Genomic DNA, 262,463 nt, shown 5'->3' on the forward strand with positions numbered 1-262,463 from the left:
TGAATCCCCAGAGATTGGATGAGTATTCAACTTCAATGCATTACAGCTCGAGAATTCAATTGTTATCCAAACCAGTTGATATCAATTTAATTCCTAAGAGTTATGTACTTCTTTTGAGTATCTAATGTAGAAGTTGTAACCAAGTTCACTTTACGAAACGGTCTTAATGAATGATATACTGAACGTATGTCCTCTTGATATATGTAACTCTTTGTAACTGAATGAATATATATCTTTTGTATTCTGATAACCCTCTCGATAAGATCTGTTAGGTTTACATGCATATTCTATGTATTAATAAATGTATCCTCGTGTATTAGTACCTGTGTGTGTGCGTTGTTTGAGTTATGTCGCGTGGTTGGATTCTAAAGCCATCAAAAGAATCAACTTTGTGATTTACTGCTACAATTAATAATTGTCTCAGTAAATGCCCAAACCCTACAGAACTGGTGCCTTCAGAGAGCCACTATGATTACATATTTGGCGTCCCTGAACCGGTTTTCCTACATATTTGGCGTCCCTGAACGGCTATGAATCACTACAGTAGGATGGATGGCTCCGTGTGAGAGGCTTTCGGTGTGTGGTAAATTTGAACTCCAAGTTACTAGGACTAAAAGACTTTATTTTTCCTGGAATCAATTTTTTTCCCATTGAAAAGAATTTCCATTGCCATCGGAGTTGGGCTGCGTACTGCATAGCGCTGTGACCTGTTTTGTGCTGTTACTTCTTGTTGTGAGTTGTGAGAAAATCCTATTGTTCTCAGCGTACTGTACTTTGCCTCTGAGCTGTTCACCCTGCACCATCTCAGTCATATAGTATTAATTTTAAAACATACTGCTGCTCAGGAATCCAACCAGAAAAGAACAGCTACTTTCTGGGACTTGATGAAATGCCCTACACTGACTCGTCTTTTGGTCTTTTAGTCTTGAACAGAGAAGGCATACCAAAGGTTTGTGTGAGCACTGATCAAGCCATCCTGCCATATTATAAAAGACAACACTGTTCCAAATCTTAAGAATCCATGTGTCCAAGTGTCCTCGGGTTCGAGGTTCATGTTGTTTAATCAAGAAACAGCTGATGAGATCCTCAAATCAATTACCTACTTACGAAACTGGCTCGAGGGGCCAAATGACCTCCTCTGTTATGTTCATATGCTCCAGGTTAAGTTCTGATGTTTTGAGTGTATCCTCTAATAATTGTTTTTCCCCAACCCTGGTTTCACTTTCGCGCCGTGTGACACATCCTCTTGAACCTGCCTCGGTGGCCTGCCTTCACAGAGTGGGCGAGTGTTCGGGGAGCTCACTAAAAAACAGGAATTTCAGGTATGACTTAAACAGAGGAAGTGTTAAATGGTTGCATGGAGTGATTTGGAATAGAGATACATTGTGTATGAGTATCCGTTTGTGCGTTGCTGAGTATCCCGCTGGGTCGGTCTTCTAATAGAATCATTTTGTGACTTACTGCTACAATTAATAATTGTCCCAGTAAATGCACAAACCCTTACATTTATTGGTGCCTCGTAAGAAGATGCCTACATAAGGCACGATAAAACCGACCGTTAAAAGTATCAGTCGTATGCTCACTAATACAAATGTATTGACTGAAAAGTGCAAAAATTATTGTTTTATTGCCGTCCAAAGGCTTTGGGGGGCTTCTGTATGTTTTCAAATCTTGTTCCATGGGTCTTTTGAGAAATTATATAGCATAATCTTCAGATCGACTAGCTAGCTGGTCATTTGCAAACATTTTCATATTTGTATTTAGGGTTCCAAATCTCAGTATTATGATGTTATTTCACAGTGACATGGTCCAGATGTTCAGAATCATCAATGAAATACCTAGAAAGTAATTCAGAAAGACACATTTTTGATTCTGGCTTAAACATTCAGTGCTTTGAATCTTCACACAATCTCACATCCTTCTAGCCTTTGTGCTGGTCAGTTTTCATTTAGTTTTACTTGCATTACCACAGCATATGTTTGTAATTTGGGCACACAAGAATACATCATCTCCCAGAGATTCAGGTGGGTAGCTGCGTCAGCATGCGTAGGCTGCAAAGGAACAAGTAATAGGTTTATTCCATGCTGAAAAAAAGAAGAAAGAGAACACAACGTTTCGGCCGTGGAGCCTTCTTCAGGTGTCAGGTGTCAGGACACCTGAAGAAGGCTCCACGGCCGAAACGTTGTGTTCTCTTTCTTCTTTTTTTCAGCATGGAATAAACCTATTACTTGTTCCTTATCTCCCAGAGATGGCTTTCATAATCAAATACAGAATATACCACCCATTTAGCATTTCCTGATTTCCTGTTATTGCTTGTATAGGATTTCTTATGAAATCTTTGTTGTTTACAAATGTCTAGCTTGCTAAAACCAGCTGCACTCTACAGTTGTTTTTTTCTAGGTGAAAAGTACTGCAGTGAGGTTTCTGGTTTTTCAATGTACTGCAGGTCCAAAGCTTTATTTTGTATAAGCTGTCTTTAAACACATCCAGTAGGTTGCATAGACACAACCTCTATTTGTATAAAGCTGTGCTTTCTCCGACAATGGTCTTAGATGTCTGATAATCTTTTACGACTTCTGCTTGCAATTTGTTTTTAAAAATGAAAGTTTATTTTGCAGGATCATGGCTCCTTTACTTAACACTTTACCTTCTGTTATCTTCTTTAGTTGCCCAGAGGTCTGTCTCTGCCTCTTGTTCTTTTTACTTCAGTTTCCCGTCAGTGCTCGAAGGCTGTCTCATCCCACTTGGACTTCCTAAAGTGAGAAACTGTTTTAAAGAGATGTGAGCTTTTTTCGCGTCCAAAAAAATGAGCTTTTGTTCCTATCAAAAGTTTGTTTCTCCTGGTTTTGCCAATCTAAATCTGTCTTTGTTGTTTAAACATGACCTGTTCTGTCTTGGTAGGATGGAAGGCTCCGTGTGAGGGGCTTTCGGTGTGTGGTAAATTTGAAGTTACTAGGACTAAAAGACTTTATTTTTCCTGGAATCAATTTTTTTCCCATTGAAAAGAATTTCCATTGCCATCGGAGTTGGGCTGCGTACTGCATAGCGCTGTGACCTGTTTTGTGCTGTTACTTCTTGTTGTGAGTTGTGAGAAAATCCTATTGTTCTCAGCGTACTGTACTTTGCCTCTGAGCTGTTCACCCTGCACCATCTCAGTCATATAGTATTAATTTTAAAACATACTGCTGCTCAGGAATCCAACCAGAAAAGAACAGCTACTTTCTGGGACTTGACGAAATGCCCTACACTGACTCGTCTTTTGGTCTTTTAGTCTTGAACAGAGAAGGCATACCGAAGGTTTGTGTGAGCACTGATCAAGCCATCCTGCCATATTATAAAAGACAACACTGTTTCAAATCTTAAGAATGTTCCCCATGTGTCCAAGTGTCCTCGGGTTCGAGGTTCATGTTGTTTAATCAAGAAACAGCTGATGAGATCCTCAAATCAATTACCTACTTACGAAACTGGCTCGAGGGGCCAAATGACCTCCTCTGTTATGTTCATATGCTCCAAGTTAAGTTCTGATGTTTTGAGTGTATCCTCTAATAATTGTTTTTCCCCAACCCTGGTTTCACTTTCGCGCCGTGTGACACATCCTCTTGAACCTGCCTCGGTGGCGTGCCTTCACAGAGTGGGTGAGTGTTCGGGGAGCTCACTAAAAAACAGGAATTTCCAGTATGACTTAAACAGAGGAAGTGTTAAATGGTTGGATGGAGTTATTTGGAATAGAGATGTAAAATCTAGTGCATGACCTGAGCTGGAGATTATGCGGATGACAGTGTCTGTTATTCTAATGTAAGGGATGTGTTTATAAACAAGCTCTATATTCTTAAAGAGGTCATGGCACCTCTGTTCTCTAATGGAACTGGAACAGAGTTCTGTAAGTGTCAAGTGTCGCCTCAGCCTAGTTCACAGACATATCGACGCATGATTAAAGAAGACTGCGGGATCCTGGCTGTACTTTGGGATCTTGAAAAGTGGAGCTACATGTATGCTGTTAACCTATATGTAAACTTGCACCTCTAATAAGTTTTTATACATGACAGAAAACAAAGTGAATGAAAGACAGAATACTGGAGAAACCTCATTTGGTCAGTTTGTGTTTACTATTGTGAAATCTTCAGTATCAGACAAGCCATTAATCATTATCTATCCATCATTCTTAAACCACTTCATATTGTATTCCACCCATTTTATATATATTTACTGTATAGAAAATATAAGTATAATATCTAATTATTATTATTCTAAATAATAATAATATTTTACACCTTAGTCTTTTAAAATAATACAACTAGCTAGTTTGATAACAAAACAAATGTCTCTAACACTCATTTTTACAAATTTAAAAAATCGACACTTTGACGAAATTCAGCAGGACCATTCTCTTATTGGCTCTGCTTGATCAGGAGGAGGTTTAGCGGCAGGAAATTAATAATCATCAATTCCTGCCACCGATAATGGTGACAACCCAAAGCCCTTTATGGACGATTCCAGGAAACTCCAGTTTCCTCCCACAGTCCAAGCACAGACAGCTGGGGTACGTTGAGGTAACTTGGCGACTCTGACCTGTCCTCCGGCTACTGCGGTGTGTGTGCCCTGCGTGGACTGGCACCCCCCCAGGAAATCCCCTGCCCACCGTCTGCCAGGCTGGGCTCTGGCTCACCGCTGGCCTGAGGGCTAACTGCAAACGGATGCATATGCACGATCTCTAAATAACTTCATTAAAACGTCAAAGCTTAATAATGAAAAGATCGCTCCAGGAAATCGACACCGGTCCTTTCAAAGGCGGCCCACTTATCCTGTCGGATTGAGCCCAGGGTCCCCGAGTCCTTACAGGACACCAGTCCTGGACACTCTGGGGCAGAGAGGAGGGCCGCCTGCTGCTCCATCAGAAGACGTGTAAACAATTTAGGACCCCTTCAGGAATATATACTGTACACAAGAACAGTGCATCACTATAACATCATAGAGCAGTGAGCCATGAAGTAAAGAAGTTAAAAATGGTCTCCCATCCTGCCTCCTGCCGTCTCTTTTCCAGTGTGGGAATGGTAGCTGCGACCTGCTTTCCGGAGTCCCGCTCCCCCCCCCCACGCCAGCGGGTCTAGCTCTGTCCACCCTCCGTGTCCCTCAGATCCCAGCTGTCCTCATTTCCAGTGGACGGTCAGCTCGCAGCGCCTTCTGCTGGCCAGCCGCTGTAAGTGCTTGAAGTCCGCGCAGCTGATCCCCCAGCAGCCGCTGAGGTCCAGCACACGCAACAGCGGCGCCTCCGAGACCAGGCGCCGCGCGGTTTCCACGGAGACGTGACAGTGGGCGAGGCTCAGCTCGCGGAGGTGGGGCAGCGGGGCCGAGCCGGCGGCGCCCGGGCGCTGAGCCAGGACTTTCCGGAAGGCCCCGTCCACGCAGCACGGGAGGCCGATCAGGAGGGCCTTCTCCAGGAGCGGGGAGCCACACAGCAAGCCCTCCAGCGCCCCCCGCAGGAGCCCGGGCGCCAGCGCAGGCCGTCTCTGGGGCTGGTCTGGGAGGAAGCTGGAGCGAAAAAAAGAGCAGACGTCAGGGCAACCTTCACGGCCGCAGAGGCTCAACAGCTTACAAGTACCGAAGAAAGCCTTCGGCACCAGTGCCCTCCATATCCGCGGTCGGCGAGAAGATCTTACTAAGCAATCCTCCGCGTTTCATATTAATAGTAAAGAGGAGAATGAACTCTGGGCTGGGCTACACTCGGTGAAAGAGAAGACACAGGGCAGTCTGGGCCTTCAGGGATGTTAAGTGTAGAGGAAGGTGAAAACGGATGTCTTACTTGAGAGTGAGTGAGCGCAGATGAGGGAAATGGGGCATATTCTGGGGCAGTGGTGAAGGAGGCTGCTCTTCGTCTTCGTCCTCCTGTTCCTCCTCCTCCTCCTCCTCCTCGCCCAGCTGCTCGGGGCTGGGGGGCTGGGGGTGCAGCTGGAGTGCCCTCAGCGAGGGGCAGCAGTGCAGGAGCCGGGTGAGAGAGGTGGCACTGTCCAGCCAGAGCCCGCTGAGGGACAGCGAGACCAGGCGGGGCCCGGCCGCGCCCAGGGCAGGCAGCAGCTCCGCCAGCGAGCCGGGGAACTGCACGCTGAGCTCGGCCAGCCTGTCCCACAGGCCTAGCCTCCTGTCCAGCCAGGCTGCGTCCTCGCAGCTCAGGGACAGAGCCCGGATCTCCGGGCACAGGCGGCCCAGGGACCCCAGATCCCTGCACGTCACCCCGTGAACCTCCTTCAGCCTCAGGGTTATGCACCGGCCGCCCTCTTCTGTGCCCCCAGACCCCTGGCCTCCACCTCTCACCTCTCCCCCTCGCTCCATCAGACTAGAGCCACATCCCTCCCCCTGTCCATCTTCCACACCTTCCGTCTCTCGGCTGAGACACTCCTCCTCTTTGCCGTCAGCCACTTCCTCTTCATTTGCCCCTGAAGAACTCCCTCCTCCTCCTCCGTCTCTCCTCCCTGCCCCCTCCGCGCCCAGCCTCATGCCCAGCGCCCCCTGCAGGGTGGGGAACCCGTGCGGGACGGCGAAGGCGTCGTGCCCCTCGAAGCCCCCCCGCTCCAGGAGGGCGCAGGCCTCGGCCGCCCCCTCGTGGCCGAGCCGCTCCAGCCGGGGCAGGCCCAGCAGGAGGAAGGCCGCACTGCCCACGCTCTCCCTCTCGCCCGCCCCCAGCCCGATGTCCGTGGCTAGGAGGCTGCGCAGCGGATGGTCTGTGCAGCGCCTCCTGCTGGGCAGGTAGGCCAGGTGCAGCAGGGCCCAGGGGGGCAGACCGCTGCAGCAGGACACGTCCAGGTGCTGCAACACCGGGCAGCCCTCCGCCACGGCCGCCACGACGTCCCCGTCGCACTGGCCCCCCGACAGGACCAGGCTGCGCAGGCGGCGGAGACTGGCGGCCAGCTGCGCCAGCACGGCGGGCGGCACGCGCTGGCAGCCGGACAGGTCCAGGGCCAGCAGCTCCTGGGGCAGGAGAGCAAAGAGCCTAAACAAGAGCCAAACCCAATTTCTAAGATAAGACAAGATACGATCACTTGATTGATACAGCTTCTCACATTAGGAATTTGTCTTTTCGCAGACCCCAGCCTGCTCTCCGTGAGACGCACAGACAGGGAGAGAAGCTGGGGGTCAGAGCGTAGGGTCAGCCGTTTATACAGCGCCCCTGGGGCAGCTGGGGTGAAGGGCCTTGCTCGGGGGCCCAACGGAGTAGGATTCCTCTGCCAGCCGCGGGATTTGAACCGGCAACCTTCCAAGCCACAGTGCCACCACTCTGCCCCTAAAAGCTTACAGCACCTGGTATTCCCAGGCGGTCTCCCATCCAAGTACTGACCAGGCCCGACCCTGCTTAGCTTCTGAGATCAGACGAGACGAGACGTGTGGCCGTAAGCGACCACCTTATATCCTGTTTTGTTTTTCCTACCACCACAATCTTGGGCTAAACACACTGTTGCGGCAGGTACAGAGAGATGTCAGTCCCCAGCTGTGGACAAAATCTCAGTTTCATTCCTCATCCAGCAGCAGACGCTCCCACAGTGAAAAGCACCTGAACTCCGCTGGGAACTCAGCTTGGGAATTTCTGCACAGGAAGGGAAAAAGTACCTCCTGCTGGTTCACTAACGTCTGCCAGCAGAATCTTTCCGCCCGGATCACCGAGCCTCTGGTATCGCAGTGCGTGGGGGGTGAGACTGACCTGGCAGCGCAGTGCAATGAGCTGGCACAAGGGGGCAGTCACCAGGCCGCTGCAGGGCCGCAGGCAGAGCCGCCGCAGCTGCGGCACCAGGAGGAGGTGGAGCGCGGCTCGGGACGCTCGGCGAGAGGCGCACACCACCGCCAGGAGCTCCTCCACCAGCTCCCCCGCTGAAAACACACAGGTCGGGAGTGAGAGAGGGGTGTCAATGCGTCACGCATGCGCGAATGAGGCAGCGAGACGTCGCGGGAGAGGGAGGGGGAGTTCGGCGAGACATTACGGGAACACAAGTTTGCAACGAGAGAGACCGAGCCGAGCAGCAGGACGCAGGGAGAGTGAGGAAGAGGGCAGAGAGAAGCAGGAGAGGACAGGAACGCTGCCGCGCAGTCAGACCGCGTGAGAGAAACAGGGCCAGAGGTGGACAGGCAGAGACCCAGAGCCGGACAGTCACCCCCTCCCACAATGCCAGATACAGAGCCGACAGCGTGATCGGGGAAAGACAGGGCAGGCAGGAGAAGCTGGCCGCAGGCTGTCGGACAGGCAGGGGGCGCTCACGCAGCAGGCTGAAGGGGCCCATGACGTAGCGGAAGCTGTAGCTGTCCATGTAGTTCTCGGCGTAGTCCCGGGCCCACAGCTCCCTCATGTTGTCCGCCAGGCTGACGAGGCACAGCCTGACCAGGGTGCGCACCTGCCCTCTGCTCCGGCCTTTCTCGGCCTTCTCCCTCTGCCACTGAGGCCCACGGAACAGTGGCATCTCCGGCCAGCAGGCGGCGCTGTGTCACACAGACTGACTGTCAATTACCGGGAGCAGACCCCCCTCGCCCCCTTAACACTCGCGGTCCGGGGTTCGTCTGTCTCACCTCTATGATGGAGGGGCGTGTGGGGCCACTCTAAATACTAGATGAAGGCTTCCTTGGCATGAGTTAATTGACAGCTCTTTGATTTAGAAAACACCTTCCTCTCTCCATCAGCTGTTGAAGCGCTCTGTACCGTGCTTCAGTCAAACTGAACCCTGGACTACCCACGCCTACGTGTCTGAGGGGCATCTCCAGTTGTACGCTTTGAACTTCGTTGAACTGTACGCTTTGCCACCCCCTGTCCTGCCATTTATGTCGCTGCTGACTGCGTTTAAAAATAAAGATTTGTTTCGTGTTCACGGAGGAGAGATTTCTGCGGTTTCTTACCACACCCCACGTACAGTAAGCCCAGGAAAAGCACACATGAGCCTGGTAACTAGTCCGTATCCAGGTAGGAGGTATAGGTGGTCCCTAATGTTCCTCAAACCAGTTATTACATCTGATATAATGTCGCAGAGTGTCGAGGGAAGCAGTCTAAATCTCTAACCCAGCAATACATGTTAACCCCTGTATTAATTAGGAATTCAACAGAACGCCTCCTGTAATAAAACTTACATTTGTATCGCGTCTGATTTATTTTGTTTCACGTCACAGGTCCGTTTTAAAACACAGAGAACATGAGGGGCGAGACAAGACCTTGATTACACACCTTTACAGGGGGATCTTGTCTCTGGAGAGTCTCCAAACGTAAGTGATCGCGTCTCACCTCCTCGCCGACCCAACCGGTGAACACAAAGCTCTTCCGGGCACGCCTTCTTAAACCTGTATAAGCTGTCCAGGTTTATGACATTTTAACCGTGCCGCTATATGCTGACGGGAGCTCCGGAAGAGGGGTTTGAGAAAACACGGGCGATGACAGCGATGGCGAAACTATGTAAAAAGTCACGTCCCGTAGAGAAGTCAGTCCGCGCTCCTCCTCTGATCCAGCAAGACTGTTCCGCATCCCACATATCCTCCAGGAAAAGATGCACACTAAACGGGAGAAAAGCGAGAAAGCAACCGCACCTTTTTGATCTGAACTCATTGCAGTACCGCCGCGTCGTTTTTTTTTTGTGTGTTTGTTCTGTGTATTTATTTCAATACCCCCTGCTTGCTACACGTTGAAATTCAAACTCGATGATTTGCCAGTGGTGACCACAATGCAGTTTCCAGGAGCGTGGAACGGCATTTTCTGTTCTTTTCCAGCTTTCTTGCGCGTTTTCCCCCAAACTGAACATTAATTTATTTGACTTTGGAACAGCGCAAACAGCAGACCATATAAATACCCGTGTGTGTCTGACTGGTAACTTGCTCTCTGCTCTATCGCAGCTGTAAGGATTCATTTTGTAGTGACCACTCTAATAAGCTTTTATTGATCCACATGAAATCAGAGGGGAACTCTGGGGGCTGACGAGCTGGCCAATGTTTAACACCGAAGGCAAAAGAGAGAAGAAAAGTCGCAACAACAGTGAGAAGTGTAGGAGTCGAGCAGGACGGATTTAATCACACAACCGGAAACACCCTCCGTTACCAAGGGGATAGTTTCTGTTCGCTCTGTACACATTATTCCAGGGACTGGCTGCTGTTGTTTGAAGTGTCTTGGGTCAAAGTGCTTTTCGATTACAGATCTCAAAGCGGGGTCTTCTGCAGGGTTAGGGTGAGGTATGGTTCCATTATGAGCAGTCAAATGAGAGTAAACTCATTCTTTTCTGAATGACATATACTGGACAATGGTTTTTCTGAACGTCATTCACAAAACTTTCCACTTCGTTCAAATGGCAGTCGCCTGAAATTCACCCCAGCCTCGTCAGAATTCTTAGCAATTATCCGGCTAATTAGGTATTTAGACCAGCTTCGTAACTGAGACCGTGAGGGGAACAAAATCCGGAAGACACTACATTCATCAGGAACTGAGTCTGAGGCCCCTGGGTTAGAGGGCAGTAATGCTTGTTGGACTGTTGACTATAGTTCCAAAAAACTGAATATATTTGTTCTTTGAGCAAAGTATAATGCACTTTTAAGACAAGAAGGTAGAGTGATGTTACCAGATAGGGGACAGGATGGAATGTTTTAAACTTACACCGAAAGATATGAGTTCATGAATCAGTGCTTACAGCCCTGTGCGAGTAAACATGTAGTGCTGTAATACTGCAGCTGTTCACTGGTGCTCCTAACAGACAGACACTGTAAACAGCTGAGCTGCTGCTGCTCTGTGCACAGGTGTCTTTCCTGTTGTGATATAAATTCTCTAACTGGGACAGTTTTATACATTTGCTCTCAAATCTTGAAAGAGATTAATGGTATTACACCTAGCATCAATTTAAAGTTTATTTTCATTCTGCTCATACACAGGTGTATGGTATAACGAAATGCTATTTAGCTAGCTCAGTCAGCAGGGGATTGTGGGAGTGTGGACCAAGCTACCCAGCCATGTGGTTGAAGCGGACGCCTTGCTTCTTTCTGGAAACAACTGACTGAGACCCTTGGGTCAATTACCTACCACCAAGTGAATGGTGAACAGCTCCTCTCATTTGTAATCTGTTTTATGTCCCAATGTTCTTAACCCTGTGCACAATTTTACTCCCATTCAAATACCCGGTATCAACCTGTGCAAATTTCACAACTTCCCTGATTCACGTCTGCCGCCTGAAAAGTAACCGAGTGGACCTCCCCAGAAGAGAAATGACCGCCCGTGTCTGTTCATGCTTAAATCTATCACCTGGTGGGAGCTGTTCAGAGCAGACTCTTAATGAACGAGTAAACGTTTTTTCCCTGCCGAACAGAGAAGAAAGAAAACACAACGTTTCGGCCGTGGAGCCTTCTTCGGGTGTGAGCAAGCTGGTTTAGTAAGAGAGGGCCCAGGGCCAGGCCCAGGGAGGAAGAGAAGGAATGACGAAGAGATCTAGAAAAAGATTTGGAGGAGGGCATAGTGGGTCGCAGCAGGTTTAGGTTGAAGTAGTTCAGGTGGCTCCCTGCGTCAGCGGGTATAGGCTGCAAAGGAACAAGTAAAGGTTTATTCCCCGCTGAAAAGAAAAGAAAGAAAAGCCCAACGTTTCAGCCGTGGAGCCTTCTTCAGGTGTAGGCAGGGCTGCATAGCTGCAGTACTTCAGGGCCGGAAGAGTTCTTGTTTTCCTGCCCCTTGACATCTTAAGAGACAGATAAGACTTTATTGATCCCGAAGGGAAATTGATGTGTTACAGCAGCCCAAAACAAGCAAAACGAACAGACATCAGGATAGACAAAAAATTAGAATACGTACAGTAATAAAAAATAAATATAAAATAAAATAAATAAATAAAAATGACCAAATTGAACTCATTAATTGCTTAATTAGAGGTGCTGGAGCCTCTCTTTGTCCTTAAGAAGTTGGGTTTGAGGGTCTCTCTAACCTGCGGGACAGTGGCCTGTGAGGACAGGGGTGGGTGCCCCCAGCCAGCGGGCCAGGTGTTTACCCAATGAAACAGAACATGCAGTGATTGCATTCGTCTAGAAAGCCGTGGGATTGCGAGGAACAATCAAGCCACACAGAGGCTCATCAGATCAGATCTTATCCTGTTTCCCAGGCGTGAAGTGATCAGACAGCACACGGCTCGCCCTCCCCTGGATAAACGCCAGTGCGTCACAGCTCCTGCTCCCAGGCAGGGGGTAATGGGGGCAGAGTTTGTCACGCGAGGGGTGACAGCTGTGTCTGCAGCGGGGACTCACTCCCGCACGCCGTCAGCCACGAGTCCAGGCTCACGCCCACACACACCGCGGACAAGTGTCCTGGACGTCCAGTCACCTGCCAGCATGGCTTTGGACAGTGGAAGGAAACCAGAGCACCTGGAGGAAGCCCCACATGAACACGAGGAGAACATATGAACCCCAGACAGACAGCACCCCAGGGTGGGCATTGAGCCCCTGTGCTGAGAGCTAGCAATTACTTTATTTATTATTATTATTATTATTATTATTATTATTATTATTATTATAGGCAGTAGGCAGTCTACAAACACACCAATCAACACACGAATTGGAGCTGCAGGGAAATACGTTTTGTGCATCTGTATGCTTTGCTGTGTGTGTGACTTTCAGTTGTCTTTCAGAATTAAGACTGCAGAAAGAGACCGGCGTCCTGGTGGAATTTCAACCAGGTGCGTGGTTTTTTTTTAGTGTTGCATATATTCAATTTTTTAGCATAGGATCTGTCCAAAATCTCGCTCTTCAGTCAGGGCGAAAGGATGTGACGGTAAACGTACAGCAGATGGCGCCATGGAAACCCATCTCTCCACCCTCCCCTCCCCCAGCTCTTGTTCTCGCGATACTTCGAAGAGCCAGGGGGCGGGCTCGGGCACGAAAGCGAGGTGGGGCGGCGCGCAGAGCACCTTGGGAAGGAGAACAGGCAGCACGAGAGGACGGAGCTGCGCCGAGGGAACAGCAATGGTAAGACTGCACGTGTGGGGAAGAAAATAACTTCACTGCGCAGACCGAGTCAGCAGGTGCTTTTCAGTGAGGCAATACAGTGGAGGTATTGCTTGTGCGAAGGAACTGACGGAAAATACGTTTTCTGGCTCTTTAGACGTAGCCGGCGGAGATGCGGGTCACACGCAGTCTGGAACAGTGGCCCCAGTCAGGGTGTTGCTGTTGCAAAGCAGTACTCGGTAGCGGTGTAATAAGTAGTATGAAATAGCTGTATCTGTGGGAAGTTACATATGGATGAAAAAATCAATATTTTTTATCAGATTTCTGCAGATCTTCGGTTAGTTGCATGCTAGCTCACAGCTGCTCGGGGCTGCAGCTAGGCCCCAGGAACAGAAAACGATATCTGACGCGGGGCACGGGCCGGGGAAGTCACAGTGCTGGGAAAGAGCCGCAGTTAAAACCCCTGCACCGCGCGCGCTCTGGAGCCCGGCTCGTGCTCGGAGCTGGCGCCGGCCCACGTGTTGCCCTCTCGCTCGGGAGCGGCGGTGGCGGGGCTGCTGCTGCACCATCCTGGGCCCGTCAGGGCTGGAGAAGGACCTGGGGTACGCAACACGAGGCGCTTGTTGCGGGGGGGTTCTGGCGCGGGCCTCCGTCCCGTCGCCACGTGGTGGGGGGGAGCGGGGCGCGCACGTGGCGACGCGGACCCGAGCGGTTTCCTCTGAAGCGCCTCCAGGGGCGAGTTTCTGGTACAATTCCTCTCTTCCCCCCCCCAAAAAAAACCGAATGAACCGAGGAGTGTTTTCATGGCGTCTCTCGGCGGTGTACGATCCTGACAGGCAGAATTCAAGCCTCTTTCCCGGGGTCTGAGTGCGGGGGTTGAGCACGCCGTGATGCCGGACCCACGTGGTTCCGGCGCGGTGCGGCCATGAGAGAGAGGCCTTACAGAATGAAATAGTTCGCGCTTTTCTTTTTTACACGGGAAAAACCTCGCTGTCGTTGGACTAAAAGCGCAGTGCCCTCTGGCGACCGCGGTGCTACTGGGAAATGACAAAATGGGAACAAGTAAAGGGTTATTTGCTGCTGAAAAGAGAAGTTACGTTTCGGCTGTGGAGCCTTCTTTGGTGGCTCCGCGGTGAATCGATCTTCTCTTTTCAGAAGGGAACAACCTTTGCCTTGTTCTTCTGCAGCCTGCGCATGCTGACACGGCTGCCTACTTGAATGACAAAATAGTCTTCCTTTCTGCAGTACCTCTGATATCACGAGGAAGGGGATGAGTCCCGTTAACACGCAGCATGAACACGCATTTGTAGTTTTTTGTTCTTATGTTAATCAGTAGTTCTTCCGCTTTCTGTCCCGGTCTCTTTTGATGTGGATCGTGTCTTGACTCTGTAGTACACCAAGGTGTCGGTTAATACCGACAGTTTGTGTTGGAGGACTCCCCCTGAGATCTGTCACCATGAATTACAGCTCAATCCTGCGGCTTGTCTAGGCCTCTGCGCGCCCTCCTGTACAGATAGGCAGCGGCTGTCGCTGCCCTTACAGTGCTTTTCATCTCCAAGCTCTTCACCGGGGAAGTAAAGCAGAGACGGGGGTTTTAAAGGCACGCTGCTGCGTGGTGTAATGTGGAGCAGGCTGGTCTTGCACTTCGTTATTTCCAGGGTGCGTCTGAATATAGAGGGGAGGTGATTCACACTGAGGTTCGCAGCCCAGCTGGGAGATGCGCTGGCGGGTCAGAAGGGGGCGCCAGACCTGCTTGTTCCAGCGAGTGTAGGGAGATGTCAGGAGCTCGGACGGAGCCGGGACACCGGTGCTGCTGCTGCTGCCTGCTGGCCCGTGGCGTGTGGCCTCACCCCCGGCCCTCTCTCCGCAGGTGCTGCTACACGTGCTGTTCGAACATGCGGCGGGGTACGCGCTGTTCGCCGTCAAGGAGGTGGAGGAGATCGGCATGCTGCTGCCCCAGGTGAGGCCCTGCCCTTTGACCCCGCCCCAATCATAATGACACTCGGGTGAGGGTGTTTGTCCTCCACATGTAGCCTGAGACTGTCATTATCCATGGGCTAGAGACCACTGCAGTGCAGCTCTGCCCTGTGGTCGGACACATACCCTTGTTCTGTGCAGAAAATGTTGCTTGTGGTTTTTACCATAACTGCTTACTGCATGACTCATGGGTGTGAGGGGCAGAGGTGTTGGGTAGGATTTCAGATTTATAAAGCACTTAAAGTAGAAGGTTAATGTTTGCGGTCAATTTTAGCATCCCTGGTGTTCTAAAGTATTCGGCGTCAGGCTTTTAATGTTCACAATTAAGGATCCAGCAGCTGAGAGCCCCCTGTACAGCGTGCTGAGTTCCCAGGGCTTGTGTGACTTGCGATTTTAAATTCCGAGATGTTTGCACGTGTGTTTTCTGTCACCAGGTGGAGGAGAGTGTGCTGAATCTGGGGAAGTTCAGCACTGTGGTGAAGCTGGCGGCTTTCTCTCCTTTCAAGTCGGCCCAGGCGGCACTGGAGAACATCAACGCCATCTCTGAGGGTGAGGCGGGGAGTGCCGTGTGAGAGTGATCAGGGAGACTTGAAGGCGGCGAGGGGCGGGGAGAGTCCGTGCCCAGATGTGGTGATGTTTCTGTAATCTGTCAATCCCCTGATGACCACGTGATGTCAAAACTACAAAGCTGAACATATGGGCTGTTTTTTTTTTTAATGTGGGACCCCCGTTTCCTCACTGTGCCTCCTCTGTGTGTGTGTGCGTGCCTGCCTGGTCTATCCAGAAGCGAGTTTCCTCACTGTGCCCCCATGTTCCTGTGCAGGCGTGGTGCACGCTGACCTGAAGCTGCTGCTGGAGACCAGCCTACCGGCTGCTGGCAAGAAGAAGAAGGTTGTCCTGGGGGTGGCGGATGCCAAGATTGGGGCAGCGCTGCAGGAGGAGCTGGGGCTGTCCTGCCAGGCCGGGGGGGTTGTGGCCGAGATCCTCAGAGGTGAGATTTCCTGGACAGTCTTATCTTCGTACAGCCTCACAGGAGCAGACGCAGCATTTAAAAGCTTGGTGCTTGGTCTCTAGTGCTCCAGTACAGCGTAGCCTGTGCTGTAGAACGTAGACTGCCTGATTTGTGGTGATGTTCCAATCATACTGATCCCACTGATGCCTTCATACTGAAAAACTGAACATTCGGGCTGGGCTGTGCTGTGCTGTGTCAGCGGTGCTGGATAAGACCCCTTTCCTCCTGTGCACATCAGCCCTTCTCCTTGCTGCTCTCTCTCCCTTGCTCATGGCCCCACGGCCGCCGTTTCTGGCTCTTGTGCCTCCAGGGGTCCGGCTGCACTTCCACGCCCTGGTCAAGGGTCTGACCGCCCAGTCCGCCTCCAAGGCCCAGCTGGGCCTGGGCCACAGCTACTCGCGGGCCAAGGTCAAGTTCAACGTCAACAAGGCCGACAACATGATCATCCAGTCCATCGCCCTGCTGGACCAGCTGGACAAGGACATCAACACCTTCGCCATGCGCGTCAGGTCGGTGTCCGCCTCCCTGGGCAGAGGAGCCAGTGAGACTAGGAAGGGGTTGTTTCTGATTTTCCCAGAGGCCTTACCCTGTTTGGGGGAAATGTTGAAATATGTTAGGCTGTAACTGGGCCACGGGCTCCGATTTCTTTCTAGCTTCTCGGGTTGACGCCATTTGTCCAGGTTTAAATCGTTGAGATGTCCGATTCGTGCAGATGCAGGGGGAGGCGGGGTTGGAATGGCCGGGCGTGTGCTCGTGTGCTGGTCTCAGCTCTGCCCCCCCGATGCCCTCCCAGTGCTTACCACAGCCAGCGTCCCTCCAGCGCTGTCTGTATAGGAAGAGGAGGAAAAGCGAGACTCCCGCGCCCCCCCCCACACGGAGCAGGACTCTTCCTGGCCTCTCCTGGGGGGGGAGGGGTACACCTCCTTCCTGAGGAGGCCTGGCCTCCGCGCTCCAGGCCTGCAGGGCTTGTTTCACACGGGTGGGTGGGGGCGTGCTCCTTTCCGGGATCAGCTGCGTTTGTCAGTCTCGGATTGTTGCGGGAGCCCGTTGCAGGCTCTCGCGTGAGTAGTATTTTTTTTTGCTTTGTTCGGCGTTGCTATGCTAAGTGTACCAATACATTTTTGAAGCAGCTGAGAGACCTGTGAAGGAGATTAATTGGTAATGACTTTAATATTGTGGACCACATGATGTAGAGAAACGCATGCCCCCCCCCCTTTGCACCTTGAGGACAGGAGATTACTGCGCTAGTTTTTGTACCCGAAAATGTTTATTTTTGTTGTCCTGACTCCCCTTTGAACCGTGCAGGGAGTGGTACGGGTATCACTTTCCAGAGCTGATCAAGATCGTGACCGACAACTCCACGTACTGCCGCCTGGCCCGGCTCATCGGCAACAGGAAGGAGCTGAGCGAGGAGAGCCTGGAGGCGCTGGAGGAGGTGGTGATGGACAGCGCCAAGGCCCAGGCTATCCTGGAGGCCTCGCGGAGTTCCATGGGTCAGTACCCAGAGTACCTCGGGGCAGCGCTGAACACGCTTCGTGCGGCCCGTGTACATGCTGCTCTTGCAGGAGGAGGACATAAGGGATGTTATTCCTGAAATCTGTCAATCCACTGATTTTCTCCGTGACTGACAGACATGATTCTGATGTGTCCTTAGTCTTGCCGCATACCTTTTTGATTCTCGGTGAGGAAACTCTGTGAGCTTTTCTTGCAGGGTTGGTGGACCCGCTTTCAGGTTCAGTAATGATCATCTCCCCTGAAATATTTCCTGGAGGCTTGTTTTGTGGTTTAATCCTTTCTGTAATTCGCATAGATTACCAGGCCTGCTGTGTTCTGTCCTGCTGATGGGTGCTGAGCTCTCGTTTCGCTTCTCTCAGGGATGGACATTTCCCCCATCGACCTCATCAACATCGAGAGCTTCTCCAATCGGGTCATCTCGCTGGCCGAGTACAGGAAGGGGCTGCAGGAGTACCTTCGCTCCAAGATGAGCCAGGTTGCCCCTAACCTGGCGGCGCTCATCGGCGATGTGGTGCGTCACTCTTCCCGGGCGACTCTCCCGATACTGTCCTCTCTGGTGCTCCAGCTGTGGTTGCATACCGGTACTATACTACCTGTGCCGTTACACGTGAACTAACGGCACATGGTTTACTAATACTTACCTCGCATGAGGATGGGTTTTCCCTTTCAATGCCCTGGATTGATCACTGCTTTGTGTACTGCTGTATGGCCCAGTAGTTGCACTTTCTCTGCATTCCAGAAGTCGGTTTGAATCCTGGCTTGCGAGTCCCTTGTTCTGAGCTTCGGCAGTGGGAACTGCTGGAGCACCATTCCTCACAGGTCAGGCCCCATGCGGGTGTTGGCTTTTCTTCTAGTACAAGCCCTTTCCCGCATGTTATTCTCAAGGCATGGGCCTCTCTCTTGGATTAATAGCATTTTGTCACGGGTTGTTTCCATGGCCAGGCTGACACAGGTGTCGCAGACCTGTTTTAGCTGTTATACATTCCCCTGTCTGAGGGCACACGTGATGTGATACTTGAAATCTGTCAATCCACTGACTCAACTGTGATGACGGACCAAGGATGCTGATGTACCCTTCTCACAGAGCGCTAGTCCTTGTTCTTTAACCCAGTCTGCTTGCCCACTTCAGCTCTCTCATTGGAGGTTGAAGGTCTTTTTGCTAATTGGAGTTGAGTTGTGATTCAGGAGGAAACCAGTATCTCTCATTGATCTGCCATGTTTTAGGGAAGAGTTTGTTGTAGAACAAAATTTGCGATGCAGGGCACAGCACTTAAATTGTATTTGTGATGGAAGCCCCAGAAATCGCAGGAAGCATGCAAAGCTCTAAATGAAAGCTTTAAAACACTTGATCGCCCTGCAGCTCACAACTGGCAGCCCACTGAAGCTCAGCAGTGAGAGCCTGGTCAGTACCTGCTGGGGGAAAACTAAGGTTGCTGCTGGAAGAGGCATTAGTGGGGCCAGCAGGGGGCGCTCACCCTGCGGTCTGCGGGGGGTCCTAATGCCCCAGTAGAGTGACAGGGATAGAGTACTGTTAAAAGACGCTGTCCTTCGGATAAGACATAAAACTGAGGTCCTGACTGTGGTCATTAAAAATCCCAGGGTGTTTCTCAAAAAGAATAGGGGTGTAACCCCGGCATCCTGGCCAAGTTTCCCATTGGCCCTTACCAATCATGGCCTCCTAATAATCCCCATTTCTGAACTGGCCTCATCACTGTTCTCCTCCATACCGATAGCTGGTGTGTGGTGAGCATTCTGGCGCACTATGGCTGCTGTTGCATCACCCAGGTGGGGCTGCACACTGGTGGTGGTGGTTGGGATCCCCATTACCTGTAAAGCGCTTTGAGTGGAGTGTCCAGAAAAGCGCTATATAAGTGTGATGAATTATTCTTATTATTGTCCTTCTGCATTTCTCAGTCCTCTCCACTGTCCTTTCCTCTGGCAGGTGGGCGCTCGTCTGATATCGCACGCGGGCAGCTTGACCAACCTGGCGAAGTACCCGGCCTCCACGGTGCAGATCCTGGGCGCGGAGAAGGCCCTGTTCAGGTACTGCCAGGGCGTGGCTGTGGTGATGGCAGGCCTCTGGGGCCGTGTGGAGTGACGGGTTGCCAGCGAGTCTGGCGCCCGCGTGATCGTCCCACGCCCCCGCCTACTGAGCAGCCACCAGGCGCTGTGTGAGAGAGGAGCATGATGGGTACGGAGAGTGAGACAGGCCAGGCTGGGGTGCCACGGACGAGTGGGGCTGAAGGCTAATCTGAAAGAGTGCTGTTACTGCAGGCTGGAGAGTGAGACAGTAATGCACACGCACCTGGGGGAGAGTGAGACACTTAACACACGCACCTGGGGGAGAGTGAGACACTTAACACACACGCGCACACATGAGGGAGAGAAGGCAGTGCACACACTAAGAAAGTGAAATGCGCACACCTAAGGGAGAGAAGGCAGTGCACGCACTGGGAGAGTGAGACACTAACACGCGTACACCTGAGGGAGAGAAGGCAGCGCACACACTGGGAAAGCAGGAAGTTAAACTATAATAAGGCAGCCCTGATGAACACGTTGCACTGTGATGCTTGAGTCCCTGTGAAAAGGAGTGTTATGTGGGCTCCTGAGTAAGCTGCCTTTCCGGCGCTCCTCCGTGAGAGTGTAAAGGTGATGCCCAGGGGCAGGTGTGCTCAGAGGGCCCTGTGCTCTTTTGCCTCCAGAGCCCTGAAGACTCGGGGAAACACGCCGAAGTACGGCCTCATATTCCACTCCACGTTCATCGGCCGCGCTGCAGCCAAGAACAAGGGGCGCATCTCCCGCTACCTGGCCAACAAGTGCACCATCGCCTCCCGCATCGACTGCTTCTCCGGTGAGTGGGGGGTGTGTGTGGGCGGAGCGCACCGACGCGGCTTGGTCTAATTGCATTTCAAAATTGAAATGGAAAGGCATTTTCTCGTGACGGCCATTTAAAATAAAGGTTCGGGTTAATTGGACGGACTTGCCGGTGCAGGTGTATTGAGAATAAGTGGAGGCAGCATGTCCAGTGTTTCCTTGTATTCAAGGAGCAGTGTTTAATTGTAGTCACAGCTTCTCCCCCAGATCTCCATACTGCAAGCTCTAGGCTTATTCCTGCGGTAGAACCGAACCATATCTAGTGTCTTAAAAGGTTGGTTTGCTTCACTAGAACGTGCAAGTATCACCCAAGTCAAGAAGCAGCTCCCGTTTGTGTACTAGTTGAGCACCTTGTGGTTCCCTCTTCCATTCAAGCCTGTTTTGTGCTGCAGGCAGGCATGTCATTAAAGACAATAGGGCTCTGCAGACTTTAGCAATGATGCTCAATTTTTCGTCAGCAGTATCCCACCTCTGGTGGATGTTGATAATCTTTACACTGAGCAAAGTCTGTGCACGGATGGGCCCGCCCTCGCCAGGAGGCTGGTGTCCATCCCAGCTGCTGCGTGTGGCTTTCTGTCCGCTGCTGCGCTGTTGCGTTCTGGGATCGTTACCGACCTCGTTTGTGTGTGCCTGCCAGAGGTTCCCACCAGCGTGTTCGGGGACAAGCTGCGTGACCAGGTGGAGGAGCGGCTGTCGTTCTACGAGACTGGAGACGCCCCACGCAAGAACCTGGATGTCATGAAGGAGGCCGTGAAGGAGGTACGGGGGAGCTGGAGTCCCTTTTAAATCGCTTGCACCCCAGAAACGTCTAAACCAGGAACTGCGCACGCTTGGCGATCACACTGGGGCAAAGTTCTGACTGAGATCGGTATATCGGCTCAGAGCTCAAAGTGGCGCCTTGGGCTCGCGCGCCCAGGGAGGGGAGCCTGCAGTGCTGTGGGTGATGACTCGCTTACCCCGACAAACACATGGGGGTACAAACTGATTTAATGAGCCTGACACAGCAGGGCTTCCCCTGGGCTGAGCTGCATGTGAGGCACAGGCGTGAGGAGGAGCAGCGGGCGAGGGAAGGTCAGCTGTGCTCTTCACAGAGTGACGAAGACGCTGCAAGATCCTCCAGTTGTACCATTTCCTGACCTTGGCAGGTCTTCAAGATGGTTGTGCATGTTCAGCAGCTGGGGAAATGACATTGCTCTGGCACTTGTCTCTTAGCCAGGTGCTCCAGACATCAAGTTGGCAGGAATAAAGGGGGGTGCGGGAGTCCCTTTTGTGGAAGGCCAGGAGTTGAAAAGTAGGAGTGTTGATCGTGGTGGGCAGACAGAATCAAGGCTATGGAGACTGTAACTGGTCTGAATTGCCCTGCCTTAGTCTCGCTACACATGCTTTTCGTCCCCATTTGATTTTCCCATCCCTGATGTCCCTGACCCTCTCCTCCCCGTTCGTTGCAGGCGACGGAGGTGGCTGCCGAGATCAAGCGAAAGCTGGAGAAGAAGGAGAGGAAGCGCAAGAAGAGGGAGAAGAGGAAGCTGGAGGCTCTGGCTGCTGCAGTAGATGAGGAAGTTGAGGAGGAAACGAAGGCGAAGAAGGCCAAGACTAATGGAGAGGTGAGAGCCCTGGTGGTACTGCTGTGTTTTCTGCAGAGGTCAAGTGCTCCTGGATGCTTTGACGTCCTGAAACCTCTTGTTCCCTGAAGTGTTGTCAACTAGGACGTGTCTGGGTTAGTGATAAAACTCTAAATTAAAGCACCATTGCTTCGTTACAGAACTAAAGAACACGAAGCTCTGACCTTTCATTGCGGACTCTTTAAATTTAGGCCGCAGTGGGCCTCTCTGATCACCTGCTGGCGGTTTTAAAGACTTCCTGACTCCACACTCCCACCTTGCTGTACAGCTCTGGTTTGCAACATTAGGTGTAGATCTGCATGGGATGTGTAACCAGCTGATTTGCACTATGGAATGAGTAGCTCATTACACACTAGGGTGTTGGCTTTCAGGATTCTGCAGTGGGACAGGTAAGGGATGTTTGGTATTAAGATCTTAACTGGGGCCGGGTTACTTGAACCACAGTGTCCCCTACAGTGACCTCACTGTGGGGATAAAAGCAGGCAATGCAATGAGTCTGATCCAGCAGGAGCCCAGGGTCCTTTCACTGAAGTCAGGTGCTGTGAAGGGTTTAGCCCTTTGTGCGTTGGCTCGCTGGGTTTGTCTCTACACAGTGTCTGGAGATGAATTTTCTGGGAAGTTGTAAAGCCCAGCTAATGCTTCACTTCATTGTGTTCCTGGGCTTGGGGCTCGGTATGACATGCACAGCTTGAGGCTTGTGTAGGTTTCAGTGTAATGACACTGCCCTCCTCTCCCCAGGAGAACGGGGAGCCCGAGACGGTGGTGAAGAAGAAGCAGAAGCAGCTGGTGGAAGAGGAGCCATCGGAGAATGGGGCAGAGGAGGACGTGGCTCCTGCCAAGAAGAAAAAGAAGAAGAGGAAGAGTGAGGCTCTGGAGGAGGAAGAGGAGGGGCAGGAGGTGGTTGAGCCCGAGACTCCACAGACAGACAAGAAGAAGAAGAAAAAGAAAAAGAGCAAAGCCGAGGAGGATGAATGATACCTACCATGTGCCGTCCTCGGAGACTTGACATTTCTTGGCTCGTAGTACTGTACAGTATTTTTTATATTCATTCTCTAGGTCTCGCTTGCTTCTAAGATCCTTTGTTTTGAGTCGGGGCAGGAAAGACCCGGCAAGTCTGAAGCAGTCCTCATCCACATGCCTTAAGAAGCTGTTTTTAAGTTTGTTCCGGGGAGAAGTGGCTGGATTCCCAGGCTTTTCTTCAGAAGCGTTCCTGGGAAGCGACTCCTGTTTTAAACGGAGGAGCTGGGTAAAGTTGCTGAATTACAAACTTACTTCAAAATGTTGATCTTGGAATATGAACCTGTTTGTGTCGGTCAGTTATTATATTTCTGTCAGCTGGACCTTTTGTTACTGTAAGAAGGAAAAAAAAATTTCAAACCCATCTGCTGGCTGTTGGCTTGGTGACACTGCCTGAAAGTGTTGTCCCTCCTTCAGCTCTAAAGCGGCCCATCCCTCCTCAGGTCTTGACTGACTGAAGTGAATGAGGTCTGAGGTTTCCGCTGTTGGTCGCTGGGTCTGAAGGAGGCGCCAGCGGTCCTGCAGCTGTGAGTCGGACCGTCCTGGACTCGTGGGCAGTGTGCAGGGAAGTCACCTGCTCCGGGGCCTGGGATGTGTGGAGTTATCCGGGATTAAATGTTTTTTTGTTTTGCCTCCAGCCTGTGGGCCTGGTATGAGCAGCCAGTGCCTTGATCAGATCTTTGCCTTGGAGCAGTGGTCTCGAACAGTGGGACTGTGGAGATCCTCGTCCCTCGGGTCTCCGCGGTCCCGCATCAGCACAGAGCTCCGCTGCTCGGATCATGCAAAGGTGGTTAAACTTGTGGAGTTGATTGAGCTTCGATTAATTATTAACAAATACTTTTCAATTAATCGTTTGACAGCTAGCAAAAGACAGTAGACTGAGCAGTTCTGTAGGCCGCCGAGTTGCAGGTATGATGGCTTCTGAAGAATTGTTACCGGAGTAAAGCAGTGTGTGTAATGGACATGACAAGGAGTGGCAGCGGTAATTTGAAGTACCTAAAACGCATTGGGGCGATTTGGGTTTTTGAGGGCACCATGGCTCACTCTCCTCCTGTGTGTGGGGTGGCCATACGAGCCAACTGCCCCCCCGTCCCCTGAGACCCCCGGATGTTCCATCTGGGTCCAGCCCGTCCCGCACCTTCTTCAGGCAGCTCCCAGAGCTCTACTGGTTCTGGTTCAGAAGTCTTTTTAACGGAAGGCTTTGCTGGTAAAGGTCTGTATTAAACGGAATACGAACAGTTAATTTTCCTGCCATTACATAATGATGGGTGTTTTTTTTTTCCTGCAGCAGCAGGTTTAAAGGTGTTCGCAGTTGGTAATGTTATGAAGATTAATTGCCACCATGAATTGTAGAAAATTGCCTAATGGAGTACCGTTAATAATCGTTCTTCACAAAGTGTTGGAAGTGTCTTTTGTGAATGAATTGAATTTTGTGCTTTTTAGCGTTTTAGATCTCCCTCATACTCTTCGTGCGATTGGCCTAACAACAAAAATTGAAAATACTTGTTTTTCATGTACTGCATGCACATGTTAAAATTCTGGCTCGGACTTGCTTAGGTTTGTCAGCAAAGAGATCACATGTTGTATGAACAGCTGAGGCAGGTGCCCAGCTGCCAGGAGTGTCTGACATTAACAGGCGCAGGTGAGCTCAGCTCATCTCATCTCTTCCAGCAGCAGGAGATTGCAGGCTGCTGGTTTCTTCTGTATTTGGAAGTAGGACATGTGCTAAAGTGGTACAGACAAGGGAAGAAATGTCCACTGCCACATGGTGTACGGTTTTTCATAATAAACTTTTACCACACAAATCCTGTGTCATCTGTCCATTGAAGCTAGGCTGCAGGATTGGAGCTGATGCACTGCTAACTACAAATGGAAGTACCTTCATAGACTGTGGAGATGCTTCAATTTCACAATTCATATTTCGTGCCCATGTACAGGTGCCTTGTTTTAACTGCAGTTAAGTTTGAGGCTGGTCTGTGGCTCTTGTAACTAATGGCTTGCGTCTTGTTAAGTCAAACAGGTTACTGTCATTCTTTTAAAGAGCTGCCTTTTATGGTTTCCCATTTTGGTTAATATTATTTAGTACCTTGAGGCATGCAATAATCTGGTTCCAGTACCATGAAGACTGATGCACAAACATGGTATTCTGTGTTCCAGGACTTAAAGCTGGTTCTACGGTTCAGTCATATTTTAGCAGAGAGTGGGGGTTAGGTAGTTGGTCATCTTAGAAATGATTTGCACAAACCTTGTACTTCCCAATGATAACTACAGTGAACATATGTGCTACAGTTTCAAGGTGCTATTTTAGCCAGAACTAGTGTATTAGTAATGGCATACTGATCTGTACACTAAACTAGTAACATCTTCAGATTCTGGATTAGAGGTGGTGGGTCTTAATTCTTGCCCTCAAGGATCCCCTTCTTCATTCCAGCCAAGGTTGAGGTCAGTTTTCAGGATGTCTTTTCTCCTTAAATCTATTTTGGCTCTTAAAGGGATCGCAATGTCATTTTTATATTTTGGGGTTAGAATTGGCATTGATGAGTGCATTTCAAACCACAATGAAGGTAAAATGCACAATAATTTGTTAAACCCACAATTTGCATCACAGATTAAATTTCCAGGTACTGTATGTGCAGTGCCATCTTCTGCAATTCAGATTTGAGGCAACAAAATGTCTAGTGACCTGAATGAACTTTTGATCCAATAGAAATATCACTCACAATTTTGAGCCTGTTTTGGGAGATTAATACTAATACCTTAAGTCTGCAATGCAGATCCTGGAACACTTCTGCAGTGAAATGTCTACTGCACAACCTGTACTTATTCACTTGCACATCACATTGTTCATCACAGTGACGAGCAGGAAGGGCTGTATCATGTAATTTGTGGGAACTTTCCCTCTCACCCATAGGGAGAGCAGGGGAGTGCAACATTATGGTGACTTGCAGTGCTTTGAAAAAATATTTCAATTGTGGCATGAATTTAGGTAGGGAGATTTAATAACCATTCTGAGAAACCTGGACTGCGGTTTCTCTTTAAGCTTTGTGTGGTACCAAGCCTGTATCACTGGGTTTCAGAGCTCCCTTCATGCAGATGTTATCCGAGTTGGATTGGGAACTCTGCAGAAAGGAAAACATTCATCTTGGGAGAGTCCAATAAGCTCATTCTTAACTCCATCTGTGGTCCAAAGAATGGTCCTTTGGACCATTCGGGACAAGAATGGGCCGAGTCAGGTTGTTAAGGGACAACAGTAACTCTTTAGGATCAGGGTTCAGTACGAATCGAAATGGGAGTTTTCTGAAGCTCTTGGACATGGTATTATGGTATTGTGTAGTGGCAGCCAGTGTTTGGAGGACAACCCAGCACCATGCTATAGTCCAACACTGCATTTCCAGGCAAGAAACAGACATTTACATCAACTAGGAAAAAAAATGGTCTCCATGCTGATCACTCACTCATTTTAGCACTCTTAATTTTGTTCAAAATTTTATTTCAACAGCTAAGAGTAATATGGTTCTTATCTTTTCTTTTTTTAAAACCAATTTGGAAAGTCGGAATTTTCCCACCTATTCTTTAGTTCTCGGCGTGGAGCAGCACACCCAATTTCTACCGAACTGTGGAGGTCAATAAAAAGGGTGATTGCTAAATGAACCACATTCCCTATCACACAGGTGCTCTAGCTCTGTAACAGAGATCATGACTACTGCAATTGAGTTCATAAATAGGTCACTTCATGTAATTAAGCCCTCAGCTGGGGAAGATTCCAAACACTTCGCTTCTTAACCCAGTTTGTAAAGGCACCTGCTAGCTGCTTACAGACCCACCAAAACAGTGTTCCTAATACGCTCACTTTGATGTATACTTTTAATCTCATATAAAGAGGGTTTATAATTTCCATGAAGCAGATGAATGGAATAAGGCAATACTTGCAAGCAGTGAGCTCTCAACACGTGGATTGAGCCAAAAGTTATACTTTAAAAACAAGTCAATCCCTCCAAAACAAGTCTGAAAATGGTTAAATGGAACGATTAAGAAAAAAAATAAAAATGGAGGGCTTTAGGGACTAGTGTCCAAGACTCAAAAGTAATATTCTGAGCGACAGGTGAATCTGGAAAAAAGACACGAGAATTTTGCAAATGAGCAAAAAAAAATAATGAAAAGTGTTACAAGACACTTGAAGCACAACAGTAAAAACTGTAATCCTGGGAGTAATGACTTGATAAAATAAAAGGATTAATAATACAAACTGCCAAAGAAAAACAATCAATATATCAAGCCTTTTACAATAGATATTAGTCTCAGGTTCTAAGAAACTGGAAAAGTATTGGGTGAATATGTATGATACTGAGATCTACAGGGGTTAAATCAGCTTAAAACTACATTGTCGGGGCCATACATAAGGAAAAATTATTTAGCCCCCTCTAACGAGAATTTCAGCTATCTAGGAACAGTATCCAAATATTGGGGAATTGCAAATGGAATATCGATTAATAAGGCATGAATGATGAGAGCTAGAACTAACCAGATGAATGCTTAAACAAAGGCATTCTAAGAACCAGTGAACAAAGATATAGAAAGGTAAGAGAATTCATCTCTAAGCCTATATGGGATGTTAATAGATTCCACATACACATTCTGAACTGCTCAGAACTTTATTTGATGGGTGACAGGTTTAAAATAAAACATATGTTTTGGGTCATGGAGGAGGAAGGCAACAAAATCAGGGTTTTCCGTTGAAAAATATTCAAGAAGAGTCTGAAAGGCCAGGAGACAAGGAGGCAGGTACAGGACATACTCCTCAATACTAAGTAAACAAGACTCAGCCGATCTGAGGAGCGGACACTCAAAAACAATAATAGGGACACCATTTGAAAATGACAGAACGGAAAAAAACACACGGGCATCTCTCAAATTACAAGAAAAATCAATTCACCTTCAAGGCCTTAAAATCCATAAGAACCTCAAGAGCAGAAAAAATACCGCAGGCAGAAGAGTCTCGTGCCAGTAACTCTCTCGGTCTGTCAGAGGATCTGTCAGGTGCAGGAACTGGGGAAACTGCAAACTGATAAACCAGAAAGAAGTTCCACATCTACCCCAAGAAGAAAACTGTACTTTTACAAGCTGCAAACTGGGCAAAACAAACCCAAGTTACAAAAAAGGGGGCTTGCATTTTGAATAACACCATGAATTCTTCAGTTCAAAGAGTTTCAGGTATGGGATACTTACGTAAAAAAACATTTCAGGTATGCCTTGTGGTATTTCTGTTTTTATTTTGCTCCTTCCCCCCCATTTAATATATAAGTTAGGTCCATTATTTTTTTCCTTATGTATTTTTATATTCCCTACAATTTGCAAAAAAAGACAAAAAAACATCCTTCAAAAATGAAGAGACCACATTTCAGGTTCTACCATTACATATATATATAAATACATACATAAATATTTTACATACAATGACAGCAAAAGAAAAAGTGAAGGAGAGCCACGATGGTGTTGGCATTTCACATCTAAACTCTGTCTTCATCTCCCACTGACGAGAGTGTGGTGATGACGTCTCTGACCAGTCATAGTTTTATGGGGCTGGAGGGGGGGGGGAGGGGGTACAGAAGGATGACCCCAGCCTCAGTTGCCCCAGTAAGTGGAGCTGCCGTAGCTGGATTTGTTGGTTTGGCTCTTCTGCTGCAAGCTGTTGGACTGGCTGCGCTGGGTGGTCCCGGCCTGCAGGGGGCGATAGGCGCGTGAGAGAAGGCACGGGCGACGAGCGGCTGCCGATACTGCCCCCAACTCCACCCCATCCCCACACCCCCACCCAGACCTACCACTGCAAGAAACTCGTCAGAAACTGCTGCACCTCGTGAGATGATCGCCATTTCAAACAAAACAAAACAAGCGCTAGTCTCCACAACCACCATCAACCTAATTCCTGTACCCTCGCTCTGACCTGGTCCGGTCACTATAATGCCACCTCTATGTATTCTATCAGCTCTTCTGTGCCCATCCCTACACTGCAATCCCTCACTCCTCCTTGGCGTTACCTGCAGACCCCCGATCCCCACACAGCCGGCCGGGGGAGCTGCGGAGAGCTTACCTGGCTGTCCTGCTGCAGGTGGTGGTGCAGCAGCTGGGAGTGAGGCTGCTGGTGGGCGGGCAGGATGTGAAGGAAAGGCGCCGGAGCATACCCCGGGGTCGCCCCGGGGTTCAGGGGGCCCGCGCCGCCCAGCGCGGAGGGCAGGCTGAAGGGGGGAGGGGTGCCTGCATGGAAACCCTGCTTATCGAAGGACTGGAGGGGGAGAGACGAGACAAACGGGAGGCTCAGCACCCCAAAGCCAGACCCGGGGTCACAGGATCACAGGGGGCTGTGGGGAAAAGCTCACGACAGGAGAGCTGGAATATGCCAACACTTTAAAAAGAGAGGGAGGAGCACCTTGGCTTCGTCTCGCCGCACAGGGCCTATAACAAAGTCGGACTTTTAGTTTTTTGTGGCACCTGTTGCTTTGGACCACGAACATCAAGAATTTGGTTTTCACAGATCGTCGAGCTGCCATCTTGAAGCCAAAATAAAAACGTACAACTGTGAATTCCAATCCTGTCTGCAAAGCTATCTGTGTTACACCGCAGTTCGGGCCGAGGACTAACTTCACGCGCGACTCGGTTTCACGCCCAATATAAAACTGGAGAGCTGTGTAACGGATGATCACATCTGTTGACTGTCCTGACCGTTTTCCTCAGTGAGGCACGTTCTAGATGTTTAACTGGAGAGAGCTCAGATCAGGAACAGGGAAAGTGTGTGTGCAGCAGGAGTGATGATGTGCTCAAAGAATGCAAATTCGAGCTACATAAAGAGAGCAGGGCTGGTCAGCAAATGACTCCTGGCAAATAACTGAAGACATTATCTAACTTTTGTCTACACCAGCATGCACATTTTATTCTTAAGCACTTTACAGCCCCCTACTACTGCATTCTCCCATTATTCAGCTAACTACAGAGTAACCGCAATCTAAACCATTTCAGAAATGTTCGATGCAGCTCCTTGGACACTTGAGGGGTCAGATGTGTGCCCAGGGCACAGCCACACTCACCTGCGTCTTGTTGTAAACAGAGCCGCTGATGTCTGGCACTCCAGCGTTATTGGATGCCACTGAGACACCTGAAAACAAACCGGTAATCCGACAATCAGAACTGCTCATACAAATCATTACATTTGACTGACAAGCACCTCTTTTTAAATACACTTTAACTGCAAACCCATTTCGGTAGGTTCAAAACTAAATGTTCTACAAGGAGTTTGAGACAATTGTGGACATCTTGACGTGAGGGCTAAGGAACTTTATATTCTTTAATGTCATGAAATCATGATAAAAAATGTACCTGAATACAAATACAGTAGCATGGTGATTGAAAAGATTAAAAACATAAAAAACTTTCTGCACATCCAAATCACCACATGGCTGTAAAGTGTTGAAAAGAATATAAACCAGATTAACTTCACTTTAACCACAAATCTCATTACTGGCAAACACGGACAACGTGGGTTATTAGTTCAGCCTCTCTACACATCTCAACAATCTACTGTCAAGAGGCAAGGAGAGAGAGTGATGAAGCTCCACCTAAGGGCTCTGTACTTCATTGCAGCAGACACGGGCTAAGACTGAGAACTCATCAAGGTCTAATGCCTCAGATTCAACTTCAAAAACCTCTTAACATCTGCTGGTGGGTTGAAATCTGGAAAAGCAGCCCTGACAGATGTTCACTTTCAATTGAGGCTGGCTGGCTGGCAGTGCACTGAGGAGAGAATAAGACCTTTCAGGGTGTGGAAGAAAAGGAAACCGCGAGCTAAGTGAAGCAGGTCTCAGAGGATGTGTGCGTTGCACTCCTCTCCCCCCAGGCCACTGCAAGAGGCGGCAGGCAGTAGCAAACCTGGCTGCATGACACACAAGTAATAGTCCTCGCCTGCACTGATCTAGAACTTCTTATCCCCAAGGATCCCACTGCACTTTACACATAGGATCGAACCCACGTCTTCCACCACTGCATCCAAGTGAAGCCCTGCAGCCATTACTGGCCAGCGGCTCCACTGCCACAGCAGATCAGGTGGACAATTTTACCACCTGAATGAAGGAGGATCGTTAGGAAAGCTAGATTGTGCAAACCCAGAGTGGTGTTCAAACAGGACACCAGGGTCAACTTCCTTACTCTTCCAAAAGATGCAGAGGGATTTTGGAATGACCAAGTAGGCAGGACCTTGGTTTAACATCTCCAAAAGGCAGTGGGGCAGCACCTCCATAACTGCTCAAGCTAAGGGACGGTGCATCAATACCCAAACCCAACACTGGAGAACACTGGGCCTGGGAAATTCTGGTCTAGGGAAGAGTGCCACCTCTCGGTCCAACAGCACTACTCGCGGTAGAAGCAGTACCCGGGTTTTGCCTGGAGGTTTCCAATCCCAGAACTGACCAGGCCCAGCCCTGCTCCGCATGTACGACCTGACAAGATCAGGCTACAAGCTGGAACTGCTGCAGTTCTCCAAACCACAGGTGGGGAGAGCATGAGAAACGGAGTCCCGTTTAAGTGTAGGGAAAAAAAAAAACAGATTTTAAATTTAAGACGTCTGGAGGACGTGACTGGCATGGCAGCCCCAGTGCTGTGGCAGCAGCAGGGCAGGGTGGCCGCTGGCCCTCACCTTTGCCCGGCCCAGTGGCGGCAGATTTGGCTTGTGCTTGTGATGAGCCACTGTAGCCACCTTTACTGTACTCCCCTCCTGCCGTCCCCTGTGTCAGATCATCGTAACCTGAGAGGGAGAGCGTGAGGGTGGGGAAGAGTGAGAGACAGGAGAGCACGTGAGACCGGGAAAGGGAAAGGGTGAGTGCCAAAAAAAAAAAGAAAAACAGCAACCGTGCAAAAGAGAGAAATCCATAACTGACAGCCCGTTTCCCCATTCAGTTTAGAGGCGGATCAGCTCGATTGCCGTCTGTGACGGGTCTTTCCTGACCGTTTCCTGAAGAACCTGAACTCGGTGACTATGACTCTGGCCAGCCTATGAGCCATATGGCATCTGCGTTAAGAGATCGGCCCAAATGATTTCTTACAGCGTTCAATCAACGCTGACTCTTTGGGGTCCTAAAAAAGGTGATCTGCACAGGAGCTCAATCGCCGAGCTGCTGAGAAACCGCCAGCGCCGCCCGAGACGAGGCAGGCTTCGCTAAGGAAAAATTGCTTCTGGTTCAATTGGGGTTGCTGGCCATGAGGCTCGGAGGGATCTCCAAGCCCAGATACCATTTTAGACAGCACTGGAGACCAGTATGCGCGGGCGTTACCTGAGCCGTAGCCGTGCTGACTGTAGGCGCTGGGCTGCTGGAAGGGGGTGGAGGGGGTGCTCAGCCCCACGCCGTGCTGCTTGGCAGAGGCAGGGGGCACGAACATGGTGGGGCCGTACTGGAAGGCGCCGGGCACGCCGGGCACCCCCGGGTAGTACGGCAGGCCGGTGTAGCTGTACCCGGGGGGCAGCGCGGGGTTGAGGAAGGCCTGCTGCCCGCTGTGGTGCGTCTGCTGGGCCTGGCTCTGGGGCTGCGGAGGCTGTGCGGCCAGGCTGGTGGCCGGCGCTGGGGAGGTCGAGTCCCCCCTGCCGAACTTCGTCACTTCACCTGCGGAGAGACGGGGACGGAGCTGCAGTCTGAGGCCTCGGGTGACATCCTCTCACGGGAAGAAGAGACACAGGTAACACCCCGATCTGAGCAGCACGATGAGGGGGAAGTCAAGAGACTTCAGTAAAACCTCTATTGCTCGGGACACATTTTAAAGGGTCTGGATTCTGTTGCCAGTCTCCCCTTTTCTCTCTGTGGCCACCACCAGTCTTTTTACAAGGCCTGGGAGAGGAGGAAGGAGAGGAAGCTGGAGAAAATAACGGCTGAGATGAGGGTGAGGGCAGAATGTAGTGAACAGGAGCCAGGAAGACAAGGGCAGAGCAAGAGGGCGAGAGCGAGAGGGAGGGAAAGCTGGAGCAAGTGCTTGAGGTGAAGAAGGTAAGAGGCTCAACGGGACAACACGTAACGAATGAGGAAAGTGGGAGAAGGGAAGTGTGGAGATAAGGAAGGGGAACGTGTGTTAACATGGAAAGAGCACGTGAGAACAGGAAAGCACTCAGGAGAGGAAGAGATGGAGAATAGGACCAGTAGAGTGGAGTGACCTAGGTGGGAAAAGCTTGAGAATGTCAAAGAGTGAGAGGTAAGGAAATGGCCACCAAGATCGGATAATGCAGGAACTGTACACACAAGATTATCCGCCAGTCTGTATGTTTCTTAAGCATCTCTACGCCCAGCAGCTGCATAAGGCCCTGCAGAAATGTAAGTGCTGTGGTGCTGTCAGCTCTCTGTCTCGTGCTCGGTGCTGTCAGCCACAGAGCGCCGCTGTCGATGCTGCGCGTGGGAGGCTCTGTGAAGCCAGCTCAGCGCAGAGTACCTGAGTAAGGGTTATTGGCTAGGCTCCCATCTCTCCCTGCTAGTGTTGGTGTGGGGCCTGGGAATGTGATTCCGTAGTAATCCTGCAGGGAAGACGGACAAAGAGAGACTGAAGGAGGTGGGCTAGGGAAATACGCAAAATCAATACAGCAAAACAACTTATTTTAGGCTAACCTTAAAACCATCTAACATCTCCTATGCAAGATATTAACGAACCTCGTTAGTGAGTATCAATCAAGCACAGTGCATTCTTTGAAGGCACTGAAAACTCAATGTCTGTGCATGCCTGTCTTTCAGCACAGAATGTGTATGGAACAGAGATGGTACACGACAGCGGAGAGGTTTCAAACAGTAAAGGCGCAGGCTGAGCTGTGACAAGATTTCCTAATCAGTGGTGCACAGCTGACCGCAGCCACAGGGCCCACACCCACGAGCTGAGCTGTGTGAAAAACACAACTGGAGATTCCAAACCAGGCAGGTGCAAAAATAACTGGAGATTCAAAACATTTCCAGGTACGTGCCAGTGCATTCAGTTGGGCAATTGAATTTGGAAAACAATGTGCAACTACTATTTCTCTTGGAGGTACATCAGTCTGTTGAGGCAAAAAAAATATAAGCTGCTAGAGTTTTCCCCAACACGGCCCATTCCAGTGCCCCCCATTGCTGAACTTGCACAGAAACAAGTCTAGATTATGAGGATAAAAAGAATAGTCTTACCATGGGCAGCCTGGACTGCAGCATCTGTAAGTCCTCATACCCATAGATCTGCTTTAAGACACAACACACAAGCACAGCCATTGGTCACACCTGGCCAGCACCACCACTCCACATCCACATCGTGTTCCACTGGGGGCGTGCTGTGCTCCTGCCCACAGGCTGGGCCTGGGACACTTTCCGACACTGTGCGCTTCGGGACTGGAGGCTCCTGGGAGTCAGTCCTGCTATAACGCCATAGTTGCGTTCCTTAAGTTATGTGAATCCTGCATTATGGGAACTCTGCATCCCAAGCATTTTAAGATGCTTTGGGGTGAACTACTGTATAAATGAAATTAATGATTTTGTTCTAAAGGGAAGAATCTGCAATATATTTGCTACTAATGACAGCAATAAAATTACATTAAAATTAATGACATTTAAGGTGAGAGCAATGAGAAATCTATTTTGCAACGAAAACTGAAACATCTTTTTAACTGTAATGATGCACAGCCACTTCATATTAAAATGAACAGACTACCACAGACTAGCATCCACTTCCACTGCGGAGCTCCATTTCGCCACCGTAACGGTGAACGGACGAGCGTCTGCATCAGGCCATGCAAGGCAAAACTAACTCAGTACTATGGCTAGAGACATCACAGGAGTGTGTTCATTTTAAGAAGGCGGGACTCTGCAGAGTTACTTCACTGTACAGCTGAGCAGTGAAAGAGGAGATGTTCGACTGTAATACAGGAGAGTACCCTTACCGGGTAGGCAGGCAGAAGACCCCCGGGACCCACAATGTACTGGTTGGGCAGCAACGGAGGGACCCCCTGAGGCAGATTTGGGGGAGCCTTCCCTGCAGGAGAGGATGCAGTCTTTAACACTACACATCAATCACAATGCTCCTCGTATGAGAACCCCCCACTGCACTCCACAAACTAACAGAGCACAATCCTTGCGTCGCGATTCATCAACACAGTTTTCTGTGAGCATGTTATAGAAAACATATCCCTGTTCTGGAAGCAATCCAGAGAAGAGCAAGTGGATGCGTTCCTGGGCTTAAGAGAATGTTTTCCACCGACAGGAGAAAAAAGCGGAACATTTTTGGTTTTGGTCAGAGAAGATTATTAGGGGACCTGATCCAAGTATCCCAAGCTTTGAAAGGCAAGAGTCAGTTGTAAATGAAAAGTGAAACATGAACCACAGGAGACAAGCGAAAACGAAATGGAAATAAATTTAAAACTGAGAACAGAAGGGAATTCTTCACCCAAATGGTTTCTGAAGTATGGGACAAGCTACCCAGACTTGTACTCTGGATTCTTTCAAGAAACAGCTGGAGGAGAATCTTGGATCAGTAAGCAACCAGCTTCTAAATGGGCCAGATTTGTCAATAATCTCCTCTCGTCTGTAACTATTCTTATGTTATCTGAAAATACACCTGGTTTTCCTCATAGGTGTCACGCAACACGAGAGAAAAATAACAATGAGCTAGGCAAGAAACTGAGTAAAACAATCAGTGCTCTTTGTGGCAGAGGGCTACTGTACCTATAGAAGAAATTCTAAGAAATACAAACACTCATCTACCATCAATCATGATACTGTAACAATTGCTTTAATGCAATAAACAAAATCAAAGAATCTACTGCTGGTTCAAATATTTAACACCACTGTGTGCATGTTTTACACCTAGAATGAGAAACACACAATATTCACAGGGCCCTCCACTGGTATTCATAAACCTGATCAAAAAGGAACAAAAACATTGGATAACACAACAAGTTACAGACTGAATAATGCAACTCGCTCAAAACGCAGCTATGAATGTTAAACTGCAACTGCAATTCAAAGCCCACTTCCATTCAAACTTTGGAGTATTCCTATAAATAAAAACAATAATCCCCAATAACGTTCTGTCGTCTGAGAGGGCAGTGGGGGCCTCCAGGACGAGAGAGAGGCCTGTTCCCCTGGGAGAGAGCAGAAGGCGTTCAACAGCAGTACAGCACACTATCACCCTGAACACGGGAGCCTCTGCTCGCGAGTGCCTCAGCCTGCCCATGCAGTCCACAGGACTCCCCGCTCGGTCTGGCCACTCTTTCAGAGCGCGCGGCCGGGGAGAGGCTGGGGGGGTGCGGCGTGGCGCGAGGGAGGCTGCGGGCCTGGGGTCCTACCGGAGGAGGAGGAGAGAAGAGGAGCGGTGCGGGAGACGGAGGGGACGGACACCCCGTTGCCGGCCAGCCCCAGGGCCCCCGGGGCGTGGAGGCTGCTGGACACGCTGGCTGCCCCGCTGCTGGGGGGGGCGGCGGGGGCCACGGGCGCGGAGAAGGCAGAGGCGGAGGCCGGAGGCAGGGAGCCCATGCTGTCGCCGCCGGTGTACTGGCAAACACAGCGACACACAGGAGGTCAGAGCAGAATTCCCAGCGGCGAGTAAACCATGCACAACAACAAACCGCGGGAAAGCATTCCCGCACGGGTGCAAAACCTCAAAACTACAGGTGCGGAGGACAAGTTAAATCTGTAGGAATTACACTTCCTCAGCAGAAACGGCAACTATGTGGGACGCGGAAATCCCCAGCAGAACGGCGGCGTGAAAAGGAGGATGAGAACGCGTCCGGTTGGCAGAGCAGGGCAGCGTGGACAGAGGCGCGCCGGTCCCGGCAGGGCAGACACTCACCGTGAGAGACGAGCTGGACGGCAGCCCCGAGGCCGAGGAGTGGCTGCCGCTCGGATGGCTGCTGGGCAGGGAGCTGAGGGGCGGAGAGAGAGAGAGAGGAGAGGCGTGAGGAGGGAAAGGGAGTGAATTGGGGGTCGAAACAGGGGTGGGAAGTGACACAATGGTCGTAAGAACAAGGAGAGGGCGGGAACAGGGAAAACGAGGAAGTAAGGTGGGACAGAGAAAAGAGAAAAACTGAGACAATGTCCTTAGGACTCTGACAGGGACTCACCACAAATCACTCCCCCATATCCGATTTTCCCAGAACGTGAGGAAACCTTTATTGCTACGTGACTGTTTCAGCTTTATACACTGTGACCTTAGGAAGAGTCTGCCGGACTGAAACAACACACTGCCTGGTTTGTGACCTGCGTGTCTGTTATTTGTGGACGTGTTTTCTTTTTGAGGATGATGTCATAAATGTCATATTTTTGTCATTTGGTATTTTAAAACTTTAAGCCAGGAGAGAATTAAACAATCTGGACCAGAACAGTCTTGTGCCTTTTGGACTGGGACATCTTTTGTACTGAATCGGAAAACCACCTAGGAAGGGACTTGGAACTGTCTACCCCAGGAATCACAATTTAAAAAAACATCTTAACCACCGTGTGGGTGTCCCACTTGCTCTCATCTGTGTGGAGTCGCCCACACCCACCAATGCCACCTCCTCTTTCAGCTCGAGAGCTCAACATCAAGAATCAGGAGTGCCTTCCTATGCAGAGGCTACAATGACCATGAGACATGTTCAGTTATTAAAGCCCAAGCATCTTTGAGTTCATGCATGTTTTAAAAGGACAGACACGAGTGTGATAGAATATTCTGTGCTAAGTAAACAAGATGATGTAACCCCTCACATGGATAGGAGATGTCGTTCCTTCCACTTATCTGACCTCCAGATTGCCTACTCTACCAGATAATGTAATTAATTTGGCTCATTTAAAAAAATGATGCACTCAACCAAAAATTATGGTAGAAATTTCCATTTCACTCTATGTTAAGGTTGCTCATTATGCCAAAAACAGCAACACAAACCCACACAGAATAGGATACGTAATTGCTAAGAGAAAACAGTGAGCTGAAGATGGGCAGCACTCCTAAGGGACAGTGGCTGTGCCGCCCTGTGCTCAATGCGTTCTGGTATGTGCTTGTGGGCATCGCCCTCTGTCCCAGGACCACCAGACCAGAGAGTGAAGGTCGGTGTTAGTTTTTCTGTGGGGTGGAAGAAAATCTCAAGTGTTGAAGGTGTGTGGTGGCAGAGTGCTGTGGTGGGAGAGAGAACAGAATAAAGGGGGTGCGGCCCTGCTGAGCTGTGCAACAACAGTGCTGTTACTACAAAGATGGCAGGGGCAGGCATGCCAGCTAAACCTTGGCAGCATCACAGCATTCCGTGTAGTGAGAGACAGAGCGCCAGACAAGTCAGGTTGAGGAAAACCTGTGCCAGTCTGTGCTGCAAGGAACTGTGCAGACAGACAGAGGGGGCGTACTTGCTAAGCTGGGGTAACGAGGCGGATGGCAGCTCAGGTGCCAGGCTGGGGAGTGCGGAGCTGTGCTGGGGGGCAGAGGGGGGCAGTAGAGATGACGCGGGGGAGGCGACGCTGCTGGGCAGAGAGCCCACGCTGGGCAGGGACGGCGACTCTGGCTTGGGGGTGGAGGAGGCAGATGTAGCTGGAAAAGAAGGAACAAAGGAGAACAGTGCCAAACAGTGTCAGACAGAAACGCATCCAGTGGCTAGGCTGGACCCATAAAACACAGAGATAATCCTGCACTTGATCTGGTAAAAAAAAAAAATCAAGTCGTTTTCTCAGGGAGCACGTCGCATACCCCTCAGGTTTACCCAAAAGCTTATACACCTGTTGCCTTGTTGAAATGCTTTTGCACCAGTTGGTATTGGCGCCAGCCGCAGGTAAAGCTACAGCGATGGACACGCACGGATAAAACTGGAGAGGTTTAATGTCACTTACTCTCTAGCCCCGTCGGCGTTCGCACTCCGTTGAAGCCGTTCTGCAATTACAGCACAACACTCATCAGTTATCGGCCAGACAGTCAACAGTGCAACGTCCTGTAGTACAAATTCACCCCCTCCGGTCAGAAAGCAACTGCTGGAAATCATGGTCTTGCATATCTCTTCGGGGTTCTTATAGCTGTGGGTAAAAAGCCAGTAAGAAAAGTGGCTTCTCCTGGACTTACCAACAAAGAGCCGTTGGACTGAGGTACTAACTGAAATGTGTATTATTTTCCAAAATGACATCTTCACTTGAATTAAAGATGAACAGACTTGTAAAATATTGGTGTAGATGGGTCAAGTACATTAAGTACTTGGAGCAGTGGCTCTGTGGCTCAGGATCTGCGCCTGTGACTGGAAGGTTGCCGGTTCAAATCCCGCGGCCAGCAGAGGAATCCTACTCCCTTGGGCCCCTGACCAAGGCCCTTCACCCCAACTGCTCCAGGGGCGCCGTACAATGGCAGACCCTGCGCTCTGACCCCAAGCTTTCTCCCTGTCTGTGTGTCTGTGTCTCCATGGAGAAAAGCTGGAGTATGCGAAAAGACGAATTCCTAATGCAAGAAATTGTATAGGGGTAATAAAGAAACATTATCATTATTAAAGACTGAATAGGCTGAGAAACAGAATAACCTCTCTCCCTCTTCTTAATCATAAAAACCTATGCATCTTCCTTATTTTGAAGGTATACAGTTTGGTTAGAAGTGAGTCAAATACTTGTAAAATATTGTAAAAGGGAACAGATAAGAACAGACTAAATTCTAAGGTAGGATGCATATTTGAAAATGTGCACTGTAAAAGGACAGCTGTGAGAAGTCACTTGCACTTCACTTAGTTTTATCTGTTCTTGCAAACAAGAAATGAAGACGCCGGAGAGGAGAAAACCCAGGGTACTCAAGGCCTCGCACCGCACAAGGAGGCAGCGGCTCCAGGCCACACGACGGGCCGCGCTCCGAGGCCGGACGGCCGGCGCTGATCCGGGACTCACCGTCACTGGGGCTGGCACCGGCTCCTTTCCTGGGGAGGGGGCCAGCGGGCTGGGGAAGGCGATGCGGCTGTGCTGGGGTGCGCTCTGCTCGAAGGAGCCCCCCCCCGAGGTGGCAGGCGGGGGAGCAGGGCTTTGGGGGGGCAGCGAAGACAGACCCGAGGAGGCGACGGTGGGGGCGGCGTACGTGGAGTCGGCGGTGGCCAGGGACATTGACAGGGAGCCGCTCAGAGGCTCGCTGCAACAGCAAACACACACACGACGCCCTGACGTTAGCGCCTCTCCGTCACTGCTGACCGAACCACCACAACCTGGGAACGATCACTCTGCCCCCGGAATTATCAGCAAGCAACTCTGCACGCCACTACCGTTCCACAACCATATCCCAGAAGCCCCAGGAGAAACGAACTGTATTCTCAGAAACAGCACTGAAGAGCGCACAAAGGCTTGATCACAAAACGGGCTGGGCCTGCTGGCATCGCAGATCTTAAGATGAGTTTCAAAATGCACTGGGGGTCATCGCTGCCCACATCTTCTCCACGTTGTCTGAAAACCAATCATTCTCCACGGTTATGTCTTCCATTTTCCAAAGCACTGAAGGCATTAAAAAGGGTTCAAGCCCCCTGAACCTTCTTGAAACATTTAACTATTTTTACTTTCTGGGGAAAGGGCCTGAAGGCTGGGTCGGCGTGCACCGGCAGCACAGGAACAAGTAAAGGTTAATTCCACTCCGAGAAACAGGAAGAACCAACATAACGTTTTGGTGGCTGAGACCTGAAGAAGGCTCAACAGCCAAACCACTGTTTTTCTTCATTCTGATTTTCACGGTGGTATTAACCTTTACTTGTTCCTATTTAGGTTACTGAAAAGATCCCAAGTGCCCCTTATCTAGGGCAAAAGCACAGAGCAGGCAGTCTATGCGATGCTTCCTTAAGGAATTCTATTAAAAATACATTTTTCATCAGCCCTCAACACACAGCTTTGTGAACTGCTAGCACAGTTAAGGTTAGTGGCACCATCAGACTGTGAAAATTGAAGCAGTCTCACCACCCTCAGGACTAATGCACATACAATTGGTTGAAGTGGATGCCAGGCATGGCACAGCCCAGTCCTGCAAAGTATGAGCCTACTGATAATGAAACATGCATTTTACGCCACAAGAAAGCAGGACTTTTTATTAATTGGGATAACGAAATTTTGGAAAACAGCTGACTTTTCCCAGTGTCCCAGGGAATAAGGACACAGTGAGGACACTGATCATGTGAGAGCAAGCACGAGTCCGAGAGGCCTCACCTCATGGTCTTGGAGTACAGACTGTTCTGTGGTTGTGTTGCCAGCTCGCTGTTGGTGCTCTCCGTCGACCCGAACTCCTGCAGAGTGGGTTCTGACCCAAACTCCAGCGCTCCAAACTGCACATTTAGCCCTGTCATGTCTGTAGATCCTGGCATCTCCACAGCAGAAGAGGGAATCTAACAGTGAAGGGTGAAACAAGAAAAATACACCCATGTCATTTCTACCTGTTTTAAAGTACACCATAATAGATTATTTAACCACAATACAGAGACTTCCTGTATTAAAATGTTCCACAGTGTTTCAGCATCTTTAGTGCAAATACAAATATATTAGTGTCCGATATATACATTAGTGACTTTGTTCTTGACAGATTTTCACAGCTGGACAGTTCCGAGTTCCGAGAACAGGCAGCTCATTTTATCACAGCTGTAAGGAAGCTTTCCTAAATGTTTAAGAGAAACATATGCGACTCTTTCATGTCTGTCAAAACTGCTTGTGCTTCTCCGGCGAAGCTGAACTGGGCACACAGTCTCCTGCGAGCTCAGCAAGATAAAATAAACTACCGGAAACTGTACTTTTTCACACCACTTCAGTGAAGCCAGTCTCACATTCATGTAACACATTCACATTCATTTTCCAAGCTGCATCTAATAATTTAGGTTAAGATTTGGCTTTAAACAAATCTTGTCACGTATAATCTCAGATTTTGAATCGCTAATTTTATTCCTAAGAGTGTATTCAGAGAGTGATTGTCAAGCTTGTCAAAACAATACACCCTGCTGCTCCAGGACTGATCACTAGGTTCGCATTTCAAAACCAGGACAACATTTTACTTTTGTTTCCAGTTTGCACCACAATAAGACAAATAATACTGGGACAATACTGTAACTGGTAACATCTTTTAACTCAAATACATCAACAAAACACTTAAACTCAAAATTCATGTCACTGAGTTCTGAGACAGCCTTGTGCACCTTTTCAGGCTCTACTTTGAAACGATAAAATTGCAGCTCTTAGAGGCAGCACCATCTCCAACAGCATGTGTGCTATTTTAGCAGACTACGGTACAATCGCTGTCACAAACCACATCAACAGGACAAGTGGCCTTACAGAGGTAAGTGGAGCCCTTAGAAATGCTTGTGAACGCCACATGAAGTGGTCAGCGGACTGACAGACTGCGAGGAATACAGACTCTCACTGTATATTCCATACCTTGGAAGTAGGAGGTATCCTGCGTTTCTGTGGTTTGATCTGTTTGTGCTGAGTGGCGCAGCTCTGCGAGTCTGTGGAACCCAGTGGGAGGGGCAGCAGTTTGGCAGCAGAGTCGGGGGGCGACGGGTCACGCGGTTTGGGGTGAGAGGGGGCTAAGGAGTCCAGGCCGGGGGGGGGCGGGGGCAGCACGGGGGGGCTGGGCTGGCGGGCGAGGGGCAGGGCTGGCTGGGCCTGCTGACGCTGGCTCAGCTGGCTCAGCACCAGGGAGGGCTCCGGCTGCGTCTTGAAGTCTGCTGGAGGAGATCAAACACGAGAGCTCTGCTGCATTAAAAATGACTGGCTTTCTGATGAGAGAACTGTGACACTGCAGGAGGAAAAACGTGCAAGTCAGCAACAGGTAAGCAGACACGAAAAAGGCCGATATGTAAACTAGACAAAATCACTGCTTTTGGGCAAGTCTTCTGCATCCAGTACATGAACGAGGGCTTCACACAGAACAAAAAAAAAAGCACAGGATAAAACAGGGAAGTGGAAAACCCGTGTAAATTCTGAACTTTGCAGGCATGAACAACAGGTGTGTGCCAGTGCCCCTGAAATCACTGCGAGTTTGTTACAGCATCGTGGTAAGCTGCTGCAGATTTCAAGGTGTCTGTGAAGCTAGTGGGCCTGACAATGAGGTATTGTGATTGTGTGGGCTGTGTGCCCGAGGAAGACACACTGGTTTCAGCTATGTGCTTGCAGGCACTATCATTGGGCTCCAGGGCCTGCGGGCTGAGAGCTGAGCGTCACAGGCTACTGGGCTGTGTGGAGAGACAGCTCCGCCCTGCACTGTCAGAAGTGATCCTGCCATACTCACCGAACTGCGAGAGAGCTGTAGTGTTCTGTGACCCCAGGGGCTTGATGTCCCAGGACGAGGTGGAGACACTGGGGCCTCCGGGAGCCCCAGCGATGCCCCCCATGCCACTGCTGCCCCCTCCTCCAGCCTGCTGGGGGGGGAGCTGCCCCCGGCTGGGGGCCTTCAGCTGCTCCAGGATCTGTGCTCCTGCCGGGGAGGCCAGCTTGGAGCCTCCCAGCTCCCCAAACCCTGAGCCCAGGACTGAAGACTGACGGCGGGAGGAGGGAGGAGGTGAAGAAGACGAAGACATTGGGAAGAGCGCAAAAGGGAAAAGGAGACAAAGAGGAAAAACAGACAAAATTGGAAAATGTTAGAGGAACCGCAGACTTCAACTGAAACACACTGTAGTGCCCCAGTGCCTTTTAGTGCCTTTCTCACTGAACACAACAGGAGAGGTTTTTTTTTTTATAACAGGACAGATATTACCCCTCACCCCCCCCTTTCTAAAATGAGAACAGATCACCTTAGAAAAATGCATAAATTACTATAATACAGTAAACCGTAGGAAAAAGAGGAAATAGAAGGGCTAGGAAAAAATGAGACCACAGATTGAGACGTAAACAACTATAAACGACAGCCGCACAGCTTGCCAACAGGAAGATGGCCAAGTGGGGGAACTACAGGTCTCGCGGTGAACTGGTATTTCCCAGTAACGCGCAGCAGAAGGCCACTCAAGAGCTGGGCCCTGCAGCTCCCCCGTCAGCCTGCGTCTGTCCCGACGGGGAGCTTCTCTCACCAGGCTGTGCTGAGGGTAGCTGCTGGCCATGGCGGAGTTGCTGGTGCTGGCGGGCAGCGGGGCGGAGTGGTGAGAGTTGGTGAACACCAGGCTCTGCCCTAGGTTCTGCGGGGATGAGGGCTCCAAGCAGTTCAACTCTGCCGTCCCAGACACCGGCTTCTGAAGCAATGCCGCCAGATCGATGCTGGAAGACAAAACGCAGGTCAGGATAATGCCTGTATACCTTAAAAACAATCAGAGGCTGTCCATAACACATGACACATCTGCTGTCACCAAACAAGGCCACGTGACTCAGGAAATGATTCCAATACAAGACTAGCTAAGTTATTTAAGATTAGCATGCCCAACAGGTATGGTTTAACAGGGTCTGAATCATGCTTTAGATATCCTTTATAATCACCCTAATACTAACAGAACACTGAGATCAAGAGGAGATGGCACTCTCCTTGTTTCTCTGCTAGAGTGCCGGTGACTAACTCTGACCCTGGACAGAGCCCCTGTGTTACGGGGGGCTTCGGGTTCTACAGGTCTTAAATAAACAGCTGGGCGGCGGATGTGCAAATTGGGAACTTTGTCCAATTAGATGAGCAGGAGACCTGAATGTCTCAGTGGTTTTGATTGTCTTCCGGGCACGTTACGATAGAGGAGTGTCTCCTGGCGTGGGGAGCACAGGACAGGAGAGGCTCTCACAGGGCAGTAATTGTAAATGAGCCGAATCACTAAGCGAATTACAGATTCGGCTAAGGTGGCTTTAAAACCACAGTCCGCAGGGGTTGGATTCAGAACTCCTGAGCCATGAAACAGTGACACAATAGTGAGAGGGGAAAAAATCTTCTAGCCTTAAAAAAGCAGCACATCCTTTTTTACAGTTTAATGACAATAACTTTAATGAGTTTAAAGTGCAACTATACCGTCAGGATTACATCAATCTTGAGGGGACAAATATGACAAACTGAAGTGCTTGGAAATAAAATACATTAATCAGAAAACAGACTTCTGTCACCGCCGTGTGATATATTTATACCAAAAAACACACATGCTGAGAGGCAGAGGCTTATAGTCCATCCTTCAGGACAGACTACAGGCTTGAAAGCTCTCAATTCATCACAAGGACAGCAATTGGTAGTTCGTAGTTGTGGCTCAATCCAAAGCACTGGAGCATCTGCAGTCTTCCTGCCTTCATTTAATTTAAAACCCTTTCCCATTTTCCCACACCTGCTCTTCAGGGTACAAATGAGAGTCCCTGATAGTCGGAGCTCTGTTGTGAAGCCCTCGTGGCAATTAAGCCAGCAACAAAAAGAAATGTAACAGTTTTTAACTTGTTGTACACTTCCATAGTTGGCCAGAAGAGCGTTTGGCTGGACCAGGGGCTGCAGTCAGGGTGACTGCCGAGGGCTGCTGAGCGGAGGCCTTACCTCTGTCCAGGCGCGACGTGGTTCTCCGAGGCGGGGGCAGAGGAGGAGGCGGTGAAGACTTTGGTCTCGGACAGCTGCAGCATGAAACAACACGACATCATCACAACACCCTCTCCCGCAGCCAGCAGTTCAGCACACCGAAGAAGAAATGCCCCAAGGAAAACGCTCCATTCAGGAACATGGGCAGCAACAACAAGAAATCCTAGGTAATCCTAGGTTATAATTATTTGGCTTATGCTTTTATTTAAAGTGACTAACGTGCCTGTTACACGCCTTTGAAACCAAGAGCTTCTTCTGCAGCACAAGACCCTATCCCATACGGCGGAGTTTGTCACTGGTATGATGTGGGCTTTGAGCCCGCAGGTGACCGTGACCGAATCCCAGTTTGTGTTAACAGTTAAGTGCCACGGAGCCCTGTTACATGTTTATACTGTAGGGTAGTTAACTAGAGGGCTAAGAAGGCAACTCCTTGACCGAGGGTGTGACAGTGGTGCCGCAACTAAGATGTGCGCCTACCACCTCCCTGTTAGAGGCCCAGAGCCAAACCCTGTGTGGCACACCCCTGTCCTTAATGATCTGTACAGATTTCTCCAGGTATTCCAGGTAGGCTTCCTCACTCCTACATGCTACTTTAAAGTGTCCCGTTCTCTGGGTGCCATCCAGGCCAAGAGCAGTCACGTGCTCTCGGTCCTGTCTTGTATAATATGCTTGAACTGGCTCTAGACTAATATAATCAAGGGAACAGCAGACACAAAAAGGACTTCCCAGCAGAAGTATGCACAGGCAATGCAAGACCTGGTGTTATACCAAGCCAGTCATTTCCATTGAGGTTCTGCAGATACTTACAGGCTGCTGTACAACAGGGCTCTGGGACACAGAGAGGAACTCAAGAGAGCTCAGATTAAGATTAAGATTTTAAAAAATTATATTTGGCCTGAAGCTTGTCTAAGAAAACGCAAAATATTGGTCAAGTTTAAAAGTGTGCAATTGCTACGCCTGCTGTGATGCTTCCCTCAACTCAATGCACCTTTTTCATAGAAGTTTCCAACCTGTCTATAACCAACAAACCCTCCCACGCAGAGCAGCCAATACGAACAGAAATGATTGATCAAAGAGCACAAAGACAATGCACCGCTTATATGCATCCCCTGCAAATATAATACAAGGCACCTGTTCAAAGCCTATTATTTGCAATTAGTTCACTGGCATAAAAACAATATGCATTAGCAACACAAACGAAAACAAGTGAATGTCTATCAACTAATGCAAGTGACAGGAAAATCCAAACAAAGTTCTCCAGCTTCACTCATTGAGCTATGCTACCGTAAACTAGAAATATAGAGAGGAATAGAGGAATAGGGTCTAATTTTTTTTTTCAGTACTGAATTTTGGCTTTTTCCCTGTCTCAGTGACTCACATCTTCATTCCAGTCATCTGCAGCCCAGTCCTCCATGGAGTTTCTCCAGGCTCCTGGGGGAAGACGGAGAGAGACAGAAGCTGAAACGGGAGAGAGGAGACACAGAATGACCACAATCAAGAGAAGAAGTACTGATGAACAGAAGAGAAAAATAAGTATCAAGTACTGTCACTCTCACAAAATACATGCTTATTTTAAAACCTATAATGCTAGTAGTATACTAACTCTATGTTCACATTAAATCTTTCGTAAAGACTGTATAAACCATGAGTCATTTTTTTAATAAAAAGTTCATCTTCTTTTCTACAGCAACAAGCACCATTCACTGGTAATGAGCCACAGACGTGACACCAGGTGTGCAGGCAGGTGCATCACGGCCTCCGTTCCCCCTCGCTGGATTTTCTAAGCACTTTCATCTCTTGCTTCAGCTGAAATAAAATGCTTCTGTAAAGACGCCCAGCCACAGTGCAGGCTGAGTCCTATGGCCCAGTTGTCACTGGCTTGACCTTGGTTATTTTGATCATATGGCATAGTGACGCAGGGTGCACATTATGTTGGCCTAGGTACACCTTTTCTGTCACAACAGTATTTCCTGTGACTTTCCAGGGACAACAGGAAAACGCACTTCCAGCCAGAGCCAAATCTCCCATCAGGAGCTGTGGAGCTCAGCACCATTACAAAACATGAACGGCCACCTCTGCAGACGCTCTTTTACCCTGGGCAGTACAGGGGTCATTCCCAGGAAGTCGAGTCGTCTCTGCCAAGTGGGGCAGAAACATAAAAACGAGCAATTCCATTTTCATCTTTCACTAGCATCTTTGCTCTGCGATGTGTGCCTCCAGTATCCCCTGGGGGCTGAGGATGTCTATGTGAAATAAAGGAAATGGCTTCCCTCTATTCTTTCCTATTCCAGACTGCCACTGCTTGGAATAGGGACTTGAACATTAAAGATCAAGAAATTTCTTCTAAAAGTTATAATCACAAAAAAATCCCATTAAATCTGACCCCTTGCAAACGATTCCCTATAAAGCTAGTGTCTGCCTAGTTATTTTTATGCTCTGTACAAAGGGGCATAATATGCATCTTTAAGGTGTTGGGAGTGTCCAGGGGAAACTTATTGATTTTTCCACTATGCAAAATAAGGTATTCCCTGCTCTCAGCTTGTACTCTTGCTACATGGTGATTGCAGGCTTGCTCTCTAGATAAGGCTGGTGGGTCTGAATGCCGCTAGTACAGTCTGGAAGCCTCCACATATCCTGGCTTAACAGGATCCTGGCCCGTCTTGGGATCCCAGATTGCAAGCTGGTGACGGATGGATGGGATCCGAGGTGCCAGGATGGGCGACAGGGGAGGCTTGGAAAGCAGTCATCACCTTGTCGGACAGCGCATTTATCACAACTGCCCGATTCTTCTTCAGGGGTCCTTTGTTTGGCAGGATGCTTTGCTGCGTTCAGTCTTTGAAGGTTTAAAGTTAATAATACAAGGGTTCACAAAAATAGCAGATCCGGGTTTTTTTAATGAAAGAAAACATCCATATTGCTTGAGCACAGGCCTCACCTGTACCGTCATCAGCATCGTTGCCGCCAGACTCCCAGCCCTCCGTCTTCGATCCCCCTGACCCGGTGCCCGAGGACTCCGAATAGTCTGCAGGGTTAAAGGTCCTACCGAAGGGAAGGCAGAGTGAAACAGAGAAAATGGAAAAGGCGGAGAAATAGGGCCAGAAGAAGGCACAAAGAAGCACACTGAGAGAGCGGCACGGACACAGGAAAGCACAATAGTCCAACACAGAAAGTAATGTGCTGACAGCAGAGAGGATAAATATCGCACCAAAAAGAAACTGACCAGGAAGAACTGTCTTTGCATGAGCAGAAATAAAAAAAGGTTTCTGAACTGGCATGTCTGCATCACTTCTATCCCCAGTTCATTGTTTGATAAGGTTTTCACACAGCGCAGTGGATACACAACACCACACAAGCAGGAAAAATAAGAGCAAAAAAGAAGAGGCAGACAAGCTCACACCACTGTACTCACCCCATGCCCTGCGCAGAAAACCTGCTGCCCCCCGCAGCTCTACCCCGTCCTCGGCCCCCAGTCCCTGATGGCAAAAAACACCAACAGCAGGTCAACACCTCATCGCCCTGGGTTTCCAGAGGGGTCCCACAGCCCAGGGTCCAGGCTCCCCAAAGTGCAAGTGGTCTTCTGGATGCTTGATGGTCTGCATTTCCATATGTCAGTGCCAACGTACACCCACACCTAATGTATTTGTGGACTGCTCGAATTTAAACAGGAATCCGCTTGCAGTTTAAGTGGCTGTGGAGGCTCTCAAACATCAAATGTACTTTTTTCACACTTCTGTGTGTCCAAGGCAATGCCAGGTGTGTCCAGGAGAGGGAGCAGAGCACAAGTCTAAAGTGAAACTCCCATCTTTCTTTGCCACCGTTCATCTTGATAAACGTAAGAACAGAGACAAAGGACAAAGGAGAGGAGGCCATTCACCACATCTGATCTGTTTCACAGGTAGTAGCTCATTGATCCAAGCATCTCATCCAGCTGTTTCTTGAAGGAAGCCAGGTTACCGGCTTCAGAAACGTGATGCCAACTGTAACTCCCTGAGATTTCATTTCTAGACAAGAGCAGCGCGTGCTGCTCCACTCTGCGTGCGCGCCAAGGGCAGCTTCAGTGGTCACAATGTCCCCCAGAGCCCACCCTCGAGGCTGTCTGGGTAGATGTTGGCTGCAAACAGGTGTGTTGACACAGCGGGGTGACCTACACAGACAGGTGGCACTGCTTCTGCCTGCAGTCCCTTACCTAGGAGAGTCCCTTGCACCTCTCCAGAAGGACAGACACCACAACGAAAAACAAACAGGCCTGTCCATGGCCCACACTGCACATTGCCAAAGCCCAAGATCAAGTCAGAGTGCAGGACATTCTACACATAAATCACATTACAGAGCTATAGACGATAAACCATCAGGGGCCAAACGAATGGCAAATCCATGAGCACAGCAGCTGTGCGCAGTGTGCATTTTTCCGTGCCATCAACTGGGAAAAGTTGCTTAAATACAGCCTCAGCATCATTAAGTTGCATTCCATGAAAAGTCTCTTCTCTAACCTCATGTTTAAGATTTTTTTGTATTTTGAACATCACAGTATGTGTTTTTTTTAAACTGCTTTAGCGGCCCTACAACTGCCCTACCTTACCACATGCGCACACAAGCCACAAACATTTTAGTGTACAATTCTCATGGTTATAGAACTATAAATACGGCAATTTGAACATTTTTGTAGCTCAAATTATCTGAAGCAAATGCGACACACAGATGTAGACTGGTTTGTTAATTTCCCTTCCTGGGCAAAGGAGAGGAGGATTCGGAAAAAACCTGGGCTCATTCAATGCTTCCCATCCATGCAGTTTAACATGAGGAAAACAGGGGTGATTATATCCAGGTGAAAACAGTCTAAGCTCGTACTCTGCTACTTGAGACTGGCAAATAATGGGCAATAGGCAATTCCCTTCCCTAAAGCTCAAAAAATGTCTTGACATCAAAACATCCCTCACTCCATTTTTACAGGTAGGTTTCTAGCGCAGCTCCGGGGACTGAAGTGAGTCACATGCTATTGGTCAAACCGAGAAAAATTCACGTTGGAACCAAAAACCTTCACGTATCTGCCTGGTCACACACACTTCAGACAGAGGCAGCCTCCGCTGCAAAGCGCCGATCCGACCCCGCCCACACTCCCGCACTCTCGCCAGCGGATCGAGGGAGACCCGGCCCGCTGGCCCCGTGCCCAAGCAGCCCGGGAGCAGCTGCCTGACATGCAGCATTCCACGGATTCTAAGAGGGTTCCCGGTAATTGGTGCTGGCCAGAAATAGAACATTCCCCAGCACCCCTGCCCCAGCCCCCCGCCCCCAACTGCTGTGGCCCCCGCGAGCGAGCGCCCAGCTCGGGGCAGGGGGAGCAGGCGGAGACAGCTGTGAGCGTCCCAGGGAGACAGAAGGGGGGGGAGGGGGGGGGACCCCAGTCGCTGGGCCGAGCCGCCCGACACCAGGCTGGCCAACAGCCCTTACATAGAGTAACAAACCCTTCTCCACCCCTGGTCTTTCTGCTGCCACTTCTGCCAGAAGGTTAGTCCTTCCCGGTGGTAGCTGCCATACCGATCGATTGCCATTGCTCCGAAACGTCTGATATGCTCATCTCAAACTGCGGGCGTCATGAAAGAGACAGACCGGCAGTGCTGCTCTCCAGGTCTCTAAAGCCGGGAAGACATGATTGAGGACATCATCACACCCCTCTAGCCACTTGACAAGTCGCCTGAGACTGAGCCACTGTAGATTTGAAGCTTGCACTTGTTTTCAGAAATTTTACTTTGTTTTCTGTAAAGCAAACAAACGTCTTCGTATGAAAAGCAATAAACCGATTAGTGCATATATACTGTGCACAGAGTGAACTGGAGCCACTGTATATGCACACCTGATAATCTGACCCTTATTAAATTCACTGTTTAATATCAGACAGACTGCTGGACAATACAGTTACGAAGGAAACCTCTCTCTCAAACCCTTAACTGCTGTCATTCATCAACATCTTTATCCACAACTTTTGAGGCACAAGGCACAGAAAAGCCAAGTTAACTGTCAAGTAGGTTTCAATTCATGCACCACTTTATGCCACTAACATTTCAAACTCTAAGTCACATTCGATACCAGATATGAGGATATGATTTTACCTCGGTCTCAAACATGCATTGCCATTCTGATGGCTCATTCTGAGAAAGCCAATATAGAAACCACAGGGATAGATTCAGCCGTTGCTAATGAAACACTGGGCGTTGTTTGTCCTCCAATGGCTCTCAGTCTGTGGTTTCTGCTCCGTTTTCAGAAAGCTAGAGAGTAACCTTACGTGCATTTGTGCTATACATATCTGTATGTCCATAAGTGCATGCCTGTATAATGGCTACTGTATTTATACATCTGTTGGTCTATGTTAACCTTCAACAAATTGACCCGTTTATCAATTACCACATCCTTTCTCTGCAATCGACAACTGCGTGTTAGCTACCTCACCTGCATACATGCCAGGGCCACAAACGTGATACCCAGTAGTTCTTCACTTCCCGTTCTGAAGTCAGTTTTAATAACTTCCAAGAGCCTTTTTCACCCGCCACTGTCCTTTCAAGTTCCTCCCAAAGCGTTTCAATCTGTTTTGGTTCAAAAAGCACTGTGTACACTGCATGTGCGTTTTAAAGCCTGTTCCTTTTTCTGATTAAGGTCATTTCGGAGTACTCTGACTTTCAGACTAAGGGCCTATGTCATTGTGCAGGCTGCCTTCCTGAATTCACTAGCTAGTTCTGAAGAACGGAAAGAAGGCTGGGCTCCTAAAAACGACACTGCTGTTTCTACCACCTGGACCTTGTCTGGTAAAATGTTCAACGGGCTTGAATAAAGATACTGGTTTCGCCCGTCCCTTGACCTTACCTCCTCTGAAATGAAACAGGACAAGTCTGACAGGAGACGTACATCCACAGTACGAACAGTACAGAAGAACACAAGCAAGGTTGCGAGAAGAGGCCGCCCATCCCATCGAGCCTGCAGGTACAGTAACTGACCCCCTGGATTTCAGCCTGGCCTACTCTTCAAAAATGCCTGGATATCAGCTTCAGCAACATGGCTGGGCAGCTGCCTACAATCGTTTGCAGTTTTAAGCCCGGCAGATGGCTTTCGCTTGTGTACTCTGGTGCCTTCCTCCATTCATTCTGAAGATATCCACTGGGCTGACTTTCTCAGTGCCTTTTGAGCATTGTACATTCTTGAATCAGTTCTTATGGTCTGCTTCTTTCAATACTGAAAAGGTTCAATTCTTTCACCCTGCAACTCTGGTGGCTCGCTTTGGGAATTATTCCAGAGGAGCAGCATCACTTTTTGTAACATGGTGAACAAGATCTCACTATGTGCATTGTACGATCTAAACAACTTTTAAATGCTACAGTTTTAACTATTTATTCTACCCTCTGCATTTTTATTACTTCCCTGCACTGTCTAGATCTACATGATGCATGAACATGAACACCTAAGACTGTCCTTTTTTTAAGTAACTTCTTCAAGCAGAAACCTTCACTGACTAGCAGCCTCCCGGAGTACACAAAGTGGTGCTCGGACGGTGCTCTTACAAGCGAACTGTGGAAAGGCCATCGAAGAGAGTGCTTACCCCTGCCTCTGCCCCTCCGGCCTCGGTCCGAGCTTCGTTCCCCGGGAATCAGATCCACTCCGTTCTCCTCTGTTCGAACTGCAGCAAGCACACAGGGTACTGTCAGAATTGTGCACCGAGACAACAATAACGCAGCAACAGACACTACCGCTGCTTTCTTGATGTAACGGCAGAACCCCACACACATCCAACTGACACCATACCATGCTCCTCCTCCGCAGACAATAACATACCATGCAATTATATACTGACAATCATGTATCTGCTGCACACAGGGTCCTGTCAGAATTGTGCACCGAGACAGACGGGTACACTATATCATTGCAATAGCACAGCAACAGACACCACAGCCCTTCTTTCTTAATTAAGGAGCAGAACCCCACACACATTCAATTACACCACACTCTATGAATAGGCAAAAACCACAGGCACTCCTTTTCCCCACTTTATACCGACCACTTGCTCTCGGCACAGACATGCACACACGCCGTCTCTCTGGACACACCCTTACAGCACACGCAGGCTCGTCACTCTCCTCTCGACAGCGGCCACTCACACTGACCCCCCCACTCCGAGCCCCGCGGGACACCCACGCTCTCGGCTGCGGCTGACCCCGCGGCCCCTCCGGCTGGCGGCCCCGCGGCCCCGGCTGGGCTCCCGCTCCCCGCGCTTCTCCCGGTTCTCCTTGTTCTCCAGCGCCTCCTTCCCCAGGCTGCGCTTCTTCCCCACCGTCTCCCAGGACGTCTGGCGGCCGGAGGCAGAAGAGAGGGCCGTTAGGAGCGCGGGCACACCTGCACCCCAGCGGTGCCTCGGTGAGACTCCAGAACACCCCCCAGAAAAGGGGGGGGAACATTCCCTCCCGCAGGAGCTAAAACGCCGTCATTGTAACATCTTCTCTGTGCCATTTTGCTATGATTCATCCTCTCTTTCGAATCTACACAAGCAAAATGAATATTAAAGGGGTAAAGTATACAAAATCGAATGAAGTGTATTTTCTCCAAAGTTTCTCTAACAGTTACAAATTGCATGGGAAGAGTGGCTGCATTTTCTGCTCCACGTCCACACTCATCGCCCCGTCTAGTGTAAAGATCACGAGAAGGACTCGTGGAAGAGAAAGGAGCACAATGAAACCACCCAGTGTGTTGCACCGCCCCAAGCCAAGTGGGAAGGAAACCGCTCCGCGGTGAAGCGCCTGACTGGAGTCGTACACCCGGAGTCCTCGTACAGAGAGAAGCTTCACCCTACGGTCAAGACACGGCCAGTCTAAACCAGAACGAAGCCTGCAGGTGCCATACGACTCGAACCCATTTCTGCAGCAGGGCCCCTCAGTGCAGTGGGCCGACAGCAGCGGCTTGTGCCCTGATGACAGCCCAGCCCTTCTCTCCCTGACCCGACCCCGGCCACTGCACGACGCTGGGATCGGAGCGAGGAAGAGAAGCTCAAGCAATCATTTATCATTCAAACAGGTTGCTGTTGGCCACCTGACGAGAGATTTTACATCTTCTAACAATCTCGGCAACAGAGTGCATTGTGCACATTCCTCAATTCCTCTCCACGCAGGTACAAGAGCCACCGGCACTTCCAAAAACCTGTCAGTAATGTCTGCAGCATTCAATTCGCACATTTGTTTCAGTTTCTGCACAACACTGAAATCCTGTTCTCACTGGGGATTACAGGGCCATAGCTGCTTTTCATTATATTTATGTTATCTGACTTTTCACACGTCTGTCACCAGGTCCCAGCAAGTCAAATACATAAAAACGTAAATCATGTGCTGTGTATTTAAAAGCAGAAACACCTATCTACACACTCATGCTGTATAGACAGTTGTAAGAAGGCAGAAAAGGAGTTATGCTGCTCAATGCAGAGATGAAAGAGAAATGACAGACGCTCTCTGGGACACTGGGAATGTTTCTCCTGCTGCTCATACACACACAGCTCAGCCCCAGGTGACACTGACATACAGGCAGGAAAGACTGGCCTTTGTCCTGCTTTATTACAGACCAGCTGCTTCATGAAAACATGAAGCTACCTCTGGAAAACAGTACTCCCCTCTGAAATCATAACAGTAACAGGGGAAAAAAAAATCAAGCTCAGCTGTTACTAGGATAGCTAGCTGTAAAATATGTGGTTTATGAAATTCACAGACTCTGCTTTGGCCCAGCTGGGGAGTGAAAACAGCAAGGGTGTCTATGACTGGGCAACTGTCCAGGCCTCCAGGTGTAATGTGAGGCTGTTCAGAGTGACTGTACAGCTCGCACTCTCAGGGGCTTTGGTCAGTCAATGCATTTAACTTCTATAGCTTCTTTCTTGTTATATGAACTCATTTTATATAATTGTTTTTTTTATGTGCTCTTTCTTTCTGCTTGACTGTTTTGTTCACGGTTCATATCTTTATTTTAAACCAACTGCAATGGCACCTCTCTACTCTGGAGACCTATCAGAAACCAGGCCATGGCTTCTGAAGGCCTCACCTGGGATTCTCCATACAGAGCACGGACAGCTAATCAAATCCATCGATCACACTGTTCTATCCAGACTGCCGTTCAGGATGAGCTCCATCTGAAATCCCAGCAGCGCAGTAACAAAAGGGCTGTTAATGAAAATAATGCTGGAAAGTAAACACTTACAAAACTTATAGTAACTAATAAATCATGGATATGTGACTGAATTTGATGCACTGAATTCAAGTGATATTTACTAAGAAAATTAAATTGCTTATTTCTTATTGAGTATTTTGCCAGCAGTACAGTACTGGAACTGTCCATATATTTCACTGGTTTCCTGTCCAAATCCAAGGTGAACTACAGAGCTGTTCTCATTTGCCATTGGTGCCACCAGCATTGATTATACACTGCAGGTCCTATCAAAATGACAGGCTACGGTGCTTAAAGTAAAAGACAAAACCTAAATGAGCACCTGAAGTGCTACATTTCAGCTCATTCTAAAACGCATTAAAACTATTACTATTAATTACTATTCCTGCTATATTCTATATGTTCGTAATGACTGATAGGTGACAAGAAACATGGAAGACAACTGTGAATCAGAAATCAATAGCCTCCTGTCTTTCAGAAATCACAAACCCGATTAGACGTAGCAGAGGTAAAGATGTACCATCAAAGGTCAAGATATAGGCAGCATACTGTATACCAACAGGTGTATTTTCTCCCAAAATGGCCTCACTCACACTGCTTACGAAACATAAGCTGTAAAAATATTGCAATAAGCAGCAGAGACTCATTGCAAGTGACATTAAAAGTCCCCTCATCTAGGGAACACAATTAAATGAAGGGACCCTTTTAACTTCCCCACGTCAATCTGTCTTCCTACCGAGGGAAATTATTTTATTGATCAGCGACAAACAGAAATGGAATTAACTTTCGAGCATACAGATGTAGCGCAGCGAGGCCGTACTCCGAGAACAAAACCATATGTTGATTTCTTTATAAGAACTACTTGTAATAACACTGTAAAGACAGGCAGGGGGGAAACTTGGCGTTTGAGGTGCCTAGTAAACACCAGGAACCTCAGTCATCTAAAAGACAGGGGGTAGGAATCCAAATAGCGAGAAACTAAAGCGAGTTCCTGGAGAACTGGAGAACTTTCAGCCCTGAAAGATGTAGTAGTGCTACTTCACTGGCACCGATACTAATCTGTCCCTGTTGAAAACCAGCTTGCTTCTGTGAGTGTTGCTGGTAGACCATTCAGTGGCACCTGTTCTTGTGGTCCATAATATCCAAGCCGGTGCTCCAGTATGGAGACCGGAAACACTGTGCTTTTCAGTCAGAGACAGGTCCTTAAAGAGACTCGGGCATTCATAAAACTAATTTGCTGCATCGCTTGCGGAGAGCGCACTAGTGTTTACATTGGCGAAACGCAGATGGGTGAGCGACAAGGCAGATCGTTTTTTGGGAACATGTCAAATAACAACCAGAGAGCTCTCTAAGCTCTTCATTTCACCTCCCCCAGCCATGATTACACTGACCCCTGTCTGCAATCTTTCTCAGGGATAAGAAGAATCAAATACCAGAAAGTTAGCAAAATCATCCCATGGATCACACCTCCCCCCTGCTCTCAGTGGTCAAATTCTTATTATATCTCTAGATGACATGTGTCTTTCATGTTTCTCCAGAAACACATCTTATAGATTTCCATCTTCTCTGCCCCCTTTTCATCTCCCATACCCATCCTTACATTTTCTTTGTCCTTCCTACCTCACAGCCTTAAATACATGCTCTTTCCTTCACTCCAGCATACACCTCAAGTCAAATCCAGCCAGAATGGTTCATGCCGAGTTTCCAGCGTGGAAGTATATTAACATGTCTTTATCCAAAAGAACAGCTTATGAGGAATCCAGTTATCGCTCGTTAAGAGATTTCTTATGAATCCTTCACACTGAATGGTGAAGCCCGTGGAACAGCTCCGGTTTCAGTATGTGGAGCATGCAGAGCCACAGGAACCAGCTGCTACACCTCTTGAGGGGCAGCCGCTTGCAGGGGGTGTGTGAGAGGGGATACGACTGCTGTCACTTAACAACAGCTGCGGGAATCTTCATTAACATCCGACCACACCCTCCCAGGGACAAAGTCGCGGGGGTGGGGGGGGTTTGGGGGAGAGATCTACAAATGGTGGCTGGAGAGGCTGTTCCACCTTTTTTTTTACCATCTTTTCATTACATTACCCTTTGCAGAAACCATGAGGATAATTAAAAGTGGGTGCTGTTCCCATGCGTGTCGGAGAAAGGCCCCAAGCTCTCATGCGTCCCCGCGGTCTCGAGTACCGTGTCCGAGCTGCCCTCCAGCAGGATGTTGATGGCTCTGTTGACATCCTCGTTGCAGTCGTGGAGAGCCACGATGCACTCGTCCTGGTTCTTCCCGGTGACCTCCATCAGCTGCAGAGACGCAAACAAAACCCCGTCATCACATCACCTCTCAGACAGACTACCTCCGGTAAAGGTTTCCTTTACTTATTTCTATTTTTTTTTTTTTTTTTTTACAATCGCTGGTTTTTCCTCAACAGCCAGATCAGAACGGACCATTCTTGGTTGAATTTGCCTACAGGAATTATTAGAGGATCCTAAAGAGCTCATCCATTCTGCGCCTGACAAGGACACTGACCAAGAGTCTAGCTGAGAAGCTTCAGATTAGTCTTCCTCATCTCACCAAAGGAAAGCCTGCTGCTTCTGAGCCCACTGATGTTTTCCATAAAGAATAATCCCTTTACAGAATACAAACCACAATACAATTTGCATGGCATCAGTAAAGAATAAACCAAGAAAGGTGTTAAAATGTTTTCGAACCTATGCTGTGAAGTGTCAGAGTAGGTTTTGAGCAAATCACCTGTTTCACTTTGTCCTCAAAGTCTGCGTCGTTCTTGTCGTAGATCATCTGAGCAAGTCGGATCTGTTCAGCTGTGGCCTGGAGAGGAGAGAGCAGAGCTTGTTCATTTCGCAAACTGCACTGCATTCCTGCGTTAACCTAACAACAACGGTGTCCAAAAAACACTTCTCACGTATCATGTCTATCTTAACACCTGTGTGTCTGTTTGGTTGCAGGACTCACCTGTAACTGTTTCTGGGGCTGTGTGTGTCTGTGTGACTCCAAGACTCGCCTGTACCTGTTTCTGGGGCTGTGTGTGTCTATGTGACTCCAGGACTCACCTGTACCTGTTTCTGGGGCTGTGTGTGTCTGTGTGACTCCAGGACTCGCCTGTACCTGTTTCTGGGGCTGTGTGTGTCTGTGTGACTCCAGGACTCGCCTGTACCTGTTTCTGGGGCTGTGTGTGTCTGTGTGACTCCAGGACTCGCCTGTACCTGTTTCTGGGGCTGTGTGTGTCTGTGTGACTCCAGGACTCGCCTGTACCTGTTTCTGGGGCTGTGTGTGTCTGTGTGACTCCAGGACTCGCCTGTACCTGTTTCTGGGGCTGTGTGTGTCTGTGTGACTCCAGGACTCGCCTGTACCTGTTTCTGGGGCTGTGTGTGTCTGTGTGGCTGCAGGACTCACCTGTACCTGTTTCTGGGGCTGTGTGTGTCTGTGTGACTCCAGGACTCGCCTGTACCTGTTTCTGGGGCTGTGTGTGTCTGTGTGGCTGCAGGACTCACCTGTACCTGTTTCTGGGGCTGTGTGTGTCTGTGTGGCTGCAGGACTCGCCTGTACCTGTTTCTGGGGCTGTGTGTGTCTGTGTGACTCCAGGACTCGCCTGTACCTGTTTCTGGGGCTGTGTGTGTCTGTGTGACTCCAGGACTCACCTGTACCTGTTTCTGGGGCTGTGTGTGTCTGTGTGACTCCAGGACTCGCCTGTACCTGTTTCTGGGGCTGTGTGTGTCTGTGTGACTCCAGGACTCACCTGTACCTGTTTCTGGGGCTGTGTGTGTCTGTGTGACTCCAGGACTCGCCTGTACCTGTTTCTGGGGCTGTGTGTGTCTGTGTGACTCCAGGACTCACCTGTACCTGTTTCTGGGGCTGTGTCTGTGTGGCTGCAGGCAGCACCTTGTCCCGAGTGCCCCGGGCCCGCTCGCTGCCTAGCGAAGTCATCATATACAGTATATACAAAACAATGTACAAAATAGAAAATCTGGAAAACAGAGAAAGAAAGAGATGGGGGAGAAACGGTCAATAAATGACGAGCACATAACCAAACGAGCATTTTTTCCTGCTGTGTAACAGGACGCGAGTCATTTTGTCACACACGCCAAGTTGCATCAGTATGACAGACACAATGAACGTTTATAAAAGCAGCAATTTAGAAAGTACCCTTCCTAAGAACAGCCGACTTATAGGAAAGAAAAGGGAGAATTTTACAAAGACTCCATAGCAAATACATTCTGTACAAGAAAGCCTGTGGTGACAGCGACGACTGTTACATATAGTGACTGCACTAAAAGATTTTAAGAGCCACTGCAGCAACATTGGTGGCAGTATCTGGTAATGTTTGTGTATGAAAAGCCTTGAGATCCAGGCCAGGGCTGCCTCAACTTAGTAGTATGGCTCGGTTGTTAGACTTGTTTTGAATGTGTGTTTCACAGTGATCATGCAGACTGTACTGAGAAATAAATAGAAGAACTTGTTTTGAGTACAGGTGGTTAAAACGTCTTCCCTCCGTTAAGTTGCATGATTAAAATCTTATCCTCGCACTATGAAACCTCTTTTTGGTCGTACACTGGGAGACTCAGTCACTATTTAACAAACATATTAAATACTCTCCTGACAGTATGAAGGACTTAGAAGTGAACAGACTAACTTCATGATAAAAAGTCGTGAAGCCGTGTTTAAAAATGTCATCGTAAGCATGGGCGCTGTGTACTGTATAACCACAGGCTCTGGTAACACCTGCCTCCTTCCTCCAATCATCTTAAGTAAACAGCTCTGACAGTCCTTCTCGATAACAAGCAGCCCGCTGTCCAGAGACATGCTTTCGCAAGAGCCTCACTGTGCTAAAAAAACTAGAATAATATTACACATTTTCCAAGTTGTTTTTGTTGGCACGCTCACATTGCGACTCGGGCGCGAGGATTAAACCGAGCTCACGTCCCATGACGAACGGGTCTGTCAGACCTACACCAACTTGTAGCCTGCGACAGCTGAAACTTTCAAGGAGGGGCCCATCAGCTGTCTGGCCCTACCAGGACTGTTACTGACCAGCCCCAGGGTCACCACGTGAAAAACGTGCCACGATGAGCACGACGTTCACAACCACACACTGGCTAGCTGCGTGCAATCACTGACCATGCGGCTGCTTCACGAAGCAGGTCTAACCAATTCAGGATCAGGATCCGATAACTGAAATTCAGGATTACTCCTCTGGACTAAAGCAAACTCTGGTGTAAATTTTCCAGCTAGGGCGATTCAGATTTAAACAATCTCACTGTGCACTCATGCTCCACTTCAGTTGGAGCTGCGGGTCAACAAAACCACAGTGAAAGAACGTGCATGTTCATCAAGTGACCATGAATTACGGCTCTTTAGGGAAAACCGTGAGGATGAAATCTGTTATAATAGTGTAGCCGTCACAAAAGCCAGAAACGTTGTCTGAAAGAATCGAAAGAATTGAAGATCAATTGAATATCCAAGTTAATTATGAAATCCAATAAAATATCTCAAGACAAAATGATAAAAATTGCACAAGCACGGGCATTATTGAATTTACATTGTTATGGCACTGAAGTGGAGCTCTCCTTCAAGCTATTGCATAGTTGTACAATATGGCTTTGCAGCAGGAATCTAAGCATTTACAGTAGTACTGTCCAATGCAGCGTAGTGCAATCCTCGGAATGAAACATTTCCTAATTTTAGCCAACAAGACTGCAAGAGGAGGAATCATCATCATCACCTCAATAAAGAATGTATTGCTCTAGTGTACCGCGCAAACCCTGCGACAGTGATGTCATATGCCCTGTCTGGGCAGTCATGTACGCGTTGCTGACGTGACACCATACGCCACAGATCATTTGATAACACAGGAAACAATGTGATGATGATAGCTGTACATTATACACTCCTAAGTCTTCATAACCCCTATTGCAGACTCACACATAAAGACTTCTTTTGATGGAAATGACTGATAGTTTTTGCCAACCCCATTTCCCCTCTTCGCTTGACTTACTGTTCAAGCCGCCAACACAGTAAGAAACTGCACCAGTCACTAGCACTAGGAAACCCTATGAACAGAGTTTCGGTTTCTTTTAATGTTGAGCTATGATGAGCAGTATTAACGTACCGGCTTGAGAGATCCTGAATGTAAAGTATACCCTGTCTGCTGAAATTGCATCTTTCAAATAAAAATCGTCTGTGAACTGTAAAGGATTTTGGCGATCCCTAAACTTCCAATCTCTTCACGAAGCTTTAATGTCAACTGGATTGCTAAAGAAAAGTGAAGAGTTTTTGCAGAGACTGACTGTTCTGGGAACTGAGCTCTTAACCACAAAGTCAGGCTAAGTTTGTCTTATCCTGCCTCGGAGCAGGTGAAGAACAGAGAACATGTTGCTGTAGTTACTAAACTAAAGACAAAATTCAATCTTGCTTTGTGAAACAGAAAATCCAGGCTTTTGTCAGCATGTTTACTAAAAGTTATCTGATTAAATGAGTAATCTCGCTTTGTGAAACAGCCCTAATGTCACAGCTATTTTTCACCTCTGTAAATCACCCACACATTAGGAAAGACCTAAACAAGTAAGAGCTAAAAAAACAAATCACAGATAAAAGGTTACTGACAGTAACAGAACTATGTACAAGCCACCAGAACACTCTCCAGATAACTCAACTGGAGGTTGCTTTCATAGAATAAAGCTCGTTTTAGGTCATCTTCACTGTATTCTCTATATGGATGCACTGGTACGTCAGCAGTAACAGTCATAAAAGTTTCCCCTAGTAGAAGAATACGTGCCCCTTGCCACAGAACATTACAAAATCACCTGGCAGCAGCGCAAGCAAAGTCTGGTGTCAAAACGCAACTTCTGCAGTGGCTCCGCTGTATAGTGCCCTACAGTCTAGTCCAGCACAGCAATCACACCACCGCAGGCTGGGACTGAGACCCCAGTCATCTTAAGGCACTTTCACAGAAGTCTCACACTGCCTATGCTGTGCAACAGTTTGGGTCTACTCCACTCCCTGCTCAACCCCACAGCACGCTGATCTTGACAGCGCTCCATTGACCAGCAGACCCCTGCTCTACCACAGGGCTACACTGTGCCATCAGGTTTCCTCATCTGTCCTTAAAATCTGCTATATTTCAATCACCAACCCCCCACCATTCCCCTCTTCCTCTCTGCAATATTTACAGCAGGATGTCCTCATCTGTTTTTAATGACCCACTTCCCCCCGATATGTTTTTCCAATTGCACACGAAGGACCATCGAGATCGTATTATCCTGACTGGGATCCCTCTCAATGTTTTCGAACGGATACTACTCTGCTCCCGGGAGCTCAGAGCCTGTGGTCTGCTGTGCAGGGTGTACGCAGGGGGGGTGGGGGAGGTCACCAAGAAGAGCACCCTTCACCCTCACAGGAGGCAGGAGGGAAATTTATAGCTCTCAGCACACAAGGAACACTGTGAGTGCAGCAAACTCCCCCCTCCCCTCACAGCCCCACTACAAGACTGCCCTCGCACAGAGCCAAGAGGAAAGCAGAGCAGGTGTAATCCACAGAACTACTGGGCCCCACCAACCGAGCGCTGGGGTTCGGCATCTCACAGGAAGACTGAAAAAACAGCACACACTTCCATCAAGGTACAATCTAAAAATGGCTAACGTCAATACAGTTTCGGACAGATGGAAAGAAAGTTGGCCTGTTTTTTTTTTCTCCAGAAGATGTTTTACAATGAATGTGCATTTTAGCCGGGAACACAGAAGAAATTAAATGGGGACAGTGGCAGGACTGTAGCAACAGTGCGTGCCTGCAGAACCAGTGCACAAATGATGAAGCCTACGCCAACTCATCAAAACCTCAAAGAGCGATATCTAACAGTTTCATTTCATTACTTGACTTACAAAGCATTCATCTGCTTTCTATGAAGCAGCGGAGCAGGCTCGCAGGCCTGGAAGCAAAACACCGGTTTTAAAAATTAAAACTGACCAGCTTGACAGCTTGAGACTTCCTCAGCTCTTGACTTCTGCGATAAGGGATCCAAGCACCTGCAATGACAGGTTAGTCGCTTTTGACCCAAGAATTTCATCTGGGCTCTACATTTCTTGAACGTAGCCAGGGTATGGGCTTCAACAACACAGCTGGGTAGCTTGTTCCACACTCCCACAACACCTTCTATCTTATTCTAGGAATATGACATTTCCTAGGTTTCCGCCTAGGAAATGTAATATTGACAAGACAAGTGGACATGTTATCACCGTGTTTGGGATTTCCACTGCGAGTGTCACTGGTGTGTAACTTGATCTTCTTCGTACTATTTACCTCATGACAACAGAAGCAAACTGGAGCCCACAGACAAACACTTTTTGTAACATCCAGGTATTATCCCACCACAGCCCCTCTTGTGAAGCTGCTGGTTCCCTCTCTGCCTTAAATCTTATAAGTCGTGACAATGCCCTCAGCCATCACCACGAAGCCCACTAGGCAGGAAGCCTAGTGCAGATCTTCAAACCCTCCAAAGGAACAGAGAAGTTATCCCCCCATTAAGGTCTGGCAGCACGTTACCGAGTGGTGATCAGACTGTTGCCTGCTGCAGACACAAGTCTCAGACTGCAACCTCTGGAGGTCACGGAAATATCCTTGGGGTTGATCTCTTATTAATTTGGAACCTGGGAGTGCTGTCCCATTGTGCCCAAGCGTATATGCACATGGACACGTAAAACAGCTATAAATGCTAAGAGAGTGACAAGTCCATTTCCACTCCCACAGTGTTCCGCCTCCTAGCCTACTCTGGGAAACTCAGGACTTACAAGACAGGTGATCACCGTGTTGAACATCTCCATTATATCTTTCTAAAGCACCGGAGATCCGTTGGGTTTCGAAGCTCACTGTGTTTTCCAAGTGCCACTGTGTTGTAAGCGCCCTGTTTCATGTGAACCTGGACAGTGGAAGCAGACAGGAGACTGGCGACTTTTGCTGAGCCTAGGTTATCTCCCCACACCCCCTCCCCCTCCTACGGAGATCTGAGACAGCTTCACACGGAGGACTTCAACGAGGCGCTTGGACAGGCAAACAGCCTTCTGAAGCGGAGACTCCAGACGCGAACCCTAGAGCACAATGCGAGGAAAAGGAACCAGCGCTTTAACCTCTCACGCTGCCACACTCTGCTTCCTTTCTCCCCACTCGCTCCGGGCTGCGGAACGCGGCAGCGATTATTCTGGGCTGCACCCTATCTGCACCAGATACCCGCCCCCCGGACTCAACACATTGCGCAACACGGGCTCACACAGCAGGCACGCCGCACACGCACAGAGCCCGTCAGCGTAAGTCTATAACCCCACTATCTGCTGTCTTAATATAGGTCGCCGATGAGAACTCCAATGTATCCCCTTACACTGCACTACGCCCCCCACGTGTCAGAGACCCGCTCCTGCTCCTATAGATGTATACACCTGTCATTTCCATCCATTTCCGCTGCTCCGCTGGGGGCGCGCGCTGTGAGATCAATGAGATCGAGAGGGACGCGGTGGCGGGACAGCAGCCTGCCTGGGCTGCTGGCGGCTGCACAGAGGCAAAGGCCGATAACGAGAGTCAAGCCAAGAGGAGGCACAGTGCCCCACTATAAAGGACGTACGGGCAGGCCACGCCACACGAATCGGTGACACATCCCATAACAGAGGCATGCGTCGAGTGTGGCTGTGAAGCTTCGGGCGCTGGTGGCGCCACACCTGTTCTTCACGAGCGGGCCCTACAGTCACCGCCCCTCCCCTGTGAGGGCAGGGAGGGGGTCTGCTGGCAGCCACATCGAACACGTCTCGGTTCAAGACACCGCTCCTGTGTCCCTAGGCTTACTTCAGACAGCAGAGCCCGTCGGATTTATCCTTCCTTCGGGTTACTGCAGCTACGATGAAAAGACCGCTTCCAGTCCTGAGGCCCATCCACAACCCAGAGACGGAAATCAACCGATCTCCATCTCTGGGCCGTTAGCAAAAGGACTGATAACACATGACAGCCAAGACGAAACTAAAAATGAAAAGCAAGCCTCAAGAGATGAAAATGAGGAAATCTCCAGCTGAACCAAGTACTTTTGAAAAGTAAAAGCGGACCCCTGTGGTCACGATGAGGATTAAATCTATATCCAGTGACCACAACCTCTCTTCAGTAACTCTGTCTTGCAAAGTGATTAACTTTAGAAACAGCACCAAGTTTTGCTTTAGGCCAGACTGGCTGAACACTTCCCTGCCCCCCCTTGACTTTAGTTTCTGAATTTTTCACAGCTTATGCATGCTTTATGGGGCTCAAATAAAATATTTTTTAAAGAATTAAAAAAAAATGTATCAAGTCCCTTCAAAATCTTCTGTTCCGTCCCCATGTGGTGTATGATGTTGACTACAACCACATACTCCTACTCCACCTTGTTAAACTAGCCCAGCAAGTACGTGACAGTCCTCCCTATGCTGCTATCAGTGGAGTCAACAGAGAACACTCACCACAGCCACTCTGCCCAGCCAGCAGGGGGAGCCAGAGGGTCCTCCTGCCCCAGGGGAGTGCGGAACAACATTCGCAACCAGCACACTGTCCACTCACATTCACAATTACACCAGCATGGACATGATTTACAACTGCTCCAATTCCAACTGGGGACGGGGATATCTTAAACTTTTAATGCCACCGAAGATTTCTAAAATTACATATGATGACAGTTTTTCAACTGATGAGCTTTTGAAATTCATTCCTTTCAAAGTAACTTAATTCAACTGTTAAAAATAACGCCGAATGTAGCACCCCACTCTGTACACATGTAGACCACTACAGTGCATGTTATCCAATAAAACTAGTGTTTAGAGACATCCACATCAGTTTAGCAGATTGCATGGTTAATAATACTCCCCTTCAATCACAAACATTTAGAAGCCACATGGGAAGTAAAAAGCTCTTTCTTCTTCCGTCTAAAGGAACTGTCCTGTCTAGGAATCTCCCCTGGACATACTCCGCAACATGAAGATGACTATGAAAAACACAGATCAGAAGGACTGCTTGAACACCGGCAGTAACACACATGGTGCTGTGAACTGCCTGAATTTCTTCAGGGAAAAAAAAACACTGTTAGAAGATCCTGCCCCTGCCATCTGCACCGATATGAAAACACACTATGGCAGAAGAAAACAAAATCACACTGGTTTTCAAATTAAACACAATATTGACTCAGCAGTGCTCATTATAGGAGGCTTAAACACACATTAGGATTAATATTCCAAATCCCTTGTCAAAGCAGAGCTTATCTATGCCAGCCCCCTATAATTCGTACAAGAGTAACCCCCCAGCGGTGTACGGATCTGGTGCAGGCCAGAGCAGAAGAGAAGAGCTGTCAGCACCGGTCACGTCACCTTGCCACTGCTTGAGATCACCGCTCAAGGGACCCACGTTTAAAGAGCCACTGTCAGCTGCACTCCAGAACTACACATTTAACCTCACGCACAACACGAATAGAAAAAAACAGACACCAAGATACAGGCCCTAATATTACATTGCTTATTCGGCAGGGGATAGAGAGGAGGTAGATTTATGACTGACCGAAACTATGAAACACTTTGCCCACCCACCTTCAATGTTTTGGAGTATTGCACCATTACATTCAAGATGCTATGATTTTCCCTCTCAAAAGTGTATGTAGAGTCTTTCACAGTGCCCAGGTAAGCTAAAGCCTCTTGGAGATGGATGCTTTCTTCAGAACCTGGTTCTTCACTAGGATGGCCAACCGAGGTCCTCGTCAGCACCCATCCAACAGTTCTTATATGACACTCTTGCTTGTTTTAATCGGAAATATTACTGGAAACTTGGAACGCGTCTGCCAATCACTGTGGCAACATAACCGATTCAATTAATCACTGGAATGGCCATCAGTGTCCTTAAGAGCTACAGGGTGTCGGTTTTCATTTCAAATGGTTGATAAGCTACTTACCTGAACAACACACCAACCCTGGCAAACACTAAAAGAAACCTGTCAAGTGAGGATTTAAGCGTCACCCATAAAACCCGGTGGACTGGGTGGGCCCCCACTGGTCCACGTTTGAACCAGCATGCAAGTCCTTTTTCCATTAGCCTGTATTGTGGACTCCTGCAAGCACAACACATACCAGCCCTGACGCCCACAGGGAGCAGAATGAACAGGAACAGGCAAACCGGAGGACATGAGTGGACACTACAAGGAAGTGCATTTAAAACTCCAAACAGGAAGGATTGTGGGAGTGTGGAACAAGCTACCCTGCCATGAGTTTGAACCCCGAGCCCCGTCTTCTTTCAAGACACAGCTGGTTGTGATCCTTGGATTAATTAACTACCATCTGCCAGAGCACAGGAGACAGATGTGCCGGATGGCCTTCTCGCATTTGTAACTACTATCATGATCCTCCCAGCACAGGGCAATTTATGAAACTCCAACACCAGGACACAGAGCAGCCTAACCAGTTTCTTGTCTGCCTTTAGGCTAACTCCCCCTCTCACTTTCACTAGCTCGAAAGAACTGTACGAGCCAGAAAGAGACAGAGAGAACGAGATAAATACCGTTCAAGGGCACACTGAGAGCAGTGGAAGCAAAGGATGTAAGGGATGGGGAGAAGAGAGATGGACGACAGCTCCACCCCATGCTTACTGCCATTTTCTTGAAAGACCGTGATCACAGACAGCCCAGACACACCTCCCCAAGATCACTGGCACTTCAGGCATGGCAGCGGCCAGGGAGGGCGAAGGCGAGACAAAAGACAAGAAACAGGAGAAATGAAAAACAAGCAGAGAGCCAGAGAGAGCCTTCAGGCTGTGTGCTCCTCTCACCACTTTCCCCGGACTGAAGGCCACAAGAAGTGAGGAACCCAAGCTCTTTCGAGAAAACGCGTGCTGGTTTTTTTACTCTCTCAAGGCTGTCACTGTGCAAACACCCTTGGCACCCCCTTCAAGGCAGAGTTAAACAAAGCGGAGACGAGCGCAGATCCAGGCAGGCAGAGGGAGGACAAGAGAAAATGACAAAGCGTCATGTAAAGAAGCAGAGAGGGAAACATACACAGCAGGCATCTCAGGGAGGGGTGGTGAAGGGCTGGAAAAGACGACCACCCACAGAATAGCAGCCTTTGAACTGCAAAAAGTCAAAAGTAGGAACATACACGCTGCACGCCAGCAGGTCTAACAGCAGCAGACTGCTGATCTTAATTGGCGTGACCTCTGGGGTCTGCACAATGTATGTGCCCTACCTACTGCTCAGGTGGCTTCTCTACTCATTGCCCCCGAGAGAACCCGAGCGTGGCACAGTGCCAGTCACATGTTCTGTCACTCTTCTGACGCACCACTCGCTCGCCTGCATGACACAGTGTAGCTCAGTGGCTCCCAACCCTGGTCCTGGAGGAACACTGGTTTACATTCCAGGTGAGCTCCAAATCTCCCGTGCCAACTGAGGATTAAACTGTACCGCTTGCTTGTTTAGACTTTAATTACACGTACTTTCTTCAGTCAGTCCTGAGTGTAAAAAAAAACCCTACATCAAGGGTATCACTTCCTACAAAAAGGAACTGGTCCAGTTGGTCACTTTTTCAGATTACACACCTGAATGAGGGCACTTCTGGAACTTAGAGACTGGTACAGGACTAATACTTATTACAAATCCCATTCAACCTTACAAAATGTTTTAAAAGTACAACTATTCCCTAAATAGAAAACTGAGATCAATTAGTCTGCGATTCAGAACCGAGCTGGAATTAAACCCAGAAGAGACAGTGTTCCACCAGGACCAGGGCTGGGAACCTGCAGTCGAGCGTAGTTCTTCACGCTGGCTTTGGAGCGCAGTCATCTTCATAACCTGCCCAAGAAAGACCTGGAAACCATCGTCATCCTAAAAGCTGAGCCACTTCATAGTCAGCTCTGCACTCCCCAATGGGAAAGCCTGAGTGATACATGTACAGCTCTGCTTTCAATGTTATTATATGCTTTGGAAGTGGGCTTTAGCCATACTGCAGGCTGAGCTCTTGAAATTCCAGTTTTAACGCGGGACCTCTCTCGACAGCCGCTCAGAGGCTAGTGGCCAAGCCGGCGCCCCACCCTCGCCCCGTGCCCACGGTCCGGGAAAACCCCCTCGCCATTACCATCCGCGGGAAGATATAGGAGAGGGCGCCCAACGCCATGAAAACAATGGCCTTCCCGGAGCTCTGTGTGAATAGAGCCAGCTTCCGGCTTCAGAAAGTACACCAACTATTGAGTCTCCTGCCAAAGTAACATTAACCTTTCGGAAGAGCTTTATCCCGATGATCTCCATCCCTGTGCTCCCCTAATAGTCAGGCAAGCACATTCCCCTGTTTCCTTAACTTGGTAAAGCATAATACACAACAACAGGTAAACTGCTCCCTACCTGACAATCATCTAATAATAATAACAATTGCTTACACTTATATAGCGCTTTTCTGGACACTCCACTCAAAGCGCTTTTACAGGTAATGTACCATCACCACCAGTGTGCAGCCCCACCTGCATGATACGACGGCAGCCATAGTGCGCCAGAACGCTCCCCACACAGCAGCTCTCAGTGGGGAGGAGAGCAGAGAGTAATGAAGCCAATTCATAGATGGGGATTATTATAAGCAGGCCATGATTGGTAAGGGCCAATGGGAAATTTGGCCAGGACACTGGGGTTACACCCCTACTCTTTTCGAGAAACGCCCTGGGATCTGTAATAACCACAGAAAGTCAGGACCTCGGTTTTACGTCTCATCCGAAGGACGGCGCCTGTTTACAGTATAGTGTCCCCGTCACTATACTGGGGCATTAGGACCCACATGGACCACAGGGTGAGCACCCCCCGCTGGCCCCTCTAACACCTCTTCCAGCAGCAACCTTAGTCTTTCCCAGGAGGTCTCACATCCAGGTACTGACCAGGCTCACACCTGCTGAGCTTCAGTGGGTTCCCATTCGTGAGTTGCCGGGTGATATGCTGCTGGCATCATGCTACATATCGGTTGGTTTATATTTTCTTTAATTTACATGTCCGTGTTTACAAAATTACAAAAGCATTGGCTCCATTTTGAAGAAACTTCAGTCCTGCTTCAATATTATAACATGCACCAAGCACACAAACGCCCTGCAGCCTCAGAGGTTTCTGTAATTCACCACGTTACTGGGGGTTTAATCCGTCCTTAAGGTCACCGACTCAGACTGCACATAGACACGAGCTTGTTCCTACAAGAATCTTTCCATTCCCTCAGCCTACACCTGAGGTCTCAATTAAAAAAAAAAAAACAGATGGCTTGAATATAAACAGAATCCCTCATCAATCTTCTTCCTTGCAGAATTTACTGTCATTTTCTGGTTCCTTGTAAAGACAATAAATCCAGCCATCAAAACAGCGGCACTGTTAGGAGTTCAAAACGTTTTTTGTTTTCTTTTACACCTTCCATTTCTTAAAAAAAAACAAAGCCACGTCTCTCCCGCCCCATCCCCCAAAAGTCTTTTCAAACCAGATGCCTGGGACACCCCATTTATGTGTCCAGTTCTGGGTGACACGCAAAGCTTTAATTAAGAACACGTGCAGGGGCCTGAGCAGGCACATAGCAGGTCCAGCAGCGTGGAGCAGATGCAGGCAGGACAGTTCTCTCTAGGCACGTGAAGACAGCAGGCACCATCAACAACTTCTATGAGTAAAACTGCGACTTTCCATCTTCACTACACCGCCCATAACTTCCCTGCCTTCTGCCTGCCACCCTCTCGTCTCGGGGTTCTGCCTTCGTGTTGCTTTCTGATACTTCCATCATGTTATTACCTGCAGGTGATATGGATATACTGTAGATTATATTGACCACAGCATCCTCAAGAAGGCACGAGAGCTGCTTAAAAGGGATCAACGCGTCGCCATCTGCGATCCACGAGCCCCCTCCACCCACACCTGTACTGATGATTTACCACCTGACCTCGCAAGGCAGAAGCAGAGGTTTTAGATCCTCCTTCTAATAACGCCCCCCGCTCACAACTGTCCAACTATTAACATCACGGGAGGAGAACTGAAACCGAGATCACGGTGCTCTGCTTGGGCTCTGGTCAGGAGCCCGCGTTAAAGACCAGAAAATAAAATCCGTGGCAGCGGGAATGATCATGCACTGCATATTCAGTTTCAGGCTGCTGATGCTGATTCACCAGCACTGGCTTGGCACCTGGATCTTCAATCAATATCAGCAATCAAAACTAACTAGAATAACCCTTCAGGAAAAACACATAGCTCTGCATGGAGTGTTCACACCATCCTCTCTGCACAAACAATAATACCGGCAAAACGGTATTAGACTCACACATATAAACAGAGCCTTGGCTTCTTCAGCTACACAAACAATTTTGCTTTGTGATCCAGCGGTGCAGGTTTAAAGCTGCTTGCTTTCACCAGAAAAAATGAAATCTGCTTTTCCTTACAGTTCTTTGCCAAGTTAATGACATTCATGTAGCTAACACAGACCAAAGACACGCACAGCTTACAGTCTCAAGGCTGTAGCCAGGGAGCAAACTATAAGATGTAGAGTCCCACAAGCAATTACTCCTTAATGAATCTGATCAATGTAGCAGTTCACACTGATGTTGTTGCCTCCCTGTGCCACTTACAGTAAATTCACCCACTCTGCCACCTCCTATGGTGGGGTCTCTCTAATCGTGCTCTCCTCCCTGCCCAAGGGAACTGGGTTCAAATGCACCCACAAACACTCCTAATCCAACATGCTTTAAGACTGGATTCCTCCCAGTTCATTCTCCCAGTCACAGTCTCACCAGCTACCAGTCATTCAACTCAAACTCACTTTGAGTCACTTAAAACACTGGCACAAGTTTTGAGAGGATCACAAACAGGTGTGTTAGACCAGGCTGAGTGGCTGTTAACTGATAGAGGTGTGATCGGCAGACTCATCTTGATGAGCAGGGATGAATGCAACATCACAACTGCATTTGAACACAGTTCTGCTGTCCGACAGCACAGCCTGGACCCTCCAACAGGCAGCACTGTATACAGCAGTAATGCCACCTACACCACCCACCAGGAAGCTGGATATCTCACAGGATCTTCATGCAATGTCATGCCTTAACTGTTACACTCCTGTACAACATCCTTCATGGCAGTTTCTGGTTCCCTGTTTGCAACCATTGACCTACTATCCTGGAAAAAAGCAGCATGTTCAATGGTGTGAGAAACACCGAGGGGGGCAGCGCTGTTCCAGATCTGTTTTACATCATCGTGCTGTCCAGGATTGCCTCCCAGGCTTTTTGCACGGTCCTATGCGGATTTTCCCGGCATTCCCCCTGAAAGGGAATGAGCTGTTCCAGACCAACGCAGCCAGAGCCCTTGCCCAGCAACACAGCAAAAATCCAGTGGTGGGTTTTCAGGCCCTTTTTAAAGCTGCTTTTTAAAAAACAAATAAATAAAAGACTTCCCCAGGGGTGACGTTTTCAAAGGAAATCTGAGAAAACTGGGCAGCGGCATGTTGCCAGGCTCCACTTTCCCACTTGAGCTCGTGGGGGACGAGCCATCAGCACTCCGAAACCTCAAGGTGCAAAGGAGACACCCTGAGCAGCCACGACAGGAGACTCGACAGAGGGCCACGTTTACAGGACGGACAGGACCATATTAAACAGCCCAGACGACAGGAAACTGAATTACACAACGAGGTGCGATCACCTCCATCAAACCACATTTCTCAGAGCAGGAGGCACTTTACCCAAAGGGCGGTGGGAGTGTGGAACAAGCTACTCAGCCACGCTGCTGAACTCGAGAGCCAGGCTCGTTTCAAGAAACAGAGGGGTGAGATTCATCTAGCCATTGCCAACTACCGAACCGACTTGATGGGCCCACGCTTTGTAATCTCCCCGATGTATAAAAAAAACAAAGTTTCCTCGCCTCCCCGTGTCGAAGCCCTGGTTTGGTTTTGGTTGGGTTAGTTCTGAGGTTTTCTCGCCTTCACTTCGTTATTCATCATTACCTTTTCCGCCGAATACTTCCACGTTCAGGACACTCGTTCGCCTCTCAGCGCACAGCAAAAACGGCCTCGGACCCCCGGCAGCCGGTATATAGCCCGGGAGCCGAGAACCCGTCGCGTCAAAAGTTACAAGTGAACCGCTAAACGGAATCGGAAACAAAACTTGCTGCAGCGCTCAGCCCCCACTTGGCCCCCGAGAAGTTGCCTCCCCTCTGCCCCGTCCCTAGCATGAGCGCAACTCGCCAGCACCGCGGCCACGGACTGGACTGCAACGACCGCCGAGGCCAGATGAACCGAACCGAACCGGGGCACCGAACCGGCTCCGAGGAGCAAGAAAACGAGACCTCAAAGACACCTGGAAGCGATCACGTTTAAAACACACGAGAAGAAACAACGACACCGGCGGAGAAGGACCCCAGCAGGCACCCGGAACCCCGAACACCCCCCTCCCCGAGTCCAGATCTCTGACCCCCCCACTGTCGGAAGGGGGGTGTTTACATGTCCAGCGCGCCCACGCTTCGCTCTCGCAGCGGCTATCGATCGGGACAAACCGGTCTCACGGCTCCGGCCGCGGGTCCGGCGGCGGGGCAGCACGACGAGCGCCTTTGTTTTGCTGCCGGTGTCGCCTCGCTGGCCCGGCGCTCGGATCCGGCGTCCCTCTCACACCCGCAATTATACATGCCCGCATTTCAAATACTGAGGGCTACGCAGGGGGAGGGGGGCACCGTATGGTATCACGATATTTTTTTTTAAAGAAAATGGCCCCCCACACACACACATATATATAGATACTCCAACCCCGACACCGCCACAAGCAAGCCCGCAGCAAAATTACAAAGGAAGAAGCCGCAGCACCTTACTACCCGGTGCGATATCCTGTGTATTTCAGTCAATTCTACACCATTAAATAAAGATTGTCGCCTGGAAGTGAGATTTCAGCCGAGTTTTTGTGCGGCTCCCGGAGGGCTGGTTACCTGCTAACGTGCTTCGCTCGGCCAGCAGACACCGTCACGTGACCCCCGCACTGCCGCCGACTCCGAGGCGCTCTCTCGCGCCCGCGTGCGCGCCCCCGAGAGGTGGGGAGGGGGCAGTCGGCGGGAGCGCGCAAGGTGGCTGTCGTGCGCGTTGCCTCGCTCGTAAAGTCTTACAAGGGCTAAAACACGACTGTACGCCTTTGTGAGCAGTATCATGTGAGACATATCTGGGGTTAACGTGTTCAGTGTCCTGTGTGCGGTAATTTGTTGGGTGTGAGTGAAGTTTTATTTGATCTCCGACCCAGGGGAAAGTGTGAGGAGAGAATGCAGACTCGCACTGTGTCTTCTTGCTTAGTCTGCTAGTTTTTTTTTTAATCAATAAAGTTTGATAATCGGCCCGTGAAAGCTCTTTTTTTCCTCCAGGTGAATGCCTAAAGCCCTAAACCGAACCCAGGATTTTACAATACTGGGATCTTTTTCTCGCGTACTGCAAAAGGCGGCCACCCGACCGCATGACTTTACAATGCTTCAGAGGTTTCTTTCTGATACAGCGCCCTAACAACAGTCTCGGCAAAAAAAACAACAACACCCGAATAGTCCCCTAAATACTGCATTACGAATTATTTTTTTCGTCGTCACATTTTTAGTAGTAGACCATTCTCTGTTTCTGCGTGTCTTACACCAAAGGTGAAGACCTTTGTACAGGCTCCCCAAAGCCCTAGAGCACGAAACGAGACAGGCGTGGAAACAGCGGGCCTGTCGTTGGCGGGCGAGTCGGGAGACAGCTGCTCCTTCGACCTGGTTCACTCCCTTTAACACCCCCACAGACGAGAAAAATATTTAACACAGATGGAAAAATGGGTGCATTTGATAAAATGGAGTGTTTGTCAATGGGTTTGTTCAAGTTCAAGTTTATTTGTTCTATCAGCCGTATACTTTGAGCCGTGAGTGCTCGGATACTGTGAGGAGAAACAGACGGCAGCCTTGTAGATAAGAGGAATTATGTGCAGGTCCACTGGTCATCTGGGCTTGTCACCTGCCTTCTCCTTTCTAGATTATTCTACCAATCACGAGTGAACAATAAAGGAGACGAGGGGGTTGTGGGTTTCGCATAACTCCAAAATCCTGGGCAGAAACCAGCCACGCAGTCCAGCAAAAATAAGGGGCGGTTTGGAAACGAAATGAGACCGGACAAACAATAACCCAAAAAGAGTTCTTGAGAAAGCCATCGTGTTGGCTTTGGTGCCCGTCGTGGGGCATACAAAACAAAAACACTCACACTCAAAGCACCACTAATCTTATCCTAAGTCACGAAACTTTCTCTTTGTAGGAAAAAATTAACTGACCGCTGACGACACTGCGCGCTCACGCTCGGCTGTATGTGGACGCGCACGGCACGGCTCGTCAATGAGCTCGTGCGTGTCCGTTGACAGCCAAAAAACAGATGCGAAATCTTAATAAATCAAAGCATGATTTAAAAAATCACACCGCAGTGTTTACTTCAGCGATCAATCAACATAAAAAAACAGTTAAACAAAATAATTGTAAAAAAAACCTCTTCCCGAAAAATAAAGAGGCTAGAGGTAAGTCGGTCCCAGCAGCCCGAGGGGGTGACGTCATGAATGTGCGTCGGCTTTGTTTGTGTTGAGAGCTGCTTGAGGCGCGGGGCACGTGGGAGCCCTGGTATTGCTGCTGCATCTGGTAGTGATTAGGCGTTGCAGTCTGTACTTAGTACTCAAGCCCTTCAGAAAAACGGTCTCCGCTGTCACTAAGGAGGGAAAGGGAGAGAAAAGTAATATAACACTCCCTAAACAAATAAACGAGCAGAAATGATTATTAGTTTTCGAAAAGTGTATCCTATCTGCGGAATTTAAGTGCTGGTTTCCAGAAATAAAAATTTACGAATTTTGATATGGTTGAGAAACATACATTTGGATGATAGAAAAGTTATGTTAAATGTTAATTTGGAGGTTGGTGGTTTTAATACCCATACATTATGAGCTGCCTTGTATGGCAGTGAATTAAGATCAGAATTAACCTATGAATGGAACAGGTAAATGCTGAAAGGAAAAGAAGAGACAAAAGTTTGGTGGTGTAGCCATTTCAGAAGGCCTTCTCGAACGTATCCTATGAATGCTTTGTGGTCATTTACTGTACTGTTGACAGAGAATTAAAGAATTCCAGATCCCACAAACGACTGGGATCACATCCCAGCAGGGCACGTTCACACTTGTTACCTTTGCACCCCAACTGCCTGGTTAAATACTTAATTGAATGCATTATTTTCCTAATTGGTCAAAATGACTTTCTGCATTGGCATACCACCGATGACTTTGAAGATAAGATCACTTTATTAGCCATGTACAATGTCTTGTATCAGGAATTTGTCTTTTCACATACCCCAGCTTGCTCGAGCGAGAGAATCTTGGGGTCAGAGCACAGGGTCAGCCATTTATACAGAGCCTTTGGAGCAGTTGGGGTTAAGGGCCTTGCACAGGGGCCCAATAGCCGTGGGATTTGAACCAGCAACCTTCCAACCTTCCTGCTACAGGCACAGATCCTTAGCCACAGAGCCCCCAGACGACTCCAACTACATATGTTTGTATACAACCCCTAGCAAGCAGAGTAATTTGACTTGACTCATCCAAAATTAGAAAACAGGTATTGGCAACATCAAGATAATCACGTTTACCTCAACTACCTGATGATTCTCTTGCCCCACTGCTGATTCCATCCAAACCCTCCTCTGGGTACAGACCATGACTGATAAATAATGCAGATACGATGTCTAGTTAGATTGCAGAAGACCGGTTACAGACTGGAGGCTGCCTTTCGGTTCATCTGGCTCAGAAGGAAGCCAGACAACATGGCTGTGCTTGCGTGTTCCACACTCCCACAACTCTTTGGGGAAAGACGTGTCAGCTTTATTGGATGGGTGGAGTCCACTTGGTAGCTGGAGGGGGCTTTGTGTCTTTGGCTATGTTTTAGGAAATGAATAGGGGTTGACTGTTATTTTCCACGTGAAGCTCTCAATGATAACTGTTATTTATGAAGAACAGACCAGGGAGCTGCCTCAGCATATGTCTCAGCTACAAAGGAACAAGGACAAGTTGACCCCACGATGGAAGGTCAAAAGCAAAGAGACAGAAGGATGCTGGGCTGTGAAGCCCATGGTGAGGAGAGGGCAAGCAGGACTTCCAGGGAAATGAACGTGTAGAGAGCTGGGGGAAGGTGAGAAACGGGGCCCACAGAGGTGGAACCTGGGAGACAAGGTCCAGCAGGAGCGTGGAAGAAAGAAATCTGGGAATGAACAGAGAGATTTACAAAGAGCCGCTGAGAGCTGGGTGAAGGTGTGAGCCTCATGAAAAGATCATTCTTTATTCATTATTTATTGAACTCTATTGCACTTCCTGACCACAGCGTGCAGGTAGTCAGATCTGAATCTTTGACAGAGCTGAAAGCCCTGCAGGTCAGAGACTGGTATTAGAGATCTAGCGCTGGTCATCACTGGAGGAGACGAGATCGCATCGCTCTGCCACTGCGCAGCTCTTCTCCCGTCCTTGGGGAGTCTGCTGGTTTTCATTTCATTTCTGTCTTTTTAATGCCAAGCTGTCGCTCCTGGAACATTCAATTAGCCAGGGAAAGCGCAGCACCAGGAGGAACCAGAGCCAAGAATCCCACAGAGCAGACGGAACGGAGGTACACGTGAGAGACATGACAGCAAGGGCATGGAGAGACAAGCAGCTTCTCCCTGAAGAGATGCAGTGTGTTTCTGTACACAGAGGGGTCTTGACATTCACTGGGAATCAGTGCAGAGCACCTTTGCGAAAAGCCAAAATTGCATGTAACCACGTTTACCCCTGTTCTGTGCATAACGTACTACAGTGTATAGTATGTATGGTTAAAAGGCGTACATATCCCTGCCTTATATGGATATTAAAGTAGTAATGCATTGGCTTTCAGTTAATGAGAATGACATAGATTTGTTGGAAATAACAACACACAATAATTGGTATCATTGGCAACTGCGATCCTAGTCTTGTCTGTCTCCCGGAGCTCATCAAACCCATGTAGGGCTTCAAGCAAGATATCAGCACAGTATTGCGCCAGGATTTCATTTTTTTCCTGCACTTGCCCCGTCGCCACTTAGATTTATAATTTATAAAACCCACATAAGCCTCTCTCACAGCATTGCTATACTTTCCTTTTAACATGTGCTAATAATCTGACTCACTCTATGTGCTACATCGGCTTCCCGATCACCTTTCCTTTTATAGTACGCAGCTTTCGGTGATTCTGGTTTGTATATCTGAGCTTTTACAACTATTCCTGCAAGTTATCAATACTCTTGTCTAGTTGTGCCTTTCCTTCTCCAACTCCCTTTTCTGCTGTTCATTTAAAATCACAGCCTGCTCGCATTCCACAGCCCTCTGTTGAGCGTCTCAGTTTTTCCATCTCTGCGCCTAAGCCCTTTGTTCACATCCTTAACACTTTCATTTCCTCACTTTTCATTTGCCTTACGTACAATTTTGAGAGATGGAGTATCTGCTTCAGCCTTGTAAAGCTTAAGTCCTCTCTTTCTTCCTTGTCTAACCCAGCTCTTTCATCTTCTAGTTTCCTGCATTCTTCCACTACCCTGTGTACGTTTTTAAACTGTTCTCCTCATTCACCGACCGCCTCATCAGTGCCCTTCGCATCACCGAATTCGCTTTTTCCTGATCTCCTGCCACAAGCAGAGCTGGTGCTCGCTGTCTCCTGTGGATCCTCTGAAGCTGAAAGCTCACTGCTCTCCTTTTTCACTTGGGGCAGAGAAAATATCCAGCGGTCAAAATCTTCCCCTCTCCATCCATCCCCCATTCCTCGCAAAACAGTGTGTTTACCGCTCATGCTCGGTACAATCCAGAAGCAAGACCCTGTTGAGAGAGGGGGGCTGGGTAGCAGGTATGGGATGCGTCTCGCCATCCTAGTCTGTTGTGCCACTGATTGGAAAGTTGCGCTTAACAACCTCCGGCTCGGTTTCACCCCACTCTCATCTTCTTCCATCCAAGATCCCTTCGGCCAGCCCGAATCGAGAAGAAGGGGACTGGCAAATGTTAGAACGACAGATGTGGGAGACCCCACCGTACAGTAACGCCCACTGGCTCAAGCTCCAGGTGCTGTTCTGGAGGCGTTTAAAGACTTCACCGAAAATAAAAATCCCGAAGTTCAGGAGATCGTTCCAAGGAGCAAGCAGCAGTTCTGGAGGATTGTGGAGAGTCTACACCGACCCTCCGAAATTGAAGTCAGAAGGTTGGAACGCCGTAGGGAGCAACGCTAAAAGAAGGGGTGTCGTGTCACTTGCAGGACTTTGGAGAGAAGACTGCTGTCCGAGGGCGGGAGATCCTGACTGCACACTGAGAGCTGCGATGGAGGGAGAGAGAGGAAGGCTCAGGGCAAATAGGAACGGCTCAGTCTTGATGACAGCACCTGTAAAAGCCCCGATGCTCACACCTGGAAACGTTACCCACTCACATGGTTTAGAGAATCTGGGCGGCATGGTGACTCGGTTGTTAACAGCACTGGGTTCCTGGGTCACACACCGGATCTGGGGTGCTATCAGTTTGTACTGTATGTTCTCCCACTTTCGCATGGGGTTCCTCTCACTGTCCAAAGACACACTGGCAGGTTAATTGGATTCTGTGTGACTGGCGTCCCATCCAGGATGTACCCTTCCTTGGTCCCGTTTCTTGCTGGGATAGGCTCCTGCTCCCCCACAACTCTGTATTGGATAAAGAGGTTAGAAAACAGGTGGACGGATGTGAGTGGTCTCCGTGCGCCTGGGTGAGAATGGTACAGGAAGGACTGTGTGTCATCTACGGTACTGGACACAGTAGATTGTCAACTGGCTCAGAATGAACTGGCCTCTTCGAGAAATGACAAGCTTCTCAATCCAGTTCAAAACAATAACAAAATGACAATGAAGTATTATGTTTTTGCTAAAATAAAGTTGTGGAAGTACTAATGCTGTTCCTAAAAACAAAACTGAATTTTTCCTACGTTCACAGTTTTTGTACACTTGCTTTTCTGTCACACGCTGTTAGAACTATTTTATAACCCGATTTACATAGACGCTTTAGTCAGCCAGGTATTTAGCCAGTGATACACAGCACCCATGATCTCTCGCAGAATTGTTAAAAAGCAGGACCTTCAGAATGTACTGTCCGCAGAACACAAAAACTGGAGGGAAATACTGCAAAACACCTCGTGCGATCTTAAATGTCTTTACGCCTTCATGTCTCGACTCCTTCCTGCCTGAAGATGAAGGCTGGCCCACTCGTGTGCACGACCCCAAGCCTGGACCTCCAGGTTGCAGAGCTGCTGGGGCTTCAGGAGCAGCTGAGCCCTGAGACAAGTCCCGCCCTACCCTCAGCCTAGTTCAGCTAGCTGTACGCCACCGGCAGCCAGAGACAGGGCCCAGGCATGAAGATCTGCTGTGTTCTCTAGATGAGCTGGACAAAAGCCTGGCTATGGTACTAAAGAGGCAAAGCTGGTAGAGAACACAACAGTGACACATGCTGGCTGAACTGGGCTGAGGGTAGGGCGGGATTTGTCTCGGGGCTCTTTTGGCTCACAGGAAGACAGCACCCCTTGTGGTACTCTGAGTGCTTGCAGGCAGGTGGCACCAGCAGGGAGGGACGCGTCTTTCCTCCAATCAGCGCCAAATAGGGTTGCATTGCCTCGGACTGTTAAAAGATGATTGGCTCGAAGGTGGGCGGGTCAGGTGAGTCTCCCTATACTTCCTCAATCTCTCATGTGCAGTCAGGAGGCCTGTAGCCATGAGCAGAGGTGTGAAAAACAGCCAGTGGGCAACCAGGCCTTTTTTTAATAAATAAACCAGAACATGGTAGATGTACTTAGCTCTGTGCTTCGCACACACCCTAACTCCAAGCTCACAATCATGTGAAAGCATTTCTGATCGGGGACCTCTAATTCAGTTCTCTGACAGCCACAGTGGTTGGTTTTTCAGATAACCGTTCGCATTATTCAGTTAACTTTTCTACCCGGTCTACAAAGTGAATATCGTACAGAACTGTGATTCTGCATTAAGTACATTAACTAGAACAAAGAGTTAAAAAGTTAAGCATGTTGCAACATAGCAACAATTTTCTGTTAGGGAGTACTCAAGCCTGCAGTTGCCACCCCCTGCTTTAGACTCACTGTGGTATAAAGCAGCTCCTTTGGAGGCTGGAGCAGAAACAAAACCACACTATAGGCCTGGCCCGTACTTTCACCTGCTTGTGCAATAAATGAAACAGTTGAAACACACTGCCCTTGTCCAGACTGAAACCCAACAGTGCAGAGGAGGTCATGATTCGGTAATGATCCATTACTTAACACTGCTTAAAAACATTGCGGGACCCAGCAAGGAAACGATCACAGCCAGGGCACTCTCCCAGGAAATCTCATGTTTTCTTCAGTGATGGGTGGACAGCAGGGACAGTACCTCTGGACCGGCAGACTCGGGTAACCACTCCTGTCTACACGTTTTCTGCACATGGAGGAGTACTGGAGGAGTACGGGGTGCCAGGTCCTGTGTTTACAGTCAGATCCGTGTCTGCATTCTCAGATGCCTGTTTAAGGAAGGCGCTGGACTCGAGCCAGAGTGCGTCTTTCCTCCTCTCCTCAGTGACCTTCAGGGACAAGACATCAAGACAGAGTGTGTCCAGCTTGGGGACCTGAGGGCTTCATCTCTCCTCTTCACCTCCTCGGACTGTGATCTCCGACGAGCAGCTCACAGGTGTGATGCGGTCAGCACCTCCAAATCTGAAGTCACAGACCTCCGGAGAGAGGGCCGAGGGGATCGTAGGACTGACCAGCAGGTTGGTGCCGAGGCTGCCGTACCGATCTGCGACGGGGAAGGGAGAGCCGAGTGTGGAATCCCCCAGGAGGAGCTGGGGACCGTCGCCGGAGGAAGGGAAGTCTGGTCTGGCCTGCTCAGCCTGTAACTACCCCGACCCTCAGCAGGAGTAAGCGGTCCGAAAACGACATGGGATGAGATCAATCCAATTGAACAGACAGTATTAATTGTATCTGAACAAGTATGGGTCTATTCCACGCTGAAAAGAAAAGAGGCACAGCAATTCGGCTGTGGAGCCTTCTTCAGGAGTGTGATCTGGCTCCACAGCTGAAACGACACTTCCTTTCAGCATGGAATAATCCTTTACTTGTGCCTTTGCAGCCTATACCTGCTGACGCAGCTCCCTACTTCCCTGTATCTGGTGCCATCAGATTTTTTGCATTTGACATTTGCTCCCACTGATTTTTCCAAGTAAAATCAAATCCACTTGAAAATTCAAAAGGCCGGCTCTATATGTCTCGGTACTTCAGTCTCACTGGGCACCAACTCAACTCACTTTTAAAACTACAGTTTATTTTCAAAACGACATTCCGTTCTTTGGAGTTTCAGGTCTCCAAAACTCAATTTCCAAGCTGTGGGGAGCTGCAGGGGTGTCTGAGGAGGCTATGCAGTCACTAGTGTTGGGAATGCTGTGGTGTTTAAGTGGACATACAGAGCAGTACAGTCGCATCGCTGCAGCTAACCAGATGCACCTTTGAGATAAACACTGGTAGTTAACCTTTCTAAAAAGGACAAGGATAAGAAACAGAAAAGAATCAGCCAATAGTATCTGTAGGAAAAAAATACATCAATAGACTTTTATTTGATTTTTTATAATTTTTTTGGTTAGTTTTTGTTTGATGTTGTACAATATTTTCAGACTCGTAATTTGTAAAAACATTCATGAAGTGTATATAAAAGAGGGCACCACTAGAAACAGACAAGTTAGTTTGAATTCTCATATATAAGTATATATATAAGAAATAAAAAAGTGATGGTTATGCGTTAGATGGATGGTCGTAATTTTCATTTTTCTTTTTGTACTGTACAGACACACTTAGTACCATGAAACACAACGACGGCCCACAGTGGTCTTTCACAGAAAGACCAAGAGGAGGCAAAGCAATAAATTAAGTCCTGCCTCTGGCTGCTGGCGAGGAGGGCGAGACCACTCGACTAATAAACACTCCGAAAGAACCGACACAAGCACACCAAGGTGACGATGGAGAGAAAGGGGAGGCTACAGGAAAACACACAGCAAGTGGGTGACCAAGTCCGGAAGATAAAATATCTTGTAAAACAAAAAAAACAAAAATCAGCAAAGAGAAAATAAAATGTTAAAAATCCTCCAGGTTTGTTTTTTTCTTTCGGTGGGACAAAGCTGGAGTTGGTTAGTGTTTCTGGCTGTTCTTCCTGCTCCAGACTGGAGGGGCATGCCCTCCTCACCCCTCAGCTCTGCTACACTCTGTCCCTGCCCACCGCCCGCCTTCCTGGAGGAGGGGTGAACACCACAACACCACCCCCAAAAAAAAACAAAACAGAGGAACCAAGCTTTCCAGCCGATACCAAAGCCAACCAAACCCTCATCGTTCATCCAGTGCGCCATCAGCTCCTTCATCTCTTCTGTTCCGTCTCTTCCCTCCGCACTGGAGGACAGCAAGACTCTCCCTGCCGTTCACACAGGTGTTCGAGCTCCGGCCCAGCGATTCAGACCAAGCGCTGCAGAGCGTTTTCTATGCTGGTGTGCTGCTTGGAGGAAATCAGGTCCAAGAGGAAGTGTCTCTGCGCCCGATGGCTACGTCTCTTAATTCCACACGGTGTCAATCCACTGGCTGACAGAATGACCATAGGAAAAACGCCAACAAAAAACACAGCTCACCCGGCTGCTTCCCGAAGAACTGAAAGTCAACTCAAATCAAAAAAGGGGGGCAGGAGGAAAGGGGGCGCCTGCTCGTGGCCGGGCGCTAGCTCCACAGTCCCGCGTAGTTCCCGTGCAGCCCCGAGCACAGCGGCCCGCCCGCGACGAAGAGCTTGGTGCCCGAGGTGTCGTAGCAGTGGGTGTACACCGCGTTGGGGAAGGAGCTGATCTCCGCGAAGTAGCTTCTCCAGGTCTCGTCGTAGTTCTGCGGGACAGAGAGGAGAGCAGTGAAACGGCTGTAAAGCAGGGAGACTGGCACGGACACAGGAAGCTCACAGAAATAAAAGGGCAGGCTCTGGAATGGAAAGAGAAAAAAAAAAATCACTCCCCTGGATGATGAAGCTGAAAAATACGCTCCGGGTCCAGGAGGAAAAACGAAAGAAACAAATATGTGAAAAATCTCTAGAAAAAGACGTGGCAAGCCTCAGGAGAGACAACTATGGAGGAGGCGAGCAGACCTTCCCGACACGAGCTCTCAGGGCGCTGGACAGGGAGGCTCTGGAGCTGCAGCAGGCTTCGAGCAGAGCGACGGAGACAGGGGGAGTCGGGCACTCACCAGCCAGCCCTTGCCAGTCGAGAGCTTGAGAATGCCGTCTCCGGGCCGCCCCTTGTAGCCACAGCTCGGGCCCGAGGGGTCTTCAAGAAAGCGCTGGGCACGGATGTCGTAGAAGAGCAGCGAGCCCTGGCCGGTGCCCACTGTGATGATGTGCTCGTAGAAGCTGACCGAGCGGATCCCTAAAACGGAGACAGCCTCAGTCAAGACACCCCTGAAGTCTGGCACCCAGGGACCCCAGTCCAGCAGGGCTCAGAGATCCGCGGTCAGAGGGAAATCAGTCCAACAAAGCAAAATGATCAGCAACACTCAGTCACTAAATGATGCCTGCAGTAATGACACTCCTATATAAGCCTTAGGGATTCAGGCTGCCCACTCCTCCTACATCATTAGACAGAGTTCTTTACACTGAATTATTCTGTTCCATCAATGTTATCAATGCAGGAGCTCTAAATCATCTGTAGCAGTCCCCGAGTGACCCCATGCGTCTGTTTCAGGTGAACTGAACTGAAGGCCAGGGAGCTCAAGGAAATTAAAAAGCACTTTTGACTTCCAGGATGGGGCAGATAGCGTCGAATCCACAAGTCTTCTATGGTTTTGGCAATAAGAAGGTCACGTTCAGGGATGAGGCAAGCTGCCTCTGGGGTTGGGGACAGGGGTAACGGCAGGGAAGCGTGGCCGAGGGCGTGTGCACTCACCACTGCCCCTCTCCCGAGAGCTCACTGACTTGACGTTGTTGGGGGGCTGGCGGGGGTCCAGGAAGGAGACGTGGGCCTGGGAGCCAACCGCATAGACTGACCACTCCTGACCGTAGGCCAGACACACATTCTCCTTGCAGTGAGGAAGCTTGGTGGACAGGAGCTGACTCGGAGAGAGGCAGGGAAAGGAAAGAGAGGTATTCACTAAAAACAACCTTTGACATATGGTAGAAACAGATCGCAAGATTAAAAAATAATCCTTGCAAGAGCTGCATCTCAAATTTTAGAATAAGATTTTATTGAGACAAACAATTCAGGAAAGTAAATTCTCATCTGATTAAACTGTGACGATAAGATCACTTTATTGGCCATATACAATTTCTTGCATTAGGAATTAAGTCTTTTTCGCAGATCCCAGCTTGCTCTCCATGAGACACAGACAGGGAGAGAAGATTGGGGTCAGAGCGCAGGGTCAGCCATTGTACAGCACCCCTAAGGCAGCTGGGGTTAAGGGCCTTGCTCAGGGGCCCAACGGAGTAGGATTCCTCTGCTGGCCGCGGGATTTGAACCGACAGATCCTTAGCCCCAGTGCCACCTCTCCGCAACCCTGGAAGAGTTACCGTTCTTATTTTTTCCCCATTACAAAAAGTAACCTGCTACTGAGACACCAGTTCGGAAAAGGTCTGATGTGAATCGTGCAGAGGGATTCACATAGAAAACCAGGTGCCAGTTCTCCAGGTTAAGCCCACCATTGGGTTAGGGTTAGGGTTAGAGTTCGACCCAGACCAACTGCTCAACTGCATGCTTCCATCTGAGCCAGCTGTGTGGGGCACCAGCTTAATCAGGTGCTCTACAAGCACGCAGAGACCCTTCCAGGTCAGGAAAGATTCCTGCGCTCTGAAGAGAAAAGACAGAAACCGCACGGCACTCACCTTGCACAGATTGTGCTCTGCCTTCCACAGGTGGAAATAGCCATCAAGAGACACAGCTCCCAGCTCCTGAGAGAAAGAGAGACAGCTCCCCAGTCAGAGAGACAGATATCACGTTCTCTAGGCCTGCTTTCACTGTCACACACAAGCAGGCATCCAGCTGCCTTACCACAACCTCATAGCAACCGTAGCAAGGTCACTCATGCGGGGCATAAGCATGCAAAGAAAAACGACCGAAAGGCAGTCTATTGTTTTCTCAAAACATTTATGTGCAGTTTGCTTCCAGGCTAAATATGACTCCAGCGAGTCGACCAGAAACTTGTCTTATCAAACGAGCTGCTGAGCGAAGGCCGTCTCGGCTGACCTTGCTGCCGTTGTTGAAGGCCAGTGCGCGCACTTTGCAGTTGTAGGGGTTGGTGTACTCTTTGGGGATGTCCTTGAGGGCGCTGTGCGTGATGTGGGAGTAGGTGGGGACCCCAGCCTCATCCCGCTGCCGCGCGGCTTGGCTCAGCACCTCCTCCGACACCTCCCACAGTCCCATGGAGCCGTCCCGGGACCCTGCGAGAGCCACGACACACATGGGACGCTGAGCCGAGAGAAGGGGGACACGAGCAGCAGGCTGTGCTAACCGGGGCAGGGGGTACAGGGATACCGAGGCAGGCCGCGGATGAGAAAAGGCCCATGTTGCTCACTCGACTGCTGGACATCTGCTATACATGCCACTGATTTTATAACCCCAGTGAAACAGGCGGAGCCCGGTCTGCTCACCCGACACAGCCATGCTGTCACTAATCCAGGCAATGGAGAATATCCAGTCCTTATGGCCGTCCTGAAACACAGGGAAAGAGACCAGCATGAATAAGCCCCACTGCTGAGGTCCAGCCCACCAGCCCCTTCCCTTGCGCCGGTCTTCAGCGCCTAAATGATCAGCCTGACTGCAGCAGTTAAAACTCATGCACGCGTATAACAGGGTTTTTACACAGCGAACGCGGAGCGTGTGCAATGGCAACCGACGCACACTCCTTTCTGCGTATCGCACACAGGGCAAGACTTGGCAACCAAGACAGCCAAGAGGCTTCTGCACGCTGCAGGACTAGAAGGACCCGCGAGCCCCCCGAGCAGACTTACGTCTCCCACACAGACGGGGTCGAGGGTGGGCAGGCGGTAGACGGCCAGGCTGTTGGGGTTGTCCCCCCCAGTGGCCAGCAGGGTGCCCGAGGGGTTGAGCTCGATGGCGTGGATCCCGCAGCCCTGCTGGTCCAAGAGGGCGCAGCCCGGCTCCCGGTCCTTCAGCATGGGGATCCGCGTGATCTGGCCGGTCAGCACGTCCACCACGAACAGCTGGGGCGCAGGGAGAGGGGGCGCACGGTCAGCGCACGGGGATCGGTGGGTGGGCGGGCGATTGGGCGGGCGGGGGGGGGGGGGCTTACCGTATTGCACTTGGTCCCGCACACCACCTGCCTGTGGTTGAGCCACTGCGAGGCGAACACCTTGTTGAGCGTGCCCAGGGCGAACTCCCGCTCGCGCAGGATGCCGGGCAGGCGCTGGGCCGCGTAGCCTCGCATGCTCTGCTGCAGGCGCCGCTCGTGCTGCTGCTGCTGGCGGAACTCCCGGCCGCGCAGGACGCACACCACGGAGCGCCGCGCCGCGGCCAGCCGCTGCCTCTTGCACACCTCGGGGGCCCAGCCCAGCTGGCGGGGGGGGAGGGAGGGAAAGGGACAGGGTTACTGCCACCGCCGCGAAACCAGGGGAGCCCACAGGCGGGCGTTCGTTCGACGGTTTGACTTCGGCACACCGGGCGCTGGCAGGGACCATCCGCGCCCCTCTCGCCGAGACTCGCCGGGGGAGAACGAGCCCTGTTCCAGCCCCGAGAGCGACACACACAGCGGCCCTCTCTGAACACCGCGCCCCCAGGCCAGATGCCCCCACTACGGGCTGCTCTGGGCGATTTAGTGTCGCTGCAGGGTCAGGGTCCAGCCAGCAGGGGGCAGCACTCACACAGCGCCGCGCCGAGCAGGCAGCTATGGAACAGCCCCGAGGAAAGAACACGCCGAGTTCATGCAGCCACGGGAAGGACAACGCAGCACGCGATTCCAGCAGACCGCGTGCAGGTTCAGCTCTGGAAGGCACCTGTACACTGCGTCAGACTCACAAGCACAAGCAAGGGAATAAATCAAGGAACTGCCATATCACCCTGCAACTCACAGCAGCTCAGTGTGAGCCTGGTCAGTACCTGGAGGGGAGATCTCCTGGGAAAAACTGAGGTTGCTGCTGGAAGAGGTCTTAGTAGGGCCAGCAGGGGGCGCTCACCCTGCAATCTGTGTGGGTCCTAATGCCCTAGTATAGTGATGAGGACACAATAATGTAAAAAGGTGCCGTCCTTCGGATGGGATATAAAACCAAGGTCCTGACTCTCTGTGGTCATTAAAAATCCCTAGTAGGTGCCCTGGCCAAATTTCCCATTGATTTGCCCTTACCAATCTTGGCCTCCTAATAATCCCCATCTATGAATTGGCTTCATTACTCTGCTCTCCTCCCCACCGATATCTGATGTGTGGTGAGCGTTCTGGCGCACTATAGCTGCCATCGCATCATCCAGGTGGGGCTGCACATTGGTGGTGGTGGAGGGGAGTCCCCATAACCTGTAAAGTGCTTTAGGTGGAGTGTCCAGAAAAGCACTATATAAGTGTAAGTAATTATTATTAGGATACTCAAGACACAGGCAAAAGGGAAAAAGGTTATTCAAGTGCTTTCACAAGCTGAACTCTCCATCAAGAGAGGAAAGGAGATAAAAGCTAATGGAAAGTGTTTTCCCAACTGAGTTGCACTTTTTGACACCAGTGAAGTCTACAAAAGCCTATGAAGAAGCAGGATTCACACAAGGCCTCCCGAGTGACTGCTCTAGAAGTCTGAACTACTATGCATTAGGACAGAACGGCTCAGGGTGGGTCAGTCCTGCCCAGCTGACCGCGCAAGCGAGTCCCTGGTGACACGTCAGAGTGCGAAGAAGAAAACATTTAAGACTCTCGATGGGGTGGGGTTACTCATTTAAGTTCTCATTCCACATGGCTGTGCAATTCTGCTATTTGTATTACTGGGTGTCCAACCTACTAACGATTTCAAAAAGTCCTTTATATAGCCAACAACGCACAAAATCATCATTGCAACATCAACACACAAGCAGCAAACGGCAAACTGGGGTCGTTAGGTGAAGCTGCGATTAACTCGCAAACGAATCCTTCCTCGTTTGTAGGCACTCTCCCTCATGGCACTTTTGTCCCTGTGACATTTTATTCACATGTTCAGCCACGGCAAGCCACACGCAGAATGAAAACATTACGGCGGTAATCTGACCGACTAGCGTGACTTGCGCTGGAAAAGGCTAATTAACTCCACACTGGAGATTCACACAGCGAACCACAGTTCGACTTCATGGCCGAGGTGCCCAGGTGTCAACTCCCCAGTCAGAAATCCAGCGCACAATGGAGCCACACAATCGTGACAGGCTCTGGGAAGGAGTCCAGCCGGGCCAGGACACTGGACTGGGCACGAGTGAAGCTTCGATATTGCTTCGGAAAACTGGTGCGAGCCGGCGTCTGTCAAAGACGTAAGACTGAATCGGATGTTTAAGTCGCATGGTTTAAAGAAACAATTTTCTTCAGAACGCTCTGGCGTATAAACCTGGACATAGCACTCCTTGTCTCACAATGCATATAGAATACAATCAACATGGCCTTGCCTCGCATTTCACCTTTTCTATTCATGACTGATTTAAAACAACAGACTTGTCATTGTTACTATATGCTTCTACGGCCGCCGATGTCTATACAGACGTGTGCATATAAATGCACTTAGTGATTTAAGAATGTAGGAGCGGTGAGAAACGAGAGGAGGGCATTGGGCCTCCTAGTGCCCTAGTGCTTGAGGCCCTTGGTATGAATGGATCTGAGGATTTCATCGGCTTCCATGACACAGCTGGACAGCTTGTTCTGGCTCCTACATCCCTCTGGGTCAAGACGCCCCTCCTGCTCTTGGATTTAAAAGCACTTCCACGTAGCTTCCTGGTGTCCCATGGATCATGGTTCACCTGTAAATCCGGCCACTGTGGTTTTAACTCCGGTGGGAACGCTCTCTAGCCAGGGCTCCCAGAACCCACACAACTGCACTCCGTTCAATAACAGGGCTGACCTGAGCACTGCTTTCAACTTCTAAATACCCAGGCAGCTGCCTTTTAACTGTTGCATTTAATAAGTACAGTAAGAGCTTCCAACACCCGAGCAGAAAAAAAATTGCAAAGGCTCCATCGAGAAACTTGTCAGTTCCAACAAGGATCCAAATATGTAAAAGTTCAGCTGGAACAAAATTTCAGGTGCTGGACTCCCAGAGTAATGGTTCTCTGTCCTTGATTGTTAAGCATTGTATAAGATACCTTTAACTGGGGGAATAAGTATAGATGGATATTTTAATGAATATAACATTGGTAGCTAAGTTTGAACTAATCTTTAAGGTGAAGCTGAACACCTGGAAACACACCAGCCTCCCCAGTGGTGCTCTAGAGGAAAGCAGGGTGGTGCTGTCTGTTGGTGGGCCAATAGGGGGCACACTTCCCACAAAGTCCAACGCAGGGATGCCATCCTTCAGATGTGATAAACGGAACACCTGATCGCTAAAATCTCAGTGGTTAAAAAGCGCAGCGACCCTGGTACTGCGCTCTCTACGAAGGAACTCGTCTCCCAGCCTGGCTTCACCGAGGCAGACAGAGCAGGCCGCCTCTTCCTGTAAAGCACCCAGGGATCGTCTGGGGTTAACAGTGCAATGAGAACTACTCATCAGATGTTCAAACTGTGAACATCTGAAGGTTTCACCTAGTGTATCTTCATTCTGATGTGCAACAATGTTTTTAGCTTTTACCAACAGCCAGCGGACCCACACCATACAACGTAGTTTTATTTCCCTACTGGTGTTCTATTTCTTCCTGAGATTAGACCGACGAACACAGGACACTGCTGCCTGGGAAAAGATTCCTTCCATGTGCCATGGGCTTGCGTCAGGTAACGCAGGTAGGGCTGCGTTCACTAACTGGGCTTTCAGTATTAAAAGGGTGGCATTATGGAGGTGTTTAGGAACACGCAGCATGCAGTGATCTAAAAAACAATTTCGGGCTGCTGTTTTGGCTTCAGGTGACCTTTTTCTGTTTGAGGCTGTAAATCCACAGTCCCCCGTCTCAGGTCATCACACACAAGCGAGAGCAAAAGCCTCAAGTACTTTCCCCAAGAGCAAACAGAAAAAAATAAACGAGCATCCCCACTACCCCGTCCCTCCGTACTACACCTTTTGCTTCCTGGGCGCTGCTGCAAAGTTACTTCATCGTGGAAAAAAACAGAACTGGGGAGGTGAGGGGGCGGGGAAGATATTCACACCTCACCTGGTGCCAGGACAGCCCTTCGGCCCTGGTGCCAGCGCGGAGGTCCGGTCCGGCCCGCATGACGTCACCCAGACACAAACCACTCGCTGCCCGGCGGGCGCCACGGCCGGCCGGACCTCGCACCCCCTTCTTCTCTCTGACAACCCCCCGGCCCCCCCCAGACACACACAAATAAGGGGTGGGAAAAACCATAATCCGGACGAGGATTCAAACTTTCCCCGCCGTGAATCCCACGTCCACATCCCGTCGGTGGGAAGAGGCGAGAGGAGCGCCAAGGCTTCACGACAACAGCACGGATACAACGGGGAACAGCGGTCTCCAGCCGGGGTCCTACCAGCCCCCTTCACCCCGTCGAAAACACCCCCCCCCAAAAAAAATGTCAGCTGCGGATCCGAGCTGGCGGTAGGCCCCGAGCGCAGCCCGGCCTGTCCCCCGCGGTGTCAGTTGCTAAGCGATCGCACCGGAGGTTTTTATTCAAACACGCACTCCCGTTTCGCCTCGGAAAACCCGAAATCTCCTCGCCAAACGGCGAAGTCAACCCCCCCCCGCCACCACCACACACAAACAAACACAAACAGACAACACACGTTTCACTCCCCTCCAGCCAGCCGGGCAACGGTCACAAACCCATCCAGCTGCCTGCGAGAGCGGTCGGCCTCAGCCGATACCCGGGGGTCAGCACTGCCGCCCGGTCAGTAAGTCAAGGCCCCCCGATTGCGCAGTTTCCCCCCCCAGGAGGGATCATCTCCCCGTCCCGCCACACCGAGAGAGAGCCGGCCGGCCCCACCGCCCTGTTGCACCCGGGCTGTAAGAGCGGCACCGCCGGCGCCCCTCTCCGGATCACGGGGGGGGGCCGACAAAACAAAACAGTGCCCACCGTCCCGTCACACATCGGACAACCTCGCCGTCGGGCTGACGGAGGGTTTTTTTTTTAAAAAACAAAAACACATCGTAACGCATTCCCCCGCCCACCTCCCCCCGCGACCTGCCGGAGCCCGGCCGGAGCGCAAAGTCGAGCCCGGGGGAGGTCGGGCTGCGGCGCCGGCTCGCCTCCTCGCCCCTGACCCGCTGGCGGCCGCGTCCTGCCCGGGAACACCCCGGGCAGCGCCGCTCCCTCTCGTGTGCGTTGTGTTTCTGAGAAAAAGAGACACACAACAAACCAAGGGCCGCGCTTACCTGTTGTTCCCTGAGCTCGCCTGCCTTCCTTTTCCTGCTAACTGTTTTTCTCGCCATAGTCGGACACACACAGGTCCCTCACCCACATGGAGGGCAGCGGAGACGCGGGATACTGGATCATATAATGGCGATTTGCTTGTTTTGGTTTTTTGAAGAAAAAAAGAAGAAGAAGGGGGGAGCCCGGTTTTAATTAATTAACTGCTTGAAGCCGCGTCCCGGGGCCCTGAGCGCCGTGCCTGAAAAGGAAAATGAGGGACAAACGCAGCCGCCCGAGCCGTCGCCTCGGTCATATCGCCCCCCACCAGCCAGCGTGTGGAGAGTCCACGGGCCGTGCTCGCCTGGGAAGCGCGTTCATGAGGCTCCCCCCCCCCACCACTCCTGCTCCTGCCTCGCGCGCCGCGCGCCGGCGTCACCAACGGCGACAGCAGCGGGCCGCGCGCGCGCGCTCCCCACTCGAACATCAACAACCAGGCGTGTGCGCGGCTGTGCGTGTGCGTGTGCGTGCGCGTACCCCCCCCCCACCACACACACACCGCCTCCATGACCTCACACTCCCGGCACCCATCCGGTGGGGTCGCGATTCTGACGTCCCCTCCAGCTATGGGAGGGTGACGAACCTTCCGTCCGTTGTTTGCTTCAACAACCGACTGTTTAAACGTGAAAACCTCTCTCTAGGTACTGGGGAATGACTCGACAGCAGTAAGACGGTTCTGTAAGAGCATTAAAATGACACTTTAAAATCGGTTAAGAGCCCCCCCATTTACAAAAAACAAATATTGCATTAAAGAGAAACGCGGCTCTCTCAAATGTCTATCTCGTATTTTATCCTACTCTTAACATAGCCCACTCTCCTGCTCGAAGTTCCCAATTTTTTAGGCGATAATACTGTCTAAACGCTGGTGCAGAATTTGTATTCGTTACTGCAGAAAAAGTAATTTAAGAAAGGTACATTTTAGGATTAAAGGAAACCGTTAAAAGGTTTCCCGTCGAGATCCGTCCCTTTTCTCACACTTATATAGCGCTTTTCTGGACACTCCACACAAAGCTCTTTACAGGTAATGGGGATCCCCTCCACCACCAGCAATGTGCAGCCCCACCTGGATGATACGGTCACTTTAAAGACCAATCAAATATCCCGTTTTTTTTCTATAGGAAAGAGGTAGTTCTTTCAAATATCTCCCACGCAGATAAGATAAATTGACTGAATTTCTTGATTTTTAGGCTTTTGATATGTTAGAACATACTTTTATTTTTAAATGTTTAGAATTTTATGGTTTTTGTCACTATTTTCAAAATGTTATTAAAACTATAATGGTTGTAATAGGTCAGTTAAGTCACATAATGGGACGTCTCCCAGATTTGATAGTGGTACAGGTATTAGACAAGGACGCCCTCTTCGTCCTTTGTTGTTTTTATTAGTAACCCATACTTTAGCTCTTTATATTAATATTTTTTGAAAGGTATTAATATCTCAGAGAAATTAAAAATTGTCAACTTGCAGATGATACTACTATATTTCTTTAAGATGGCTAAGGCAATATAAGACACAGGTACATTTTGTTTAGTGTCAGGATTATATTTAAACTAATTAAAAATGGAAGATTCCTATCGCTCCCCATGAATATGCTATAGCACCAGTCTTTGGTGCTGTTCCTGAGAAAGTGGGGAGGCTGTTTAGAGTCTCGACCTTACTAACAGAGCTTCTCTCGATTTCTCTGATCATTTATTTTTGCATGGAGTAGATATAAAAGATAAAAAATGCAATAATAATTATATTAGGAAGTTGTGCAATTTATATGTTGTACCTTCTTGTGTCTCTCTTTGGAATACTACATTGAGGAATATAAATGGGAAATTAGTTTGGACAATTGCTGATACCTTCCTGCAAATAAAGAAATTTAATTTAAGATCGTTCAAACACATCGGGAAGAAAACAGGGAATGCTGACAATTTTAAAAATCAAAAGACAAGACATACAATGGAAATATGTCAAAAGCATAATTTTCAGCTTTTATAATTGTAAATTCCTCTGGCTGTGAAGTGTGTCAATATGTTTTTGTATTTTTTTTTGTATTAAGAAATCTCGCACGCACGAAAAAGGCGGTTCTGTGTAACTAACCTTCCTAACGTGGTCTTTAAGACGACTCCTGCTGTAGTGGTGTTGCCTGTTTCTAAATGGATTTGAGAAAATGCTTCAGGCCAAGTAAAATCAGCTGATTTTAGCCGATCCAGTCCGACAGATTTCACAGCTTCAAAGAGTAACTTGTAACTTGATTAAGAAACAAAGCTTCACGATTTTCCTAACGTTATCAAAAACATCCTTTACGTTTGGCGCAGGTGCGTAAAAAGGCCTATCGCAATACTCAGCGTGCACCAGCAGAGGGGGCGCTTTCCCTCGCTTCCGAGCAAGTCTGTCGCTGCAGCACGCTTGAGGGCTCATGTCTTCGAGATTTGGTGTATGGATATAAAATATCAATTTGAATAGAAAAATTAGAAAAAAAGCTTCTAGGGATCACAAATTCTTGCAATAGATACTGTCCGAATAATTCTTTTTTTACGTTTTGATTTTCCAAAGTCCAACTGTCCATACCACATTTTGCAGGTGCGCTGTTGAGAGTGCTCATGGGTGGGATTAAAGTGTGGTTTGGCAGCAGCTCGCTGTCTGACCGGAAGGCGTTACAGGGGGTGATCAGGTCAGCCCAGTCCATCACTGGAGTACAGCTCCCCTCTACTGTGGACATGTTTACAACTCGCTGTCTCAGGAAGGCTGGGAAGTATCGCTATGGACACCAGTCATCCTGATTTCTCACTTTTCTCCTCCCTTCCCTCTGGTAAGCGTTAGAGGAGCATAAAAGGCACAAACTTCCAGATTCAGAGAGTTTCTTCCCACAAGTGGTCAGATTACTGAACTCTACCCCCACCACTGACTCACGCTGTTGTTTTTTAAGTTATTTAACTCGTTGGTGCTGCTGCTGCTTCTGTCCGGTGTTTATTTTTGGAGATTTCTTTAATGTCTTTGTATTGGAGCTTACATGCAAATAAGCATCTCAATGCAGCAGTGCGTAGGACAATAGACTGAACTCAAGTCCAGCCTGCACCTGCAGTCCGGAGACCGGGGGGAGAGACCACAAGTCTCTGCTCCTGCTCAGATTTACAACAGGGAAGGCTCGGACTGGACTAATGCTCTGTGATGCCCCGCGTTCAAGACTAGGTTGCCCTTTTCTGACAATCCAGCCACAATCCTGCCCTCACATCTCCTTCCCAAATCAAAACCGCTGTAGAAAGGGGATAGGCCCGACTTCCTCCCTTTACTCATCTCGAGCTTCTTACACTGAAGGTGTCCCTCAGTTTGGCTTGACGTGCGAGTCGTGTTGTGGGATCAGCTACTTCAAAAACCGTTCTCTCCAGCGGCTGGTCCAGAACAGTGGGGGGAAGGGGTACACAGGTAACCCCCATTAAAGACTGGCAGCGGCACCAATCACTGTACCTTTCTGCCACCCCTACTCCCAGTAATGCCCTATACGACGAGGACAGTCTAGTTAAACAATTACTGTACCACTTGTGACGAACCTTAACGCCAAGAATCAAATTCCTTCCACATGAACATTCAGTGCTTGTTTACCTATTGCACCCTTTGGGGTCAATGTGCCCATTGCTTTAACACAAGCCCGGGCATACAGTGCTGGGACCCCCTACGATGTAGCAGATGGTTGTGCCCAGGAGAGACGCCGTGCCATCTTCAACAGGGAGGTGGTCCGCAGATTGGTTTCCTGGTTGATGGGATCTTATTAAAAAAGAAGTCTAATTACAGGGGCTCTTATCTTCAGTGCAAGTGACCATCAAGAAAGCATCAAATGTACACACATGCTGCTCCAGGCTACTCACAGCTTCAACCATGCGTTACACTGCAGTACTGTACACATTTTAAGGTTTATTTCGAACGTTTTGCTAGCTCATCAGTCACTGATGACAGAATTAACCCTATACCCTAGCTGGGGATGTAACTGCAGAAAGCTCTGTTCATTCATCACAGACGACTCGGTTACAAACAACTTAAGGAGGATTTGTTTTTATTTTTATGGTACAAAATCTTAATGTTAAGACTTGTTCCCCCATCACTGGAGCTTTGGAACTCTCGTAATAAGAGAAAAAGCCTGTACCGATTTGATCATATCTGCAATGTACAATGAACGATCCCCACCTCTCCTTCCTGATACTTCGAAAGTGATACAATGTGTCTGAGTATCGGCTGTTAACAAAGGGTGGTCAAGCAGTCTGTTTGATTCACTCACATGGATGACATTTGACATAGACTCTCCCTATGGGAATTATCCAGAGCAATACTGTCCACAGAGGTAAACACAACAGCAAATTGTTTCAGTTATTTGCAAACATGCCCTTCATGCGTCACTACAGAAGTCTGTGAAACAGTTTAATTTCAAAAACCAGATTACAATCCAATACTGCATACAGCTGTGGCTGTGAGGTGTGGGAGACCTGGTCACTATACACTAGGGCCCTTGGAGCTGGCCATGCTCTGGGGAATCAGATCACTATACACTAGGGACCCTGGAGCTGACCATGCTCGGGGCATCAGGTCAATATACACAAGGGCCCCCTGGAGCTGGCCATGCTCTGGGGCATCAGATATCTATACACTAGGGCCCCCTGGAGCTAGTCATGCTCTGGGGCACCAGATCGCTATACACTAGGGCCCCCTGGAGCTGGTAACACTCTGGGGCATCAGATCACTATACACTAGGGCCCGCTGAAGCTGGTAACACTCTGGGGCGTCAGATCACTATACACTAGGGCCCCCTGAAGCTGGCTATGCTCTGGGGCGTCAGATCACTATACACTAGGGCCCCCTGAAGCTGGCTATGCTCTGGGGCGTCAGATCACTATACACTAGGGCCCCCTGAAGCTGGCTATGCTCTGGGGCGTCAGATCACTATACACTAGGGCCCCCTGGAGCTAGTCATGCTCTGGGGCATCAGATCACTATACACTAGGGCCCTCTGGAGCTGGCCATGCTCTAGGACATCAGATTGCTATACACTAGGGTCTCCCTGAATGTGGCCATGTCCTGGGGCATCTAGGCTGTCTGTTGACATCAAAGGCCTGCTGTTCCAAGTTGTGGACTTCACAGTGTTAAAGAAAGTGGGAAGCTCTTGGTGCACACTTGCAGTTAGGGCTGGGACCTATCTACAAATGAAATACACAGTAACTTATCAGGCAAACAACTGAAGGCATTTATTTAAACAGGATTCCAGACTGCTTATTCAAACCCCCGCACCTCTGGCAATTACAGAATTAAGAAAGTTAAATTTACCCAGTCACTCAATTGACTCTATAAGCCCACAGGCTTATTTTGAGGCAACATTAAGAGCTGTTAATACGGCCTCATGAAATGCTGTTTCAGAGCCACTGCTCTTTGAGCAGTGTGTCAAATGTGGTGCCACTAGAGAAACTGACTTAATTCCAGCTGGGTGAGATAGAGAACCCCCATTCCTCTGTTTACTGCCTTGCACTGTGTTGTGGAGCCAAAGTGCTAGATTTGGTGCCAAAAATAAGTAGAGGAGTATTATTTATGTCAAGTGGGGCTGTGGTCAGCTGTACACACTCACACTGAACTGACATGCATTTAAACCTCTGACCTTTTCTCCCATATGCCTCTCAATGTAAATTCAAAGTGATACTAGCTTGCTGAAGCGCCTTCAGCAGTGTGTTAGGTTAAATGTACTCAACTGCTTTGTTATATTAACACTGATTTACACAATGCTGCATCTGTGACTGGCAGCGGATATAAAACTTACAGATGTGGCACTGGTTGCCGAATATAAATTTCAAGATGCCCTCTCCAAACCCAAAAAGACATCAGTCGTGGACTTTGGCACAATTTTACAATTTTAGAGGCCTTCACAGACCGAAACAGAAAAAAAATACCCAGTTTCAAACCTGTAAAAAAAAAAACTACACTTAACCTGTGGTGTGTTTTCATCACGTTCACGCTGGAAGAAGGAAGGTCTACAACATAAAGTAACACAAGGGTTTACATAACAGCACATTGGCACCCTAATGGGAAACGTGCTAAACAACTGCAAGGTATTCTTGAAAAGACTGTAAAAAATACAGCCTGAACGTCCTGAACTGGACCAGCTGAAATACTCGGTTACTAGACGGACCTCTCCTTAGCACGACATCTGCATTTAGGCAGCTGTTCTCTCTCTCTCACTCGGGGGCATAAAACAAGAAGCACTGTTCTAGTTTGGACCATTGGTACAGGACAAACAAGCCATAATCTTTACAGCCCAGAAAGAAACACCAATCTGCATGAATAAGCAGGTCAATCAGCACCCAAGGCATTTTAGGAAAAGCACTTGCAAAGTCCTAACATTTTAATGTCCCTAAACGTCATTTTAATGTCCCACTGTGCACTCCAGAGACAATGGATAACATATCTCCATACTAGATAACAATCGCCCAGTCTCATCAGACTGCACCCCCTGGAAATCAGCACAGTGGCACTTCCAGGATATGGTAGAATAATTAATCGATCCCCAGGTGTTAAGTATGCCCCTGCACTCTGGTTGGAGTCCTGTACAACAACAGGAACAAAAAACACTTTGCTTTTAAGAGAAGATCCACTTTCTTGTGGTCTTGCCTGAGGGAATCTGGCTGTTAACCACTTAACCACTATACTTCAGTTCAGGCGAGCAGATTATAGCTAGAGCCTTTTCCCCTCTCAGGCCCCTGCATAAGTAAATCCACGGTCAATGTTCTGCTGTTGCTTTTCCTGGGAGCTGTCGAGACAGGTCAGAAAACTGGAACACGCATGCCCACAGAATAAACAGAATTACCCGTCAATTTTTTTTGTAGTGTTCAACAGCACCCCAAGTTGCCAAGGAAAAAAACTCTAACCAAACTGAACAACAATCGGTAATACCCCAGGCTATCTCAGCACAGACCGGCCCATTCAAATGGATTAATCCAAGGAGTGAAATCGGCGGCTACATTGCAACATTGCACTGATATAACTTTTAATTACAAATGCTTGTATTTTCCTTGCCTCAGATTTCCCATAAGTGCTTTACTTAGTGTTGATATCTGCCTATTATGTTGGACGTCGGTCATGGAATGTGTGTGGCCACAGCTACACAGACCCACTGTTCCAAAAACAACACTAACCTTGGTAAAATGTTCTTGTGTTTGCAACTCCAGGAAGGCTACACTTCCGTTTGTGAGGAATACTGGCTGCTCCATTAAATAACCAAAGACTTAATGGAACAGCCCTGCAGGAAGATAGAGTGTGTGGGAGATTCAGGCATCTTGCTCATGTCTACAGGACAGATGATCAGTGCTGATGGAAGGGCTCAAACTAAACACTGCACACTAAAACATAAAACACTCCCTCTGTGTCCTAAACTATAAAAAAGAACAGTCTTTGGATGCATTCTTTTGGATATAGTTTAACGCTTTTTAAGCAGAACAGCTGGACCTCTTATCCTAAAAGAGCCTCCAGGTTCAATCTCTTCTAGGGCACGAGGTGAAATGTTGGAGCGGTCAGCTTGTGTTGGTAGTTTCCTTTCTGTGACTTCTGTCCACTACGTCCAGTATGTACCACGCCAGGCGCTGTTCAGCTCAGGACTGCACAGCTCCAGTCCACAAAGGCTGCAGATCGCCTGCTTCAATTCCACCCAGTGCTTTAAAGTACTGAATTGATTACATAAGTGTGTCTGCTGCTCTTGCCAAGTCTTAAGCAATTTTTATTGAGACCCATATACCCCGTGTGAAGGGAAGATAAAGACAAAATTAAATAAAATAAATAATTCCTCACATGGCACTTTTACACATCTTAAACCTCCCACAGTCTTGGATTGAATCTGAACCCGACCGCTATTGGGAAGCACCTTTCTTCCACTGTCACAGCCATCCATTCTGAAAAAATTACATCAGATTTAACAGAAAAAAAGTGCACAGAATTTATTTTCTTTTATTTCGCTATGGGGCTGGTGACAGTCTCCTAAGCACGTAGGATGTCAGACCAGGCCACAAGAAATCCTGATGCATCAGTCCGCTCACTAGTCTTCTGACACCCCTGTGCTTCAGACAGAGGGTGCTGATAACTGCCAGTGTAAAACCAATTTCCAGTTCAAAGGCAAAAGGCAGCACTCCCCCAGTTTCTTCCCCCAGGAGCAGCGCAGCTCTGCCACAATACTACAGTCTCTATTGCACTAAAGGTCTGCTCCTCATCAACACAAACCTACTGTATTTTTTACATTCCTTTTACACCTCGATACACCATTTGGAGCAGCTTTCCGTTTCACTTATCCGTTTCAGTTCTGTACCCCTTTATTATATAGGTTTGTATCTCTTTTTTTGTGAAAGTTCTGTATCTCCTGCAGTTGTTTTCGGTCCACATCCAGTGCCAGAGAAACAGGTGCAGCAGTAGTCTTTCTTTATATTACTTTTTTAGTTCATTAATGCAGTTTCTAAACCAGAAAGTAAGGGAAGAATCTTCCAAAACAAGAAAACAAAAGATTAAGTTAAACTCCTTCCAAGAAAGAAACACATCAGTTGCAGAAAGGGCACTTTTGTAGTTGTCTCGTTTTTCCCCCCCGATTTTTAGCCTCTTTGCTTCTTTAACTTAAGTATTTTATAACCAGAATCCTACTGGGGCTGGTTAGATTGCTGAAGATGGCAGCTCAGTAGCTATATCTGTGTCTCACACTCAGGGCCACTGCGGAGTCCAAGCGCTTAGCCTGCTGCCCTCTCTGCCTCCCATGAAAGGCCCAGAAACCCAAAGCGCTGAAATGCATTTTTTTTTTGTTCTATCCCCTTGTTCAGCAAAACCAAGGTGGAAAGAGCTGGAGAAGGCAGCTTTTTTCCTCTTTCGACCCTCCCACCCACCCCTGCCCTCTCCCCTCTCTCTCTCTGGAGCGGAGCTGATGCTTGTGCCTCAGTGGAGAGGAGAAGGAGGGAACGAGGGGTTAGCGCGAGTCTGCAGGCAGCTCTCAGCTGGCGGTGGTGCGAGACATGAGGTCCTCCAGCGCCTTGTCTTGGTCGTTATTGTGGACCCGCAGCACCTCCTTGATCGCGTCGAGCTCGAAACCCATCTCCCGAAACCTCGACATCAACTGCAGGAACTCCAGGGCCTGCGGGCACACAGAGGCACTCTGTCAGAGGGAGAAGGATGGAGCAGGGAACAGGCAGGGGAGCTACTGGGGACCCACAAGAGGAAGTGAGAATGAGAGAAGGCAAGGACAGGCGAAAGAAGGGAGGCAGAGACAAAGGGCGAAACAGGGAATAGAGAAAGACAAAGGCGGGATAGGGCAAGAGTTTACTGCTCGATGAAGACTGCCCAGTCCTCACACACCCTCAACTTCTGGCTGCAAACTGCTGCATGCCCTTACTGACAGACAACCCAGTGTACACACTCCTCAATTATCTCCCTCTGATAGCTGCAGTCTGATGGTACTCTCCCACATTTTCAGAATACTGCATGCCTTTAACATTCATTTGATTAATTTGCCATTTGTGACTGACCCCTATCTGTCACCATACTCAAGTGGCTTTGGTGGATAAGCACTAAATAATTATCTGTGAGAGCCAATTGGACACAGGTGAGGAGGCTATTTCACCCACTGAATGTAAAACCTAGTGAAAACCAAGAAGAAAAAAAACTTGAAAGCAATTTGCTGCGCTTATCTTGAGAACACCACCTCCTTCCAGTCAGTAAGTTGGAGCGAGTTCTTCTTTAGTCAATATAAATCTTTTGTAGAGCACCTTGATGGAAGTCATCAATTGTGCAGATATGTAGAATGATAATCTAATCATTGTGTCCAACTGAACTCCATGGGGTTCAGAAACGAGCTAACAGGCACATGCTTACCTAGGTGCTACGAGAGGAATGGGACAGGATCATGCACATGTACTGCTTTGTAACATCTTGTACTGCTTCTAAAAGTGGCCATACAGGTGACAAGCTGATAACCTTCCCAGACAATCCCCTCTTAATCTATGGAACAAGTAAAGGTTTTTTCCCCGCTGAAAAGGGAAGAAAGAAAACACACCGTTTTGGCTGTGGAGCCTTCTTCAGGTGTAAGAAAGATAGGGCAGAAGAAGGCTCTACAGTAGAAATGGTGTGTTTTCTTTCTTCCCTTTTTAGCAGGGAATAAACCTTTACTGCCTACGCATGCCGACGCGGCTCCCCACCTGAACTACTTCACCCTGTTAATCTATGTCAATCAAGGAATTTACCCATTTCATGTCAGTTCAAAAATATTCCAATTAACTTGAAGTTAATAATAAAAATAATGAAATTTGCCTTTGATGTTAAGTATAGAGCACTGAATTAATGCTCAGCAACATGTACACGGACACTGTCCATAGAGCAGGCATGCATGAGGAAGTGATCGTGAAATTTGTGTAATTTCCCATTCCCAGAAAACACACTGAAAGATGCCTTTCGTTTTCATCTTTCTCTTTTGCCTGAAAAGCAAAATATATTTCACTCCTCCCATGAAGCTGTGAGGTTTAAGTAGGAATCTGTACCCCCTTTGTTTTAAAATAAATGTCCACTATTAATTGGAATGACACCTACCCATATATTGAACCAAAGCAACCACAGTATTCATGGGGCAATATATGAGACTATGACAAACCACAGACACCAGTATATTGTCTGGTTTTTTATACTGTGTCCTATTAAGTCACTTACTCTAAGTAAGATGGTATCGCAGGTCAAAATGTGGTACCGTGCTCTGCCTCAGTGTACTGTGGTATCAGGCCTTTACTCAGTCACAGCGAGTGTGCAGTACTGACCTTCTCCTCGGAGCACTGGTACATCTCCAGACACTCCTCCACAGAGCTGGCATCAAAGCCCCGGTCACACAGACGCTCATGCACATACAGGTAATCCAGAACCTGCAGGTCAGAGGTGGGAAAGAAGAGGGAGAGGGGGAAGGGAGACTGAAAATTAATTTGACTATATAAATAAACACAGGACATAACTAAAGCTATTTTGGGAGATGTCACGTTTGTGGTGTACTGTTCAACATGGGACTGCATTATGCGAGTCATTTCAGGAATCACCCTTGGAGACTCATGAGACTCAGGAATCATACTTAGAGACGAAGCTGCCATACTCAATTCACGTACCATTCAATTCGAACCCAGGTCTTCAGAACCGCTAAAAGTACAATCCTTCACTGACGACCAATTTTTAACAATTCGGTCAAAGATGCATCATCAGCCCCCAGAAAACAGCAGTAGCTTCTGGCAAAGTGCTTGTAAAACGTATTGAGCCCCACGTTTTATTATAGAGCTTTCCAGTTCAGTGTCTTTCTGAGGCCCTCTTTAGGTCATTGTACCACACAAAATTGGGTCAAAGGAAGCTTTGATATGTCTCCTTCTCTCTTTTCTTGTATTATTTCTGTATATGACTCTGACTGTAGAGTGACTGAGGTACATACAATTCTCTGCAATATAAGTCTTTCATGAACCTGGTCTAGACATCTACTGAGGTGTGAAATGCAGTACTAACCTCAGTATTTGTGAGGGTTAGGCACCCTGAACTCTCTGCGAATGTGGATGTTATATCTTATGAGGAAAATGGGTACGGCTTGCAAAAAACAAGCATTTCTAAGGGTTGTAAATAATTCTGACAAAAACATTACTATTTCAAAAATATTGTTAGTAAAGAAAATCAGTACTGGAAACTTTGGAAAAAAAACAGTTTTGGTTTTCCCCATATAATAAGTTATTTTATGTGCAAACAAATGATAGAGTTTGTTTTTTCATTCTTAGTAGATTGCATTTTCCTTACTGTTTACATCTTGTTTTTATGACTATAATAAAAATGCGGTACTTACTGCATTGAACAGTTTATTACAACACAGAAATAACAGATAAGTAAACAAAGTGTGCTCACGCCCTTTCCTCTCAACCGACTTACCCTCCTGGTCTGCAGTTTGTGTCATTCTCTGACCTCTGATTTCTTTAGTATCCTTTCCTCCGAGTCACACAAGAACTGAGACTGTGGTATCTTAGGGGACCACTAATATCGGAGAGAGTTTTAACGTTTCTTTTATTTTGAAGCATAAAAGCCTTTATTCTCATAACATGTCTACGCACATCTCACATTTAAAGCTTTCTTGACAAAAGCTTAAAGCATAACCCATGATGCGCTGCTACATAAACATGTTAAACCAAGCTGTGCCTTTACTACCGATACAGATCAAGCGGATAGGTCCTAGTGATGAAAATGCTGCAGAAGTGGGGGCTGGCATTTACTCTCCTACTGCGCAGGCTGCGAACAGGAGAATTTAATCTGAAAAAGTGGTTACTAATAATTTTGCTAGGGCACGCAAAACCACAAATGTAGAACTCACAAATACTGAGGCTTTCCTGTAATGTGCCCAAACCTTTCAGAATCGTTTAAGTTCAGGTACAGGATTGAGGCAAAGTCCAGGACCTACTGGATGACTGGAGTTAAGATAGCACACATTAACAAACCACGGACTGTTACAGATGACAGACCCTACCTGCTCCAAGTTCTGACCCTGCTTCTGCATGGCTTTGATGACCTCCTCAAAGGGGTATCCCATGTTGACGATGATCTGTACACACTCGCGTTCACTGGGTGACAGAGCCTGCAGCAGCCCACAGTACCTTCCTTGCATGTCAGAGGGAGCCATGTTGCCTTGGGAAGCTTTGCGGGCATTAGTCTAAGGGATTGAAAGAATTTAGGATTAAGGATTGACTGATGAACTATCCAAACTAATCAATGAGTGGAAAAGAAAAGCTCGTAGAGCTGCTCTCAGCGCCTGTCCTCACCTCTTTTGTCACTCCATTCTGTGTGTGGCTATGCAGTTCCCCAAGAACTGGGGGACAAGAAGGGTTACCGAGGGGATCCTCGTGCCCATCAGGACGAGTCTTGACAGTGTCCCGTAGCAAGGAAGAAGTACCATTGGAGTGATCCCGGGCTGTAGGGCCCACAGAGCCACTGCAGCTCTGCTGGTCCTCGGACACAGGGGTCGGGCGCCTTTCCTCAGACTCCGACAGCTTAGGGAAAGACAGGGAGCGAATGTTGCAGGGGAAGGTGGCCAGGGGACCCCTGGGGCCCAGGGCAGGGGGGGAAGAGGACAGGGGCCCTCCAGGCCCGTCGAGCTGCAGCAGGGTCACCAGTCCGTTGGGTTTGTGCTGCTGGTCCGGCTTGGAAAGCTGCGTTTTGGGCTCGGGCGGGGTGACGGCCTGCAGCTGCAAAATGCTCCGCAGCTCCTCCTTGTCGTTGAGGGTCTTGAGCTCCAGCTTGTCGAAGGGGTCCTCCTCGCACTCAAAGTCGGCCAGGTTGAAGTAGTGAGGCAGCGGAGGACTGGGCTCTCGCTGTCTGGCCATACTGGGAGCGGGGAGGGGCATCAAGATGGCATTGTGGCGCAGTCCTGCCAGCACCGGGTTAATGGCGGGAGGTGGGACGGCAGGCGGCGTGGTGGCTGCGTGGTCACCCGGCGGGGAGAGCTCGCCGTTGGGCCGCCCCTCCTGCCCGGCCCCCTCGCGCTCAGCCTGGGCGGCCTCGGCCTTCAGCTGCGCCCGCATCTCCGCCAGCTCCTCCGCCCACTGCACGGTCCGCCGCTCCAGGGAAAAATCATACTACCGGGAGAGCCGGGGCAGGGGGGAGACCCCGAAAAAGGGAAAGAAGGGAGAAAGGCAAGCAGTGAGGTGTAAACCAGAAAGAAACAGCCTCGCACACGTTTTCGCAAGACTGCAGTTTCAATCCGCGTGTATGATGCTGCAAAAAGGGGGGTCATTAATCGCACTTCTAGCAGCTGACTAGTGACAGAATTCATGGGATTCCCATCACAAAACAGGAGGATCAAACTACAATCCTCAGTTATATTCTTCACATGCTCAGTTAATGTACATTTTACAGTTTCATTCCAATCCTTGGGTGCATCTTTACATCCTTCAGGCAGGTGCTCACTTCGTATTTTACAGGGCATCTTACTAAAGGTGTGCAATCCCCAATTACTAAGTTAAGAAACGTAACATCTTCTAAGACAACACTCAATGCAGCACAGGCAGTGTTCCCTTCTGCTGAAGGACCAATAGGTGGTACTCTTTCCCTTTTGATTCAAACATGAAACCAATGTTTAGCTGCAGAAACAGTTTCTGCCTCTATAATCTTTTGAAATAGCCCTCAGGTTATTTGGACTCACATAGGGTATATGAAATATTACATTTAATGCTGTAGCATTGCTACATGTATATTTTCTTATAGCAGTTCAGAAAACACCACAAACATCACCCTGGCTTTTCCACAAATAAGTGAGAAAAGGACAGTCATATATATCATATACGAACAACCATTCCTTTTTGTTTACAGTAACATCTTGTTTATATCAGATGTAGTAATCCCAACCTGTGTTGTCATTTAACAAGCAGATTTTCACTCCTGGAATCTCGTAAGGCATTGCCGAGATGCTTCTTTTCAAGGATCGTCCGGTATGAGGAATTTACTTTTTATTTTTTATGGCATTCTAACTTTTTTATAGCAAGGTCTCGTGTGTGTTATATGCCTGTGGTATGGGATAATACCTAATGTTTATGTGTATGCTAATGACTGCATCAATGTAACTACTGTACCTGAGCTGGAGTGTTAATAGCTTTCTGAACTACTGTTTTATGCACCAGCTAATGACTTCAAACAAGTTACTGAATAATTAACCAGGAATGTTACTGTTTCCATACACGAACACAGTTCTGTGCTGTTTTATGGTGACGTTTGGACCTTTGAGGGAACATGAGATAAGATCACTTTATTGGCCACACACCATTTCTTGTATTAGGAATTCATCTTTTCCAGCAAATCCCAGCTTGCTCTCCATGAGACACACAGACAGGGAGAGAAGCTTGGGGTCATAGAGCAGGGTCAGCCATTTATATGGCACCCCTGGAGCAGCTGGGGTTAAGGGCCTTGCTCAGGGGCCCAACGGAGTAGGATTGCTCTGCCGGCCGCAGGATACGAACCGGCAACCTTCCAGTCACAGGCGCAAATCCTTTGCCACAGAGCCACTGCACCGCTTAGCTTTTTTGATTTCCGGACCCAATGGGGGGTTATAACATGGGCAACCATGTAAATTTAACTACCATTGTAAAAGTTTTCACTTTACAAGCACTTTCCAAAGAAGAAAATAAGCTGAAATAAACTACAAAGAATTACTGTGCTAAAATTCAGAAATGTATTTTTCATAGGGGTGAAGGAGTTCCTCTTGGGGATCTTTTGGACAGGAATTGTGAATTTCCAGAGGTCCCCGGATCCCCATTTGTGCAGACATGGATTCAAAGGGGACCTACAGTTCAGCATTAACAATCCAAAGGCTATTTTTCGGAAGAATCACATACTGATGCTTAAATATCAATTTCTGGTTCACACTGTTCCTTGCATTGAATTTAGGAATTCTGTTTGGAAGCAGATTTCTCTCACACAGCTTTCCCTGGAGGTACTTCCAGAGGCTGAAATGTCCTAAGCAAAAAATAGCTCAAACCTTTTCCAAAAACAAGAATTGAGCTTAAATTCACCATATACAATTCATTTTAGCCAAAAGGCAGAGAAGCCAATAACAACTGAACTTACCTCTAACTCCGTGAGGCTTTGTGAGTATTTGGACACAGAGAAGCCGATGGGCAGGCCCACTTTTGCTGGACACCTGAACTTATCGCTGATCTTGAAAGGAACATCATCCAGATAACTGAGGGGTCCTGGAAGGCACAATCACCAGCAGGTCAGTGTCAAGACAGAAATAACTGCACTGGAGATTCGGGGACACTTTTGTTTAAATTGAAAAATGTTAAGTACTTTCAATAGGAAGTAGGGCCATGTGAATTTCCCCACATGCAAACAATTGAACATTGAACAATTCTGTTCAATGTCCAAGGCTTTTATCCATCACTGTACATTTACTTTACTGACGATTAAGGGAAGACAGCAGGCCTTTGTAGATTTGTTCGGCCAGGGAACTGTGTAGACATGCAACCTGTTATCAAAGTGCAAGACGGATGAGGCCAATCCTAAAAACATTCAGTTACAAGAATACCCAGCCTTTCTGAATCTTCAGTATGCGTGAACACAGGATGTCTAGGAATATCTACAGTTTTCTGTCTGCACACAGTAACTGCAGTTGATGCTTTAGGTGTGGACTAGCAGCTGGGTTAAGCTTGAGAAGCTAGGGTGACGCAGGGCTCAGATTTCCCGCACCCCAGTAACCGCGGGTACCCCCTCGCATGCCCCCCCGCAGCGCGTCATGCTGCGATGTGGCTGCGAGCGTGGAACTGACAGACGAAGGTCGGCGAGAGCTGTCTGTGCCCTCTGGGCTGTCGCTGGCTGGGTGAGCACTGGGATGAGATGAGGCTCGGCCGGCTAGACTACCATCGGCAAAAGCAGCCCCTGTGAGCTCAAAGCATCCGCGGCCAAACCTGTGCCGGCCCTCCGTTCGATGCCGACTCAAGAGATGGTTTGACACTGCGAGTTTGCATGACTTCATCTCTCCCGTGACAGTCTGAGGGCCACAGCAGTGAGCATGGTTTATTGATATGACGTTTCCTTAAAATGTGGGCATAGTAATGAAAAATCTATTTCTGTTTTTATGTAGTTACGTTTTAAAGGAAGTTTTTTTTTTTATAGGAGAGTGGGATCCCTGTGTAGCACAGCGTCTACTATCTAAACCACTTTAAGAATCTGAAGTCAATGGTCCCAGAGCCAAGAAACATTAAAAGCTACTAACACCAACTAAAAACTACTAACATTAAAATCCCATTTGAATAAAACCAAATATGCTTTGTACCTTTTTTAAAACTTATGAAATTCAGGTTTTCTACAAAGTAATATTAAAATAAAAATAATGCACACCAAACTTCCACTTCAGATTAAAAACTACTTTCAGCCTCCAAAAATATTCCAATGACTACCATAAGAGTTTTAACTTTAGAGCAAACACTTGCCGATTACAAACTACAACCCACATAACAAACCACTCATTTCAAAACCAAAAAGAGAAATACTTCAGAACTTCACAGTTTCCAAAAGCTTTTGGTTTTTTTTTTTAAACAAATGTACCGAATTACAGTCTTGTCTGCCTGGATCCTGTGCTTATACTGACGCTCTAATTCCACTCTCTTATTCTGCTGGAGTCCAGAGCTGTGTGAGCGAATACATTGGCAGTGCTCGGTTACAACCACAGGGCATGGTGCCAGCGAGCTCCTCTACACGCCTCTGGGACACTCGGCAAAGGGGAAATCCTTATTCCTCCAAAGTACCATCTCCATGGAAGTGTTTAACACAAAACATCTATCACAGGAACGAGGACCACAGGATCCAAGCGCAAGCGAAGACAAAGCACCCCTTTGCGAAAACGGGTCTTACTGGGATCTTCCAAGCCTGATGGCCTTTCAGGACCAATGAGACAGGCAGCTCATCAATCAGATGGTCAGCCTTTCCTGATGAAGCAACTAGCTTCACGCAAGCTTGACACAAGGGTATTGGAAATAAGCTGGAGCACGGCACAGAACGATACCCATATCAGCCCATGTCTGGAACCAGACGCAAACTCACCAGTATTGTGGAAATCTGATCCAGACTTCCTTGAAGCCATTTAGACTCTGAAAAACAAAAACACAGTTCAGGACACGTCAATACAATTTGAGCAGATTTGTGTCACAAAAGTATGAAAACTGTTGGCCAACTGACCCTGTAGAAATGTACAAAGGATGCTGACCAGACAAACAGTTTACAACGCTGACATAACGCTGGCCAGACAAAAACTTAACTGAAACATACAGAAAACAACTACATTGCCGTACTCACTTTTAGGGAAGCGTACATTTTCTGCAAAAAGTGAATGTGATCTACAAACCTAAACCCCTTTCTTGCCACAACAGTCACTCCATGAATTCTTTGAAATAATCGATATCCAGAATATCAAAGACTCTTTTTCATCAGCCTACAATATATAACAAGCGTTTCCAACAAGTGAATTTACAACATTAAAAAGTAGACAATAGATTTGTTTTTCGTCATCTTTGCTCATTATACAGTTAATCTATCAAAACCTGGGATTTTCAAATGTCTGGGTTTCTTGAAAGGCACTATACAGGTTACTTATCCTAGATAAGAGCTGCCACTATGCAGGAGATTCCACACCACAACTTGTTAGTTACAACATACTTTGAGTGGAGTGTCCAGAAAAGTGCTATATAAGTGTAAGCAATGATTATTATCAGACCCCCCTTGTCAGCCTGAAGAATGTAGACTTATCAGATTTGTTTTAAAGGACAGTTGGGTAGGTATCAGTTAGGTATCACTGCAAAGTAATGAAGTCTATGTGCAAACAGCACAACTGTTACAGCAGGGGACAGAGACCAGCACTGAATGAAACGAGAAAGGAGTGAGACAAAGGCCACCAGGAAGCACAGGATTTCCAGTTCTGCAGGTTTTGGTTCCTGCTGCTGAAGTTCATGATGACGGGCAAAATGCTCAGCCTGTATGGTAATGCACTGTATCGCAGTCGCGGCTTATTTTCCATACGAATTTTAATAGACTGCTCGTGAACAACAGTTACAAGACACACTTCCCCTGCTGTCAGGAAAGCCTCAGCCTGCGAAAGCTGTGTCCTGATAAACACTGAGTACTTTCATCCTGCATCCTTGGAATGGGCAGTACAGAAAAGCACTTAACTTCCTTTTTTTTAATACTTTGTTAAAATAGCGTTCAGACACATAACATTTACTGTATCCCCAGCACCTTTCTTAGTTTTGTCTTACCAAACCCGAGATCCTACTGTACATCCAATTTAACCATCTTTTTCCTAACATTAGCTTTTCTCCAAAACAGATGTCTAATTCACCGGGACCTCGCACACTCAAGCTTTCCTCCACCTTGAGCAATCTGGCCCTTCCCTTCCAGAGAGACATGAACCTGTGAACTGCCCCTGGTGTGCACTTATACCTAGAAAACAGATTTCGGGTTCTCCACTTTCCGGCTCTCGCTGGCCAACTGTCAATGTAACAATTCCCCTAACAAATGTTTCTGCACCTCCCCATCCCACTTCTTTGATCGTAAGATATTTAAAAGCCAATGACCTCCTGAATATTTATTTCACAATCTTTCGGGCGTTTTGGACAGCGGAGCAGTGTGCTGGTTAAGGCAGCTCCAGAGTTGATACACTGCCCTAGAACACCAGTGCAGGCTGTAGAGAGGCCAGGGATTCTGTTTTACTCACTGCCTTAATCTGAACTCAAATCCACACCTAACTGTACTGCAAACAAGCAAGACCCCACAGCAATAACAATCAGTCCACATGGGTTCACAGGAGTGGAATTCAAACTTTGGCCTGTACTTCATATGGTGACATAAGCACCACTCAATCAATTCAGATGTTCCCTACAGCCTGGAAAAGCTCCAAATCTGAACGCAAGACAAATTTACAGGAATTGTTCAGTTTCACCTCAGCAAAGTACAAAAAGGTAGAGCATGTCAACACTGTTTTAGAGGAAAAATGGCCATTTAAACAATCTAGATGCTGCATACTTCACAGAACAAAACTGCAGATCTAATACTGCATGTTAGACAACATGGACCTTTTTTATGATGCTTTCAGGGTAAGCACCATATCTATGAACAAAAGGCAAGTGCGGGGAAAAAAAAACCCACCCACAGGGTTATTTCATCCACACTTCACACACAAACAGAATCTCAGATTAAACTGCCTTTTGCTGAAGAGAGATTGCTCTTCAGTTCTGGCAAACCATTCAGCACTGCTCAGGTCCACCTCCAGTCCTCACTAGGAAGCTCAGCTGCCGGGCAGTGGTGCATTACCCCAACCGGCTAAGGGATCCATTGGCGAAACACTGCGGATAATGACTCCAGCCAGTCATGAAGTGTGAGAGGACTTCCCCGTGCGCACCTGAGGACTGGACATCCTGCTCCCCACATCCCAGCCCACACAGCCGCTCACTCACAGCGACACACAGACGCGAATGCGGTTCCCAGCCCAGTACAGGAAGTGGGATCTGCGGGCACCTGAGCTTGGCACCAGACTAATCGGGCCACTGTACTCACGATGCCGACTGCCAGTCTAGACAGGTGGTCCATTCTGCATTCCCTTCGCAAAAGACCGCAGTCACATGAATTCCCCCGCAACTCCTTCCTACCCCCAGCACCCTGCATGCCACCAGCTGCCAGTCCTCATTCACCTCTGGGAAACCTGTTTCAGCTAGCACCTCCTGGGGGGGAGCTCCAACGACAACTGAGCACTTGAAGCTATTCAGACACCAGCATCCTCCTCACACAACCCCAGACACCCCAGGAGGCAGAAGGGAAACAAGAGGGGAGCCATAAAAACAGCAAAAGCCCAAAACCTGGAACTTACTTGCAAGCAGATCCATACGCAGCACACCTCTGCGACAACCGAAAAAGCCCTACTTCCAATGTCCCAGAAAACGTCATAGGAGCTGTTTATGCAAGGGACATATGCCACGTGTTAATCACAATCACAAAAGAAATAAGGTATCAGGTAGAAATGTATCAGGATGCAAGAAAAGTTGTTGTTTTTTTCTGAAAAGCTGCCTTGAAAATCAATTTTGCATTTGATTTCTTCATCAAAGGTTTCCAAATCTTGGTCCTAGAGGATAACTCTCCGTAGGCTTTCAAGATCTGTTTAACACGGCACCTGAAGAGCGCAACACAAGAGCCCTCCAGCCATCCAGGACTGGACACCCCTGTCTAGCATCAAACCAAAGAAGGAACTTTGGGTCATAAACTTGGCACATATAGAGTGACAGAGTGAGGATGGCTTTTCAGGGAACTCAAATGCTCCCGTTTTTCTATCTTAATCTGAGGCAATTGAGAAATGTGCTCTTCCAAATGATTCAACATCAACAGCAATGAGCACACACACACAGAATGTTTTCTCAATATGATTTATATTAAGGAAATACACACTTTTATAATTCTAAAGAAATAAAAAAAAAGCGGGCGAGAAAGATTCAAATCTTTTTAAATGAAACTGCAGCGCCGTGTCGCTTGGCTTTTGCGTCACAAGACTGTATGCATGTTGGTAGCTGAAGAGGTAGGAACACAGACATTTCTTATTTTAGTGCGTAAATTTGTTGCACTTTCATTTTTCCCCCACAGTTACTAACGATTTTCCAGATAGAACAGGTTCAAGATTGGATCTACCAATCATTATTTACTCTTCCTGTGCACTTGAGTTTATTGTGATCATAGCCATGAGCTCAAAGTCCCTTTACAATGAATGCCCATTATTCTGAAACATACTTGGGTCCAGAATCTAATTGGCAGTATACTACTGACAACATGTAACTAACGTGAAAAGTCATTAAAAAGATTAATTTAGCTTCCTTACATTACATTTTATGTCTACATGGTATGGAGAGTTATGAAGGAGACAAAGGAGACACTGTAACTCTAAGTACAGTTGCAATAGTGCAATACTAAGAACCCCAAAACAGGTATGTTAGCCCTATTCCAGTAGGCCCCATCAAACCCTCTAGGGAGGCTGAATCTCTGAAGAATCACCACTTGAAGCCCAGAGTGTGGCCACAACTAACCATAAGAGGAAGAAAGGTACAAAGCATTAAGAGGCCATCTGGACTAGCATGTTCCTCCATCACCTGTCCTGCCTATTGTTGATAAGATGTAACATCATTAAGACTAAGGCCATACAGTGACTTTGATGAATCATTCATTTGTATCCAAAAATAACACAATACTGAAGGTGCTATACATTTAACAAGTGTGCCTTAAGATGAAAAACTGGAACAAGTACAGAACACTAACGGGACATTACTCAAAGAAAATATAGTGCAGAGCTGTATTAACTATACATCAGCTGTTTGTTAATTTGATCATGTGGGTTGGTTTTAGCCCTGTAATAAAAGGAGGACTGTGGCTCTGCCAGACAGCAGCTCCAAGGACTGCACGAGAGACCGAGGAGCCAAACCCGCTGTTTGGTCAGCGCTACTTCAAAAAAAGGTTGCCTGTTCTCAAGTACCAGTCTACTTAATGATACCGGGCATCAAAAACAAATTCTCTCCATCTAAGCATGTATGTTTTTAGAAGAGTTAAATTGATTTTTGATGTGTGAAATGTCTTTGGTGTCATTTTTCACCATTGATCTGCTGACGATCTGCTGTCGTATAAACCCTGCATCCCCTCATTAGTGAAGACTGGACACAGCTGATGAGGTGCTCTGGTACCGAATGTCAAAACTGGTGAAACTCAAGACAGAAAAACAAATAATGGAACCGATATGCTCCACAAAGAACAATGCCTGTGTGTCATCTCCGTATCGGAAGCTGGATTAAGTCATGACACCGCTGCTGGACATCTGGGGCTTCCCAACCATCAGTTTCTATCCGAGTACAAAAACAGGCTGGAAATGACAGGCCGGGATCTAACGAACAATGAGTCACAACACTCCGGCGAGATCGACGGATTATCCCGATTCTTTTTCACATTCCCAGATCCGCTGCATCAGAAACACCAGGTCACAAATGTTCACTGACTGATCCTACACTCATCCTGTCCCTGGACCCCAGCAGCAACCGCTGCTGTGGGTTCATCCTGATGTGACAACACATCCTCATACTCGTGGGACAATGGATTCCTTGTCAGATGAGAGCTTGGCTGTTTTTCCACGGATGCCCAACTATGCACAGCTATGACTCGAGCCCCACTGAAATTCCTCTGGGATGAGCTGGGACAGTATGCAGAGACTAGGCAGGGGCTGGCAGCCTAGGGGATGTGTGCCATTACTGGCAATGCAAAGGGAGTTCTAACAATACTTGCAATGAATGTACTGTAGCATATGCAATAAAAGTCTAATAAGCAGCAAGGAAATTAAGCTAAAAAATTTAAAACTATGCCTGACTGTTCTGTAAATCCCTACAACATGCTACCCCTTGTAAGTGAAGAAAAAAAACAATTAATTCCTATTTTACACATTACTTTTTAGTAATAGGTCTAGCCTATTGTTTTCATAGGAAAGCATGCAATCAGTATCGCTGATCATATTTTTCAAAATCAGAAACCCTATTTCTTTTCTCTTTTGAAAGAGTAGGGCTGCTAATCTTAATGCCCTGGCTAAATTCCACTTTGTGCAACCTCATCTTCCCGATATTCCTTCTTAATTCAACTAGTGAAGCAAATTCTCACACGATCAACTATGTACAGTAGTGGGACCATGAATATTGCCATAGAAATCCAAAGAATTCTTTACCATCACATGACACTTTAAGACAGAACCAATTATAAAAATGACTTATTTAGGTTTTCCTATAAAATTAATATTAAGGTCAGTATTTTCAGACATTAATCCACATCCCTATCGCAGAGGTCTCCTTTAAAAGACATCTTAAAACTCAGTGAAGTTCCCGATTTCATCAGGCGCAACCTTAGATAAAGCAGTTGAAGTGGGGAGCTGTGTCAGCATGCGCAGGCTGCAAAGGAACAACTAAAGGTTTATTCCCTGCTGAAAAGAGAAAACAAAACGTTTCAACTGTGGAGCCTTCTTCAGTTATGCAAGATGGAGTATTCTGCTGAATGTAAAACAGCTGAATAACAGTAAGGATTTAGTCACTAAAGGGGACTTTTTCTGGGAAAAGCTTTAGACTAGTGCTAATTAAGATGACAGCATTTAAACTAAAGAACAGCTGTCCACATCTGAGTTACTAGTGCTGAGCAATTGAGGTGATTGATCCTTATGCCATGAGAATAAGCAAGCATTACATTTTCATTAAATCCATATTCCTTAACTAATAACAGCAAAAGCTCTCAAAAAAGTGTTGAAAACCTCAAGCATTTACTGAAAAAAACAAAAAAGCTCCAAATGTTTTTGCACTCCTCTGAAATGTGAATATTCTAACAATTGTTTCTCAAAGCTCTAATGCACTCTATAACTATCACAGCAAAACTACAAGACTTCACAATGCCTTCCACATCGTAGAGTATGGCTACAAATATTCATAGCAGTGATCATGGCTTCCCTAAGGAAATCAAGTCACTAGTTAGCACGAGGTCTCTTTCAATAACATTAGTACCGCATATTTAAGTACAATTAAACATACTTTAACAGAGGTTTGAGTGAGAAGCTGTCAGCATGCAGGCTACAAAGAAACAAACAGAGGTTAATTCCATTCTGAAAAAATACTTCACATCTGAAGAAGGATACTCGGTTGAAACATGTTTCTTTTTATTCTTTCTACATTTCAGTGTGGAATAATCCTCTGTTCCTAAGTATACCATATAAGACAACTGGTAAGAGTTACGAAACAGAAGAAATACATTGATGCCAGTAGCCAAAAGCCTGGAGACTATGTTTGACAGATTCAATCACTTTCTCAGCAGGACACCTGACCTTTTGTGGGTTTTTTTCCCCACACACAAATCACAACCAGAGTCCCATATTTTGGTGTTCGAGAGTAAAGGTTAAGCAATTTTTATAGTTCCTTTTAAAGCCTGAAAAAATGGTAATGCTTTAGATGCCGAGTTGTAAACTTAATCAGAATCTAAATATTTAGAAATGGTTGTACAAACTGAGCGATTCTATCTCTGCTGTGGATTACTTGGACACTAGCAACAAAACTCTGACTACAGTCCGAACCACACCCCTAACCACTCGATATACAGACTTTTTTAGAAATGTTAATAACATGGCAGCAGACTGTTTATAGCTTAACATTCTTAACCTGTAGTGTTTAATAATAAAAAATATGATTAAATTGAACTATTCAAGGTTAACCAAACATGGATTATTAGATAATTAGGAAAAGAACTGTGGATGGAATAAAAACTAGACAGTCCGGTAGAACCCCATTCGTGGTAATAAATTGGCTGGACTGGGACTATAAAAACCTCTGTAGAACTGTTGCAATTCAGGGCACGGTGGGAAATACACCTTGTGTGTCCCCTTCAGCGTTCTCCAGAAGTGGCCATGGTCATTACAATGAAACTCATCTCTAACCTTCACTGGACTGCGCTGTGACTCCATGCATCCCTACGTAATAGATCACTTCTCATTCACATTCTTAATTCCAATGTGGGTAGATGGAATCAGGGATTAGAGATGTCAGATTTTTTTTTATTACCATTCCTGGATGGATTTAGAACCCAAATGAAATGGTTGTTCTAAAACAACCTGTCATTCTAAACATGATATTTCTGCAATATCTGAAACAATTGTCTGAAACTGAAAGTGTTCTGGTGGAATGAGACACACACACACTACAGTTCTTACAGTAATAGTTCTGATGCAGCTGTTTTCCAATCATTAATCGTTTCAAGTAAGCACTTCCCAGATGCAATGCCCTTCAGAGCTACAAAAAATAATAAACGTTTGCAGTCATAACCTTTTTGCATTTCATATAATCTGCGATTTCTAACCATAAGGACAGGAATTCTAGACCTGTTATGACATTGTGTTTCTTGCCCAGACAGGGAGCTACAACAGTTTTAGCATCACAGTTAAAATGGAATCTTGCTCACAATACAAGTTAATCCTTTATAGCCTATGTATTATTATTTGACCAGCGGCTTAATATGTAACAAATGAGTTACTGAGGCTTAACCACACATTTAAATTTTGAACATGTACGCACAGGTATTATTGTCATTACCAATTTAGTTGAAATTAATTGCAGAATCTCCAAACAGACATATGTGATTGGTTTATATTTAAGAACCAAAAAATACCACATTTTGTCAAATAAATTGAGAATTGTTGTGCATAAAATGCAAAGCCCATTCGCATTACTGCTGGAACACAAAGGTCCCCCAAATCAAAAATTCACCTTCTGGCAAAATATAATCTACAACCTGATACAATATACAGTACTAGCTAGTTGTTCTGTGATGAAATTCTAACATGTAATTAGATTATAATTAGAAAACATCCAAACCTAAGAGCAAAGATAACACCATGTCACAATGAGGACGTAACTGGCTTCACTGTGTACAACCTAAATTCACATTTTCATTTTTTTTTATGAGCACATTAACAACCAAATTTTTCATCACTTCAAAAGGCAGTGAAAGGATGAACAAACAAGCCAGAACATGACATAAAAATGAATGATTGTAGGACAAACCTCCACCTAAAATCTGTAACCAGAGGTGCACTATTCAAGTTTTCCCAAAGGTCTCTGGGTTTCTGTTCCACCTCACATCTTAATTAACCAACATAATATACTTATTTGGACCAATGTAACAGAGTGACTAGGTCTACAGTTGTAGATGACTGCTACAGAGACTTGCACAATCCGACGGGACTTCTTCACACAAGAGTGAGAGTTCTGCACTACTGATGTGCCCAAATAAGCCAGAAGGCTGTGAAAGCTCTCTCGGTGTTCAATTTCACAAGGGTTTCTTATCCCAATTATCCCTAAAAGATACATTTGTGCATCAGTGAAAAGGGTTTAATCTCTAACTTTGCGATTTATTGATCGAAAAAGACTGAAGAATAAAGATCAAAACTAGTTGCTCTTCCCCTCAGATATCTCCCAAAAAAAAAACCCACACCAAATGCCCAACTTCCTCAGAACCATCGCACTCGTTTCAGGTCGGTGACTCCCCTGCAGATAAAGAGGCAGTGTTCAGAAGCTGAAGTGAAACACTTCGTTAGACCATAAAGGACTTGTCTTTAGCTCTTTGCACATTATCCAGGCTGCACTTTAAAAACAAAGTCCGCATTATTTTAAAAAGGTCAGTGGGTTTCTTTTTAAACCAACTGACTCCACGACGTGGCGTGACATGCACTGCCACGCTCACAAGTCTGTGTTCAGACCGAGCTGGACAAGAACAGAACAGCACCTGTGTACAGAAGCCCGTGAGAGTGTGAACCACTGGAGCCAAACCACAGGACTGAGCCTTGAACACGTGTGCTTGGATGTAATTCATGGCCCTCGGCCTCGCTTGTTTCTCCAAATTACTCTCTCTTACTCACCCTCACACAGAAACCACAGAAAGCTAAAGTTGAGGTAAGAGATCACTTTATTAGCCTTACACAATTTCTTGCATTAGGAATTCGCCTTTTTGCATACCCCAGCTTGCTCACCATGAGACACGTGTTTGCTTTATCCATATACAGCGAGACATACAGAACACACGCAGAACACAATGTATTACATTATTAAAAAAAAAGAGGCAAAAAATGTTAGTTTTTAACTGACTTCTGTCAAGACAGTTGGGAAATTCCATTTCTGCACCCCGGTATAGAGAAGTGACTACACAGCTGTCAGCCAGGGTGAAACCTGCCCCGAAGTTGCAACAAACAAAAATAAAAACTGACAAAAAGCTTCGGAGCAGCACAGCTCTGCGAACTGCAATTGAAACTACTGTCAGTGGTTCGCTTTTGGTTGATAAGCGATAACCACTTTATACCAATTACTCAGCGAACACATTCTGACTGCTGAAAGGGGGTTACACACAGCGTGTCATAACACTGCAGAAGTCAACAAGTCGTGATTGACTTGTCACTGTGCTCCGTGGCATTTCATGTAACGCTGCGTCTACAACTCGCTTTCCCTGCCAGGAACACACCGGTCACTGAAACCCCCGGTAAATCGACCTGTTGAAACATTTCAGTTCCTCCTGCTGTGATGACCAATCACTGCTACAATCCCCTACAGACAGTTCTTGGCAATACCTCTGGACATCACATCTATTGTATCAATCAAGCTTACAATCCAGTTGACGCGAGCCTGCAAAGCACAACACAATCTTAAGGGTATACCGTGACATCGGACATCACGTAAAGAAAGATTAGTCTTATTTAAATCAAAAGCAGTTCAAACAACCCGTGACGAATTCGTATGAGCTACGCATTGCTCCCGAAACGCCCGAAAGGGAAATAACTTCAACAGCTTAAGAAGTGGCCTTTTACAGCTTCGAGACACGGGGCCGTTCCAGCCAAAACAACTCGTAAATACCTATGACAGCGGCACTGACATATCCTGTAGAATTACACCGGGCAACCGACACCCCACCTCTCGGTTTCAAAAATAAAAATAACAGTTCAATCTTTGTATTCACGGTTCCGGGGCCTGCTGTATCCCACAACCAGCAGTCTGTAGTTTATGTAACGGGCACACAAACTGCGAGAAGCCCAGTTCCAAACGCGTATGTACCACTGCAAACCCGCCGTTCCCTTTCACTTCAACACTTCGCCTGGGTACCGCCACCTCACCTGTGTCTACTCCTTTTCGTGTCCGAAAGGTCTTTTTCGGCTTTCCCTCGAACTCTCTTCTTTCAATGCTCGCCTGAAACAAGTTTTAATGAAACCGAGTCCTATTTCCTGCTTCATCGCAGGACGCCATCTTGTTCTTCCATGACCCCGCCTCTCGCCCCCCCCCCCTACTCCGTCGCATCCGGCACGTGACTCACCTCTGACCAATAACCAAGCTCTACGTCATCGCAACAACCCGCCCCTCTTGGGAAGTTGAGTCACGGGCAGCTGCCATTATTGTTATTGTTGCCGCGCAGTATTAAAATAAAACTAGAGGTTTGAACTACAGAAGCGTTATCGGTTTCCTAGCAAACAAATGTAGTCATCTTTTAATGACATATAGCCAATAGGCCGTACGTTAGAAGGCTAATGTTGGACGTCATGACTTTTTAAAATAAATTATGACTGTACACTTACAGCACATTTTCCAGGGAGTTCATCCCGATGACTCCAGAAGTGTATACAAAATGGGTATTTTTTTAAATGCTCGAGTCATTCTCCTTTCAGTGCTTGTTGTTTGATTAAAAAAATCCTAGCAACGACAGAGAACGTTAAGCCGCATGAGTTACTTATCGAAGATATCGTTTCGGAGTCTTTAGTTGAAAAAGCTGTGGAAAACGTAGTAGATAATTTATACGTATAAACATATATAATCATGAAGCTCCAGCAGTGGAACATATAGATAACATAAACTGCATAAATGAACTGCACCGAGATGTTGAGAAGCTGGTGGAATGAGAGGTACAAAATGGACTCGAAATACATTACTTACATAGCACGGGTTCCCAAGACAAAACCAGGGCACAATAGCACTCGGCTTGTGTCAACATTTACAATTTTCTGGGGCTTCAAAGCAGGGAGATGTTTGCTGAAACGTATGAGTCTGAGATTCAGTGATCAAAGCAATCATAGAGCTAACCTTGGTTTTCCTTAATTAAGATCTGGGTAAGTAATAAGGTGTCAGTCAACAAGTCACAGTCCAGGAAGACAGTGTAAAGCAGGCAGGAGAAGTGAGAAAGGGAGGACAGGAGAGGGAAGGCATGAGTCAGAAGGCACGAGTTCCCTGTCCAGATCTGGAAAGAGCTGACTGGAGTTCAGTATCTGACCCTTCCTAAGTGAACTTACCATTCTGATTTCCAGTGTAAAGAATCCCTCAGTTAAATACAAGCTCTCCTGGTCAGTGAGTGCATTTTTAGAATGGAGAGTTCGGTTCCTATTCATTTTGCAGGATCCTGGTTTCCAGATGGATAACTGTAGGTGATATTGTTTAATTTAGAAGGCAGCTTTCTCCTCTTTTGGACTTTGTCCAAAATCCCCAATGGGCAAAATTTGGTAGCAGTCCGGGGGTTTTTCTGGGGGGAGCTAGGATGTAGGCCTCTTGGACAACCTATGTTGTGTGTTTATGTGGTTTGTTGTTGAGTGTGTCATTGTCATTTTTAATTAATATATGTTTAACCCAGTGTACCGGAACTGTTTAATTCACACTTGAAGAAGGCTTCACAGCGAAAACGTTGCATCTTTTCTTTTCAGCATGGAATAAACCTTTACTTGTACCTGAATTATTACTCTTTTCACCAAAGCTGTGCCAGAGAAAAAAAGAACTCAGGTGCCTCAAATTTACCAGCTGCTCTGGTATATTCTTGGCAAAATCTTTCAGTCATTTTCTACTATTTACCATTTCCATAACCCCGTTTCTAACAGAATGTAATCCATCATATTTATTATCGAAATGTAATTGACTCACAGAATTCTGTTTCTGAATAAATAAGGAAAAACACTGTGAAAAGAGAAAATACTTGCTGTGTATGCTAAGGTATAAACAGAAACCAGAAAAGATATGTTCAAACTGGAAATTTTATTTTAACAACATACTTCAGATTTAGTTACAATAAATAAGCTGGTTTCGAATGACCTTTCTGAATTACAAAGGTTACAGACTGTTCTTGATTGCATAAGAGTATGGAATACTGTATAATATTTAAGAGTTTAAATCTTGCTATTGCATTTTCCCTGCACTGGATTAAAATTATTCATGATTATTATATACCATAGTAACGCAGCAGAAGGGGGCTTGCATACCAAACTACAGCTTACAAGGTTGAGACAATGAGATACACCAGCATTTTTAAATATTCTTCATCTTTTTCCTCCTTTTGGGAGTAACAAGACACTGTTTCATGTGTGGTTGGCCTAGATATTGTTCTTTCCATCCTGATGCATGGTACTGTGTGTATGCTCTATAAACATTCCCCTATTTAGGTATACAAAAAGAAATATATTTTCTTCCCTATTACAATAACTGAGCTTAGTTTGCATTGTTTCACTGCAGTGACTAGCTGAGGAACCCAGGAATCACCAAGATAAACTGATGTTACTCAGTATGTGTTAGCACTGGAGGTTTCAGCAGTCCGAAAGGCTTCAGAGAAGACAATCCATCACCAACATTTTGTGACAAACGGTATAAAAAAAGGCAACCCTTAAGAAAAAATTGGATTTGCTCCTGCAAGTGCACAACAAAAGTACACAGTGCAGAGCCTTGCTCAGTTCAAGAAAAGAAGAAAAACTGTACTATAGTCATCAGAGCAGTAGTGAACACTGATAATACACACATACCCGCAAACACACTGAGGTGGGGAACAAGTCTGTGTACAGTATATAGAGGAAGATGCAAAACTCAAACCTGAAGCTATACACAGTGCACCCACAGATGCTGTCTAATGCATTCCTGGGAATCCTAAGAGCCAGTGGCCCCTGGGTAGGTGAGGTAGAGCTGTAGTTGGGCCCTTACACTGCGCACACACTATGCTTTCAGCTCCATGATCTCTTCCAGCTTCACCACATAGTCTGTGAAGTCCTGCAGAGACAGCAGCAAAGGGGTTAGTCACTGCGTCTCACACCATCCACTGAGAAGTGCTTCAATTATTCTAATCATCTGCTGGTTTTTTCCTTAGTACAAAAAACAGATTTTGAAAACGTATCAAAACACCCTTCGTGATAGCACTATTAAAAAAGTCTGTAGCCATAATAAGAACAAAATTAGTTATATTATTTTTCACAGATTAAAAAAAATGACCAGCTATGTGGCCACTGCATACTAAACTCCATCTTACCATGAGATGCACTACCATTTTAAAATAAATATTCTTCATTCTTTCCCTCTTCAGGGTAGAGATAAGACCATATGTTGTACATGTGTGTACATAAGTAATGCTCCCATAAAAGCAGAAGGTTAGTTTAAAACTAAATTGTTCAAACCACAGTCATTAAACCTATGCACCACATGGTGCATCCCTGTCCTACTGCATCACAGGGGAAATTGTGTCCCACAAACATTATCTTAAACACGATGACCACAGATTTGACCGTATTCATTGGAAAAGTGGAAATGCAGCATAATACAGCACAGAAGAACTGGGATATATTATTTCCAACAAAACTGAATAAGAGCTAAAAGCAATTTTAAAACAATTACAAGCTTAGGCAGATGTAATCTATATTTGTAGACTTCTGTTTCATTACAATCACATCCTTCAGCAACTAAATATTACATTAGACAAAACCCTCTTTCATCCCACTACTTCTATATTTTGTATTTAGAATAAATCTCACACATTCATGCAGCGAGACACTGACACATGTAAGGGATTGCAGCTCAGATGTGTGTGAATAATTCAGACTGGGGCCACAATATATCATGTTCATCGGTGGATCCTCACTATTCGTTTTACTTGTTTTCATCTTTCCATTTAATTTTTTTTTGTTGAGATACTGAATTATGGAGATGATAATAATAATAATTGCTTACACATATATAGCATTTTTCTGGACACTCCACTCAAAGCGCTTTACAGGTAATGGGGATCCCCTCCACCACCACCACTGTGCAGCCCCACCTGGATGATGCAACGCCAGAACACTTACCAGAGTAGAGTAATGAAGCCAGTTCATAGACGGGGATTATTAGGAGGCCATGATTGGTAAGGGCCAATGGGAAATTTGGCCAGGACACCGGGGTTACACCCCTACTCTTTTCGAGAAACGCCCTGGGGTTTTTAATGACCACAGAGAGTCAGGACCTCGGTTTTACGTCTCATCCGAAGGACGGCACCTGTTTACAGTATAGTGTCCCCGTCACTCTACTGGGGCATTAGGACCCACACAGACTGCAGGGTGAGCGCCCCCTGCTGGGCCCACTAACACCTCTTCCAGCAGCAACCTTAGTTTTTTCCCAGGAGGTCTCCCATCCAGGTACTGACCAGGCTCACACCCGCTGAGCTTCAGAGATGTAATTATTTTGGGGGTAAAATATCTGAATAGAAAATTTAGAAATTGTAGTCTGAGCTTTGGGGGCGTCCTGAGCTTGTTGCCCCAGTACTGCTGTGCCCTACATCAGCAGCAGGGGGGTGATCACAAGAGGCTGACAACCTCTCACCATGTCAGGCTGCAGGCTGAGCAGGGCCTCCTCCCTCCGGCTCAGAGACTGCATCTCATCCAGCTCCTCACGGTGCGCCCGGATCACCAGGCTCCTGGAGACGAGAGGGACAATCGGCACTTATCCCTTCAGCCTTCAGCAAAAACAGCTTACGTCCAAAAGGAAATGTACACTATAAAGCCCTCATGCAATCGTACATATACACCTTTTTAAACAAGTTACACAATCAGAAAATGTACGGCGAGAGGAAAGTACATAAAAGTGACTTCAAGGCACAATAAACCCGTAATAATTCACGGTTCCCGAAGCAGATTTAAAATCACAGGCTCATACAAAATGTACAACTTTGTACAAAATACTAATGGAAAAGGTGGAGGTAAGAAACCAACAAAAAAAACCTACTGTGCCCTTCCAAGTGCCTCCTGCTGCTGTCGAGCGACGTAGAGAGGTTCTCTGGTCACGGTGTGCTGTAGCAGAGTGGGACTGGTCATACGGCCCTGATACAGAGTCGGGTTGGCTAACTGGTCCCCTGCACTGTTGAGGGGGGACAGCTCTGGATCGGCAGGAGGACTGGAGTTTCTCTCTGCCGTTGTATCTGAAGTAGACTGAGTAAGGCCTTGGTTCTGTTGCCTCAACCCCAGGACCTCCTGCACTTCATTCCTCAACCTGCGGTGGCAGCCTGGAAGTCCTCCCACGTATAAATCAGCAACCGCCTGCTTCACGTTCACACTGGGCACTAGCTCTTGACTGGACCATGACACAGGCGCTGCTGCTGCAGGTACTGAGATGTCACAGCTCTCTGTAGGGTCTTGCGCGCCTGCTGCAGTAACTCTGTCACTCTCTGGACTGCTCCCCCTGGCAACTGCGGTCTGGTTTTGGCCAGGCAGTTCCTTCGCAAGCTCCCGGCACAGCACAGAGAAGTGGGCCGAGACAGCTGACTCTGACACTCTGTCTGTGGCTGCAGGGGACAGCAGGCCGTGATCCAGAGCAGAGTCTTCAGGGGGTGTAGTGTGATTACTGGCGTGTGAGGGGCTGAGCTGGCAAGGGGAGTTACAGAGGTGCTGGGCAGTGCACGCTGTGAAACTCCGTGGAGTGGAGATCAGACTGCGGGCAGCCAGTGTGACACTCACGTCCGCCCTCTGTGGGCACAGCTCCCAGGTGGCTGTATGACAGTCCGCGGAAGAACCTGAGAATGAAGCAAAGACACGGATTAAGGTACTGTCTGCTGCTCAGTCCTTTCTGGGCTGGCTGATCAAAATGAAGCAGTCCAATCTCAAGCAAGTTTTCAAAAGAAATGTTCATGGTTTTGTTCCTCCATCATTTCACAGACTTCTAGATAACCTGCAGTTATGTTCAGTTTTGGCAAGGATCATTACAGTATTGGGGTGATTTCTCTTTGAAGCTGCAATAAAAGTTTAAAGATGCTTAACTGGAAAAAAAAAACACATAAGCATTTAAACGTTTTTTTTTTAAATCAGCAAAAAAGAGCAGTTTAGAAATGTTCACTATATTGTACTTGGATACTGAAAAGTGCAGGAAAAAAGGAAAAGTTGTACTGTTTTTTATTACACGAGAATGAGAAATTGAAAGGAAAGTTCATTTACTTCAAAACTAGCAATATTTGGTAGACTACGTACATCCACCGTTACCATTCTCAGAGAGTAGGGGAGTGTCCAAGCTGACTGCTGGCTGTGTCTGCTGCCCTCTCTGGCTACGCTGTGCCACTGCAGGTCCTTGATTCAAGGTGCTCCTTGACTCAAGGTCCTCAGTAGACTCCTCCCTGGAGACCTCGCCTTGAGAAAGGGAAGGAGACTGTGGCCCACAGAGGAAGGAGTCTGTAGCCACCTGCCTCTCGATGTCCAACAGAGAGATTGTCAAAGGGTCCATTGTGGCAGAGGTTATAGAAATGTCTGATGCTTGCTGGTGGACACTGTTGTCCTCTTGTGGCTCTGAAGCAGAGTCCCTGTCTGTTTCTGCGTGGACACCTGAGCCAGACAACATCATAGAATCACATGTTGGAGCTGCTTCTCCATCACTTCCTGGTTTTACAAAGTTTCGATCACTGGGCAAAGGGACATTGGTACAATCTTCGGGGTTCGACAGGTCTGGTATCTCCACCATGTCCTGGAGTGCCGAGTTGATCTGTTTGTGGTCAGAAGACAGATTGTTGAAGCAGTCTAAACTGGGGGACACGTGGCCTGGCTGCTTCTCTGACACTGGAGAATAGGGTTTCTCAGGTGTATTGTTGCTACCAGAAGACCTCATGGTGAAAGAGTCCTCTTCTATGCTCCAGTCAGGCTGACCTGGGCTGTCCTGCAGCCAGTCCCCAAAGCCTGTCCGCCCATCCAGCCTCCAGCTCTCACTGACCTCAAGCTCCTCCATGTTGGGATTCGTCTCCTCTGCTTCCTCCCGCTGCTCAGACACAGACTGCTCTTGCCAGTCCTCCCTGCTCCTGTATTCTCCCTGAAGCCTGTCAGCTCTCTCTCGGTTTCCCAAATCCCTTCTCAATTCCAAACAGATAGAGCCTTTTGGCACCCCCCAGAAACCTCTCCCGCGACGGACAGAAGCATCTGTGTCTGACCTATAGCCAGGACTGTAGGCGTCCTCAACGCAGTTGCCATGGTGGTCTTCTTCACTAGGGCAGCTCCCCAGCTCAACGACATTGAGGGAGTCCTGACTCGCATCACTAGCGCTGTCTACATCTGTGTCCCCCGGACACACCCGGCTGCTGGGCCTGACACCCGGTTCTGCAAGAGACTCCATGCTCTGCCCCTCGTATGAGGCCCGAAGGCCCTCCAGGGGCTGGTAGTGCCGGATGGACGGCCTCTGAAGTTGCTGGTGGTATTTTCTCAGATGGCGCTGCCTCTCCATCTCTCTCTCCCTCTCACTTCCTAACTCCCTTTCCCTTTGTCGGTGGCAAAGTGTCTCCCACTCTGCCTCCTTCTTGTCCTCCTCTTGCTTTTCCCTTCCTCCCTCTCTTTCCCTCTCCCTCCGGAGAAAACCAGAGCCAGCCCAAGCATCCAAAGTGTCAGTGTCAACCTGGCCTCTGCGGTCCTCCGACAGAGACGCTCGTCCCAGGCAAGTTCCCTTGAACCTCTCCCTGGCAACAGTTTCTTTCCATACGGGCCACACCATGGCCTGAACTTTGTGTATGCCCTGTGAGCCCAGTCCTTGCCCTTGCCTGCAGCGTGCCTCGCATTGCCCCTTGGGTACCGCCTTATCCCCCTCCTTCTGCTCCGCTGCTCTCAGCATCCCTTGCGCTGGAGAGCTGTGCTTCAGCCAGGCCTCTCTTACAGCAACAGTCTTGGGTGTGGAGCAGAGCAGGGCACTTCTTGGAGGAGTTACCACTGCTACAGGGACCCCAGGATGTGGCTCTTTGGGGTCTCGGGCCCCCTTGCCTGCCCCCAGCCTCAGTTTCTTGGGGGAGCTCCTCTCCCTGCAGGAGTGTTTGTTACGCTTGGAGAAAGGGCTCCCCACCAGCCTGCTGCCTCCTCTGGAGCCCGGGGAATGTTTCACTCCTCTTCTCAGCTCCTTCACCCTGCATGAAGGAATAAGAAAGACACCTGCATGACACACTCACAGAGACGTGTGTACATATTCATGTGTCATTTCAAAAAAGCTTTTTAAAACATTACTAGCTGTGATAAAATCTAATGGAAATAAAGTATTATTTATGCACAATGAAACAACATAGATAACATACTGTTGAAATTCAATCTGCCAGCTACCCTTACTACATAGATCACACCTTACATCTGTAGACAAATTCTGTATTTTTTTCCACAAATTTCCACATTCAAAAATTAGCAGTGGAAGCATTAACTAATTCACAAAATAGAGGATATGATCTGCCAACATCACAATAAATAAAACGCAGCCCTGACTCACAGAACGCTGTACATTTCCTGCTTAAAAACAAGTATAGAACAAGACAGAACTGTGCTCACCTGTCTGCATAGCGCAAGGTGTTAAGAGTGTGTTCTGTAGCTACATGGCTAGGAGAAATATTTGCTATCATGCAGGTCTTTGAATTCCCGATAAATGAATCCTTCAGCACCTAGAAAACATTTTAATACAGTATTAAATAAACAAATCTACTGTGTTGCAAAGGTATTCACACACTTCCAACAAAGCCACATTGTTAAATTACAAATGATATACAGACATCATTTACTGAATATTTTCCATCACAAAAAATGCTCAGAATTAATATTTTTATGAGTAACAGAAGTTAAATACCAGGAAAAATCTAAAACTAAAATATGTTGATTGAACAAGTATTAATGTCCATAAGTTAATACTTATGAAGGTGAAACAGAACAAAGCAGAACAATCTGATTGACTGAAAAGAAATGTATGGGCCGTTATTGACAAACACAGGAGAAGGATTATATTGCAGAAGGATAGTGGCCTTAAGCATTTTACAAAATGTACAAAGGAATTTCTGTAGAAAGTGGAGATAAGTTTTATGGATTGGGCATCTCAGTCCCCATACATTAATCACATAAAGATATGGATTGACCTGAATGCTATTCAAGTTTGAACTCAAAGGTTTAGTTGTCGAAAAGGAAAAAAAACCCAACCAAGGAATTCATCAGGAGAAAAAAAATGAAAGCTTTGGACCATCTAAATACATTTAAGCATACATTTACCATGCAGAAAAAAATAGAACAGGCAACTTTAGGCAAATGGCTGCAGCAGGGCGTTTCAAATTATCATGCAAAGTTTGGTGAGCACAGTGGGTTGCAGACTTCAACTGCCTCAAGGGGACATGCAACCAAAAACTGACATTCTCACTTGTAGTTACAGTACAGTACAGAGTCTAACATCTCTTTCTTTATCCCTTTCTTAGATTAGAAGAATGTGCTGAATCCAATACCTACCTGGGTGAGTTTGCTCTGGCGGAATGGTGTGTGAGAGTGTTCTTGGTCCAGAGCACGAATACATTCCTTTAGCTGAAATACAAGCACAAAACCCTTGATTACTGCACTATATCTTAGGAGACAGTGTGCCTTCAATCTACCGACTTAACTGGCCGCTGTTTCCTCTCTGACGCTCTCTCAGGGGACGCCAGCAACATCATAGAAACATCTACATTTACATCTAAACATCTGCCAGAAACATCCATCTGGCTTCACTGGACAGGTGTTGTATTCTGGTGAGTCAGCTCCAGCTCCATCCCTCACCACTGTACCGGACAACAGACACCAGGATTTTCTGTTCCTACTCTAATGTCCATGCTGGTAACCTGTCAAGTTCAAATATACTGGAAGCTAAAACACATCCAGCCACATATCTTTTTCGATGCTGTAAAGTCAGAAAAGCACAGAGAATGAAAAGAGAGAGAGGATTGGAGAAAATGACAGAGGAGGGTGAACTCACAGCCAGCAGGCTCTGGTTGATCTCTGCTCCTTCCATCTTGGTCTGTCTGTCTGGGTCCCTGGTATCTGCAGCTCTCTCACTCCCTGCCAGGTCGATGAAGGAAATCCTGCACCACAGATATCAGAGTGTTTGATATTAATGTGCTGCTTACTGAGCTCACCCTACTGCCAATACTACATCCAAAAAATTAAAATAGAGCACTGAAATGAAAACAACTGTGGCAACAAATTGGAATGCATATTTTACTTTTGTTAAATGTAGGATTTTTAAAATACATATTTAACCAACAGAACAATATCAAAAAGAAAGGTCGAATTGTCATTCTGTTTGGCTTAGAAAAGCTGAGAGAATTTACAATGCCATGGTGACAAAAATAACCATAATCGGAAGATCTTCCATATCAGTCATGTCCTGGGTGTTTTCATAAGAAATATGAAAAGTAATTTGAATGCACCTGTAGAGGCTCATTGACCAGTCCAGGTATATGCAAAATGGTGCTGTGCAATAATAAACTGTTGCTACAGCTATGCTACCTGACTGGTTGCTGTTTTCTAATATGACTGTAACCACAAGAAAAGTCTCCCTCTTCATAATTAGAGTAAATATTTATGTATGTTTTCTAAATTTTTGTTTGCCTTTTTTATCTTTATGTTTAGTGCATAAGTTTAGACACATACGTGATAGAACAGACCTTAATATAATAAATCACTTTCCCTTTTATATGTGTTATTGTTAGTGACCATTATTAATGAATTATTTTGAGGCCAACTTAAAAAGGGTGACCATTATGAAATGAACTGGATGCAAACACCTTTTTAAACCTGCATATACAATTAAACTAAATGAATATGTATATACAGTATCCAATAGATACACAGCTTGTGCTGCTGTGTAACTTTCCATAAAATACAGTATGGAACTGTAAAAAAAATATTTTCTGTTCCATAAAATATATCTCAAAAGACACTTGAAAGCACTTCTCATCTCATATAGCTAACTATGACCTGTAAAACAACCATTTTCATTCAAATAATCTCAGAAATAAAAACCGACAAAATTTTGTTATGCAAATTACTGCCAAAGCTTTGAACAGCTTTGGAAGTGTGCCAAGCCATCTAAGGTAAAAATGAGCTCTTGTTACCGGCCTATTAATAACAACTATATTTACTTGTAATATTTTGTTTTACTTTTTAAATAAGAACATAGGAATGGTGACAACTGAGAAGTGGCTGTTGGAGAAATGTTTCCACTTCCATTTCAAAGACTGTCTGTCTAAGAAGCTAAAATAAGTATTTCATGCGCATAGGAGTGGAACACAGAGATGCCTGGTGTATTTTTCACAAAAACAATTAAACTAGAAGAGTTCTTTAATATTTTTCTGTTTATTTATCCCGCCTCCCTGTGCTGATCAGATAGGCAGCATTGTAGAATCAAGCTCGTCTTTTTCTTCCCTATTTGCCAACTTCTTTAATATAACTGGTTACTTAGTTACGTAGCAGGCGATCCTATACAACACAGTGTAGAATTACATAGTAGCCCTTATGTCCAGCATTCCTCCATTCCAGTTCAAACCAGTTCTTTATGTCCATCTTATAAAATATCACAGTGTACAAAGCATGACCATTTTGCTCAGCTTGTTCTTCTGGTTGTTTCGTAGCTAAGTGATCATAAAAATGTCCAGTCTTTTCATGACGCATCTCCGATTATGAGTCTGAATTGTATGGCTGGAAAGTTTGGTCCAGACACTCCGATACCTACAGTAGCTGCTTTTTGCTTTCGACACCAGTGTTTTGTATTCTCAATCCTACACAAATTGTCTCTTGGTTTCCAATTGTGACCCTGTGACCTTGTATAGCTCCCAAGCTTGAAGTAGTCCTCTGAGTTGACCCTATCTATTCCACTTAAAATATGATATATAAGAAGATTTATATAAAATCTTCCAATCCCCTTTGGTCTGTATTGAAGAGATGAAGCTCTTTTATCCTATTTTTTAACAATGTCAATCTGCTTTTTAAGGCTATAAAAACCTTTTTTGTATTATGGTGACCAAAACTGAACACAACATTCTACATTTTTAGTGCATCATAAAGATATATATTTATGTGCTCTTATGACCAGGTTTAAAAAAGGTTTCTGTAAAGACTTCTTAAAAATGAAGGCAAGAAATTGTGACTGGGGAAACAAATCAGTGTCACATAAGGCTGAGGGAACATTCTGTGGCTTTGAGCTTTTAATTTTAGAAGACGGGATTTCAAGCCACAGCACGGGAAACCAGAGCAGACTTGGAGACACTTCGGGAATTATAACGTTCCAAACATTTTAGCCAATTTAGAATTGGATAACGCATTATCCTTTACCATTTTTTCAAGTTTATGGCAATATAATATAACGCATGATCAACCTAACACTTAAACGTTCCTCATTTCTATTGCACTCAATATCTCAATATCCAGTTATAGGAGCTGCTGCCATTGTACTGCTGAAACTGTAAATCGGGACATAAACAAACAAAATCCCCTCTGTAATATATTTTTTCACTCATGGTGGGGTCTTTTCTTTTCAAAAGATTTTATTTGTTTTGCCAGGCATTTGCATTATGATCAGTGGGATTTTTATCTGTGAATGTATGCTTTTTCCGCGCCTAATGTGTTGTTCTTCCTTTATGTTTGTTGATGAACTGGTATTTTCATTAATTGTAAAGGAGTGAAACCTAAGACAAATTTCCACTTTGAGTAGACAAAGAAAATCTCAGTCTAATCTAAACAAAAGCAAATAATACAAATGTGATGTACTTGCACTGCAAATGCATAAAGGGCAAAGTGTCCCTGCACTGGGAGAGTCCTGACCTGCCAACCAGCCTGCGAGTGGAGTCTTTGAGGTGTATCTGAATGACGGCATGAGATCGAGAGGAGTCTGCGTTCACTCCACTGGCACCCCTGCTGCGCTCCCTGCTGCCCCAGGAGATCACCTGCAGAGCACACACAGACACTTAGACCAACACAGTGCCACTGCCTTAGGAGTACATTCAGGAGAATGGTTTAAGCCTTCAGTATTGCACATTAGGGGCGACTAAGTGACACCTAAGAGCAAATCAAGAGTAAGAGGAAGCCATTCAGCCCATCTAGCCCTTCTTGAAAGAAGCCAGGTTATCCTTTTGAACAACTTTAACAGTGGTTTAATGTGACTTTAATGTGGTTTTTAGTCTTTCAGCTACAGACCACCTAACAACAAGGGTTCACAGGATGGTCACAGTTTATTTATGAGCCTAATTTCCTAACGGATGTCTAGCCAAAGGAGGGGAGTAGTGGCTTGCTGCCTTGCAGAACTGGGGCACCAGGTTCAATTCCTGGTATGGGGTGCCGTCTGTGTGGAGTCTGTATGTTCTCCCCATGTTTGTGTGAGTGTTCTTTATATTTATATATATATAAGCTTTATGTATACAGCTTTCTGTATATATAAAAGTTACATGTGGGCAATAATATGTGTTTCCAAAATAAACATTATTCTTTATGAGAGCAGATAGGATAATTAACAATAACAAAGAGAGACGTGACAATTGTGTTATTTCTTTTGTAAATGTTGAAAAAACAGAAGAGCAGCACTGGGTTATTGCAAAAATGATTTGTAAGACATCAAATAATTCAACATTCAACAGACCAGAGCTGGGCTCCCTGTACACTTTCTTGTGTTAGGTGTTATAAACGTGATTTGCTCCTGGTGCTGTATTTGCTGCTCTTGTTATGTTTCCTAGTGATGGCAGGGCATTCAACTTGTTTGAACAATGTTTAAATAGGGAGATGCATCAGCATGTGCAGGCTGCAAAGGAACAAGTCAAGGTTTATTCCCTGCTGAAAAGAGAAGAAAAGAAACAACGTTTCTGCTTCGTGTTTCTTTTCTTCTCTTTTCAGGATGGAATAAACCTTTACTTGTTCCCTTGTTTGAAAAATGGCTTGAAACCAGGAAACTTCATCTCCAGAAACCCCCTCTGAGGCTCCTGAAGACTCTGTGTCGTGTTCCCAATTCTTGAACACCCTACCGCCCTTTGCACTCGCTACTGAATAGAAATAATACAAATCTTGTCATTCTTGTTTAAATGATAATTATACTTCCAGTATCAGTAGCCCGTTTTTCTTCCATCAATGACAATGTGTGTAATTTCTTAACAGAAGAATGATTCTGCAGCACTTTCTGATTTAAGATTTTGAAGTATTTCATAAGCCAGGAGAAGGACGTTGTGATGAAGAAAAAGAAGGCATCACCTCAAGCAGCGTGCCCACGGACTCCACCCTCTCCTCCCGTAGCCCCACGATCTGGACCACATGACGCCCATCCTCCCTGGCAAACAACCTTCAGGGACAGGGAAGAATGGCCGCTCAGAACAAGCCCACACAAACCAACACACCAGTCTGCCAGCATCTTCTAAATAAAATAAATGTCGACTGCATATAACATTTGTTAAGATTTCCACGTCTGCCTAGCTCTGGGTATGCTTGCACTTACAGTGTTCCGCATAATAATTGGCCACAACCCGATGAGGAACTCCCAAGGAAGAGCCATCTGCAATAGTTAAATCCTGCTGAGTGGGCGAGCCTCTCTGCACAACAGGTTCAAGCCTGTGAGGGATGAACGGCTGACCTACGACACGCCTGTGTCTCTTGCAAGGAAGTCAGGCCCCACGCACCGTTTCCTGCCATCCAGCAGGTCGTACAGCTGCCCACAGTAGATCTCAAAGAAGCTGATGCAGAGGTGCAGGGGGCCGCGGGCAGGCGCGGGCCGCCCCAGCCGGGCGAAGAGGTCGCGGGCGGCCAGCGCGTACAGGCCGGGGCTGCGGGCCGTGCCCATCATCGTGTGAGTCTTCCCCGCCCCCGTCTGCCCGTACGCGAAACATGTGGCTTTGCCCCTGCAAGAGAGAGCCGGACAGAGAGGCTCTTACAGGCATGCGGGTCTGACGGGGATCAGAAAGCAGTTTCAGCAAATAATACACAGTGTGACATGGAGCGGGGAGCTGAAAGAGCACACTGGCTGAAAGAGGAGCAAGTAGAGGTTAATTCCATGCTGAAAAATAGGAGGGAGACACTTTGGCTCTGTAGGGCCTTCCCTGGATGCCTCAGTGATCTTGAGTCTGATACATTTAATAAACTTCTTAAATAATCCTCCAGTGCCAGGCTTCTGTGTCAGAAGAAACAGCAAAAGATACATGTGAAATGGATACAGTAATCACCATTTAATATGCAGAAACCAGACACTTAACAAATGAACCTGCAGACTGAAAGGCAAAGACACAGCAGCCCTCCAGGAGCAGGAGGACAATGTGGAAAAGGAGATAAACCAGACAAACTGCTTGGGCATATGGAACAGCTGGCATGCTATCTGAAGGCAGAATGTAACTCCAAGGTTATATAACTGGAAATATACAGTGCAATAGAATGAATCGACTGTGAGCTATTCTGATCACTGCATTACAAAAAAGAGTGCTGCTGTCTTAGAAAGAGTTTGAAGAACAGCAGCCACAATAACTTCTGATCCTGAGGGCATGCCATACAGAGACAGGTAAAGGGAAACGAGTCTCACTAGTCTTGAACAGAGCAGATTATAATGAGATCTGAGGCAAAAATCCTAAAAGTTACTGAAGTCAAAACAATGGAGAACTTCAGGTTCAATGATAAAACTGGGGCATGGGCAAGGATGGAAATTAAGGGAAAGAGTGTTAACCCAGAAGGATGTAGATTTTGTTATGTTTTCAAAAATGTCACCTGTTTTCTCATTAAACCCCACAGTAAAGTGAGTCGTTCTCATATTCATGTTCTGGTGGCGGATGTTGGAGGCAGATTTCTTACCCATTGAAGACATGCTGAATCAGGGGGTAGGCAGTCTTACGGTACACATCCTCATTTGTGCAGGACTCACCGAACACGTCATCAAAATAAAACACATGCTAAAGAAAGAGAACAGATCCTAGTTTTGCTGATCACATGGTCAGTTTTGAGAATTGAACTGAAATGTGTAATACAAAGATTAACTCGTACACTATAGGTATAAGCAACCTAATACAGACTTAAATACAGTATGTAACTGAAGTAATGTGTACACTGCATTATGCACAACATTCATCTACATGTAGGAAAGAATTGTACAGCAAGAGGCTAATGTAGTTCATAATATGAGCCTCAAAATATTTTCACTGAGGGCTATGTGCTGAATTGAGGAGCAAGAAATTGAAATTGTCAACTGTTACAAATATCTTGGCACTGTTGTTGACACATGTAACACAGACGCCACATGAAAGAAGAGCCAACAGCGGTCGTTCTTCCTAAGAAAACTCTTCTCTTCTCATGTGTGTACTACAACAATGACTTTGTTCTATCAGTCTTTCATTGAATCTGTCCTAACACTCACTGTGGTAGCCTGGTTTGGTCACCTTAAAACACGCAATAAAAACAGTGAGCAGGATTGTGAAGGTAGCCAGCAGAACAGCCCAACAGTTACAGCTGTCAGACGTCTACATTGAGCAAATACTGAGGAAGGCCAATATGATAGCTGACAGTCATGACCCGGCCCTTTCACTGTGAATTTGACTCGATTGAGACAATCCAGATTCAGGACAGACGCAACAGAACTAAGTCATCTTTCTCTCCCACAGCTATCAACCTGCTCAAATTGGGTAACTGACTGTATATTTAACTTCTTTATATATATATATATTTTCTTTCACATCATGCATCTATGTCTCTTATTTGTTAACGGGTTCATGTTTTGTTAAATGTATTGTGCAATTTCTTCTCTTTTACCTGCTTGACAAGCAAATTTCCCATCAGTAAAGTGAAGTAAGTAAGAACGTCTGCAGTCCCTCAAAAAATATTTCCCTCTGAAGAGCCAGGAGAAATCTGCTGCAAGTGACTAAACGCACACTATGCGCCTGCAGGTGAAGTAAACACCTGTGTGTGGATGAGATGAGGGACACAAGCTGTGGGGCAGAGCGTGGTACCTGAAGCGTGTATAGGGAGAGGTCCACCGCCTCCTTCTTCTCGTGGACCAGCACCGACTCGTGGTCCTGAGCGTCCACCACGTCCAGCTCCCCCCGCCGCTCCTCCCCCCCGCGCAGCGGCCGCTTCCGCACGCACACCCGGATCCTCTCCGCCGCCACCCGCGCGGGGCCGCGGCCCCCCGCCCTGAGACACACACAGGCCTGAGGAAGAGCTCGACCGGACACCGCGGCTGTAAGTCGGAAGACACTAGCATCTTAACGGGTATGCCTGAAGGCAGAAGGCATGAAGGCAATTAGGCATTTAGGCCTAAAGCTAGTGTCCATAACAGTAACGGTTTTCCTTGGTATCCCGAGGTGTTTGGGAAAAAGGCCTAGATTCCATGTGTGTGCCAGGGTCTTGCACCTTATCTTTAATTACGCGAACACTCACGTCAACAGGGATGCCTAAAGGCAGAAGAACGAGCATTAAAAACATTTCTGTAACAGAATGAGCGTAAAAAGTTATTTCTGTAATAACCTGTAACGGGAAGAGTGGATCAGGATGAATGTGCCAGTCTGCTGTTATTACCACGACAAAAGGAAAAAAGGAGACAGGTCGGGGCGATTTTGGGTACCTGGCAGAAGAGAGGGGTAACCCATAGTTGTACCCTTGGCTGTGTGTGACTCTGTGCAAAGGGGTTCGCTCCTTCTTGGCTGGACACCTGAGGCTGTGTGGCACTCCTGCCTGCCCGGGCCTGCGTCTAGGTGCGACGCTGTCAGCGTGGGTGCTGTGCCCAGAGGGGGTGCTGAAATCCAGCTGCCGGCGTGGGGTGCCCCGAGCTGGGAGAGAACCGTCTTCCTCCTCCTCCTCCTCAGCCCCCTGCCCGTCCTGCAGGGTTTTGACCAGCTGCACCAGGTGGAAGAGGCGGGTGCGGTCCTGCATGTGGTGCACTCCCAGCCGGGGGTAATCGCTCATGGTGAGGCGGGAGAGGTGGGCAGGCCTCCGCAGTCCGAGCGCGGTGAACTGGGGATAGTAGCGCTCTAGCCCTGCCTCGCACAGGCACTCATAGAGACAGGAAGCCATATCTCTGTCCTCCGCCCCCAGAGCTCCCTGCACACCAGGGGGAACAGGGCTGTGTTACTCCATACGCTTAAAAAAGAATATTCTAAACATACATGGTTTACTTCTACATGTTGTTTTAGTCACCCTTTAAAAAAACAATTTATTCACACAAAACTCTTGTAAAAACAGATTCAGTGGATAAAACAAAGAGCTCCATAAATGATTTACCGTTTCATTTTATTTCAAAGAAGCAGTCGTCTCGCATAAGTAAGCTTTGGTGAGGAAATGAGAAGGGAGGCATGTTCAACATACTGTATTTAGTTCTTCACTGAGCGGCTGCCAGACATTGTCCAATCCTATTTTAATTCCCCTCTACACCCCCTTGCGATCTATTGCAAGTAATTATTTTAAAGCAGAATTTACAACAACTTTTCAGAATAAAGCTTTTAATACCTGTTAGCAATAAATAAAACATGTGTATAAACCTGTAAAATAGAATCACAATAATTGTGCAATAGTGAATAAAGAACTATAGAAAGGTATGACACTATCTTTATATATCTTTATAAGGAGTAAGGAATAGTCCCCTACTGGACAAATATATTTAGCAGAAATATTCTTTACTGGCTGGGGGAATTTACAAACGTATGACCAGACTGTATCATACCAATGACAAAATTAATACTTCACATTGTTTACACCAGGTTGCTCAATACCCTGTAGATCACCGGTTACATATCTTGACGTGCTTTAAAGAACACTTGGCTGTATCATTTCTCCATATCACTTTAATGTCATTCCACTCTCAGGAACTAGAAAAACTAGTTTCATTACTACATATTCTTAATACTTATGATAACAGTTTTGATTTCCTGCAGGGCCTTTCATGACACGTCTTCACGAGGTGCAACACAATAAAACAAAGCCAAGACAAAAGGAATAGAGAGATGTATAAACAAATGAACACTGGAACTTAATCAGAACTAAATGCCAGCTAACAGGGTCAGGCTTCTGACAGGATCAGAAGGTGCTGATCAGCATGTAAGATCGGATACGGGCAGAGAGTCCGTTCCACAGCCCTGAAGAAACAATACAGAAAGCACAGTCCTCCTAGATTCCTAGGGCTTCGTTTTGGGAAACGAGTGAGGAGTTACATTCATGTAATTTCATTCGTTATGTTTAATGCTCAAAATGAAAACCACTTACGTGCAGTACTGTAGTTTTATTTTTCTCTCGCTCCGAGGGTCAGGTCCACATTCCAGTATGCTCTCTCATGAAAAGCCGCTGTCTAATGGTGTCCAGCACTGAAATTCAATCCCTACAACAGTAGGGAATATCTCAGGATAATTATAGATAATCCAGCGCAGCTGCAGTGCTGTATGGGACAGGTGAAGTATAAAATGTGAGGCAGAGCAGGGTGTAATGCACAGCTGAACGGGCACACTGCAACACTGAATGTCTCCCAGAAGATATACAGTAAATGAACAAGCCTCTCTTATACTAACAGAGACAACTACGTACAGCATATAAACATACACCTATGATTCGCTTAAGGTAGAAACAATAGCGTGAGATTTTAAACCTCATCAAACCTTGCTGATCAATTTTTTTTCCCATGGTCAGCATATGCGAGAAGGATGCTGAAATTACTGTGTTCCTAGACGTATCAACAATAAGGCGTAGCGTCCATAGCAGTAACAGTTTTTCCTTGAAGAGGAGAAATCCATCCTGAGATATTTAGGAAAAAGGCCTGCAGTCCATGTGCTGCCCGGGTCTGCTTTAAAGACTTTTAAAGCCAGTGTTTTCTCCATATCCATTTAATGGATGGATGAAATTTGAAAAGTAAAATCAAAATCTCCCAATCACCTCTGAGCTTTGCCTACGTACCTCATCCACCAGAAAAGAACATCTAGACTATTTCTCCCCCTGCACATCAGCAGATACAGAAGTGCTTAAATTAGGATCATTGCAGCTGGAGCAGCCTACCAATATTACGTCCCTGAATTCCATGTTATTGTATTTGCGACTTCACTAAGGTAGGACACTTTATCCATTATAGCCCAGCTGCATAAATCTTGTACTGCCATGACAACCACATGCATGCTAACAATGTATTTGGGTGTGGTGGTACAATTTATAAGCTGCCGTACTCTCTTCAGGATCCCAAACTGAACATTGAGGAGCGCAGTCTCCCAATCAGTATGCAGTAAAGCTAGTAGCTCATCATCACGTGGGACTCCATCTCAAAGCTCTTTACGAGATGAAGTGGAAAAAGCCCTGTGCTCATTCTAGATGTTCTGGAGCCAAGGAGGCAGCTGTGACTGGGCTCCGTGGGGCCACTGTTGCAAAGCAGTACAAGCTGTACATCCGGGCCACACGCTTTGCACCCGATTCCACCCCATTACTCTTGCAGACCTGGGTGGCACAAAACACCCCAGCTCTGCTCAACACTGAACTCAGTGGGGTTCAAGCATAGCTGTCCCATTCCTGTCTTGGGCGGAGCTCTGTGGCTAAGGATATCGACAGAGGAATCCTACTCTGTTGGGCCCCTGAGCAAGGCCCTTAACCCCAACTGCTCCAGGGGTGCTGTACAATGGCTGACCCTGCGCTCTGACCCCAAGCTTCTCTGTGTCTGTGTCTCCCTGGAGAAAAGCTGGGGTATGTGAAAAGATGAATTCCTAATGCAAGAAATTGTATGGGGCTAATAAAGAAACATTCTATTATTATTATTATTATTATTATTATTATTATTATAGGAGCAGTCTGCAGGAACAGAGGACTGTGGGATCCCGGGACTTGGTCAGTGTGGCACCTTGCGGTGAGGGCACCTCCAGTCTACACAAGATCCATCACTCTTGGTCCTCCCAAAGCAGCCATCGGCTGGTGCCTGGTACTGGATTAGCAAGTGCAAAGCTTTGATTCACCACTAACCAGGACTTGGCTCCACTGATCTTGAGCTGACTTATTCCTGGCTCCAATGTACTGATGGTGCACTGTTCTCCTGGGGCTCTTGGAAAACAGGGCATCTTGATTCATGTGAGCCTGTTCTTGATTTTCACCAGGCAGGACATTCAACACCTGACAACACTTGAACCTAATTCTTTCTCCAACTAATGAGGTGAATTAGTACTTATACAACAGCAAAAAGAGACTTGAATTGTGAATAAACAATAAATTGAATGATTCCCAAAAAAACATTTAATTAATATCCAAAAACCTTATAGTGGGCTGGCGACTCTAAACTATAAAAAAAACGAACCGTCCCTCTGTAAGTCCTCTTAGACGGGATTGTTTACAACAAGAAAAAAAAAAGAAAAACCCTAACCCTAACCCTTCCCCCCAAAAAAGACCACAAAGAACCTTTTATGACTTTCGCTTTCTTTGGAAGTTCGTTATTTGATGTCGCCTAAGAGGACCTCCTGGGCAAGAGGTGACGACTCGCAGTTGCTGTTACGTCTTTAGACTCACGACTTCTCGTAGCTCAAGACGTCCGTGGGTTTCAAACGGTATTGACATGCTAGATGGATGTGTAAAACGTTAGCAACAGATGTTAATACTCAGTGAGTATTAACGGTACCAGATCAAAGCCTAGCTAAATCACAATATGTATACTGTATGTGCCCAGTAAGTGCTACACTGCTGCAACATGTGGCTGATGTTGTACTGCGGTTGTAGGACCGGAACAGAACTTACCAGGTAGCACTAGGGGCTAAAGTTTCCCAAAACGGCGGCGCTCCCGACTCTCAGAGGGCAAGTTGTCCTGCTTGTGTTTTCGGCGCATCCCCCCCCGGCGGACGGGGTTGCGTGTGTACTGATGGATACACACACACTCCCCGACCCAGATTATCGCTCCCCTCCGCCTGTTCTCTCGGTGCGGCCGCCGTCTTTCTGCAAGAACCGTACCTGCGCTTCCCCGGTTTCCATGACAACAAAACGTCGCCTCCAACAGCCGGCGCCGGGCTCGCGCCCTCTGTCCCGCTTCCCCCCCCCCGCGAGGAGGAATGAGCCAATCGGGTGTCTTGATCATGGCAACGGAGGCGTGACGACACAGGAACAATCGAACACGAGGGGAGGAGGCAGTACAGGAAGTGTGCTGTGTTACATCTGCGAGTAATGCAGCTTTAGGTGCCTTGGTTGTGTGTTGCTTCTGCAATAACTAACTCATTTCTGGCCTTCGCTTAGGTTAAGCATTGTTTCGTCAGTATTAACTTTACGTTTCTCAACACTAAATGTAGTGTTTGAAGTGTTACTACGCAGTATGGATGTTTTTTGATCTCTTAAACTCCAAAAATCTGTGCTGTATATTCTAAAAAAATACTATTGGCAACACATTCAAAAGCCTGCTTTTGAAAGGACAATGCCTATTTATTTATCGTCTAATTGTAGTTAAACAGGCCGGACCCTCACAGATCAGGCTCTATTTTAGTTCTAATTCCCATTTCCAAACCTTCCATGAAAGACGTTAGACATACAGCTGCATAATTGCTTGGTTCAGTTGTATCAGCTGTTCTTTTTTCTATTTAAGCCAGAGTGAAACGGTGAAGGGAAAGAGAGCAGGGATGAAGGCAGTGAAGAGAGAGAAAGGGGGAAGGAGAGAAAAAACGCAAAGGAAAACAAGCCGCGTCGTAAAACAAGTGAGGGAGCGGTCCTCTCTATAAGAAGGGCGCCAGTGAACCCTGCTCTCGCTTACGGCCACACCACCCTGAACACGCCCGATCTCGTCTGATCTCGGAAGCTAAGCAGGGTCGGGCCTGGTCAGTACTTGGATGGGAGACCGCCTGGGAATACCAGGTGCTGTAAGCTTTTACCAGCAGGAGGCGCTCTCTCATCCCCCTGTCCACACGTGCAGTCAGTGCGGCTCTGTCGTCTCCTTCTCTGTCAGCTGTGGGGAGACGTGGGTGCTTGTGTATTGGCGTGAGCGTCTTTTATTCTCATCATCAACCTTATATACTGTATACGTCGCCAGTTTTACAAGTCCGCAAAGGATCGAGTAAAGGTTTATCTATCGCCAGCTGAAAAGAGACCCAGTGCTTCGGCTGTGGAGACTTGTTCGGCTGGCGTTCTGTATCGAGGTCGTTTTTCTTCTCTTCAGTCGTTTTGTTTTCACCAAAGATGTATATTTACCTGGCAAAGAATTTCGTGGTGTTGAAAAGACGCCCACTCGGAGAGAGTTGTGTGTGTGCGCCTTTAGAATGACCTGCATTGCTAGAAATAATAAGAACAACATAACCCGAGGGGAGGAGGCAGTACAGGAAGTGTGCTGTGTTACATCTGCGAGTAATGCAGCTTTAGGTGCCTTGGTTGTGTGTTGCTTCTGCAGTAAGCATAGGCAATATCTAACTCAGTTCTGGCCTTCGCTTAGGTTAAGCATTGTTTCGTCAGTATTAACTTTACGTTTCTCAACACTAAATGTAGTGTTTAAAGTGTTACTACGGATGTTTTTTGATCTCTTAAACTCCAAAAATCTGTGCTGTATATTCTAAAAAATACTATTGGCAACAAATTCAAAAGCCTGCTTTTGAAAGGACAATGCCTATTTATGTATCGTCTAATTGTAGTTAAACAGGCCGGACCCTACACCAGCCTGAGCCGTTATCGGAGTAGGTTCCTTTCGTCTTGCGCTCATTTCTCACACCTGAAGACGCCAAACGTTTCAATTTTAATTCTTTCTACTTTTAAGCGTGGAATTAGCCTCTACTTGGTCCTTTGCCTCTCTCGTGATGATAGAGCTCGAATCATTTTCTCTGAAAGCCGACCACCTGCAACTGAGAATAGCTTACTAGAAACTTTATCAAAAGCTGACATTTTATTTTCGGATGGTATCTATTGCCGTTGCTTGTTCAGAGAAATTGAAGACGTTAGGCAAGACCTACCTTAACTAAATCCATGCCGCCTGTCCACTCGAATCCTATTGCCTCACAGATCAGGCTCTACTTTAGTTGTAATTTCCATTTCCAAACCTTCCATGAAAGACGTTAGACATACAGCTGCATAATTGCTTGGTTCAGTTGTATCAGCTGTTCTTTTTTCTATTTAAGCCAGAGTGAAACGGTGAAGGGAAAGAGAGCAGAGATGAAGGCAGTGAAGAGAGAGAAAGGGGGAAGGAGAAAAAAACGTAAAGGAAAAAAAGCCGCGTCGTAAAACAAGTGAGGGAGCGGTGCTCTCTATAAGAAGGGCGCCAGTGAGCTCTGCTCTCGCTTACGGCCACACCACCCTGAACACGCCCGATCTCGTCTGATCTCGGAAGCTAAGCAGGGTCGGGCCTGGTCAGTACTTGGATGGGAGACCGCCTGGGAATACCAGGTGCTGTAAGCTTTTACCAGCAGGAGGCGCTCTCTCATCCCCCTGTCCACACGTGCAGTCAGTGCGGCTCTGTCGTCTCCTTCTCTGTCAGCTGTGGGGAGACGTGGGTGCTTGTGTATTGGCGTGAGCGTCTTTTATTCTCATCATCAACCTTATATACTGTAGCCTGGCAAAGAATAATCAGCACAGGACACAAATATATTTCTGGGGTTCTTTATTTCTAGGTGAGTATGTGGTCTGATCTGTTCGTAGTTTAAAAGAAATAAAAAAAAACAAAAGAAATGACATATAATGATATTTTTATCTACCCAAAATACGGTAGTGGCTCTGTCACGCAGCGCGTGCAGAAATAGGCCCTCACTGAGACCTGTATCACGGCAATGATCAGTATAAGACTTTCAATCGCATACACTTAACAAACGGTGCTTAACATAAGTCTCTGTAAAGAATGAAGGAACAGAAAATACAAGGAGCATGTGAAACCCATTACTTACAAACCAGTAAACAGATATTCCTACCCCCAGTAGATGTCTAGAAACTGGCTACGGCCTCAGTGCACTCGGTTAAAATCTAATATTCATCTTGCTCGTCTTGTCCCAATCCTATAAAATACCCCTTTATACTCATTTAGGGTGTACATAGGGAAACAACAGCGTATTTACCGTTACAACTCTCTGTAGTCATTCGGGTTCTTTTTAACGGTAACTCGCTGCTTCTTAGTCCCCGGAGGAATCTTTGGTGCATTTATTTGTGAGGTGTAGTTTTGTGAAACTGTTTTGGACGGATTTACAGAGTTTTGTTTGCAGGCAGTTAAAGGTTTTTTTTAGATTGAAGGATTTTGATATTTTATTGTATTGTTTAATAGAAAATTTGGAAAAAGAGCATTTATTTATAGTCAATTTATTAATCATTCTTGGTAAATTTCACATCCATAAATCCAAATGGTCCAATAATACTCCCCTTTTTAGTACTTTTGAGGTGGAGCTGAAACACTATTTAAATTCTATTAAAAATGTGAGAATAAAGCACGGAAAACGTATAATATATGTAAAAAATACAATTGAATCATATAACTTACTTATTTCCTCTGGCGGTTAATTGTTTATTTTTCTGTTTGTTCTCTTGTACCCATTTTGATCCTCCGGTTGTATTTGTATTTGTAAATTCTTTATACGTTTAATAAAAAAATATTTTCAAAAAACAACATATATAGTCGCCAGTTTGACAAGTCCGCAGAGGATCGAGTAAAGGTTTATTTATCGCCCGCTGGAAGAAAAAAGACCCAGCGCTTCGGCTGGCGTTGTGGGAGTCGCGCTTTTCCGAAGTGTATCGAGGTCGTTTTCCACAGAGCTCAGATGTCAAAGCACAGCGGCAGCTCTCCAGCGATCAGCGGTCCTCTATAGCGCCCTTCCTCCCGCAGCTCCGTCCTCATTGGAAGGAAGAAAGAGTGAAATTAAAGAGCGGGGACGAGGGCAGTGAAGAGAGAAAGGGGGATGGAGAAAAAACGCAAATGAAAAAAAGCCGCGTCGTAAAACAAGTGAGGGAGCGGTGCTCTCTATAAGAAGGGCGCCAGTGAGCTCTGCTCTCGCTTACGGCCACACCACCCTGAACACGCCCGATCTCGTCTGATCTCGGAAGCTAAGCAGGGTCGGGCCTGGTCAGTACTTGGATGGGAGACCGCCTGGGAATACCAGGTGCTGTAAGCTTTTACCAGCAGGAGGCGCTCTCTCATCCCCCTGTCCACACGTGCAGTCAGTGCGGCTCTGTCGTCTCCTTCTCTGTCAGCTGTGGGGAGACGTGGGTGCTTGTGTATTGGCGTGAGCGTCTTTTATTCTCATCATCAACCTTATATACTGTAGCCTGGCAAAGAATAATCAGCACAGGACACAAATATATTTCTGGGGTTCTTTATTTCTAGGTGAGTATGTGGTCTGATCTGTTCGTAGTTTAAAAGAAATAAAAAAAAACAAAAGAAATGACATATAATGATATTTTTATCTACCCAAAATACGGTAGTGGCTCTGTCACGCAGCGCGTGCAGAAATAGGCCCTCACTGAGACCTGTATCACGGCAATGATCAGTATAAGACTTTCAATCGCATACACTTAACAAACGGTGCTTAACATAAGTCTCTGTAAAGAATGAAGGAACAGAAAATACAAGGAGCATGTGAAACCCATTACTTACAAACCAGTAAACAGATATTCCTACCCCCAGTAGATGTCTAGAAACTGGCTACGGCCTCAGTGCACTCGGTTAAAATCTAATATTCATCTTGCTCGTCTTGTCCCAATCCTATAAAATACCCCTTTATACTCATTTAGGGTGTACATAGGGAAACAACAGCGTATTTACCGTTACAACTCTCTGTAGTCATTCGGGTTCTTTTTAACGGTAACTCGCTGCTTCTTAGTCCCCGGAGGAATCTTTGGTGCATTTATTTGTGAGGTGTAGTTTTGTGAAACTGTTTTGGACGGATTTACAGAGTTTTGTTTGCAGGCAGTTAAAGGTTTTTTTTAGATTGAAGGATTTTGATATTTTATTGTATTGTTTAATAGAAAATTTGGAAAAAGAGCATTTATTTATAGTCAATTTATTAATCATTCTTGGTAAATTTCACATCCATAAATCCAAATGGTCCAATAATACTCCCCTTTTTAGTACTTTTGAGGTGGAGCTGAAACACTATTTAAATTATATTAAAAATGTGAGAATAAAGCACGGAAAACGTATAATATATGTAAAATATAAACTTTAATCATATAACTTACTTATTACCTCTGGCGGTTAATTGTTTATTTTTCTGTTTGTTCTCTTGTACCCATTTTGATCCTCCGGTTGTATTTGTATTTGTAAATTCTTTATACGTTTAATAAAAAAATATTTTCAAAAAACAACATAGTCGCCAGTTTGACAAGTCCGCAGAGGATCGAGTAAAGGTTTATTTATCGCCCGCTGGAAGAAAAAAGACCCAGCGCTTCGGCTGGCGTTGTGGGAGTCGCGCTTTTCCGAAGTGTATCGAGGTCGTTTTCCACAGAGCTCAGATGTCAAAGCACAGCGGCAGCTCTCCAGCGATCAGCGGTCCTCTATAGCGCCCTTCCTCCCGCAGCTCCGTCCTCATTGGAAGGAAGAAAGAGTGAAATTAAAGAGCGGGGACGAGGGCAGTGAAGAGAGAAAGGGGGATGGAGAAAAAACGCAAATGAAAAAAAGCCGCGTCGTAAAACAAGTGAGGGAGCGGTGCTCTCTATAAGAAGGGCGCCAGTGAGCTCTGCTCTCGCTTACGGCCACACCACCCTGAACACGCCCGATCTCGTCTGATCTCGGAAGCTAAGCAGGGTCGGGCCTGGTCAGTACTTGGATGGGAGACCGCCTGGGAATACCGGGTGCTGTAAGCTTTTACCAGCAGGAGGCGCTCTCTCATCCCCCTGTCCACACGTGCAGTCAGTGCGGCTCTGTCGTCTCCTTCTCTGTCAGCTGTGGGGTGACGTGGGTGCTTGTGTATTGGCGTGAGCGTCTTTTATTCTCATCATCAACCTTATATACTGTATATGTTTATTACAAGTTTTACAAGTCCGCGAAGGATCGAGTAAAGGTTTATCTATCGCCAGCTGAAAGGAGACCCAGTCGAAGCGGCTGTGGAGACTTGTTCGGCTGGCGTTCTGTATCGAGGTCGTTTTTCTTCTTTTCAGTCGTTTTGTTTTCATCAAAGATGTATATTTACCTGGCAAAGAATTTCGTGGTGTTGAAAAGACGCCCACTCGGAGAGAGCTGTGTGTGTGCGCCTTTAGAATGACCTGCATTGCTAGAAATAATAAGAACAACATAACACGAGGGGAGGAGGCAGTACAGGAAGTGTGCTGTGTTACCTCTGCGAGTAATGCAGCTTTAGGTGCCTTGGTTGTGTGTTGCTTCTGCAGTAAGCATAGGCAATATCTAACTCAGTTCTGGCCTTCGCTTAGGTTAAGCATTGTTTCGTCAGTATTAACTTTACGTTTCTCAACACTAAATGTAGTGTTTAAAGTGTTACTACGGATGTTTTTTGATCTCTTAAACTCCAAAAATCTGTGCTGTATATTCTAAAAAATACTATTGGCAACAAATTCAAAAGCCTGCTTTTGAAAGGACAATGCCTATTTATGTATCGTCTAATTGTAGTTAAACAGGCCGGACCCTACACCAGCCTGAGCCGTTATCGGAGTAGGTTCCTTTCGTCTTGCGCTCATTTCTCACACCTGAAGACGCCAAACGTTTCAATTTTAATTCTTTCTACTTTTAAGCGTGGAATTAGCCTCTACTTGGTCCTTTGCCTCTCTCGTGATGATAGAGCTCGAATCATTTTCTCTGAAAGCCGACCACCTGCAACTGAGAATAGCTTACTAGAAACTTTATCAAAAGCTGACATTTTATTTTCGGATGGTATCTATTGCCGTTGCTTGTTCAGAGAAATTGAAGACGTTAGGCAAGACCTACCTTAACTAAATCCATGCCGCCTGTCCACTCGAATCCTATTGCCTCACAGATCAGGCTCTATTTTAATTGTAATTTCCATTTCCAAACCTTCCATGAAAGACGTTAGACATACAGCTGCATAATTGCTTGGTTCAGTTGTATCAGCTGTTCTTTTTTCTATTTAAGCCAGAGTGAAACGGTGAAGGGAAAGAGAGCAGGGATGAAGGCAGTGAAGAGAGAGAAAGGGGGAAGGAGAGAAAAAACGCAAAGGAAAACAAGCCGCGTCGTAAAACAAGTGAGGGAGCGGTCCTCTCTATAAGAAGGGCGCCAGTGAGCTCTGCTCTCGCTTACGGCCACACCACCCTGAACACGCCCGATCTCGTCTGATCTCGGAAGCTAAGCAGGGTCGGGCCTGGTCAGTACTTGGATGGGAGACCGCCTGGGAATACCGGGTGCTGTAAGCTTTTACCAGCAGGAGGCGCTCTCTCATCCCCCTGTCCACACGTGCAGTGCAGCTTTTTCGTCTCTCTGTCAGCTGTGGGGAGACGCGGGTGCTTGTGTATTGTCTGAGCGTGTTTTATTCTCATCATGAACCTTATATACTGTAGCCTGGCAAAGAATAATCAGCACAGGACACAAATATATTTATGGGGTTCTTTATTTCTAGGTGAGTATGTGGTCTGATCTGTTCTTAGTTAAAAAACAAAACAAAAATGACATATAATGATATTTTTATCTACCCAAAATACGGTAGTGGCTCTGTCACGCAGCGCGTGCAGAAATAGGCCCTCACTGAGATCTGCATCACGGCAATGATCAGTATAAGACTTTCAATCGCATACACTTAACAAACGGTGCTAAACATAAGTCTCTGTAAAGAATGAAGGAACAGAAAATACAAGGAGCATGTGAAACCCATTACTTACAAATCAGTAAACAGATATCCCCAGCCCGAGTAGATGTCTAGAAACTGGCTACGGCCTCAGTGCACTCGGTTAAAATCTAATATCCGTCTTGCTCGTCTTGTCCCAATCCTATAAAATACCCCTTTATACTCATTTAGGGTGTACATAGGGAAACAACACCGTATTTACCGTTACAACTCTCTGTAGTCATTCGGGTTCTTTTTAACGGTAACTCGCTGCTTCTTAGTCCCCGGAGGAATCTTTGGTGCATTTATTTGTGAGGTGTAGTTTTGTGGAACTGTTTTGGACGGATTTACAGAGTTTTGTTTGCAGGCAGTTAAAGGTTTTTTTTTTAGATTGAAGGATTTTGCTATTTTATATTGTTTAATAGAAAATTTGGAAATATGTATAGTCAATTTATTAATCATTCTTGGTAAATTTCACATCCATAAATCCAAATGGTCCAATAATACTCCCCTTTTTAGTACTTTTGAGGTGGAGCTGAAACACTATTTAAATTATATTAAAAATGTGAGAATAAAGCACGGAAAACGTATAATATATGTAAAATATAAACTTTAATCATATAACTTACTTATTACCTCTGGCGGTTAATTGTTTATTTTTCTGTTTGTTCTCTTGTACCCATTTTGATCCTCCGGTTGTATTTGTATTTGTAAATTCTTTATACGTTTAATAAAAAAATATTTTCAAAAAACAACATAGTCGCCAGTTTGACAAGTCCGCAGAGGATCGAGTAAAGGTTTATTTATCGCCCGCTGGAAGAAAAAAGACCCAGCGCTTCGGCTGGCGTTGTGGGAGTCGCGCTTTTCCGAAGTGTATCGAGGTCGTTTTCCACAGAGCTCAGATGTCAAAGCACAGCGGCAGCTCTCCAGCGACCAGCGGTCCTCTATAGCGCCCTTCCTCCCGCAGCTCCGTCCTCATCGGAAGGAAGAAAGAGTGAAATTAAAGAGCGGGGACGAGGGCAGTGAAGAGCGAGAAAGGGGGATGGAGAAAAAACGCAAAGGAAAAAAAGCAGCGTCGTAAAAGAAGTGAGGGAGCGGTGCTCTCTATAAGAAGGGCGCCAGTGAGCTCTGCTCTCGCTTACGGCCACACCACCCTGAACACGCCCGATCTCGTCTGATCTCGGAAGCTAAGCAGGGTCGGGCCTGGTCAGTACTTGGATGGGAGACCGCCTGGGAATACCAGGTGCTGAAAGCTTTTACCAGCAGGAGGCGCTCTCTCATCCCCCTGTCCACACGTGCAGTCAGTGCGGCTCTGTCGTCTCCTTCTCTGTCAGCTGTGGGGAGACGCGGGTGCTTGTGTATTGGCGTGAGCGTGTTTTATTCTCATCATCAACCTTATATACTGTATATGTTTATTACAAGTTTTACAAGTCCGCAAAGGATCGAGTAAAGGTTTATCTATCGCCAGCTGAAAAGAGACCCAGCCGAAGCGGCTGTGGAGACTTGTTCGGCTGGCGTTCTGGGGGGAGTTGTATCGAGGTCGTTTTTCTTCTCTTCAGTCGTTTTGTTTTCACCAAAGATGTATATTTACCTGGCAGAGAATTTCGTGGTGTTGAAAAGACGCCCACTCGGAGAGAGTTGTGTGTGTGCGCCTTTAGAATGACCTGCATTGCTAGAAATAATAAGAACAACATAACACGAGGGGAGGAGGCAGTACAGGAAGTGTGCTGTGTTACCTCTGCGAGTAATGCAGCTTTAGGTGCCTTGGTTGTGTGTTGCTTCTGCAGTAAGCATAGGCAATATCGAACTCAGTTCTGGCCTTCGCTTAGGTTAAGCATTGTTTCGTCAGTATTAACTTTACGTTTCTCAACACTAAATGTAGTGTTTAAAGTGTTACTACGCAGTATGGATGTTTTTTGATCTCTTAAACTCCAAAAATGTGTGCTGTATATTCTAAAAAAATACTATTGGCAACAAATTCAAAAGCCTGCTTTTGAAAGGACAATGCCTATTTATTAAGCGTCTAATTGTAGTTAAACAGGCCGGACCCTACACCAGCCTGAGCCGTTATCGGAGTAGGTTTCTTTCGTCTTGCGCTCATTTCTCACACCTGAAGACGCCAAACGTTTCAATTTTAATTCTTTCTACTTTTAAGCGTGGAATTAACCTCTACTTGGTCCTTTGCCTCTCTCGTGATGATAGAGCTCGAATCATTTTCTCTGAAAGCCGACCACCTGCAACTGAGAATTAATAGCTTACTAGAAACCTTATCAAAAGCTGACATTTTATTCTCGGATGGTATCTATTGCCGTTGCTTGTTCAGAGAAATTGAAGACGTTAAGCAAGACCTACCTTGCCTAAATCCATGCCGCCTGTCCACTAGAATCCTATTGCCTCACAGATCAGGCTCTATTTTAGTTGTAATTTCCATTTCCAAACCTTCCATGAAAGACGTTAGACATACAGCTGCATAATTGCTTGGTTCAGTTGTATCAGCTGTTCTTTTTTCTATTTAAGCCAGAGTGAAACGGTGAAGGGAAAGAGAGTTGGGATGAAGGCAGTGAAGAGAGAGAAAGGGGGAAGGAGAGAAAAAACGCAAAGGAAAAAAAGCCGCGTCGTAAAAGAAGTGAAGGAGCGGTCCTCTCTATAAGAAGGGCGCCAGTGAGCTCTGCTCTCGCTTACGGCCACACCACCCTGAACACGCCCGATCTCGTCTGATCTCGGAAGCTAAGCAGGGTCGGGCCTGGTCAGTACTTGGATGGGAGACCGCCTGGGAATACCAGGCGCTGTAAGCTTTTACCAGCAGGAGGCGCTTTTTATTCTCATCATCAACCTTATATACTGTATATGTTTATTACCAGTTTTTACAAGTCCGCAAAGGATCAAGTAAAGGTTTATCTATCGCCAGCTGAAAAGAGACCCAGTTGAAGCGGCTGTGGAGACTTGTTCGGCTGGCGTTCTGTATCGAGGTCGTTTTTCTTCTCTTCAGTCGTTTTGTTTTCACCAAAGATGTTTATTTACCTGGCAGGGAATTTCGTGGTGTTGAAAAGATGCCCACTCGGAGAGAGTTGTGTGTGTGCGCCTTTAGAATGACCTGCATTGCTAGAAATAATAAGAACAACCGAACACGAGGGGAGGAGGCAGTACAGGAAGTGTGCTGTGTTACATCTGCGAGTAATGCAGCTTTAGGTGCCTTGGTTGTGTGTTGCTTCTGCAGTAAGCATAGGCAATATCGAACTCAGTTCTGGCCTTCGCTTAGGTTAAGCATTGTTTCGTCAGTATTAACTTTACGTTTCTCAACACTAAATGTAGTGTTTAAAGTGTTACTACGCAGTATGGATGTTTTTTGATCTCTTAAACTCCAAAAATGTGTGCTGTATATTCTAAAAAAATACTATTGGCAACAAATTCAAAAGCCTGCTTTTGAAAGGACAATGCCTATTTATTAAGCGTCTAATTGTAGTTAAACAGGCCGGACCCTACACCAGCCTGAGCCGTTATCGGAGTAGGTTTCTTTCGTCTTGCGCTCATTTCTCACACCTGAAGACGCCAAACGTTTCAATTTTAATTCTTTCTACTTTTAAGCGTGGAATTAACCTCTACTTGGTCCTTTGCCTCTCTCGTGATGATAGAGCTCGAATCATTTTCTCTGAAAGCCGACCACCTGCAACTGAGAATTAATAGCTTACTAGAAACCTTATCAAAAGCTGACATTTTATTCTCGGATGGTATCTATTGCCGTTGCTTGTTCAGAGAAATTGAAGACGTTAAGCAAGACCTACCTTGCCTAAATCCATGCCGCCTGTCCACTAGAATCCTATTGCCTCACAGATCAGGCTCTATTTTAGTTGTAATTTCCATTTCCAAACCTTCCATGAAAGACGTTAGACATACAGCTGCATAATTGCTTGGTTCAGTTGTATCAGCTGTTCTTTTTTCTATTTAAGCCAGAGTGAAACAGTGAAGGGAAAGAGAGCAGAGATGAAGGCAGTGAAGAGAGAGAAAGGGGGAAGGAGAAAAAAACGCAAAGGAAAACAAGCCGCGTCGTAAAAGAAGTGAAGGAGCGGTCCTCTCTATAAGAAGGGCGCCAGTGAGCTCTGCTCTCGCTTACGGCCACACCACCCTGAACACGCCCGATCTCGTCTGATCTCGGAAGCTAAGCAGGGTCGGGCCTGGTCAGTACTTGGATGGGAGACCGCCTGGGAATACCAGGTGCTGTAAGCTTTTACCAGCAGGAGGCGCTCTCTCATCCCCCTGTCCACACGTGCAGTCAGTGCGGCTCTGTCGTCTCCTTCTCTGTCAGCTGTGGGGAGACGCGGGTGCTTGTGTATTGTCTGAGCGTGTTTTATTCTCATCATCAACCTTATATACTGTAGCCTGGCAAAGAATAATCAGCACAGGACACACCTATATTTCTGGGGTTCTTTATTTCTAGGTGAGTATGTGGTCTGATCTGTTCTTAGTTAAAAAACAAAACAAAAATGACATATAATGATATTTTTATCTACCCAAAATACGGTAGTGGCTCTGTCACGCAGCGCGTGCAGAAATAGGCCCTCACTGAGACCTGTATCACGGCAATGATCAGTATAAGACTTACAATCGCATACACTTAACAAACGGTGCTAAACATAAGTCTCTGTAAAGAATGAAGGAACAGAAAATACAAGGAGCATGTGAAACCCATTACTTACAAATTAGTAAAGAGATATTCCTACCCCCAGTAGATGTCTAGAAACTGGCTACGGCCTCAGTGCACTCGGTTAAAATCTAATATCCATCTTGCTCGTCTTGTCCCAATCCTATAAAATACCCCTTTATACTCATTTAGGGTGTACATAGGGAAACAACAGCGTATTTACCGTTACAACTCTCTGTAGTCATTCGGGTTCTTTTTAACGGTAACTCGCTGCTTCTTAGTCCCCAGAGGAATCTTTGGTGCATTTATTTGTGAGGTGTAGTTTTGTGGAACTGTTTTGGACGGATTTACAGAGTTTTGTTTGCAGGCAGTTAAAGGTTTTTTTTAGATTGAAGGATTTTGCTATTTTATTGTATTGTTTAATAGAAAATTTGGAAAAAGAGCATTTATTTATAGTCAATTTATTAATCATTCTTGGTAAATTTCACATCCATAAATCCAAATGGTCCAATAATACTCCCCTTTTTAGTACTTTTGAGGTGGAGCTGAAACACTATTTAAATTCTATTAAAAATGTGAGAATAAAGCACGGAAAACATATAATATATGTAAAATATAAACTTTAATCATATAACTTACTTATTACCTCTGGCGGTTAATTGTTTATTTTTCTGTTTGTTCTCTTGTACCCATTTTGATCCTCCGGTTGTATTTGTATTTGTAAATTCTTTATACGTTTAATAAAAAAATATTTTCAAAAAACAACATATATAGTCGCCAGTTTGACAAGTCCGCAGAGGATCGAGTAAAGGTTTATTTATCGCCAGCTGGAAGAAAAAAGACCCAGCGCTTCGGCTGGCGTTGTGGGAGTCGCGCTTTTCCGAAGTGTATCGAGGTCGTTTTCCACAGAGCTCAGATGTCAAAGCACAGCGGCAGCTCTCCACAGCGGTCCTCATTGGAAGGAAGAAAGAGTGAAATTAAAGAGCGGGGACGAGGGCAGTGAAGAGAGAAAGGGGGATGGAGAAAAAACACAAAGGAAAAAAAGCAGCTTCGTAAAACAAGTGAGGGAGCGGTGCTCTCTATAAGAAGGGCGCCAGTGAGCTCTGTTCTCGCTTACGGCCACACCACCCTGAACACGCCCGATCTCGTCTGATCTCGGAAGCTAAGCAGGGTCGGGCCTGGTCAGTACTTGGATGGGAGACCGCCTGGGAATACCAGGTGCTGTAAGCTTTTACCAGCAGGAGGCGCTCTCTCATCCCCCTGTTCACACGTGCAGTCAGTGCGGCTCTGTCGTCTCCTTCTCTGTCAGCTGTGGGGAGACGCGGGTGCTTGTGTATTGGCGTGAGCGTCTTTTATTCTCATCATCAACCTTATATACTGTATATGTTTATTACAAGTTTTACAAGTCCGCAAAGGATCGAGTAAAGGTTTATCTATCGCCAGCTGAAAGGAGACCCAGTCGAAGCGGCTGTGGAGACTTGTTCGGCTGGCGTTCTGTATCGAGGTCGTTTTTCTTCTTTTCAGTCGTTTTGTTTTCATCAAAGATGTATATTTACCTGGCAAAGAATTTCGTGGTGTTGAAAAGACGCCCACTCGGAGAGAGCTGTGTGTGTTAGCCTTTAGAATGACCTGCATTGCTAGAAATAATAAGAACAACATAACACGAGGGGAGGAGGCAGTACAGGAAGTGTGCTGTGTTACATCTGCGAGTAATGCAGCTTTAGGTGCCTTGGTTGTGTGTTGCTTCTGCAGTAAGCATAGGCAACATCTAACTCAGTTCTGGCCTTCGCTTAGGTTAAGCATTGTTTCGTCAGTATTAACTTTACGTTTCTCAACACTAAATGTAGTGTTTAAAGTGTTACTACGGATGTTTTTTGATCTCTTAAACTCCAAAAATCTGTGCTGTATATTCTAAAAAATACTATTGGCAACAAATTCAAAAGCCTGCTTTTGAAAGGACAATGCCTATTTATGTATCGTCTAATTGTAGTTAAACAGGCCGGACCCTACACCAGCCTGAGCCGTTATCGGAGTAGGTTCCTTTCGTCTTGCGCTCATTTCTCACACCTGAAGACGCCAAACGTTTCAATTTTAATTCTTTCTACTTTTAAGCGTGGAATTAGCCTCTACTTGGTCCTTTGCCTCTCTCGTGATGATAGAGCTCGAATCATTTTCTCTGAAAGCCGACCACCTGCAACTGAGAATAGCTTACTAGAAACTTTATCAAAAGCTGACATTTTATTTTCGGATGGTATCTATTGCCGTTGCTTGTTCAGAGAAATTGAAGACGTTAGGCAAGACCTACCTTAACTAAATCCATGCCGCCTGTCCACTAGAATCCTATTGCCTCACAGATCAGGCTCTATTTTAATTGTAATTTCCATTTCCAAACCTTCCATGAAAGACGTTAGACATACAGCTGCATAATTGCTTGGTTCAGTTGTATCAGCTGTTCTTTTTTCTATTTAAGCCAGAGTGAAACGGTGAAGGGAAAGAGAGCAGGGATGAAGGCAGTGAAGAGAGAGAAAGGGGGAAGGAGAGAAAAAACGCAGAGGAAAACAAGCCGCGTCGTAAAACAAGTGAGGGAGCGGTCCTCTCTATAAGAAGGGCGCCAGTGAGCTCTGCTCTCGCTTACGGCCACACCACCCTGAACACGCCCGATCTCGTCTGATCTCGGAAGCTAAGCAGGGTCGGGCCTGGTCAGTACTTGGATGGGAGACCGCCTGGGAATACCAGGTGCTGTAAGCTTTTACCAGCAGGAGGCGCTCTCTCATCCCCCCTGTCCACACGTGCAGTGCAGCTTTTTCGTCTCTCTGTCAGCTGTGGGGAGACGCGGGTGCTTGTGTATTGTCTGAGCGTGTTTTATTCTCATCATGAACCTTATATACTGTAGCCTGGCAAAGAATAATCAGCACAGGACACAAATATATTTCTGGGGTTCTTTATTTCTAGGTGAGTATGTGGTCTGATCTGTTCTTAGTTAAAAAACAAAACAAAAATGACATATAATGATATTTTTATCTACCCAAAATACGGTAGTGGCTCTGTCACGCAGCGCGTGCAGAAATAGGCCCTCACTGAGACCTGTATCACGGCAATGATCAGTATAAGACTTTCAATCGCATACACTTAACAAATGGTGCTAAACATAAGTCTCTGTAAAGAATGAAGGAACAGAAAATACAAGGAGCATGTGAAACCCATTACTTACAAATCAGTAAACAGATATCCCCAGCCCGAGTAGATGTCTAGAAACTGGCTACGGCCTCAGTGCACTCGGTTAAAATCTAATATCCATCTTGTTCGTCTTGTCCCAATCCTATAAAATACCCCTTTATACTCATTTAGGGTGTACATAGGGAAACAACAGCGTATTTACCGTTACAACTCTCTGTAGTCATTCGGGTTCTTTTTAACGGTAACTCGCTGCTTCTTAGTCCCCGGAGGAATCTTTGGTGCATTTATTTGTGAGGTGTAGTTTTGTGAAACTGTTTTGGACGGATTTACAGAGTTTTGTTTGCAGGCAGTTAAAGGTTTTTTTTTTTAGATTGAAGGATTTTGCTATTTTATTGTATTGTTTAATAGAAAATTTGGAAATATGTATAGTCAATTTATTAATCATTCTTGGTAAATTTCACATCCATAAATCCAAATGGTCCAATAATACTCCCCTTTTTAGTACTTTTGAGGTGGAGCTGAAACACTATTTAAATTCTATTAAAAATGTGAGAATAAAGCACGGAAAACGTATAATATATGTAAAATATAAACTTTAATCATATAACTTACTTATTACCTCTGGCGGTTAATTGTTTATTTTTCTGTTTGTTCTCTTGTACCCATTTTGATCCTCCGGTTGTATTTGTATTTGTAAATTCTTTATACGTTTAATAAAAAAATATTTTCAAAAAACAACATATATAGTCGCCAGTTTGACAAGTCCGCAGAGGATCGAGTAAAGGTTTATTTATCGCCCGCTGGAAGAAAAAAGACCCAGCGCTTCGGCTGGCGTTGTGGGAGTCGCGCTTTTCCGAAGTGTATCGAGGTCGTTTTCCACAGAGCTCAGATGTCAAAGCACAGCGGCAGCTCTCCAGCGATCAGCGGTCCTCTATAGCGCCCTTCCTCCCGCAGCTCCGTCCTCATCGGAAGGAAGAAAGAGTGAAATTAAAGAGCGGGGACGAGGGCAGTGAAGAGAGAAAGGGGGATGGAGAAAAAACGCAAAGGAAAACAAGCCGCGTCGTAAAACAAGTGAGGGAGCGGTGCTCTCTATAAGAAGGGCGCCAGTGAGCTCTGCTCTCGCTTACGGCCACACCACCCTGAACACGCCCGATCTCGTCTGATCTCGGAAGCTCAGCAGGTTCGGGCTTGGTCAGTACTTGGATGGGAGACCGCCTGGGAATACCGGGTGCTGTAAGCTTTTACCAGCAGGAGGCGCTCTCTCATCCCCCTGTCCACACGTGCAGTCAGTGCGGCGCTGTCGTCTCCTTCTCTGTCAGCTGTGGGGAGACGCGGGTGCTTGTGTATTGGCGTGAGCGTCTTTTATTCTCATCATCAACCTTATATACTGTATATGTTTATTACAAGTTTTACAAGTCCGCAAAGGATCGAGTAAAGGTTTATCTATCGCCAGCTGAAAAGAGACCCAGCCGAAGGTGCTGTGGAGACTTGTTCGGCTGGCGTTCTGTATCGAGGTCGTTTTTCTTCTCTTCAGTCGTTTTGTTTTCATCAAAGATGTATATTTACCTGGCAGGGAATTTCGTGGTGTTGAAAAGACGCCCACTCGGAGAGAGCTGTGTGTGTGCGCCTTTAGAATGACCTGCATTGCTAGAAATAATAAGAACAACATAACACGAGGGGAGGAGGCAGTACAGGAAGTGTGCTGTGTTACATCTGCGAGTAATGCAGCTTTAGGTGCCTTGGTTGTGTGTTGCTTCTGCAGTAAGCATAGGCAATATCGAACTCTGTTCTGGCCTTCGCTTAGGTTAAGCATTGTTTCGTCAGTATTAACTTTACGTTTCTCAACACTAAATGTAGTGTTTAAAGTGTTACTACGGATGTTTTTTGATCTCTTAAACTCCAAAAATCTGTGCTGTATATTCTAAAAAATACTATTGGCAACAAATTCAAAAGCCTGCTTTTGAAAGGACAATGCCTATTTATGTATCGTCTAATTGTAGTTAAACAGGCCGGACCCTACACCAGCCTGAGCCGTTATCGGAGTAGGTTCCTTTCGTCTTGCGCTCATTTCTCACACCTGAAGACGCCAAACGTTTCAATTTTAATTCTTTCTACTTTTAAGCGTGGAATTAACCTCTACTTGGTCCTTTGCCTCTCTCGTGATGATAGAGCTCGAATCATTTTCTCTGAAAGCCGACCACCTGCAACTGAGAATAGCTTACTAGAAACTTTATCAAAAGCTGACATTTTATTTTCGGATGGTATCTATTGCCGTTGCTTGTTCAGAGAAATTGAAGACGTTAGGCAAGACCTACCTTAACTAAATCCATGCCGCCTGTCCACTCGAATCCTATTGCCTCACAGATCAGGCTCTATTTTAGTTGTAATTTCCATTTCCAAACCTTCCATGAAAGACGTTAGACATACAGCTGCATAATTGCTTGGTTCAGTTGTATCAGCTGTTCTTTTTTCTATTTAAGCCAGAGTGAAACGGTGAAGGGAAAGAGAGCAGGGATGAAGGCAGTGAAGAGAGAAAGGGGGAAGGAGAGAAAAAACGCAGAGGAAAACAAGCCGCGTCGTAAAACAAGTGAGGGAGCGGTGCTCTCTATAAGAAGGGCGCCAGTGAACCCTGCTCTCGCTTACGGCCACACCACCCTGAACACGCCCGATCTCGTCTGATCTCGGAAGCTAAGCAGGGTCGGGCCTGGTCAGTACTTGGATGGGAGACCGCCTGGGAATACCAGGTGCTGTAAGCTTTTACCAGCAGGAGGCGCTCTCTCATCCCCCTGTCCACACGTGCAGTGCAGCTTTTTCGTCTCTCTGTCAGCTGTGGGGAGATGCGGGTGCTTGTGTATTGTCTGAGCGTGTTTTATTCTCATCATGAACCTTATATACTGTAGCCTGGCAAAGAATAATCAGCACAGGACACAAATATATTTATGGGGTTCTTTATTTCTAGGTGAGTATGTGGTCTGATCTGTTCTTAGTTAAAAAACAAAACAAAAATGACATATAATGATATTTTTATCTACCCAAAATACGGTAGTGGCTCTGTCACGCAGCGCGTGCAGAAATAGGCCCTCACTGAGACCTGTATCACGGCAATGATCAGTATAAGACTTTCAATCGCATACACTTAACAAACGGTGCTAAACATAAGTCTCTGTAAAGAATGAAGGAACAGAAAATACAAGGAGCATGTGAAACCCATTACTTACAAATTAGTAAACAGATATTCCTACCCCCAGTAGATGTCTAGAAACTGGCTACGGCCTCAGTGCACTCGGTTAAAATCTAATATCCATCTTGCTCGTCTTGTCCCAATCCTATAAAATACCCCTTTATACTAATTTAGGGTGTACATAGGGAAACAACAGCGTATTTACCGTTACAACTCTCTGTAGTCATTCGGGTTCTTTTTAACGGGAACTCGCTGCTTCTTAGTCCCCAGAGGAATCTTTGGTGCATTTATTTGTGAGGTGTAGTTTTGTGGAACTGTTTTGGACGGATTTACAGAGTTTTGTTTGCAGGCAGTTAAAGGTTTTTTTTAGATTGAAGGATTTTGATATTTTATTGTATTGTTTAATAGAAAATTTGGAAAAAGAGCATTTATTTATAGTCAATTTATTAATCATTCTTGGTAAATTTCACATCCATAAATCCAAATGGTCCAATAATACTCCCCTTTTTAGTACTTTTGAGGTGGAGCTGAAACACTATTTAAATTCTATTAAAAATGTGAGAATAAAGCACGGAAAACGTATAATATATGTAAAATATAAACTTTAATCATATAACTTACTTATTACCTCTGGCGGTTAATTGTTTATTTTTCTGTTTGTTCTCTTGTACCCATTTTGATCCTCCGGTTGTATTTGTATTTGTAAATTCTTTATACGTTTAATAAAAAAATATTTTCAAAAAACAACATATATAGTCGCCAGTTTGACAAGTCCGCAGAGGATCGAGTAAAGGTTTATTTATCGCCCGCTGGAAGAAAAAAGACCCAGCGCTTCGGCTGGCGTTGTGGGAGTCGCGCTTTTCCGAAGTGTATCGAGGTCGTTTTCCACAGAGCTCAGATGTCGAAGCACAGCGGCAGCTCTCCAGCGATCAGCGGTCCTCTATAGCGCCCTTCCTCCCGCAGCTCCGTCCTCATCGGAAGGAAGAAAGAGTGAAATTAAAGAGCGGGGACGAGGGCAGTGAAGAGAGAAAGGGGGATGGAGAAAAAACGCAAAGGAAAACAAGCAGCGTCGTAAAACAAGTGAGGGAGCGGTGCTCTCTATAAGAAGGGCGCCAGTGAGCTCTGCTCTCGCTTACGGCCACACCACCCTGAACACGCCCGATCTCGTCTGATCTCGGAAGCTAATCAGGGTCGGACCTGGTCAGTACTTGGATGGGAGACCGCCTGGGAATACCGGGTGCTGTAAGCTTTTACCAGCAGGAGGCGCTCTCTCATCCCCCTGTCCACACGTGCAGTCAGTGCGGCTCTGTCGTCTCCTTCTCTGTCAGCTGTGGGGAGACGCGGGTGCTTGTGTATTGGCGTGAGCGTCTTTTATTCTCATCATCAACCTTATATACTGTATATGTTTATTACAAGTTTTATAAGTCCGCAAAGGATCGAGTAAAGGTTTATCTATCGCCAGCTGAAAAGAGACCCAGTGCTTCGGCTGTGGAGACTTGTTCGGCTGGCGTTCTGTATCGAGGTCGTTTTTCTTCTCTTCAGTCGTTTTGCTTTCACCAAAGATGTATATTTACCTGGCAAAGAATTTCGTGGTGTTGAAAAGACGCCCACTCGGAGAGAGCTGTGTGTGTTAGCCTTTAGAATGACCTGCATTGCTAGAAATAATAAGAACAACATAACACGAGGGGAGGAGGCAGTACAGGAAGTGTGCTGTGTTACATCTGCGAGTAATGCAGCTTTAGGTGCCTTGGTTGTGTGTTGCTTCTGCAGTAAGCATAGGCAACATCTAACTCAGTTCTGGCCTTCGCTTAGGTTAAGCATTGTTTCGTCAGTATTAACTTTACGTTTCTCAACACTAAATGTAGTGTTTAAAGTGTTACTACGGATGTTTTTTGATCTCTTAAACTCCAAAAATCTGTGCTGTATATTCTAAAAAATACTATTGGCAACAAATTCAAAAGCCTGCTTTTGAAAGGACAATGCCTATTTATGTATCGTCTAATTGTAGTTAAACAGGCCGGACCCTACACCAGCCTGAGCCGTTATCGGAGTAGGTTCCTTTCGTCTTGCGCTCATTTCTCACACCTGAAGACGCCAAACGTTTCAATTTTAATTCTTTCTACTTTTAAGCGTGGAATTAGCCTCTACTTGGTCCTTTGCCTCTCTCGTGATGATAGAGCTCGAATCATTTTCTCTGAAAGCCGACCACCTGCAACTGAGAATAGCTTACTAGAAACTTTATCAAAAGCTGACATTTTATTTTCGGATGGTATCTATTGCCGTTGCTTGTTCAGAGAAATTGAAGACGTTAGGCAAGACCTACCTTAACTAAATCCATGCCGCCTGTCCACTAGAATCCTATTGCCTCACAGATCAGGCTCTATTTTAATTGTAATTTCCATTTCCAAACCTTCCATGAAAGACGTTAGACATACAGCTGCATAATTGCTTGGTTCAGTTGTATCAGCTGTTCTTTTTTCTATTTAAGCCAGAGTGAAACGGTGAAGGGAAAGAGAGCAGGGATGAAGGCAGTGAAGAGAGAGAAAGGGGGAAGGAGAGAAAAAACGCAGAGGAAAACAAGCCGCGTCGTAAAAGAAGTGAGGGAGCGGTCCTCTCTATAAGAAGGGCGCCAGTGAGCTCTGCTCTCGCTTACGGCCACACCACCCTGAACACGCCCGATCTCGTCTGATCTCGGAAGCTAAGCAGGGTCGGGCCTGGTCAGTACTTGGATGGGAGACCGCCTGGGAATACCGGGTGCTGTAAGCTTTTACCAGCAGGAGGCGCTCTCTCATCCCCCTGTCCACACGTGCAGTCAGTGCGGCTCTGTCGTCTCCTTCTCTGTCAGCTGTGGGGAGACGCGGGTGCTTGTGTATTGGCGTGAGCGTCTTTTATTCTCATCATGAACCTTATATACTGTAGCCTGGCAAAGAATAATCAGCACAGGACACAAATATATTTCTGGGGTTCTTTATTTCTAGGTGAGTATGTGGTCTGATCTGTTCTTAGTTCAAAAGAAATAAAAAAAAACAAAAGAAATGACATATAATGATATTTTTATCTACCCAAAATACGGTAGTGGCTCTGTCACGCAGCGCGTGCAGAAATAGGCCCTCACTGAGATCTGTATCACGGCAATGATCAGTATAAGACTTTCAATCGCATACACTTAACAAACGGTGCTAAACATAAGTCTCTGTAAAGAATGAAGGAACAGAAAATACAAGGAGCATGTGAAACCCATTACTTACAAATCCGTAAACAGATATTCCTACCCCCAGTAGATGTCTAGAAACTGGCTACGGCCTCAGTGCACTCGGTTAAAATCTAATATCCATCTTGTTCGTCTTGTCCCAATCCTATAAAATACCCCTTTATACTCATTTAGGGTGTACATAGGGAAACAACAGCGTATTTACCGTTACAACTCTCTGTAGTCATTCGGGTTCTTTTTAACGGTAACTCGCTGCTTCTTAGTCCCCAGAGGAATCTTTGGTGCATTTATTTGTGAGGTGTAGTTTTGTGGAACTGTTTTGGACGGATTTACAGAGTTTTGTTTGCAGGCAGTTAAAGGTGTTTTTAAGATTGAAGGATTTTGATATTTTATTGTATTGTTTAATAGAAAATTTGGAAAAAGAGCATTTATTTATAGTCAATTTATTAATCATTCTTGGTAAATTTCACATCCATAAATCCAAATGGTCCAATAATACTCCCCTTTTTAGTACTTTTGAGGTGGAGCTGAAACACTATTTAAATTCTATTAAAAATGTGAGAATAAAGCACGGAAAACGTATAATATATGTAAAAAATACAATTGAATCATATAACTTACTTATTACCTCTGGCGGTTAATTGTTTATTTTTCTGTTTGTTCTCTTGTACCCATTTTGATCCTCCGGTTGTATTTGTATTTGTAAATTCTTTATACGTTTAATAAAAAAATATTTTCAAAAAACAACATATATAGTCGCCAGTTTGACAAGTCCGCAGAGGATCGAGTAAAGGTTTATTTATCGCCCGCTGGAAGAAAAAAGACCCAGCGCTTCGGCTGGCGTTGTGGGAGTCGCGCTTTTCCGAAGTGTATCGAGGTCGTTTTCCACAGCGCTCAGATGTCGAAGCACAGCGGCAGCTCTCCAGCGACCAGCGGTCCTCTATAGCGCCCTTCCTCCCGCAGCTCCGTCCTCATTGGAAGGAAGAAAGAGTGAAATTAAAGAGCGGGGACGAGGGCAGTGAAGAGAGAAAGGGGGATGGAGAAAAAACGCAAAGGAAAACAAGCCGCGTCGTAAAACAAGTGAGGGAGCGGTGCTCTCTATAAGAAGGGCGCCAGTGAACTCTGCTCTCGCTTACGGCCACACCACCCTGAACACGCCCGATCTCGTCTGATCTCGGAAGCTAAGCAGGGTCGGGCCTGGTCAGTACTTGGATGGGAGACCGCCTGGGAATACCAGGTGCTGGAAGCTTTTACCAGCAGGAGGCGCTCTCTCATCCCCCTGTCCACACGTGCAGTCAGTGCGGCTCTGTCGTCTCCTTCTCTGTCAGCTGTGGGGAGACGCGGGTGCTTGTGTATTGGCGTGAGCGTCTTTTATTCTCATCATGAACCTTATATACTGTAGCCTGGCAAAGAATAATCAGCACAGGACACAAATATATTTTGTGGAGGAGGCAGTACAGGAAGTGTGCTGTTACATCTGCGATTAATGCAGCTTTAGGTGCCTTGGTTGTGTGTTGCTTCTGCAGTAAGCATAGGCAATATCGAACTAATTTCTGGCCTTCGCTTAGGTTAAGCATTGTTTCGTCAGTATTAACTTTACGTTTCTCAACACTAAATGTAGTGTTTGAAGTGTTACTACGCAGTATGAATGTTTTTTGATCTCTTAAACTCCACAAATCTGTGCTGTATATTCTAAAAAAATACTATTGGCAACAAATTCAAAAGCCTGCTTTTGAAAGGACAATGCCTATTTATTAAGCGTCTAATTGTAGTTAAACAGGCCGGACCCTACACCAGCCTGAGCCGTTATCGGAGTAGGTTCCTTTCGTCTTGCGCTCATTTCTCAGACCTGAAGACGCCAAACGTTTCAATTTAATTCTTTCTACTTTTAAGCGTGGAATTAACCTCTACTTGGTCCTTTGCCTCTCTCGTGATGATAGAGCTCGAATCATTTTCTCTGAAAGCCGACCACCTGCAACTGAGAATTAATAGCTTACTAGAAACTTTATCAAAAGCTGACATTTTATTCTCGGATGGTATCTATTGCCGTTGCTTGTTCAGAGAAATTGAAGACGTTAAGCAAGACCTACCTTGCCTAAATCAATGCCGCCTGTCCACTAGAATCCTATTGCCTCACAGATCAGGCTCTATTTTAGTTGTAATTTCCATTTCCAAACCTTCCATGAAAGACGTTAGACATAGAGCTGCATAATTGCTTGGTTCAGTTGTATCAGCTGTTCTTTTTTCTATTTAAGCAAGAGTGAAACAGTGAAGGGAAAGAGAGCAGGGATGAAGGCAGTGAAGAGAGAGAAAGGGGGAAGGAGAGAAAAAAACGCAAAGGAAAAAAAGCAGCGTCGTAAAACAAGTGAGGGAGCGGTGCTCTCTATAAGAAGGGCGCCAGTGAGCTCTGCTCTCGCTTACGGCCACACCACCCTGAACACGCCCGATCTCGTCTGATCTCGGAAGCTAAGCATGGTCGGGCCTGGTCAGTACTTGGATGGGAGACCGCCTGGGAATACCAGGTGCTGGAAGCTTTTACCAGCAGGAGGCGCTCTCTCATCCCCCTGTCCACACGTGCAGTCAGTGCGGCTCTGTCGTCTCCTTCTCTGTCAGCTGTGGGGAGACGCGGGTGCTTGTGTATTGTCGTGAGCGTGTTTTATTCTCATCATGAACCTTATATACTGTAGCCTGGTAAAGAATAATCAGCACAGGGCACAAATATATTTCTGGGGTTCTTTATTTCTAGGTGAGTATGTGGTCTGATCTGTTCTTAGTTAAAAAACAAAACAAAAATGACATATAATGATATTTTTATCTACCCAAAATACGGTAGTGGCTCTGTCACGCAGCGCGTGCAGAAATAGGCCCTCACTGAGACCTGCATCACGGCAATGATCAGTATAAGACTTACAATCGCATACACTTAACAAACGGTGCTAAACATAAGTCTCTGTAAAGAATGAAGGAACAGAAAATACAAGGAGCATGTGAAACCCATTACTTACAAACCAGTAAACAGATATTCCTACCCCCAGTAGATGTCTAGAAACTGGCTACGGCCTCAGTGCACTCGGTTAAAATCTAATATCCATCTTGCTCGTCTTGTCCCAATCCTATAAAATACCCCTTTATACTCATTTAGGGTGTACATAGGGAAACAACAGCGTATTTACCGTTACAACTCTCTGTAGTCATTCGGGTTCTTTTTAACGGTAACTCGCTGCTTCTTAGTCCCCAGAGGAATCTTTGGTGCATTTATTTGTGAGGTGTAGTTTTGTGGAACTGTTTTGGACGGATTTACAGAGTTTTGTTTGCAGGCAGTTAAAGGTTTTTTTTAGATGGAAGGATTTTGATATTTTATTGTATTGTTTAATAGAAAATTTGGAAAAAGAGCATTTATTTATAGTCAATTTATTAATCATTCTTGGTAAATTTCACATCCATAAATCCAAATGGTCCAATAATACTCCCCTTTTTAGTACTTTTGAGGTGGAGCTGAAACACTATTTAAATTCTATTAAAAATGTGAGAATAAAGCACGGAAAACGTATAATATATGTAAAATATAAACTTTAATCATATAACTTACTTATTACCTCTGGCGGTTAATTGTTTATTTTTCTGTTTGTTCTCTTGTACCCATTTTGATCCTCCGGTTGTATTTGTATTTGTAAATTCTTTATACGTTTAATAAAAAAATATTTTCAAAAAACAACATATATAGTCGCCAGTTTGACAAGTCCGCAGAGGATCGAGTAAAGGTTTATTTATCGCCCGCTGGAAGAAAAAAGACCCAGCGCTTCGGCTGGCGTTGTGGGAGTCGCGCTTTTCCGAAGTGTATCGAGGTCGTTTTCCACAGAGCTCAGATGTCAAAGCACAGCGGCAGCTCTCCAGCGATCAGCGGTCCTCTATAGCGCCCTTCCTCCCGCAGCTCCGTCCTCATCGGAAGGAAGAAAGAGTGAAATTAAAGAGCGGGGACGAGGGCAGTGAAGAGAGAAAGGGGGATGGAGAAAAAACGCAAAGGAAAACAAGCCGCGTCGTAAAACAAGTGAGGGAGCGGTGCTCTCTATAAGAAGGGCGCCAGTGAGCTCTGCTCTCGCTTACGGCCACACCACCCTGAACACGCCCGATCTCGTCTGATCTCGGAAGCTCAGCAGGTTCGGGCTTGGTCAGTACTTGGATGGGAGACCGCCTGGGAATACCGGGTGCTGTAAGCTTTTACCAGCAGGAGGCGCTCTCTCATCCCCCTGTCCACACGTGCAGTCAGTGCGGCGCTGTCGTCTCCTTCTCTGTCAGCTGTGGGGAGACGCGGGTGCTTGTGTATTGGCGTGAGCGTCTTTTATTCTCATCATCAACCTTATATACTGTATATGTTTATTACAAGTTTTACAAGTCCGCAAAGGATCGAGTAAAGGTTTATCTATCGCCAGCTGAAAAGAGACCCAGCCGAAGGTGCTGTGGAGACTTGTTCGGCTGGCGTTCTGTATCGAGGTCGTTTTTCTTCTCTTCAGTCGTTTTGTTTTCATCAAAGATGTATATTTACCTGGCAGGGAATTTCGTGGTGTTGAAAAGACGCCCACTCGGAGAGAGTTGTGTGTGTGCGCCTTTAGAATGACCTGCATTGCTAGAAATAATAAGTAAATCTGGGCTCCAGATCCTTGCCTACTCGATTCTATATGAGAAGCAGGGAGGAAACTAAACGATGAGCCCGGGTATCGCTTTCTTATCATCTCCTGTATTTCCAGCTACTATTCCCAGCATACCAGAGCGCAAAGGCAACGGGAATTGTGCGCTGCCACGCAATCACCGCTGAAATATCAAGATCCTCAGCATCGCACCCGCTACCCGCTGACGTCCACAGAGTACAGAGTGGGACGACGCATTTGAGTGGGAGCATATTTACTTATGGCCTGCGTAAGGTGTCTCGCTTCTGCAAGGAAGACGGATTTTTCACTGTTAGAGCTCACAGTGGGCTGAGAACGAAAGCCTCTGTAATGTTTCTATACTATTGATCACGCCCGCTGAATTGACACGGAGGACTCCCAACACCTGATCGGCGCGGCAGCTGCACTCGGTCCTCCTGGACGGTAGGTGGCGGCAGTGTGTGGCAGCGGCGGACACTGCCTTGTGTCGTGGGGAGTTGGGTACTTCCTTGCACATTAGGCGTTTTTTAAAAATGACAGGCGTGAGTTAGACCTTCACCCAAGCCTGCATATGTTTTCAACCCCGTAGAAAAGCGTTCACTTAGGCGTACTTTATGTAATTGGACGACTTGTCTTTGAGGATTGAGGGGGCTGTCCCGTTTCTCTCCCCAGAGCCCGTCTTGGCGGATCAGGAAGAGAACAGGCAGCAGGGGCTGGCGTGGAGACGGCGTGCGAGTGAGATAGTGTGAAAGCACACATCAAGTTTTTAACTATAAAGTTCAGGTGGGTGGCTGCGTCAGCATGCAAAGGAACAAGTAATAGGTTTATTCCATGCTGAAAAAAAGAAGAAAGAGAACACAACCTGTGTTCCACCTGAAGAAGGCTCCACGGCCGAAACGTTGTGTTCTCTTTCTTCTTTTTTTCAGCATGGAATAAACCTCTTACTTGTTCTTTTAACTATAAAGTCAACTTGAGCGTTTTGTTTTTAAACCGATCGCCCACCGCAGGTGAAGAAAGGAGGCAGGCTCTGTAGGGCTTTCCTGAATGTAGTTGATCCAGGCACATTGCGCGCAGGTCGGGGGGACGACGAGTGACAGAGTAAGCATTAAAAACAAATCTTATTTTACCGAAGGGACTTCACGTGGAAATTAAAAAAATAAATCCTAACCCCTTTTCCGGGAGGATGAACTAGTATAAGGCAGGAAAGGAAAGGACGGCTTTCTTGTGTTAGGCTCAAGGGTTTGAATGAGTACAAAATATTTTTTTCCCCATGAAGTGTCGGCGGAAAGACCATTTGTTTTGATGCAAGAAATGCACAAAATGTATAGCATATGAGAATGAACGGTTGTGCCAATGTGTGACAATGCCCGAAAGAGATCGTTTATCCCTGCGGTTCTGAAATCCATTCTGAAGATCTGCTCTCGGGTCTGATCGATTTCGGGCGGCACCTGTTCCACGGGAAAGACGTTTTCGTCTCCCGCATGGACATAATGTGCCTTCTCTGAAGAAAAACACTTTGTATGTTCTTTTCTGCGATGACCCTTAAGATGGGGTTAGTCCCTTATACACTAAAATGTTTGGCTTTGCAGTAACTCGATCAGTTCGCAGAATCCAGACTTGATTGCGACTGCATTTCGCCGACTGCTGATGAGTGTTTCCTGATCGGAACTTTCCTGCTTCCTGTCATGTGAATATATCCATTTGCTGAAGACAAATTGGGAATTTAAATCATGGCGTGGCAAAAAAAAAAAGCACAACTATTTTAATTAGATTGCATTTTTCATGCTCTGTCTTACTTATTGGTGACGATGAAGCAACGTCAGCTCTCGTAAGGTTTTAATGTCAAGTTAAGGCTCGGTATTATTTTTCACTTCTGGGCGAGCTTCAGAGAAGGGCTAAGGCATTCCTGTGGCCGAAACAGACGAGCATCTACCCGAGCTGACTGACATGACCAGGGCCCTGTTGTTTAGAATGTCGTTATCGTAACTACGTCGTAAAAGCCTTTTCCAGCTGGGTGATCCTTCTGAAAAATCTTTTGAAAATCTATTTTTTTTTTTAATGAATGGTTAATTATGCAATAATGTTACTGTAGGGATATATTTGTACACCACCACAGTATAGAATGATTTCCCCTCGCAGTTAAACCAAGGAAGAGCTACAACTCTAAGAAGAAAGTCAAAGCTACACAGCACAGAGCAAAGTGTTTGTCTTTATGTATCGAATATCCAATATACACTTGAATTGTGGTGATTATGTATTCCCTACACTGAATGTACTTTCTATAGAATTCTTCCAGAAGTTGTAGTCATCACAGGTGCAGTGTCCCAGTCTGCTTTTATCTTGAAATGACAGAGATCAGTTCAGGTTGCATTCCAGCAGGTTCTGGTGTCGGTGCGTGGGGGACAGCTGTACGGTCCCCTTGCCGAGATGCCTCGGGGAAAGTCGGGGCAGATGTGGGGAGGTGCTCCTGTGTTCTCAGTCTTCCTGTGACACGCTGTGTGGCAGGCCGGCGCTGCGGAGGGGATGGCGTTGCGCGCTGGCGGTCTGATCGTGTTCCGGCGATTGGCTCAGGCTGTGCCGGACACCATCCAGTTCCTGCTGCTCCAGACCTCGTACGGGGAGCACCACTGGACGCCTCCCAAAGGTACCACGTAACACGGGAGCTCGTTTCGAACCAGGAACAGGAGGCGCTTCTTTACCCAAAGGGTGGTGGGGGTGTGGAACGAGATACCCGGCCTGTGCCTTTGCTTCTTGCAAGGAAACAGCTGGATGAGATTCTTGGATCAATTAACTACTAACTTCCAAACAGCCTCGATGGGCCGAATGGCCTCCTCTCCTTGTGTTTGTAACCTCACAGGAAAATGGATAATCCTCCCTTGTTTTAGCTGTTGGCTGTTACCTGTAACATAAGCCAGAGCTGCATGGACGTTTGAGAAAGTTTCTCTTTCTCCCTTACGCCTGCCTCCTGTGGCCTCCTCTATCTCCCTCTCAGCTCCCCTCTTCCCTGCTCTCATGCTTACCTGCACTTCCTCTTCCAGGTATACGCTGGGCTTCTCGTTCTCTGGTTTTGCTCGCTCTGCCTGTCCTCCTTCTGCTTTCCTGCACTCTGTTCTCCAGCACTGACACTCGCACTGAAACTGACGCACTGACACTGACATGCACCAACATCCCCTTACACACACACTGACACAGTGATACGCACACTGACGCCCTGACAAACGCTGACACAGTGATATGCACACCGACGCACTCATATGCACACTGACAGTGATACGCACACTGATACACACACTGACACAGTAATAAGCACACTGACACAGAGTTACACACTGATACAAACACCGACACACACACCGACGCACGGACACACACACCGACGCACGGACACACACACCAACACAGTGATACACACACTGACGCACTGATACGCACACTAACACAGTGATACGCACGCTGACACACACTAACACAGTGATTCACACACCGACGCACTGATACGCACACTAACACAGTGATACGGACACTAACACAGTGATACGCACACTGACACACACTAACACAGTGATTCACACACCGACGCACTGTTACGCACACTAACACAGTGATTCACACACCTAGGCACTGACACGCACACTGACACTGCGGGGCACATCCGTGCTCCCCTGCCTCACCGCCCGGTCCCGCTCTCTGCCTCTCAGGCCACGTGGACCCCGGAGAAGACGACATGACCGCGGCCCTGCGGGAGACGGAGGAGGAGGCGGGCCTGGGCCCGGCCCAGCTCCGGCTGGTGGACGGGTACCGGAGGGAGCTGCGCTACGAGGTGCGGGGGCGGGCCAAGACGGTGGTGTACTGGCTGGCGGAGCTGCGGGACCCTGGCGCCGCCGTGCGGCTCTCGCGGGAGCACCAGGATTACCGCTGGCTGGGTCTGGAGCAGGCCTGCGGGCTGGCGGGGCACACCGACATGCAGGACGCCCTGAGGGCCGCTCATCACTTCCTCAGCACTGCCGCACAGCAGTGACGCACGCTGACGCACACTGACGCACATTGTCACACACTTCTGCAGCACTGACGCACACTGACACACACTGTCACACACTTCTGCAGCAATGAAGCACACTGACTCTCACTGTCACACACTTCTGCAGCACTGACGCACGCTGACTCTCACTGTCACACACTTCTGCAGCACTGACGCACACTGACTCTCACTGTCGCACACTTCTGCAGCACTGACGCACACTGACTCTCACTGTCACACACTTCTGCAGCACTGACGCACGCTGACTCTCACTGTCACACACTTCTGCAGCACTGACGCACACTGCAGCACTGACGCACACTGACTCTCACTGTCACACACTTCTGCAGCACTGACGCACACTGCAGCACTGACGCACACTGACTCTCACTGTCACACACTTCTGCAGCACTGACGCACACTGTCTGACACCGACACACATCACTGATGCACTGTTGCACACTGGCACACACTGACTCACACTGGAACACTTTCACACTGTTGCAGACCAACACACAGCACTAACGCATCAACTCCCACTGACACACAGCACTGATGCACTGTTGCACACTGTGACACATACTGGCAAACACTTTCACACTGTTGCAGACCAACACACAGCACTAACGCATCGACTCCCGCTGACGGACGCACACTGACAAACGAATGCACTGGCACACATCGACGCACAGCACTAACTCACTGCCTCACACCGACACACTGAGGAGCACTGATGTTCACAAATACAGAGATCTCACACAGTAGCAAGACAGATACTCAGCACTGATTCTCACACATGTGGGGGTCAAGGTACAGCTCAGAGATGTGCTGCTTTTTATTGTTTTTTGTTTCTAAAATAGTTACTTGATCTGTATTTAGCAATCATAGCGATATTTCTCTGTATTCTTCCCCAGTGAAAATGAGAGATAATATAACCAATAAAGGCAGCTCCCTGCCCATGGGTCTTTACTCAGATCATTAATGAGCTCTGCTGTCTCGTGTGGACAGAGATGGACACTCTCCAGTGAAAGACTGTTTCCTAGTCCTGATCTTGGAGCAACCTCATGCCTCCCGGTTTTTGTCCCATCTCATCTCTTGTTCTGTTAAAATTATTAACCACATCCACCATTTCCAGAAAGGTGGCCAAAGGATAGCCTCACTTTGGTTTGAAATTGTTGTTCTCCCAGATCCGCTGGAATGCAATGCTTGGAAAGGTTTTTTTTGTCTCCTAAATTTGTTTTTATTACAGCTGGATTTTGTCCAGTTTTGTATGGAAAATGGATGGTGGGAAAAGAGTCTTTTTACAATTATGTTCAAACCTAAAATCATCCTGGAAAAGCTGTACATTTAAGGAGTTTGAACATGTTCAGCAGGTCAGGCAGCAGGAACCCCATCTAGTTACTGCTGAAGATCCCCATATGTAACTGAACAACTCTTAACACAATTTCACTCCAGTCTGAAAACCTTTTTTTTTTTAGTTGACAAAGATTTTGGTCACTTTCACAGCTTATGTAAATGGTCACTTTTTATATCTGTGCCATAACTCTGACCTAAATTGTGTTTTTTGATGGACATTTTTGCTTAATTTCCCAAATGTAACAGTGCAGAAAATCCCAGGTGTGCCCACCTGTTATTCTAATGGGGAGTAGTGTTAGAAATCACAGAAGACCGAGACAACACGGCTGGTAACAATACAGCATCCTTTATTTCACATTTGTTATTAATCAGTAAATAGATGCAGAGAGACCAAAATAAAACCTACATGGAGAAAGAAGGGGGCTGGGAATTTGGGTCCTACAGAAAAAGGGGTAATGCAAAAGAAACTATACCAACCAGGGGAAAAAAAAAAAGACAAAACTTGTGAATTTCAGATCAAGACACATTAAGAACACTTTAAATGCAGTGTTTTCAGTAGGCATATTGTTTAATTATTCAGAAGTTCAGACGCCCATGTTAACTTCTGCTAAAACCTTTTTTACTTCCCTAACAAACCGATTTCAATGAATTAGCTTCCTCACACCATGAGATGATTTGGAAAAGATGGTGAAGATTAAGAAGGGGAATGGGAGTCTGAGTTTTAAGACTGAGTCAGTCATGCTGCACTGACTCAGTGAATGCTGTGCCATCACTGCATAGAGGCTGAGGAATGGGCTCTGGGGATGCAAGTCCTCACCAAGCCCAGTGGGGAACTGACAGCTGGCACTTTCAGCATTAAGGATTACTGTGCATTCATCATGTGGTGCCTGGAATACTGTGGCGGAGCATCTCTAGGGTTGAGCCCAGCAACCTCCTGTCAACTGGAACTACGTGTGCCAGGACTGTGATTGGACTGGGCCACAGGTCAAGAAGACACTCGAGTGCCTTCAGGGTTTTTCATTCATGTCAAAGACACAGTGGCTGAAGTAGATCATCTGAACCGAGTTAAGCAGAAAGCTTGATAAAAAAAAGAGGTCACTCTACTCTCTGATTACCTCAAAACACGTGGTTATGACACACAAATGCAGTGGCTCACAAGTCTGAAATATGAACACACAAGTGCGGCACAGAGGTGGTGACAAAATCAAGACCCGACACTTCCCCCCACAACACACAGTGTTGCAACATCCCTGCCCCATCTGAGGCTCTTAATCCTGCCAGGGCTGAGCCAGAGGTGCCCAGATGTGACGCTGCAGCCCTATTAAAACCCTGCTCCCCTCAGGACTGCAGAACCCCCTCGTCATCAATTCAGATGAATCATTTCTTGCAATCTACACAGTGCAGTACTCTTCATTTCTTCAGGTCTTACGCCCCTGTGATATACATTTCAACCTTCTGTACTCACCCGGTGAAACGTGATGCACTCTGTAACATAACTGCATCCCAACCAGATGGTATTTCAGTACTTTCTTTCAGCTGTATGATTTCGTTTTCTAGGCAGTTCACATTAAGAGTCTCGATCTTTGTAAAGTGCTAAATAAAAACCAAACATTTCTCTTCAGTATTTACTTGTAAAGCCTTGCTGACTAAGAGCCTGTGCAGTGAGGGAGTGCTGTTCTGAGCCCAACTTGATGAGAACACCCTGCTAGGGGGGGAAAGGCAGGAGCTTTTGAACTGTGCAGATCCTCTTCCTCATCTCTGAATAACTGCTTTGCTACATGCACTTTGTGTACGAAGGAAATCTGTATTCTGCTGAATGAAACTGGTGCAGACTACCATAATCAGCCTTCTAGAGTAAGCAATAATTTAGATCTGCAGCACAGTGCAACATGGAACAAGCCTGAATTTAAAGCAGTTTTTAATTCCTAGCCTGAAATCTTCTGCCCATTAATATGCCTGTATAATACTGGCTATGCTGATGTACCAGTTGTTCTGCAAGGGTGCCCAACTCCTGAGCACAACAGAATCTGGGTCTATTGGTTTTAATTTCCACCTAAGCTCCTACTGAGTGCAAAAAACTGGTCTAGTATAGAGCAACTGAACACCTTTCCAGTGGCTGATTTAGAGATAACCACCTGATCTGCAATAAACAAATTTGAGAAAGTACGGTGTCTTTTTGATAATGCCAAGAACTTTCCTTGATCAGGATTAAAAGATTGAAAATGAAATGTAAAAAAAAAAACATGGATGCAACTACCATTCTCCAAACACAAGGTGGTCTTGAATGCCAACATCTCAGTGGGGCACAGAACACTGCAACTCACCACACTCCTACAGCGTGTGTCACACCCTCTTCGGGGTTTTAATGTGAAACAAATCCTTACCCAAATCAAACCTTAACAGGGTTAGAGAACAGTTTGCTGGTGCTGTGGCCTCACTCCTTTAAGTAAGGCGTTCAGTATCGAAAGGTGCAGTTAGCTTTGAAATCGCCTTCAAAAGTGCAACACTCACTGTTCACCTCTGAAAGGTAGACGTCAGTGTCTCTGTAGTCAAGAGGGCTCCCACAGTAAGGCACAAAGCTTGTGCACTTGTCCCGAAAACCGACAGCTAACCCAGCACTGTGCAGCATCAGTGGTCGGGGCTCTCCCATTATCAGACTGCTTCCATCCATCAGTCTGGCACACACCCCTGCCTAATGATCAGGGGTTACCTGGGAGACACTGAAAATAGTGCCTATAACACACAGCCCGTTATCTGGTCTTCTTTTCTGCACAATGCCCACCAAACACAAAATACCCCGGCAGAAAGTCTCTCCAGGTGCACAACACTGTTTGAGGCAGCACTCAAACCGACATCAGCAGGGCTCTGTGTGATGATTATTGCATTTGTGACTTTAGGGTGATTTAGCTGAATTTGCCCTTTTGTTTTACAGTGTTTTAGGATCACTGGGGCCAAAGAGTGTCCTTATTCACTAAGTGGGCAACACTGGATCCGACATTCAGTTTTGATTAATTCAACAGCACTTCTTTACTAGGCGATTAATTCCGCCCCCTTTGAAATCACTGCAATTTAACACTGATTTTGTGTCAAAACATATGGTTGCAATACAATGCAGTAAAAATAAATATTTTCTTAAGTGTGCATCAAAGAGAATGAGCAATAAAGAACACCAAGCAGTTTGTTTTCTTTCTTTCAACTTTTATCTTGCCAAAGCCTTTTAAATAACTCTAAAAAAAAACCCAGTGTCAGTGGAGCAGCGTAACTCCAGTTGCTGACACACTGATAACACCACAAATGCTGCATGGGCACAGAGTATGGACACATGCTATGAAACTTCAGTCTCTTTCAGCACTCTAGTAGTTTTAACCAAGTCAAATAAGGGATCTGAACAATCCAATACTCATTTTCCTTTGGACTGAGGACACACCACGGGTGGCAAAGTTGTGTTGATTGTAACCAAACCCTAATTTAGAAATCGCTCCACCATCATTTGCCACTCTAATTCAACGGGTGAAGCAGCTTCTCACTTGTCTATGTGATCTGCTGTGCAATCAGGCTGCTGGCACCTCATGCCCAAGTGGGCCCTGCTCTTTAAGGGGTGGATGAGGTGGATCCTTTCCTATATGCGAGACACTTTGGGGACCTTGGTGATAACAAGCACTGTATAAATGCAATTAATTAATGCAGTTAAGTATTAAATGTAGACAGCAGGCCCTGTTTGCAATCTGACATCCATCACACTGCCGGGTTTAGAAGCATTGTGCTCAATCAAACAAGATTAATCAGTTCACCTCTTAACTCTGAGGATTCAATAAGCAACCTCCCAAAATAAAAGAGCCTCATTGGGCTAACAGGCTGGTTTCCACTGCTCTTATTTCTTATGACATGTCACACTGCAGAAAACACAAATTAAAACTTCTAACAACATCTGTTTTGTTTTCTTCTTGAAACTGAACCAACGTTTGAAGAAAGTCAACTTTCAAACTGCAGAAGTTGTGTCTTTGTCCAGACCTTTCTCTCTGGGCAGATGCAAAGTGTTGTTCGGGGTATTTCAACCCCAGTTATCATCTTCAGGTTAGGCTGGTCGAAAAAGGAGCTGCTGAAGCTTTACAATTCGGTGATAATCCTGTGAAGGGTAAGTGCAAAGGACTGGAGAAGATACTGCTGCTTCGACTTTAAAGGTTTTTACCCCTATGCATTTCCTGTTAGCAGCAGCGGTCTGCCCAGCCCACTCCTCTGCTGGATGGCAGTGACTCTATGCTGATATAAGTACCTGCCCACCTCTGTCAGCTGAGCAGCCTGTGCAGCCCTGCCTTCACAAACCAGTACAGCAGCGTCCGTCTGTGGTGAGCAAATTTGCCTTATCCTTGCAGGTAAATCAGCAGTCTTCGTCTTTTCTCTCTTTTACAACCAGGGTGAAGCAGGGCAGCTCTATTTTTTACACCCTTCAAGTCTGTGTTTTTCTTCCTCAGAATTATAAGTTGTTTTTTTTTCCATTTTTTAATTTTACGGAGCTGGACAGAACGATGTGACAGCTGCTGCTTTGTACCAGATGATTCTTAACCCCCCCCCACAAAAAAAGCCAAATAAATCAAACGCATTAATTCAGTGATTAAACCCAGACATGCGGTCATGGTTTCCCAGTGGGAAGTTCTGGGACGTCTGCACACCTGCAAACCGCATCCCAGTCCCTGTTGAGAGCACGGAGATCAACAACACTGCGGTTCAGGACACTGTCTGGGCGCATGCAGGCGCGGTCCTAACCCACAATGGCTTCCGGAACTACAACCGCTCCGCCAGGCGAATGGGCTCCGCAGTGGAACCTCTTTCCCCGGGAGCTCGCAGCCAGACTCCTGCGGGGCTGACGGCACCGAGTAAGCCGCAGTCTGAAGAAGTCCCGTTCCGCTTCCAGCCCAGCTCGGCGCCGCGGGAGCGTCCGAGGCGTCTGTGCGGCGCGGTGAGGCGGGCAGGCCGAGGGGCCCTGCACACGCGTTCCGGATCGTTCGCCCCCTCTCGCCAGCCTGAACCGATTACTGTCCTTTCTCGCCCGTCTGGCATTTCACATGGAGGGGCGGAGGGGGGGGGGGCTGGCGAGAGAGAGGGCGTGGAAGAGGGGAGGGGGTCCAGGAGGGTTTCTTTTTTTTTAAAAGAGGAATGAATGAGGGAGGGAAATATGAAATATGAAAAACGCATATTCCAACTTGACAGTCCCAAAAAAGCGACAAAGTTCGCTCCGATTTATATATCCATATCCTCTACTGCCTTACCCACCTAGCCTCAGTCACCTGTATTTATTCAATTGACTTTTCAGAGACTATTTAACCTCACCACCAGCACCCTCGGTCTCAGGTCTCGGCCCCTGTCCTGAGCAGCCCTCCTCCGAGTGGACACACGACTGCTGACCCGTCTGAAACTCAACTCAACTCCACACCCTTGCTTTCCAGCTCTCTGCTCCAGCTACAACGAGCTTGTCCATGCGGGTGTAATAATTATATTTTCACTGACGAGGCTCATTGGCAGTTTGGACTAAAACTGCAGACAGCTTGCACAGGGAACTGTGGGAGACCGCATGGTCCCCATCTGCTAAGGGCTGTGTCAGCAGGAAGGGGAATGCTGGGAATGATGGGGAGGGCTGTTCGGTGCTCAGTCGGGATTTGAGGTAAGCTCCCCCTCTCTCCCACTACCGTCTGGCCTGTGCCGAGGTACAACTGGAACCCTTCCAGGTCTCCCTCCACATTGCATATCGATGAGGTGAGTTATCTCTCTGCATCTTCATGTTCTTTGCTCGTCTCATCAGTGACAGTAATATCCACACACTCAAGTGATGAGTGCAGAGTCGGAGGAACATTCATTTGAAATTAGCAGGCATTTTGAAAACAAGCATGTTTCTAATCCTGCAGAGTTGACTGAGAACATTTGTTCCACTCTTCTGAAGGAAAAGAACACATTTTACAGATGTATTACAAGCTGCTACTGGGACGTTCTACTGCACTTTTACGAAACCTCATTTGTCCCAGTTATAAAACCTTTAACGAGTACCCCTTCTGACGAGTCTGATCTGTAAAAAAATCCAAATATTTCAGTAGCTGTCTCACTGAAGTATCACTGCTGACAGTCTAGATCAACGGCTTCTAACCCCTTCCTCCAGTGTTTTTGTTATGATCATGATATTGGCTCCACTCTGAAATTAGTTGTTCACACTAAATGTGTATAGTGCACAATGATACAACTATCCACTATTAGAAGTGCTTGCAGTAACACTAATAACAAAAATCATCATCAGACCTCCCCCTTTAACAGAAACACTGACCTTTAATATATGCAGAGCCAAAGCAGCTACTGTACTATAACATGAGAGAAGGTAAATACTAACACTTTAAAGGGGTGATTTCTCTCTGTCCCAATCACTGGCTGATCGTTGTGAGGACTGTTCAGGCTCATCGGAAACTGAGAACAGAGGTATGGCGGGAGTCTCGGGAAGCACCTGGCACAAGACAGAGGTCTGCGGCCAGAGACAGTAATCCTGTCTCACAGAAACGAAACACAAATAAAATCCAAACCTCTCCCCATGTGGTAAGAGAAAACCCTGGGTCTATTCGCAAGGAGTGGAAACAAAGAGGGGGGAAAGCAGAAGGAAAAGGGCAGAGGGGGAGGGAGGAGAGGAAAGAGGAGTTGTGGGGGTTTTTGATCAAGGGTTGAGGTTGCCTTGTTTTCTTAAAGTTCCATTTCAGCACACAAGAGGACTTCTTGGTTTTTGGTTGTGTTGGGGGGGAGGGTGTGTGTGTGTGTGTAAAGGCAGACAGGCAAGCTAGACAGGCTTGAGCAGGGTGCTGCTGGGGCTGCAGTCACAACATCTTATTCTGGGAGTCTTTGTGACAGAGACACGCACAGGCATTCCTGAGGGGTGGGGAACAGGAGCAGGAGGTGCTGTCAGAACTGAGCACCGTACAGACACACAGAGGAAGGAAAGACAGGCGACCAAGACGCTGTGCGTTTAGTCTTGGACAGAACAAAGGAAGGTAAGGACAAGCGGACAGAGTTTCTCGGGGCTGGGCTGCAGCGGAAATGGAGGACAGGGGTCCGAGACAGAAAAGGTTTCACTGCATGTGGCGTGTGTGTGTGGTGGGGGGTGGGTGGGGGGGTGACAGGATCGGAGAGGGTGGGAATGGAGGGGTATCTGTCGGGCGAGGAAAGATGGTGAGGTCAGGACTCCTCATTGCCGGAATCTTCATCATCATAGCAATCGCCCTCGCCCGCCTCGCCTGCTTCAGCCTCCTCCTCCTCTTCCTCCTCCTCCATGTCATCGTCGTACAGGTCATCGTACAGCAGGTCGGAGCTGCTGTCGTGGGAAGGCACTTTGGTCTGGATGCAGTACTCAGCCAGCGTGGTGGGCACCTTCACTCCATCCTTCTCTGCCTCCGCCTTCGTGGCCAGAACCTGTTTTCTGTGTGTGGGGAAAAGAATGACTGTCACCGGAGAGAACACGATGCCACCTAGAGACCAAGACAGAAAGCCTGGGAGTGGTCAGCACATAGGTGATAGAGGTCTAAGGAAATATCCAGTGGCGTCCGGGTACATAGAGTTCTGACACAAGGTGGTGACAAAAGTCCGGGACAGCCCTAGCAGGATGGCAGGAAGTGCTATGCAGTAAGGGCCTTTCCGACACTGTGGACAATACAGATCTATTGTTAATTTTCTGAAAAGGAGGTGTGCTCAACTCATCGTCACTGGTGAAATCTTGCAGGTTACACACCTGGCCTGTTCTTATATGTATTCTAAGCTACAATACACTGTCCACAGTCTGTAAGCACAGTGTTACAATGCACACAGTGGGTACTGTCTGGTGCAATGTGCACTCTACAGTGTGGGCGATCAGTGTGGCAGTGTGTGTCAGTGCAGATTGTACTCTACAGTGTGGGGGATCAGTGTGGCAGTGTGTGTCAGTGCAGATTGTACTCTACAGTGTGGGGGATCAGTGTGGCAGTGTGTGTCAGTGCAGACTGTACTCTACAGTGTGGGCGATCAGTGTGGCAGTGTGTGTCAGTGCAGATTGTACTCTACAGTGTGGGGGATCAGTGTGGCAGTGTGTGTCAGTGCAGATTGTACTCTACAGTGTGGGGGATCAGTGTGGCAGTGTGTGTCTGTACAGATTGTACTCTACAGTGTGGGGGATCAGTGTGGCAGTGTGTGTCAGTGCAGATTGTACTCTACAGTGTGGGGGATCAGTGTGGCAGTGTGTGTCAGTGCAGACTGTACTCTACAGTGTGGGCGATCAGTGTCACAGTGCTTACGGTACCTGATGATCTCAGCATACTCCTTGTCCTTGCCCTTGCTGTCCCTCCACTTACGGAACATGACAGAGGCATCTACATTGGCTGGGGAGAAGGTGTTGGGCTCGTTCAGCAGGGAGATCACACTCAGCAGGATGGTCCTATACAGAAGTACACATCAGCATGAAACACAAGGGCTCACACATTTGTAGTCCTGTTTTTGTGCCTCATTCCATTTCTACTCACTATTTGAAATGTAATATTATATAACCAGTCATTCAAATTCAAAAGTCATTAACACTATAAAGAGGTTACTTCCTTCCTGCATTACATTATTACCTAAGGTTGAGTAACTACCATTGTAGCAACATTTACTCAAAGGTTTTACAAACCCCATCCAACCGTCACATACAATGTCAAGACCACCCCCAGAGCAATGCAGAAATCACCACAAACTCACAATAAAACACGAGCTCAGCTACCCATGCACAACACACCATGTCAGTATAACAGTATGCGGAGAGGATTTGGATAGCTGCCAGTTCTTATCTATGTAATTGTTGTGACTTGGGGGCATATGAATTTCAGCTGAGGTTAGCATTGTTGCAGTTCCAGATTGATTACCTTATTCGCAGGGTTTGGAACATGGGTTTCATTTGGCAGTATTTACGTAGTTATCCTTGGGCTGGGAGACAAGTGAACATGGAGGAAGATTCTGACGTTGAATAGGAGTCCTTATAATTGACATAACTGCAAATCATTAAGACAGCCTTTTTAAAGAATAAACATTCTAATTAGGTCATTAACAATTGTGGTCCTCCACAGGCACGGACCATAGCACAAATACAAGGAGAAGAGGAATAGAGAGAACAGGCATCAGCCTCCTCTTCCTCTCCACCAAAGCTATAGCATGAGATAGAGCTCCTCTTTCCAATCAAACTTGATTCCAGATTCAGTCAAGGTCATCTCAACGGTAAAAAGAATACAGAACATTGAGCTTAATTATAGACAAGAGCTTGCTGTATTATTTACTTTGACATTCCGATATCCGGTATTGTGGAATCCCTAGGATAAATCTCTCTCCTATTTTAGTGGTGTCGAGGTCGGACGGGGAAAGTGGGAGCGTCCATGTTTTAGAGCGGAAGATTTAGTCCTGGTTAGGCAAGTTCTTTCTGTCTGGCCCGTGAGGGTGTTTGTGGCGTTCAGTTTACAAGAGTAGAATTCTTGATTTTCTTTACCTACAGAAGGCAAGAACCTGAAACTGACCGATTGTATATATCTTTCTACAGTCTAACCATTGTGTGAGTTGTACAGTTGTGTTGACTTGTCTAGCTTTGGCTTTTTAGCTGTGCCAGAGACTAAAAACACACGTGCCACACAGAGCTTTTTAACCTCTGACTTGACAGGGTGAAATTATTAATCTTCAATATGACCTTTTATAGCAAGTTGGTGTTAGAACCCGAACACCTCTGCTGAGTCCTCTTTCAGGGGTTTCATACTAGAATCTCCAGGACGTCAGTGTCTTCTCTGCATGTTAAACTCAGAAGTCAATTAAACAACCTAATTATGGTCTTATTTAGACACCTTTTTCATAAGGTCAACTGCTACTGTACCTACATTGATAGTGCAGGTGAGACAGATTTCAATTGGCCAGTTAAAATAAGTTTGGAATAGAGAGCTTGGGTGCAACAATAGCCAGTAGACCCAGCTCTCCCGAAATTGTTTTAAAGCTGTTGATTCAATGGGAAACATAAAGTACTTCTTTTTGTAGGTTGCAGCTCTCAAAGAGAGCCCTCTGGCAGCTGCCTGATGAACGTGCAGAGAGCCTCTCTTTCTCGTGCCTCTCGTCAGTCAATGAATCCAGCCCAGGCAATAAACTACACAGGTGTGGACAGCAGGTCCACCCCCTTCTAACCTGATCTCATCAGAACGCAGAAATCAAACATGGTACTAAGAGCAGTGATGGGACAAGAGACCTCCAAGGGAAACCAGGTTTCTGCGGTCAAGGATTTCCGAGCACCAGGAGTTGGCACTTTTCCATCTAGCCTAGAATTCCCAGGTAAAACTCTGGGATGTTCAAGAGGGAACCAGCTCTGCGGGTGGCTCTGCCCTTTGGATAACGGATTAGAAATCAGTCCTGACTGACAGTGAAAGACTTCATGGCACTGGTGGAACGAACAGGGGCACTAACCCCCCACGTCCTGGCCTACTTCTACTCTGGTCTTCCACAGACAAGTCTACCTAAATTGCCTCCTGAATTCAAAATACTGAAGCGGTTTTTCTCTTCTCCACCTGACCTGCTCTGTAGATTGTTGGTCGACCGGGGAGCTCATGACTGGCTGGACAACACCTAGACATCAGTAAGTGTGGTATGGTAATAAAAAAAAAGAGACTTATTAAAAAAAAAAAAGTCTGTTCGGGGATGCAGATTTCTTCCTCTCATCCTCTGTATACATGGTTTTCTTGGAGTTTTGGACAGCACAGTACATACAGTATCACACTGTTAATTACTCGCCCCAGCACCGCACTCCACACTGCTGCATACTGTACGTACTGCACGCTTTCAGCACTCGATTTAAAGCCTCCTGCAAAGCCTCGTGTACAAGCTCTTTTGTTCTGATTCTGACTCTCCCTGCCCACGCCTTCACCACCCCTCCCCCCTCCTCCTGTCCGCGACGAGCCCCCACCACCGGAGCCGTGTTTACCTGACGTTCTGCGTGGGGTTCCACCTCTCGGAGGGCAGCTCTCCGCTCTGGGGGTCATCCACGGGGGGGTGCAGGATGGAGATGCACACATCGCCATTCTGGGGCAATAAAACACAGGGCCCGCAGGCGAGGCGACCAGAATGAACTCCCATTCACCGGTGTACCTCTCGTTCTCATGACATGTAAAAGCAGGGTGTAGGCAAGGAATAGTTATGACTCACACACTGCATATTTTGAATAAAAAAAAGCCCTAGCTACTGTTCTGAGTGTAACATGACAAACTATTATAATTATTACCATAATTACAGCTGAACCACTCTGGCCACTAGCCTACACAGCCCCCTGCCTCTTCCCCAGGCTCTCAGATTTCCCTCCCCTCTCGCTGTCGGGTCTAATCAGAAACCCCCCAGATCTAAACAAAAACCCACTCTACTATCTTCTCTTTCCCTGTCTCTCGCTTCCAGACCCTTTCTCTCAGGCCTCTGCTGAGCCCCAGAAGCCAGTGCTTCTTACCTCGTAGATGTTTGGGTGCCACATCTTGGTGAGGAACCTGAAGGTGGGAGGTGAGTAGGGGTAATCTATCGGAAACTTGATGTGAGCCTGCATAAAGACAAGAGAGAGAAGGAAGGGAAAGAGACAGGGGTGAGAATGGAAGAGCATGTCTCTTTCCACTGGGTTTTCAAGTACCAAAGAGAAGAGCGTTAATTCATGTTAGACCTGCTTTTCCTACAATTAAAATTCCAATCCAATTAAAACCAAAATCTTTGCTTCTCTCCCTCTGGCAGACTGCAATAACTCCAGTTCTTTAAGAATGAAAAAAAAAACAGTTTTGTGGTCCTGAAACAGCCAGGAGAGCAATGGGCATGTACAGAAAATAATGTACAATAAGCACTGGGAGACCATTTCAGGGAACATGTCAGAGCTGTGAGGATCAAAGATCTCTCCAAACCCATAGTTTCCTATTTCACCACTAACGGCCAGGATCATACTGATCTCTCTGCCTGTGTCCTCACAGAGAAACTGTAGAATTCCAGACAGACATCCGAAACCGAAATCATCCTGAAACCAGGATCGCACCTTCCCCCTTATCTCAGCCACAGACTCATCTCCTCCTAATCTTCTCGATTCATTAGCAGGTTTTGACTTCTCCCTGAGTGTCGATACTCCTGCTCCCTGTCTTTTGTTCTCCCATGCTTCACTATCTGCTGACATCCCCCTCTCCCTCACGCCTGAAGAAGGCTCCACAGCCGGAACGTTCCCTTCTTTTCCTTCCAGCACGGAATAAATATACAAAGTTCAATAACGACATCCAAGAAAGAAGCAGCAGTGGGGTACCCAGAGCTCAATTAGAAGGGCGAACAGCATTCCCCTTTTACCAAATCCTTTCCCACTCATAACAGGAAGAGTTCTCATTCGTCAAGTAAAGCGTCCAGAAATCACCCTCCTAAAGACACATTTCCCAGACACACAAATCTTAAACCTTCTTAGGTCCATAACAGCTGGAGGACCACAGATGCAGACATACGCCAAAACCTTACATTGTACAAGGAAATCAGAAGGCCAAAGAGCAAAAGAAAGACTACAATAATGGGGGACTCAAATCTCCATCACACTGATGATAAAATGTGTATGGAAAATAACAGACAATTTGGAAAGAAAGAAGGTAACCAATGAGTTTATATTAATAATAATTGATAACGTCCTTCTAAGCTAAAGTGTCAAGACAATAATAAAAATAACTGTACTGAATTCTTATAAACAAAGGGTGACAGAAGTGAGAATTCGACTGGGGGATTGTAACAAATAACTGGCAGTGTTTCCCAACTGTGCACATAAAGCCTAAATTATGATTTCAGAAAGAAAATGTTCAGCGACAATTTAAGAGGAATAGACGAGGGTGACAGGAATAACAAATATGGAATTAAAAGGCAATGGATGTTTACAGACAGAAAAGTAGAATACAATTTCTCTGGCTAGAGGTACAGCGAAAACCCAACCCAACAGGAAAGAAATCCGTCTTGGAGGAAGAGGCCTATTGTATATACGGGGAGGACACAGGCAGAGGAGGCGTGTGAGGATGTTTGAGGATCTTCTACTCTCTACAGCTCCTGACACACAGACGACGTTCTGGACACGGCAGGACAGTGGAAACGTGCATCCGTGTTACTGAGGGAGATGCAGCCAGACTCCAACTGTGCAACGCTCCATGTCATCCATCTCTGCATGTGGACGACAGGCAGCACTCGCCCGGCCTGGTACGTGCTGACTCGCTGTTTACCCTGTGCAGCCTAGCTGTGTGTCAGCACAGCCTCGAGTCCGGCCCCACAGAGGAAAGACAGAGGCTGCCTGCATATGGGAGCTCTGCAGGGAGGGGAATAATGGTGCTCATGAGAAAAGCACGCAGTGAGCAGACCAGGGCACTCACTCACCACATTCTGTGTGAGACAGCAGCAAACGCCAAAAGAGAAAAAGAGAGTGAGAAAAAGACAAGTTAGAAAGATACGAAGACAGCAGGTGCAGCATTCATCCCTCAGAGCTAAATATAGCAGGATCTCTGTGGGGGGGTCTGCAGTCTGGAGATCAGGACACAGCACGCTGACAGCGAGAGAAAAGAGGTAGCGTACGACTTGAGAGGCAGTGTGGTTTTAGATTAGAGATTGGTTAGATCGGAGACTGGGAACGGGAGGCAGGGTGGTCTTGTGTTACAGATGAGAGGCTGGGAACGGGAGGCAGGGTGGTCTTGTGTTACAGATGAGAGGCTGGGAACGGGAGGCAGGGTGGTTACAGATTAGAGGCTGGGAACGGGAGGCAGTGTGGTCTTGTGTTACAGATGAGAGGCTGGGAACGGGAGGCAGGGTGGTTACAGATTAGAGGCTGGGAACGGGAGGCAGTGTGGTCTTGTGTTACAGATTAGAGGCTGGGAATGGGAGGCAGTGCAGTCCTGTGTTACAGATGAGATGCTGGAAATGGGAGGCAGTGTGGTCTTGTGTTACAGATGAGATGCTGGAAATGGGAGGCAGTGTGGTCTTGTGTTACAGATTAGAGGCTGGGAATGGGAGGCAGAGCAGTCCTGTGTTACAGATTAGAGGCTGGGAATGGGAGGCAGAGCAGTCCTGTGTTACAGATTAGAGGCTGGGAATGGGAGGCAGTGTGGACTTGTGTTACAGATGAGAGGCTGGGAATGGGAGGCAGTGTGGTTACAGATGAGAGGCTGGGAATGGGAGGCAGTGTGGTTACAGATGAGAGGCTGGGAATGGGAGGCAGGGTGGTTACAGATTAGAGGCTGGGAATGGGAGGCAGTGTGGTCCTGTGTTACAGATTAGAGGCTGGGAATGGGAGGCAGTGTGGTCCTGTGTTACAGATGAGAGGCTGGGAACGGGAGGTATATTTTTTCTGATGGGTACGATGGGAAAAGGAGTGTTTGCATTCATTGCGAGGAGCCAAATGAAGTGGTAACAAAATCCACAGTAGAGCAACAGCAGCAAGAAATCCAGTACCTGGATCAGAACTGAGATCGGCATGAGAACCAATAAGGAAACAGGGCCGTCTGAGCCAAGCCAACACTTGTGCACAACACTAAAAACTCTGAAAAGCAGATGAGGTTTCCATCCCAACAAAAAGATTCCGGATTCCCACAATAACATCAGCAGACGTACTTCTGAGAATTATACTTCTTTTAAAGCCTAGTGTGCTTGGGAAGCCTCCCCATGCTTTTTAACGGTATATCTCTTCCAGCAATCTGAAGTTATGTTCAATATTTATGAACATCTTTAGAATGAATGCTCAGTTCTACAGATCCTGCGGCAACCACCAGTCTGTACAGAGAGTACATTAATTTTAGAAGAAAAGAAAATCACAGAAAAGGGCAGATTCGTTTCAACAGCTCTCTTTGAAATTAACACAGTCATTAAGAAATAAAAACGGCCTCATTTAGTAAGGGGTTGTCAGACTCCAGTTCTGGTTATCCGCATGATCTCTCTATCTTCTGCATCTTCACCTCACGGCTACTTTTAAACCTTCTATTCAATTAGATAGCCGTGTCCGTTCTGCACGGTGTTCGTGGAGATCCTTGGCACTGGAAACAGCAAGGCTCCACCTTGAACGCCGAGACCTGGCCAGTCGCTCGGGCCGGGACTGAGGAAAGTGATCCCCGGACATGAGGATTCACTCCCCACTGCCAGGACGGGGTTCAGATTCCTCAGCCCAGAACGCCAGCGCATGATTCCCCACACTCCCAACGCCCCAGCCTGGCTCTGAACGCAGGCCAGGGTCCTCCACACTGAAAACTGAATGTCTTTTGAGTGTAAAGATCTAGGGGGGAGATAGAGACGCGCTGCTGCAGAATCCCACACTCCGTTCTGCTTCTGTTCTGACTTACTCCTCTGGGTCAGCAGCCACAGACGGCTTGGTATGCCTCCCAGCACCTACTCAGCTTAGCTTGCCAAGACGGGGTTTGTGACTTGCTTTAAAACTAGAGATGTAGTGAGAACAGGGTGAGAAAATGGACCTATGACGCGAGTGGGATGGGACTGCCTTAGAGAGAAATACTGGCGCTGCACGGGAGAGAGAGAAAAAGAGAGAGAGAGAGAGAGCGCGCCAAATGAGAAAGAGATTGAGGAGGGGGGCTCAATCACCTGGACGACTCATGACAGGAGTCGGGTATAAGCAGTACAGTCTGTACAAGAAAAAGCCCGCAGTGAACAAAGCAAACACGGACAAACCGCAGCCCAGAGCGAGGCAGAAAGAGAAAGAGAGAGAGAGAAGTCTGGGCACAGGCCGTTCTGTACAAAGCCACCTCCATCCTCTCCACTGTGCAAAACGGTTACCCTTCCTTGAGGATGGAGACGAGCACTGGGCTCAAAGGAAAGGTATACACAAATACACACAGCCGATCGCTTTCATTAATCTCCTGCCACCCAGGGCCCCTCTTTCTCTCTAGATTCACTCCTAAAATACAATCTGTCCGTGGCTTCTCTTCTTGTCAGGAGTTCTCAGAGCAGGTACCGGAGAGAACCAGCGCCGACGAAGGCAACGACACTGGAAAGGTTATATAAGAGAGGGGTCAGGAGTCCAGAACCCCAGTCGCTACCCCCCAGGGTCTCTGGCCACTGCCAGCTCTCGTTTTAAAGGCACGCACTTCTTTGAATGTCTCCCTTCCACAACCGGAGAATCTGGGAGGAACTGTGTCAAAACACTTCTGAAATGCTATCATGCTACTCTGTATACAAGACCTATCTCTTCTAAAGTATTGGAGGCTATACCCTAGAATCCTGTTGCCATGTAGAGAAGCCTCAAGTTTAGTTCCAATTCCCATAACCTTACATATAATAAAAAGGTTATTCATCTTTATAAGGTATAAATACCTTCATAAGGTATATTCATCTTTACTTACTTGTTTCAGTTCTGTTGCCCTGTTTTTGGACGGGTGGCTTTTTCTTCATTAGCCATTTGCCAGTCAGGGGGTATCACCCCTGCCCTGAGGGACTGTTGGAGGCTATCGGGTAAAGTTAGTGCTTAACAACTCTTGATCACTTCGATACAATTCATAACATGCCATTAGTACCCGGAGATTTGTTTATCTTGCGTGGCTCTCGTACGTATAACATGTCCGCTTCTTCTCCGCAGATCAAAGTCAGCGCATGTATTTATCTACAGGGATATAGTCCAGTCTATAAAGATGCAATGAGAAGGCAGCTTGATCGGGCCTGTTTCAGCCAGGCTCACTGGCTCAGAGCAGATCAATAGGTCTTGTCAGGAGTGCTCAAGCTGCGCAGAGCAGGTCTCTGGGTGGAGCTCTGCTGTATTACAGCGCTGATATTGTTATCTAAGGTCTACAGGGAGGCTGCTGCAGTGCCAGGGCTGTTCCACTACAGAACTGTGTAAAACAGCTCCAGCTCCAAACAAGTACAGGTCTACAGATAAACACACACCGTCTCGCACTCTGACTGGACAGGCTGAGGACTGCAGGGAATCAAAACATTCACTGGGAAACTAGGGGGAAGACGATGAAACTCCATTGCAAGCAGTTAGATGCATTTTAGGCTTTTATAAAGTACAGAACATTATATGACCCAACATATAGTAATTGAAAGCTGTTATTCTATTTGGAGCAAAAACAGTATGCAGCTTAATGAAGTTCGTGCTTTTCTGCTTATTCAGGACAATTAGCCTGAGATTCAAATGTCACTTAATGGGATTCAATATGCAATACTGATGTCCCTGTACAACTGCAAATTATTTCGGAACAGCCAGGGGAAAGATGACAAACTTCCATGCTTTCTCCATCCGATGGGCAGCGCTGCCCACACTGCCAGTGTCCTCGTTTCCAGTCCCTCAGCTCCCGGGCCGGAGGACATCAGGACACAAGGGAGATGACGGATGGGCCAGAGGCTCTCGCCCGTGGGCCAGCCAAGCACCGCGATGAGCGGAGGAAAGAGAGAGGCCAGGAGAACATCAGAGCACCCGAAGGCAGTCCGAGGAGTGTCCCGCTAACTCCGCTGTACAGAAGATTCTATAGTTTAAAGGACTCGCGCTGCCCGGCTCTGTCATTCACAGCCGCCGATTCAAAAGAGAAAATAAGAGGGGAGAGGGAGAGACGGAGGAGACGAGGCCAGAGTGGGGAGAGAGATGCAACAGTGGTGAGCAGATACAGGGGTAACAAGGCAGAGAAACGGAGTGGGAGAGAGAAAAGGGCAGACAAGACTACATGACATTTATAGGCCTCTGAGCCTCTTTCAGAATGGAGTGAAGAAGACCTGCGTCTCAGTACTCGGATGAACTGTACAGCAGGATCACGCGGGGGTCTGGCCGAGCAGCTCCTCCCTCTCAAGGCTCAAGGCTGGGTACGCAGGCACTGCGAGAAAACTGGCTTTGGCCATCTCTGCCAGCAACAGGAAGAGTTCAGCAGCAGTGCAGAAATGAGGAAGTGACTGGAACGCAGTAAATATTACTGTGTTCTCATCCCTCCCACGTGTGTTTTCATGAAAGGCAGAAAACAGGTTTCATCCACCTTCCTTGTACAGAGTTCCTAAACAGCAGGAACAGGGGGAGCTGATCCCAGGGGTCTGGACACAAATCCCAGGTTACAAACGAGAAGAGGCCGCTCAGTTCCTCAGTTTCTTGGAAGACGTCAGGGTACCTGCTCCAACAACACTTGGGCAGCTTGATTCACACTCCCACCAGCTCTTCAAGTTAAATTAGAAAGAAACAAATCAAAACGGTCCATCAGACAAAAGCTCCAAACTGAACTACATGACACGATTATAATTCAACGGGAGCCCTTCAAAACCTGAAATATTATAAATGATCAGAAAACCTACACAAATAAATATTTCTTTCACAGAGCAAAGATTTCCTCTCCTTCGTAGGAGACAAGTACTCAGTCACCAGCAAGACCCTTATCAGACATGATGTGCTACACGGACTGGTCATGTGTGCGTTTATCTCGGCTGCATGTGACGAAGCACCGACAAGCGTGCGAGGTTCAGGAAAAGGTACAGAATCAAGGCAGAAAGTAACACATGACCGCAGAGCAGCGTCAAACCTCTCTGTCTGGAGAGAAAAAAGCCAGCCGACCCCCACTACCAAATCCAGAGACTCGGGGGTGTCCCGTCTATATACCAAACAATGAGGAAAAAAATAAGCTAAAAAAAATCAATGGAAACAAAGACACTATACGAATTAACTAATGATGTCGTTATTTCATTTCACGTGCATGTGGATGTGGATGGAATTTTTATTCAGTTTTATGCATTACCATTCGGCTAAGGATCTGCCCTGTGGCTGGAAGGTTGACGGTTCGTATCCCGCGGCCGGCAGAGCAATCCTACTCTGTTGGGCCCCTGAGCAAGGCCCTTAACCCCCACTGCTCCAGGGGTGCCATATAAACGGCTGACCCTGTGCTCTGACCCCCAGCTTCTCTCCCTGTCTGTGTATCTCATGGAGAGCAAGTTGGAGTATGCAAAAAGACAAATTCCTGATACAAGAAACTGTATATGGCCAACAAAGTGATCTTAAGAGGTCAAATGCACTAGCAGGGCACAGTAAAAGCTGGATCGGGTGGTATCTGTCGCTCCTATCAGTACTCACACTGCTGACTGCACAGCCCTCCTAATGTGCCAGTTGCTGGCCTCTACTCAAGGGCTGCAGGGGCAAACGCTCCACACTCAGCTTTCAGAGGAGGTCAGCGTCTGGTCAGGACAGGGCCAGAGGGGTGATGCCTCCCCTGTTTCAAGGCGAAACAGAGGCAGGGCCGACAGGAATGCCAAGGCTTGTGGATAATGGCAAACCAAATAATTCGTGCTGGACAGCGTGGGGCTTGAATGTAGGTACATGGCGGCATTTCAGCTAAATGTGAGGAAGGAGAAAGAAAAAAAGACAAAAGAAAAGACACAGGGAGAAAAGACGTTCAAATCCTATGACTGGTGTGAGATTTTGTCCAGGGGAAGGGTACGAACATTGTAATGGCTCTGGTACAAATATATCATCCCTTTAAATATTTCTACAACCCAAATCTTAAAAAAAAAAAAACATCCACCTCTTATATGGGTAAATGGGTACAGGATGATGAAAAACCCCAAGTTTCTCTGAATAAAACATTAGCTTTCAGTTAAGTTAGAAAGTACATAAAGTACAATAACATACTGTATAAGACAGGCCTACAAACATTGTGCTGTACTCAGGGGTGGAGAGTAACAGCGCTACATAATCAAATTTAAAACATTTGTTAACCACATTCTGATTACATGAACCTAAGGCGACGTAATCAGATCACCTTTATAGGTAATTACAACGATTTACGCAGGAGGTTGGCGTTTTGCTGTATGAATATAAGGGATATAATAAACAGTGTCATATGACACACTGCCTATTGTAATGGTTTATGCACCAAGCACCAGCACCTACAATCTGGCTGCTGGCACTGCACCAGAGTCCACCAGAGTCCTGTTTTTCAGGACTGTTAATTCACACATGGGAAAGGGACAACAAACATATCAAAGTACAGCACGTACTCTGCTTGTCACCGCAAAGCTAGTTTCAGAAAGCATTTTCAAGTAAGGGCTGACAAAAATCATAGCATGCGTGTATTTCAAATGGGAATAAAAGTCATATGAAATGCATTCTAGGGAAACGACAATAGGGGTTTTGTGAAGATTTCATTTACAGCTTTGTAGACTACAAATGCAGTCTTATAGGTTTATCTTATTCATTATATATAATACAATAAACAAACAGTGGGATTTTTTACTGCTTAATTGAAGCTGTATCAAATCAAAGCGTACGTTCACGCACTTGGCTCCGCTGGCTGTGTGCCGAGTTAAGGCCTCGGTCCCGAGACTTCACATCGTACAGCAGGAGACCCGCCTTTTCACTGGGATACTCTTCCTGAGCACCTCAAACACACACCCTCTGCTGAAGCTCTTAAATCTCACCTTAAAGCCTACTTGACAGCCTTTAATTCTTAACCTGCTTCGGAGTTAGAATTTCACATTACGACGTTTTGTACTACTACTACTATTAATAATAATAATAATACCACCACCTTTTTTAGCTCGTTACACATTTCTTACGTGTATAATTTATGTCAAGTATCTTGAGAATGCCCTGGATTTAAGGACTCTATATAAAACATGATATTATCCAGTATATGACTGAGCGATGAGACGGAGGTGAGATCTAAGCAGGTAGCTTCCCTGTTACTGCTGTTATCCCACCTGTCATTCGAAAGTACCTCACTTCTTCAACTTCGCTCCGTGCTTCTGCATTTGATAAGTCTGCAGTGAGCAATTTTATTTCAAAAACAATTTGATTAATTTTATTCTCCGGAGAAAAACCGTGGTCTACTGCATACATTTGGCGAATTTAATTCACGGGAACAAACACCGGATTCTCTTTAATGAAACATAACAGTCTTGCATACTCTTGTCTGTTGCATAAAACATTGCCTTCTCCTCTGCTGTTCTTTACATTTTGAAATGCAGGCTAAATGTAATTGAGAAATGCTGACATGAAGTAAAGCAGCAGAACAATTGACAGACGACTGACGGGAACAAGCGATGAGTAATGAATTGCTGTTTAAAAGTCACCCTCCCAACCCTGGGCTGTGCAAAACAACTAGAACTTGCTTTCTGCACCCTTGAAAACAGCTCCCCTCCTCCCTGAGGGTGTGGAGAAAGACGTGGTGCGGTAGCCAGGGAACAGAAAAGGCGTGATGGTGCCCAGCGCCTCCCGCTCCAGGGCCTGGCAGCATGCGCCGTGTCCGTGCCAGGACTGGGGCAGAGGGTACGGCCTTCCTCTCCGTCTTTCAACGCAGAGGGGGGGTGGCACAGCCCTGCCCCGTAGGAAGTCAGCCGGCAATGAGGCAGGAGCACAACCAGCGGTGCACTTTTCCAGATTGCGTTTCCACGCAAAACGAAGGCTATCACAGAACAGCCAGCTTGTGACAGTTTCTCTCTCTCCCTCTCCCCCCCATACCGGTGCTGTCGAGGCTAGCGGTCGACTTGGACTTCAGAACGTAAGAAGACGACAAGCAAGAGCAGGCCATCCATCCCATCTAGCTTGTCCGGCTGCTAGCAGCTAATTTCATCCTGCGATTCCATCCAACCGTTCCTAAAGAAGCCAGGATATCCGTTTCAACGGGGCTGGATAGCTTGGTCCATATTCCCACAACTCTTAAGAGTAGAAAGACTTGCGTCCTGTGGTTCTTGTCTGACTGTCAGGTCTGAACAAGTCCGGGGTGTGGACTGTGAAGTAGTGTAACAGGTTGTCTCCTAGTCTTCTCCGTTCAAGACTTAACAGATTCAGTGCTTTTACCCTCTTAGTGCAGGACAGTCTGTCAAGCATGGGAAAGCAACTGGCTGCTCGTCTCTGGACTGATTCCAGAGTGGCTATATCTTTTGTTGTACCACGGTGACTAGAACTGTACACAGTACTCTAAACAACACCTTCCTGTTGTTGACTGTGTGTGTAAGTGTGTTTCTGTGCGGGGGCAGGCTGTGCTTTTGAGCACTCTCGAGGACTGGCATAAACACGACAAAGCCCAGTACTGAGCCAAGCGAGAGCTCTTCACACAACTTGGGGCCCCACTTGAGAATGGGAGGGAACAGATAATGGCTTCTGCCAGCATCCTAACCTACTTGGGAAGTCGCGTGCCTGTTTTCAGTAAAAAAAAGTACAGGTTTCAGAGTTGTTCTCTGCCTCAGAACCAAGGACAGTTTTCCTAAATGGAGTACGAGGAGTATTTACTGAACAGTTCCTAACTCTACTATGGTTATTAAATTGTGGGGGCCTATGACGACTTTATCCTTTTCTGATTTTTTATTTATATTTCCTATTTATTAGCAGTTTTTATTTAAAAATACATGCACGAAAGGAAGACAGGCGTTTTTTTCCTTTTGGTAATATAATGGGGTAGGAGAAAGCAAGTAGTCTTAAAACTACAGAAAAGCAAAAACTGAAAAAAGAAACAGTTTGAATAGTATTGCACTGAACATTACAACGAACTGAAGAAAAAAAGAAGCTGCTGTACTCACTTTGGTGATGGATTTCAAATGATTTCTTTATCCCAGTGGATTAACAGGTTTCTTGATCACCAGTGCTAACTGCTGCCAGTAATTGATCTACTTGCTTATTCAGGTGTTTTTTTGGTGCTGCACACAGGACTTGGTTTCAAAAATGCCCCAGTATTGAGGTTCTCACTCCTGGCCCTGGGTATCCCCTGTCTTCTGTTTTTTTTCTTAATTTGAATAAAGCCAATTCTTTTCCACAGAATTATACCATGAGGTAACTTTAAAAACTTGCTTTCCGCTCCACAAAAGCTGACTGTGCTTCAGTATAAACCCGGAGCTAAAGAGTGCGTTTCAAGATGGCCATCATTCAGGGTGTGAACTAAAGCAGAGGGAAAAACACTGACTCACTGGGGCAGAGTCTGATACAGTGGCCTTCTGGCCTGTGGACAAGTCTGATATAGTGTCATTGCCACCTGCATCTGTTTATCATCAATTGATCATCCAGTTACGATCAGTCAGAAAAAAGGTAGCAAGTTCTACAATGAGCTAGCTGAGGAGAGACTACATAAAGTCCTGTGTGCTTAAGGCATGGGAAACCACATACTTTTTTAAACCAACAACTAAGTGCAGAAAAAAGTCTAAACCAGCAAGCAGATCAGTTAAAGACACTATTTATACCTGGAATATAGGGCCCAGTTGGAGAAGAAACCAGCAGATGCAGGGGTCAGAAACAGTATTGACAAATACTGCTTTAACCCACCAAACACCTAGCATCCTGTGCCTCTCCTGTGATACAGCACTGGAACAACACAGTTGTGTCCTGCCTTCCTAAGATCCTTTTTTTTTTTACAGACGACCTGACAATTGCACCATAATTTTTAGATCGAATAGCATGTTTTTTATTCGTCCAACTCAGAAATGCCAAGGACGGCTCCAACTTCTGTTTTCGCTCTGTAAGTAACACAGGCACCTCCGGCAGCACAGCAGTCCTGCACACAAGGTATCCCATTTCTCCCATACTGTCTCCTTTTACTTCACTGAGTCAGGTGAGAGAGATCTATACATAATTCTATTGAGCAGCGTGGAAGAGGCACAGATTCTCGACCACGTTTTACAGCTAAACCACAAGAAGCGTCACATGGGATTGGATCAATCTGCCCTTCCTGCTCAGTCTGCTATCCCTCCACTTCCTGAGGGATCTCAAGAGACTGGTCCTCAATGACTTGATGCGTCGCCCGTCTCAGAACCGTTTAGTGAATAAATGCATCTCGGCTGTTTCCACCTGTGACCCCGCACCTCTGCTGCACTGCAGAGCTCAGCGGCTTCCCCTGCAATGACTTCACACGGCAGCACCACTGCAGACGCTAAATGCCTAAACGTCTTCTCCTCAAATCTTCCAGGCACAGCATCTTCTACCGGAGCACCGTGTCGTTTTAGCATGACCTCCCCGTGATTCCAGTTTTAAAACCAAAAGTGTAAACTAAACAAAAAAAAGTTAAGTGTCATTTTCAAGTCATAAATGAGACTATTGATTCCTCCCAGATGGGCTAGTTCTCCACTTGAGAAAAGCCTTTTGTGCTTTTATAAGCGATGTGCTCTGAACTGTAACTGCCAGCGCCACAGGGGTTCGGCTTCTGCGAGACGCTGCTCAGGCAGTGACTGCTTGTCGGGCTGAACTGCTGATTTGAGAGGAGGGGTAAATGAGGCGCAGGCTTGGCGCGGTGCTCGGCTGGCATCGTGCCCCTTCGGGCCCGGACCTCAGAGATACGCCAAGGTCTGAAGAGAGCAGGAGGAGCTGATGTGAACCTGGCAGGCCTCAAACAATACGAGAAAGGCGTGCGCACACTACAACACACACACACACACACCCCTTGCAGCAACACAGACACCTCCAGTGCCTCTTTGAAAAAGCCTACAGAGGTCCAAAGAGCAGCATCTGCTTGTGTCCATCTGTCTGCACACTTCAACTGGTCTGAACCATTAACTACACCTCCACTCCACCTGAGCCCCAGAGTTCATCCCACTGTTATCTCAAATGAAATCTAGACCATCTCCTGTGTGATCAAGAAAAACATTCTTTTCAAATAGAGAACATGCCTCCGGAACTGTGCGCACTCACTGATCGGAGCGAATCCCCTAAATGGACAACAGGGTCGGTCTCTCTCAGAGCCCAACAAGAGTCGTTCCAGTACTATTTTCTTCAGGGTGTTCATCGGACCCAGACCAAGTAAATCCAATAGTAGCTCATCCTTTAGATCTACTCCACAGGCATTATCTAACAGAAGAACATCGTCTTGTCAACTTGAAACCCTGCATAACAGCCTCCCTTAACCTGTTTGAACTTGTAGCAGAACAGTATTCCACATTCTGCACGGGGGCTTACTTCAGGAAACTAGGACTGTAAGGCTTCTGTGTTGATCTCACAAGACAAGATCATGTTGTGATTTTTTCCTATAAACAGAACTACATATGTAGGGTGACTTGACCAGCCACGATGAGCACAACAACCAGGAGAGTGGGGGCTGCATCACTCTATGGCTGCGGTTTTCCTGCTCCACCGCAGCTCCGGGTGCAGGGTGGGGCAGGCTGTGGTGAATGGGAGCTGTGCACTCTGGGCAAGACCGAATACTAAACTACCGACATAAGAAAGAGAAGCAACATGTTCTAATGGGTCTGGCCAGTACCCCGACCTCAATCCCATTCACTGCTATAGGAGACCTAGAGAATGTGCAGTTCTGATTGCTGAAGACAGGGATATCTCCTCAAGAGAGAGTTTAAGTGCTTAGAGGTGCAACTGCTGCTAATGCAGTCAAAGTCTTGTCCTTATATAATAATAATAATAATAATAATAATAATAATAATTGCTTACACTTATATAGCGCTTTTCTGGACACTCCACTCAAAGCGCTTTACAGGTAATGGGGTCTCCCCTCCACCACCACCAATATGCAGCATCCACCTATAGATATAGAAACCTGGGTATAGAAACCTGGGAGGGGAGTACCACTGAGGGGGGATGGAGGGGTTGGGTGAGGACTTTTCGCGTTTGAGTTTTGCATCGAATTTCATTATGTCGGGGAAGAAATGCAAAAACGCGCTGACAAAAAGAGAAGCCTATGGCGCCGTAGCATCCCTGCATGTCCGTTTCCTGGAGAAGGCCAACAGGTTTTCACTTCAGCTTCGTGAAGTGCCAATGCCTCTGCTCTATGCTGTGCTGTGTGCCAAGTGTGTGAGCAAACACGCGTTTCTCTGGGGGCGGGGGGGCGGGGGGTTACGTGGGGCGTGGGTTTCTACCACCCCTACCTCCACCCCCCTTCCCAGAATGCAGCATTTGCAGGCCAATCAATAATTCAGAGGCGCTATTAATATTCCGACAGCACCGCTTTCTTCCGGCTCCTCCGAGCTCTGCACGTGCTGCACCGTGCTCACAGCTCTGTGGGGAACAGCCCTGCCTCCACGGCCACAGAGAGCACGCGCCCCGGACACCGCTGGCCGCAGACGGATGGGAAACAGAACGAAGCGAGTGTGAAAAGACCAATAAAAAAAGAGAGGGGGAAAAAAAAAAAAAAGAGAAATCCTCTGCTCTTCCCTGCGCTCTGCCAAGTCGACCCAGGGGATGCCATATATATCCCTGACAGAGCTATAAATAGGAGCAGGCTTGTTTGATTCACACTGGGAAGCGGCAGCCACAGAGCGAGGGGAAATCTGGTGTTGTCCGCGCCACTTCAGACACTCCGCCATCGCTCACACTGCCCGGGTAAACGGAGCTTAACCTTCTCATCCAGTTCTCTCACCCCCGTACACGCCGGGTTAAAAACCTATTGCTGTTTACTGTTTTTACCTATCCTGTGTCACGCTGCATTTGGCACCAGTCTTTACTTGCCAGGCACAACTGCACTGTTTCCTGTCCATTCTGTCTATCAAGAGAGAATCTTCACTACAAGAGCACTGTATCTGGACAATCACACCCTCTACATCACTGCCCCAAAGCACAGCATCTTTAATCCAAACTCTTCTTATTGACAGCTTCTGAAACATTGAGAAGGCTCTTTTAGCTTCTGGTAGCTCATCGAGTCTAGAAATACAATGAACAACCAGTGGAAACCAGAGATCCACAGCATAGCTTGAATCGCACACTGTATTTGCAGATATCAAATTATTTCCTGTCCTCTGCTTGACCAGAGGAACATTAGCTGTCAGTAGTGGAAGGCGGCACCGAATTTCAGGAAATAGAAACAGGAAGTGCATAAAGCATGTCTTTACCCAGATGGGGGCGGGAGTATGGAACAAGCTGCTCTGTCGTATTGTTGAAGCCTATCCCCTGATTTCTTTGGAGAAACGGCCGGATGAGATCCTCCGGTTAATTATAAAACTACTAAACGGACTCCATGGGCCCAATGGCCTCCCCCTTGTTTGTAACCATTCTTATATTCTTGTACAGACAGCCTGGACATCTCAAAATGTTTAACCCTAGCATCCCCGAGTACAGCACCTCCCCTCCACACAGCATTTGATTGATCTGTAAGAAGTCACCTGTATAAAAACAAAACCAGACCAGAAAAAACAAAGCCACTGACCTACATTGCTAGTCTGTGTTGCATTTGTGATGACGGCCACTCGTTCAGTTTCACTTCACATCTCGGCTTCCTCTTTTCTCCCCGAGCCCTTCATCACTTCTCTCTGGCAAAAAGGACAGCGCGCACGGCGGGCGCCGCCCTCACGCTGCAGCACTGCACAGAAACCAGGCTGGAGGTGCAACAGGGGGGACGACAGGGCTTTACCAGCAGGGCTATGGTCCCGAAGTACAATCCTCTGTCGTGGTAGCTGCCGTTCGCTCTTGTCTGCGACTCCGGGTTCTGAACACTGGCGTAGAGCCAAGTCAAGGTCTTTCCTGTTCCCAGACCTCATTCTGACAGAGCACGGCTACAGCCTCTATTACAGTCAAAGCCGTCTCCTCTTCATATGCTGCTCTGGTACCTAGTTTGCAATCTACAAAACTTTCCCCCCCCCCCCCCCCATCATCACAACGCCACCTAAAACCTATTGAGCCCCCCCTAACGCAGCACCTAGTGGCCTTGGTGTGCTACGGCAGGCAAGAATGGGACATTAAAGGAGAATTACAATGCTATTTTTATATTTCGGCGCGTTGGAAAGGATCGGTACTGATGAGCACAGCATGAAAGCAAAATGTGTAAAACCTCCAATTTACATCACAAAATAGGCGAAGTTCCCAGGTATGTGCAGCACAGTATCGCCGTCACTGTCTGCGATTCAGTACGTGGCAATAAAACTCCCGGCGAGGTGAAACAGCCCCGCTGCATTGTAAATTTCGCCAGCAGGCTGGTGAATACACCTCATTTAATCCAATAGCAATATTGCTCTCGACTCTGAGAAAGTTTTGGCAACTAAAATTACTTGTAAGCTCTGCATGCAGATCACGTTGGACCATTTCTGCAGTGAAACTTCTGCTGCACAACCTGTATTCTCTCGTACAACACGTTACATTAGTCATTACAGAAACTAGTGAGCAGGAAGGGTCGCATCACGTCACAATTCTCGCAAACTCTCGACAACATGGAAACTGTACTGTAATAGCGATCTGATGGCTCTGTCTAGCACATGCATTCTGACACTGAAAGCTTCAAAGTCACTGGGAAAAACCACTCAGCCATACTGAGGACGCCGATCCACAGAGACCCTTCGGTGACGAACCTCAGTGCAATCTGGACACAACAGTCTACCATTAACCAAGTAACCAAGCAAGGTGTTTTGAACTGCCACCCTAGTGCCCTGGAACAGGGCCAGGCCTGAGCATCAGAATTTCGGCACATGTGCACGACGAAAAGGATCCGAAGACATCACTCGTGTGCCCTGACTTGTGTCTTTATCCAGACTAGAAACAGCTCGAGACGCAGCCTGACAGGGTGCCCGCTTTCTTCATCTGATCATTGTGGTTTTTGTTGATGCTTTTCAAAATTGTATTTTAAAATTAAAGCATACAGTATACCCATCCGAGATTATCTTAATTCAGCAATGTAGACACAGCTGCAGATGAACAATTGATATGTTTATTCCATACTGAAAAAAGAAGAAAGAAAACACAATGTTTCAGCCGTGGAGCCTTCTTTAGGTGTGAGAAAGACAGGGCAGACATTTTCTTGTTATTAAAGGGGAAATAAACTGAAAATGACAATTTTCACATTGCAGTTTAAAAGTAAAAAGCGAAGATCAGACAAAACTGCCTGCTTCAGGTCTGAGAAACGACTATTACACTTGTTTTTTCATTTTTGAGGGGATTCTTAATTTAGTACATGTGCAGGTCGTAATGATCGGCAGCAGATCATAACGTGATATTTAACCCGAAACGAAATTCGAGCAGGTGAGCCAGCTTTCGATGCTTTTCCAGCAAAAACAAAACCATTTCAATGTTACAGAAAGGACAGCTATGCAGACCGCTTTCAGCTACCAAGACAAACTCATCTGCCTTCTGCTGAGAATAGGCCCAAAAACTATCAAAAACAACAACTTCAAGTTCAATTTCTAAATATGGTTAAACAAGTAAAAGTCCTACTGCAACAGCAGAACAAACCATGTTATTGTCAGAATATCGACTGCTTTTTAATCATCATGTCTTCAGAGGGTCTATTTGACTCAAGGTTGTCTTTCTTTGGGACCTAACCCGCACTTGTCTTTTCAGAGCAAGTTTTCGGCGGTACGAACAAAGTCACGTGGGCCTGCTGGCTTGACAGACTGTTTGGGAAAACATACAGTTGGATCAGGCATTTCTTGAGGAGAGAAAAACAAAACACGTACCTCCTCTATTTATGGAAATTCCGAGCATACTGCGTTTCCTCTTTTGGCACGCTCTAACAAAGTGTAAATCAACTGTCAATGTTTCTTCAATTTCCTCTCCCCTTCACCCTCGCTAATATCCAAGTGAAAGGATGTGTTGTTCTCGGGTTTTAAGACATATTTGGCATATATTTTTGGATATATTCATGACACGGTTGTATGAGACTGTATGGTTTCTTAGATAACTTCCGCATTGAATGTAAGAGTGTAGACTGGTTTAAAATGCATTGCGTGAGCTTTAAGGTACATTATGATTTAAAAGAGCTTAATTGCATTTACTTTTGATGGTGTATTAGTATTATGTCTGCTGTAAATAGTAAGTAATCTCAATTAAGTACTGAGCGCATATAAGTAATTGCAACAATGATCAAAGCTTGTCAGGAGAAGTTCTTATATCCTGATGAAGATACAGTTGATGTTAAAAACACTGATGTCATAACTATACTTTTAGAGTGAACGTCCTCGGTTTTTAACTAATTAGTAAGCAATTCCATTGGACAGGACCTCACAAACTAAGGGTTTGTGTCCTTTTCATCAGAGAAACTTCCTGATCCAAGATCTCATCCAGCCTTTTCCCAGGGAATGGGCTTCAGTGATCGGTACCTCATTCTGGACAACCTCAGCCCTCTGTGTAAAGAAATGCCCTGCCTTCACCCCCTTCACGTTCACATGTGGACTACTGCCAACTGCACAAGCAGATGAGAATGTATTATTACAACATACACATCTGAAAACTTTACAGCCACCGTGTCTCTGTGCTCCTCTAGGGCTGCAGCCATGCTGTTCAACCCGAGTTTACCCAGAGGGTGGTGGGAGTGTGGAACAAGCGGAACTACCATGTTGTTGAAACCAGTATGCTGGCTTCTTTCAGGAAACAGCTGGATGAGATCCATGGATCCATCAACTTATGAGCTCTCAGTCACTTCCCCCGAGAGAAACATTAGTTCAGATATGGGCAGGTGTGAACCAGCTTAAAGACGCCTATCAAAACCGTGTGCCACACAGAAGGGGCTGTTGCTCAAGCAAGCTAAAATAAGCCACCTTCTGATAATAAAAAAAACCACCATGATCCAAAGAAACATCCATCATCCCCATCGAGAGGAAAGTGGAAAGCAGAGAATAATAATAATTGCTTACACTTATATAATGCTTTTTGTGGACACTCCAATCAAAGGGGGACTCCCCTCCACCACCACCAGAGAAGGGATACTTCCAAGTCCTGCAGAGCGATCCTGTGTTTCACTCACGTCCACCTCTGCCTGCAACACCTCTGCCTGATGTCTTGTTCATCAGTTTGGACTCTCTTACTGAACGAACAACCATTTTACATTACCTTTCATGACATGAACTTAACCACGTATAGATATGTAACATGAACCTACGTCATGCATATACATACATAGCATTTATACAGCGTACATTTAATTAAAGATCACTAGCACAACGCTCAAACTCACACACCACAGGATTTACTGAAGCATCTGACCCTGTGGACCCCATGATCAGCAAAGCTGAGAACTCGCAGTGAGATACGAGGGGTAGCAGTGGGGAAAACTGCACTGCGAGACTGCGAGTTTACTTCGCAACAGGAGTCTCTTACTCCGAATCCCGGAGAGCTCGAGCCCAACAGGTTTCTGCTTTGTTTCTGAAAAGCTTGAACAACGTCGCTGTGATCTATCAAGCAGGTAATTTGTGAAAAGGACTATTTAAGATCAAGTACCGAGCGTCCTTCATCCCTTGAGAACTAGAGAGCTTTTCATTGAAATAGATTAGCTGCTTTATTGATCAATAACGTACAGGCATTTCCCAACCTTAGGAGCAGGTGACCCAAGAGACAAGATGGACTGGGGCTCTCCAGATCCCAGGTGAAGCTACATCAGAGGCGCACAAGAAACAGGAGGATTCTGGTTTTCCTTCTACTTGATTACCTGACATAACCCATTCCTTGCTGAATGGAAAAGGCAGAAGCTTTGCTTGTCTCTCAGAAGCCGGGGATCTGATGAGATCTACGAAACGTGCTGGACAGCGGTGCTGAGCTGCGTCCCTCACAGTAGTGAAGAACTGGGGCTGACGTGCTCAGGGACTCAACGCGCTGCGACAAAAGTTTCTGAATGAAATTGAGTGAAAATGTTTGCGTGAGACTGGGGGGTGGGGGTGTGCAGATTCCATTGCGTTCACAGGAAAAGCAGTGAAATGCAGTCATTGTGTCAGTGGAGGGACCACCGTGCTGGTTTCACATAGAAGAGGTGATGAGGTTTTGTATTTAAAAAAAGATTGCTTTCAAGTTAAAAAACATTCCAAGACTCCAGGCAACCGTTTGTAAAGATTTATAAATATAGGATGAGCTTTTTGTATCGTAACTGCTTACACACTAAGCGCCTTGTCACCACAAGGACGAGCAGGAATGTTCAATGTGGAAAAACCTTCAGTCCCAGCAGTAGCTTGTCATGCAGCAGCCTTCTGTTCAAGCAAATCCAGAGCTCTCCGCACCCTGCACGGCCAGCGACACACCACACACCTCCCCCCACACGTGGGCCTTGAAAGAAGAAACCGTCCCGTAGGTGAGCTCTGCTGCTGCCGCTTCGGTAGTGCCAGTTTACAGCTGAAACACGACGAAAAATAAACCAAGAGTTCTGCCGGATCACGTTCCCGGCGTCCTCATGAACATGATCCGAGACGCACCTCTGATCGGGACAGTGCGGCACGGACCTTGATCTGCACACCTGCATTTGTCTAATGGCCTTCTAACGACCAAATCTATCTTTCAATAAAATGCGATCAAATACGCAGCAGTATCAGTTGCTGCCCTGGCTGCGCCCCTGCAGTCGTCCGGCCTTTTTGACTGGATGGCCATCTGGCGCCGGCTCTGCTGAAAGACCTCTGGAGTGCAGCCCACTGTGCCAGTAGCAGGTCAGCTCACTGGGAGACAATCAACATGCAGCCCCAGGACACAGTTTTTTTTCCCCCTGCAGATACGACGTGGATTCCTTTAATGAGCAGTTAATAACTCACTCACTTTTAGGAAAATGTCGGAAAGCCTACAGGAAAACACTGCAAAAAAAATCACTCACTTCACAGCAAAGCTTACAAATGAGGCGCACTAACCCATGCTATGCAGCCAGTGATCATTTTAATAATAACCCCACGTTATCCATCCTCTTCAATTTATTTCTAAAACATGTCAAGTTAAACCTAATTATACAGCGCCTCGCCCTTCTGAGTTTAAAAGTACTATTCATTAGACATCTTTATTATAGTGAAACCTTCTTCCCATATTCACCTTGCTCCCCATCCGACAACCCAAAATAAGACTCATGATTCCTCGCCAAGAAAAGAGTTGTTGCATTCGGGCCTGGGCTTGAACCAGGTCTACACAAGCCAGCAATGCAAGGGCCAGAGGACCTCTCCTGGTTCTGACCCGACCCACTCTTTGACCCAGGAGGGATTAAGCTCCAGACTCAGGTGGGCTAACAAGTAACAGTGCTCAGGTATCCCATTGCACAAGTTCAAGTCCAGTTTCCAGGTACCAGATCTCCCAGGGGCGTAAGAATTGCTGCATTATGCATTCTAAGAGCCGCTCTCCGAGAACACTTGTGGACTAATGCACTTACGCAATCCTAGATTTACATCCAGGGCATTTCAATAACAGCAACAGCTCACGACAGAGCACAGCCCAGCCTGAGTCCGGGACATACACAAGAAGCACTCACGACAGAGCACAGCCCAGCCTGAGTCCGGGACATACACAAGAAGCACTCACGACAGAGCACAGCCCAGCCTGAGTCCGGGACATACACAAGAAGCACTCGCACGAATCAAGAACGATGTTAGCCCACCTGAGTCTGGAGCTTAATCCCTCCTGGGTCAAAGAGTGGGTCGGGTCAGAACCGGGAGAGGTCCTCTGGCCCTTGCATTGCTGGCTTGTGTAGACTTGGTTCAAGCCCAGGCCCGAATGCATTATGCATTATGCATTCTAAGAGCTGCTCTCCGAGAACACTTGTGGAGTAATGCACTTACGCAATCCTAGCCCACAGCCCCCCAAATTCACATCCAGGGCATTTCAATAACAGCAACAGCTCACGACAGAGCCCAGCCCAGCCTGAGTCCGGGACATACACAAGAAGCACTCACGACAGAGCACAGCCCAGCCTGAGTCCGGGACATACACAAGAAGCACTCACGACAGAGCCCAGCCCAGCCTGAGTCCGGGACATACACAAGAAGCACTCGCACGAATCAAGAACGACGATTAAAATAACAGAAAGGGTAATAGCATCACTGTGCGACACAAGTGAAACGCAAGTTTCCAAGGTTGCCGTCGACAGCAGTAGCACAGGATCCACATCCTACGTCCTCAGTGGGCTCCAGTACAAATTACAGCAGGGGCTGACAAACCCAGATTTTCCACTTGGTCCCATTTTGGGCCACTCAGTATTTTAATGACTTCATTAACTCCTACTTAATTCAACCTGCTGCCTAAGATCTCGAGTATATATCAGATCAATAAGAACTGGCATAAATCAAGACCTCCAACGGAATGGAACGCAGATGTAAATATTTACGCGACCTACACATGGACAAAGGCAATGTTCCTCCTCAATTCTTAGTGCATGAACTCGGTATGTATTCTGTGGAGCTGAGCAACACAACGTTTTAGCCAAACAGGTCATTGATTGAACCAATAACTGGCTTATATACTGTAGGTCTTTTTAGTTGTTTCAGTCGTTAATTCTCAGCCCTGTTCCAGCAGCATCGTACGGTCTTCTGGATTTCATTTCAGATGAGCCCTCAGTTACTTCATTAAGTTCTTTAAATACATCTTTAAATGATGGAACAAGTAATAGGTTTATTCCATGCTGAAAAAAAGATGAAACCATCTTTAAATGTTGGTTTAATTGACTGAGGGAGGGTGGCTGGTCTTGCCGTCAGAGAAAAGTGTCAGTGAATGAAAGGAGTGTGTGCGTGTGTGTGAGTGTGGGTAAGTGAGAGTGTACCTGTGTGTGCAGGTTGAGTGTGATTGTTTGTGTGTTTGTGTGACAGAGTGCATGCGCATCTGAGCGTAAGTGAGCACGCGTGCGAGTGTCCGTGAAAGGGAGCGAGCGTGACTGTGTGCGAGTGCACGTGCTGCGCGTGCGCATGTGACTGCGAGGGAGAACGTGTCAAGGCCAGGCCAGAACAGCGGGTCTGTGGATGGGCACAGCAACAGGTCAACAGCTGCAGCCCGCCAGGAGGACAAGCTATTTTTGTACCGGGGTCTGTGCCACAGAGCCAGATAAGGGGACATGTCACTGCCAGGGTCCGAAAGCAGGGCCACACAGAAACCACCCAGCGCTCGCGAGGAGCAGCAGTCTCCCCGAGAGAAGAGCGGGCTTGCAGAAACGCACACACTCGGGGCAGCAGGCGCACATGGATGCTCTCGAAAGACGAGGCGCTGGAAATGGGTTACATCAGAGTATTCAATAGCAAACGTCATTCAAAGGGCATGAAGACCTGTGGTGTTGGGCACATATGCAACACAACACTACCAAGATATGTGAATTGAAGAGGATGGGTTTCCCTGTGCTAGACCTGGAGAACTACGTCACCTCTTTTCCGAACATCTCAGGAATGTCGTGTGTTACTCACTTGAAGTCCCAAGAGGTTTGAACTTTTTCAAAACAAACACTCAGATCCCTGCGCCGGGCTGACAGACCTCAACGCCCTCGTCTTCTAGAAGGACTGGAACAGCTGAATGCTTCAGGAAGGCACCACTTCCTGTGCTGAACTGCACTTGGAAAGGCGACCCGGGGTTGGCTTACCTTGAAGTAGCCCCCCTCGTACAGCGTGTTGGGGGGGCCAAAGATCGCGACCTCCCAGTTGTACAGGTCGGACTCTTCCACCAGGGTGATGCGGAACCCTTCCACAGGCTCCTCCTGGAGAGACTTCAGCTCCAGCATGAGCGCCTTCTGGGAGCTGGGCATCTGCTGCTGAGCCATCGCGACCCGCCGGACCGGACCGAGCCGAGCCGAGCCCCACACACACACAAACACGGGCGAGCGCGCAATGCCCGACTTTATCCACAAGCGAGGGGTAGATATCCCTGCAGAGGAGAAGGAGCAGGTCGTGTCTCCGCGGTCTTTCAGGGAAACTTCCAAGAAATCCAAACTGAACCAAAACCACAGCACGATATCCAACCAATTTAAATCCCAGGGATGTCAAGGGAGAGCCCAGTCTCCAGTTCTTCTTGGGTGATGCCAAGTACGCTTTTTTGTGATCGATCCACTTCGATCGATAAATGAAGGTTGGTTTTTAAAGGGAGGGGGTTACTTGTCCGCAGTTAAGGCAACAACAGTATCAAGATCAGAGTAAAGCCGGCACTGTCAGGCGATACGGGCTGATCTGAGCTTCACAGCTCACCTCATTCAATCCGGCAAATATCCAGCTCCGTGCATCCGACTGCCTTAATCAAGGATCTCAGGTAGAAGCAAACCAAGCTTGCAGGAGTGGAGGTCACTGTGGGTGAGAGGGGAAAGTGTGGAAAAAATACATTTTTATGTGCCCCAAAAAAAAAACCCATCTACTTGTAAAGCAAACGATGAGCTAAAATACTAAAGCCAAGGTATCAGGACCCTCGAACGAGTTTTACATGTACATAAACGAAAAGAACAAAAATACAATAAAAAAAACACGCTATTTCAAGTTGTCCAGCGCCTTGGCGAGCCGAGCTCAGCTGCTACCCCGACCTGCCAGCTGGAGACCGTACCGCCGAAGTGCAACAAGGAGTCGGCGGCCCGAGTTCGCGGGCTCCCGGCTGGGAAGCGCCGCAGGCGAGCCCCGGGCTGGCGGCCGCAGAGCCCGCTAATGTCCGAGCTGCTGCCCAGTCCCTGGCGGTTTTCACCCCGGGAACCTCGCAAGCCCACACCAGGCAGCGGTGTCTCGCAAACCACTCTCCGCTCGGTGCTTCTTCTCTGCCGAGTCCGAGGAGGGAGCGGGGCGGGGGGGGGGGGTGTTGTCTTTTGAAATCGCGTCTCTCCACACAGTCCGTCCGCTTCCACGGCTTATATTCCCCTCATAAACACCTCTCCCCCCCCCGCCGCCGTATGCACAGGAGACAGGGAGCCTCCGTGTTTCTGCCACTCTCCCTCCCGCTGCTCTTTCGCCCCCGTTCGGCAGTCTCCGCCGTCGGTCTTGCTGTTGTTTATGCCCGTTTTTGAACCCCGGCAGTGCGATGGCTCGGCGTCAAACTGTTGCCCAAAGCCACCCTACCTGGGGCGCCGTGTCTTCTGGGCTTATGTGCGTGTCCCCCCCCCGGCGCCGCCGCCGCCTCCTCCTCCTCCAGCGCTGTGGAGGTCCGCTCCTTTGATTAATTGAGCAGCGAAAACACACGGGCGAAACGCACAGGGACTCTCCGCTCCTCGGCTTCCGGCTGCCACTGCGCCTCCGCGCTCTGCCCTCACGTCGCGCGGCTCCTCTCGCCACGCAGCGGGGTCACGGCCGCCGTGCGCGTTCAGAGGCTGGGCACGGTCGCGACGGGCACTGGGGAGTGGAGGGGGGGGGATCCCCCGAAACCCCACTTTAGGTGCGCGATCGCCCTGCCTCTGACCCGTGCGTCTCCTGCTTTTTTATTTCCCCATCTTGCCTTAGAATGCACGCTTTTGTTATGTAAGCGTAAACGAGGTGTTTATGAAAATCGCCAGGTAAACACATTTCTTGTTATATTAAAGAGGGATTTGAATATTCAGAAAATGGATTTGAAAATCATGCTACCAGATCCCGTTGATGCTTAGAACAACCCTCCAGCAATAGCATACTGTAGCGTTTGCCAGTGCTAGCTAGACTGGCACACTACCATCCCGAAGGCTGTGTGCTGCCCTGTGACAACTGGGTCACCTCATTCCTGCCTCAAGAACACACTACTTGACTTGTGCTGTGGGTGGTGAACTGTCTCATTACTGGTGTCATGTTACAAATGTTTCCCTGGGTGAAAGCTCTGGACCTCAGAGTACACCTGACCTCACTGCTGGATTTTTGGTGTAACCTCTCAAAATTATGCTACTGGTGTCCTTCTGACTTGGTGAGCTCGGTAGTGTCAAATAAAGGTTTGTCTTTGGTGGGTTTCACCATTATCTGACCATGGTATCCCCTCTGTTTAAGGACCACTAGGGCCTGTAATTGGAACGTTTTCCCCTCTTTTTTTAAAGAAGCAGGTTGAGGATGTTTGAGGAATATGGGATCACAGTTCTATGAGAGCCAGGTGTTGTCTTCAGAAGCCGGAGCCAGTTTCACATCTGGAGGAAATCAGTCAGATGTGGAGTTCACCGTTCGGTGAGATGAGACAGTGTTAGAGATGTCACACTGTAGGGCTCCCAAACGTTATGAGATCTGTGGTGCTGAAAGACAGTGGGAAAAAAATATTTTCATTCAGGGCACTGGTGGGCCAAAAGAGGTCAAGTCCTCCACAAGAGGATATCTGGGGACTTGTGTGGCTTGAGGCTGGAGGATTCCCGAGCTGAGATTCTATCACAGCTGGAGACAAGCTTCCCAAGCCACATCATCTGAATAATAAAAATTATCAGAAGAATTATTTGTATTCCTGTTCTGTTTTTCACCCACAGTCCAAAGACATGCTAGCATGTTAATTGGCTGGTGGGAAAACTGGCCCTGATGCGAGTGTGTGTCTATGAGCCCTGTGATGGACTGGCGTCCTGTCCAGGGTGTATCCTGCCTTGAGCCCATTGCTTGCTGGGAAAGGCTCAAGCTCCTCTGGGGACCCTGGTTTGGATAAAGCAGTCAGAGAATGGGTGGATAGATAGAACTGTACTCGTTCAGGATTTTTCATCCCGTAGGATCCCAAAGCACTTCATGTGTAAGAGAAGATCCACTTCATTTGTCACTTAAGCAAAGTTCCTATCTGGGTGTCGCTTGGCAGGCAATATGAACAAGCAGAGCCCCACTACAGGTCAGGAATTTACTTGAACTGAGTCAACTTTATTGCCCTTAAGGGAATTTGTCAAGTGGTCATAGCATATAACATATGTAAAAATAATGCAATATGGCAACCGTATGATACCATAATACAAAACAACATTTAAAAAAGTCTCAGTCTCGATCCAGTGTCACATAAGATTAGAAACAGATAATTAGCTGTTCAAAATATATATTTTAAAATATATTTACGACAGGAAATGTAAAACAACAACAATAATAAGATCCCTACCTCCAAGCAATCTTTTAATTGTTCAATAATTGAATGGTTGTAGGTCTAAATGAAGTACATGCTCTCTTAGTCTACACACAGGGGATCTGGTACCACCTCCCAGAGAATATATTCTAAAATGAGTGGATAGGAGGGGACATCTAAGATTGTATGTGCAAGATTAACAATATGTTGCTCTGTTATATGTGTTACTGAGTGCAAGGGATCTCCAGTGATCTTGCTACGTCCTGATCCTGCTGTTCAACTTGTTTGTGATCTGCAAGGAGAAGGCACCCCCCTAGGGGGAGCCTCAGGCAGGGCAGGTGGGACCAGCCCAGAGTGGGATTGCTATTGCTACCTGCTTTAACTCATCATCTGAGTGGGCAGTACATCTAACACCACCTCCTCATCCAGCAGCCAGGCTTCTGCTGTAAGCGGTGTTTTCCCTGAAGGTCTCCCACCCCAGCACTGATCAGGGCCCACCCTGGTTTATGTTCTGGAGAAGATCTCATGATACGGTGAATTGCTTGAATGAATTTGCTTGGCTACATTTGCTAGGAGGCAGTTCTGCCCTGTAGCCAAGCAAACCGTTTAATTAGATCCTTGAGAGATGGAGATGGAAGAAAAGGCAAAGCACTCAATGCTCTGGGGGACCGTAGATAGCACCACAAATTTAAATCACAAGATGTGAGAGATCTCCGAAGGGCCATGTGTCCTGCGCTCACTCGATATGACTTGGTATATGTTGAAGACTCTGTAAAGAGGTGGTTTTTGTGAGTCCTTTAGTGAAAAAAAGTATGCAAGGAGGTTATGTATGAGAGGAGATCATTCAACTCATCGTTCTCGTCTGGTTGTGTGTTATCACTGTTTCTTGAAGGCTCTCTTGAGCCAACTCCTTTTTTTAAGAACTACAGTCCTACAGATTTTTTTTTTCAGTCAACTACAGTACAGTACTGTCCCCACGACCTAAGCAAAAGTCCCGCCCGCTTGGAGGTGTTTTGTGACACGAACTCAAGTAAGAAGAATATCGGACTTCCGGTTAGCTTGCTTTAAGTGAAAAGCGGTGCCATCGAAACATTCGCAACAGATTTTATTTTTTTAAATATATGTACGACCGGAAATGTAAATAAAATTTCAGTTGCTCTATAATTAACATTTGACGTATTTTTCGGTATCCCGCGGGATAAACTCCGTTACTGTACTGGATGACAACATAAAATCTCCGATTCTAACAATTCTCTAACTCGTCCCTACTTCGATTTTTGCGCAGCCAACCTTAATTAGTCAGTGACGTCAAGGTCACTAATACGACAAAGTCCAATCAAAAGTTTTTTTTCCCCCTGGTTATGACCAATCAGAGTTAGGAGGAGGTGTGGCTTTACACTCCGGGTTAGGTTGTCCCAGTGTGTGCCCATGTGAGTTTAGTGTTTCCCCGATTCGACTGTGAGGATTTGCTTTCTAAATGTGCTGTTCTTTGGTATAAACAGACAACAGGAAGGGGAATATGAAGAAGAAAATGAAGAAGTCATCTGTTGTGAGACCGAATGGAAAGGTAGGAATTAGTTAAGTTTCAGAAGATGTGAATGATCTGTGTTTGTTGGTCCATGAGACTCATGGCTACCAGTAAGGTTACTCTAACGATTTCAGTAAGATAAAACGAGTACAATGTTTCATATTCACCGGAACACAGAACTACATCTGGCTTTTAGATCTGCTTGTTACCAGTGACCCACTTGATGAAACCTGGTGTTGAAGGTATACAGACGTAAGCCGAGATGACCGTGTTCAGACGCACGCTTTCTTGTACAGTACGTTAAGTTTTAAAATGTATCAAGCCGGAGTGTACTGTAATGTAGCATGAAAACGTCAAGGACGAGCTTACTGCAAGAGAAGTTTGTAGTTTATTGATTCAGGATTTAATGCACTGGTTTTTCGAAAGAAATCAGGGTACTCGATTCAACAACCTGGTTGTGTATCTTGTCCCACACTCCCACAACACTTTGCGTAAAGATAGGTCTCCTGGTCTCGGTGTTAATTCCACGTATACAGTTGCGTTTCCGTGTACTTTTTTACTTGGTTTCCTCTATGCAGAAGACCAGTGGGTTGACTTCGTCAGTGCCTTAAAGATTTTGAATACCTCCATCAGGTCGTTTCTTGGAAGGGGCCTACGATCTTTTAAACTGAGCAAAATCAGTACAGTCCACTGTAGAGTTTGCTTGTAGTCACCTAGAAGAAGTAAAAAATTAACTGAGACGTTCAGAAATGGTTTTGGATTGCCAATCGTTCATTTCTTTGCTGCAGCCTTGCTAAGTGTGATAAATTGTGCCCAAGGGATGACAGGAATGCATCTGTATGAATGATGCTGTGCTAAATCATACAGGAATACAGAATGGCTCCATCTTACTTCCCTTCAATATATAAATTCATAAAGAATCAAGTATTTCATGGAGACTCTTGTTCTCACCAGCCTCCATCTATCCATCCATCCATTTGCTAAGCACTTCTTCCAGCGTTGCTGTGGAGCCAGAGTTTATCCTGGCAAGCAAAGGACGCAGGGATAGGACACTGGTCCATCTTGGGGCACACACACATGCACACACCAGGGCCACATTTCCCAGAAGCCAGTTAACCTTCCAGTATGTCTTTGGACTGTGCGAGGAAACCAATGTGAACTCGGGGAGAACATACAGACAGGAACCCAGGGCCCCAGTGCTGCCTACACTGGTGCAATCATCCTGCACATCAAACATGGGAAATGGAAATGTGAGCGATGATCTGTGTTTTTCGTGCTGGCTGACATGTTGAGTTCCTGTCAGTTTGCCCTGCTGGGGGTGGACAGAGATCTCTCTTCTAGACACATCCCGCCCTCGAGGACTGGCTCTTGTGTTCGTTATCCCTCGTTCAGGAAACCTGCTCGCACACAGGGGCATCGTGGGATACAGAGGTGTTATTACAAGTGCAGATGAGGTGTTATTCAATGTATTTGTCATTAAAAAGAGACAACTCTGGATCTCGCTTGGATCTTGGAACTCTGCCTCTCACCGTGAATACATCTCAGTGTTCAAGTAGGGAGCTGTGTCAGCATGCGTAGGCTGCATAGGAACAAGTAAAGGTTTATCGCAGGCTGAAAAGAGACACAGCGCTTCGGCTGTGGAGACCTGTTCAGCTGGCGTTGTGGGAGTTGCATTTTTCACAATTGTATTGAGGTCGTTTTCCACAGAGCTCAGATGTCAAAGCACAGCAGCAGCTCTCCAGCGATCTCCTGTAGCGCCCTTCTTCCCGGTGCATTGAGCGCATCGTTTCCGGCTCTGTGCAGAGTCTGCTGCACTCGCATCTCCAAAACACCCCTGCAGCAGCGCTCCACAGTGATCCCCTATAGCGCCCTTTCACCTGTTTGACCCCGGGAAGACACCCGAAGAAGGCTCCACAGCTGCAATGTTGTGTTTCTTCTCTTTTCAGCGTGGAATAAACCTTTGCTTGTTCTCGGGGTTAACAGGGGTGCCTGCTCACTGCTGCCCTCTTGCGGCCAGTCAAACGCAGCGCAGCTGCGAGCTGAGGGGCTTTGCGGGAGGAGGGAGTGAGCCGGGGTGTGTCAGTGTGAGTGGGAGGGAGACACAGAAGCATCTCCGCAACGCTGTCTGCTTCTCTGCCTGTCTTTCAGGAGGACCTCTCGGAGCGCGTGGAGAGAGAGTCGGAGGAGGAGGAGGAGGGGGCACCTGTGAAGAGGAGCCGGCCCCAGGAGGGGGCGGAGGAGGAGGCGTTGCTGAGACCTGTGAAGCTGTCCAGGGGGGAACTCTACAAGCCACCCACCACGGAGGAGCTGAACAGGCTGCGGGAGACGGAGAGCCTCTTTCACTGCAGCCTGCTGAAGATGCAGGTCGGAGGGCAGCCGCCGGGGGGGCAGAGATGGATCGGGAGGGGCAATAGTCTGTGAGATGGGGTAGAGACTGCTAGAGACTAGGCAGGGCAAACTGATGTGATAGATGCCCTGATATTGCTGCTGACATATCACCCTGCAGCTCACAGCTGGCAGCCCACTGAGGCTCAGCAGGTGTGAGCCTGGTCAGTACCTGGAGGGGAGACCTCCTGGGAAAAAACTAAGGCTGCTGCTGGAAGAGGTGTTAGTGGGGCCAGCAGGGGGCACTCACCCTGCGGTCTGTGTGGGTCCTCATGCCCCAGTAGAGTGACGGGGACACTTTACTTTATAAAGGCGCCATCCTTCGGATGAGACATAAAACTGAGGTCCTGACTCTCCGATGTTATAGAAAATCCCAGGGCGTTTATCCCCGAAAAGAGTAGGGGTGTTAGCCAGGTGTCCTGGCCAAATTTCCCCCTGTCCTTTACCAATCATGGCCTCCTAATAATCCCCATCTACGAATTGGCTTCATCACTCTGCTCTCCTCCCCACTGAGAGCTGGTGTGTGGGGAGCATAGTTGCACACTATGGCTGCTGTCGCAATCCAGGTGGGGCTGCACACTGGTGTTGGCGCAGGGGATCCCCATTACCTGTAAAGAGCTTTGAGTGGAGTGTCCAGAAAGGCGCTATATAAGCGTGAAGAGAGTTATTATGAAATCCAGGTGGCCATACTGGACAGATGTTTGCTGGGAAGGGTAGGTCAGGAGCGAAGAGTCTGTGGGGCCTGGTTTGGCAGGGGGTCGGGGCCGGGCCCGGCGTGCTGAGTACGACGCTCTCGTCCTCAGATGGAGGAGCTGCTGAAGGAGGTGGTCCTCTCCGAGCGGCGCCGCAGGCTCATCGACTCGTTCGTCAAGGAGGTGACCGCGCTGCTGGAGACCGTCCCTCGAACCTCGGACGCCGAGGTCAGCACTGGACTCGGGGCGGGGGGGGGCACACATGTGAAGATTAAGAGTAACAGCCTTGATGGAAGCCATAATTATGAGAAAGAGAACTGATTATTATGGCTGTTAAAATAAGAAGCATACGGGAGGTAATGCAGGTGATACATGCACTTCGGTGTTCTGCCACTTTAAAATGAGCAGTTTTACAGGTAGTGAAAGTGTCCTTTTTGTCCTTCTGCACCTGTAACATAAATATCCATGTACTGCATGAGCGTCTGCATCGGGCTCTGCATGGGCGCAGGTTCCTTCCACCAGATTCGGTGTTTGGTCCTGTTCTGTGTTGTGCACCGTGTTGTCTTGTCGTGCATATCTCTGTTTTAAGCTGCTTGTTTTATAACTCATAATAGAAATGTTTTTGACCTGCTTTTACTCATTTTATTAGAATAGTGTTTTTGCATGCGTAGGGGAGAAAATGGTAGAAAGCATTAGTTTCCTAGAAAATTGTTTTAGAAGTCTCTGAGTGTTACTCTGGGTGGTATCAGAGTCAAAAGAAAAGGTATTAAATTTCAGTGTTTTTGCATTACACTTTCTTGATGTGTTTGAGAGTAAGCTGGTATGTCAAAGGATGCTCACAATCCTTTAGAGGCTGCAGTGTAATTCGGGTTGTGTTCAGGGGGTGTAACCAGGCTGAGCAGGGCTTAGCTGTCAAGCACACAGGAGATTATGAATCACTTGAGGTTCCTTAACCTCCTCCCTGTCTGCCTTTGTCCATCTCCTCAACCTTTGTGTCTGTGTGCCTCTGGCTTGTCCAGCTGTGTGACCAGTCCTGGCTGCCCGGCGGGGTCAAGGTGCCGTTTCTCCAGGTACCCCAGGCTGTGAAGGGTCGTTTCCGCATGGCGCCCCCGGCCTCCGTGAGCCTGGTGGGTAGCTACCCTCTGCGCACCTGCACCAAGCCGCATGCCACAGTGGACCTGGCTGTCACGATGCCCCCGGTGAGTCTGAGGAGGGGGGTGTGTCCTCAGTGTCGTTCCTGGACTGTGTGCTGATGGCTCTTCCCCTTCAGCGTGTTCTCCCTCTCAGTCCCCTGTCCCCTCTCCTTCTCTCTCCATCTGCCTGCCTTTCTTACCCCCTCTCTTCCTTCTGTCTTCTCCACCCTTTCCCTCTCTTCTCCAATTTTCCGTGTGTCCAGTCTCTCCATCTGGGCTTCTGTATTAACCCTCTCCTTCCACACTTCCACCCCAGGAGATCCTCCAACAGAAGGATAACCTAAACCAGCGGTATCCCAGGAAGCGGGCTCTGTACCTGGCTGGGTTGGCTCACCACCTGACTTCTCGCCCTGCCATTGGCTCCCTGCGCTTCTCCTGTCTCCATGGCAACCGCCTCCGCCCCCTGCTGCTGCTCACACCTCCAGGTACCGCGCGATGGAGGCTGGACAGGGGCAGGCTGTCTGCTGTGACATTGGTCGGGGTGCTGATGTGTGCCTGGTGTTATTCCAGGTAAGGACGATGGCAGAGTGACACTGCGCGTCCATGCCCTGCCCCCCCCAGGATTCTTCAAGCCCAGCCGTCTCCACCCCCAGAAGAACAACGTTCGTACTCACTGGTACACTGAGCAGAGCTCCGAGCTGGCTGGTAAGGCTGCACTCCGACCCGGGGGAGGGAGGAGGGAGGCGTGGGATCAGTCTCGGACCCGGGGGAGAGAGTTGTAGTGTTCGCGGTCAGACAGCTCCTGTCTGTGTACGATGGGAGATCTAAGATCTAAGGTATTGAACATAATAATAAGATATTAAAGCATTGTGAAAGCAACAATAAAGTGATATGATTCCCAGATAGTCTTCCCAGAGTGTTGCTATGACTGTGGTATAAATTATAGTGCAATTGGTTAATTGTATTTAATTCTAAAATAGATAATTACCTGAATTAGGTAATTGTGTGTATAGTTTGTTACCACATTATAGAAAAGATATTGGAATCAGAAAAGCAACCATTCTGGTGCTGAAGGGGATGTCCTCCACTGACGTGCTGAAGGAACTGAACTTTTTTAGTATTGAACAGAGGGGTCCGGATACAGGTATTCAAGTCTCCTCAAAGGCACTAGCAGCGTCCACCCAGGGCACGGTTTTAGAATTAAAAATGAAATACAAACCAGAGCACACAAAACCTTTAAAACCAAGAACTTCTTTTCCCCGATGGCTGTGGGAAGAAGCTATATAGTAGTAGTGAAAGCCGATACCCTGCTCTCAAGAAATGACTACATGAGATCCCTGGATCAACTGCTAAATACCAAATAAATTATATGGGCAAAGTGGCCTCCTCTCTTTTGTGCCTTCTCTTAAATGGCAGTCTTCAGCAAACGTGTTAGTGAAACGCCCCGTATGACACTTAAGGAGAAACCACCAGAGGCAGATTGTGTTTGTGTCTGCTCTCTTTTGTGCTTGGTGTTCTGTTGCTGTGATCAGCCCTTGTCATTTTGGTCCAGTGGGCCTGGCTGCTTCACAGCACTCTGCTTACATCTCCATGGCCTGAGAGGGGCCGCAGTCTGGGCGGATGTCTTGTACTTGACGTGCCAAACGCGTTCTCTCAGTTCTCTGACGCAGGCCCCCTCTTGACTGTTGGCCTTGCCTCCATCCAGGTGGCAGCGAGCCGGCCACTCCCCACTACAACAGCAGCCTGCTGGGAGACCTGCTGCCCCTGGCACACCTGCAGTTCCTGTCGGCCGTGGCCGCCCAGTGCCCAGCCTTCCCCGACAGCGTGGCGCTTCTCAAAGTGTGGCTGAGGCAGAGGCAGCTGGACCAGGTACAGCCTGACTGCCTGTCTGGATCCGGCCCGCGGTGCTGTCCAGAGAGGGCTGGCCGGTCCGTGCGGACAGCTTCGTCTGTGTCCGTGACTCCGGCTGTCTTCTCTCCCTTCCCCAGGGCTATGGCTGTTTCAGTGGGTTCCTGGGCTCCATGCTGGTGGCCTATCTCCTCTCCGCTCACAGGATCAACAGCATGATGAGCGCCTACCAGGTGCTGAGGAACGCGCTGCACTTCCTGGGTAAGTGCTGGGCGCGGGCGGGCGCAGGACGTTTCTAAATGGGTGCTCTGGGAATGAAAAGTGAACTGGGCTTCTCGGACCAGCCCCAACCAAAAGCTTCGGAATGAACGCGGTGATTCCATTTTTGCTCCCGTTCCTCTTCTCCAGCCTCCACAGACCTGACGGAGAATGGGATCAGTCTGGCGAAGGGCTCGGACCCCACAGCGGTAAGAGAGTCTGCGGCTTCGCTAGCAGATGGGATGTTTTCGGTGGGGGAGCCAGGCAGTTTCAGTGGGGCAGGGAGTAGAAATCCAGTCTAGAGTGGGGTAGTTTTTGTGATTGTGACAAGGGAGTCGCTGAGACGACATAAATACATACCAGAGTCCCACATTGTCATCAAAACATGAACTGCTGGCGGATGATGTGTGTAGGAGGAAGGGACATAATCGCTAACCCATCCAAAAACCCATGGATGGCAGTATGTTTATGCGTGAATACAGTGTTTGTCTTACCAGTAAAGTCTCGATCAGGATTGTGTCAGTCTGGTGTGGTCGAGGTTACAGACCTGTGCTTGTTTCGGGTCCACTTAGTCTCAAGCACATCTGTGATTGGCTGGACCTGAACAAGTAGGAGGGGCCTGGTGTTTCCATGCGTGTCTGTGACCCATGTTCATTGTTAGGCTAGCAGGCGTTAATTGGAGAAAGGAGGAGGTTGGCGTCTGATTGCAGAGTTACTGTAGAGTTGCAGCGTGCGAGCTAGTGGTTCATGGAGGTGGACAGCTAATCAAGGTGGAAAGGAGCTGCTGCTGTTTGGTTTTGAGATGCTGCTATATCTTTTACATGCGTATAGTTCAAAGCTTGATAACCCAACATACCCCAGTGATCCCCAACCCTTTGGATACTCTTATTTGTCTCATGGTCCCACATTATTTATTTTTTTTATCAATTTGCTTAGCAGACGTTCCTTATCCAGAAATATCCTTATCCAAAATACACAGGAATACATATTGTAAATGTGAAAAAACAGGAATGACAAAGAAACAGGTGAGGTCTGTACATTAGCAGTGCAGTGCCTGTACAGCACAGGGTGTACACAGTGTTCATTTGATCTTGTGCTCTCTCCTCTCTCCTTTCCACTCTTCCCAACTCTGTCCTCCCCCCTCCCCCCCAATTTCCTCCCAGCCGTCTCTCCCGGAGTTCCACAGCGTTTTCCAGGTGGTGTTTGTGGATCCCTCAGGACACCTCAACCTCTGTGCAGACATGACAGCCAGCACCTACAGACAGGTGAGGCTCGGGACTGATCTGGATGGGCCGAGCTGCGCTGGGCAGGACTTCGCAGAGCTGGGTTCCCCTGGGTGGGACCCAATCGGGCAGGATGGACTGGTCTCGGCTGGGCCTGGACTCGTGTGGGATGGGTTGAGGTGCGCTGCGTGACTGTTGCTCCCTCCGTGTCCAGGTGCAGCAGGAGGCAGCTCTGTCTCTGCAGTTTTGGGATGACCCGACACTGGACAGCTTCCAGGCCCTGCTGATGACCCCTAAGCCCCTGCTCAGGAGCTACGATCACGTCTTCCAGTCAGTACCGAGCTCAGTCTCCACTCCTGTGCACATCACTCTCCAGACCTCGCTTCTCTGCACCTCCACTCTCAACTCCCTCAGTCTCGGTATAGAGACATATATTAAGATTCATAAGGGTGGTCACTTTGGTGTCCTGGCCATATCTCCCCCTGTCCTTTACCAATCATGGCCTTTAATAATCCCCATCTTCATCACTCTGTTCTCCTACCCACTGAGAGCTGGGATCCCCTTTACCTGTAAAGCGCTTTGAGTGGAGTGTCTAGGAAAGCGCTATATAAGTGTGAGGATTATTACACTTCTCCACACTCCTTAGTCACTACCTAGAGCTGGTTACAGGCTGAAGATGCTCCATTTCCTCGTTTGTCATCCTTTCCCTGCTCTGTTTTAGTTCCGTCTTCATTTTTCTCTTTTTTTACTTCTATTTGCCATTGATCCGTCCTCTATTCCCCTGCTGTCCGTTCCTCCCTGATCCTCATTCCTTCCCTCCCTCTCGGCCTGCTCTCCTCTTTCTTTCCTCGCTCTCCATCTTTATCCTGTCTTCTGTCACCTCCTGTTTGTTTGACATCTCTGTCCTCCCTGCCCCTCAGGCTGTGTGAGCTGGTGAAGCTGCAGTCAGCCTGTAAGAAGCTGGACCTGCTCGCTGAGCTCATGGACCACAGTGGGAACTATGTCATCACTGCGCTACCCTTCATTCTGTCCCTCCTGCAACGAGGGCTGGGAGAAAGGATCCGCCTGCTGACCCACTCGCTGCCTCCAGCCCCTGAGGTAAGCTGTCGAGAGCTCCTCTGACCCACGCCGTTTCTTCTTCCTTCCTGTGAGAATCCTTGGAAGCCTTCAGGGTGCTCCTGTGTATTTTGGTAGTGTCTGTCTTATCAGTACACCACTACCCCTGTGATCTTTTTCCAATCCAAAGCACAATCCCCATTCTCAGGATCAAAGGAATATCGTAAAGTGACAGGCTGTAAAACTATAGATAGATTATAACAGGAGCACATTCAAGTAGCCATTCATAAAGTCTACACAAGAGACTTCACAGATTCACCCATCAGGGTGAAGCAGGTAGCACTACAGAGAAATGCATTAAAACAGAGCAGGAGGCACTGTTTTACACTATGAGTTATGGGTGCCTAAGACAAGCTACCCAGCCATGTCATTGAAATTGATACCATTGTTACTTTAAAAAAATAGGATTAATTTGCTGATAAGAACAAAATTAGCTAGGTTGGCCTAATCTTCTTTCTTTTTCAAACTTTGTGCTCCTGTTTTTCAATCCAGATGACCTGGCCTGTAACAAAACATGCCTTAATGCTGTTGTGTGTTTTTTTTGCTATAGCAACCAGCTTTGGGTTGGATAAACAGCAGAGGCAGTGAACAGTGAACAAGTCTTTGTCAGGCAAAGGTTGTCGTTGTTGGCAGGCTAGACCCCTCAGCAGAAGGGTCTAGAGCTGTGCTCGGTTTCTGAAGGGGTTCGAGCCCATGGCCTGCCTGCAGTCCTCTGTACTGCACCCTCGACTGTGAAGAGCTCTGGGCTCCATAGCTGTGAGGGATGGTGCTGGAAGGTTAATTTTATTTTGCGGTGATGTGGGATCACCGCTGTAATTAATTCTTGATACTTTTATATAGCGCTTTTCTGGACAGGTAATGGGGACTCCCCTCCACCACCACTAGTGTGTAGCCCCACCTGGGTGATGCAGTGCCAGTACACTCGCCACACACAGAGCGATGAGGCCTGTTCAGAGATGGGGATTATTAGGAGGCCATGACCGGAAAAGGCCAGGGGGAAATTTGATCAGAATGCCAGGGTTACACCCCTACTCTTTTCGAGAAACACCCTGGGATTTTTAATGACCACAGAGAGTCAGGACCTCGGTTTTAACTAACTAACACCTCTTCCAGCAGCAGCCTTAGTTTTTCCCAGGAGTCTCCCCTCCAGGTACTGACCAGGCTCACACCTGCTGAGCTCCAGTGGGCTGGCAGCTGGGGAGCTGCAGGGTGACATGGCTGCTGCACCAGGCAGGACTGCAGGCGGTGAATCTTGTCCTGTGTGCCTCGTGGTCCTGACCCTGTGTGTGTGGCTTTGGCAGTGGCCCGTGGACTGCGACCCTCCGAAGCACAAGGACCAGCCTGCGCTGTCCTTCGGCCTCCTGCTGAACCCCGAGCTCAACGCTGCCGTGCTGGAGAGAGGGCCTGCTGCCGACAGCCCCCAGGTACTGGCCGTCCTGTCGCACGTACTCGTTTGGCCAGGTCTTTTATCCGGGATGACTTGCAGTCCCTTCCATTCAAGATGCAGAGGGTGCAGATCACAGCGGCACAATAAACCCACAGAGAGCAGCAAGTGCAGCGTTAATTGAGTGCCGAGGTGTTTGGCAGTGCTTATTCGACAGGCGGAAGTAGTAAAATATGGGTCCGTTCCTCCCTGATCCTCATTCCTTCCCTCCCTCTCGGCCTGCTCGCCTCTTTCTTTCCTCGCTCTCCATCTTTATCCTGTCTTTTGTCACCTCCTGTTTGTTTGACCTCTCTGTCCTCCAGTAAGTGAGGGTCACTCATGGGCCTGTGGGACCAGGTGTATCTCGGAGAGATGAAAATATTGCTACTTATAATAAGAAGAGATGCTTTGAGGTTTCATCCAGAACATGGTGATTGAGCTATTGGTCCTGGTCCGACAGTGGCAGGTAGGTCTTCCCACCACCAGGGGGCAGCACGGAGAGCAGTGGGATCTCGGCAGTAGGCACTGGCAGGAGGCCCCAGGAACCGCATCTCCGTGCCCTAGTGGGGTCGCGGGTCCTGACAGTGGAGAGTGAAACCAAGACTTTCAACTCCTTCCTTTCCATGGGCATGAAGAAGACAGCTGCCTTTCAGCAATTTTTGTTACCTACAAAATGTCACTTTAGGGTGAGAATTCGATACTTCCAGCAGGTGTTAAATTGAATACTTGATGCACCTCTGACTCCTATGGCATTCGATTCCAAATTTTAAGTGTTTCCAGTTCAGCGAAAGAGAACGGCGTCATGCGTCCTCGCGGCGGTGGAGATCTGGCCAGGGCGACGGTGCCCTGGTCTCCTCGCCCCCCCCGAGGACAGGAGGCTCACGGCGTGCCCGTCTCTCCTGCGCAGGCAGTGGAGTTCCGCCAGCTGTGGGGAGACCGCGCTGAGCTGCGCAGGTTCCAGGACGGCGCCATCTGCGAGGCCGTGCTGTGGGGCGGCACCTCTGCCTACGAGAAGCGGCTGGTCCCCAGAGACATCGTAGCGTACCTGCTGCAGCTGTGAGTCCGTCAGGCAGGGGGCGCTGTCGGCGTGCGAGCGAGAGGCAGTGCGTCCAGTGTGGACGCTTGCTGTGTGACGCTGGCTCCCCCAAGGGTGGGGCCCTAATGACTCGTTTTTCGTTCTCTTCTCCAGCCATGCCGATATCCCAGAATCCTGTGTGCGCTATGTCGGAGGGCTGGTCGATGAGGTCATCAAAGTGGGACGTGAGGTAAGGGTACACTTTTGAGTCCCGTGTGGCTTGCACTGCCCTCTGTGTGAGGCTGAAATGTGCTTGTGGCAGAGACTCCAGTTCAGGGAAGCCCAGGGAGAATATGTGTAGCTTTTGAGGAGTGAGTGAGGAGGAGTGAGGGCTTCTGTCAGCAACTGAGACAATTTTAGGGTGGTGGGGTACATCCGATATAATCTGCTAGAGTAGCGTTTACAGGTGCTGTACTGTATTGTCTCTGCCGTGCACTGCAGTCTGTGCTGTGACGTGAGTCATTGTACAGTGCAGTCATTTCAAGACAGTGATTCCTCGCCATTAAATTGATTCTTATAATGTTGGGATATTTTGATTTGAAAGTCTTTCTATGCTGAGCCTCCCTTCTCCCTGGACTCCCTGCTTAATTATTCTGTATCTCTGATGGGACCTGTGCCTCCTTAAGAGCTTATTCTTTCAGTGAATGATTTTCACCTTGTATGGTTTTCAGTTTGAAGACTCATTTGTCATACAGCTGGAAGTTTAAGGAGTCTGCATTCTCGGTACACACTGATAATAAAGTGTAAACTAGTGTGATTTAGGATATGAGAATAACCACACAGTGCCGGTAGGTTTGCAGGCAGAAAACTTGCAGCCCAGTGAATATTCATTTTGCCCGTCGTGCAGCTGGAGTCCACTAGAGGTCAGTGTGGTGTAAGGAATGAGGTTCAGGCAGTGGGGTCAGGTGTGGGGCTCAGGCCTTTTTGTTACTGTTAGGACTTCCCGGTCTCAAGAACCTGATCCTAGTTAACAGAACTAGTTTTTAATGGCCTTGTTCTCAGTGTTTTACAGTAAGTTTAAAGACGGTATCTAGATAAAGCTTGTGGGGACTCCTGTCTGTGTGTCAGCCCTGCATGACCGGTGAGGAGGACAGTCTGCGTGTGGTCCAGTCCTTTGACGATCTCAGCCGGAAGCTGTGGAGGCTGGAGGATTTGCCGCTGTCCGTGACTGCAGTCCAGGGAGCCCACCCTGCCCTCCGATGCACACAGGTCGCTGTCAGCACTGTCCACGCTGTCCCTCTCTCCATACTGACCACACTGTCCACACTGCCCTCTCTCTTTTCTGATCACACGTTCCCTCTCTCTATACTGACCGCACTGTCCACGCTGTCCCTCTCTCTATACTGACCGCACTGTCCACGCTGTCCCTCTCTCTATACTGACCGCACTGTCCACGCTGTCCCTCTCTCTATACTGACCGCACTGACCACACTGTCCCTCTCTCTATACTGACCGCACTGTCCACGCTGTCCCTCTCTCTTTTCTGATCATACTGTCCCTCTCTATATACTGACTGCACTGTTCGCACTGCCCTCTCTCTATACTGACCACACTGTCCACACTGCCCTCTCTCTATACTGACCACACTGCCCTCTCTCTATACTGACCACACTGTCCCTCTCTCTATACTGACCGCATATTCCAAGCTGTCCCTCTCTCTATACTGACCACACTGTCCACGCTGTCCCTCTCTCTTTTCTGATCACACTGTCCCTCTCTCTTTTCTGATCACACTGTCCCTCTCTCTATACTGACCACACTGTCCACACTGCCCTCTCTCTATACTGACCACACTGTCCCTCTCTCTATACTGACCGCATATTCCAAGCTGTCCCTCTCTCTATACTGACCACACTGTCCACGCTGTCCCTCTCTCTTTTCTGATCACACTGTCCCTCTCTATATACTGACTGCACTGTTCGCACTGCCCTCTCTCTATACTGACCGCACTGTCCAAGTTGTCCCTCTCTCTATACTGACCGCACTGTCCCACTCTATATACATACCACACTGTCCACGCTGTCCGTCTCTATATTCATACCACGCTGTCCACACTGCTCTCTTTCTATACTGACCGCACTGTCCATGCTGTCCCTCTCTCTATACTGACCATACTGTCTGTGCTGTCCACACGCTGTCAGTACTGACTGAGCACACTGTGCTGGACTCCCCTGTCCACATAATCCCTCTTTCTGTTCTGTCCACACTGTCTGTGCTGTTTGAACTTGAGGACTCCACATGGTCAGTATGCACTGTCCACATTGTGTCTGCACTCTGCTTGTTCACTCTTAGGCTACATTCAGATTCAGGTCCAAGTCCTATGTCCCACGCTATGTTTAAAACATCATGATGCATATTGTTCTGGTTCATACCTGTCTGAATGACCACTGTCCTTCTTGTCTTATGTGGTAGTGGTGGGGTTTGAAACTGTAGTTGTGTCAGTGTGTGATGTTGAAGACAAGGGCTTCTAGAGCATGTTCCTTTCTGCATCTCTTCTCTGAGCTCTGCCTTGCCTCTGCACCATGACCAACCTGTGTGACCTCTGACCTTTGACCCTTGTCATGTTCGGCGCACTCCAGGTATTCCCAGCCCTGCCTGTCAAAGTGGACTACTCTTTTTTCGAGAGACAGAAGAAGACCAATGCCCTCATCCCACTCGCAGGCAAGCCCTGTCCTGTGCACATCATGCCCATCAAAGGTACACCCTCTTTTTCTAAACACGGTCTCTGCCAGTTTGTCCGCCATGACCGTGACGATGTGGGCTCCAGCCCTGTGCGATCACTGTTTTCTATAAATTAGGAAGTGCGAATTAAATTTTTTTATATATGCTTTGCAGGTCTGGGATAAGAGGTGTTATTCTTCAGTGCTCGAGAGCGAGATTGCAGAGAGGATGAAAGTTTCTGTAAATGTCTTGTTAATTGTTACCGCTTTGGCAACACTGTAATTCATCTGTCGTGCCCATAAAGCTGTTTGAATTGAATTGCCATGACACCTGGGGACACAGGTGTCTCCCAGATAGGAGGGCTGTGAGTTCACAGTGGAGGGGGTGTGCCACATATCCCATAATGCAGTTCACCTTCTTTACAACCCCCTGTTTGTAGGGGCTTTTAGGCTACTCCGATTTACCTTAGTGACTATGCTGGTTATCTTCATTTATTTTGCCCACCCAATTACAAATTGTAGTACTCATGTTGCCTATCCAACAGGTGTTGAGTATGTTCACTTTCAGTGATCTGTTAAATCTTAAAATAGTTCAGCTCTTTGTTAAAGAACAGCCTCCTGGTCCCAGTGTTAAGCACACAACTTCGTAGTCTCCACTGTTGTCCCCTGAATTGTGTTTCCCTGTGGATTCAGAAGAGACCTGTCCTACAATAATCCACACACCTGCACCAGAACTCTGTAAATGTACTCTTCTCACAGTTACGCAAAGCCTGCATCATATATAATTACCCATCACCCCTTCGCGTTCGCACATAATCCCCTGAAAGCACCTGGCCAGCAACCAGTTCTACTTTATAGCGAGCTGATTGAGTACTTTTATTGAGCGTGGGGTAAGAGAATTCCTCATTTTGTTAAGTCTATGTTGAGGCTCCATTTGAAGACGGGAGCTGGGGGTCTCCATGCAGAGCGGGCGAGGGGCTCGGCGCTGGTGCCCACAGCTCGCCTGAGCAAGCTCTTCAGGTCGGCCGCTTGGAAGCTCTGAGCTGCCGCTCTGTCGGGAGAGATGGATTGGGATCAATAAGACTTTATTGATCCCAAAGAGAAATTGAGGTGTTGCAGCAGCCCAGCCCAAGACGAGCAAAAACAGACATCAGAATAGACTAAAAATTAAAATAAAATAAGTACAGCAATACAAAATAGAGTTAGGTGTGTGCACAATATGCTAATAGTCACTGTAAGACGATCAAATATGTGCAAAATGAGCATAGGTATATACAGATTAGCGTCCTCCAGTGGTCGCACAGTGTGTGGCAGGTGTTCTCACTGGCAGCCCCTCGCCCCTGTGTTGCAGTGGTCTGTCACATGGAGGGCAGCGGGAAGTGGCCGCAGGAGGCCCTGGCCATTCGCCACATCAAGGCGGCCTTCCACGTCCAGCTGGCAGCGCTGCTGAGGGCCCAGCACCAGCTCCCCTGCCAGCCCTCGCCCACCCACCTCGACGTCTACAAGGTACGCCCTCTGGTTCGTGTGGGAAGGTTAGTACTAAAACTCTGGGATTTGACGCAGCAGCCTGGTATTGATATCGCCGATTTCATCTTTCCATTCCTGCTGCTGCATATTGAGGGGAGAATCTAGATTTTTGGCAGCCAGAATGCTTGAATATACATATCGCATCCTCATCTCCGAAATCAAATTTATTAGCAATGTACAAAACAGCAGTTCCATTAATAGGTTAGAAGTAGGTGGGTTAAAGGGCCTTTATCTCTGCCCTGTTTGTGCTCAGATGCCTCGAATGCAGGTTGACTGGACTGCCCTTGACTGGACTGCCCTTGACTGCCCTTGACTGTGCTGCTCTGGACAGCCCTAGACTGCGCTGCACTGCGCTGGACAGCACCGGGCTGCGCTGCTATGGGCTGCTCTGGACAGCTTTTGACTGCCCTGCACTGCCCTGCACTGCCCTGCACTGCCCTGCACTGCTCTGGGCTGCACTGGAAAGCCCTGAGCTACACTGACTCTGGACGGGCTGGGCCGTGTGTCTTTCAGGACGGGCTGGTGTTCCGGGTGCAGGTGGCTTACCACAGGGAGCCGCAGGTCCTGAGGGAGACGGTCAGCCCCGAGGGGATGCTGCGTTACCGTGACAACGCGGAGGCCCAGCGTCTGGAGCTGGAGACGCTGCACCGGCCCTACCTGACCGGCATGCTGCAAGGGTGAGACATATCCTGTCTCAGTTATGAGGAGACACCTGGGCCTCGTCAGGAGTGTGCGGGACGTCACTGAGCGACAGCACTGCTCCTCTGGTCACAGAGCCTGCAGGACGTCCAGTTTCCAAAGGGTCTGACAGCTGGGCTTGTCAGAGACAGGAGCACGACTGTAGGAGCTCAGTCTTCCTGTGGAATTGTGGGATTGATAAGAAGGCCTCTGGGATTGTGGGAGGCTCTGGCCAGAAAGCGATGTCAAATTTGCTGTGTATAGAAATTTCAGAAAGCAAAAAACGCTTGGTAATTAAAAAAACTTGTGGTAACATGTTCTTGAGAATTACTCTTTTACTCTTTTCTCTTGCTTTGGGGGAAGATATCAAACATTGTGAAAGAAGAACAATTAATATAAGAACCTTTATAGAACAAGCTGTTCTCCAGTAGGTGTACTAGAGGAATATTTTACTGCACTCTGTCTGCACGTCCAAATCGGGCTGTGCCAGTTTTGGGTTCATCCTTTCAGGAATGCAGGGAAGAGGGAGAGTAGAGAGAGAAACCGATAGCCTGAAGTCGGGGTACAGGGGGTGTAGCAGTCCCCACTGCTGCCTCAGCTTGTGTGGCGTTGGCACGCTCTCCCCGAGCTCGCTGGGGATCGTGCTGGGATCGTGCTCGGTTGGCCCGACCGGCTGTCCGGAATCGTCCCGGTTCAGCCTGTCTCCCACAAGGGTGGCAGCCGACCTCCCTGCCTGGGGCCTGGCCGCTAACTCTCCTCCTCCTCCTCCTCCGCCGCCTGTCCCATCAGCCTCCAGCAGCAGCACCTGGCGTTCGGCGCGGCGTGTCGGCTGGCGAAGCGCTGGCTGGGAGCCCAGCTCTTCCTCGGGGAGCTCAGTGAGGACGCGGCCGACCTGCTGGTGGCCTCCGTCTTCCTGCGGCCTGCGCCCCACACGCCTCCTGGGTAACACTTTCCCTTTCTCCGTCTCTCCTGCGCCGCCCGCCTGCACCTTCTCCTCCTTAGCCGCCTCCCCTCCTTCCTTCTCACTGCCGTCACACCAGAATCGCCGTCTAACCTGGGCTCCTCTGCCAGGCCCTCCCTTTCCCTCTCTGCGCTTGGCTCTCAATCCCTCTGGCTCGGCTTCTCTCTCCGCCTCGCGCGTGCTCGCTCCAGCTCCGCGGGGCTCTCTGCCTCTCTGACAGCCTCTCCCGCATGTCTTTCATCCCCCAGCTCCCCGCAGGTGGGCTTCCTTCGCTTCCTGTACATGCTGTCCACCTTCGACTGGAAGAACAGCCCCCTCGTTGTCAACCTCAACGGAGAGCTCACAGGTGAGCGCGTGGCGGGCGCTGGCCTGACTCGGGCGTCAGCAGCTTGAGGCAGAGCAGGGAAAGCCACAGAGGACAGGGCGGAGAGGGCAGTGGGAGGCTTTCTGAGTGGCGCAGAGCTCCAGGGGGATAGTGCCCTACAGCTGCAAGGGCATCCTAGCTAAAAGGTGTCAGTACCAGTTGTCTAAATAATTATATAGCTAGGAAGAGACAGACATTAAGATGAATCTTAAGATTTAGACTCAGCACATTCTTTCTGTTTTTTAAACATTTTAGCCAGCCAGTCACTACCCATGATACCCATGGTCTTGCTTGGCCACACCAGGCTCTCTTTGTGTGGCCTCTCTGGGCTGGGCTAAGGCAAGGGACACAGCATTCCAGAAAGAGCTCTGTAAAGCGGGCTTTAGGCAGAGGTATACAGATGCGTGCTGCCATGCCTAGCATTGTTAAAACTCTGCATGTACTAGCAGGAGCAATCTTCGAAAAATTCGATAAAGTCGCAAGGGATAGACCATAATGATGGGTGACTTCAGCTTCCATTGCACATAAAATCCAGACTGTCATAGTGTCCACAAGACACAAGGGAATGTACATGTATTGATTCTGTCTTTCCAGCCAAGTAAGGACAGAGAAAGAAAGAGCAGAGAGGCCAACTGAGGGTTTGTGATAACAACATAGATACTTAATTGATCCCGTGAGGGAAATTGCAGTGCAAAAGCAGCTTAGCACAGTCAACACAACACAGTGTAACGAAATAATGCAACAGTACAATACATACAATACCGTCGGTACAGTCAGTGTGCACTAAAAAAAAGTTGCTCACAGTACAGAATATACAAAAAACAGAACAGTACACAAAACGTTGTATTACACATTTCAAATATAAAAATAGATTGCACAAGTCCCTAGCATATATTGCAAAAAACAGTTGTAAACGGGGAAAAAACAGATGTAAGAGTTTAATGTCTATTCCAACATGTCAATGTCAGTGCTGCCCCTGCCCTGACACAAGGTGGATGTGTTGTACAGTCTTATGGCAGAAGGCAAGAATGACCTCCTGTAGCGCTCCCTGTCGCACCGTGATTGGATCAGCCTATTGCTGAACGTGCTCTTCATTCTCACAAGCATGTCACAGAGGGGGTGGGAGACATGGTCCGTGATTAATTTGGACACCATTCTCCTCTCAGCCACTACCTCCAGGGGGTCCAGGTCAGACCCAATGACAGAGCTTGCTCTTCTGATGAGCTTGTTCAGCCTGTTAGCATCCCCTGCTCTAATCCCAGAGCCACCAGCACGCTACCACTTAGAAAATGGCGATCGCCACAGCCGACTGATGGAACATATGGAACATCTTACTGCACACATTGAAGGACCTGAGCCTCCTCAAGAAGTTAAGTCGGCTCTGGCCCTTCTTGTAAATGGCCTCATACTGTCTTTTGAAGTGGTGCGTTACGTTGTGAGGCAGAGCCCACCCAGTGCTCTGCTTTCCAGTTTCTTATCAGTGAGGCAGAATTTCAGAGTCCTTAGAGGTAGACTAGGTTCACGTAGATACGGTCGCTGGTGGCACAGAGCAAACTCAGTGTAGAAATGATCAAATTGGAATGTTTCTGGTGTAATGGATCCCCTAAGAAAAGTAAAAAAGCACTCTATGAAGGAGCATGGCTTGGAACCAGCGCAAGTGTGCGCTCAGCTTCAAGGGCAGCGTTCCCACAGATCTCATGGGTCATGATAAATTCTTTGAACACGCAGTGGTATCATTTGACAGGAGAAGAGCAAATGCTACAATATCTGTGTTTACCTGGAGCTTTTGATAGTGTTCACATCAAAGATTGAAAACTGTTGGGAACAACAATTTAAATGCGCTAACCTGTAAACGCTCACAGAAGGCACCTGTAAGTAGTGAAGCCTGTCCCTGAGCTGAAGCAGTTCTTGGTGCTGTAACCACCAGTAAAGCTCTTTATGCTTTCTTGAAGAGTGCCAGAGCTGTCTCTTTTGGGCACACTTGTGTTCCTGATTTAGGTGAACAATTTATACTGCAATCCTTTAGCACATCTGCATGCAGATGGGGGAGCAGCACAACTTGTAACAGCGGCAAATATGACATTTTTTCAGATCAGGCCCAGCACCTGGATATAGTAAATAACTGCATGGACGTAGCTGGATCATGCATTGTGTATATCCAGTAGATGGCAGGGTTGATGCAGGAGTAGATGGGGTGTAGACGACTGCAGGTTCTGTCCTCGGACCATGTGATGGGGCAATGAAACGGCATACCTGGCTGTGTAGCCCAGCGTGTGTTGTGGTCTAATTGTGGTCTGAAAGGCATGTCATACACAGGTTAAAGGAAACTAATCCCTTCCACCTTGAGCAGAGACGAGTGCACTGAGATTTGACTACCATTTGTGAAGGCTGTTGAAAAGTGTAAACCGGGGAAAATTGTAACTGGAAGAACGAAACTTGCACGCAGGGTCAGATGCGGATGTTCAGATCAGGTGCTTTTAGAAAGTTGTTACATGACTTCTGTAAACGACAAAGGCGTGATACTGCAGCCCAGTTTCTAGATCCCTCCAGACTTGGATGGGCGAGATTCTTGAGTCAGTTAAATACCAGCTGTAAAGTGAGCTAGTTCAGCTGACGAGCTTCCTGTTGTGTCCGATCACTGAGGATCTGGAGTTCTTGTCTGAGGAACTGCTGCCTCTTAACCTCAGAGCCCTTGTTTAATTGCATCTCAGGACCTCTGTGTGGTTTTCATATTCTACCCCTGCTCACTTCAGTTTTATCTAAGCTCCCAAAGACGGGCAGCTTTGGGGGAAAGGAGTTAAAACCTGCGTTATTCCAGTACAACCAGGACCGGCTGTGGGCCTGTAGCATAACAACCAAACGCATTTGACAGGCTGAGTAGCCTCCTCTCCTCTTTTGTGACTGCTCTGATTCCCGCCTGAAAAGGTGGATTATTCCCCATGCTTAGTCTTAAGAATTATGACAGTGCTCGGGCACTGACACCCTTTGCACCTCTATTTCCTAAACAGATGCCGATTTCACGCAGATTAAAAATGACTTCATTGCATCTCGCTCCTCTCTGCCTGTCATGTTCATCGCCACGCCCAAAGACAAGAACCTGTCTGTCTGGACCAAGGAGGGCCCTTCTGTACAGGTAACCGCTGCCTCTCCTCCCGAGACAAACTGTTGTCTGCATGTTTTTATGTGCCTCCAAGAGAGATATAGCCATGCAGTAAACCATCTCCCTGTCTGCCCAGGTCCTGCAGCACCTGATATTGGTGGCCGCGGAGAGCCTGAGGGTCCTCGAGACACAGTTGATGGACCCTACTCAGCCACAGGATGTCAAGGTAGGCACAGGCTGGGGTGTCCCTGAGTGTGCCTGTCTCTGCCGAATGATGTTCAGTTTATTGTCATGTGCACAAGTGCAATGAAATGATCATTTGCATGTATCCTCCCATACAAAGACATTAAGGAAACACCAAAAACATAAACACAGAGCAGCAGCAACAACAAGTTAAATAACATGCAACAACGTCATTGTGAGCCAGCGGTAGGGGTGGAGTTCAGTAATCATGGACTCTGTGATGTGGAGACAGTGATCAGTGAAAATGTCTGCTGCTCTCTGTCCCCCCCTCTCTCATGCTCACTTTCTCCCCCCTGACCTCTGTCAGTTTCACCCTCCAGCTGCCTGGTGCAGATTTAGATAGGAGTTGCCCCCTTGGCATGGCCATTTACAGCATTACCTGAATAGCAGCGTTAAGAAACGAGCAGAAAGACAAAGAAACTACCCGTGCTGCTGGCACTAGTGATTGTTTATCTGGAGAATCTGTTTCAGAGAAGAGGACGAGTTCAATCCAGTTCGGGAAGGTGGCCGGTCTGTGCTTTGCGGATGCGGTTGCTCTACTCTCTGTCCCTCGGGCAGGGCCGTTCTTTTTCTGTTTTCGGGGGGAAAAACATCTCTCCGATGCCTTTAGCGCTCTTCCTCTTCCGCGGCCGTGCTTGACCACTCTTGTCCCCCCCTCGGGCCTGAATCCCACCCCTGCTCCTCTCCGCAGGTGGCTTTCCGCCCCCCTCTGGAGGTGTACGACGTCCTGATCCACCTGATCCCGAGGCAGGTGCCCGCTCACGGCCAGGCCATCGACACCCCCCACCCCATCTACAGCCGGGGCACCCTGCCCGCCTCTGCGCCCACTGGCCCGGCGCTGCCCGTCGTAGACTTCAACCCCGTAGACCGATACCTGGCGGAGCTCAGGGTAAGCAGACACTTCCCTGCAGGTGTGGCAGAGCCTGTCGGGGATGTTTATGGCCAGTTTCTTAGTCTTATTTTCACATCTGATGGCAAATTCAGGACCTGGTGTGAGTTGTCACGTCTGATTTGGAGGGGATATAATTACCCGTTAAAAGGGGAGCTGCAGTCCTAATTTCTCAGATCGGTCATTAAATCCCGGTCCTAAAAAAAAATGAATTCGACGAATTTCAAAATAAGCACAAGCAAATCGTGGACTTTGTGTGAAAGTGCAGTGTGATCTCCATGTTGTCGCAAATCCCAGGTCTGGACTCGGGCGAGAGCGAGAGTTCATGCGAATTGCGGCGTGATGCTGCCCTTCCTGCTCACTTGTCACTGTACTGACTGATGTAATATGATGTACAAGAGAAGGAGTACAGGTTGTGCAGCTGGCATTTCACAGAAAAGAACCGTGATCTGCTTGCAGAGTTTTAACAATTAAGTAGTATTTGTTGGCAAAACCGTCTGGAGGTCAAGAGCAATATTTCTATTGGATTATAAGAGATGTATTCCCCAGCCTGCTAGTGTACCATGAAACAGGGCCGCTTCACCTCATTGGACGCTTTGTTGCCTCGTTCTAAATCGCAGACAGTGACTGCAGTATGTTGTTGTACACACCTGCAAATGTTATTGTCTATATTTCACTTTCAATGTGGATTGAAATGAAGTCATCCCTACCGATTTCCTAACCCCAAAATATGAAGATAGTGCTGCAGTTTCCTGTTAAATGTCCCTTCTCTAGCATGAGCTCCTAGCAGTGTGTTCTGCTTTACTATCTGTTTTCATGTCCTTCCTCTTTGACCTTTGTGTTCACTGACAGTCTGTGTCTGCCTCAGCGCAAGTGGAGTATTTCGGTTTGTAACTCTCAAACATGGTGGTAAAATACACGTTACAGTATTTGCAGTATATATTGCAATATATGCAATCATCTTGTCTCATGGTACGTTGGACGCAGTTGTCCGTCACCGGTTTTTACTTCCCCAGGCAAGTGGCAGGCCTTCAGTTTGAACCCTGGGCTCTGGGTGGGGTTCTCCCAGGGTACTTCTATGGTTTTGGCGTGAATATCATGCCCGCATCTTGGGCGCGTGGGGCAGAAAATGTGTGTGCACGCGAGGGAAGTTACAAAACACTGGGTTTCATGGAGAAAGAATGTCAAGAAAAAACACAGCTATTTTTTTTATTAAACAACTTTAATAAAAGAGGGATTGATTCAGGCAGAATCACATAGCTGACATTACCTGGCTCATGGAATCTGGGTTTTCTACGAATTGCTATGCTTTGTAGAGATAGTCATCTTTGCCTGAGTGGGAGGAATTTGTTTTTTTTTTTAATAAATTCAGCTGCTTTTTGCACTGGAGAGGGTTGGCTCTGATCCTGCTTGTACCCCTGTGGTCAGAATTCACCAGCTCTTCCTTGTCTTTAACTACTTCCCCAAGCACAGCCAGTGGCATTTTCTTGCTATTGCGTGTTTGTTGGGCGAATCCAGTAATTCATCTTGTCTTCTCTGTCACATTGTTTAGTCACAGATTGATAGATTTTAGTTTTTTTTAATGGTATTTTTCCTACATTTTGTTCAGGGCCATTTTCAAGGGTATCTCTTTCATTCTGTGGTGAGATATATGTGCAAAAGGCATTCATTCATTCATTCGGCGACCCTTAAGGATTTCGAAAACTCGCCGCATCTGGAAAACAACCATGAAGTAGCCGTTATACTCCGGCAGCCCCACTTCACAGTGAAACGGGTGAAGCAGTGAGGAAGGAGGGTTTCCCAGTTCCTGCTCTCACTTGTATGTTGTGATGAGTGAAGGCATTCCACTCTCTACCAGTAAAAGAGAAAAGCTGGGCTCCACATAGACAGCAGTGGGTCACAACTATGTCAGATGACATGACTGGCCTGGTTTCCGGTCTGAAGCCTTAAGGTCCTTATCAAGCCACCCTAATAAGATCACCTTCAAAAATAATGAAGTACAGTTATTAACACAGTAGCGCCTGGCGGTTAGGAACCATCCTCCAGTAATGCAGAGCAATTTTGGTTATCCTGCAGTTGATGCATTTTAAGACCAATCTTAAATCCTGCACTAGAAGGCTTTTCACTCTCACTGAAACACTGTGGAAGATGAGGGGCTGTTAGACTAAAAATCACGACAATCATCCTCTTCTGCTGCGCCTGTGAATTTTTAATGTGTAGCAGCACAATGCCGGGAGGTGTGAACTCGGGCCCAGCCCATTGCCAACTTATGATATTTTAGTTTGAGCCCTCTGCGGAAAAGAGGGATTCAAAGTGCGATTCAAAACAACTTCCATGAGTACAAGCATGGCCAAAATAAACGGTACGTTTCTCCTGTGCCTCCAGAGGTAACCGGGTTTATGGGAAAACGCACCTGCCCTCTCTGACTTGCCGAGGCTTGTGAGGAAGCAGAGGATCTCGGCCCGTGGAAGGGTTGTGTAAAATCTGTCACTGTTGTCCGGGTGTGTGGAGGAGCTGTGGGGACGCGGACCACAGCAGGAAACTGCACCATACGAGCAGCTGCCTGGCTTCTCAATCTCTCCCTCCTCGGGCCTGTCACGGGAGGCAGCTCTTAGGAATGGCCCCACGGCGCTCTGTGGAAAAGTAAAAACAATAATGACCAAAAAAACAATAACCGAACAGGTGGAAGTCACATTTGATTAAAAATAACAGTGGTCTCCGTAAGCCTCTGAACTTTGCAGTAGCAGTTCATGGAGCCCGTGGTTCAGCTTTCACACCGCCTGAAAGGTTCTGATGCAGCAGGGATGACCCAGTGCTTTCAGTACTCCTTTCCTCGTGGCCTTGTTAGCCTGTTGATCCCCAAACGTCAGGTCTTGTCAACATGGAATCTCCAGTCTTCACTCCTGACAGTTTGTCCCATCCCAGGCTCTCTAACTGTTATTATGCTCGCGGGCAGTTTGCTCCAAATACACGCCGCTGTTTGAGTGAAGGAGTGCCAACTATTCCTACCTGTAGGCGGCACACTGGCTCTCAGATTCCACTCATGCCTTGTGGTCGCAGTTTTCTTGCTGAGCCTTTAAAGTAGTGGGCCTCCTGCAGGGATGTGCATACCTGAATCAGACCTCCAGCAAATCTTCTCTTGTCTTCCAGGCGAAATTGGGTGGAGCTGTCTTGGACTCCTGTGTGTGTGTGTAGGGCCTGCCCTTCACTCCTCTTTGAACTCCTTCCAGAATATTTGCCGTCTGCTGGCCGAGTCTGCGGGGACATGGGATGCGCTAACCCCAGTCCTGCCGTTTCTCTTTTCCCAGGATGCCTTTGGGGAGTTGGCCTTGTTCTTGTGTGACCCCTACGGTGGCACGGTGATCGCGGTGCTGTGGAAACCCCAGGCTTTCGCACCTCAGCCCTTCAAGGTGAGAGCGCGGCATGCTGGGAGCACACGGCCTGCCCATGGGTACTTACACCACTGGGCACTGCAGCTACTGGACACAGCGAGGTCAAAGTGTTCTCATCAGCTTCATTTACACACGGCCTCTAATAACATGTGCCAGACACAGCAGGTGGCTCCAGTAAGAGTGTCACGTGCTGTAAGAATTAGGGTAAAATGAGTTAGACGCACAGGCTGACTTGACCAACCATGAGAACTGGCACTTCAGAGACATTTCACTGTCCTGGTAAGAAAAGGGAAGAACAGACACGTTTTGACTATGTATTCGATCAGAAACCTCTTTAAAAGCTGTTGTGTACTGAATGTTAATTCAATTTTTTTTTTCCAATTCAAGCTTTATTGTCCCCTAGTGGAAATTTGTTTTATGGCACAGTCAAACACAACACAATGACAAATACACATCATCAAAAGGGAAGAGAATACAGAAGTGTAACAGGAGAAAAGAAACAAGAGACAAGGTGGTTACATTGCTTTGTTTAAGAGTGTGATTGCAGTGGGAGTGAAAGATTTCCTGAGCCTGTTACAATTGCCGGTACTCATGTTGCCAAACCAACAGTTTGTTAAGACACTTTCAATGAATGATTTGTAGAAAAGTGTAAGGATAGTTTTATCTTCCTTAAAGTAGCTGAGTTTTCAGTCTCTGGCCTTTAGCAATGATTTAGGAAGAAATGGATCATACAACTCATAAATGAAATAAAAACAACACAGCGGGTAGTGTATAAATTATTACTGTGCAGAAACATCTGTCCTAAGAACATCTGTGCAATATTACCTGCTTTTCTGGAATGAATTTTATGTTTTTGGAAGACTCACTCAGCTCGGATTTATTTTCACACTCCATCCAAATTCTTCATGAGAAAATAAGGTCCAGAAGGTTTAGGGTTTTAGTTTTAAAGGGGTTCAAACAAAAACAAGCCAGTCTGCTCAAAATAAAACTAAAGCACTTCTTAATATGAACAGTAGCATCTTGAGAGGGGGGGTGGCTACCATCATCTGCTTCACTACACTTACTACTGTAGTAACTAGTGCCCTAATTCACCCCACCTGAGTACTCTCTTTATCTCTCCCAGTAACTCACCCTTAAATACACCACAACCCACCTGAAAGCTCATTTAATACAATCAGTGAATACTGGAGAAACTGTCCCAATTGAAATTATTTGTACATCTTTGAGGCTGTGTTTTTGGTGGTCACTGGTGGTAGCAGTGGGATTGCTACAGTCCTTTCATGGAACAACCTTCCTCAACAGTTATCTCTTCATAAGGTTAATGAATGCTGGCAGAATAAGAGCCAAAAGGTAGTTTTCCAGAATCTAATATACAGAGAGATTTCTTTACATACTGAACGGCCATGACTCACATAGTGGCCTGTATAGATTTAACAACTGATGTGCACACCGACTGTCACACCCTGGAACTGAGTGAGCGACCTGCAGTGACTAAGGTGTTTGTGTTTATTTTTCTGAATAAGTACCCCGTCGGTGCTGATGTCTGGTTTTCTGTCTCAGACCTCCCTGACGAGCGCGCGCCGCGTGGAGGTGGTGGGAGGGGAAGCTCACACTGTGCCCAATGTGGAAGCCATCCTGGAGGACTTCCGGGTCATGGGGGCGGGGCTGGTGAAGGACGTGGAGGCACGCACGGAGAAGTGGGTCATCTGAAGACCTGTCCACACTGAGCACCATGAGGACAAGACAGACCCTGAGGCAGCACCAGTCCTCAGATCTCAGACCAGCACCAGATACCCAGAGATGCTAAAGAACTTCTGGGATATTTCTCTGGACTGTGCTGTCACACCGAGTTTCTTTCAGAGACGAAAGCCGGCCTGCTCTCTTTTGGTATCTGAAACTAACCTGTAGAACAAGTTCATAAATTATGGCTTTGTTTACACTTGTATTTTTTAATTAAAACAACGTGCTGAGCTTTTTGTCTTTCCAGTGTACAATGCTGTGGACTTTCAGGAAAATAAAAAAAGCCCTTTACTGGTAGAGCTGACTGGAGACTCTCCCGGGCTCTGTGTAATAGTGAGGGGAGAGTACAGGGTTGGAGATGATCTCACAGGTCGGGCCCTCACTGACAAACATATTGCTAAATTCAGGGAAAACCTCCTTGCTGTAATATAAAACTGCAGTGTCTGCATTATTGGGTTGGGCTACACTGGCCTCTCCACGGGGTCCTGGCAGGGCTCCAGGAGGTACAGGGGCAGTGGAACACCGCAGTAGTATGGCGAATCAGGACTGCAGAGCACGTGGCTAGTCTAGTGGCAGTCTAGTACAGCAGCCAGTGCCTGGCAGGGCTGTGAAGTAAGCACAGCATCACGGGCTCCAGCAGGACGTTTGCACGCAGGACTGCAACGCGACCCAGAGGACCCAAGTGGGAACCTGCATGGCAGCTCGTATAAAACTGAGAACAGGAGTCCTGTCTTTACACAAAGGGCTGTGGGAGTGTGGAGCAAGCTATCCAGTCAAGTTGTCGGAGCCGATTCCTTACATTTCTGCTGAAACGGCTGGAGGAGATCCTTATACCAGTTAGCAACCAGCCACCAAAAGGGCCTTCTCTTGGTTGTGACCTTTTGTTCTTTGTATTATTTTCTGCAGGACTTTTAGAAATTTACTAAGAATGACTGCTACAAGATTCGCAGTGTGGAGCGAAAGTGGCCTTTGTTTATCTATAGTTAATAAGTACCAGCAGGGAAGGTGCCATTTTTCATATAACCTTTTGCAGTTCTTGTGTAACTATTCCATACTGCCATCTTGGAGCTCTGGTACACCAAAATGTAGTAAAATACGAATTACCTAGTGGAAGCAGTGACATCAAAGATCAGCTTTAATAGAATTAACCCTGCCCTCTCCTCTGCTTGTGGGAGTGTGTCGGTGTTGTGCCCCCCTCCCACAGTGACATTAGATACGCACTCATCCAGACGGATTCCAACGTGCAAGGGCACTGTGAGCTCACGGGTGGCCGCAGGAGATGTCCTCATCGGTACGTGAGCTCGGGTCTGCTGTGGTCATGCGAGTGAGCCCGAGAGACAGGCCCTCAGGCAGAACCAGCAAATTCCTCGGTCTTGTGAAGGTTCACAGGGAAAAGAAACAGCTGTTTGACTGTAATGCATGTGGCACTCCACACCCCTTTGGAGAAAAGAAAAAACACTTTCACGCTGTGATACATTCCTGTAAACCCAAGAGAAATTACTCTGAACCAGCCTCTCGTTTCCCCAGGATTTAAGAAAGGTTACAGACAAAAGGAGACTTTGAACACTTTTGGTAGGAGCAGATTGACCCAAGGGTCTCATTCAGCTGTTTCTGAAGGAGGACAGGGGATCAGGGAGGGAAGCACGGTGGAGGCTTATTGTTCCAGACTCTTGCTTATGATGAGGAATTAGTCATGAACCGATTTTACTGTGACCGTGTGGACATGTGGATCTTTGTTATTGTCAGCTCATGGAGAGCAACGCCCCCAGTCCTATTCACAGCAGCCTACAGTCTTGTTGTCTTGTAGAAATGTTTACTTTCTCAGAGGCCACAATGCTATTATGTGATTTAAAGAAAAAACATAAACATTTCCCCTATTTTCCTTATTGTCTCATTCGGTCTCCTCTCCCCGGCTTTAAATGGGTTGTGTTATGAATGGGTTGTGTTGAGGGTAAGAGCTTCGCTGTGTCACAGAGTCCACTGAGTTGGGGACAAAAGCATGTTCTGTGTCGATCACGAGGGGGGTCCAATTTCAAAACGTAAATCGGAACCACTGTACTGCAATTACGCAAGCTAAATGACCCACCCTAGCCTGTGGAAATCACTGCATCAGTATGATGAGAAGGGACACTGCGCTGTTGGAGGTGCCATCATTCAGATGAGACACTAAACAGAGATCCTGACTGTTTGATCATTAAAGACCCATGTTGCCACTGACATACTGTACGTAACCAGCCAGAACTTCCCCTTTTCTGTCCTTTCAATGGTTACACAAAAAGCTTTCGACCAGCTCAAGTGGGAATATCGTATTTATCATATAGGGCTGATCATTTTGATTTCACTAACCGAAATTCAGCAGTGATTTACATAGGCAAGAAGTATTTTTACCTAGTTAGCTATTTACAGGGACACCCAGTTTATCAAGGATGCCTCGTTTTTTTGGAGTGTTTTTGGACTTAGCAGAAGTCAAACGTGGACATTTTTTATAATCTGTTCAAGTAGGGAGCTGTGTCAGCCTGCGCAGGCTGCAAAGGAGCAAGTGCAGGTTTATTCCACGCTGAAAAGAGAAGAAAGGGAAAGCAACATTTCAGCTGTGGAGCCTTCAGGTGTGAAGAACAAGGCTCCACAGCCGAAACATTGTGTTTCCTTTCTTCTCTGTTCAGCAGGGAATAAACCTGCACTTGTTCCTATTTAGAATACTTTTTATTATTATATTTTATTAATATGATAATAATAAGCCACAGGTTATACTGTATAATATACTGTCTTTGACTCGGCTGTCTTGGTTGTGATGTAGATACTCTTGTTGATGAACTGGGGGAAACAGGAGAGAATTGCAGTAGCCTGGGGGAGGGGCTAAATTCTCTGCCCTTCAACTAGGATTACCCTGGTAAAGCGGCACAGTAATTTCACTTGTCATTTCAAACATTCTTTCTCAGCCCTGTTTCACTGTGCATTAAGCCCTGGACTGAGAATTCGGGGAGGAGGATCGCTTGGCTTTGAATGCAGTTCCAGTGGTGTTGGTTTCGTGAAGCAGATGGAGTCGGGCAGTTGGTGATTTAAAGCAGTGGTGGAGGCTGCAGTCCTGCAGGGATTGTGGGCCTCTTTGAGCCTCCACCTGCTCAACATCTGGACACAGTGCAGAGTTGGTTTACCTCAGCCAGATGTGGTAAAGAGAAATAAATGAGAGACAAGACTCCCCTCACTACTGCTTCACCTCTGTACCCTGTGCAGCCTTCTAATGTCTGTTCTCTTGTGCCGTATTTAATAAAGGCTAGGAATCACAGCAGACCAGCCGCGCACAACCCGACTCTCTCATTTAGACCCTGCGCAGGTCTGGGAGTAATTCCGTGCTTGCTCGTGCGGTGCTCTGCAGAGTGCGCTTGTGTTTCTGCGTGAGCAGAACAGACACTAAGATTTGGCTAATTCTTCCAGGCTTGGGGATAAGATCTGAAGCTCATCTAGTTCAGCGGCTCTCCTAATGTTCTTTTTTTGTGAAGGGTCTCTTGTTTAACATCCGGTTTGACAATGAAGCCCGTCTGGACTATTCTAAAGCACTTCCTTTTTTTTTTTTTACGAGAGGCGATCACAGTTAAAACAATGCTTAAAAAAAGACATGGGGGCTCTCACGCAGCTCAACAGGAAAAAGCTTCAATTAGTGTTGCAGGATGGATGCTATAGTTTTGAAAGTCACCAGTATTGTTTGGCTCGTTCGGGAAGTCTGAGGGGGTGGTGCACACTGAATGTCGCCTGGGTGGGCAGTACTGGGGTAGATGCTCATTAATGACCTCATTTGCTGGTTGTGTGCCTGTTGAGTCTTGGGCAATATCAGTTGCTCCCTGGCATGAAGCTTTGCAATCAGTTCTCGCCTGACTGTTGCCTTCATCTGGAACTGGTCTGGTGCAAAGGCTGGGGTGGTGGACGCCAGTTCAATCTTCTGAGCTTAGGAATTTGACATCGCTGGGAAGGTTGAAGCTTCGATTGAATGTGCACCTCGACTTAATGTGGAACCTGAGGCGAGCGTGCCGTCCCAGTGTGACAAAGCACTCCAGCAGTGGCTCATGCCTGTTCGCCACAATGCAGAGAGGCACTGATGTACCCTCCTTCTTCCACAGGTCTCTTTAAATCGATCTGCCATAAAATGATTCAATAGGCCCAGAGAAACAAAGCAATCTATCTGAATTAGACTGAATTAGAGTGGGATAAAAAGCCGAAGAGGCTGGCCTGTGAAAGAGCAGAGCTGAGTACCCCTGAGCAAGAGCTTGTATTGCACCTCCTCAAACACACCTCCTGCGGAGCAGCACCTGCTGTATTACTATTAAGAGTACTGCAGGATTGTTTTTGCACCCAGATGCCCTTTTGCTCTCTGGGTCTATTCTCTTGTTTAAAAAAGCTCAGAGGAACCTTTCAGAGAAGCCCGGTCTGCACAGGTCTCAATGACCAGCACTCTGCATGAGCTCAGGCCAAACAGCTGCAGATATGCAAACCTGCCGCCAGGGACCACAGGTTGACACGGCGGGTCTTTTTCAATCGTCAGCTGTTCAAGGCTTTAGAAATGTTTTGCCATGGTTCCAGGAGGTAGACGATCAATGCAGTTAAGCAATTATGGACTGCACCAAATGTGTGGAAGCTTGTGTGGCTTGAGTAGAGAGACACACCTTCACTGAAGAAATTGTCCGTTCTTGACACGCTAGTGTGGGAGCTGTGGGAGAATGGACAGAGTGGACTGTGGAGAAAGATCTGTCTCTATGTTCTGTGACCTTTACTCAATGAGAATAACAATGAGCACTCTCTTCTCAGATCAGTCAGTTATGAATGTACTGTATAAAGAACCTTTCCGTGATGCACACCATCTCAAAGCTCTTTACAGTGAGAGGATTCAGTGAGAGGATTCAGTGGGGCAGCTGAAGAGTTACACGTCACAGAGAAATGGGACTGTGTGCAGAGCACTTAGAAGTTCAAGAATTTTCGGAAGCCTAGATATTAATGAAAAATCCCCCTTGACTGGTGTTCAGCTGAAGAATGTTCCCGTACGCCCACTCTGCTGTTTCTTATTGGCATGCCGTGAGGAATTCAAGCACAATGGAGAAAGCAGGCATTTTTTTGGCCCAACTTGAAGAGATGCAGCTGGCTGAGAAGATAAAGGTAGGGAGGTCGTGTACAGGTTTATTACCAGATTTACAATGTGGCCACGCTACAGTTACAATCCAGGCATTCCGATATGTCATGGACAACATTACTGCCCTCCTTGACACTGGTTTGTACTCTGTGTCCATATTCATAAACCACAGCATTGCTGTGTACGAGCCACTATGACTGTGGCATTTGGACAAACAGGAGTGCAAAAAAGACATTCTCAGTACCTCCCAGGAAAAGAGCACCCCTGTGGGATGAATGCAGCCTGATAGCAGAGCCATTTGGCTTCTTTCAAGCCCTGCGAGGAGTGACCCAGCGCTCCCACAGCTAGCGCGTCTTACTAGCTTCTCGGCTGCTCTCGGGTTTCAAAGACTCTGTCTCCTTTCTGTGTTTTTGGTTGATTGGTCTTAATAACAGTTTTAGAGGGAAGAGCAGGGATGTCACCAATTTTTTTTTTATTAGACAAAATATTTCGAAATTTGAGGTCTGAACAAAGTCCTTACGAAGCTCACTCTAGGGTGAACCTCACTGAGTGCTCTGCAGAAAACACGAGTACAATCAGAGCCATTGGCACTCCTGTTTGCTGACAACAACTTGTGTCTTCTTGCAATTTTCATTCTAAAATAAATTGCTCTCAGATGTATGCTGAGTATCCACACTGATCACAATACTATATGTTTCTAGATAAATAATCTATATGGATTCTAGGTGCAGGTTTAGTAATAATTATAATTGCTTACACTTATATAGCGCTTTTCTGGACACTCCACTCAAAGCGCTTTACAGGTAATGGGGATCCCCTCCACCACCACCAGTGTGCAGCCCCACCTGGATGATGCAACGGAAGCCATAGTGCGCCAGAACGCTCCCCACACATCAGCTATTAGTGGGGAGGAGAGCAGAGTGATGAAGCCAATTCATAGATGGGGATGATAAGGAGGCCATGATTGGTAAGGCCCAGGAGGAAATTTGGCCAGGACACTGGGGTTACACCCCTATTCTTTTCAAGAAACACCCTGGGATTTTTAATGACCACAGTGAGTCGGGACCTCGGTTTTACGTCTCATCCAAAGGACGGTGCCCGTTTACAGTATAGTGTTCCTGTCACTATACTGGGGCATTAGGACCCACACAGACTGCAGGGTGAGCACCCCCTGCTGGTCCCACTAACACCTCTTCCAGCAGCAACCTTAGTCTTTCCCAGAAAAAACTCCCCTCCATGTACTGACCAGGCTCACACCTGCTGAGTTTCAGTGGGCTGCCAGCTGTGAGCTGCAGGGTGATATGGCTGCTGGCTGCTGGTTTAACTTCTTGACATCACTTTGATGGATTGATTCTTCGTGACTGACTTTGTCGCGTTAGTGAGAGAGCTGATTGGGCACAGGTGACGAGGCAGCTTAACCTTTTCAATGTCAAGAAAAACTCAGAAAGGAACCAACATGTCCCGTTTATCAATACAACAAAGCTTTCAATCCTTCGGTATGGTGGAGCAACAGCTGTCTGCAGTCTTCGATAACAAGCTGGGAGCATGATGCTGGATATTAAATCCCATGACCTTAGTTTCTGTTGGCTCATCTTGACACCACAACCCACATCTCATGCTGCTCATGCAACACTGGCTGTGTTGTGAGATGAGAAAGCAAGGCCCTACTGGCCAACTATGTGCCACATTGAACATCTGTGGGATGAGCTGAGCAATGTGTGGCACCTAGGGCTCAGAGACCAGTGAACTTGTCTAGGCTAAGAGCAATGGGACAGATTCCCACAAAACAGCACCTGCAACCTGGTTGCAGCCAACACAGAAATACAGACTGTATTGAACTTCCCACAGTGACTACAAATGCTACAAGCCTTTCACAGATGAATGTTAATTAGCATATCATTAATTTACTTTGTCATCTGGATTCAATAAAATGTCCTGCTACTCGTGAGATTCTGTCATTTTCTGATCATGTTGCAAAAGTGTTGCCATTCTATGTTTTCTAGATGACCGGAATGCATCCCAGGACAGGGGTTAGAATGGCAGTGTCTTTGTGGGCAAAAAAGTGTTTCTTCCTGTTGCATCACTGCAGTAAACATCCTCCTGAACTTGCACTGTATATCTAGGAGGCGGAGTTTGTTTTTATTATTTTGCCATATGTACATGTACATTGGGATTTGTATTCGCACTGTACGATAGACATCGTTTTCACACAATGTACACAGTACATTACAAAACAATCAATAATAATGAATAACGATAGTAAAAACAGTGCATAATGAATAGAAACAGTGCAACAAAGCACAACAACAACAGGTAGTACGGAACAATAAATACACAGGCCAATAAATTATATGGCAACCAAGTAAAAAGTGCAGAGTTCAGAGGTGCATTGGATTCTGAGGCACACTGCCGTAGGGTAGAAGCTGTTCCTAAGCCTAGTGGTCTTTGAGTATTACTGCGCTTTTTAAAATAAATTCAAATCCTCTGCTGTGCAAATAATTTTCATTGTACTTAAGACCTTCTCAGAAGATCATTTACAGTTCCAGATTAATGATCTGTATCATTAAGAAAAGAGAGACCAATTACTACAGATGTCCATTCCAGTCTTTGAAAGCCCTAATCCACTAGGTTTTCTAGGAATCTTCATTTTTTTCCCTCAAAATCTTTAAATTTCCCAGTGGCCCTTACCAATCATGGCCTCCTTATAATCCCCATCTCTGAACTGGCTTCATCACTCTGCTCTCCTCCCCAATGAGAGCTGGTGTGTGGGGACTGTACTGGTGCACTATGGCTGCTGTTGCATCATCCAGGTGGGGCTGCACACTGGTGGTGGTGGAGGGGATGGAGGTGTAATTTTTTGGCATCACTTCGATTGATTGATCCTACATGACTGACTTTGTTGGGTGGATTAGAGAGAGAGTTGAGAGATCCAGGGACAGGGAAAAAGAGTGCAAACAGGCCAATCAAGCTTAAGCTCAAGTTTAGCTGGAGCCCCTGAACCTTTCCTCCCAGGTCTTAAGTTTTGCCTGATTCAAGCAGGATAACTGTAAAGCTCCTTGTAGCCTGCAGCCGATTAGAAGTCCGAAGAGACCGACATTACCAGCTTGTGAAAATCCTGATGAGAACAGAGACACAGCACTTAGCACAGGGTCAAGGGGCACAGCAGAGCCTAACCCAGCAAACACTGGGCACAAGGTGGCATTCACCATGGACAGGACACCAGACCCCCAGGCCACCACAGGGCACATACACAGACAAATACCGGCACCAGGGCCAATTTCTCCCAGACACCAATTCACCTACCAGTATGTCTTTGGACTGTGGAGAATCTGAACTGGGAGGGAACCCACATGAACACAGGGAGAACCGGACAAACTCCACTCAGACAGCACCCCACAAATTGAGCCCCAGGCCCCCACGCTTTGAGGCGGCAACGCTAACCACTGCATCACTGTGCTGCCCCTCTTGTTGAGCTTGTTCTCATTAGAAAGGATATTTTCTCACTCTACAGCTTTTGGTAGAGGGTGACATCACCCATCGTGCTTTCCTTACACAGTGGAGACGCGGACCAGGGGGACAGAGGGAGGAAAAGGCTCATCTACTGGAAAAGTGGTCTGGAAAAGTGTCTGTGGAACGACGCATCATCTCCGGGTGGGAGTCTTGGCCTTGGCTGCCAGCCTGTTTCCAACAGAACGGATTTCGAAGATGTTTTTTTTTCTTCCACAGCTCTGTCTGCAGGGCTCGGTTCCTGCTCTTCTGCTCGGCCCGATCTCCTGAGGCCGTTCCCACCTCTGTCCCTCAGCTGCAGAAAGAGCTTGCAGGCTTTCAGGCCAGGACATCGGGCATCTCTCTGGTGGTCATTTAAAAGAGCGTGAGAAAGCTAGAGAATGCTATTTTGCTCCACTAGCTCTAGCAGGTCGAGACCTCATCCAGCTGTTTCTTGAAAGACTAGCCAGCAGATATAGCCAGCAGATATATCACCCTGCAAGCAGCACCCCTGTTTCTGCATGTGACACCAGCCATGAACTGACAGGACACACACACCTGAAGGATGCATGAGTCACATCACAATTACAGCAGCTGGCTGCTATCAAATCCCGCCCTCAAGCTTTAAATGCTTTAAATCTGGGTACTGAAACAAGAGCTGCCACCCTAAATAACATGGGTTATTAAAGAGCAGAGGGCAGGGGGCAGCACTTGTCCTTTAACCTACTGTGGTACAGACCTCTCCATACACATGTACACGTCCTGTTGTAAACTTCTCATCTTCGCATCTGAACCAGTTTAGTGCAGAGATGGTCTCCATGTGACATTTGTTTCTAGTTTTCATTCCATCTCAGACCTTACTGACTTCACCGAACCAGCCAGGGGGATAAGACGTCAAACCAGCTGGGTTTTGCAGGACTTGAGCAGGTGTTAATTAAAAGGTGCCCCTGAAACCTGCTCGAACCCGGGACCAGACAGATGGAGTTGCTAACCTGTGACTTAGAGTCGAGGTTCCCAGCCCTGGTCCTGGTAGAACACTGGATAATAGATTTCGGTTTTCTATTTTGGGCAAGTTTGTAAATTTGCTTTTAGCTTTTAAAAGGTCAGGTAGGTTTTGCAATCAGTATCCACACTGTGCCAAAATCTGAGTTTCAGAACTGCCTTCATGCAGGTATTTCTCCCTGAATTGTTTCCACCTGGACCTCAGCAGAAAGAGAATATGATTGACTTTGTATCAGACACTCCTGCCATTAACAATCTAATAAGAGCCATTTAGTCAGAAATAAAGCTGATCTGAATAGAGGCTGCACAAAGTACCCTTGGAGTGGAGTATTTCTCACACTCAGGAGTTCTGTACAAAAAAATCTGAACAAGCAAGCAGATAATCAAGCCATCCATTAGCACGAGATATAGAGAGTCCAGCGGGATTTAAAAACCAGCAGACCGAGTGTTCCTCCAGGACCAAGGCAGCAACTGAACGACAAGTGCACAGTTTAAAGCGGTGGTAATCAATTGCAGGCCTGTCTGGAGTGCTGCAGATTTTTAATTCCAGTCGTGAATATAATACAGCTAATTGTCTGGACAGCTCAGATCCCCTGCTTGTCGGAGGTGCTAATCTTTTTCTAATTGAAGCCCCTGCAAAACCTGCAGGACTGGTCTCTAGGAAGACAGCCATGAGGTGCCGTTACGCTGGCGGCAGACTCCTGCCTGCTTCACCTCCCTGTGAGTCACGCCAGGTGTGTTATTGCACGACTTCCTCGCACGCTCCTGTGGGACGTCGGCGCCTGGCCGGTGTGGCCGCCGCTGTTCACAGGCACGTAGCGTGCGTGCAGCCAGCCTCCGCCATGCAGGTGAGGCAGCTTCACTGCCGGTGGCATCTTATTACTGACACCATAGTAACGCATAAAGAGAAAGAAAGAAAACCCACGGTACAGGCGAAACATTGTTTTAGTCACAGTCGTTTAATCGGGACAAATGCATGGAAGACGGGAACAGTCCAGTCTGGGAACAACCGTTCCCACGCAGAAATATTTCTACACTTTCCTTTCATTGAAAAGTTCCCTTCGCGTCATTATTTGCTTTGCCGGTTCTAGTCCGGGCTAAAAACGTTTTCAAGGTACCCGCAATGCTTTTTTGCCCTTCGGCATCATCTCAGTATATTTTCTACCTTGTTCATCCCCTAAGGGGAGTCCTGGGGTATTGTCAGGTTTTGATAGACAGGCTGTGGACCCTTGTTGTCTACCCAAGAGTCTGCAGAACACAGGAGCCGCTTTGTTCCACTGTCCTTCCCAAACACACTGCTTTGCTTTCGAATGTGTAGCCTGTACTGGAAGCACTTTAGAAGAGAGCTGTTCCTTCCAACGTTCAAGAATAGCTTTCAAACGACACCGCGCACTACAGCAAGCAGACGTGAGACAGCCGCTGCCTGTTTCTGTTTCTGCAGCGTGGGAAATGAATCGTATGGATGTGTTCCGATCGACCGCACTCGAGATTGTATTAACATCGGTTGGTGCCGGTTGAGTGTTTAATCACACGGAAGGGGGCGTGGCAGGTAGCGCTGCTGCCCAGCAAGTCGAAATGTTATCAACAGGTGAAATGTTATCTTGCCGTCGAAAAAAAAGGAGCATGAGGTCGTGCCGTTTCCAGCGCCAACAGCTCGTATCCTGCGAGCTGCCACGAACCGTGGTCCAGCTCTAGGTTTGAAGTAAAAATATAAACACAGAACGACGCGAGAAACCGCCGGATACTCCGAAAGACTTTGTTTCGGGAGAAATCACTTAACCCTAAACTGCACGCCCATGAAACTTTTTCCTAATGCACGGGAGTTGGCGTCGTCTCGACTCGAAGCTCAAGTCCTCCCTTCTCGGACTGCTCCCGCGCTCGTTCACACAAGGATGCCCTGCTGTCCTCAGCCTTGAGGCAGGACGGCTCGTATACTGTGGACTAGTTGCACACGACAGGTGCTTCGAATTAAATCTGAACACCCCGGTGACAGAGCCAGCTGAAGGGAAACTAAACGTGAATAACAAAGGATGACAAAACAGAGAACCCAGGTGATAAATTAGTGCTAAATGAAATGGGTACAAAGAAAGAAAAGGTCTTCAGAGTTGTTATGCGTGTCTAATGGAACAGATGAGTCATCTACCGTCCCAGGCTGGGCTGCCACTTCCTTCATGTAGGGATATGTGATAAAGGGTGAACGAATATATTAACATCTTGAACTTAGTAGTGCTACAGAAGAGACTGATGTTGTAATATAGTTCTGCAGATGATAAAAACCAGCTTTTGTGACTCCTTGGTGAATTTGTCACTAGTGCAAAAGATATTCTGTTTTTAATTTTTTAATACAAATTCAAATCAGTCCCGTCTATAGTCTAAGTCACTTTTCCATTGCCTTGTTCTTATAAGACAGAGCTTTCCTAATGTGGTAGCTTGCGCTGATGGGAGACAGACAGGCTGTTTCCCAGATGCCTGGCTATGTCTGAGATACAGCATGCCTGACGTCCACACACCTGGGCTTTAAATAGAGCAATGGTATTTATTAGTTAAAGGAATCCCGAGGTTTTCAAAGCTGAGCAACTCTGAAGAAGATGGAAAGCCATCTGGGTTTTTGACTCCATGCCTGCTAAACATTTGTAGCCTGAGAATAACACAATATGGGAAATCAGGGCTAACAATAGCTCAGTAATGTTCAGATGTCTGAGCCAGAGTCTGGTCTCCAAAGCTGCTCAGAACAAGGTCCTCTTGTCTTACACCTGCGCAGAGGAAGAGGAGGGTGAGGATGTTTCATCCTCTGTCTGCTGTTTTCCTGTTCTTCCCTTCCTCTCTGTAATTAAGATGTGTTTCAACACTGTTGGGGAGCGTTCTGGCGCACTATGGCTGCAGTTGCATCATCCAGGTGGGGCTGCACACTGGTGGTGGTGGAGGGGATCCCCATTACCTGTACAGCGCTTTGAGTGGAGTGTAGAAACATTAAAATGTCAGAGTCCGGGTGTTGGTGAAAGAAGAGCTGTTTATTTGTATGCATACGGGAGATCAGCTTGTTAAAGTTAGTCTCTCCGAAAGATGCTGCTCAGCGGTTTTTATACACAGTAACAGACAAACGTCCTACCTTTAACATAGATCACCTAATCCCTAAAACAAACCATTAGTTCTTAGTCAAGCTTGGATAATGGAAAACAACTCCTTATTGAGACTTTCGTCGTTGCTTACATTTGCAAAACGAGACGTTCGACTCCCGTTTTTACTATATGTAAGACACGAGCTGTACTTTTCCACTGATCTATAGATGCCCCCTGGTGTGCTTCCATTTGCCAATGTTATAAGCAGTTAGAAAACTAAAAGAAAAGCAGTTTGTTCATTTTTATAAAATTTATAACATTCCCTTAGGAGCGTCCAGGAAAGCGCTATATAAGTGTAAGCAATTACTGTTGTATTTAATGTTTGATCTCTGTCTATAGTGGTCTAAATGACTTCCAGTGAAGATAATTAACCTGAGTAAATCATCAGAAACACCCTTTGAGTTTATTGCGTCTTATCCCACATACCTTGGCAAACACCTCAAAACAATACCCTTTATTCAAGCTTTCTGAATACTTCCAATTGACCTGGGAAAGCAAAGACAGCTACACTTTTCTACAAACTACCCCCACAATGAAAGCATTATAAAGTGAGACTTGCTTGCTTGCTTTGTCATTCACCTGACAGCAGACTGTCCCTCTGGGTGCAGGGCAGCAGCAGCTGTGTTGCAGATGGTCTGTTAGACAGCCTGTGCTGACAATTCCAGTGGAAGACATCAAGAAACCTGCCATGCAACACCTAGAGCATAGTTCTGTAGTGAAACTCTTGAAAGAAAGAGGTTGGCACAGTGGCACAGTGGCTGGCATTACTGCCTCCCAGTGTTGAAGCCCTGGGTTCAATTCCTGGGGTGCTGTCTGTGTGGAGTTTGCATGTTCTCCCCGTGTTCACATGGGTTTCCTCTCACAGTCCAAAGACATGCTGGGAGGTGAATCAGCTTCTGGGGAGACTGGCCCCAGTGTCTGTGAGTGCCCTGCAATGGGCTGGCATCCTACTCAAGGTGTATCCTGCCTTGCTTGCTGGGATAGGCTGCAGCTCTCCCACAACCCTGTAGCTGACAAAGTGGGAAGAAAGTGGATGGAAAACTGGAGTTCCAGCTGTGGGGCTTCTTCAGATGGCGAGGGAGTGAGAGCACTTGGGCGGATAAGGAGAATAAAGGAATGGAAGAATGGCGGAGGGGTTATGAAAAAATCTCTTTCTTTTCTTCTCACAAACCGCATCCTGGTTTCCTTGCAAGAGGGTGGCATAGCCACTCAAGAATAAAAAAAAACTATGTAGAAAGGAACATTTCCCTGCCTTAAACATTTTAGGGTTTGCTCGAATGGTCTCCTATCAAAACCGCATCTGAGCAGAGCAGAAACGTCCTCTTTTTTTCCCACAGCACACCTGTGCTCACGGTGGAATCGTCTGCCTGGTCTGGGGCCTTGTGCTGGGTGTTTCATCCCGCCTGTCCCCGAGCTCTGAAACAAGGCCCTACCCTGCTCTTCACACAAGTAGCTTACAGAGGCAGAGCTGCTGTCCTCCACCGTCCAGCGGACAGGATCAGGCTGCGGCGCGGGTGCGCTCGCTCTCCACAGGAGCACACACACACACACACACACACACACACACACGGGCCTCCGGGCCACAGGTGATCAGCACAGCTCCCCCAGAGACATGGCCGGGCCGAGATCACTGCAGGGCTGGAATCACGAGGTACTGGGATCTCAGGGAAGGGTCACTTGTGGCCCATTGTCCACTTCCCACTGACATCCAACCACAATGAGTCACTTTCGAAAGGAGATGCCACAGTCATTCTTCCGAATGAGGCTCTTGCCTCAGCTGTTTCCACGTGGGCTGTTTGGGACCTGGTGTATAAATACCCTGGATACATCCCTGCGCCGGCCTGGAACAACACACTCTCCTTTCTTGGCCGTAATCATTAATGATTAAGTCATTGATTATTTTGGAATTCATGACTTGACACCTATGCGGGCTAGATTTAGACTTTGTCCGATTCTGAATTTCCAATGTGAACGTTTCATTTTACTTTGAACCGCGGCTGTCTGAAAGTTTTTTGAAGGTAGTTGATTTAGGGGGAAGGTTTCCATTGTGGCTGGTACAATGCCGCAGTGGTTGGGATTGCTGCCTTGCAGTGCTGGGGTTCGATTCTTGCGGTGCTGTCTGTGTGGAGTTTGTATGTTCTCCCTGCGTTCATGTGGGTTCCTTTACATAGTCCAGAGACAGACTGCTAGGTTAATGGGCTTCAGGGAAAACTGGCCCAGGTGTGAGTGTGTGTTTGTTTGTATGTCTGCCTTGAAATAGACTGGAGTCCTGTCCAGGATGTACTCCGACTCTGGACCTCCGTGACCCGGATTGGATAAGCGGGCACTGAGAGTGATCTCATCACTGAGAGTGATCTCATCATTATGGCAATAAAAGCCCTGATTGCACACACGCATCTAGCTAGACCAGTTAATGCATCACAGCCTTTGTGAAAAGGCCATTTAGGTGACATGGGAATTAATCCATTTGGGATGCCTGATCCATTAAGGAGAGAAATCCCGCAAATGCAGTTCTCACATATTCTTTAGGCCAAGTGACAGCTGCCTTACTGGTGCACACAGTGAAGCAAGTGTCTCAAAATGGCTCGACAGCTCCGAAAGAAAGCTGTGACCGGGTGGTCATGCTAGCATGAGTTACAACAGAACGTGATTGTGCAGTTTTTGGAACAATGAGCTCGTTTTTTTAGCAGTTTGACCTTCAAAGAAACAGCTACCAAAAGAAGGCAGCTTTCTGGAGTTGCAGGCTGCCCCAGGTTTCACAGAAACAGCTCTGGAAATAGTATGCTAACTGTCCTTAAGGAGTTCAGTATACTGTATGTACAGGAGTTGATTCCTGTAAGTGCTGATTCGCAGACAGGTGTACACACAGCCTCTTTTTGTTGAAAGTGTTAGCTGCTTTGCACTTTGTGAATATGTGTGAGCAGGAGTGTTGTTGGCTTAAAGCAGAAATTGATGTTTCCACTGTATAGAGAATAAATTGGGCCTAATAACAAAGATCTGTGTCATACGTTAACAAGGAAATCGGTGATCATTGGTCTTGGTCTCTGTGCACCCTGAAGCCACATTAGACTGCATGTTTTTTTTTATTTGATCCTTCCTGTTCAACTTCTAGTGACAAATGTCATATGGCGGAACCCACACCTCCACGAGAGGAAGTGGCGTTTGGTTTCTTCATTCAGAACGTTTCTCATCCAGCTCTGGACAACTGTTCTGCTTTCCTGAAATGGAGTAAGGGCCGCAGCGGTGGTCAGGTCACAGCGGCTGGGCGTGCCGCGGAAGGCCGCGACGACGCCCGCGTGTTGCGAAAGGCTGCAGGCGGCGGGGCGGTACTCCCGCCCACGGTCCCGGAGCTCCGCGGCGCAGGCTTCCCCCGGCTCCAGCTGCTCTGCTCCGGCGTCTGCGATTGTCTGGATCCGCTCCAGCAGGTACCTGAGGTTCCAGGATGCTTGCGGTTTTCAGTTCAGTTTCTGTTCAGGAGCTGTTGCTCAATGTACACACCGTGAACAGGAGCGTATCGCCGTTGCGTTGCACAACTTTTTTGTTTTCTGTTCCTAGCTGCACGGTTTGGAAAGATGGAGGATAACAGCCACTGCTGCCCAGATCCCACACTTTAGATGTCCAATTGCCGGGTGTGTCCCTGAGAACTGTACTCCTGAGGCTTATTTGCTCGTTTCTAAACTGGGCTACATGCAGGTGCCAATTGCCAGGTCTTCAGTTCCTCACTCTGACTTCCTAGAACATCAAGGCTGTGGGCTCATTGAGAAACCTGTCTGTGTGGGGAAAGGCTAGCAGAGTTTTAGCAGCCAACCCTCTGGAGCTCAAGTGCAAAATTCCCCAGAGGAGACGTCACTTTGAAACCAGATGTTATCAGATCTCATAACTGAGTAAGGCTGAGACTAGAGACTTTCAGGGAGAGTCAGGTTGTTGTTGCAACTCACCCCAAACTGGCAAAGCAGCTTTCTAGTAAGGCAGCACAGACTCTTTCCCGAAAGACGAGCTGTATTTTCAGCGATGTGTTAAACTGATGGTTTAAGTATTAAAGGAAAATATTTCCCAAATGCCAAATTCACTGTTCACTATGGACCACTTTGCAACACTTGTGAAAAAATAACAAGAGTGAACAGTGCAAGACATTAAGGTCATTGGAGTTTTCACTCTTAGAAAGAGTTGGGCTGCTAATTCTGGCAGAGTTTCTATTTTTCGGAGTCTGTCCTACTTGAAGAAGAAGAAGAAGAAGAAGAAGAAGAAGAAGAAGAAGAAGAAGAAGAAGAAGAAGAAGAAGAAGAAGAAGAAGAAGAATTGCTTACACTTATATAGCGCTTTTCTGGACACTCCACTCAAAGCTCTTTACAGGTAACTGAGATCCCCTCCACCACCACCAATGTGCAGCCCTCACCCTGCATTTCTGTGTGGGTCCTAATGCCCCAGTATAGTGACGGGGACACTATACTGTAAACAGGCGCCGTCCTTCGGATGAGACGTAAAACTGAGGTCCTGTCTCTCTGTGGTCATTAAAAATCCCAGGGTGTTTCTCGAAAAGAGTAGGGGTGTAACCCTGGCGTCCTGGCCAAATTTCCCATTGGCCCCTACCAATCATGGCCTCCTCATCATCCCCATCTCTGAACTGGCTTCATCGCTCTGCTCTCCTCCCCACTGAGAGGTGGTGTATGGTGCTATGATTCAGCTTGCCCACAGTTTTCTATTGTACCTGCTATGCATTGAATTACCTTCTCAAAATGACTGTCTGCTTATAGGACACTGGGTTTCAGTGGTGGATAACATGATTTCTGTTTTCGTTTTCTGATTTTCAAAACTATTTGAGAATCACTAATTTGTGTACTGGAGTGTGTCAGGAGCTGGGACATTTAGAAATATGTAAATACAGAAATATATCAAAACAAAGGAATGATAATATCACTATAAAATACGCAGGAACCTGGAAGAACATTAGAACCCAAACCTTTGGCTAAAATCTAGTATTTCCTATTTTTGTTTTGTTTCCCAAAACTGCCAGAAGTTGAAGTAGAAGTGGGTACTCATAATACTGTATTACTCATAAACTGATTGTGGGAATAAAGGCCTGTGTCATCAATTAAGAAGAAAATCAGTCAGCTCTGATCTCGCTGCAGCTTGTAGCCATAGTGGACTGATGTCAGAATCTCATTCTACCTGCGTCGTGTTTCGTGGAAAATCACAAATTGTGCAATTCTAGGGGAATGCCCTCCTGAGATGGAGAGTCCCTATTTTAACCCACTTGGAGCGTATTTTTCTGTGCTTCTAACATGGGGCAAATATCTCAACCTGAGATGCTGAACTTTATAGCCCAGCTGAAAAAGGGAAAAGAGCAGCACAATGTTTCAGCCTGAGGTCCTGAGGTGAGCCCCGAAGAAGGGTCTCCAGCCTTGTGACAACACTGGGTCTCTCCTTCCTGGTTTTCAGCGTGAAAGTAACCCCTCTGCAGCCAGCGCAAGAACGCAGTTCCCCACTGGAACAGTATACAGTACAGCTGCTACAGAGAAGTCTTCAGAAAATCTTGTTTGTAGTGCAGTTGCCTTTCATTAACACTACCTTCAGAGGAAGATGAACCATTGCCTGTGGTCTATGAGCACAAGTAATAATAATAATAATTGCTTACACTTATTTAGCGCTTTTCTGGACACTCCACTCAGAGCTCTTTACAGGTACTGGGGATCCCCTCCACCACCACCAATGTGCAGCTCCACCTGGATGATGCGATGGCAGCCATAGTGTGCCAGAACGCTCACCACACATCAGCTATCATTGGGGAGGAGAGCAGAGTAATGAAGCCAATTCATAGGGGATTATTAGGAGGCCATGACTGATAAGGGCCAATGGAAATTTCGGCAAGGAAATCCGGGGTAACACCCCTACTCTTTTCGAGAAACGCCCTGCTCCTGACCACAGAGAGTCAGGACCTCAGTTTTCCATCTCATCGGAAGGATGGCACCTGTTTACAGTATAGTGCCCATGTCACTATACTGTGGCATTAGGACCCACACAGACCACAGGGTGAGCGCCCCCTGCTGGCCCCACTATCACCTCAATCCAGCAGGAGCCTTAGTTTTTCCCAGGAGGTCTCCCATCCAGGGACTGACCAGACTCACACCTGCTGAGCTTTAGTGGGCTGCCAGCTGTGAGCTGTGAGCTGCAGGGTGACATGGCTGCTGGCTTCTGGTGCACTGTCATACAGGCAGTATGAGCAGAAAACACTGTCAGCTCAGCTAGACCACAAACCAGAAGCCACTGGGGTCTGAGAGCTGGGTTTGCAAGACTAGAGTTAGACAGCTAAAGGGGTCAAAGCCCCAGCTGATCATGAGATCAATAAGCTAATGAAAAAGAAACAAGCTGGATTGGTTACAGAGGCAAAGTTTAGTTCCCACTTGTGTCCTTTGGTTCATGTTTCACTGTCGATCTTGAATCACTGGGTTGACTTTGTCGATGCCTTTGAGGGCTGTAATACTTTAAGTCCCTCTGTTGTCTTCTTGGTCCGAGAGGAAAAGACATTTATCTTTTTCGTAGGGTGCTGACCAACACTGTTCACAATATTCTAAATGGAGTATTGATGGATCATGGAATGTATCAGGATTTAGTTAACATTTACCAATCACTGACATTTCTATAGCTTGCAACTGGGACATGTTACACGTGCTAAAACACAGAACATTAAACCTACCATTTTAGGCAACAGCTTAAAACCTTCTGGAGTTCATACTGAGCGTATAAAATGGTTTATGAAATCACAAGGCTGGTCTTCGTGATGCATTGCACATTTGTGAGTTGGTTACAAACGTACTGAAGGAACGGCACTGAAATTTGCCACATGTATAGACTATTCAGCTGCCAGAATTGGTTAAACAGCGATAGCTGATAATGTACAAAAGTTTCTGTTTAACTGTTATACTTACCCTGGTACGGTGCTACTTGTTAAAAGCACACATTGTTCACTCTCCACCCAGAAGGAATGCAAATGTTACGCAATGCTGCAGTTTTGTACCATTCAGACAACAGAATCCAGTTTATTGCGGAATAACTGCGTGACTCTTCACAGAATCACAGAATATTGTTGGCAACTTTTCTTCAGTTTCAGGACGTTAAGGCCATTTAATAATGTAATAAACTGTTATTAAATATATAAAAATATATAAATATATAAAAAATACAATTTTAATAAAGCCCATAATTGACTGAATGGGAACTATTTTACGTGGTTTCCTACCAAATATCCGTAAAATCGGATTGAATTACCTGTAGCAGAGCGAATATACGGGGATCAATAACTGTTTTTAAATATAACGACAGACTCCATTTTATACTGAAACGAAATGTTACTGTATTGCTGTTGTAAGTTTTCTAGCAAAAAAATGATCCAAGAAATAATTCCTGAACTGCTTAGCGCACAGCACAGGCGTCTGTATCGCTAAAGCCTCAATCGTTCATAAAGACAACGGGCGATCTTAATTACATACAGGTATAACCACACGCATCTGCCCAACAGAGCCGAGGTATATTTGTCAAAGTAGGTGCGTTAACTCGTTCGTAAATTGCTGACCACATAGAAACCAGTGCTCTTCGTCATATTTTGTTTTCTGCGATTATCTGAAAATGTATCAATTAACGGGAACTCCTCCTGTTTCCGCTTCGTCTTACCTAGAAAAGCTGAAAAACGAGTTTCCCCACAGTCTGTTACAAAGTGGCTGCAGAACGGTTTTGTGAGAGAGCCAAAAAGTTAAACTGAGCGCATCAACGAAAACCTGAATTTTCTGAAGTGGGAATGACCGTGTGTTCTGCTTTTGGGGATTAGAAGTAAAAAGCACAGATACTTAAAAAAGTGCAAAGGTTTATCAGCGCGAATGTTTCTTGAATGATATATTTATTAACTTGATCAATTAATAATTAATAGTTACATTCCATTTTCCATAAATAC

The 262,463-nt window shown here is 47.2% G+C and overlaps 9 protein-coding genes, 1 long non-coding RNA gene and 18 other non-coding genes across 47 annotated transcripts; 22 read left to right on the forward strand and 6 right to left on the reverse strand.

Annotated features, from left to right (window-relative positions):
* Positions 1–4,071: 4,071 nt before the first annotated feature.
* On the reverse strand, positions 4,072–9,599 carry LOC102682622 (uncharacterized). 3 transcript variants are annotated; one of them, XM_069187452.1, is made up of 5 exons: positions 9,251–9,599; positions 8,243–8,460; positions 7,691–7,857; positions 5,801–6,963; positions 4,072–5,529 (listed from the first exon to the last, which is right to left on the reverse strand). In XM_069187452.1, exons 2-5 carry the CDS (start codon positions 8,439–8,441, stop codon positions 5,148–5,150), a joined length of 1,911 nt encoding a protein of 636 aa, XP_069043553.1. In that variant the 5' UTR covers positions 8,442–8,460; positions 9,251–9,599; the 3' UTR covers positions 4,072–5,147. The 3 variants fall into 3 exon arrangements, with proteins under 3 accessions (XP_069043553.1, XP_069043550.1, XP_069043552.1); XM_069187449.1 differs by having other exon boundaries at positions 9,194–9,599; XM_069187451.1 differs by lacking the exon at positions 9,251–9,599 and having other exon boundaries at positions 8,243–9,179.
* Positions 7,815–24,746, forward strand: nop56 (NOP56 ribonucleoprotein homolog). 5 transcript variants are annotated; one of them, XM_015363190.2, is made up of 15 exons: positions 7,815–7,871; positions 9,139–9,231; positions 12,609–12,656; positions 12,810–12,945; positions 14,795–14,884; positions 15,336–15,450; positions 15,725–15,892; positions 16,224–16,422; positions 17,219–17,406; positions 17,788–17,939; positions 19,371–19,471; positions 20,131–20,279; positions 20,940–21,061; positions 21,751–21,906; positions 22,663–24,746. In XM_015363190.2, the coding sequence occupies exons 4-15, from the start codon at positions 12,943–12,945 to the stop codon at positions 22,897–22,899; spliced, it is 1,680 nt and encodes a 559-aa protein (XP_015218676.2). In that variant the 5' UTR covers positions 7,815–7,871; positions 9,139–9,231; positions 12,609–12,656; positions 12,810–12,942; the 3' UTR covers positions 22,900–24,746. The 5 variants fall into 5 exon arrangements, with proteins under 5 accessions (XP_015218676.2, XP_015218683.2, XP_069043549.1 ...); XM_015363197.2 differs by lacking the exon at positions 7,815–7,871 and having other exon boundaries at positions 9,200–9,231; positions 12,731–12,945; XM_069187448.1 differs by lacking the exons at positions 7,815–7,871; positions 9,139–9,231 and adding an exon at positions 12,347–12,408.
* On the forward strand, positions 21,238–21,304 carry LOC138237906 (small nucleolar RNA SNORD57). Its single transcript, XR_011189226.1, has one exon. It is a non-coding gene; the product is annotated as a small nucleolar RNA SNORD57 (small nucleolar RNA).
* Positions 24,747–27,574: 2,828 nt separating the features above from the next.
* ubap2a (ubiquitin associated protein 2a) lies at positions 27,575–74,597 on the reverse strand. 9 transcript variants are annotated; one of them, XM_069187454.1, is made up of 28 exons: positions 74,504–74,545; positions 63,535–63,593; positions 59,410–59,539; positions 58,306–58,383; positions 57,747–57,857; positions 53,557–53,707; positions 52,964–53,041; positions 48,788–48,851; positions 48,314–48,417; positions 46,757–46,836; positions 45,340–45,413; positions 43,925–44,108; positions 43,150–43,396; positions 42,294–42,586; positions 41,082–41,257; positions 39,792–40,026; positions 38,766–38,805; positions 38,289–38,469; positions 36,766–36,838; positions 36,263–36,467; positions 34,859–34,950; positions 34,113–34,163; positions 33,397–33,478; positions 32,256–32,582; positions 31,622–31,729; positions 30,021–30,088; positions 29,030–29,221; positions 27,575–28,659 (listed from the first exon to the last, which is right to left on the reverse strand). In XM_069187454.1, exons 3-28 carry the CDS (start codon positions 59,500–59,502, stop codon positions 28,564–28,566), a joined length of 3,483 nt encoding a protein of 1,160 aa, XP_069043555.1. In that variant the 5' UTR covers positions 59,503–59,539; positions 63,535–63,593; positions 74,504–74,545; the 3' UTR covers positions 27,575–28,563. The 9 variants fall into 9 exon arrangements, with proteins under 9 accessions (XP_069043555.1, XP_069043559.1, XP_069043563.1 ...); XM_069187458.1 differs by lacking the exon at positions 63,535–63,593 and having other exon boundaries at positions 59,416–59,539; positions 74,504–74,597; XM_069187462.1 differs by lacking the exon at positions 63,535–63,593 and having other exon boundaries at positions 34,113–34,160; positions 42,294–42,583; positions 46,757–46,809; positions 74,504–74,597.
* Positions 74,598–83,168: 8,571 nt separating this feature from the next.
* dcaf12 (DDB1 and CUL4 associated factor 12) lies at positions 83,169–93,550 on the reverse strand. Its single transcript, XM_015363814.2, has 9 exons — positions 93,079–93,550; positions 87,908–88,168; positions 87,606–87,818; positions 87,246–87,306; positions 86,842–87,035; positions 86,481–86,546; positions 85,549–85,711; positions 84,854–85,032; positions 83,169–84,502 (listed from the first exon to the last, which is right to left on the reverse strand). The coding sequence occupies exons 1-9, from the start codon at positions 93,133–93,135 to the stop codon at positions 84,344–84,346; spliced, it is 1,353 nt and encodes a 450-aa protein (XP_015219300.1). The 5' UTR covers positions 93,136–93,550; the 3' UTR covers positions 83,169–84,343.
* A 7,273-nt stretch (positions 93,551–100,823) lies between these two features.
* Positions 100,824–122,351, reverse strand: ubap1 (ubiquitin associated protein 1). 2 transcript variants are annotated; one of them, XM_015362673.2, is made up of 7 exons: positions 122,146–122,351; positions 110,687–110,733; positions 108,713–108,837; positions 105,916–106,728; positions 105,624–105,806; positions 103,903–104,004; positions 100,824–102,233 (listed from the first exon to the last, which is right to left on the reverse strand). In XM_015362673.2, the coding sequence occupies exons 2-7, from the start codon at positions 110,724–110,726 to the stop codon at positions 102,093–102,095; spliced, it is 1,404 nt and encodes a 467-aa protein (XP_015218159.2). In that variant the 5' UTR covers positions 110,727–110,733; positions 122,146–122,351; the 3' UTR covers positions 100,824–102,092. The 2 variants fall into 2 exon arrangements, with proteins under 2 accessions (XP_015218159.2, XP_006626759.2); XM_006626696.3 differs by lacking the exon at positions 122,146–122,351 and adding an exon at positions 121,335–121,500.
* LOC138237741 (uncharacterized) lies at positions 119,899–135,873 on the forward strand. Its single transcript, XR_011189110.1, has 4 exons — positions 119,899–120,126; positions 130,658–130,692; positions 134,390–134,584; positions 135,386–135,873. It is a non-coding gene; the product is annotated as an uncharacterized lncRNA (long non-coding RNA).
* On the reverse strand, positions 123,210–143,389 carry LOC102683428 (kinesin-like protein KIF24). Of its 3 annotated transcripts, none has more exons than XM_015362652.2 (15): positions 142,908–143,389; positions 140,421–140,532; positions 138,787–139,262; positions 138,173–138,356; positions 137,025–137,122; positions 135,869–136,087; positions 135,447–135,534; positions 134,034–134,155; positions 131,188–131,293; positions 130,689–130,760; positions 129,753–129,862; positions 127,455–129,343; positions 126,208–126,991; positions 125,806–125,899; positions 123,210–124,227 (listed from the first exon to the last, which is right to left on the reverse strand). In XM_015362652.2, exons 3-15 carry the CDS (start codon positions 139,233–139,235, stop codon positions 124,174–124,176), a joined length of 4,269 nt encoding a protein of 1,422 aa, XP_015218138.2. In that variant the 5' UTR covers positions 139,236–139,262; positions 140,421–140,532; positions 142,908–143,389; the 3' UTR covers positions 123,210–124,173. The 3 variants fall into 3 exon arrangements, with proteins under 3 accessions (XP_015218138.2, XP_015218126.2, XP_015218131.2); XM_015362640.2 differs by having other exon boundaries at positions 127,443–129,343; positions 142,908–143,388; XM_015362645.2 differs by having other exon boundaries at positions 127,443–129,343; positions 140,421–140,589; positions 142,908–143,388.
* A 509-nt stretch (positions 143,390–143,898) lies between these two features.
* LOC138237892 (5S ribosomal RNA) lies at positions 143,899–144,017 on the forward strand. Its single transcript, XR_011189215.1, has one exon. It is a non-coding gene; the product is annotated as a 5S ribosomal RNA (ribosomal RNA).
* A 1,393-nt stretch (positions 144,018–145,410) lies between these two features.
* Positions 145,411–145,529, forward strand: LOC138237925 (5S ribosomal RNA). Its single transcript, XR_011189245.1, has one exon. It is a non-coding gene; the product is annotated as a 5S ribosomal RNA (ribosomal RNA).
* Positions 145,530–147,104: 1,575 nt separating this feature from the next.
* LOC138237928 (5S ribosomal RNA) lies at positions 147,105–147,223 on the forward strand. The gene has a single exon (XR_011189248.1). It is a non-coding gene; the product is annotated as a 5S ribosomal RNA (ribosomal RNA).
* A 1,571-nt stretch (positions 147,224–148,794) lies between these two features.
* Positions 148,795–148,913, forward strand: LOC138237895 (5S ribosomal RNA). Its single transcript, XR_011189218.1, has one exon. It is a non-coding gene; the product is annotated as a 5S ribosomal RNA (ribosomal RNA).
* A 1,399-nt stretch (positions 148,914–150,312) lies between these two features.
* On the forward strand, positions 150,313–150,431 carry LOC138237918 (5S ribosomal RNA). The gene has a single exon (XR_011189238.1). It is a non-coding gene; the product is annotated as a 5S ribosomal RNA (ribosomal RNA).
* A 1,543-nt stretch (positions 150,432–151,974) lies between these two features.
* On the forward strand, positions 151,975–152,093 carry LOC138237921 (5S ribosomal RNA). The gene has a single exon (XR_011189241.1). It is a non-coding gene; the product is annotated as a 5S ribosomal RNA (ribosomal RNA).
* Positions 152,094–153,514: 1,421 nt separating this feature from the next.
* LOC138237920 (5S ribosomal RNA) lies at positions 153,515–153,633 on the forward strand. The gene has a single exon (XR_011189240.1). It is a non-coding gene; the product is annotated as a 5S ribosomal RNA (ribosomal RNA).
* A 1,310-nt stretch (positions 153,634–154,943) lies between these two features.
* LOC138237929 (5S ribosomal RNA) lies at positions 154,944–155,062 on the forward strand. The gene has a single exon (XR_011189249.1). It is a non-coding gene; the product is annotated as a 5S ribosomal RNA (ribosomal RNA).
* Positions 155,063–156,588: 1,526 nt separating this feature from the next.
* On the forward strand, positions 156,589–156,707 carry LOC138237930 (5S ribosomal RNA). The gene has a single exon (XR_011189250.1). It is a non-coding gene; the product is annotated as a 5S ribosomal RNA (ribosomal RNA).
* A 1,399-nt stretch (positions 156,708–158,106) lies between these two features.
* LOC138237893 (5S ribosomal RNA) lies at positions 158,107–158,225 on the forward strand. The gene has a single exon (XR_011189216.1). It is a non-coding gene; the product is annotated as a 5S ribosomal RNA (ribosomal RNA).
* A 1,550-nt stretch (positions 158,226–159,775) lies between these two features.
* LOC138237926 (5S ribosomal RNA) lies at positions 159,776–159,894 on the forward strand. Its single transcript, XR_011189246.1, has one exon. It is a non-coding gene; the product is annotated as a 5S ribosomal RNA (ribosomal RNA).
* Positions 159,895–161,291: 1,397 nt separating this feature from the next.
* Positions 161,292–161,410, forward strand: LOC138237894 (5S ribosomal RNA). Its single transcript, XR_011189217.1, has one exon. It is a non-coding gene; the product is annotated as a 5S ribosomal RNA (ribosomal RNA).
* Positions 161,411–162,965: 1,555 nt separating this feature from the next.
* Positions 162,966–163,084, forward strand: LOC138237923 (5S ribosomal RNA). Its single transcript, XR_011189243.1, has one exon. It is a non-coding gene; the product is annotated as a 5S ribosomal RNA (ribosomal RNA).
* Positions 163,085–164,482: 1,398 nt separating this feature from the next.
* LOC138237919 (5S ribosomal RNA) lies at positions 164,483–164,601 on the forward strand. Its single transcript, XR_011189239.1, has one exon. It is a non-coding gene; the product is annotated as a 5S ribosomal RNA (ribosomal RNA).
* A 1,575-nt stretch (positions 164,602–166,176) lies between these two features.
* On the forward strand, positions 166,177–166,295 carry LOC138237922 (5S ribosomal RNA). Its single transcript, XR_011189242.1, has one exon. It is a non-coding gene; the product is annotated as a 5S ribosomal RNA (ribosomal RNA).
* A 1,166-nt stretch (positions 166,296–167,461) lies between these two features.
* Positions 167,462–167,580, forward strand: LOC138237924 (5S ribosomal RNA). Its single transcript, XR_011189244.1, has one exon. It is a non-coding gene; the product is annotated as a 5S ribosomal RNA (ribosomal RNA).
* Positions 167,581–169,144: 1,564 nt separating this feature from the next.
* Positions 169,145–169,263, forward strand: LOC138237927 (5S ribosomal RNA). The gene has a single exon (XR_011189247.1). It is a non-coding gene; the product is annotated as a 5S ribosomal RNA (ribosomal RNA).
* A 406-nt stretch (positions 169,264–169,669) lies between these two features.
* Positions 169,670–174,664, forward strand: nudt2 (nudix (nucleoside diphosphate linked moiety X)-type motif 2). 2 transcript variants are annotated; one of them, XM_006626698.3, is made up of 4 exons: positions 169,670–170,133; positions 170,362–170,472; positions 172,195–172,333; positions 173,388–174,664. In XM_006626698.3, the coding sequence occupies exons 3-4, from the start codon at positions 172,213–172,215 to the stop codon at positions 173,705–173,707; spliced, it is 441 nt and encodes a 146-aa protein (XP_006626761.2). In that variant the 5' UTR covers positions 169,670–170,133; positions 170,362–170,472; positions 172,195–172,212; the 3' UTR covers positions 173,708–174,664. The 2 variants fall into 2 exon arrangements, with proteins under 2 accessions (XP_006626761.2, XP_015217875.2); XM_015362389.2 differs by lacking the exon at positions 169,670–170,133 and adding an exon at positions 170,697–170,787 and having other exon boundaries at positions 170,168–170,472.
* Positions 174,665–175,393: 729 nt separating this feature from the next.
* On the reverse strand, positions 175,394–211,835 carry ube2r2 (ubiquitin-conjugating enzyme E2R 2). Of its 2 annotated transcripts, none has more exons than XM_006626602.3 (7): positions 211,643–211,835; positions 210,794–210,889; positions 210,196–210,476; positions 186,552–186,638; positions 186,039–186,136; positions 183,360–183,494; positions 175,394–182,507 (listed from the first exon to the last, which is right to left on the reverse strand). In XM_006626602.3, exons 3-7 carry the CDS (start codon positions 210,370–210,372, stop codon positions 182,267–182,269), a joined length of 738 nt encoding a protein of 245 aa, XP_006626665.1. In that variant the 5' UTR covers positions 210,373–210,476; positions 210,794–210,889; positions 211,643–211,835; the 3' UTR covers positions 175,394–182,266. The 2 variants fall into 2 exon arrangements, with proteins under 2 accessions (XP_006626665.1, XP_069043564.1); XM_069187463.1 differs by lacking the exon at positions 211,643–211,835 and adding an exon at positions 211,140–211,636.
* A 3,109-nt stretch (positions 211,836–214,944) lies between these two features.
* nol6 (nucleolar protein 6 (RNA-associated)) lies at positions 214,945–242,025 on the forward strand. The gene is made up of 26 exons (XM_069187464.1): positions 214,945–215,124; positions 217,234–217,449; positions 218,274–218,390; positions 219,182–219,361; positions 219,612–219,780; positions 219,866–220,000; positions 221,001–221,164; positions 221,284–221,404; positions 221,552–221,610; positions 222,565–222,666; positions 222,839–222,954; positions 223,545–223,722; positions 225,042–225,164; positions 226,071–226,219; positions 226,353–226,428; positions 227,307–227,447; positions 228,818–228,935; positions 230,250–230,404; positions 230,939–231,102; positions 231,893–232,045; positions 232,313–232,410; positions 235,437–235,561; positions 235,665–235,754; positions 236,463–236,660; positions 239,969–240,070; positions 241,613–242,025. The coding sequence occupies exons 1-26, from the start codon at positions 215,077–215,079 to the stop codon at positions 241,760–241,762; spliced, it is 3,447 nt and encodes a 1,148-aa protein (XP_069043565.1). The 5' UTR covers positions 214,945–215,076; the 3' UTR covers positions 241,763–242,025.
* Positions 242,026–262,463: the final 20,438 nt, after the last annotated feature.

Source organism: Lepisosteus oculatus, chromosome 3, assembly GCF_040954835.1.
Source record: "Lepisosteus oculatus isolate fLepOcu1 chromosome 3, fLepOcu1.hap2, whole genome shotgun sequence".
Lineage (NCBI taxonomy): Eukaryota > Metazoa > Chordata > Actinopteri > Semionotiformes > Lepisosteidae > Lepisosteus > Lepisosteus oculatus.

Bases quoted from the DNA above. Each gene is read 5' to 3' on its own strand.
- LOC102682622 (XM_069187452.1), bottom strand. From the start codon at position 8,441: ATGCCACTGTTCCGTGGGCCTCAGTGGCAGAGGGAGAAGGCCGAGAAA. The intron at 7,858-8,242 runs GTGAGCGCCCCC...GTGTGTTTTCAG, and splicing joins GGGCCCCTTCAGCCTGCTGC to CGGGGGAGCTGGTGGAGGAG. The intron at 6,964-7,690 runs GTCAGTCTCACC...CTCCTGCCCCAG, and splicing joins TCATTGCACTGCGCTGCCAG to GAGCTGCTGGCCCTGGACCT.
- nop56 (XM_069187447.1), top strand. From the start codon at position 12,381: ATGAACCCCAGACAGACAGCACCCCAGG. The intron at 14,885-15,335 runs GTGAGGCCCTGC...TTCTGTCACCAG, and splicing joins TCGGCATGCTGCTGCCCCAG to GTGGAGGAGAGTGTGCTGAA. The intron at 17,940-19,370 runs GTGCGTCACTCT...TTCCTCTGGCAG, and splicing joins CGGCGCTCATCGGCGATGTG to GTGGGCGCTCGTCTGATATC.
- ubap2a (XM_069187453.1), bottom strand. From the start codon at position 59,502: ATGATGACTTCGCTAGGCAGCGAGCGGGCCCGGGGCACTCGGGACAAG. The intron at 41,258-42,293 runs GTATGGAATATA...CTTCACTGTTAG, and splicing joins GGATACCTCCTACTTCCAAG to ATTCCCTCTTCTGCTGTGGA. The intron at 40,027-41,081 runs GTGAGGCCTCTC...TTGCTGTTGCAG, and splicing joins CTGTACTCCAAGACCATGAG to CGAGCCTCTGAGCGGCTCCC.
- dcaf12 (XM_015363814.2), bottom strand. From the start codon at position 93,135: ATGGCGAGAAAAACAGTTAGCAGGAAAAGGAAGGCAGGCGAGCTCAGG. The intron at 87,036-87,245 runs GTGAGCAGACCG...TGGCTCTCGCAG, and splicing joins TGACAGCATGGCTGTGTCGG to GGTCCCGGGACGGCTCCATG. The intron at 86,547-86,841 runs GTCAGCCGAGAC...TCTTTCTCTCAG, and splicing joins CCTTCAACAACGGCAGCAAG to GAGCTGGGAGCTGTGTCTCT.
- ubap1 (XM_015362673.2), bottom strand. From the start codon at position 110,726: ATGGCTTCAAGGAAGTCTGGATCAGATTTCCACAATACTG. The intron at 106,729-108,712 runs GTAAGTTCAGTT...CTCTCCCGGTAG, and splicing joins AAAGCCTCACGGAGTTAGAG to TATGATTTTTCCCTGGAGCG. The intron at 102,234-103,902 runs GTCAGTACTGCA...GTGTGCCCGCAG, and splicing joins ACCAGTGCTCCGAGGAGAAG to GCCCTGGAGTTCCTGCAGTT.
- LOC102683428 (XM_015362640.2), bottom strand. From the start codon at position 139,235: ATGGCTTCCTGTCTCTATGAGTGCCTGTGCGAGGCAGGGCTAGAGCGC. The intron at 131,294-134,033 runs GTCAGGACTCTC...TCTGTGGTGCAG, and splicing joins ACTCGCAGGCTGGTTGGCAG to GATTTCCTTCATCGACCTGG. The intron at 124,228-125,805 runs GTGAGAGGTTGT...CTGTCTCTGCAG, and splicing joins TCAGCCTGCAGCCTGACATG to GACTTCACAGACTATGTGGT.
- nudt2 (XM_006626698.3), top strand. From the start codon at position 172,213: ATGGCGTTGCGCGCTGGCGGTCTGATCGTGTTCCGGCGATTGGCTCAG. The intron at 172,334-173,387 runs GTACCACGTAAC...TCTGCCTCTCAG, and splicing joins CCACTGGACGCCTCCCAAAG to GCCACGTGGACCCCGGAGAA.
- ube2r2 (XM_006626602.3), bottom strand. From the start codon at position 210,372: ATGGCTCAGCAGCAGATGCCCAGCTCCCAGAAGGCGCTCATGCTGGAG. The intron at 183,495-186,038 runs GTAAACACGGCT...ACTTCTGTATAG, and splicing joins AACCCCACGCAGAACGTCAG to GACCATCCTGCTGAGTGTGA. The intron at 182,508-183,359 runs GTACCGTAAGCA...CCCCACACACAG, and splicing joins GAGTATGCTGAGATCATCAG to AAAACAGGTTCTGGCCACGA.
- nol6 (XM_069187464.1), top strand. From the start codon at position 215,077: ATGAAGAAGAAAATGAAGAAGTCATCTGTTGTGAGACCGAATGGAAAG. The intron at 222,667-222,838 runs GTGAGGCTCGGG...CTCCGTGTCCAG, and splicing joins CAGCCAGCACCTACAGACAG to GTGCAGCAGGAGGCAGCTCT. The intron at 235,755-236,462 runs GTAGGCACAGGC...TCCTCTCCGCAG, and splicing joins CTCAGCCACAGGATGTCAAG to GTGGCTTTCCGCCCCCCTCT.